General features: G+C 42.4%; 20 protein-coding genes, 3 long non-coding RNA genes and 2 other non-coding genes across 37 annotated transcripts; 17 read left to right on the forward strand and 8 right to left on the reverse strand.

Moving 5' to 3' along the window:
- The first annotated feature begins 20,171 nt into the window (after nucleotides 1-20,171).
- On the forward strand, nucleotides 20,172-27,219 carry LOC129593050 (gonadotropin-releasing hormone receptor-like). The gene is made up of 9 exons (XM_055489231.1): nucleotides 20,172-20,964; nucleotides 21,023-21,671; nucleotides 21,790-22,026; nucleotides 23,385-23,518; nucleotides 24,689-24,848; nucleotides 25,557-25,770; nucleotides 26,129-26,317; nucleotides 26,528-26,608; nucleotides 26,830-27,219. The coding sequence occupies exons 3-9, from the start codon at nucleotides 21,793-21,795 to the stop codon at nucleotides 26,994-26,996; spliced, it is 1,179 nt and encodes a 392-aa protein (XP_055345206.1). The 5' UTR covers nucleotides 20,172-20,964; nucleotides 21,023-21,671; nucleotides 21,790-21,792; the 3' UTR covers nucleotides 26,997-27,219.
- A 2,623-nt stretch (nucleotides 27,220-29,842) lies between these two features.
- On the reverse strand, nucleotides 29,843-30,792 carry LOC129593052 (uncharacterized). The gene is made up of 3 exons (XR_008691041.1): nucleotides 30,485-30,792; nucleotides 30,201-30,276; nucleotides 29,843-30,074 (listed from the first exon to the last, which is right to left on the reverse strand). It is a non-coding gene; the product is annotated as an uncharacterized LOC129593052 (long non-coding RNA).
- Nucleotides 30,793-36,506: 5,714 nt separating this feature from the next.
- On the reverse strand, nucleotides 36,507-51,304 carry LOC129593048 (soluble guanylate cyclase 88E-like). The gene is made up of 18 exons (XM_055489230.1): nucleotides 49,341-51,304; nucleotides 45,581-45,814; nucleotides 44,805-45,047; nucleotides 43,561-43,587; nucleotides 43,316-43,504; nucleotides 41,932-42,160; nucleotides 41,651-41,784; nucleotides 41,217-41,383; nucleotides 40,935-41,159; nucleotides 40,816-40,864; nucleotides 40,703-40,758; nucleotides 38,554-38,624; nucleotides 38,408-38,454; nucleotides 38,149-38,296; nucleotides 37,909-37,971; nucleotides 37,590-37,625; nucleotides 36,776-36,867; nucleotides 36,507-36,681 (listed from the first exon to the last, which is right to left on the reverse strand). The coding sequence occupies exons 3-18, from the start codon at nucleotides 45,033-45,035 to the stop codon at nucleotides 36,607-36,609; spliced, it is 1,839 nt and encodes a 612-aa protein (XP_055345205.1). The 5' UTR covers nucleotides 45,036-45,047; nucleotides 45,581-45,814; nucleotides 49,341-51,304; the 3' UTR covers nucleotides 36,507-36,606.
- A 20,202-nt stretch (nucleotides 51,305-71,506) lies between these two features.
- LOC129593051 (gonadotropin-releasing hormone receptor-like) lies at nucleotides 71,507-80,149 on the forward strand. Of its 3 annotated transcripts, XM_055489232.1 has the most exons (8): nucleotides 71,507-71,726; nucleotides 71,792-72,057; nucleotides 73,178-73,311; nucleotides 74,672-74,831; nucleotides 77,386-77,650; nucleotides 79,037-79,225; nucleotides 79,437-79,517; nucleotides 79,741-80,149. In XM_055489232.1, exons 2-8 carry the CDS (start codon nucleotides 71,824-71,826, stop codon nucleotides 79,806-79,808), a joined length of 1,131 nt encoding a protein of 376 aa, XP_055345207.1. In that variant the 5' UTR covers nucleotides 71,507-71,726; nucleotides 71,792-71,823; the 3' UTR covers nucleotides 79,809-80,149. The 3 variants fall into 3 exon arrangements, with proteins under 3 accessions (XP_055345207.1, XP_055345208.1, XP_055345209.1); XM_055489233.1 differs by having other exon boundaries at nucleotides 71,507-72,057; nucleotides 77,437-77,650; XM_055489234.1 differs by lacking the exon at nucleotides 79,437-79,517 and having other exon boundaries at nucleotides 71,507-72,057.
- A 4,358-nt stretch (nucleotides 80,150-84,507) lies between these two features.
- On the forward strand, nucleotides 84,508-88,776 carry LOC129593053 (uncharacterized). 2 transcript variants are annotated; one of them, XR_008691043.1, is made up of 4 exons: nucleotides 84,508-84,527; nucleotides 85,801-86,008; nucleotides 88,193-88,336; nucleotides 88,404-88,776. It is a non-coding gene; the product is annotated as an uncharacterized LOC129593053 (long non-coding RNA). The 2 variants fall into 2 exon arrangements; XR_008691042.1 differs by lacking the exon at nucleotides 84,508-84,527 and having other exon boundaries at nucleotides 85,518-86,008.
- Nucleotides 88,777-95,355: 6,579 nt separating this feature from the next.
- On the reverse strand, nucleotides 95,356-102,695 carry LOC129593086 (soluble guanylate cyclase 88E-like). The gene is made up of 14 exons (XM_055489276.1): nucleotides 102,362-102,695; nucleotides 101,108-101,134; nucleotides 100,863-101,051; nucleotides 99,712-99,940; nucleotides 98,723-98,888; nucleotides 98,584-98,669; nucleotides 98,312-98,397; nucleotides 97,837-97,906; nucleotides 97,690-97,740; nucleotides 97,436-97,582; nucleotides 97,194-97,256; nucleotides 96,878-96,913; nucleotides 95,614-95,705; nucleotides 95,356-95,536 (listed from the first exon to the last, which is right to left on the reverse strand). The coding sequence occupies exons 1-14, from the start codon at nucleotides 102,590-102,592 to the stop codon at nucleotides 95,462-95,464; spliced, it is 1,548 nt and encodes a 515-aa protein (XP_055345251.1). The 5' UTR covers nucleotides 102,593-102,695; the 3' UTR covers nucleotides 95,356-95,461.
- Nucleotides 102,696-107,868: 5,173 nt separating this feature from the next.
- Nucleotides 107,869-110,973, reverse strand: LOC129593115 (uncharacterized). 2 transcript variants are annotated; one of them, XR_008691059.1, is made up of 5 exons: nucleotides 110,616-110,973; nucleotides 109,625-109,866; nucleotides 109,254-109,421; nucleotides 108,700-108,946; nucleotides 107,869-108,350 (listed from the first exon to the last, which is right to left on the reverse strand). XR_008691059.1 is itself a non-coding variant. In XM_055489303.1 (4 exons), the coding sequence occupies exons 1-4, from the start codon at nucleotides 110,719-110,721 to the stop codon at nucleotides 108,917-108,919; spliced, it is 546 nt and encodes a 181-aa protein (XP_055345278.1). In that variant the 5' UTR covers nucleotides 110,722-110,973; the 3' UTR covers nucleotides 107,869-108,916. The 2 variants fall into 2 exon arrangements, 1 of the variants encoding a protein (XP_055345278.1); XM_055489303.1 differs by having other exon boundaries at nucleotides 107,869-108,946.
- Nucleotides 110,974-114,756: 3,783 nt separating this feature from the next.
- Nucleotides 114,757-120,171, forward strand: LOC129593077 (uncharacterized). 3 transcript variants are annotated; one of them, XM_055489265.1, is made up of 6 exons: nucleotides 114,757-115,131; nucleotides 115,208-115,502; nucleotides 116,073-116,358; nucleotides 116,463-116,727; nucleotides 117,328-117,590; nucleotides 119,581-120,171. In XM_055489265.1, the coding sequence occupies exons 1-6, from the start codon at nucleotides 114,922-114,924 to the stop codon at nucleotides 119,894-119,896; spliced, it is 1,635 nt and encodes a 544-aa protein (XP_055345240.1). In that variant the 5' UTR covers nucleotides 114,757-114,921; the 3' UTR covers nucleotides 119,897-120,171. The 3 variants fall into 3 exon arrangements, with proteins under 3 accessions (XP_055345240.1, XP_055345242.1, XP_055345241.1); XM_055489267.1 differs by having other exon boundaries at nucleotides 119,646-120,171; XM_055489266.1 differs by having other exon boundaries at nucleotides 116,073-116,140; nucleotides 116,467-116,727.
- Nucleotides 120,172-122,545: 2,374 nt separating this feature from the next.
- LOC129593067 (uncharacterized) lies at nucleotides 122,546-126,419 on the forward strand. Its single transcript, XM_055489253.1, has 4 exons — nucleotides 122,546-122,843; nucleotides 123,455-123,613; nucleotides 123,694-124,440; nucleotides 125,242-126,419. Exons 1-4 carry the CDS (start codon nucleotides 122,768-122,770, stop codon nucleotides 126,120-126,122), a joined length of 1,863 nt encoding a protein of 620 aa, XP_055345228.1. The 5' UTR covers nucleotides 122,546-122,767; the 3' UTR covers nucleotides 126,123-126,419.
- Nucleotides 126,420-128,383: 1,964 nt separating this feature from the next.
- On the reverse strand, nucleotides 128,384-130,188 carry LOC129593080 (uncharacterized). The gene is made up of 2 exons (XM_055489269.1): nucleotides 129,173-130,188; nucleotides 128,384-128,824 (listed from the first exon to the last, which is right to left on the reverse strand). The coding sequence occupies exons 1-2, from the start codon at nucleotides 130,094-130,096 to the stop codon at nucleotides 128,813-128,815; spliced, it is 936 nt and encodes a 311-aa protein (XP_055345244.1). The 5' UTR covers nucleotides 130,097-130,188; the 3' UTR covers nucleotides 128,384-128,812.
- A 1,772-nt stretch (nucleotides 130,189-131,960) lies between these two features.
- Nucleotides 131,961-134,167, forward strand: LOC129593123 (uncharacterized). The gene is made up of 2 exons (XM_055489310.1): nucleotides 131,961-132,450; nucleotides 133,360-134,167. Exons 1-2 carry the CDS (start codon nucleotides 132,177-132,179, stop codon nucleotides 133,827-133,829), a joined length of 744 nt encoding a protein of 247 aa, XP_055345285.1. The 5' UTR covers nucleotides 131,961-132,176; the 3' UTR covers nucleotides 133,830-134,167.
- Nucleotides 134,168-135,127: 960 nt separating this feature from the next.
- On the forward strand, nucleotides 135,128-138,072 carry LOC129593056 (uncharacterized). The gene is made up of 5 exons (XM_055489235.1): nucleotides 135,128-135,298; nucleotides 135,452-135,577; nucleotides 135,656-136,004; nucleotides 136,058-136,452; nucleotides 137,180-138,072. Exons 1-5 carry the CDS (start codon nucleotides 135,223-135,225, stop codon nucleotides 137,887-137,889), a joined length of 1,656 nt encoding a protein of 551 aa, XP_055345210.1. The 5' UTR covers nucleotides 135,128-135,222; the 3' UTR covers nucleotides 137,890-138,072.
- A 2,134-nt stretch (nucleotides 138,073-140,206) lies between these two features.
- Nucleotides 140,207-140,278, forward strand: Trnaq-cug (transfer RNA glutamine (anticodon CUG)). The gene has a single exon. It is a non-coding gene; the product is annotated as a tRNA-Gln (tRNA).
- Nucleotides 140,279-141,105: 827 nt separating this feature from the next.
- LOC129593057 (uncharacterized) lies at nucleotides 141,106-144,866 on the forward strand. 5 transcript variants are annotated; one of them, XM_055489241.1, is made up of 5 exons: nucleotides 141,106-141,584; nucleotides 141,875-142,030; nucleotides 142,110-142,874; nucleotides 143,759-144,087; nucleotides 144,305-144,866. In XM_055489241.1, the coding sequence occupies exons 1-5, from the start codon at nucleotides 141,512-141,514 to the stop codon at nucleotides 144,332-144,334; spliced, it is 1,353 nt and encodes a 450-aa protein (XP_055345216.1). In that variant the 5' UTR covers nucleotides 141,106-141,511; the 3' UTR covers nucleotides 144,335-144,866. The 5 variants fall into 5 exon arrangements, with proteins under 5 accessions (XP_055345216.1, XP_055345212.1, XP_055345215.1 ...); XM_055489237.1 differs by having other exon boundaries at nucleotides 141,107-141,331; nucleotides 141,489-141,584; nucleotides 143,759-144,866; XM_055489240.1 differs by having other exon boundaries at nucleotides 141,107-141,331; nucleotides 141,489-141,584; nucleotides 141,878-142,030; nucleotides 143,759-144,866.
- A 6,940-nt stretch (nucleotides 144,867-151,806) lies between these two features.
- Nucleotides 151,807-151,878, forward strand: Trnaq-uug (transfer RNA glutamine (anticodon UUG)). The gene has a single exon. It is a non-coding gene; the product is annotated as a tRNA-Gln (tRNA).
- Nucleotides 151,879-152,434: 556 nt separating this feature from the next.
- Nucleotides 152,435-154,859, forward strand: LOC129593072 (uncharacterized). Its single transcript, XM_055489259.1, has 3 exons — nucleotides 152,435-153,485; nucleotides 153,991-154,149; nucleotides 154,219-154,859. Exons 1-3 carry the CDS (start codon nucleotides 152,436-152,438, stop codon nucleotides 154,360-154,362), a joined length of 1,353 nt encoding a protein of 450 aa, XP_055345234.1. The 5' UTR covers nucleotide 152,435; the 3' UTR covers nucleotides 154,363-154,859.
- Nucleotides 154,860-155,051: 192 nt separating this feature from the next.
- On the forward strand, nucleotides 155,052-156,856 carry LOC129593073 (uncharacterized). The gene is made up of 3 exons (XM_055489260.1): nucleotides 155,052-156,086; nucleotides 156,372-156,530; nucleotides 156,641-156,856. The coding sequence occupies exons 1-3, from the start codon at nucleotides 155,895-155,897 to the stop codon at nucleotides 156,773-156,775; spliced, it is 486 nt and encodes a 161-aa protein (XP_055345235.1). The 5' UTR covers nucleotides 155,052-155,894; the 3' UTR covers nucleotides 156,776-156,856.
- A 598-nt stretch (nucleotides 156,857-157,454) lies between these two features.
- Nucleotides 157,455-158,670, forward strand: LOC129593087 (5-hydroxytryptamine receptor 1D-like). Its single transcript, XM_055489277.1, has 2 exons — nucleotides 157,455-158,420; nucleotides 158,602-158,670. Exons 1-2 carry the CDS (start codon nucleotides 157,455-157,457, stop codon nucleotides 158,668-158,670), a joined length of 1,035 nt encoding a protein of 344 aa, XP_055345252.1.
- A 1,122-nt stretch (nucleotides 158,671-159,792) lies between these two features.
- Nucleotides 159,793-160,826, forward strand: LOC129593088 (5-hydroxytryptamine receptor 1D-like). The gene is made up of 2 exons (XM_055489278.1): nucleotides 159,793-160,673; nucleotides 160,823-160,826. The coding sequence occupies exons 1-2, from the start codon at nucleotides 159,793-159,795 to the stop codon at nucleotides 160,824-160,826; spliced, it is 885 nt and encodes a 294-aa protein (XP_055345253.1).
- A 4,042-nt stretch (nucleotides 160,827-164,868) lies between these two features.
- Nucleotides 164,869-167,074, reverse strand: LOC129593081 (uncharacterized). Its single transcript, XM_055489270.1, has 2 exons — nucleotides 166,747-167,074; nucleotides 164,869-166,012 (listed from the first exon to the last, which is right to left on the reverse strand). The coding sequence occupies exons 1-2, from the start codon at nucleotides 166,856-166,858 to the stop codon at nucleotides 165,339-165,341; spliced, it is 786 nt and encodes a 261-aa protein (XP_055345245.1). The 5' UTR covers nucleotides 166,859-167,074; the 3' UTR covers nucleotides 164,869-165,338.
- Nucleotides 167,075-167,261: 187 nt separating this feature from the next.
- LOC129593068 (uncharacterized) lies at nucleotides 167,262-173,247 on the reverse strand. Of its 2 annotated transcripts, none has more exons than XR_008691054.1 (4): nucleotides 172,811-173,247; nucleotides 171,463-172,566; nucleotides 170,173-170,854; nucleotides 167,262-168,194 (listed from the first exon to the last, which is right to left on the reverse strand). It is a non-coding gene; the product is annotated as an uncharacterized LOC129593068 (long non-coding RNA). The 2 variants fall into 2 exon arrangements; XR_008691055.1 differs by having other exon boundaries at nucleotides 171,463-172,682; nucleotides 172,747-173,247.
- A 260-nt stretch (nucleotides 173,248-173,507) lies between these two features.
- LOC129593120 (uncharacterized) lies at nucleotides 173,508-179,693 on the forward strand. Of its 2 annotated transcripts, XM_055489308.1 has the most exons (6): nucleotides 173,508-174,911; nucleotides 175,155-175,262; nucleotides 175,335-175,584; nucleotides 176,538-176,628; nucleotides 176,721-178,059; nucleotides 179,190-179,693. In XM_055489308.1, exons 1-5 carry the CDS (start codon nucleotides 174,724-174,726, stop codon nucleotides 176,792-176,794), a joined length of 711 nt encoding a protein of 236 aa, XP_055345283.1. In that variant the 5' UTR covers nucleotides 173,508-174,723; the 3' UTR covers nucleotides 176,795-178,059; nucleotides 179,190-179,693. The 2 variants fall into 2 exon arrangements, 1 of the variants encoding a protein (XP_055345283.1); XR_008691060.1 differs by having other exon boundaries at nucleotides 173,508-174,571; nucleotides 175,335-176,628.
- On the reverse strand, nucleotides 176,741-182,305 carry LOC129593061 (uncharacterized). Its single transcript, XM_055489246.1, has 3 exons — nucleotides 181,776-182,305; nucleotides 179,141-180,218; nucleotides 176,741-178,256 (listed from the first exon to the last, which is right to left on the reverse strand). Exons 1-3 carry the CDS (start codon nucleotides 182,104-182,106, stop codon nucleotides 177,728-177,730), a joined length of 1,938 nt encoding a protein of 645 aa, XP_055345221.1. The 5' UTR covers nucleotides 182,107-182,305; the 3' UTR covers nucleotides 176,741-177,727.
- Nucleotides 182,306-190,474: 8,169 nt separating this feature from the next.
- LOC129593090 (lysophospholipid acyltransferase 6-like) lies at nucleotides 190,475-194,060 on the forward strand. Its single transcript, XM_055489279.1, has 12 exons — nucleotides 190,475-190,747; nucleotides 191,029-191,114; nucleotides 191,914-191,966; nucleotides 192,027-192,084; nucleotides 192,155-192,442; nucleotides 192,488-192,570; nucleotides 192,655-192,756; nucleotides 192,908-193,011; nucleotides 193,080-193,201; nucleotides 193,293-193,368; nucleotides 193,435-193,586; nucleotides 193,856-194,060. Exons 1-12 carry the CDS (start codon nucleotides 190,475-190,477, stop codon nucleotides 194,058-194,060), a joined length of 1,602 nt encoding a protein of 533 aa, XP_055345254.1.
- Nucleotides 194,061-206,154: 12,094 nt separating this feature from the next.
- On the forward strand, nucleotides 206,155-207,498 carry LOC129593091 (uncharacterized protein F54H12.2-like). The gene has a single exon (XM_055489280.1). It carries the CDS (start codon nucleotides 206,155-206,157, stop codon nucleotides 207,496-207,498), a length of 1,344 nt encoding a protein of 447 aa, XP_055345255.1.
- The last annotated feature ends 31,313 nt before the right edge of the window (nucleotides 207,499-238,811 follow it).

A 238,811-nucleotide genomic window follows, 5' to 3' on the forward strand; every position in this document is an offset into this window, starting at 1 on the left:
GAATCCGATCGAAAATGTGTGGGGACAAATGAAAGACGTTATGGCGCAGAAATTCCCGAAAAATTTAAGAGAACTAGAACCTCTGATAAAAGATGCTTGGGAAGAAGTGTGCACTCCAGAATATTGCGAAAATTTGATTAGTTCCATGAAAAATCGCCTAAACGCGTGTCTTTATAATGGCGGGGCACGCAGCAAGTACTAAAATGTGATACTGTGATTTGCACCTTTTGCGGTGGTAGAGTTAGTATACGAGTCAATGGAGATTTATTTGTGCGCAGTGGTTGTTTTTCTGTCGTACTCTGTTTGGTTTTGTTATTAAATTTTGGGTGGGTATGCGACCATTTTGTCCTAAGCTGTATGTCGATTACGCCTTGTGTCTTTGATAACACAGTATTGTACAGCGTTCATAAAGCGTACGATTCTGTCTGGAGCCAGAGTTACGTTATACACATCCACAGATATGCGGGCAATGTCGTCAAATAGATCCTCCAGATCATCCCACTTATTTCCGAACGATGCAACAGCGATGAGTGACTGAAAAGATTCAAATGCCACCTGCAAACACAACAGAGCCAATTTGTTTACATGCTGCAACATGTATATACCTACTGTAAAGGCGTAGCATGCCGTAAAATTCGCAGTGTGTTCAGCGTCGCCCATAATTTTTGTTCAAATAATAAGTGAAAGGTTTTTTGGATGAGTTATGTACAAAGCTAATTCTTTAGTTGACACAGTGAGTTTTTCTACCTTATCGTCTTCCTTGTTTTCTCTCCATGTAATTCGATAGGTTATGCCAGGCTCCAGGTCAAATGCCAGTGTTAAAAACACCTGTCAAAAACAATATTATTTAAGTATTACAGTATAGATATAATCACTACCGGCAGATAGAATAAAGCTAACTTTACATGTTCTCCATTCGTCATATGCATTTCATGGGCGCTGATCTACAAGTAACGTAACATGCACAAACAATTTAATTTAATCTCATCGCATAGAAAAAATATTGAGTATTTTGCGCGAACTTACCATAAATTCACGCAAAAGCTGAGGATACATAAAAACGATTATCACTACAATAAAACACAGTATATTTAAAAAAAATCAAATTAATCTGAGTTAATGTAAACTGAGTAGTGTGAGCTGGTTTACCACGAGTTCGAGTACGCATAAAGGTCAGCACTTCGCGATATTGTCTCGGGGAAAACTCGGTTACTTCCGGATTAAACACGTGGAATTGATTGGCACCGACTTTGCTGTACAGCTGGCTGTGGATAAAAGTATCGCAGAAAATCGCCGGCACAAAAATGCCGTGCGTTGGACACCACAAACCAATATCTTTGGTCCATCCAAAATGTAGCAAGATAGCGGCTATACCGGCTTCCATGGTCGCACCGGGCATGGGTCCCAGTTCTGCCATAGTGGGAAAGCGTTGGAACTGCTCCAGATCACCATTCGGAGGGCTTAAGCTCAGAAAAAGCAGATCAGCTGCTGCAATATCATAACACAAAGAAAATCATATTCGAGCCTCCTCCTCGGGGGTGTGCACAGCGGGTACGCGTCATCACCGGTAGCAACGGAAATTTTCCGTGTGCGTAATACTTAGTATGAACGTGAACGGGATTAAACTGACTGACTTCCTTGTTGAATAAATTCAATTTGAATTTGATCGATTCGACGTTCCCCATTGTATTCGAAATGGAAAGTCCGCTAATATACAAAATTAAAACCAATGCATTGATTGGGTAGGCGATACGGAAATCCGTTAAGGAAATCCGTGACGGATTTCCGTCATTATCGGTATGGCGTTTCAGCGGCGAAGCCATCCGATGTTCTCGTTGGCGTCCGTGACGTAGCGGACGGGCCTGTTTCGGACACTGCAGCCCTTGGTTCGAGAGCAAACACCGGTACTGCCCTTTGCTCAGGGCAGCTGCGAAACTGACTGCCGGCAACAATCCTCACCGCCACTTGGCCCCTCAGCAAAAATATCCAGATGAATGAAACAAATATAATAAAAAAATTCATTTGATGAATTACGGTGTAAGGCCTGTTTATAAGTTTCGGTAGTCCTTGCGCATGCTGACACCTTTTTTTGTCTATTTCTATCGAAAGAACGTCTACTTGTTGAATGGTGACTTAGGCGTGAAAAAACTCAAAAGCAAACAAATTAATAAAAAAGCCCCCTAAACATGCTTTTTCCGTGAGATCTCCTTGTGATACAACTTGTGCGGGCCTAAGCAGTTTCATTTATGCCTCGCTCTGGTCCATGTCAATCCATACATAGTGCATTTTTACACTTAAAATATATAGTTTTATGATCTTTCAATTCTAAGACGAACATTTGGCTGGAGAATTAATCTAATAACTCGCCTTAACTGACTGTTGTTTGTCTGTGCCTTCCTAGATCCTTTCAGTTAATCAGCCTAAATGTTGCGCCGCAGAGAAGCTGTTTTTGTTGTTGTAATCTATTTGTCGGCAGTTAACACTGGATTCCGGTCGAAAGCATTGCAATAATTCTCTAAAAAATATTCGGACCCACCGGTAGTAAATTTGGCAAGCTCCAACTGTGCACTGTCGCACCAGTCTGCAACAGTAAACGATACAAAACTGCTCCAAAGCTTTCACAGAATATTGTGATTTCCATATGGCGAAAAGCGATCGTTCGTACTACGTTATGATCGCAATTTACAAGCATGATCGCCTGTAAATTTGTCAGTATTAAATGGCCGTGTTTGCATCAATTGTTGGCTACCATCAGGATCAGAATAATTAAGCAGTGCTAGTCAGGGGCCTTTTTAGACAACACCCCACACGCCAATCGGTTTTTTGAATAAACCCATTGCAGATTAGGAATCAGCGAATTTTTTCGATCTGGAAAAACTATCCCACCTTGAAAAATAAAATGTCCAAGTTTTTGAGACAGGTCTGAACCTGGTGTGTCGAGGTCCCGAAACTTGTGACTGAGCGGCTCTATAATTTTTCTGATGGCAGATTCTGAATCAGCGCACCTCGTTTGACTAGAATCAGTGGTTGAAACCCGAAAAACAGCCTTTCCCCCTGGGGCGCTATTGCGACCGCCGGAGGTGGCGGTACCGTGTGGGGCACTGGACCCCTCAGGGGCGACATTTTATTTTTTAAGGTGGGATAGTTTTCCCAGATCGAAAAAATTCGCTGATTCCGAATCTGCAATCGGTTTATTCAAAAAACCGATTGGCGTGTGGGGTGTTGTCTAAAAAAGCCCCTGGTGCTGGTACTGTTCTAGCGACTTACCCCCGGCAAGGATCAGCGGGAGAGTTCCGTTAAATTCTTCTCCCAAAGATAGCATATGCTGGTTAAAATACGCTCCAACATACGGAATGATAGCCTCGTACGCGTAATCACACGGATATGGATATCCATCTTTCGGCATGTACTGGGCCAAGTTTAATGTCGGCAGAACCGTCAAATGAGTCGAAACCAAAGGGTATTTCTTCGCTATCGACAGCATAGTGGCATCGTACGCTGGTTGCATAACTTCGTACCCAAAGATATCGTTATTGGTCATCGTCACAGTGGCGACGGTAATACTAATATTTAGACATTGTACACAGCTGATGAAAATTAAGTATGAAGCCCAGACAACAGAGCACTGATGTGAAAGCATAATAATCAACAATTAAGTATAATAGACAAAACAGTGGACGAAGGTGTTCCGGTAAACTATTCTGTATAAGACGTGAAGCATTGCTTAAGGGTTGTTCCAAGTGCACGTTATCAGTCCTACCGCAGCTCATACAAATCGGTGCAATAACATGTCGCCGCAGAGTATACACAAGCTTTGTTGATAATATTTCCGTAGCAGGTGGATACACTCGGTTGATATACGAGTACTATCGCTGGTACTGTTTTTCTCAATATATTGCAACAGACAACACTGGGATATCATGTTCATAATAATGTGTCCAGCCAGTATTGGGGATAAGCCGGATGCGTTGGCGTTAATACGACCGATCACTGTCAAGTACCTACTGTAGAACAACTCGGTACCTGAATATGATCCCTTTTTTACAGTGTAAGTTGTACGACACCATCATAAGGCGAGCGGTTTTATTCAGAGTCAACCGCACTGTGCGATCGAAGTCTCCAGGCAGCCAACAGTTGTGAATCATGAATGTGTTCCTGCAACGTAGGTCTGCCTGAACCGTTAAGATTAATATTCTTTAAGCGCCGGGTTGCCCTATACATACGTATTCCTGTGCCTTTCATCGAACAAAAGCCGTCCTACTCCGGGAAATTTGCGCAGTGACAGCCCTCTGACACGGACATCTATAGTACTTCCGACAGCTGACCAAATAACCTTTACTCAACGACACTTGAAAGCCATAATTCTGTATACTACTAGTACTAGTTTCAAGAGACGCGTAGTTTGCTGATGCTATGACACTTTATTGCAGTACGACGATCTAAGACTAAATGGGCACGTGTAGCCGGCAACCGGTTACCGTATTAACATCTGTGCCAGACGAGACTATAGTAACAGGTGTGATTATAGTAACAATACATTGTGCGTGGTGTAACTTTTCCTTACAACACAAAATTGATAACTTAAACAATGTAACTGGTTGCTAGAAAAACACCATGCCAGGGTACACTGGCCAGCTCCAACTCAGAAAATTTTGATTTTTTGCGGAAAGGTAGCACACCTGCATGGTATATGTAAGGGAAATGGCCCGGTACATGGTGTCGAAAGTGGGATACATACACTAATTCTTTCGCTTTCGCGCACTCCAAATCACTTTTTTGTAAAACTTCATGTCATTCTAAAGCTAATGATTTGTAAATATTGTTCTGAAAACCGTTTGCGCGCGCAGTCTCCGGTTGCCGAGATACAAAGTACTAAAATGGGTGAAAAGTTTAATTAATGCATTGTTGTGTACCAAAAGTCTGGTTATCACCCGATCTTATGGAGACTTTGCTGTAAAAGGCACATGGCCAGGAAGTCGAATTGAACCAATATCAGATCCATAGCATTTTTTTCCGATTTTAAAATAAATTCCACAAATTTTAAAATTCTTTTTTAAATTACAGGAAAGTGCTGTGAACCTGAAATTGGTTCACTTTGGACCTTATGGCCATGTGCCTTTTGAAGCGAAGTTTCAAGAAAATCGGGTAAATAGCCAGTCTTTTGGTACACAACAATGCATTTGAACTTTTCACCCATTTTAGTACGCCATATCTCGGCAACCGGATGTGGCGCGCAAACGGTTTTCAGGATAATGTAAGCAAATCATTTAGCTTTAGAATGATATAAAGTATTACAAAAAAGTGTTTCGGAGTGCGCGAAAGCGAAAGTTTTAGTGTATGGGAGTTGCTGTATCGCAAGGAGATTAGCTTCGAAATCGGGACGAGGCCTTACGATGCTGGATATGCAACATCCTTATTCAAGAAATATATATGTTTCAGCTGCTATGGTCGAGGTTGGCGTGGCAAAATATCACGTACTGCACAATGCAGTATAGGTTTTAAGCGTACATTGCAGTAGGCGAGTACCGACTGTAGCCGTGGACTCTTGCATCTGCCTAGCACCGATGTAAATGAAATCCGTGCAATAATTCCACGTCCCATGCCTCCCCTGCCTAATGGTAGACTGCCAGGTACACCTAGCAAGCTGCCACTCAGGGGTGGTGTTCGGCTTGAGCAAAAATCGTTGTGGTTTATCGGAAAGCCAACCCATCCTTAATCTGGATATGGATGCCGGCAACTATCCTTAAGGCCGGTTTGATCGGAACCTCCCTCGTAGAGGAAACTAGCAAGCTTTATACTTCGTAGCCACTACAGAAATGAGTGATAATTATGACAATGAATCCGTGGATTACGACTATGACTTTAAGGTCGTACGTTCAGGATGATTCACATTTTTATTCGTTCATTCGAACCTTTTGTTTGATAAGAATACGAATAACAATTGTGCTTCATTTTTTTAAATTTTTGAGCGGTAACAATAACTGCGGGTTAAAAAAAAATATTTGTGGTTTAGTTAGGCTGTTAGGTTAAGTTCAGATATTTTATAGCGTGTTACATCGCGTTGACATATCCATTTACCTTATTACCATGCTAAGCTTTGCCTCTTTCTAATGGAAATTACAGTTATTAGATCGTGTAACTAGATGCGCTGATCGGGATGTTTTAACGTGTTACTACATAAGGCTGCGTTCTCGTAACTAATAAGTACTTGCATAAGAGCGGCTTTCACATGATAGGAAACTGCTACTTATACCATGAAATGTGAGTCACATTGATGGAAGCATGTTGGGTTGGACGTTTGCACTGTACGGCTTCGCTGCCATGGTCCCCTGTGCTTAATTTGCCTGGCTTAAGATTACGATACACGCCTTACACATTGACCGCTGTTTGTTGAGGAAACGAAGCAGCAATGGGTTAAACGGGAATCTGCGGGATTAATTCTTATGCCTTCCCATGTTGAGGCCATCTTAACCGAATCAATAATAAAATTACAGTACTGAGATAACGGGTTAATCTGTACGCAGCTGACGATAGCAATAACATAGCTCTAACATTTAAGTTACCGTATTACGAGGTACATATCCATATTACATATCCGGCTACACTATCTTGCAGTATCCAACGCGACGTGATCTTCGAAAGTTACCAGCAAACGTAGGCATAATTATCTTCTGGCTTATCCACACTCCATTTTTTTGTGGAACTCAGTGTAACTAGAACAGGCGGGTCGCGGTATAATCTTTTTTCTTGTTTTGATCTTTTTCGCGTCAACTTTCAAAGCCAGGGTTCAAGCAGATTGTGTAATATGTAAATAATTACCTTCAACCACTATGCGGAATTATCACGCTCCTTCGCCGTTGTGGAACAGTATTGTCACCCAGCCTGAGCTGACTGTTTGGATCAGTGCACAATTTTTAATCGGCATTGCCGGTGCCATAATGATCGTCTTTCTAATGATGGCCATGTCACGTTTGCGAAAAATCGGCACATTCTCCGGTTGGCTAATTCTGCACTCATTGGCTCTCGATCTTATCTTTTGCGTAATAGCTAACCCAGTCATCAACGTCCCAATCTATCCCACCCAGTTAAGTATAGAGTTTCCCTACCACTGCGTTTCAGCCAGTTTTCTATTGGTAGTACTTATTCATGCCAGAAACTGGACAGGGGTGACACTGTCCTTAACCGCTTCCTCGCCATTGCCGCGCCGTTTTGGTATAAAAAACTGCAGTCAAAGTGGCACGTCATGATCATTCCGGTGTTAATTTGGCTCATTGCCATTGGCTGTAATATCCCACCTCTATTTTCTGCGGGATTGACACACGGCCATTTGCAGTCGGGCGGCTGCGGATGGGTGCGTAAAGATGGCGCCACAGTCTCGCTTCTGGGGACCATCGGCACGTATTTGCCCATTGGGATAATGTGTTTGGTGTACGTCAGCCTGTTCGTCGTTGTGGAGTGGATGAACATCTCCAACCGACGGCACAGTTTGACGGGCGGTGATCTTCCTCAGAATCGCATGCTGCGACGCCGTCTGCATACAGCCGAAGTGTTATGCTTGTCGTTCATTTGGTACTGCGCATGCACACTGCCACCGGCTATTTTGGCAATGTTTTATGCCGAGTAGTGGAGCAAAGAAGTTCGCTGGTTACTGTGCGCGAAAACCGCCCAGGTGCTAGCTTATGCTTCCAGTCCGGTAAGCCACAATATAATTTGATCTCACACGTGATTGTTAAGGCAAGTAGCCCGGTACTTGGTACTACTGTCACATATTCGTACAGACAGAGCACAGACACAGCACCAGAGTACAATTGTTCACTTAGACTTATGCCACGGCCACATTTCAAGTGCTATGGCATCGCATAGCGAAGACCAAAAGTGCTAATAAGTGTGAACGCAAAATGTCCCAACTTGTAAGGGAGCCTTCGCATCGGTCAAAAAGTGTAAGCGACTTCCGACTTTTTTCTTAAATCAAGTGCGTAGAGCGCCTTCGCACATTTTTGGTGGGTTGGGGATTTTCTTCCTCCCTGGCATTTGTGCGCAGGAATTGACCAGTACCGAGAAACCGGATGTGATTGTGGTTATTTCCTAAAACATTCATATGTGATAATTTTAAGTTTACAAATTATCTTGTGCTGTATGACTTTTGGGCTCAATATGGTTTTGACTTTTGGGCCATAGTAGCCGGGATCGATAAAAGTATGTATACGTATGTGCTCGTAGCCTCGTATAGTTTCTTTTGATTTTTTCGTACTGTTTTTTTTGCTTTAGGTTTTTTTCTTTGGGATCAACGGTCAGTACAGAAACATGTTCACGACTATGTGCTTCAATGGATCCACTCGTGCTCATTATCAACGCAGGTGCCATCGTAGGAGCGACAGGACAATGTCGGAAAATGTTGAGCTGAGACCGCTCGGCAGCAGGTGAGAGGAATTTCTACGGTGGGATTTTGTTGGACTCAACCTAATGTTTTGAAAATGGGCGTCAGATGCATTTGCTCACCAATGTCACCGACTAACCACTTTGTACTTTTTGCACCAGCTACGCAGTACACCTACTACCCTTTACAAAATCGACCCACTTCTTTGCCACCGTTTTTACTTATTCTTCTGTTTCCCACGCGTGTTATGCCTGAATCGATGGTGTAATCTTAATTCTCCCATATTTAAGTTTTTCGAGCAAATGCGACAAACGGTCTTTCTAAGTTCATATAGGCAGTGTAATTTATTACCGTATTTAAACGAGTTGTGGCCGTATTCGGTCCGTATTCACAATTCACAACGCGTACAAAGGTTTCGTATATTTTTATTGGGCAAAAGCCATCAAAATAATAAAAAGTGCATACGCAGAATACTACGCAAAATGATTCACATTTAAACATTAAAAAAACAACCAAAATCGTTAGCGCTGTCAGTCATTTTAGAACGCATACCCAAAGTGCCCAAAACAGCAGCGGCATTTCCTTTTACAACAGCTAGGCTAAATCTCTGCTTTAAAAATGCGGTAGAGCGTGGCTCCCCTGTCGCATCGCGAATCCTTCTGCCAACGAAACGAATAAGCTCCGAAAATGCCGGACCAAAAGTTCCAAAGGTCTCGACCGCCAGGGGATAAAGAAGATATCCCATTCTTTCCACAAAGGCGTATTTACGACGTTTATGGTCTTCGGCCATGAGAGCAACACTGCCGGATGCACTCGCGCTTGCCCGCACATGCGATAAGGCTACTGTATCCCAACATGTAGCGTCCCAAACGAGCGCTTTGCCGTCACGTACAGGAACGAGAGTCATGCCGTCTGGTCGTGTATTGTTTATACCGGACAGTCCCAGTGGCTCGCTTTGGCATGGATAACCAGCAAGTTCCAAGGCCCGCTTTGTTATCTCGTTGAGTTCCACATGTCTAGACCATCTTCCTCGGCTGCTGGAAAAGGTTTCGTTGAATGTATTACCTGGACAACATGTAATACGCAGTGACGCACTGAACATGGGCAGAATATGGGAGGCATACGCGCGGTACTGGGCGAACAGTAAAACACTGCACGAATTTTGTTCTCCCTGTGTTCCCGCCGTTTTCTCCGTTACCTCACTATTATGACTACGGGATTCCTGGAATGTATACCATAATCTCACATATTTCACTCGTATCAGGCACTCCCCACACGACTGCAAACTTCCCACTGTTGCAGTTTAAAACCTGAGGACATGCTATGAATTCGTGCAAAATATGTTCGGGTACGAGTTATGTACGACGGTCAAGCCTTACACAAAGACCGTGGTCAAACATACTCTTGAAAGAAAATAATGGAGAATATACCGTAAACGCAGGTCAACAAAAGGTGGAGTACACAGGAGCACGTTGAACGGTGACACAAAGGGGATCGATTTTATAGAATTATGCTAAATTGGCCGGAAGGGCCGCTTTGCAGTTCCAGATAAATGTTGTGACACATTTCTGGCCAGTTTAAACCAAATGGCACATTCTGAACTGGTGAGCCGATGACGCTGATGGTATAACGCACTTCCGTTGACTATTCGCACTTTCCACAATAATAGCTGACCCACCGAATTGAACAGTGCTCAATGGTATTGTTCAACTACACCGCCACACCCAGGTTGCTAATAACCGCTGACGAAAAATCTTTTCCTCTCTCTCAACAATCACCCATGCAATCTGTAGTCCCGTACCGCATCTTTGACACCAGTACGGTCCGGATGTTTGTCAGTTGTCTGTAGAAATCCTGCCCAGTATATCAATGCAGCGCCATTTTATTACCTGTCCTGTGTAACTGCAGCTCACTAATTACTTACGTACTGTACTCCAAAGAAAGAAGAATGCTCGTACGTATTCTAGCAACTAGCAAACTATTTTTTGTTAAACTACAGTACGAGGTAGTATCTGGCAGTATGCCCGTGGTAACAGATCAGCCATTGTAATAGCCCTAAGGCATCCATGGTAACAAGGTTTTGAGAGACCACTAGCCACCGGATTTTTAAGATAGCAAAAGGGCACTAGTCTCCCAACACCCAGAAATTTAAGAGGATTTTAAACTATTTTAAGCAGGAAAATTGGATTAGTAGGAGCTGAGTTCACGCGCGACAATGAGGAGTGCCGGAGTACCTGCATGAGATGTTTGGTAAGTATTCATACGACCAGTTTACGTTATCTACATCCGTACTCGATCCCGGTGCGCGCATTTGTAAGTACTTTTTGTTATCGTAACCCTCTTTTTTATTGTATTTGGGTTTACGTTTGCTAAAAATTAGAACGGTTTATCGAAGAGATTTCGCCTTTCACAAAAAGGAAAGTTATAATTTAGTGGAGGAGAGTCAGTAATAGTGGACAGTGATCATTTTTTAAACCTGTTATGGTGCAAAATTGAGATCATAAATATTTATTATTATAATTATGGATCGGGATTTGTTGTAGCAATTGGCAAAACAATAAGCGTTGATCAGATAGTTTGCTTCGTTTTGTTGGGATTGGTTAGGTAATCGATAGCCGTTTTACGTGGTCGGTAGAACTTCAGAAACTACCACCGTGTTTTTCGGGCGGATATTGTTGAATGTTGTTAATCAAATTGCTGTGTTGCACTGGATTTGGTTGTTAGTTGTAATTACCTGTACTAAAATGTGAATGAGGCGTACCATCGATAACAACCGTAGGACACCCAAACTGTATCACCACCATAGTTACCACGACGCTGCGCTACCGCTGCCAATTACCACGGTCGTACTGCGGTTCGTTTTAACCACCATGTTACTAACAGCGGAAGCGAAGAAACCCCGAGTGTCGCTTCAACAAAGCAAGTAACCGTCGTTTCTTCGCCGTACGATGGTCGTTTGCAACAGTCGTAATACCGTATTAACATGGTTCGATTTTGGCGTTGGGAAGAGTCTGAATATTTGTTCGAGAAGAGTTTGTTGTCCTTTTTCGTTTTATCTGGGGTTGTTAATTCCCGGTTTTGCACTCGTATTGTTTTTTGGTTGGATAGATGGCATAATGTTGGTTTCGACAATACGGAATAATAGGTCTAAGCCCGTTGTTTGATAAGTATAGATTCTTCTATGGATCCTATAATCCATAAATTTCGAAGGCACTTTACGTGGGATACGGCAGTATAAAACTGACCAGTTTCGAAACAGGGTTTTCGGACATCCACAACGGCTTGACTGAGGGTTTGACCTTGGATCTTATGTATTGTAACAGACTCACAGCATACGCTAGTCGAAACGAAAATTGTTTTCTGTATCCAGTCACTTTTCCAAATATTTTGTACGTATTTTTAAATCTAAAGTAAAGAATCTTTCCCAATTTAAGCTTTCCCAATGTAAAAAATCTTTCCCAATTTGTATAGATTTTACAATAATAATTGTGGTATTATGGTCAGCAACTCCTGCAACTGTGCCATTGTGCCGTCCGGTAGTCACGTCGATATTTTCGGAGTAGCATCACCATGCGCCACGTTTCATTCTTAAAACATCAGGAAAGCGATCATGGCACTACACTACATGGAACTATATAGTTCATTTTTTGACCTGGTATAACTCCATGGTACTGCTCGCATCATCCATCTGCCGTTTCTATGTGTGGGCAGATTATTAGTACAGAATTACGAGGGTCAGTTATAATGTTATCGGGTGTTGCGGATCTGGCTTTTCAGGAATTTGGAACGGCATCAGGGCAGCTGACATATATGAGATGGTTCAAGAAGGTCTAAAACCCCGCATCGCTTTATCTGTGAATCGTTGTAACCCGGAATTTTAGCCAATGTTTTCCCAGAAAAAAATGGAATGGTTTTGTCTGTCTACGCGACTGGTGGCATTTGTGCTGGTCACCTAACAGAAATGCAGAATCATCTTCAAACAGCTTGAAACGTGGATTCTCTTGGTAACTTTTTGTTATACGCTGCTTAAGGAAATGAAGACTTCCTGTGTAGCCATACTCATTTCGTCAATATTAATGACGTCGAGAAGATGGGCTCTCCAGTATTCAATAGGATCTCGTTCTGTTTTGGGCAGGTTATCAATGCCGATTCCAAAATGATGATGTTCTCTGCCCGATTCCAGTCCAACATGCTGCCTGTGTACAAAGAGCAAGGTTACCCGCACGTCTTTACCAAAGAATCGCTTCCTGTATTATTTACTTGAGGCGCTGGTTTTATTTGGGGCACATGCGGTTAGTGAGAAGTGAAACAATTATTCATTACATTTACATTTTCACGAAGTATAACAATACAGACCACAAAGGTTACGAGAGTATATTGGTTTTGCACATAGTGCAAGACGTAACTTGTCTTACCGTTAGCAAGAACTTCAGAAATGAAGCACAACTTGTACAACTCTAAAAATAATAAACCAATACGAACCATAAAATAGTCGGCAGTGAGGATTCAGTTCAGGTTGGTAATAATTCACCACTTCAACAATAAATCCCGCCAGGCCCAACGTGTGCGACCAACAGAAAGCTATAAAACACATCCACGCCGCCACTACCTTGTTATGCCGGCTGCGATACGATATTGGTTGCTGGATAGCCCACCAGCAGTTTATCGCAATCAGGACGTGTAGTGAAACGGTTGCAGCATTAAATACTTTACTGATGTACAAACTGAAGATGCATAGCGAACTTCCCAGTGTCCAGTTTCCCTTCCAGTCCCGAAGAATGGAGAGTGGCCAGGTGGTGAATAAAAATGCCACATTGGCAATATACAAGGCTAACAAGTACGTTGTAAAAGGTGAAATGTGCTTCGGACGGATGTTGTGATAAATGACGACACCGGCGTTCAGCCCGACGGATGCAGCGGTCAAAACCAACTTCACCCAGTTGGTTGCGGTCGACTGAAGAGTGCTTGCGGGCTGACGGCTGAGAAAGGGCATTGATAAATTACTCAAAGAGTTAGCAGTGATGTTAAGGAATTTCATCCTTTTTATATCCTTATTTGAATAGGTCGGAAGAAGGAGTTATGAAAAACTTTCTTCGACAGCAGTTAATGGCCCTTAGAAGCGTGAAAACCCGTACATAAGGTAAAATCAGCCGGCACTGGCAGTTGGGTTTCAGCATGATTGCCGTATATCGTACATCCTAAAGACAAACGCGCTTAACAGGGACATTTATACTTATATGTGTTCACTGAAATTTGCAGCAGAAACTGGACATCAGGATTGGCTCTTTTTCGTATTGTACGTTTATAAACACGATTAAGTAACTGCTGTGTTGATCGCCTATTGCCAACTTCCAACCGTACATTATAAATATGCCATTTCCGGTAGACTTGAACGGAAGCTGCCTGCATATACATTCCTGTTCTCACGGCTTCCTGGGTTGGCGGGCTTCCTGTCTCCGTAGCTTGTAATGCAAACACGGGTGTCTGATTTCATCGGATTTGACCTATGTGGATGCCGTGACAAATTCTCTTTGAGCTTCGCGTTTTATTAATTTTATTAGCAAGCAGCACAAACACGTTAAATGTGTTTCTGTTATTACTCTTTTTCCGTGGAAAGTGCCAGTGGGTTAATTATTCAGTGCAGCGAAAAGGGATTGCCATCGAGGTCAACAAAATAATCGGCAAGCGATAAAAGGTGGCAGTTGTCACAAACCAGGAGTGCTCGCGGAAGATTATTTTGGAACGCCAGCAAAACAAGAACTGAACCGGAATGACTCCGAAAAAGGCGGAAACTGTTTGGCTGTCATAAAGCAACCATGACGGCGTATTTGTCGACAGCAATCCATTTGGATCGAAAATTTTCTTAGTTTTCTCAGATTTGTTTTAAGTTCTCTAGGTTTTCTTTAGTTGAAAATTCAGTAAAGATGATGGCACTGGCAGTGGCTACGGACCTGTGGTAATGTTACGATACTCTGTACATGAATAACATGACAGTACCGGATTGTAGTTTTTCCAATTTTAGTTAATAGAGATTTCTTAGTTTTTTAGGACCCATGAATCATTTAAAAGTAAAAAAAGATCAAAGCTCCGCTAACGTAAAGTTGAACTCCTACGTTTGTTTTATTGGGCAAAGGCCATCAATGTTACAAAAAGTGCATTCGCGTAATACTAATTAAAATGATACAAATTTAAACGTTAAAAAAAACAGCCAAAATCATTATCGCCGTTAAGAATCATAGGACGCATATTCAAGGTGCCAAAAACAGCAGCAGCATTTCCTTTCACTACAGTTAGACTAAATCTCTGCTTCAAAAATGCAGTACAACGAGGTTCCCCTGTCACGTCGCGAATCTTTCTGCCAGCGAAACGAATAAGCTCCATAAAATCAGATCCAAAATATGCCGAAGGTTTCGACTGCCAGGGGAAAAAACAGGTAACCCATCCTTTCAACGTAGGAATATTTACGGCGTTTACTGTCTTCGGCCAGATGTGCAACGCTACCGAATCCGCTCGCACTTTCCCGGACATGCGATGCGGCGACCATGTCCCAGCATGTAGCGTCCCATACCAGCGCCTTACCATCCCGTACCGGGACAAGGGTCATGCCGTCTGGCCGCGTGTTGTTTATGCCTGACAGTCCGAGTAGCTCGCTTTGACATGGATACCCCGCATGTTCCAAAGCCCGCTTTCTTTCGGCATTTAGTTAGGTATGTCTAGACCATCTGCCTCTGCTGCTGGAACAGAAAAGACCGTGACGGTCGTTCGTTTCCACATGGCTTCCGCAGTTCACGCAATCGTGCTCTTCTACTACTGGAAGTCCGAAACGAAGTGCCACGCCGATTCGTACTTCTTCATCCCGCAAAAATAATGCAGATTTGGTGCAGGCAGCGCATCAGCCATGCGCCCGAGTCCCGTTGTAGCGCAGCTAACAATACCGCTCGAATCGTTTCGTCAGTAGCTCAGTAGCTACAATGGACTTCGTAAATGTGGTTACTCTTAAAGCCGATAGCGCTATGCATACGGGTGGCTATGTGTAACCACATTTATAAAGTCCACTGTACATGTACTGTTACATTAACTTATACTGCGCTGTGCATTATAAGCATGATACTTGTATATTGAAACAAATCTGAACTGTGAAATATTGGTAGCTTACACTCTTAGAAAGCTTAGATCCTAGAAAACTTCCGGAAACCTTAGCAAGAATGAAAAACCTAAGAAATCTGTCAAATTTGAAATTAAGCTAATCCAACCAGGTTTAAATAACCAAAGAGTCGAATACAAACCTCCAAACCCAAGCAAACGAAACGGACGGAAACATGAAAACAAAACAAACTGCATGATAGCGGTACGGCAGCCGCTATCAGCTTTATTACGATAATTAAGATCGACATCAGTGCCATTAAGTTTGCCAGCGCCGCTGCCGCTACCACCACCCAAACCATTATCCATAACTGGAACCACCTTTTTAGGTTTTCGGTAGCTTTTCGGATTTTGTGCCTTTTAGTTTTTTTAGTTTATTAGGTTTTTTTGGTTTCTTAAATGTGTAAGGCCATAGGCTTCTCAGGTTTCATCAGAAACTTAAAGTCGATTGTTTTTATGGGCAATGCGGTTTTTATATTTTTCAAGCGATATAACCGGGTCACATTAGCTACTCCAAATTTAACAAATCTGACGTTTTTTGCAGAATAAGCGGAAGTTTTACCGTTTTTGGCAACTGCCACCTTTTATCGCTTGCCAGAACGCATTGTGGCAGATGCCACTGCCACTGGCAATTGCCAGTGGTACCTTTTATCCCCTGCCAAAATATTCAAATGACAGTACAGTACTGCTGCCACGATTACAGAGTATATCGGCTAACGGCAGCATACGCAACGCCGAATTTTTTTGCGGCAGGTTCATTTGAACCGTGACAGGTTCTTATATGCGGTATACGACTAGAATCAGTCGTAGCATGTATGAAACTGTAGTTTCGGTTTTTGGTCTTCGATATCCGTGTGTAAAAAAAAAAATTTTGGCGCCCGTAGAGTACGGAAGGGTCCGGCCGGTTGAAGGAAGCGGTGGGGCCTAACAGTCATGTGACACGAGTCATGTGACATGAGTCATGTGACATGAGTCGAGTAATGATGCGTGAAAGTTGTAGATGGCGTTGTTAGCTCGGCATCTTTTTTAGTTTACATTATGTGCTCCTACATTATGTAGGAGCACATTGCAATGTGCTCGTACATTATGTAGTAAACATTGCATCGGTTCTTGGAGGAGAAAAACGGAATTGTAGTATCCAAACAAACGTAATTCAATATGCTCCTGCAATGTGCTTCTACATATGTAGGAGCACATTGCAATATGCTCCTACATGCATAATGTAGGAGTACATTGCAGTAGCATATTGTATGTGGAGGTTATAAGGGGTAGGAATATAAAGTGCTGAATAAGGAATTTAATAATATAGTAAATTATATTGAAGGTGATATGTTTTACGAAAAGTGATAATGAAGAAAGGGTGTACTAATCCAGTGTAGGGAAGAAAGGTTCTACATTGAATTAGGGTGAAGGTAATGAGAGTTTTACTGTAGTGTTACATGTAGACTTTGACCTGATGCTAGGCTCGCTACTTTTCCCTTGCCCAATGCCTGAATCACTTAGTATGTGCCGATTCTCATGAGATGCGCTTTCTGATTGTTAAGGGCGATATGTCCGTACATGCTGTTATCTGATATACCGTTCCACTTGTTGCTTTTATATACCGCTGTTTTTGTGCTTTTCCGACAGTTGCCTCGGACCACAGTCCGATTTCCTTCAATAACAATTCCTGACTCGCATTTGCCGTCTCGTTCGTTGCCGTTTAGGCATATTCCCGTAAACACCACATATTAGACTACGAAACCGGCCGGTCTTACACCGCCGTGACCTTTTCCGTTTATTTCGCTCTGCCATAAATTATGTAACAGTAGTATGGTATAAATATATACGACTTTCTGGTTGTTCGTATTTGAGTGTTTAATGAAGTGTTACAGGAAGTGAAGTGTGTTGCGGATTGTAGATGGTGATGGATTGTTGTGGAAAATTCAAGAAATTTCCAGAAAATTGAATGCTTAATGGAGCAGACTATTAAGCTTTGCTCTGATAGTCTTGGTTGTGTAGGAACAGGTGGTTGTATATCGGAAGTGGGTTGGTAGGTACAATAAAAGGTTGTTCGAGAAAACGTATAGTTTAATTGGTTTGTTGACTGGATTTTTTGAGTTCGGTAGGTATATAAGAAGTTGAGGAATCTTGTGTTGGAGTTATTATGGAGTGGACGAAGCATATGAAGTCAGCAAAATGTTTTTCTTGTTGGTTTTTTTTTGTGGCCGGTGTGGATTTGTGGATACTTACTGATTCAGGTTGCTGTCTTTTGTTTGGCTTTGGTAAGTCTTTCTTGGTTGAGTATGATTGAGTAAGTTTTCTTTCATACATTATTTTCGCTTAAGAATTCTTTTTTTAATAAAATAATGGAAGGTGGTTGTGATCGCAAGAAATGCATGCGCGAGTATATGCGTGATTATAGAAAGAAACGCAAAACAGAAACTGATGGTAATTGTAGCAGGGAGGACAATGTAGAAAGTGGTGATGATGGTAGATATGAGAATGTGAAAGTTAAAAACAAAAATGTAATTGGAATACTAAAGGTGGTGCGGTTTCTGGTATGTTTGGAAAAAATTATTGGAGAAAGGTCATGGTTGCTTATTGCCGTGCGATTGTTGCAATATTTTAGTTGCATCTGATTTGAATGGTGATAATTCAGGAATGTTACATAGTGATTTAACAGCTGATGCTAGACTACGTGCAGGATGTATGACTTTTCGTGAGCATAAAAATTTTGATTTTGTGTTTACGATTTACGGCGAAATTGTTTAGATATTGGTAGAGAAAATTGGTTAAATGATCTCGGTTAAATGGAAGTCCAGGCAGTGCGTATAGTACAGCCTTTTTCGACAATATTGCATTTAAAAAATAGCTTAACAAAATGTGTAGTGCAATTATTTCATGTAACTAGTGATCCTAGTGAAAATTTCGAATGTTTGCTACCACGTCCGGCTACAGATTGTTTACTAGCTGTATGTCAAGCTAAAAAAAATGATTTTGATAATTGTAGTCGAAAAGTCATTTATTCTGTTGATTTTAATACTGTCTATAAGGCGCTTGATTTTTTGATTTCTAATAACGGGTTTTTTGATTTTGGAATTATTCTATGACTGAAAATCACAAACTGGATTAGAAGAAAAAAGCGTATCCTAATCTATTTCCGTTTGGTTATGGTGGTTTAACTGATGATCGGCCTTAAAGTATTTCTCCTGAAAAATATTTTAAATTGCGTCTTTTAAGTGCAGAAAATAGGTTTCAAAAAGATTGCTCATACGTTTTCGAGCTCTAAACCTTTATCAACGGGATCAGGTAGAACGGACGATTAATTATGTTCTTAAAAATTATCTTCCTTGCTACTTCATTATCTTCCTTGCTACAATTGCCATCAGTTTCCATTTTGCGGTTTTTTTCTATAATCACGCACATACTCACGCATGTATTTCTTGCGATCACAACAGTTTCCATTATTTTATTAGAAAACCAATACTTAAAAGAAACTAACTATGAAAGAAAACTTATCAAATTATACTCAACCTAAAAAGACCAAAGCCAAACAATACGCAACAACCTAAATCAGTACGCTTCCGAAATTCTAAACCGGCCATCAGAAAATAACCAAAAAGAAAAACATTTTCCTCATTGCATATGCTTCGTCAAATCCATAATAACTTAAACACAACTTTCCTCAACTTCTAATATACCCACCGAACTTAAAAAATCCAGTCAACAAACCAATTAACCAAACATTTTCTCGAACAACCTTTAATGTACGTCCTAGCCTACATCCGATATACGAACCACCCGTTACTACACATCCAAGACTCTCAGTGCAAGAAATAATAGTTCGCTCCATTAAGGCGCGATTCAAGTATTACGTAACGGAAATTTTCAACTTTTTCGACCACCCCCCACCCTTTTGTGACCTTTATCCATGTATTACTTATGGGCGGGTAACGCCAGCCGGACCCACCCCCCACCCCTGAGCCGTTACGTAATACTTGAATCGCGCCTAAGCAATCCTTTCTTGACTACACATATTACTACTACCAAAATGACTGTGTAAACCTATGGAAAGTTACTGACTAAATGCGCAATTTTCAAGTTCCCAACTGTAGTAAAGAAACACCCACAACCTCTCATGTTTTTCATGCACTCACAAAATTCTTTCCCCTACTATTATTATTCCTTTTATATACACAAATCCGAAATTATTTTAAATCCCAGTATTCCTCTTTCTTATACCGAAGCTGCCGCTACACAATCGAGAGATTGTCCACGTAGTGTATTGTACATGCATGAAAGTTGATTTCCCGGTTTCCCGCACCGGTTTCCCTCACCGGTTTCCCGCACCGCACTCATAAACATTATTTTAAATTGTTTTATGATACTATGTAGCTGAATGATTCGCACGCTGGCACGAACACTGTTTGTGCTCACAACAAAATTTCCACTTCTGTGTGCTCCCAAAGACTGTTTTTGTTTTAATTGGTTTATCACATCTCGTAGTCAAGTGCTTTGTATACATAAATAAACAAACCGTTTATGCGCGCAACATTCGATAGGGGCGTTATAGTTGTAACAGAACTCCAAATATTTACTAAAAGTCTCTTTATGAACCGCTATCCTTCTATAATTAAGCGTAAGCTATTTGAAAAACGTGCTAGAAAAGTGAATCGGTGTGAGAACCTTATTTCATGCACTTAAAACTTATTTCACAATTCTCATAGGCGTTGTTCTGTGGCTTTACTTTACTGTGCACGACTCGCTTTATGCTCGGAAATAACCTAGCAGGCTCTGTCAACTGGACAGCCGTGGTAATAATTTGGATAAATCAAGCCTACAGGTACAGGTACAATTACTGAAAAAGCGACACGATTGTAACTGTAAGTATGCAGATTTATGGGGATTCAATTTGAATTCAAAAGCTTTTGCTAACTTTATTGGTCAAATCAAACACAAGGCGCAGTGTATCCACACATAATAGATTAATACAAGAACGAGTTACAACAGGTAAATCTCATTTAATTCATCCGCTTCCCCATCGGTCCCGAGTTTTAGTGTAAATTTTTTTACGAGAGCAGCATTAGAAAAGATTCATTCGGGTACGCCAGCGGGTTGCCCACCCGCACCCGGACATTTGGGAGTGTGACATTTCGCCAGTTCAATTGAATTCCAAGGACGACTATTCCTCGGCGAAATGCCGCGGTGCCAGCCCACTCACCAGTGATTAATGGCTGTGTATAACCAGCCCGTTAAAAATTTTGCTAATAAAAAATTTTCTGTTTTGGGCTTTTTATCAGATCTATTGGCAACGCAGTTTTTGTCCGCTGCGGGTTATCACAACGATCTTACGCGATCGGCGCTTGATGTGGACGTTCATTAAGGTGTCTCTCCATAGCCTTGTATGTCGAAGCGTACTGGCTGAATAATAAGGATACCTAACGTACAGGTGCAGGACGCAGGTAACCCGAAATTGGTATCTTCTGCGGGTGACACGGGTGACACATTAGCCAATTTCAGTGTTTATACGGAAAATGTATTTCATGAATGGAGCGGGGATACTTCCAAATAAGTCGAAGAAAAAACCGCACTTTTCAGTGCGGTTACTCGTATTTTGACGGCGCAAAATTCACCCACCGACCGAAGTGTTTGATTTATTATGCCTCGGGTTTTGCTTCCATGGCCTCGACATCGCATTTCATAAAATAAACCTGTCCAGTTTGAAATATTTTAGTTGACTGCTATGGGTGGGCGGTGTAGTGTGTGGGATGGTTGATGCCAGCCAGTTGGTCTATACAACGAGATAAGCACTGATGGAGAGGAGCGACTGCTTCAAACAAACTGTCACATCCCACAACAGTCTCCATATGTTGATCTGCAGCATACACGCAAATCCAGTTGCACACTGCAATCCAAGCAGCCGGCATAACATTCTTAATTTTCTTTCTGCTATTAGATAGCACGCATACCACTTTCTTGTGCATTCTTTGTTTTAAGAATTCTCTCAGACGGCCCGACCGCCGCAGACTTATTTAATTCACATCGCGATTTTTATGGCATTTGGAATGCTAAGCCGGTAGGCTGGTTTGTTCCGGCCTGGGAAGAATAGCAGTAAGGATATTCGGTGGTACAACTCCCATAACACAGCCGTTTAAACCGACATCGCCAGGTTAGTTCGCTCTGGGCAGGTTGTCACTAATTCTTTCGAGGAGAATCCGTTGTACACATGTTTTTCGCAATTCGGTTGTTATATACAATGTACATCGGACCATCGGCGAATGTCTTAGGACATGGACTCCACAGAAGAAAACGCTGCCTTTTATGCCCTTTTGAACTGCACAACAAACAGCTCGGCGGATGTGCTGATGTTCCTGAACCAGAGCGATCCCGGCTACCTAACCCAGAGATACAACTACATCAGCATTCTGCTCAGTTTGGCCTGTTTCGGTGTGGTGCTCAATGCCAGCATGATCGCGCTCCTACTGAAGAGTGCCTTGTATCGTCATTCGACTCTGAGCATACTGGTAGGTTAGCAATCGCGTATATCTTGAAGTAATTCTGTAACGACAAAATCTCAGATCGTTGAATAATTATCCCGCTTTTATTCTGGCACCCAGACCCAGTAATTATGCTACACGGACTGAGCTGCACTTACATAATTATGTAAAGAAAAAATAAGACGTAAGGAGATGATGAACGATGATGAAGGAGAAGCCATCTTTTCCTTCATCATGATTCCTGGGAACTTTCGAGAGAAAGAATAACTGGGGGAATTTACGACAAAATCAGAATATGTATCGGTTTATTTCAAGACAACAGACAACAGCCATGCAACCATATGGTTGTTTCAAGACAACGATACCGCACACGAGCTTTTCCCTTTCGGCCGGTTAGTACTCTTCCGGAATGCGTAACAGTTTTCTGGAATGCGATTGAAATTTCACAGAAAACTCTATGCTGAAGATTTAAAAAGCAAGAAAATGCACTTTAAAGTTTAAATAACAAAAAATTCGGTTTTGATTAGGAAAAATTTTCCAGAACTATCGAATATTGCTTTTTGATTTTCTTTGTGAGGTGTGGCAATAAAGCAAAAGAAATAATTTTGAAATGGCGTTGCTCGAAAACAAACTGATGCGGAATCAACCGATCTGCCTCAACGATACACAGAAATATGCAGCTGCCAGCGTTAATCGAACGTGACATAGGGTGAGAGCTAACGAGCGTACACTATTTTAGCCACAGTGTAATCGTGCGCCTGAAATAATACAGATAGCTGCGATTAAGAATAATGAAAACACAGATAATTTACGAGTAGAAATGAGGCAGCGTCTCGAAAATCCACATGTCATGCGAGATAATTAATGGGCCTGCCTGAACGCAGTGAATTAGTTTCGTTGTTATGGTCAATTAGACGTTTGCATCGCGCGTGTATGCTAAAGTTAATGGCTTGCCTGAATGCAGTGAATTAGTTTCGTGCTTATGGCCAATTGGGTGTTTGCATCGAGCATGTAAACTTCAGCAGCTGAAGTTTATGATACCGCTGTTTTGCATAATAACAACAATATTATACAAGAACTTATCACCAAGAAGTATTTTCAAGGTTTCTGGGGTTTCTTCAGATGTTTCATTTTAAATATTGTAACTAGTGTTTGGTTTTAACAATACGGGATCGTCCGAGATTTTCCGACTGTTAGCAAAATTTGTAGAGGACTAATAGCGATCTACAAATCTATCTATTACGATACCTTCCTTCTGTGTGCCATTCGTCGTGCTCCGGTATTGGGGTCGTTGCTCAAAAACTGAATCTACTGGTTCGCTAACCGGCTAACGATATTTTTACTGTTTTGCGGGGGCATAATTTTGTTTGTATTTCTTTTTGCAGTCAATGCAGTTGTTTGCCGCTAATTTGTTGGTGTCGGTGTTTTGTCTGCTGGCTGACGGGATTTGGAACATCACCGTGCAGTGGTTGGGCGGGGATTTTCTCTGCAGAATCATCAAGTTTTGCCAGATGTTCAGGTGTGTTTTACAACTATCTCACCAGTGCGCTCCACTTGGCCGCAGACCGCACCCTCATCGAACAACGCAGTGGTGTGCTGGTTCCGACTTCCGCATTGTCGCACGATACGGAAGTCAAAATCATCAGATAGTATGTCCGATACAGTAGGGAGGACGCGGATGTAATGATCCGGCGCGCAACGAGCGGGGTAATTGACTGCGCGCACGCACGCCGTTGTCCGCTGCAGCTCAGCTGTAAAACACGCGCGCCTTTTAATGGCACGGCGGGAATCGGCTTTTAGTACTTCCATACACGACATAATCAGAATCGACTGGGGACTTAAGCATGCCGGTGTTCGCGCTGGTCTCTACTGCAAGCGTTGACAAAGCTAACCGTCGGACAAATGCTTCTCATATGGTCCCTGCGCAAAGTGGGCGCATTCAATATTATAGCCAGCTTCTCATTTCAGTTGCGTGGTATCGACGGAAATCGAGATCGCAGCTCAGCGAAAAATGCGTCTCATAATTTTAAAATCATCAACAAATATACCATATTCCAGAAAAGAATTAGGGAATACAGAAATACACCAACTGGCGTGTCCAGTCTGAAAATATGCTTTACTGCACTTGATTTAATTATGGCAGTACCTCAGTTACAGCAATAACAAAATAAATAAAAGGTTTATTTACAGATCTAAAATTTAAAACATCGAAATGGTTATGAACAGAAACTGAACAATTAGTCAACGATAAACACCTACTTAATTAAAGATTTTTACGTTTTAGAATATTTTGGTCTCTTTAACTTGACATAAAAACTGCCAGATCATTAACAGGTACGCAGCGCAGATAGAGACGATAAATTAGCCAAACTAATGTGATCACTACCAAGATATACCGGAAGTCGCCGCCAGCGTTAGCCAACAATTAGACCACACACGGTTTCCTGAACAAACCCATTTCTTTTATCAAACAAATTAAACGCCACTGGGAAACCGGCTTAGTGCAATGAAAGTAAAATGCTCTGATCCGGGATCGAACGCTGTAATTTGCCGCAGATCATGCCTTACGGTCTAAACGCTTACGCACACGCACACGTCGACAATTCCCTTGTAAAGTATTGTTGTCATTTCTATATTTAACCTTATATCATCTGCTGCAGTACACTGATTTAAAATAAATATATTTCAGTTTATACGCAGCAAACTTAATCCTCACCGGGATGAGCATTGAGACCTGCATTACTGTGACCTTTCCGCTGAGTAAATCCAGTAAGGTGGAGAGTCGATCGCGGGTGAAGGCCATCAGCGGATTCGCCTGGATCGTCTCGTCGTTGTGCAGCGTACCACAGGTAGATAAATTATCGGTTGCGGAATAATCTGTACAGGCGTCATCGTTGGTGAATTAGCATTCAGGGTGGTCAAGGTCACGTCTAATTGCTGAAGATAGCTGTTGTCGCTAGACAAAAATTTGCATCGTCTAACTGGATAAAAATTTGTAGCGATTAAAAGTTACCATAATTAACATTAAGGTACCCAAAACTGCACTAAATTAGGTTTTAAACCTTAAACTTTAACCCTGAGCTGAGTAATATTATGACTTATGACTTATTTATGAGACACCATAAATGAACAGAAGAATGTACGAGGCGTCGGGCGACATAAGAAGCACATAGGCGACATTAGGGGCCTTATGTTAAAAAAACAATCGAGCATAACATAACAGTTACCATAAGGCACCTGTTATCGTATGGTCGATTGTTTTTTGCTTTTTAATGTTATGTAAAAATATCAAAAAAACAGACGGATATTGCAAGAGATCAAAATGCCTTTTTCTGGGCCTGAATCAAATTCAACGTAACATGGATTACCACGAAGCGGTTTTACTCGTACATACACTCGTTAAATAAATTTCCAAAAGCGCCAATTTGGGTAACTCTTAAACGTGTCGAATATTACCCATTCAAAAAGCATAAGTATGATATTGTGTCAGCATATCTCTTGGTTAATATTCCACGGGAAATAATGACGAGAATATTCTTCATCGAGTATTTTTGCAGGCGGTGATTTTCCATACGGAGCGCGCGCCTATTTGCGCCGAATTCTATCAGTGCGTTACGCATGGCTTCTACTCGAGCGCCGATCAAGAGCTAGCCTACACCTTAGCTACTCTTATCGTCATGTGCTTGGTTCCATTATGCATTATTATTATCTGCTATTTGGTCATTTCCGTGGCGATTACCAGAGAATCACGGATTGCGGCCGGGAGTCCTGGTAGGCGGTCAATTGAAAGTTTGAAACTGAAGAAACAACTTCACACTATTTTCCGGTTATGATTCCGGGATGTTTGAATTACATACTATTATCAAGGCCCATTAGATTTCGATTACTGTCAAGCTGAGGAATGCCAGTTACTGTCATGCCTGGAAACTTGAGCTGACGTATACAGAGTACTATCGCTTAAACAGAATTTTTTTTAGCCGGTTCCAAAAATAAACAAAAATAATTTGTGTAGGAGTCCGCGTAATAATAAATCGTCAGTTAATTATAAGGAACAACAAATGCAGTTCTGGCTGTTAATACCGAAATTTTTCAGGAAAGTGTAATAATTTATTTAATTCTTTTTCTCTAGATCCTGCCGTTAATTCGAGAATTTGCCCCTGTCACATAGAAGAAACCAGCACACCCATGCCTAGTGCACAGAACAGCGCGATGCCGTGTCCCAGCAGTACGGGCCAGGGTAAACGGCTGTACCGGAAAACCCGGAAGATATCCTTGTGGATGACTTTCAGTACGGCTGCCAGCTTCGTTATTTGTTGGGGTGAGTGTGAATAGCACGTATAGCAGCTGGAAAGCATTAATGGTACTTGCCGTTACCAAATATCAATTGCACTTTGCCTACGGCGTAACGATCAAATTAAACTTCTTATTTGGTTGGCTCTAACATAAACCGCGTTCCCCGTAGTATCCCTTAATATTAATTCAGCCGTTAACATCAGCCGTTACTTGACGGTGCCCTGGTGCATTGTAGTGCCTTACTATGTGGGAATGCTGGGGTATTTGTTCCGTTGGAGCATTTCCACTCAAACAATGACTACAATTTTCTGTCTAGGTAAGCGATGCTCTTATGCAAACGAGAAAAGCTTACACATAAAGCGACATACGTTTGTTAAGAAATTATAAAAGGATGGTATATAATAAATCGGATATAATAATAGCCAGGAAAAGCAGGGTAAGATACCATAGTTTTTGTGTGAATTTTTATGCCTTTTTTATGCCTTTATACTTTTTGAAATACCAGCTAACCAGCTACTAAACTGAAACAAATTGCAGGAATGAGTTTTTCGGTGGTCAATCCAATTATTTTTGGTGGATTTTTGCTGACCCGTCAGTCCACCTGGAGCAACCAACAATGGCACTGGACAGCTAGACGACCTTTTTTTTTCTCGTCCCTCTTCTTAGCAGAGCATGCACCGCATTTTGCATCATTATTTTGCTGATTTTTGTTTGTTGACAATTTTTATTGTTTTTGGTAGCACAGTGACTGTGGCCGGAATATTTGGTGTTTGAACCGTTTGGTTACAATACATATTTGTGATATTGCGGATTTTGTGCTGTTTGTATGTTTTTCTGTAAGGAATTCGTGCTATTGGGTCAGCCTGCCTAAATGAGTTTATTGTCCTCTGCACCTAACAAATTTAGAGTGCGAATGAAATAAAACCAACTTACCATTCTACATATGTACCGCTCAGCTTGCACCAGTATGACCGCTACTGCAGAGGTCAAGCCTGCATCAACAAACAACTGTCTCGAAGTAGCAAGTGATGAAAATTACTGGTTGTACTTGGTAGATTTATTTTTATAGAAGTATTCTAAACCAATCCAAAGACTAAAATAGTGTCAGTTAATGGACATAGTGTCCATCATTGAAATTAGTTTGTCCATCGTTGCTGCCAAATGTGTCCATTTTTGTAAAATTCAAATAAATTGTAAAATCTATATATTGGGGTCTTTCAATTTTAAATTAAATTTCTCGGCTCGGGTTTTCTTTATTCTAAATGTTTGATCAGTTGAAATAATTTGTTTCATGCATATCTAAGCTTATACTCTCTAATCTCTACCGTACAAATACTGTCAGATCACCTTGCCGCGGTTTGCTACTTTGCCCGTCAAGGTGTATTTCGGCAGCCAGCTAGCAGTCGATGGGCCTGTCTTTTCAAGTACGAAACACATTAACTGAGTACAATACATACCAACATCTTCACGCAAAATCAAAACTGTTTAATTTGCGGGGAGTGAAGGTAAGATGAAAAAGCGGTGCGAATTGCGGTTATAGAAAGATGGGATGGGAATGAGTAACAAATAGGGCGGGTGATAATTTTATCTTTTTTTGACCAAGATCACGTGAAACTGCACCGTTTAAGCACCAAAAAATTAATTTTGTTCGCGCTCCGCGCGATTCTAAACACAGCATTACGTCGGTTTTAAGAAAAGCCGGAAAATGGACTTACCCAATGCGCTATCTTGTACGCGTACAGGCTTGGCCGACTGTTATCCTCATGCAGTTCAAGAAATTTGCGTCCATAATAAAACTCAACACACTGTTAGCTTGCACAAATTAAAGGCTAATTTCAAAAGCGGGTGAGAATGAGACCGCAAAGGTGAAATGGGCCGAAAGTGAACTACGTAGCTGGATTGCAGCGTGATTTGTAGCTAATCCTACTTGTGGTTACCGGCTTCTTTCCTTATCTCCATCCAGTTCCAACCTCCTTATACCACAGCTTACAAAAAAAGAATTATCTATGTGTATTTTTTATCGAATTTCTAGCAGCAGTTTTCGGTGGCCGGAAGTGATCCGCGGCACTGCACCTATTGCCGTTCTGGCCAGGAGTTATCCGCTGTGCTGCACCTGTCGCTATTGCCGGAAGCAGTCCGCGGTACTGACCATTTTAATGGAACTAAAGTCGTCAACCTTTCCGTCCACCTTCCCTAAAGGTCATTAACCTTTCTGTGCGGCGAATTTCCAAAGACGACAGAAACACAAATCAGCGCACACAATAAAACAACGGAAAAGTGGAAACCCCGGCCGATGGATACTGCAGTTTAGCGACTCGGTTAGAGATGAGTTTCAACGCCTTCGCGGTTCTTTTGGTACTGATAACAAATGCAGATATCAGTGCGCACGAATTCTTTGATCCTGAGTGTTATCCTCAGCAGGAATTCATGGACCATGGAAAACGTGGATGAGCTTAAAAAAAGGCTTGTGCCCACTGCAGAAATGTTTCCCAGAGCGTATGGCCTCTCCAAAAGGTTGGTGGCATTTAGCAGAAAGGTTGATGGAAAGATTCATGACCTTTAGAAAAAGGCTGATGACCATCATTGAACGTCCGTCAACCATCGACGCGTCCACCTTTCTGCCGGCAACATGCGACCACCCCTTCGCCGACTTCCCGGACATACAGTGACCAGTGCAGATTCATTCCGGCTGTTTTTGGCCCCACCACTCTTTCTCTCCAGCTAGGAAGAACAATAGGAATTCGCGGTGCACGTTGGTGCGCTGTGGACTTGTGGGTGGCTGTGTTGCTCTACAAGGACGTTGCCATAAAGTATAACAACGCCGTACGTCTGGATTATCAATTTCTGCCGCAATGAATCTACCACTGCCAACTCGCGACATCGGGGTACGAACCATATCACTGAAAGCTGTCTGCGTCTAGCAGTGGTAAAAGCGTTTTCGGGCGGTCACTCTGGGTTGTGGTTCAAAAGCATGTCGTCGGGTTCTCTAGGGCCCGTGTGTTGCCTGAGGTAGATTTCCAACGAGATTTCGGGCATCTTAGTGCTGCTGTCGGGCCGCGGAATATATTAAGCAAACAGTCAGTGTAAAAATTACACTGGGGGAAACAGGTTGACTTTCGACTGTACCTCATACGAAAAAACGACTGCGGCATACTTTGCGGTGAGTACTGGTAAGTGGTATGCCGCAGTCACTTTTTGAGGCCATTAACTTTGAATAGGCTACCTAGAGTTGGTATGCCTTGTGAGTCGCTTTAAAACGAATTCTATTGGCTAATGCTTACGAGCCAACCTCTAACTGCTTTTCTCGTTTCTATTGGACGAGCTCATGCTATTGCTATTGGGCAGCACAGCTGCTCCCATTGGCAGAGTTTATGCAGGTGCCGTTTATATGCTCTCTGCGATTTGCTGGTTTCATAACAAATTTTCTCCCACCCGTTTAAATTATGACGTTGCATAAAGGCATTTGATTTATTAGGAACAGTTTGATTATATTATTACTTTACAGTTTTATAATTTTATTCACGTTTCCAGTACTAAGGTACGACGGTCGCAGTATTGCAAACAGGAATTCCCGAAAAAAATATCAATTCAAGCGAGACTGTAGACTAAACCAATTCAGAGAATAAAATTAAGCACAACGAACGACAGTCATAAGCTGACAGGAACAATCAGAGAGTCTGGAAACCAGTATACTAATTAAAAGCGTCAAACTAGAAGTGGCCTTCAATGCTTTGATTAAAATCCAAAATGGTCCCAATCGGGAATTCCAGACGCCCGGCTACCTACAAGGCACAAGCAGGGCACATTCACTACACTGGAAATCTTATTCCGTATTCAAACAAAATCATTTTCACACCAGCGCCTGTCAGTTTTGCAGTTGTTTTATTTTGCATACAGATGCAACTTACCGTTTATAATTTCATTCAGCAGAAGCGGTTTTCCCAGATTTAATTGCAAATTTAATGACGGAAATTCCCGGAATTCCTGTAAAGACAATAAAATACAACTGCTGGATAACAAAATTCATATATGCGCATAGATTTTTATTCAAATAAAATTTTATCAAAATTGCATTTGTACGACTTTACTTTTGTGATGTTAAACCAGTATTTAGACAATACTTAAGCGAAATGGCGCAAACGTATGGCAGGAATTTCCGCGGGATAAAAGAATTATTACCAGCAAAATTTACCTAAAAGGGACTGACGTATCCTTTCGAAAAACGTGCTGTCTTGGTCGTGTAAGTTGCCAAATAATTTTTATCGTAGGAGTTTGTAGCCAAACAGCAAACCTCCAAATGAACGCGATCCCGTATTGATACTGACGCTTGTGCGTTGGAACTCCAAGTTCCTCATGACGAACTGATCATGACAGGAATTCCCGAACAATCACAGCAAACCACAGTCCACAGGCAATCATATTCCAAAACATTACGAAACGACACAAGCAAAACGAACGTCAGGAACTATATTCTGTGGGTTTTTGAATTTGAAAATTTAAAGTTCGACGTCTTAAGCAGACTGCAACTGCAGAGTGCAGACGTTGGGTTTACAGTACTGGTTGCTACGGGACTGAATGTGAGTGTACTAGAATGTACGTACAGACGTTCAAGTGGGCTGTACACGGCAGCCCGCTTGTTTGCAAGCCAATGGGAATTACAAAAACAACTAGGTTGCGGCATAGTCAGCCGCATAGTAACCGGCATGTTATGCCGTATACCACCTATCTATTATGCGCCAAGTCGAAATTTTGGCGTAAGCTCGATTTTCGTGTGAGTACAAGCCTACACCGCCCGAATTAAGAGTGGGCGTTAAGCCGTTACTATCACCAAGTTCCTGGCGAACGATGTGCCATTCAAAATGTCAAATTAGGGAATTATTCGTCTGATTTTCTATTTTGAATTCACTCAAAACTCTGTAAAAAATGCCTCATTATCTGCGAACTGAACCGACAGTGCTTACGCAAACTGGAAATCATCGGCACATTCACCCCAACGGGGCACACGGAAAGGTAAGTTAAGTGCGCCATCGCATATTTTAATCAAGCAAATATCCATGATAGTATGCCTGGAAAAAAGTTCGTACTTACAGTTTACACAGTAATACAAAATGCATTAATAAAATTTTCGAATCGAGATGCAGTCATGGGCTTTCGGGTGCCCCGTTCCAGTAACTCACAACACCGTGAAGTATAATACCGTATCACTGCATACTTTATGGCACATGGTTTTGCAAAATGCTCATGCATTTTGGTTTGCTATATTTTGTTTGCAAACTTTCCAAAAAAAATATAGATAAACTGCGATCTTTTTTTTGCAGCATTGTATTAGTATTGTTTATTTTAACATACAGTGCAACGATGACGGATTTCGAAAGTGCAACGGCTGTCCGTTTTTATTTGATCTACCAGTCTACAAAAGAATTAAATTACACACTTATTTGTTAATTAAACTCTCGGGATCCTAGAATCTAGGGGATCCGACACTGGCCTATGGAAATGTTAAAAACTCACAAATCTATGTATTTCGAAGTTTCGGTCACTGACACGTGCCTTTTCGCACATTCCTGTACTTCTGCAATAGAAGTTTATTACGAGTTCAGAAAACTTCGCCCATTGATCTTAAGCATCCGGTTATGGTAATCGGCTCGCTATCCCTTTTATTTGCGTTACAGAAGCACGATAACCGTGCATGTGCAAAAGTACAACCTGTATTTGGGCGTGCGGTTGTAATTCATACCGGGCCAAAGATGGAAAGGCGATGCAAGCACAGTGAAGCGCTCAACCGTATCGACGGATTCGGTCTTTACACCGCTTTAACGGGTTATTTAAGCAATAAAAGAGAACGTAAGCAATAATGAACTGAGCACAGTCACTTCCATTATATTCCTCCATTCCTCGCATCAAAATTTCATAAACGTACGGCTTTATAGGCTTTTAAAAAAATATTTCAAATGCAGTTTCTGAGAAACTGCTTGAAGTATTTTAAAAGTAATTAAGCTGACTCAACTTTCGTGTAACGCACGTTGGCGGGACCTAAAGCTGCATAAATTGCCAAATTTCGCGCGTAGAGCGAAACCAACGAGGGGTTTCGCTGCAAAATGTTTTAGAAATTTCATTTGAAATTTCAAATAAAAGTTTTTAGAAATTTCATCTTTCGTTTATCAAAGTACCTTAGACAATGAAAACCTACTTTTGTACGGATTGCGAAGCTAACAGGCGGATCTACAACGGAACCGCCGACTTTGAACACCTTCGAACGGCGAACACGATTTTGATCGACGTTTTTTGTACCGGCTCTTCTCGTAATGTATGACGTTAAGGGGAACATGTGAACCCTCAACATTTTTTCGAGATATCTGCCTGACGTTGGTGGGAGGGTAGATGCAGTCGGACAGATTAGTGAACGACTTATCCAGCATTCTGCCGGCCTTCAAAAGGAAGCTGGATGCAAATCATGCATCCACCTTCCAGTTTAATGAAATTCTGATGTTATAAAAAATGTTGATGTTTTCACTTAATACAAAATTATGTTTTACCTCTGGTGAAATAAAGTGAATCATGCAACTCCAACGAATGTTTACCATCTATCCCTCCAATTCCTGCCGGATGCACGCGTTTACGATAGAAAAACCAAGCGAACCCATATCTTGAGCTTTTTGCCGAAATATATACGCCACACAGACATACGACTTTGCTAACAGACCCACTACCGGCAGCGTTTGCAGGTCGTCTGACGTTAGGCAAAAACCAGCGAGCACAACGAAGACTCACCGCTAGGGCGAGCTGTGGACGGGATCGTAAAGCAGCGAACCAGGAGCGCGGCAGGCGGGCGCTCTGTCGTTCTTTATTAACTTTTTGATGATGCATTGCAGTTTGCAAGGAAATAGTACAAGCTGTTTTTCGAAATCCAAGTTCCGCTGATGGTGAGTATGCAAAAATGCGTTCTGGAAAAAAATCCATATTTTAAAATGTATGCACAGCACAGTAACGAGCTCATAACGGATGTAACGCACTAAAATATTCGAACTTGAGTCGATGACACTCACTGCTTTTGCTCCCCGCTTCAGGTAGGCACGTTCTTTTGAATATTCTTATGAGTCTGAATATCCAGCCAAAAGTTTCTCAACAAAGTGATTGCAGTTTTACGAGTAAGTAACGCTAACAATTAGCGGCAACTCGAAAAGCACATCGCAATACTGTACTGCTACCCTGCACTTGTCCAGACTTTTGTACGGTTTGAGCCTACTGCACTATAGTCGAGTGAGAGCTAAAGCCGCTCACGTTCAGTCAGCTGCCTGCTCTCTGCACGCAGTTGCAGTCCGTGTATGTGAATCGTGAATGGGCTCATACAACGTACGTGTGTAGCCGGCAGAAAGGTTGACTGGCTCACGGCTCACGAAGCAAACCTTTTTGCCGGCAAAAAAGTTTGTTAACTTTTTTGACGGGCGAAATGGCTCACGACCATAGATCATCTTAGCAGAAGCGCCAGTGTGTAGATTTTATGCGATAAAGCATTAAGTAAATAAATTCGGTTCTGTTCTGCATATGAGTTAGCGCAACACAATCCAGATACTACGTACTTTCGCCAGCTGGTAATGTAATGCCAAAAATTCGCCAAAAATTAAAATGTAAAGCCAACAATTATCCGAAAATTAGTTTATGTGATTTTATATCAGCTGTTTGGACTGCTAATGAGAGGTAAACAGACGTTGTGAGTATCGGAAAATCATCCTTACGAAGACTGACTGAGTGAGCGACTGATTTGCTGTACAGATACTTCTACGTAGTAAAAAATTCGGAAGCGTTATTAAATTTATCATAAAGTGTTGTTAAATTTGCGAAAACTATTATAATCGAAATGACAAGTGAATACTACAAGCATACGTCTCGGCGTAAACCAAAAACAAGCCCTCCCTTATGTTTTCATTTGCCGTTCTGTCATCAAAATATTGAAGATTCCAATTTTAATTCTCCATAACATCAGCACTCATTAACATTGCGCTAGACTCGTGAACAATACCACTCTCCACGTAGTGAAACTTGGGTCCCGTGAGCCATCCTGCCCGGCAAATTGGCTCACAAACGTGAGCCATCCTGCCCGGCACACAGGCTCACGATCGTGAGCCTGTGTGCCGGGCAAGAAGGCTCACGAATTTAAGTAAGTATTTCAGTACATGCACGGTATAAATAAACTAGAGTATACGACAATTGTATCAACGTTTTCCTTGTAACAACTGGCCACTTAAACCTGGACTATACAAAATTTAGCACTTTTGAAAATTACAAACTATTAGTTGTAGCACGTTTGCAAATTTAGTATGCTTATAATTACAAATTGTGATTATAACTAATGCATAACTACCAAGAGTTACACAGTGCTCTGGTAGCTCGTGAAAAGGAGAATGGTTGCTGAGTGCTGACTGATCAACTATCGCGGACAAATATTGTAGCCATATTATGAAAATGCAAATTCTTGCTTCCAGCTCTGTACAGTTATTGCAGACTGCATAGTGCGCAGTCTGCGCATATAACCGTGAACCATTTTGCCGGGCAGGATGGCTCACGGGACCTACGCTTCTCACTTCTCAGCCTTCGTCTTGGCACTGTTCAGTGTTTACGAGTCTCGCACAGCGCTGATGTTAATTCAGAAAACGATAGAAATCTTCAATATTTTAATTATAGAATGGCAAATTACAACATAAGGAAGCACCTGTTTTTGATTTACGCAGATACGTATGCTTATAGTATTTATTTATTCAATGAGAGTGGTTTTCACCAAATGATAACGTTTTCCGTGCCTTTCCCTAAGAAGACGTGCCACAAAGCAGTCGCTCAGTCAACCAGCCTTCGTAGCGATAACAATACAATAATTCCAACGTCTGTATACCTCTCACAAACGGTTTAAGGAGCTGAGCTAACTAAAATTTGCCCGATAATTTGTTGTCGAAATTTTTGCTTTGCATAACCGGTTGGCCAAGATATGGTATGTAGCAACTGTACTGTACAGCGCTAACACACACGCAAAACAAAATCCATTTTATGGATATAATATCTCAATACGTTATCGCATAGAATCTGCACACTGGCGCCTGTGCTACGATGATCGAAGATCGTGAGCCATTTCGCCCGTCAAAAAAGTTAACAAACCTTTTTGCCGGCAAAAAGGTTTGGTCCGTGAGCCATGAGCCTGTCAACCTTTTTGCCGGCTACATACGTGCGCCTGCACTGCAAAATAAATGGACAAGTGCAGGGTAGCAGTACAGTACTGTAGAGTAACCCTCCACTTGACAGCTTTTTTTACAGCCCAGAGAGACGTACGTTGTACAAGCACATTCACCATTCACATGCGCTGCCTGTGACTAGGCAGGCAGCACATGTGAGAGCAGTGCAGTCGGCTCTGAGCCAGCTGAACGTTTGTCAGTGCTACAGTGCCGTATAGCTCATATCGTACGAAAAAGCTGTCAAGTGCAGGGTTACTCTACAGTATTAAAAAGTAAAAACGACTTTACTACTATTAAAAGCAAAATCGACTTGGGCGACGAGTAGAGCGTGCTTGTTGATCCATGTTAGATTCATCCAGTTCACGGCGTCAAGTGCATTCTAGAACACGGATCCTTTTTCTCGTGTAGAATGTAGTCACGGAAGCTTCCTGTGAACATCATGGTGCCCCGGTATTTTAAAATTATTACTCGTACGGTCAGTTTTCAACGCTGCTGTAAGGCATGTTCAAACCAACTCATGTTCCCGCCCAGCTCAAGCCGTTGCGCAATAAGTAATGGCCGCTATACAGATTGCAGAATGCTGATTTATCGAAATTATCCGCGCTAAACCTTTCAATTTTTTTTTGTGGCAGTGTAATTAGTTATGTCAAAGTTATATGGATAACCAATTCTTAGTACGAAATTGAGAAAAAACAATCCTAAGCCCTTTTACAAATTAGCGCAATCGTACAAGTGAGAGTGTGACTTCTCGCCGCACACAGTTTCGAAGCACAACGTTTTTCCGCGAAGACATTTTACCGCCGGACACATACAGTACATGCAACGCAACAGCCACGACGCGGCTTCCGTGACCAGTTGGCACCGGCGATTACGGGACCCTTATGAACGTTCGTCTGCTTTTCAGTAAGCCGTTATAGAAATATTTGCCGCATCAACGGAATCGTAAAGTAAATAAAAGTGTAGAATTATACCCTTATGATTGAGTTATTCTTCTTTGCATTTTTATCGGTAAGCAGCGCCATTCACGCAAAAACTGCAAGTTGCAAGCAAAATTTATATCGCGTTAAAATCACAAAAAGTGAAAAAATTATGTTTAGTCTTCAGTTTCAATACTGAAATCCGATCCATGTTCACTAATGAGCCAGTACACTCTCATGTCACCTTTTCCCTGCAAAAAGATGCCAAATATAACCAATTACTGCGCGCGCGTATTATTAATTATTGCGCGTCATATTTCAGAAAAACATCGCTTGGATAGTTACTTTGATTTTCATTATCCCACGCTTCTTCATTTCAAAATTCCCGGTTGTCACAAGATAGTTTCGAGTTCTCTCACTGCACTGAATCCGGAAAGCTACAAAAAGGAGAATCATTTCATCAGGACGAAAACATTTTACAGAATACGGTTCAAAATGATAGGTCTATTAAGTATCAAAGCCCTGGAGCGTAAATCTGCCAACGAAGACGGACCAGAATACGAAATTTGCTTTGTTTATAAATGCTAAGGCTCATTCGTTTCGTAAAACTTCCGTACTCTGTACACTGGGAAATTTATCTTTTGAAAAGCGCCGCGTTCATGGATTGCTGTCGGTTCTTCCTATCATATTAGAATTCCGTTAGTTTTGAAATTCAAGTAGACGAATCTTTGGTTTTTTCGGTCAAAAAATGTTTGGAAACTCTTTTCCAGAACGCTGAAAGGATTTTTTGAATGATAGCGGGCTTTATGTACATGGCATAATAAGAAATCAAGGTTGTACGAGTTCAAATACGAGCAGCTAGCTTATAAACTGCGCTAAGCCGACGCCGACCAATAGAAAAATTAGAGAAGCAGCTGAATCGAATGGAACTAATAATACGCAGCGATTTAGCCTGAGAAAAACTTCTGTTCTAAAAACTTTCAAGCATTTGATTCGTCTCGAACGCCTGGCTTACAGACGCTTGGCTTACTTTCTCGAACGCCGCCTTACTCTGTACATGTCGGATGCGCTTACGGACACAACTTCAGCCCTTGTTCGTATTTATAGCCGTATTCATAGTCCTCATACTGCGCTCTGTTATTACGCTAAGGTGACTTACGAATGCCGGATGATTCCATTCTGGAAGCTGTATTCACTGCAAAAGGCATTGAATCCCGTGGTTAATATTTACATGTACAGATACCAGAAACAAACACCTGGAAAACTGATAAAGCGGAAGCACGTTGCTACGAGTCAAGTTTTGAGATAATTTATGCTGAGAAAACTACAAGTATTACCAATGTGGCAAGAATGGCTGATCCTTCTGAGCTACAGTATGTACGAGTACATCTGTACATGATCGACAGTTTACAGTGTTTCCCGCTAAACTCGTATGCACTAGTACTCTAGTAGATTGTAACGTATCGTTGGTTTCTTACCAGTATCACCAAATATGCAGAATCGAGGCAAGTGCAGTCCAACAACACCCCCAACCACAGGCCCTGTTAGCAGTGATCTTCAACTCGAAGCATCGATTTTTGTGCTAACTATTGTATACGAAACTTGCAGACAGACGCATAAATTGTCGCGTGTAAGTTGTAACTGATGTAAGTAACTAAAAAGGTCTCAGAGTACAGCTTTGGCATGATCTCCCACTGCTTTTTAAAAGGTTCGATTACCGGAATTAATCCCGATCCTAATCTGCATCTTTCGGTCGGGTAATCGAGGAAAGTCCATGTCCATAACCGTCTGCATTATATGCAGCGCTAGACTGGCGGTTTCACTGGCATGCTGGCTTCCATGTCTGTTTGGGATGCCACTAGCGACCTATTCAAAATGTAATCGGACCGGGATCGTCTGTTTGCCTACATATTTTGCTTGGAAAGCTTCAAGCGGTCAACGAGCTTGACTGGTTTGACGTCGTCGTTAACAACATACCATGTACTCTTCACCTCGGTTCTCCACTTTCAGCACATCATAGCTATCTAAGTATACAGCTGATATTAGCTTAACCAGGAAGCTGACTATGTATACCTTGCAGCAAATAAGAACAATTTCAAACATGGGAGTTTTACAAGAAGTACCAGTTAACGTGTCCAGCGCACTCCAGCATTCACTCACGACTTTGATCACTTCTGTCGGCGGAATTTTTGAACTGTAGAGCAGGGAAAATTGAGATTATATAAAATGATGGTATGACACATCAGAAGTTGATACAGGGGGCAAAACTAGGCATCTTCCACCGTTCCTTTATACTGCTGCCGTCAGCCGGCTGGAGTTTGACGTTGTGGCTGAACATGGCGCTTAAGGGATCTGGCCCGGTACATTGCACCAAATTCGTGTACATCCACGGGAACCTTCGCTGTCGCGCACTCCCAAATACCTTTTTGCATTGCTTTATGGCATTTTGTAGCCAAAAGAATTGTATACGTAGTTGTGAAATCCGTTTACGCGCGCAACATCCGGTTGCGGAGTTATGAGGGTAACAAAATTCCAAAAAGTTTAAATGCATTCAGGTGTACCAAAAGTCTCATTATGGCCGATCACTTTCAAATTTTGCACGTAAATGCACGTAACCATGAAGATTGGTTTGGTTCGGAACCAGACTTCTAAGATTTTTTTTAGATTTTAAAATGAATTTTAAAATTTTTGAAATTCATTTTAAAATTCGAAAAAAATTGTAGAAGTCTGGATCCGTACCAAAACAATCTTCATGGTTATGTGCATTTGCGTGCAAAATTTGAAAGGGATCGGTCCATAATAGTTGCTGTCAAATATGCTACGTATTGGGACTCGGATGCGAATTGTATCTAGGTCAAAACTCTCGAGTGCGCAACAACTCACGCACTGATTTGTGAGTCAGACAGATTCACTGATAACGCCGCGCGCATTGGTCAGATGGAGAATCAGTTGCTGAATTAGAAAACCGAGCTGTTGAGCTCGGTTTTATAATTCGCGCTCACATTCATGACCGCTTGTCAACTCTTTAAAATTATCCTGCGCTGCTAATAAACGTTCGTAGTGATCCAGGCTGCATTAAACTGTATGTAATTACGCTGTACTTACTGTAGTTCGTCATTAAGTTTTAAGACAATAAGGTTTAATTAATTAACCTAATAATTAGTAACTGAACGAAAATTTGATGAACTAACTAGAGCCATTCACGCCTAATGAGCACATTTAACAGCTAATTAATTAGCGAATCTGCCCTAATTAGTAATTTCGCACCTGGTTTTTTTAGCACCTAATTAGCAAATTTATTACACATGAAAAAAATTAATTACATGTCATCAAGCTATGTGAGATCATTTTTCTTAACAAGTTTGCGCTTGTTGTGTTGCGTTGTCCATGGTAGTGAATGGCACTGAAGGCAGATTTATTGCAGAATTCACGGTGCTGTCAGATCTGGTGTTTATTTCTACGAGTGTATCCGTTATCAGTGGTGGGAACATGTTTCAATTTTTTCTCTTAGTCATAGCGGAAAAATGAGTAACCGATACGTGCGCAGCAGTCGTGCCGCAGATACAAGCGGGCTGCTGATATTTGACAGTCCTGAATGAGACTTTTGGTACACCTGAATGCATTTAAACTTTTTGGAATTTTGTTGCCCTCATAACTCCGCAACCGGATGTTGCGCGCGCAAAAGGATTTCACAACTACGTATACAATTCTTTTGGCTACAAAATACCATAAAGCAATGCAAAAAAGTGTTTGGGAGTGCGCGACAGCGAAAGTTCCCGCCAATGCACACGAATTTAGTGCTATGTACCGGGCCAAATCCCTTAAGCACCGCGTCTGGTTTAACCATACGTACTGCCGTAACGTCATACTCGGTGACGAGAGCACAGCAGGGGAGCGCTGGTAGACGCCTAGTTTCGCCCCTTATATATGGTTTAGATGCGCGAGCAGACGCATGTTTTCCTGTTCCGGTAAGTGGTATGCTGTTTTAAAGAACAAATGAATCTGAGAAAATTTTAAAAAAACGACATCCTAATTCCTAACTGTAACTGGAAATAAAGGCAATTAGGAAGAAAACCCATCGCAAAACTATGTTGCTTGTTATTGAGCCGGAATGAAACTGCATGGGGTGACACAGTGCCGAATGTACTGTAAATACGTCACAATTATCTGGAAGCGCGTTCAACTGTGATTACACATTTGCAATAATCAGGTTAATTTGTTCTTTCAGGATGCTTGTTGGTGCAAACCAACCCTTAATGAAGAAAGGCTTACCATACCACGTTGAAGCCAAATAATCGGACGAACATAATGGTGACGGCGTCATATGGCTACAAAAAAAACCTGAAGCTCAAGAACTCCTGGTAAAATACCTTGTTGCTGTTCACCTCACAAAAATACTGTTTTCCGGTGTTCGTCATGTTTTCGATTATGTGCCTAGACAGAATCAGACATTTAAGTGATTAACGGTTGACTGTTGATACAGGTGCGTCGGGCACTGCCTTACTCTGGTATCATGGACATCAGCAGAGAATCGCCACTCCGCTGCCATTCAGCTAGCTTTCTCAGAGATTCTTCCAGCTGTTTACTATTTTCAACTTCTTTCTGAAAATGACGGAACGTTATCTGCTGAGAATGCCATCCACTAGCGGCTAACTCCGCGGAGCCGCTGTGAAGAGGCAGATCACTCAAATAGAAGCCGATGCGCTCCACATCGGATAGGTCGTTCAATCTGTAAAAACACAGGAATAACTAACTCACTAATTCATCGGGGTAATTTGACGCATACGTTGGCGTCGAGCTCAGGAATACCACGCGTTGCGGGGAAAATTGTTTGAATTGTCCTTTGAGCAAGAGTCGATGAGGCGACCGGAAATTCTGTTTGGTGTAAGGATTTTCTACGCGAATAGTGGGCACTGATTCCAGCTCTATGACGACATCTTGCAAATGTAGAATCTACAAAGGAACAGTGTTCTATCAGTTAAATTATTCTGCTGCCATATTACCGGCAAAACGAACGTCGATCTGTTTTAAAGGAAACTGCATGACTGGCACAGCGAGATGATGTTTGTAAATGCCAATACAGGTAAATAATTTAGGAAACCCAAAAATACTGCTACTGCTGTGTAACCTGTGCAACAACTGTGTTCTATTAATTACGAATAAAAAAACGCACGCATAGCCATAATGTTCTTGTTTTAAACAAAAAACTGTTTGTCGCACCTCTTCAAGAGTTAAATCAAAAGTGGGGTGGGCTGGCCGGAAGAACTCTACCAGTGGTCGACCAGCAACTTTTTCTTCAAACAATCGTTGCAGCCGGCTGCTACACAACCTAACGATCAACTGTTCATCCAGAACTGTAACAAAAAGACACCAGATGTAACTTATATCCCACTGAGAAAACGGATTACAACAACGCGACAATAATATTTTGGTCCACTGCAATCATGTGCGCCACAGCACCCCTAGCAGACTAAATCATTCCCAGAATTGATCCAACTCACATAAACTATAGGGAAGGATTTTGAAAAACGTCTGCGATTTAAGGCCGGGGAACCGAGGTGTTAGGTGGTGATTGTATCCGGTCATTGATCCCACATATCCATTATTCGGAAAATCCAACCGCATTACTGTCAGATAGGATCCCCGCTGTAACAGCTCCCGCTCTTCCATCACACAGACATTGAAATACGACTTGTTGAAGAATTTGGTGTTAGTGGCTAGTTCTTTCAGCTGTCCGAGAAAAGGAAATGCATAACTATGTGTTGTTCTACGAGTATAATGGTTTTCCACCGTTCGTTTTTCGGTATATATAGGAAAACTCCAGATGACCTCTACAATGCACTCCATTTATCGTGCCCCAAACATTTTTCTATACTTGAAACCAGAGCTGGTTCGATAAGTCATCGGAGGCCTCCGCTAAGTCCGTTGACTCCGATAATTCCGATGTTTTCATTGGAAAAAGCGGCATCGGAAATGTTTTATACGGTATCGCACCGGATCCGAAAAATTATCGGGGAAGGCTCCGCACAAGACCTTTCACCACCACCAGGCTCCGCACACAGGCTTTTTTATTATTTTTTAATTTTTGTACAAAAACCACCGAAATCTCGTCACAGACACCGTCACCAAAGTCGCCTGGCACCAATATCTTGAAAAAATTAGTTAATTGTAATTACGGGCGGTAAGAAGCAGCTTTTTTGTCTCGCGGTCTGTCTCCTCTTTTTTGATGCCATTCGGGGGCCTCCGGTTCCGTTATGGTTAGAGAATTCATCGGTTTTACTCGCTCGGCCGCCCGGTCAGGACGGTGTTTGAGTGTTTATACGGCCGTAGTGTTTGTACAGTAGTGACTTTGTGCCTCAAAAAAACACGTAACGAATTTATTGAAACGACCTTTAAACAAAGACTACTGTCTTTGTTTAAAGGTCGTTTCAATAAATTCGCCTGTCTTTCAAAATCGTGAATTAAATTTTGTGGAACGCAGTGGTAAATGTCGACCGGTGCGAATTTTCGCTTACAAAAATTTTTGATGTTTTTATTGGATGATCGGCTTTATCGTATCGGAAATTTTGAGCAAAATCGTAGCGGTATCCGAATCGTATCGGGTTTATGGTTCGTTGTATATTTTCCTTGGTTTAGAATTTGTTGTTATATCGTATAAATAAATCTTATTTTTCACTGAAAGTGACACGCGTGGGATCATTCGACCGAAAGCCACATTTGTTGGTTTCGTGGTAATTAAGACACGCGATGGGGCGTTATCCATTAGTTCCGTAATGTAACGGCATTAAGTTTTGCATGTGGCGGAAGCAGGCCTTTGCGGCGTTTCACTCGAAATCTCCCTAATTATGGCAAGCACCAACAATGCATTTTAATTTCGTGGATTACCTGACCGGTAACGTAGGGAGCAAAACCTTGCCGTATCGACTCGTAATGAAGAATCATACCGGACACATCCTCAGCGACAACCACAAAAGACGGATGGATCATGCGGGGATAACTATAGCGCATGCAGTGATGAAGGTGATTCATGTTGCGAATTAAATCACGAAAATGGCGGCCAGACACGCGAAGAATCTGCATCACGCTTCTTTAAACATTCCAGAGAATACATACAAAACGTTCTGACGTACCTTGTCATGTCCATATGTATGGCAATACTGCAATTAAATTGCGAAAACTTCTATTGTCGTTAACATAATTACATAACTACGATACTTTCTGTTTCATGGTAAGTCGCATAACTGGTTCTCTAATTTCTATAAATAAACAGACCAAACGGAAAACATAATTAATTCAAAGTATGATTCTACCGGCTTCGGAATGCGTTTAGACTAGAATATAGGGCAGCTAGGGGTGTCAACGGTTCGACCAGTTCCGATTTATTTCACAATCGGTTCAACTTCACCACATAATCCATATTTTCAATCGGCAAAGGACCTTATGTGGTTCCGTTAAAATCACTGAGGCGAGTGACTTTTGAGGAAACGAACCGACCACGATCGAAATTAAAGTGTTATAAAGATTATCAAAATATACGGTAATTCCTGGTATCACATCGCTTTCGAAAACCAAAATTTCAACAAAACTAGGAAATAAATACTTCACAATTTCTCGTACTATTATCAAGACAAGTAACTCACAGGAAATTTAAGACTTTGCTTCGAAATATTTGAAACAATATTACGCTATTTAAAATTTAAAAAAATTCACGAATGTTCAAAAAAATAACTACAGAATGACACCCAGTTGTTTAATGGCAGTGGCAGCTAAACTTGAATCATAGCCATAACGATGGGTCATTTCGGATACAAGCTGTCAGCCAGTACTTTATGCTCAGTGAGCGTGGAGTTGGTGCCGCATAGGCCTCGAATACTGTACGAAAATATTGCAACTTCCGTGGTGCAGAAAGCGGAATCCGAACCGCTAACCATTTTTTTCACCATCAGATTAAAACGATTAAAACGTCAAAACGGTATCTAGTTTAAACGGTTGGGTTAGAAAACGTTCTGTTAAAAAATGCCTGACGCCAAACGGAACCGATCCGGTTTAACCGCGTTTAAAAAGCTTTCGGTTTTTGACTCTTCTAATGGCAACTGGCAAAGGCACTTTTTATACGCGATGCACAAGTCACTACTACATCCCGAATCCCATGACGATCGAGACTGTAGACAACACCATACTTAATTACACAGCAGTTGAGTTATTCTTATCAATGAAACCATTCGATCAATAATAATCTGTACCATCGATCAGCACCACAAGGCTACTACAACCAGAAATTACAATTTGCCAGCGTTTACATCTCTCGCAGGGAATCATACATACATAAAACTGTCGTAATCATACTACGCAATCTGGTGTGTAGCATATTTACCAAGACGAACATCCTCCCGAAAATCTCCAAATAATACTCCGGTTCTTTTTTCTCCTCCAACACTTCGGCGGCGGTCTGTACCAGAGCCCTCACATATTTATCCGGGTACACTTCGTGTGTGTTGAAGGCAGTCACCGGAATACCGGCACATTCGATGATCCTTTGATACAGCACATCGCCATAAGTTTGCTGGAGACATGCCGCCATGGACTGGATGACCATGTCGTACATTGCGAGCGACAGCTATTGAAATTGCCGGTTGGTCAACGTGACCCAATCTTTACACGCCCCGTACGAATACAGCCAGTTTTCAGGCTGTCATTGTTATACAATGCGCTAAATTTTGTGATCTGCACTATGTGTTGTTTGATGTAAAGAAAGCTAACCTGAAATTAAGCGTAGTCGCATCAGATAGCCTCTATGAAAGGATCGGCGCCATCGAGGTATACGTACGCAATGGCTACTACGCTCTAGGGAAATGCCCCACTGTAGTAACGGTGGGTGATGACAGTCACGCAGGTACATGTATGTTCTTTATTGATCTCTTTTAAGCGCATAGCCACAGTGTGCATTTGACTGGGCGGCATAGCGCGCTCCAAGTTAGGATAAATCTCGTCGACAAATGAAATTTTAATTTCATGCTACCATTTCCCTAATGATTCAGTTGCACTGGCAGTGTTCCCCCGTTAAGGCTTGATCAAACAAACAAAATTATGGTTGTTTTAATTGAGTATAATTTAAAAAGTTTTTAATAAGAAACTCGCCTCTCCACTTACCGGGGACACATAGCAGAGCCTCGTGACGCTAGCGACACAGCCGGTTGTTTTCTGGATCGATAGATTTTGCTCTTCTTTCGAATTACTGCAGTCGGGCGAGGGTGTACTGCTCTTTTCAAACAAGGAAGTGCAATGATCAACCAGCAACCTCGGCAGATTACTCCACGACTGGGACAATGTTGGTAATCAACTGGGTCGCATGGGAGCTATTCCTTGAAATCATCCAGTAGTTTCCTGTAATACAGGAAACTATTGTTGCATTATAACACGCCCCAGTGCAATCAACCCACACTGACATGTACGTTCTTCCGTGATATTTCCAATAATTGATGGTGGACAATTTGCACGGTAGTTATTGCAGTCAGGTCTCTGTCAAAAGGTCAGCGGGGGCAATACGCTGAGCGATCCAAGCGTTCACGGATGCGCAAAAGCATTCACAGCGAGCGGTTGGGAGCGCTCCTCGTCAATAACGATCGGTTTAAATGCAATTGAGTGGTCGGCTTACCCAAGTGCTATAGCTGATAAGAAGTGTATAACCTGTATGTTCGTGCAAGCGTTTCAATACGCTTAATAAGCAAAAATCAGATTTTTATCAAAGTTCGTTAGATACCAAAGTTAATTCTGTTCTAGTTTTGGCATGGCTGGATGAAAATACCGTACTTATCGAATTATAGGCCCTCCTACCTACAATTGAAGCCCCCCCTCGCGTAATTGGAGCCCCCGCAAAAGATGGTTCAAAAATTGTAACCCACCCCCTCCCAAGTAGAAGCCCGGGGCATTAATAAAATTCACGGAAAAATGAAATTTCTGAGCACCGGAAATCGGTATGTACCGGTACCGGTGCATTTATCATGTAGTTTTTACGCCCTTGCCAATAAAACACATTTGAAATATAATAGCCCCCCCCCCCTGCCGAAATACAAGCCGCTGCCCGTAATTGAAGCCCCTCCGCAGCGTTCTAACATTGGTAGCCCCGGGCTTATAATTCGATGATAATGACGGTATGCGGTAGTTCGAAACGCAAATGGTACTGGTCTTTACACGATGTGCGCGCCTGTAGTCGGCAGAAAGGTTTTCGCGTTTAATCCTTTACGATCAAAGAAGCCGCGTGAACCATAGGAAGGCTACTTGAACCATCCTGCTGGACCGCATTAGGCTTTCTGTAGATAGCGTAACCTTTCCGCCGGACTGGTGAATCTTCCTGTTGTAGTACAATAATATGTACGTACTCCTTTAAAGTTAGTACGAGTATCTTGTGAATCTAGATGATTGCCCTACGAATAATGCGCCGTAGAAACTGGATAGCAATATCCAGTGTTGTTGGTGAGTTTGGATTTAGTTGTATGTTTGGCTCGTTAGCGAACAGTCATATTTATAAAGAAACACCGCCGCGGTTTCTTTGATCGTACATCGTTAACCGGTAAATCTTTCTGTCGCCTACAAGCGCCGGCATTAAAGCCCCACTAATTGCATGGTTTCGAATTGCAGTTGCAACAAAGACCATCACTGCCCCGTTCCACGGTTCGGACAGAGCATTCTGTCAATTTGTTTCACAAAACATTTAGCCCACAAAAATATATAAAATGTTATCGAAGAGTGGAGTAAGCGATATGCAAGCCCGATTCAACTTTCACGAATAGGTGGTCCTGAAAACCCTGAAATGCCTGAGCTATTCTAGGTGCTTCACCACGTTACGTTATTGTGCGTTAAGGCTACTACGATGTGACCGTGTGGGGTAGGCAACCCGTAACAGTAAATAAAGTTTGAAATAGACTGTGTGCTTTGCTCCAAATGTCGCCACTGCATCCAGCGTGAAAAGTTTTTCCAAACACCTAGAAAAAATATAGCCTTACTGTACGCTACTCACTGCGTCTCGCCTGAATGCATTGATTACCTCTTTGTGACACAGGCTTGTACATACATCCACTGGCGTGGGAGGAAGCATAATGCTCTGAACACTCATTTTCGCATGTTGCAAAAGATTTGGAAAGGTGGAAAAGAAAAATGTCAGTTAAGAATTAGCGGAAATTAAATTACCGCGTAATTTTGTGTTTTCCCTGTACTCGCATCCCTGTACCTTCCGGCACTGTTTTGGGCCGTGTGCATCTTGCCTGTGCGCATCGCGTATCGCTATCGTTTGCCATAACGGTTTTTCACCTGTTGCTAACTGCACATTTTTCGATAACCACCCGCCCGCCCCACTTTAGCAGCGGCATTGGTTGTTCTCATGGTTCATGTTGTACGCTATTATCTCAATAAAGGAGGGCGAAAAAATCTGGCACAGGCGGAGGGTGCCGGCAGTGAGCAGCCTGTACCGACAGGTAAGACTCTCAGCTGCAATTGTGTACCTCCGACCATGCCGGTGACTTTTATCTCCACAAACCGCACGTCGCGTCGCCTCACTCATCGGAATGCTGGATCAGAATTCGCGGATAATTTAAGTTAGCGATTTTTCCAGAAGTGTGGCAGGTCATTTCGTTTCGAGCAAATTTTACTAAAATAGGTAGTAAAATCACGATGGTTGTGTTGAGCTTGAACGACATAGATGCATACGAGGACAGGCTTAGTATTCGCGATCACCTAAAAAACTAGCGAGAATTCGCGATCACCGTGCCTGGGTTGTGCAGAACAGTCAGTCACCAGCCAGCCACCACGAGAAGGCGGTCCAGTCCAATGGCTGTGTCACTGGACTGCTTTCCCTTGGTGGCTGGATGGTGACTGACTGTTCTGCACAACCCGGGCACGATGATCGCGAATTCTCGCTAATTTTTTAGGTGATCGCGAATACTAAGCCTGTCCTCGTACCGATGCAAATTCCAGAAGAATTACAGTCAATGCGCATAATCAATATTTCAATTCAGTATTTTCATAAAGATTAATCTACTTACAAAACACACAACGTGCTTGCTTTTATTGATCACTTGCTGCGCGAAATAGTTATTTCACGAGGGAAGAGGACGAGGGCTTACGTCTTTCGCAGTTTTCATGGTTTACATGCCTATGATTGTATAAAAATCATCTGGCTGCAGAATGTCTTAAAACAAAGCAAAAAAGTTGAAGTTTTTGGGCTTATCAAGTAAAGTACGTAATTACGAGTACTTCTAGATGTAAAAAGATGGCTTTGAACGTTCTAAAAGAGATGTATCGAAATTTCAATGATGCCTGAAACAGCAGATACTTTTTCGCTAAAAAAACCTGATGGAAAAATAAACCAAATAACACAAAGCTAACGGCGACTCACTAGTTGAACTGGTGTTGATCAAATTTCGAATGCACGAAATAAAGGGACGGTTCTCGCTAGCTCGGTTCCGACAAAGATTATAGATGCTTTTTCGAATTTAATTCAATGCTCAATTTAGCACACTACACACGATTTAACTAACCATATTACCATAAGAAAGAAAGATAAATAGTATTGATTTTGGCTTACCAGTAAACACTAAATGCTAAGTAGAAATCAGGTATATGGACAGTTACATAGGCGGACAATTTACCGATCCGCAACTATAGCATCTGTCCACCTTCTTATGGTTCTTATTATTAACAAAAACATTCGTAAGCGAAAGAGTAAAATTCGATTCCACTGCTCCACACAAATTCAGCTTCCCGTCCACACCTTCTTGCTATGTTTTCAAATTTGGGATCATTTTCTGTCATATTGGTAGCAAACTCTTTGGTGTCTCTGCACATATCGCAAGAGTGTCAGATTCCATCAATCCGAAAAAATATATATGGATTTCATTCATGTCAGTTTTCTTACATGCAAACCTGCAACAAGTAGCTATCCAGCGACTGATTGGCGGTACGGTGCGGCTCGAAGTCTGCGATCATCATATCCGATATGTTCACTTTTTTACGCATCCCTGAACAGCAAAATACTCGAGGAGGTCCCCATCTACACAGAAACGCGCTAATGCGGTATATACTGCGCCTTTCGCTGATTTGCCTTGAAAGGAGCTGTTGCCGGTTCGCATGTGTGGACACTCAGAGGTCATGTTGAACATACACCCTTTGCATTTTTGAAATTCTCAAAATGCATTTACAAAATCTTTGCAGCCTGTTTTTATTAGGAAAAGCGTCGTGAAGCTGACATTCCGAAAGTTAAGAAACATCGCAACAAAGAAATTAATATCTGCAATTGACAACCGCACAATCAGGCGTGCCGAGGGTATACGAGGCGTAGCGTGCCTAGCCATTGTCATTTCAGATGAGACAGTATCGTGAGACATATAGGACTTCTTAACAACCATAATGCAAATCTCCATTCTGAATCCGATCTAACAACTTGTTTCAGCGTCATTTTTCTTTTAATATCAATTAATATAACAATAGTTAATTAAATAAGTTATAATTGAAACTGACATGGTGCAAATCTGTTTGGGAGTTCAATGTTGGAGTTACAGTATATCTGTACTCTGTAGTTGTGTGGGGCTATGCAGAATTTGAAAGTGAATATAAACGGTAATCATATCCCAGTAGTGAATGGTTTTAGATTATGGAATGGTTCTATCAGCAAATGCGATTAATCATTAATGACTGAGATTTTCTAAAAAAACGCGCGTCAAATAAAAGTTTAGTTTGGATCTCATAGGGCGGGCATACGGTGTCTGAAATATCTTCAGGATATTATATATAAAATTAGTGCCAGTCGTTGATGCTAGTTACTACTTTTAGTTATATCTGTTATAGTTTTTGTAATTTAAACGTTACTGCTCTGCAACACTCCCACGATCCGCTTAAACTTTTCAAAATTACACTAGTTCATTTTTGTGTAAAAGTTAAAAAATGGGTAATAATAAATTGTAGAAAAGTGCTATATGTAACACATACTCTGTAAGTCGTTGCTAAAAACTTGTCATAAATCGCTTTTCACAATCGAGTAACAACAAGTAAACGGCGCTCACACTTCACAAGTTCTGTACAAGAGTAAATTGAAAGCCATGCAAGTACAGCGAAGTCGCCGCCCTGGCTACGTGTATATGGCAAGAGCTGTAACTTGGGACATAATTTACTTTTGCATAAAACCGAATGCAATATTTTGCTGGTATAGCTAAAATTGTTAAGATTAGTTTAATTTTGTACTAATTTTGTGGTGAATAACTTCTCTTTGATTGTACTTAGAAAAAACCAGTAGAAGAGTGTATACACGTTGAAAGGTCGACTGCACGGGTGTTTTTCCCATAGACGCATATGCTTAACCTTGCGAAGCGTCTCATCTCAAATGACACAATGGAGCCGAAATCACACCTCATTAGCGATTGTGCCGTTGTCAATTTCTGATGTGCGCGATAATGTTGCAGTTATCATGTTAATTCACTCCCCGGCAGTACTCTTTTGCCAAGGGGTTGGTTGTATCGACTGATATCTTGGGCGGTTAGGGGCCAAGGTAAAACAAAACGCCCCCGCCGGAAGAATATTCCATACTCCATACTCCGGAAGAATTCCCATACTCCATACATGATTCCTCCAGTGCCGTGCAGTTATAATATCTGGATGCATCCTCTGTTTCGAATGGTGCACACCGCACTGTGCAGATTAACAGTTATAGCACGGAAAACCACATGAGCATTATGAAACCCTGTATTTGCTCATGCTGAGAAAAAAACGGAAAACACTGCAGAAATCTGAGCGATTTGTATCAGTGTTCCGCATGCTGTATCTTCGCGCACCATAAGTGTAATACGTTTCTACTGTTTGTTTACTAGCTCAAGCCTTCTGCAACGATTTCTCTTCCACGTAGCTAAATTAATTATCACGCGGTGGTAATCTTGCGAGGGAGAAAAAATGCACAGTAACGGAGAAAACGATTGCATGTGAAGTGAAACTATGGACCGTCGGGTAAAGTTGAGTTCTTTTATTGGCAACTTATGCATGTTAGCATTGAATGACATTCCGTACACTATCTTTTCCATATTTCTGTTTGGTAAAATTATCAAACAAAATAGAAATCAATAGTCGGCAAATATTGCGGTTCAAAATATACGAGTAGCAAACCAAAATGCACGAGCGTTTTGCAAAACTATAGTATGTGCCATATGCAGTGATACGGTATTATACTTTGCTTGACGATGATGTGAGTTACTGGGACGGGGCACCCGAAAGCCCATGACTGCATCTCGATTCGAAAATTTAATTAATGCATTTTGTATTACTGTGTAAACTGTAGGTGCGAACTTTTTTACTGGCATTCTATCATGGATATCTGCTTGACTAAAATATGTGATGGCGCACTTCTTTCCGTGTGCCACGTTGGGATGAATGTGCCGATGGTATCCATTTTGCGTAAGCACTGTCGCGTCATTTCCCAGATAATGAGGCATTTTTTACAGAGTTGTGAGTGAATTTAAAATAGAAAATCAGACGAATAATTCCCTAATTTGACATTTGAATGACACATCGTTCGCCAGGAACTTGGTGATTACCGCTTAACGCCCACTCTTAATTCGCGCGGTGAAGGCTTGTACAGTCGAAAGTCATCCTGTTTCCCCCAATGTAATTTTTACACTGACTGTTTGCTTAATATATTCCGCGGCCCGACAGCAGCACAAAGATGCCCGAAATCTCGTATGAAATCTACCTCAGGCAACACACGGGCCCTGGACATGCTGTTCGAACCACAACCCAGAGTGACCGCCCGAAAACGCTTTCACCACTTCTAGGCGCAGACAGCTTTCTGTGATATGGTTCGCACCCGGGGAAGAGACTTCAGCAGCAAACTGGCGAAGCACGCTCGCATGAATTTTCAAGACAGCGCTTGTCGATAGAGATTCAGCGGGGTAACGCGGCGTCAGTGCTTGGCACGATGGAAGGGCTGGATAAATTAAATGAGATTTTCTTGTTGTAGTATGCATGTTTCTTTCTTTACTTTGCCCCCAAGTATGATTTGACCAATAAAGTGCGTAAAGTTTACAACCTTGTTTGCCCATTGCAGTAATGGTAAATGTTACTGCTAGAGATTCTTGACATGCCTCAGTTAAAGTAATAGGATATACGTGTACTTTCCGCAATTGCGATATCGAATACCATTAAAAATTGCAATAACAGAAAGGCATTAGCCAGGGAATTAAATTGTGATTTTTGGTATTGATATATCGATGCTCTTTGATCATGGGTTAACTCGAAGTTCTTATTCTGTCGGTAATGTTCGCAGGTGGCGATGGCTTATGCCGATCTACTGGTCTGTTTAACGGCTATTCCGGAAGCTATTGTTTCGTATCATTATGGAAATCAATGGTTTCTTGGCCAAGTGTGCTGTTCCCTCTTCGTCTTCCTCAATTTCTTTGGGATTAATGCCGGTGTCGCAAGGTAGTTAGTATTAATATTTACCAGAACAAGTATAAAATATTTGGGATTCCCGAATATGCGTGATATACAGTAAAGAGAAGGTCCCGAATCGGGATTTGCTCTTACCAGGGCCCATTTCCCGGGTCTAAGTTCAGAAAATCCTGAATTATCGTAGAGTGGTAGAATTCTACCTTAGAATGATTTAAAATAATTTCATTTGCAAATGATCATAGAGCGTGGCCTAGCTGATATAGATAAATACCGTAATATTACAAACTGTTGTTGACGTTAGTGGATTTTACGCAGCTGTTGCACGCGAATCATTCAGAACACCAATACTTCGAGGTATTCACAGCTACTGAGAATAATTAAAACAACCGTAGCAGCCTGGCGGATGGTGTATACGCCATCCGCCAGGCTGCTACGTATTTACGTAAATACGTATTTACAGAGGCCTCTGCAGTGGTGATCTAACTGCCGAGTACAATTTGACACTGCGATATATCTAGTGTAGGGGCATCATTCTACTCGCTTGAATCCGGAGTACTGTACTTGCTCTCAGCTTTTCCTGTACGTGCTCTGTTCTTACTCATGTTATTATGTACTTTCAATACCATATTTGTGTAATATGCACGAGAACGTTTGTAGCCGGCAAGAATGTTAACATGTTCCCGGTTCACGGTGTGAGCATATTTGCCGGGCGAAAATGCTTGTGAGCATTTTTGACGGGAGAAAATGCTCACGAATCAGAACATGCAGGTCAATGCGCGCAGAATCCAGTTCGAGATATGGCGAAACATAATTTAAAAATTATCAGTAAACGTTTTAGGAAAGTGCAAGGAAACAGGTCAGAATAATTTCTCTAGTCTGTATGTTTTTATTAGTGCCATTAAAACCACAGAAAGATAGCTTAAAGTTTTATTTTCGGCAAATCGTTAAGGGTTTCACTGTTCTGAAAAAGTATTTTTCGTTTGTTCTATCTGACAATGAGCAACGATAGTTGCGCGCGCGAACTGTTATAAGTTTAATACGTGAATCATTTGGCTCAATTAACTTTAACAGAGTATTAACGCAGCAGTTTATAATGAGAGCGGTTCAATTACTGTGGTGCCGAGTGAATTCCGCACTTTTTCGTACAGCATGCCTGACAAGCGCTGTATGGATGGCTTTAGAGTTCAGTGGGTTCAATGTCTACAGGCTTATGAACTGGCTGAACGCGCAATTTGAAATAATTCATATTCAGTAGTATACGCGGGTACGACAAAGCATTCGAACTAGCAGTTAGATAATACGTGATACAGTTAGTATGTTTGGTAACCATAAATAGTAAAAATTTATTTTGATTAGATTCACATCTGTAAATCTTGGTGGAGAACCGTTTTGAAGCAGGAACGATTTTTCAAAAGTGAGCAACGCCATTACGCTCTACCCTTTGCTACTGGCAGCCTGACGCTGTTCAGCGCGTTCAGTGAACGCTGAACCCCATATACAGCTCTAGTGTATCAGGCTTTACGAAATGGTGCGGAATTTAGTACCACAGTACCATCGTTTACCGATTGCCGTGCACTTACAAGCGTGAACATCCCGGCCCGGCACGCGTGCTCACAAACGTGAGCATCCCTGCCCGGCGCCCATGTTCACGAATGTAATATGAACCGCCGCCATGTAGAGAAAAAGCGCATCTGATCTGCATACGAGAGCGGCAAATGTAAGCGGTATCAGATTACCGCATAGATCCTACAACTTAAGCATCCCTTGCCAGAGACCATGAACACAATAATATGAGAAAACATATACGCTATTCATCGGTCTTCCGAAGTAAAAACAAGCAACATCTGCTTTTTATGTTGTACAGGAGCGCACATTGAAGACAAGCGTGCAGTGTGCTCTGTATACTTCTGCTTTGCGCTATGATGCTTGTTGGATACAGAATAACATGAAGACTTGGCCACGTGTAAATTACCATGCTGTGTACCTATGTAAAACACAGCCGGTAAACGGGTTACCCGCACCGCAATGAAACTTATCTACCCCCAGCGATATGCATAATCGTCTCAAAAACCTCCGCGCGCGCAACATCCGCTTGTTCAAAATAGAAGTTGGAAATTACTGTATAAGAAAATGTAAACGGTTAAGTGTGTGCCAGAAACAGAGTTTTACTTTGTCCATTACGAGTGATAAATATGTACATAGGTGATTCTGAATAAAAATCTGTGCCGTTGTACTTCCTCAAAAATTGCACTGATATTTTTTTTTTAATTGATTTTAAACGAGAAAGTGGACCTAGTTTTTTTATCCAATGTAAGCATACAAATCAGAACCTGAAAGCAGTACAAAATAGTGTTTCGTTGTGCGCGAAATAGATCAAGTGTCAGCAGATGTAAACACACTTAGTACCGTTGCCGGGACACGTACCTTAATTATTGTATTTTCAGCGAAAATGTATTTCAGCGGCGGAAACTCATATTCACAATCATCTCTGAAATGTGCTGTCTTAGTCATATTGCAGGAAAAATTTGCACATAATCTGCATAATATCATTCGTGAGCATTTTCGCCCGTCAAAAATGCTCACAAGCATTTTCGCCCGGCAAATATGCTCACAGCGTGAACCGTGAACATGTTAACATTCTTGCCGGCTACACACGTTCGCTAAAACACAATCAGAGTCAGGAGTCATTTGGTTTTTTTTGACATTGTACCGTCAAACCATTTCGATGTTCTAGCACAAATTCCGTTTGTCGGAATTATTAGTGAAACACGGTTCCATAAGCTTAACTTTAAACCGCTTCAGGCGTACTATAAAAGTCTCGCAATAGTACTATAACCTTAAATCTACGCCTGTATGAATACGTAAATAAAATGATGTTCGTTGCACAGCATGTCTATGATGACCTTTGAGCGTTACGTCGCCATCTGCTGTCCATTGTTAGCACGCAAAGTGTGCACCGTGGAGCGCACGCGCAAAATTATTTTCTACTTATGGATCGCCGCCGCCGTCTACTGTTCACCGTGGCTTGGTCTGACCGAAGTGAAGACCATCGAAGGCACAGATAGGAAAATCTGTGATTTTCGCTTAACGCAGGCGTACTACAGTACATGCACATCTCTGGCGCGGATTTGTTAATATTTTACTTAGTCCCGTTGTTGGTGGCGGTGGTAATCTACATAAGGATCGACGTGTCGCTACGGAAGCGCGAAGCTGCAATTGGTGTATGCGTCAGTGTAGCGGAAGACGGGAAAACCTCAATGGAGTCAACACTCCGGTATAAGGTGAGCAAGGATCCACGACCCTTCTGCCTACGATGATTTACGCCTTTAACAGCAGTGCAAACCATTGCGATTTCATCAGGACTGAATCAACAGCCGTCCTACTCCGGGAAATTATGCGCAGTGACAGTCCTCTGGCATGGATATTTGTAGTACTTCCGACAGCTGACTAAGTAACCTTCACACAACGACACTGTAAAAAGCCTTAATTCTGTATACTGTAAGTTTCAAGACTTGCATAGTTTGTTGATGCTATGTAAACTTCGAGAAATTTTTAAACCGGTATTAGGGATAAGCCGGATGCCGGCTTCGGATGCGCTGACTACCCTTGCAGTACGACAATATATTCCCACTTCCGGCAAATTAGCAGTGCTATGCGAGCAACCGCGTTTCTTGGGGATGTACTGACTCCGCCGACCAGTAGAAGAATTCAAAAAACAGTTGGATCGCATGAAGCTAATAGCTTTCGGTCGCCATTAGCCGGCAGTCGGATAAGCACCGAACTGCAAGGCAGTCGGGTTTGTAATTTTTTTGAAGTATTACGGTCGAAGACTACAACGTTAGCGTGGGCATGTTAACGTTAACGTTAACGTGGGCACGTGAAACGTTGGCATTCTGGCCGGGCACACCTGTTAAATGCGCTAACCGTTTACATGTTTACAGTTCTGCCCGCTACAAGCGCTGTTTACGAACTGCATTCGATCTGTCTGCCCCTGGTCGCGTTACCCCCATAGAAAGAAAAAATTCTCTGGGTTCGCGTGATTATACTAACTGTAGTGGTGCAACTTTTTCTTACGACACAAAATTAATACAGGGGTGCCGCGCCAAGTTCGGACAGCTGCGAAAAATTTATTTAAAAAAATCACCGTATACATCTGTGTTTTCGTCTTTGTATTTTCTAGTACAACTTTTAATTGCGAACCCAAAAATATCGAAGTTGAGTATGTTCGCTATGACAATAAGGGGCGGGGCGAATGTTTAGGGGAAGGGGTAGTGGTCATTTTTCTGGCGCTTATAACTGCACCTCTGAAAAATGTAGCAAACGACATTTCTGGGTGAGCGTTTCTGAAAACTGTTAAGCGACCCAGAAGGTGTCCGTCGGGGGCCAGCAGAGCGAACTAACGCCCTCAGTGCCCGCGGCGAACTGGAAACAAGACTCATCTCCCATAGACTTGTATGTTAAGAAGCACATCCAAAGAAATGCGGTTGCCAAGAGCACTGTTAGCATCAGATAAGATGTTAGTGATTAAAAGAAAAGAAAGAAGGTTCCACTAGGTGGCCATAATATCGTTTAAAACTTTTCAGCCTCCTCCAATTTTTAAATACTTGTCGAATGAACTCGATTATTTCTTAGTAAGCAGTGCGATTTTTGCACCAAAAATTAAATTCGAAATTTGGCTGCCGTTCCTGAGCCTCATCTTTTTGCATGGAAACAAAATTACTGAAGGTGCTACAGACCAAGCACTATCACGTAAAAGTTTTAAAAAAAATTTAGATTTCACTGATAGGAGTAGAAGAATTATTTTAACTGTCCGAACTTGGCCCGGCACCCCTGTAACTTAAGAAATGTAACTGGTTGCTAGAAAAACAATTGTCAGGGTACACACTCCACAGGCCGGCTCCAACTCAAAAATTTTTTGATTCTGTTGCGGAAAGGTAGCACACCTGCTCTAGATGGTACACTCAAGAAATAGTTTCAGCTGCTATGTTAGGTTGCCCGGTTGGTGTGGCAAAATATCAAGTACTATACAAGGCAGTACAGGTTTTATGCGTACATGTCATCTTGAGGACATTGCAGTAGGTCAGTACAGACTGTAGCCGTGAACTCTTGCAGCTCCCTAGCACCGATGTAAGCGTGCAATAGTCCCCCCTCAATCCCCGTGCAGTAATCCCACCGCCATGCCTCCGCTGTCGAACTGCAAATTGTCAAAATAGGCAATTCTGTTTGTCAATTAACGAGAGACAATCTTTTCTCCGGTGGGCGGTCTTTATTGCATAATACTGTAGATTTCTGACAGCTGGTGGTTTAATAGCGACTGCTGCGGGTTTCGCTTGCCTTATGATTATTTTTTTGCAGAACGGTAGTATACCTACGTAGTAACCTTAAAAAAATAATTTCAGCTGCTACGATCAAGGTGAGGGTGACCAAACACAAATTAAAAGAGTACGTAATACCACAAAGGTACAATCGATAAGTAATACAACGCACTGCACGGTTTTATTTGTACCGGACCTACGGGCACCGTGGCAGGCAGTAGCCTTGCGCGCTTGCATACTCGGTAGGAGCACTACTCGGTAGGAGCCGGCTTATGTGCCATGGTTAGGTGGCTTTCTTCTTATTTCACACTTATTACCTGTATCAGCAAAACTTACACGGCATACCCCAATATTACAATGTGTACATACTGTAAACGTTTTCGCACGGTTAGTTGCGTAATCCACTTAATCCAAACCGTAGCGCATATAAAGCTCGATTTTCGTTCTACCCATTCACCATGTCAGTTTTATTCATTAAAAAAATACGCAGTTAAAAAAGGAAAACTCTCAATCGCGGGTGGATTGTGAAATATGTCCCTTATCGTGCCCGGAAAAGCTTTTCTTCTGCAAAAATAGAGTGCCACTTGTGCTGCGTAATGGGCAATCCCTGCAGGTTTGGCACTTTTCGAAAGCCTTCAGTTTTATTCGACCTGCTCAAATTATAATTAAACTAGCGCAGAAAAATTTTTGTATTGAGAACCAGAAAGTTTGCAAGTAAAAAGTTCTCGGAGGAACTACATGTCGACGATTTAATAGAAGCATCAGCATATCAGTCTACGGCAAACTGACAGTTTCCGGGCATGTAAAAGGGCATATGTGTGACAGATCGTAGCTGTGTTCAGCGTTGTAATCGTAGATAGCAACTGTGGAAAACCATTGGTGATTGCCGAATGCTAATTTGCTTCAATGATCATGAATGCACACAATGGCGCCTTCAGCAGACCGTCAGAGGCTGACATTGTGGCAGCCAGTGATATCTTGCGATACTGCATTTGAGAAATTTTTTCTTAGCGTCATAAAGCGTTTTCCTCCAACGCTACTTCGTAGCCACTGTGACACTGAATCCCTGGGTTACGACTATGACACTAAATTCGTGGGTTCAGATGAGTCACATGTTTAGTTGTTCACTGCAACCTTTTGTTTGATAACACAAAATAATCTTCGTTTGATAACACAAAATAACAAGGCCTCAGAATAATATTTGTGCTTCATTTTTTTAAATTTTGAGCGGTAACAATAACTGCAGTTTATTAAAAATTTTTGAGGTGTAGCTCCTCTTGCGTTCAAATATTTTCTAGCGTGGTACTTCGTTTAGCCACATCCATTTACCTTATGACCATGCAAAGCTCATTTTAACGGAAATTACAGTTATTAGATCGTGTAACTAGATGCGCTGATTGGGATGTTTTAAGGTGTTACGACATAAGCCTGCATTCTCGGAACTGATAAGTACTTGTATAAGAGCGGCTTTCACATAATAGGAAACTGCTATTTATACTATGAAATGTGAGTCACAATTTACCGGAAGCATATGGGGTTAGACGTTTCACGTTTGCACTGTACGTTTGCACTGTACGGCTTCGCTGCCATGGTCCGTTGTATTCAGTTTGCCTTGCTTTAAGATTATGCTACACGCCTACACGGTGACCGCTGCACTGGGTTAAACGGGAATCTGCGGGATTAATTCCTATGTCTTCTCGGGCTGATGGCATCTCAACCGAATCAAAATAAAATTACCGAGAGAACGGCTTAAAGTGTAGTGCTGCTGACGATGACAAATAACATAACTAACATTTACAGCTACCGTATTACATATCCGTGTATGAAAAAGCTACACTTCTTGCAGTATGCACGCGGCGTGCTCTTCGAAAGTTACCAGCAAACGTAAACATAGTTATCTGCTGGCTTATCGACACTCCATTTTTTTGTGGAACTCGGTCTAACTCGCACACGCGGTATAATCTTTTTCCTTGTTTTAAACTTGTTTTTCGCGTCAGATTCCAAAGCGAGGGTGCAAGCAGACTGCGTAATTAATTATTAATTCTGTAGGTAGTTACCTTCAACTGCAATGCGGAATTATCGCGCTCCTTCGCCGTTATGGAACAGCACTGTCACCCTGCCCGAGCTGACTGTCTGGATCACTGCACAATTTTTAATCGGCATTGCCGGCGCCTTAATGATTGTCTTTCTAATGATGGCCATGTCACGTTTGCGAAAAATCAACACATTCTCTGGTTGGCTAATTCTGCACTCATTGGCCCTCGATCTGATCTTTTGCGTAATAGCTAACCCAGTCATCAACGTCCCAATCTATCTCACCCAGTTACGTATAGAGTTTCCCTACCACTGCGTTCCAGCCAGTTTTCTGTTGGTTGTACTTATTCACGCCAGAAATTGGACAGGGGTGGCACTGTCATTTAACCGCTTCCTCGCCATCGCCGCTCCGTTTTGGTTTAAAAAACTGCAGTCACAGTGGCACGCCATGATCATTCCAGTATTAATTTGGCTCATCGCCATTGGCTGTAATATCCCACCGCTATTTTCTGCGGGATTGACACACGGCCGTTTGCAGTCGGGCGGCTGCGGATGGGTGCGTAAAGATGGCGCCACAGTCCCGCTTCTGGGGACCATCGGCACATATTTGCCCATTGGGATAATGTGTTTAGTGTACATCACTCTGTTCGCCGTTGTGGAGTGTATGCAGATCTCGAACCGGCGGCAGAGTACGGCGGGCGGTGATCTTCCGCAGAATCGCATGCTGCGACGCCGTCTGCATACAACCGAAGCGTTATGCTTGTCGTTCATTTGGTACTGCGCATGCACACTGCCACCGGCAATTTTGACAATGTTTTATGCGGAATGGTGGAGCAAAGAAATCCGCTGGTTACTGTGTACGAAAATCACCCAGGTGTCGGCTTATGCTGCCAGTCCGGTAAGCCACAGTATAGAAACTCCTGACTACCGTTGATTGACTGTTAAGAAAAAGTTGATTGTTAAGGAAAAGTTTCAAGCCGGGCGGCCCAGGGACTGAAATAGTGGAAAATCAATGATGGACGCCCCTGGGGGGCTTCGCCCCGGGGAAGCCTGAAAACGTTTGACCTTTTGTACGAATTAAATATTTAAATTTTGATGAATTTCTGAATGGCTGTTTCGAGATGACGTGACGGTTGTTTGGGGAAACGACATCTTTATACACAACTGTTTAATCCGACCGGGTAATCAATTCGCGCGGGGAGTAGCTACAAAATCACGATGTAATGAGTGTAATCCCCTGCTTCTGTTTACCGGCTTCTTTCCTTCTCTCCAGCTCCCAGCTTCCCTATGGCTACGCGACAGGTCGTCGCGGGACATTTGGTTTTACGGACATTTCGTCTAAGGACAACTCGTTTTTGTGGCAAATAGTCATATGACTGTTGCCATAAACCATATGATTGCCATAAACCATATGATTGCCATATTTGCCATATGGCAAATAGTCATATGATTGCCATAAACCAGTCGATATTTTTTCGATTCCGCGAAAGTCGTGCGACCAAGTGTCACACAATAAAACGGTTTCAAAACAAATTATCCCAAAACAAATTAGCCGCTGCGACGAAAAACGTGTGGCGAAATGTCCCACGACGAAATGTCCCGCAACCACTTGGGCTGTCACGGTTGATTTAATGATGGACGCAAATGTCTTGAACTGCATGAGCCATGAGGACAGCAGTCGGCCAACCTGTACGCGTTCAAGATAGCGCATTGGGCAAACCCAGTTTCCGGCTTTCATTAAAACTGACATAATGCTGTTTTAAAATCGCGCGGAGAGCGAAAAAAGATTATTTTTCAGTGCTTAAGCGGTGCGGTATCGCGTGTCCCTAGTCAGAAAAAGATAAAATTATCACCCGCCTTATTTGTGACTCATTCCCATAGCATCTTTCTTAGAAAGATGGTATGGGAATGAGTCCCAAATAAGGCGAGTAGCCGCAATTTCCACCGCTTTTTTTGTTTTACCTTCACTCCCCGCAAACTTTGGCCACTAAACTGTTGCGATTTTCCGTGAAGAAATACTGTACGTATATACTCTGTACGTGTTTAGTACTTGAGAAGACAGGCCGGCAGACTGCTAGCTGGCTGCCGAAATACACCTTGACCGCTTGACGGGCAAGGTAGCGAACAGCGACAAGGTAATCTGACATTATCTGTGTAACGACGAGTACTTATAGAGAGTATAAGCTTAATATGCCTGAAACAAAATATTTCAACTGCTCAAACAGCTAGAACAAAGAAAACCCAATTACCGAGAAATTTAATTTTTAATTATTTAAAGACCCCCATTTAAATTTTATAATTTATTTGAATTTTACAAAAATGGACACCTTTGGCAGCAATGATGGATTAACTATTTTCAATGATGGACACTGTGTCCATTAATGGACACTATTTCAGTCTTTGAGCCGGGCTACAAATTCAGCACCCAGAGGTACAATTAGAGCGAAATGCGTGCCGTCGTGCTTTGAAATTTGAATCATTGGAACGACATTACATTTATCGCAATAACAAGATGCGCTCCGCAGTTAGATCGCAACTTACCGTACTGCATGGATTTCAATTTAGCCACCATCCGCCAGGCGACTACGGTTAAACGTATTAAAATATTTGGTGGTCATTGGCAAACTCCCACGCCAAATTCTTGATACGGTTTTAAAGAGTGCATCGTAGCGTGCCGTAGTATGAAGTCAGGCGCAACCCGTAATTTTAATTTCTGATCGGCGCCAGAATGGCAACCGCCGTAGACGTTGTTTCGCACGTCACCGGTTACAGGAATTACGCAGTGCACCAAAATGGGAACTACGCATACGCTACGTATCACGTAAAGATTGGCCCATGGTAGGCGCATTGTAATACCGGGGACACTAACTGACCGCAGATTTTACCGAGCACACTTCTCTTTTTTATCATGCATGTGTCTGTCGCTTTGTAGACCTTGGCTTTCTGTTAATTTTCATGTGCCATCCGTATTTGCAGACAGCAGGGTTTGCAAACGAGCCCTAATTAAAAACTACAGTAGGAGCACGCGTTGCTATGGAGCAGCCACGACTTCCCGGCTACTCGAAGGCTACTGACTTCCAACCGCCCTCAGGCGGCGTGGCGGCGCAGATCAGAAATTCTCGCTGTGTTAATTTATGCAAACTTTGTTGCCCGGCTTGCACTTGGTACTGTACTAGTGTCACATACATACTTGCATATGTTACATTCACTAAACCTTATGCTTTTTCGTATTCGTAAGCACTTTTTGATATCGCTGTCTGGTTCAATGAACTTATGTTGCCACACAATTTTTAAGAGCGTTTCAAAATGTAAAAATATGTTATTCAATTCACAGAGGTCATTTTTTAAAACTGAATTAAAATAATTAAACTAAATTGGTTTGGTACAGCACTCGTTGGATTATTAAATTCAGAACATTTGTTGAGTCAAAGCAAAAATTCAATAACCACACTGTTGATTATGAGAACGCGTGTAAGCTTTTGTCAGCTTTAATGGAATTTGTTTCCACAGGCCGGATATGTACTGCGCGCGCAACCGACTTAAAAGCCACGTACTATACTCAAACCCTTTGCATACCTTATACATACAACAACAATTATACGCACTCTAAAAAGTTTTTAAAGTAAAAATCGTGTTAAACGCCATTTACCCTAAAGCCATCCTGGGCTGTATAGTACCAGGCCATAACAGCCGCGATATTAACACAAATACCCCTTCCCTCGGTTTTCTCTTATTGATCTTTTGTTTTAGGTCTTTTTCTTTGCGGTCAACGCTCAGTACAGAACCATGCTCCGCACTGTGTGTTTTAATCGATTGCTTCCCACTCGAGCTCATTATCATCGCAGGGCCCATGGTAGAAATGATATAACCTTGTCGGAGAACGTTGAACTGAGACTGCTCGGTAGCAGCTGAGAAGAGACTGCTCGGTAGCAGCTGAGAAGAAATTCTAAGGATGGAATTTTTTTGGCCCCGACCTGCTGCTACTGTAACGACGTACTGCGGCACAGCGTGCGCAGTAATAAGAAGTATGTACTTTTTACGCCTGCAGCACAGTCGACGGCATAAAACCAACAGAGCCCACCTGCTCGTCCAGTCGAAACCGGAAGCGGGTATCTGGTTAAATGCTTTGCCGGCAGCGCATATCAAAAATCCGCTGGATCAAAATACTTTGCCGACAGCGCATATCAAATCTCTGCTGACGATACGCTCAAGATATCAGTTGGACTAAGGCTGGGCGCAGTCATTGTGGAACCGCACGCGTGTGCCAAATGCCTCAAGCCAGTACACGTGTACGGCCTGTCATGCTCGTTCTCGGCCGGGAGTCATGCACCTTACGGTGGTTTGAGTAGCATTTTGTGCCGATCATTGCATTCGACGGGCATTCCAGTTAAATTCGAACCTTGTGGCACGTCCCCTACGTCCGATCGTCGCCTAGACGAATGCACGACCTTTGCTTGGAAACGTGGTATGTGTCTGGCAAGGGACGCCACCTGCGTCGACACTGTCGCCCCATCCCATATCAAGTCCACTTCTTTAGCTGTCGAATTCGCCGCTGCCCAGGCCGGAGACAATAAAACCAGACTCTACGCGTAACTCGAAGGCAGACACATTTGCTCCACTAGCCTTCGAAACGCTCGGGCCTTGGGGAAAATTCGGCATATGCTTTAGTAAAGGAAACCGGCAAATGGCTAGAGCAACACACCAGGGAACCAGGCTCACACAGATTGTTACGTCAGCGTCTGCGGATCGAAATACAACGAGACAACGCGGCTTCCGATCTGGGAACAATGATTGGAGCGGATTCAGAAAAATTTTGCTGTAGTAATTCTGCTTTTGCTGCAAATTTATTTATTCTAACTGGCTTATGCTAATACAAATATACTAGTAAACGAATTTAAGGGATCTGGCCCGGCTCATGGTGCTTAATTCGTGTACATGCACGAAAGCTTTGGCTTTCGCGTCTCCGAAACACTTCTTGCTTCGTTTTATGACTTTCTGTAGATAGATGATTTGTATACGTGCACAGGCGTAGAACAGTGATGTGCTACTAAATAAATTTAAGTAAATGCTATTTAATTAGTAAAAGCTTCCCTAAAATTACATGTTTAGTAAACAGTAAAGTTTTACAGGCGAAATTAGTAAAAATAAGTAAATATTCAGAAACAATAGCAAATAGTAAGTAAATAGTAAGATTTATCGTTCGCTAACTAACTAAACGTTTTTTATTAATTTATTTACTAATAGAATTTAGCGAAAAACCAGATGAGTTGGAATCATTGATGCGTTGGCTCGCTGCTGTTCATTCATTCATTCATGTGTGAGGAGCAGACAACCCGTTTAACTGGACTTCAATGTCTGTTCTGTGGCAGTTGCATCATTATTTTAAGTAGGTGCCTTAACAGACGGTGGTATGCTTGTTCACATAAACGCAATATCCTGCCAAACTGAAACTGCGGCTCCTTTACGTATACAGGAATTTAAAACACTGCAACGCAGCAGCAGCCTGTCAAGCGGATTATGCAGCACGGTTATACTGCTGGATTTTGCCTTTACAGGATATGGATTCGCATAAAGTTCAGTTATTCTGATAATGAAATCCACAACCGTATAAATCTCATAATAACACTGAGTTAAAAATCAAAACAATTCTGTTAAGCATAATTAATAATAATAAATAATTGCATAATAAATAAGCATAATTAATAATTAAGCATAATAAATAATTGGTTCGGAAACATTGGAATACCAAGTAATAGTAAGTATTTGAAAAATTTTGGGGTCAGTAGTAAGTAATAGTAAGTAAAAGTGGTAACTGTTAGTGGTAACTGCTAGTTGTCCCCTTAACTGAGATTTCGCCCTGAACTTCAGATGTGCTCAGCAAGAGCCAATACGTACATACCGGTATATATTTTTGCGCAGGTCAAAAGTCTCCACTGAGAGAATGTCTGAGTTAGGACATCAGCGATAACTCGGTTTAAACCAATAGAACCACCGATGAACCAAAGATGAGCCAACATATATCATATACCGCACCTTTCTATCGGCGCTCACCCGACTTTGGTTGGACCCAGTAAACCAAGTGAACCACGGTGACCACCATTGAACCACCGATGAACCAAATTATTTTATATACCGCACATCTCTCCCTGCGCTCACCCTACATTGGTTGAACCCAGTAAACCAAGTCAACGAAAGTGAACCACTATTGAACCAGTATACACAAAACCAAATACCGGATATCTGGATCTCTGCAATCTTGCTGAATATGATTGTTGGCAGCTTTATGGCTGATGCTGATGTTGCGGATGCTGAGAGCTCTCTGGTTGCAGTACCATGGTTCAATACCTTGTGATGTGCACTCAGAGTAGAGCACATCAAACTTATTGAGCACTTCGGTTAAACAACTATACAAATTAAAGGGCCTCAGTTGTTCTTAGACTTCGGTGGCTGTCAAACTTTTATGTGTAATGATGTTCTGACCGACGAAACTAGCAAGAGTTGCCAACTGCCAAGTACGTGCTGTGCAACTTAGTACCACAGCAAACAATCGTGTCAGGTAGTACGAAAAAATTTAAACAGGCGGAGCGTTTAGTTAGGCAGTTGTTTTTTAAAAATTTGTTTGCGCAATTTAATCTTCTGACCACTACTACACGCTGGGCATGAGCATGTCGTTAACGGTTGTTGCTACCGGCGACAACGCACAGAGTTTGTGCGTGAAGTCTGGACCCGACCGTGGATCGAGACCGTGTGCTATGTCTATGAGAAAAACAAATGGTGATAACTTTTCTCTGTCATCCTTAATATTAGGTCATTTGGTATCGAAAATCTTATTAATTTTTCTTATTGTTTTGAATTGTAGGTTGAATGGTCTGATTTCGAAAGGTGCAAGACACAAGTCACACATCTGACGGATAAGGAGTTCTGTTACCCCTTGCTCGGGCGCATCGAGCTCATTAATTTCATCCCCCTCGTAGAGTGTGGTGATAAATCATAACAAGTATTGTAGAGTTGTAGGTATTTGTGCCAACCTGAGTATGCTACTTTAATTACGGGCATATTCGAAATACATATGTTGTACATCTTCTCGATGCTTCGGTTAACGATAGCAGGTTTTGGAAAACATAAAAAAATGATTTGACTATTGATGGTCACCTTCACTCAGGCCGCAATAGCTGCTTAATTACCTACAAAATAAGCTACATAGAAATTCTCAACGACTGACAACGAACCGGAAATTTTGCCGTATAAACCAACGATTCGTTGCTCCTAAAATGGAGCGTTCGATTCCAAAAGTGTTCGGTTCGCTCAGAATGCCGTAGTACAAACTAAGTAAGGATGCAAAAAGTCTGGTGCTACGGGTTCAGAGGGCGATTAACGAACAATAGTGCGCAATGGCTTTAAAATTAGAATGGCACATTGTATTTTCGCTATTCAGTTTACGCAAGTGACCGGTCGATTCACTAACCGGTGGAACATGGGCGATTCACGAACCTTTCCCGTACACCATTATTGTATAGAAGTGCACGTGTTTCACTTAATACGGTAATCATTCATTTATAAAAATTCATTTACAGCAATTTACTTATGAATAGCATCTCCATTCTTCCGGTAGCATCTCCACTGAGAATAAATTTTTTCCGTAACTTCGCAGCCAGGTGCCACCGTAGTACCTAGCCAGCTGCCGTTCCTGACTTCCAGTCACTCCCGAACATAATTATGTCAAACGTGGGCTCGATTCTAGCTTGCGGAACTGCAAGAACTTGCCCTTTTCTTATGAAGAACCGAACACATAATGCTCACAAGCATTAAAAAGTATAAAATTTTCCAAATATACCAAAAAATTTTCCAATAGCCTGGTAAGATATCTTCATCAGATTATGCTGAATAAGTTGGCTACTGCAGGGAAAATATTAATAAGAATAATAAAATGATAATAACGATGGATCGCTTGGCAATGAATACCTTTTGTTGAAACACAAGGTCTTCCATTGTTTAAGCGAACTTGCAGTGTAGAAATTGTACACAGCTAATTTTTATGTATAACACCACTGATTAGTGGTTAAAATTAAAAGTTTCGTGAATCGTTCCTACGGGTTAGTGAATCGCCCGGTGAATTACAATAGCAACGGATCTAACGTTGCACAACCCGGATCCAGCAATGGATCCGGGTTAGTGAATCGCCCATGATAACGGTGCGACGTTTCCTGTCATTTTCATGCAGTGTTTCCGCCCGAGCAACCTAAATGACAGAATTAATAAACTGCTCAAAACAGAGCCCTCAAACAGGACAGTGTAACGTACTCCCGCGTACGGCGTTCCCTACGGCACGACTGAGCGTAAGCGTTGCAAACCATGGTACTGCACCGAAGTGCAGCAGGTAACCCTGCCGAAATTTGCAACGTTAACGGCAGTAACCGTATAAATGGGAATCTGCTTACTACGCCGGCAAATAGTATTTGCCGGCGCAGTTAGCAGATTCCCCTTATACGGTTACTTATATTAAGCAGATACCCATCTATACGGATATATATACGTATAATGTCTGCCCACTTCATCCCGATTGGTTCAATAGAGGTTCACCTGGTTTACTGGGTTCAAGCAAAGGGCAGGGGATAAAAGGTGGCAGTGGCACCTGCCACTGGCAACTGCCACCGGCAGTGGCACTTGCCACTACGCGTTCTGGAAAGCAATAAAACGTGGTAACTTTTAAAAATTCAGAATCAGCTTGAGACAATTTTCCCATCCAACGATAAGTTCTAGGGAGAGCATTTTCGTGTTTTGGCAGATGGACTCTGTAGAACTTGTCTATGGACGCACACCCCAGCTGAGTCTTGTATCCGCGCCTTCCAATGCAGTAGTAAATGAGTGCTGCAACGCTGTTTAGCAGACGAAGCTGTCACAGATTACAATCCAAGTGCGGTAATGTGAAGTACTGTAAAAGCGTTCCATTCCTGCATTCAACTAATAGCTGGCGATCTCCAGAAATCGCTTGATTTTGAATAACACAATGCCATGACACATACCGACTATTCTGTCACTCATGATAAGCGTGGCGTATAACAAGCGTGTTGGACGAAGGTCCAGTATGTGTCATAAAAACAACGAAAATTCAAAATTCGTTGTGTATCGTTCAGGTTTTCGTTTCAGTTGTGAGTATTCGTACTGCAAAAAACTAGTGTGGCAAAAGACTTTAAAGCTGGGGGGGCCTACAGGCCCGCGGCCGTAGGGCTGAGTCTGACTCTGACTATTTAAAGCCAGAGACAGACTATCAAAATTCGGGTCTTGCTCATTTTTTATCGTTGTGTTAGAGTCTTCTTAATTTTAGATTTCTTAGTTTCTTGGATTTCTTGGGCTTTTTAAAAATGAACAAATCACCCTAAGAATTCTAAGGAACGCAAAAAGCGCAAGAATATTTTAAAAAAATAAGTCTTAAAAGGCTAAAAAAATGTTTTGTCTGTACAAGTCACACTGCAATGCCACGGGGGACGCAATGCAAGCCGAATTGCAGGCGCCTTTGTCCACTGACGGATGTGGCGAATGTGACGGTGGCCGCATTCATGTGCCAAACACCGGATTAAAGTCCTCAAAGGCTTCAATTGCGCCCAACAAACTTGTAAGACAACGAAAAGGTAAAAAACCTGCACTTGATTCTGGCAAACAAATAGCGCTTCTGGTTGTAATTTTTTTTGTATCTGTGCTGTAGATACTACAGATGTAAATCCGTGTGCAGTATTTTTTATTCTGTTTGTTTTCGTGTTCATCTTTTTTGGACAAACCGTGAGCGAACAATCGGTACGCATTCGGTTCGGTATCAGTCGTACTTAGTCGCGCTAAGAATGTTTTTTTATAATCAGGGTTCATCGTACTTGAGGCGGTCCATGCATATGCACGCCTTCAAGAGTTTAAGGTTTTTTGAGTTGTTAATAACGAGAAACGTGGTGCCTTCCTGCAGTATTTTGATTCTGAATTTTTAAAAGTTGCCACGTTTTATCGCTTGCCAGAACGCGTAGTGGCAAGTGCAGGTGCCACTGCCACCATTTATCCCCGGCCCAAGCAAAGTGGGGTGAGCGCAGGAAGAGATGTGCGGTGCATGAAATATTTTGGTTCTTCGGTGATTCACTGGTGGTTTAGTGGTGGTTCACCGTGGTTCTCTTGGTTTACTGGGTTCAACCAAAGTGGGGTAAGCGCAGGAAGAGATGTGCGGTACATAAAATATTTTGGTTCATCAGTGGTTAACTTGTGGTTTACTGGTGGTTCAATTGGTTTACTGGGTTCAACCAAAGTGGGGTGAGCGCAGGAAGAGATGTGCGGTACACGAAATATTTTGGTTCATCGGTGGTTCACTGGTGGTTCAATGGAGGTTCACCGGTGGTTCAGTTGGTTTACTTGGTTTATACAAAGAGGTTTTAGACATCGGAGAGGCGCGCGGCGTTTCGATTGTGTTAGACCATTGGTTTGACGTGCTCTGGTGCTTCTGGTGCAGCGAGTTGGGTTCGGGCCACTGTCACGTGAGTGGTTAAAGGGGAGCTTGCCGTCTTTGCTTGGTTTACTTTGTTTAAACCAAGTAAACCAGTCATGGACTAAGTACTGGTTTAAACACATTGAACCCTTAATGTCCTAACTTAGACATTCTAGTGAATATGTAATTAAGACATATGTAATATATTTCAGTTGCATTTCCTTGTAAGTTAAGACGGAGAAAATTGTAACATTTCACCGCTAAATACTTTGCGGCCATCTTTCAAGATCTGGTTTAAAAAACTGGTTTAGCAAAAGAACATCGAATTGCCGTTCTCTGGTGTATGCCTAGCGCAAAGGTGCAAGTAACCTGAAACAGGTATCTTCTGCGGGCGACCAGTTGACATGGCCTGCATTAGCCAGTTTTAATGTTTATACGGAAAACTGGCTACACAAATGAAGCTGAATTCTGCCAAATAAATTGAAGAAAAAAACCTTTTTCATTGCGGTATTCTGAGGCGCAGAATTCAACTGTCGACCAAAGTGATTGGTTTATTACGCCTCGGGTTTTGCTTCCATGCCGTTCGTAAAATAAACTTGTCAAATTGAAATATTTTAGTTGATTGCGATGGGTGGGCTGTGCAGTGCGTGGGATGGATGATGCCAGCCAGTTGGTCTATACAACAGGATACACTGATGGAGAGGAACGACTGCTTCAAACAAACTGTCACATCCCACAACAGTTCCCATATGTCGATCTGCAGCAAACACGCAACTCCAAGTGAACGCTGCAATCCAAGCAGCCGGCACAGCACACTTAATTTTCCTTCTGCTATTAGGTAGCATGCACATCATTCCTTGCTTGTGTATTCTTAGCCTCAAGATTTCTTTCAGACGGTCAGACCACAGCAAACTTAGTTAATTTTCATGTCTGCCATTTTTATGGCGTTTGCAGTGCATAGCGTAGGCTGATGTATTCCGGCCTGAGAGGAATCGTAATACGGATATTCACTTATTCAGTGGTATAACCTCCACAATACACTCCTATGAACCGACATCGCCAAGTTAGTCCGCTCTGGGCAGGTTTTCACTACTCCTTCGAGAGAATCTGGTACACCTTTTTTCGCAGTTCGGTTGCCACATCGGTAATTGTCATAGGATATGGACCCTACAGAAGAAGACGCCGCCTTTTATGCTCGTTTGAACTGCACAACAAACAGCTCGGCGGATGTGCTGATGTTTGTGAATCAGAGTGATCCCGGCTACCTGGCCCAGAGATATAACTACATCAGCATTCTGCTCATCTTGGCCGGTTTCGGTGTGGTGCTTAATGCCAGCATGATTGCGCTCCTACTGAAGGGTGCCTTGTATCGTCATTCGACCCTGAGCATACTGGTAGGTAGACTTCATCAGCATTCCTGGGAACTTTCGAGAAAAAGAACAGCATGGGTAATTTACGAAAAAATCAGGATGTGTACCGCTTTCCAGGTTTGGTTTTTTCACTGCCATTCCTGTTAATACTGGCCTTATTCTGAACTGCCAACAGGCGCGTATGGTCGTTTCAAGATAATAATAACGCAAACGAGCTTTTTTCTTTCTGCATGTATGTGCTCCTGCGGAAACATGTTTCTAGAATGTGACTGAAATTTAGCTGAAAACTGTATGCTGAAAATTTAAAAAGCAAGAAAACCGATTTTTTCAAAAATCAAAAAAATGCGGTTTTGATTTGGAAAAATTTTCCAGAACTGTCTCATTTTCCTTTTCGATTTTCGTTACGAGAAGTAGCAATAAAGCAAAAGAAAGCAAAGAAAGAATTTTTTAATGCGTTGTTCGGAAACATACTGATACGGAATCAGTCTATCTGCCTTAGTGATGCACAGCAATACACGCAGCGTTAATCGAACGTGATGTGAGGCGAGTGTTAACGAGCGTACATTAAGCCCTTTAACCACGGTGTAATCGTGCGTATCAGCGTATACAATAATTATACAGATACGTAAGCGCGTGCATTTGCCGTATCGGCTATGAGGAGAGGACGCGGTAGAACATAATATGTAACATCTGCACATGAGCACTTCGATGTCACATGAACATAATGACATTGATAATTTAGAAATGAGGCGGCGTCTCGGTAATCGTCGACATGTCACGGGATACAGTTAATGGGCTTTCTTGAATGCAGGGAATGAGTTTTGTTGTAATTATCAGTTAGGTATTTGCATCATGCGTAAATGTTTCAGTTAATGACATCGTTGTATTGCATAACAATGCAGGTTTTAATACAAGTATCATCAAGAAGTATGTTCAAGATATCTGTGGTTTCTTCAAATGGTTCATTTTAAATCTAGGTCATACTAGTGTTTAGGTTTAACAGTATCGTCTACCATTCGCCCCGCTTCTGTATTGGGGTCTTTGCTCGAAAAATTAAGTGTACTAGCTCGCTAACCGACTAACGATATTAAATATTATTTGTACTGCTTTGCAGTGGCGTAATTTTGTTTGTTTTTTTTTGCAGTCAATGCAGCTGTTTGCGGCTAATCTGTTGGTGTCGGTGTTTTGTCTGCTGGCTGACGGGATTTGGAACATCACCATGCAGTGGTTCGGCGGGGATTTTCTTTGCAGAATCATCAAGTTTTGCCAGATGTTCAGGTGCGTTCTTCAACTACATATCTCACCAGTACACTGCACGTTTCCGCAGACCGCACCCTCATCGAGCAACTTAGCTGTGTGTTGATCTGGACTTCCGTATCGTGCCGCACGATACGGAATTCAAAATCAACAGATAGTTTGTGCAATGCAGCTGGCAGGACCCGGACGTAATGATCCGGCGCGCGACGAGCGGAGTAATTGACTGTGTGCACGCACGCCGATGGTCCGCTACAGCTCAGCTGGAAAACACGCGGGCCTTTTGACGGCACGGCGAGAATCTGCTATTTGAACTTCTACACACGGCATAATTAGGGTCGGCTGGGACTTTGCATGCCACTGTACACGCTGGTCTACGCTGCAAGCGTTGACAAAGCTAATCGGCCAGATAAATTCTTCGCATGAGACCCCAGCGCTAAATGCCCGCATTCATTATTACAGCCAGCTTCTAATTTCAGTTAGTGGTACCGACGAAATCGAGATCACATCCCAGCGGAAAACGCGTCTCTTAATTTGGAAATCACAAAAACAATTTAAAACATTTCAGAAAAAATTAGGGATAAAAAATACACCAACGATAGCTGGTGTGTCCAGTTCAAAATACGCTTCTACTGCAGCTGATATTTGAAAAGCCAACAATGCTTCACGACGTGAAGTGTTGTTGTCTTTTCCATATTTTACCGTACAGTGGAACCTCCCGACCCTGAACACTCTCGGTACGGGGTTTCTTGTTCAAGGTTCGGGGGTGTTCAGGGTTCAGAAGTGCTGCCCCTGGGGGCACCGACGCCCCTGGGGGGCGCATAAAATTCCAGACGGAGTAATATGCATTATATAAGTGCGTACAATAATAAACAAAAGGATATATACCGTTCTTACATATATTTCCCGGCGGAAGTTAATAGTTAAGTTGATTTTACGTTATTCTTATGCTATTTTTTTCCGTCGTTATGTCTAATATTCAAATTCATTTACTGAAACTAAGGCTACTAATCGGTAAAGTATGAACTAAACGTTATTCTCGGCTATATAATTGGCTTGCGATGAAATCCGTGATCACATTCAACACTTCCCGGATGCTTTCGCTGCTTCGCACACAACGCAAAGCAGCTCTCTGTTCACGGTTGGAGGTCCATTTTACTAAGTAAACGTGTCACGGTACGCAGCCAAGTGTTCAAGGTTCAGGATTCAGAGGTGTTCAGGGTTCAGAGGTCCCCCCAATGTTATAGCTTACGAGAGCTGCGCGTACGAAAAATATTGTTCAAGGTTCGGGGTTGTTCAGGGTTCAGAGGTGTTCAAGATGGGAGGTTCCACTGTATATCATCTGCTACAGTACACTGATTTACGTATAATAACGATGTTTCAGTTTATACGCCACCAACCTAATCCTCACCGGGATGAGCATTGAGACCTGCATTACTGTGACCTTTCCGCTGAGTAAATCCAGTAAGGTGGAGAGTCAGTCGCGGGTAAAAGTCATCAGCGGATTCGCCTGGATCGTCTCGTCGGTGTGCAGCGTACCGCAGGTAGATTAATTAGCGGTTGCGGAATCATCTGTACAGCCGTTGTCGCTGGTGAATTAGCAATCAAGGGGGTCAAATTTAAGCGCGCTACTCTTCATCAGTCTGACGCTAGACTGACGTGTCGGATTGTTGAAGACATGGTCATCGTAGAAAAATATTCGCATCTTCTAAGTGGATCAAAATTTGTAGCGATTAAAAATGATGTGAAAATGGTCGATTTTTATTAGAGCCTAGCCCAGTTGCATTATCTTTATTTTTTTTGTTATTTTTTCGTGAAAAAACACACCCGCCTTGAAACATTTCCCGGAAAGGTATCCTACATTGCAGTCGTACATAATCTACGTGGCTTGCCAGGGCCGCGTCACCGGCTGTTAATTCAGAGAAATTGTGAATTTTGCGGGAAGACAGAGGAACATCCCAATTTGCAAAAAAATTTTAATTTCATATTTCATCTGTCATGGCCAAGAGACGTGGCCAGAACAAAAATTAAAGCGAAGTCTGTTTTGAACTGTGCTATAGCCAATGGGCAATTCACCGCATCATAGCTTTATAAGGGATTACGTTATCGAACGATCTGTACGAAACCATGTTAACTTCGGTCGTTTGAATTTTATTCTGTGCTGTCTGCTTACAATAATTATTCACCATTTCTGGAGACGGTAGAGTTTACAATTAAGTATTTCTCTAAGTAGAAATGAATCGGGCGTATTTGCTTCTTACAGACAACAGAGTACTTCCCGTTGAGTTCACAATTTTCCAATCTTTACAACATCAAAGTAACAAGCGCGTACCGATGTACAGCCCTTCTACACCAAGTTCTATGCAGTAACAAAAATTTCTCCTCTACGACCGTTGAAATAAAAAATTTTATGTAATTTTTTATGATTGATTTTGATAATCAGCAACTTTCTAAATTATTTTGCTATGCAAAAAGCTAGCCTAGCGCACTGATCGCGTAAAACTGTTTTGTTAACCCGTCCTCGAAACCTTGTCGGTCACTAAAAATATTTTGAAAAAGTTCACGCAAAAACCCTGACTGGGGATTTTACGAGAGTTGCCGATATAAGCGGTCCGATTTATCCCCTACCCCATGCCCTTAATTTGCCCCTGTCTCTCTACCGACGTAGCAAAAGATTCGGATTTTGATATTGCCAGATGCATAACAACAAGTTATACCAGAAAAGTGCAAACAGCGACAGAAGACGACAAAAAAGAATGTTTGATAATTTGTTTTCAGAAGTGTCCCATCTTGGCGGCGCAGGGCTGTATGTACTTATCTCGGCAGAACAAGTTTAATCCTGAGCATTTTCAAATGCGCTTCACAGGCGGCTGAATTGTAAAATACTTATGTGTGTACTGTCACTTACAGTTTTACACATACGACTCGGTACGAGTATAAAGTAGTATACCGCCGTAAGTGAGCAACACAGATAAAATTTTGGAATAAGTGAATTGCCATGGCCGGTTACAGGCTGTTAATTAACTTTATTACGCATGATGCACTGCATTGCCCGCAGCCCGCCACAGGTTACAATACAGTGTAGAATTATCAACATTTAAATTTTATTCTGGGCACGCCCGTTGACGATGGCAGATGAAATCATTTTTATGCTTAGTCTAACGTTCCTCTGTCTTTCTAGACAATACGAAAATTTATTTTTTCTGAACTCATAGCCGGCGAGGGGGCCATGGTTAAATCCAGAGGTACATATGGTTTGTTCTTACTTATATTACTTTTACGTTATTTATTAGTTATTCCTATGTGTCGTACGTTTCTTACGGTCTACATATGTAGCGGCTATGTTTTCTGATATTATGCATATAACATTTTTTGCTTCGTGTTCTTATATTGCTTTTATATGTACGAGTATTTCGTATTTCGTATTTCGTATTTTATATGTACGAGTATTTCGTATTTCTCGAGTTATTCAGCCAAATATCAAAGAAACAAGAAGAGTATAATTTGCAATAAGAAAACCTAAGAACAACATCAGTTTGACAAAAAAAACAGAAAAAGATACGAAAAGCATAAAAAGCAAAATTCGAGAAAGCAGTGGTAGGGACCGATAGATAAAAATTAATAGCATTACATACCGTTATGAAACAACATGCGTATATCCTTAGTAGTACCAAACCTTAAGGTTTAAACCTTAAACTTAAAATTTAACCCTAAGGCTTAGTCATATTATGATACACTGTAAAGTGTAAGAGGACCGAATGCACAAGGCGTCCGGCGACACAAGGAGCGTTTAGGTAACATGAGGCATAAGATAAACAATCGAGCATAAGATAACAGTTGCCTTATAAGGCACCTCTTGTCATATGGTGGATTGTTTTTTGCATTCTTATGTTGTATAAAAATATAAGAAACAGACGGAGACTGCAAAAGGTCACAACGCCTTTTGCTGGGCTTGGGTCGAGTCAACGTGACATGGGTCACCACTCTTACATACACTCGTTAAATAAATTTTCAAAAGCGGCAACTTGGATGACGCCTAAATGTGTCGAATAAAACCCACACTCGGGTAATAATTATGTTATTGTATTTCTTGGTTAGAATTCCGTGGGAAAGAATGACAAGAATGTCCTTCATCCGGCGTTTTTGCAGGCGGTGATTTTTCATACGGAGCGCGCGCCTATTTGCGTCAAATTCTATCAGTGCGTTACGCACGGCTTCTACTCGAGAGCCGATCAAGAGCTAGCCTACGCCTTAGCTACTCTCATCGTCATGTGCTTGGTTCCATTATGCATTATTATTGTCTGCTATTTGGTCATTTCCGTGGCTATTACCAAAGAATCAAGGATTGCGGCCGGGAGTCCTGGTAGGTCAATTTTAACTGAAGAAACAGATCCACACTATTTTCCGGTTACGATTCCGGGATGCTTGAATTACTGTCCTCAAGGTCCATTAGATTTCGGTTACTGTCAACTGAGAAATGCTGGTTACTGTCCTGCTTAGAAACTAGCACGTACTTTGTGGGCATTGCTGTTATTAATGCAAGATACATAATCCAGTTGATTTCAACCGAGACAAATATTAATTCAACTTCAGTGATATAATATTATCTATTAATTATTAATATTACTAATATAATGTCGGCTTATTATGTTTATCTAAACGGAAGCGGAAAAGGTTCGCCAGTTTCGTGATCCACACACAGACACCGGTCGGTCCCTGAGTACTGCGCATCTTCACAGTTTTCACCCGATCAGAATTAAAAAAATAATTCTTTCTGTGCACCTCCTTTTACCGTCGCTAATTACATAGACGCCTCTGTTCGGACCCTCTTTGTTACAGACACCCTATCTTACAATAACAATAATAATATACAATATTATTCTGGAAATTACTAAAGCCACCCTTTTCGCACCCTGTTTTTTATAGCCACACTTTTCTGCTATTAATTAAATAAAGACACCCCATTGTGCTTCTTCATAGACACCCATTTAATTCGTCATTTTTAAGATTTCTGATTTATTTAGGACAACGCGTGATCTTCGTGATATTTCTAAGAATTTTGATTCTGCACCAATTCACACGTTTGCGTGGTCCTTGCGTGCTTTGCAGAGAGTGCGAGCAGTCTTGACTGGCCGAGCAGGCACAGTGCTTCCGGTATCTGGCTTACTCTTTCCTTGGTTTCCTCAGCTGGCTGTGTGTTATTGAAGGTTTTTTCGGCGCATTCCAGATGTAATTCGTCTTCCAGCGATGCAGTGAACGCGTATCAAGGTGCTGATTTCTATAGTCAAGCGACCATGGCAATAAGCCGAATTTAACGTGTTAAGTTCTCGTACAAATTTGCACTTACTTAAGGGTGGCTATGAAACACGGGGGTGCTGGGGGTGGCTAGAGTGTCACCCTAATATTATTATCCTATATAAATTATGTGAGCTTGATATCATCCACAGATTCCAACGTCAGTTTCGTTACTGTGACAGATATTTGCGCAAATGCTGCTGCTACTGCTGAAAAGGGTCAGTCGAATCTGATAGACAGCCGCATTAGAACTGTGCCGATAATTGTGTGTTGAAATTCCGGTAAAAATCAGTAAAGATTTAGGCAACCCTACGGGGTAATTAGAAAGAACTATATTGGAGTTAGTTTTTTAAAATATCGGTTAATTATATAAGGCACAACGAATGCATTTCTGTCAGTTTTTACTGAAATTCTTTGGCAAAGTGGAAAATTTTAGTTAATTTTTCGTCTCTAGATTTTGCCGTTAATTCGAGAATGTGCCCCTGTCATCCAGAAGAAACCAGCACGTCCCTGTCTAGTGAGCAAAATAGCGCGGTGCTGCGTCCGAGCAGTACGAGAAAGGGTAAACGGCTGTACCAGAAAACCCGGAAGATATCATTGTGGATGACTTTCATTACGGCTGCCAGCTTCGTTATCTGCTGGAGTAAGTTTGGGTAGTAGGTATCTCAATCGGAGAGCATTAATAGTACTTGGCGCTGCAAAATATTACAAACTACACTTCACCTACGACGTAATGATCAGATCAAACTTCTTATTTGGTTGACTTTAACACATACCGTCTTCCCCGAAGTATTCCTTACAAGCAGTTCTCCTGGTAACATTAGCATACTTAACCGTGTTCTCGTGCACTGTAGTCCCGTACTATGTGGGAATGTTGGGGTATTTGTTCCAGTGGAGCATTTCCACTCAAACAATGACCATTATTTTTTGTCTCGGTAAGCGCTGCTCTCATGCAAATGAGAAAACTTACACATAAACGAAGTACGATTGCTGAAAAAACTTAAAAGCATGCAATAAGATAAAGTGAATTAAATCGAATTTGATATAAGCCAGGAAAAACAGGTTAACGAGATACCATTGGTTTTTTATGAATTTTCTTACCCTTGGATACTCTAGTAAAACCAGCAAATGAACTACGAAAAGGAAAATAAATTGCAGGAATGAGTTTTTCGGTGGTCAATCCGATTATTTTTGGTGGATTCCTGCTGACCCGTCACTCCACCTAGAGCAACCAACAATGGCACTGTCCAGTTAGACGACCTTTGTTTTTCTCCTCCATTTTCTAGCGTAGCACGCACCGCTTTTTGCATTAATATTTTGTTGATTTATCTTGTCATGATCTGAGTGTTAAGCGCCAATTTTACTAGATAACTTTCATTGTTTTTGGTAGCAAAATGACTGCGGCAGGAATATTTGGTGTTCGAACCGTTTGGTCAAGAATGACTTTTGTGATATTGCGGATTTTGTGCTGTTAGTATGCTTTTTGTACGGAATTGGTGCTATTGGGTTAGCCTGTTTAAATGAATTTATTGTCCTCTGCACCTAAAAAATCTGGAGGGCGAATGAAATAAAACTGACTTACCATCTCGTTTACCGCAAGCTTTCACCAGTTGACCGCTAATGCAGATTATTGCAGAGGTCATGCCCGCATCAACAACAACTGTGTGGATGTATCGACATTCTAGAGATGCGGCTGAAGAAGCCACAAAACCACTCGCGTTTGGATTAACGGCCGAGTGGTGTTCGACAGTTGAAGTAGGTAATTCAAAATTTAAGCTATACAAGCGTATTTATAAAGCAAGTATGATCCGCCATACAAATTTTAGTGTTAGTGTATACCTTAGCATATCTGGGATGGCAGCGCAACTGCTCTCCTGAAAAGCGCAACTGCTCTCCTGAAAATGGCTTCCATGTGAAAGCAAATCATCAGATTCTCGTCTGAACTTCAACAAAATTCGTAGGGTTGTCCAGGTGGACGTGTGGTGGGAATGGGAACAGGAAGTGATGTGATTGGTGTTAGAAATACTGGTTGCAGTTTATGTTTGTAGATATACCTACTTTAAGCCAATCGTAGCCTATGAAAACACGTTCCTAGCACAACATTGTTCCTTTAGTTCTTCTCAAATAACACATTCATTTCTAAAATGTGATATTCCAAAGGTCACGCGTAACGTCCCGCCGAACCGCACTTGTACAACAAAGAAGTCTGCTTTGACGCATGTAGTATACTTGTTAAGTAGTATATGTCAGTAAGTACCGTTACGAGTGAATTACACCAGGAGTCCGAAATCAAAACTGCACGCAACGAAACCTAATGGGTTCCGCAGTTATTTTCATTAACAGGCTCGTCTTCCAGTTCCTCGAAGTCGGAAGAAAAATTCAAGGACAAGGAGTAGTCGTCCTGATGAGCTGCAGATGGCTCACCGTTTATCGGCACTTCTTCCTCACCGTGTTCTGCACTTCCCGTTGTTTCCTTTGCTGTAGAGACCATTGGCTCGGCATGCTTTTTTACAGCATTCAGTTTCCGTTCGCGCTGTATGTGCAACTTTACTTTAGCCAGATCGACTGTCAAGCCGCTTTCCTGGCTTTTTAAGAATATTTCCCATGAGCAGTATATTCTCTCCAGTCCGACGGCATTCGGCAACAACTGCTGATAAAGTTCGCTACTCGGCACTGCACCTCGGCACTGCACCTTTCGCAAAGCAGTGTATGTTCTGGCCGGAAGCGGTCCGCTGTACTGCACCCGTCGCCAAGCACTGCCGGCTGTTCTCGGAAGCACTCGGCGGTACTGCTCCTCTTGGTGGAAACGTTCTCGCTTAAATACACTACGAGAACCAAAAAGGCCAACCGTATACGTTGGCAGTAACGTGACATCTATTCAGTAGAGGTCTGGCGTTTTTTGCGGAACGCAACCTTACAGCAGGAGTATTTCCACAAATTTTACAAGGGATGAAAGATTCATATTGCGCGGCGACCGGCAGTGGCGGCTGGGGTTTGTCTGAACAATATTACCTTAGTTTCCTTAACATGGTTACCTTTAGTTATCTTCGGAACCGCTTTCACTGATTGATTACTTGCTTATTTATAGCTTTTTGTAATCTGGATATTGCGCCCGACCTAACGAACACACTCTTTATTTTAAAACAGTTTGAGTAGCATAGAAAGTAAAATCAAGGATTCTGGAGAAAGTAAACTGGACCTAAAGAAGGCTTATACAGATCTTTAGTCATAAAAATCACGTGATCTTTTTGAAAAACACCGCCTGATGAGATATTACTGAGTAAAAGTATAGTTTCCGTTTCCGGTGGTAGCTTGCATACTGGTAAAATTCTCCCGGGAAAGCAAAAACACCTCAAAACGACAGCTAAATATATGATCACACCCCGAAAACCAGCAATGCGAGGGTTGAAAGAGACGAATTAGTAATAACAGTGGTGTTGTCTCTTTAGCGGAACATATTGAGTGTTTTGTGTCTGTTGCTTGATGTGAAGTGCCGGCAACTCGTACCCGACGTTGTTTAGTTGTATTCCATAACAATACAGATACGCCCCGACAGTGGTGAGAATCGGGAAAGCGAAGCCAGTCAAAATCAGAGTTCGCGCATGACTTCGAACCACTTCAACATGGTGGGGAAAGGTTGCCCAAAAACTCGCATAACCCATACAGGTTGGAGATACACCTATGGCACAAATAGTACACGTTTAAATTTTTCGGGCATGTGTTTTAAGTTGTATCCACAGTATCTACAGTATCCTCCGCGGATCCTTCATGTATCCCCCAAATTGTGCACTTTGTTTTAGCTGCTGCTGTATTCCACCGTATCTCTGCAGTATCCTTATGTGCATCCCGAATGTAAGACTTGGTGTTATCCGGGGCAGGGGGTAAAACGTGGCAGTGGCACCTGCCAATGGCACTGCCAAAGGCATGGCAATCGATAAAACCTGGAGTATCTGGCAGCTGGCACGCGATATAACGTGGCAGATGCCACATAAAATGTGGCACCACGTATAAGCGGGCTCGGTGTGTTTCGTGAATTGTGTATACTTAAAACTCTTATCAGAACACAGTCAATTTTCCTGAAAAGTGCTACCTTCATGTGCCGTGCACTAAATGCGTAAGTGTGCAGACGGTATTTCATAACATTTCAAAAGGTCAACTTTGCATCTTGCTATTTGCACGAAGTACCGTAACAAAAGAACGAAAAGCCGCGTTAAAAATACAACCTCGATACACCCTTTAGGCACAATGCTGGAATAAAAGCATTTTATCGTGGCACTTTATACCGATAATTACCTAAGTGCGGTAGAGTATTAAATACAGTCATTGCCGCTCTACAATAGTTCCGACTGAACAGTCAGAATTACTGTAGGCGGCAATGGTACAGTACCAGCATGATACACGATGCGTCAGGCTGTAATCTGGGTTCTACCCTCTGTAGAACCCCCTAAGTCATAAAAAACGGTGTTACAATTATAACTGCAAGATATTTACCGGTGCCGGTGTGACAATAGTAGCAAAACTCAGGTTGTGTTATGGCTTTGAACTTCGAAGTACGCAACGCAACCTGCCACGGAGGCTTTTGTATGATGTTTGGCATCCGGTAGCAAAACTCTCAGACTAAAAATATACGTACGATCTCAGAAAGAAACCAACTTGCGCTGCTCATATCAAAACGCTATTCTTATGTTGCACGTGTTATATTCTTCATACGTCTAAATGTTTACATATTTTTAGTGTGTTCCCAAGTTTAGACTTTAAATACTATGTACATATAAACAGCATGAATGCTTGTAGTACAAAAGTATTTGTATAATAATAGGTATAAGTCACGGGCGGTGGTTAAACCACAGCATCTCCTTAAATGTTATGCAGCGCTCAGCGCTGCGACAAACTCATTACCACCTTAGCTAACTTAAAATAATACCTACAGCACACAGTTACGCTGATAATTTATTAATCTAGTCCTCGTTTTGAACTTGACGCTTGTAATGTGCAAGTACTGAATATGCAAGCATATCTGTACGAAATTTGTTGGTAATACATGTATGACCTTTTTAAATTAACGTGTAAACCATCAAAATTTTATATTTAAGCATAATAAAAGTACACAATGTATAGTACAGAGTAGTGTTTTCAGACTTATTAGAAGCTTTAAAGAAAAATCTGCCAAATGTCAATAATAATTAAAGCAAAAAGTGGTGGAACAACAAATTAAACTACACAACTTACCCAAACCGGCATCATAGTCGCAAATACCGTGAACGCAGATACAGGCTAGTTCGAGTTTATTTTGACGTCGCGCGTCACTATGATACTGTAATTCCTAGCCAATTTAATAGAGTCCACATTTCATGAACGTGACAGCAGCGGCAGGTGCCGGTATTGTTAGCCACTCTAAAACTAGCGCCAGAAATTAGAATCACAATGCTCATTTTAGCATACGCACACCGCACAGCAGGATATACCGTATTTTGCGTACCTCTCGGGTTCATCTGCTTGTGTCACACGCTTATTTTCGCCGCTCTATGCAACGGGCAAAATAATCAATTAGCAAAACAAGAAGATAAGGTTAGCTGTTTGTGGAGTTACACTGTAAATGTAAAAGCGCGCTTGTACTTGGCACCGGTTTTTTGTAACAACAGTGAAGTTCACGTGCAAGTATGCATGCAAGATACCGAGCAGATGGGACTAGCCGGAATTGTAGTGAACTAGATAAAAAATTAAAACATGACACACTGTTTACATTTGTTAGTGTTTGCCACCTTACTGGCATTTGCCCGTAGTCTGTAGTCGAAACACTCGCAAAAACGCGGCTTCACTCAACAGTCTTTTTCCTTGCAGACATGTTCTCGTAATGTTGACAAACGATTATAGCACTGGAGTTTCCTTCCCGGTCCGAAACTGTTTGTGTATAATACTGATGGCCTGCCGTAGAGTGTTACTGGGTATGTTTAATTAGCATTTATACTGCTCAATTTTTTTAAATTTTTCACTTAAGGATTGCAAAAGTATGAGCACTAGCACCATTACCATTAATTGCTGTTTTAACATTACGAGTATTGTTTCTATTTTTAAGCATGCAGTATTAGTATCGCAGTAAGTTTGTTGTTATCAAACAGCAGAAACGACTGGCCTAATCACAGAAAAAATCGATCTATATTAGGCGAAATACAGTAAGCAACGTAATGCATACAGTGCAAAAATATTATTATCGCTATACTGTATCCTCAGTACATAATTTAATTGCATTATGTGCAAAAAATTACTAATGCAGTTTTGGGGATAATCATTGCCACTTTCTAGTACAACGTGAGCGTTATACAGCATGAACTCATTTCCGAATTATTACTGCAGTTTACAGGAGAGTGGCAGTGGTATAAAATTAAATTTGGGATTAGGATGGGATTAGTCTTCGCGACCCGCTCGCCATTTCGACGATGAAAATTCGTCGACCATCGCTTTGTCGAACAGATACGGCGTCGAGCTGGTGTTTAGCTAAACCGTCCTAGTTTTCTTAAATTTTCTTATACACATACGAGTATTTCTATGTTTCCGTCTCTTTTTTTTTATCCTTTCTTATATTTCCTTTCTTATGTTTTATGATATTTTCTCGTTTTCATATTAGTCGCGTTTTCATATGCTCTTGGGACGGTCGACGTAGTGCGGTCGACGTTGTGTCGGTCGACAAAGTGTTAGTCGACGAATCGATGAAATGTCGGTGGGCCATTTGTGTGCGCGCATAATTTTACATATTATGGTGCGCTAAACTGCTGAAGTACGGCTCCTTAAAAAGTGCTAAAATAGCTTAAAAACCAGTAAAACTGTTTTGAACTTTTATATTAACAATTTTCGAAACAAACGTGTCAGTTTGCTCCGGGCTGGACGAAGCTTTGACTACTTCGTGACTTGGTGTTAGTTACGATGCAAACTGACAGTGAGACTTGTCGATCAGCTGCATTTAATTAATCGATTAAAACTTCATGATGAACCGCGAGGCATATTCCAGCCGTGTGCTTGCTAGATCCGGAAGTGTCTCAATTGCATTTAAATGCCCTTTCTTAACCTTTGTATTGCATTAGTGGTACGTTGAGCAGACAGCAAATTGCATGACCTTTTGAAATCATATATGCCGGAGCTTGTTTACGAACTTTGTGCATGTGCCAGCATGGCCAATACTTGCTAACTTTTTGAAGGAAAAATTGAATATTTACTGTTAAGGGTTTCAAGAATATACGGTAACAAAAGATCTCCGATCCGCTTATGCATGGTGCCACATTTTATGTGGCATCTGCCGCATTTTATCGCCTGCCAGTTGCCAAAGCCTCCAGGCTTTATCGCTTGCCATGCCATTGGCAGTGCCACTGGCAGGGGCCACTGCCACGTTTTACCCCCTGCCGTTATCCGGTCCGGATACTCGACGGATAAAGTAAGGATACGTTAAGATACGTTGGGATAATGCAGTTACTGATGCCCCTTAAACCCGCATTCAGCAGGACACATGAAGGAAAGGATACTGTGGGATACGGTGGGATACTGGCTACATCACTTACCAGGGAACATTTTCGTCCTCCAAATTCAAAAAATTCTCGTGTTTTGTAAAATGATAGTGTACTATTGTTGTATGCTTAAAAAAATATTTTTATCTGCCATCGGCCAGACAGCAATTAAAAGTTTGCATGCTATCACATACTGTGTAATGCATTGCAGTATAGGTAAGTTATTCGTAATTGCTACGTTAACTTTTTCCTGCAGCACAGTGGACTTTTGCAGCTGTCGAGTAATGATGTAAAAGAAGCCCACGTGCGTCGGCAGGCGCAACTGCTGCCTGAGTACACTTTTTCGAAAATTTGTTATGAAGCACATAACTGTTTATTAGACGAAAGAGTTTTGTTGCACGACTTATTGTTTACAACACAAATCGATGATAAATTTTTGAAAATGAGTACTCAGGCAGCAATGGCGCGAGCCAACGCACGTGGGGTACTTTTACATCATTACTCGACAGCTGCAAAAGTTTGCGGTGCTGCAGTAAAAAGTTAACACAATAATAAAATTACGAGTAATACTTGTTCTGCATTGCATTACACAGTATGTGAGAGCATGCAAACTTTTAACTGTTGTCTGGCCACGCCCCTTGACGATGGCAGATGAAATATTTTTTTAAGCATACTACAATAGTACACTATCATTTTAAAATACATGAGAATTTTTTGAATTTGGAGGACGAAAATGTTCCCTGGTTAGTGGGTATTCTGCACGTGTTGCAAATATTGTTGATGTGGTCATTCTTTTCAATTAGCGTATCCCGCAGTATCTCCACGATATCCTTTGCGTATTCTCAGTGCATCCCGTAATTAGGTTTTCTTAGTGTTCATAGCTTTTCTTAGATTCCTTATTAGGTTTTTTAAGAGGTTCATGTGGGATACATTTGAACTGCAGAGATACGGCAGCAATCGAACAGATGTGAGAAAATTGTAAGGATACCGTGGGAAACGACGGGATACCGTCGGTACAAGCAAAAAAACATGTCTCAAAAATTATACGTGTACGAAGTCATCCATATCTATGGTGATACACCGTTATCGTAAAGGAAGACATCATAGATCACGTAAAACTGGTGGATCATAGCCCACCAGTTTTAGGTTCTAGTCAAACAATGGAATTGTAATATTTGATGAGGAGTAGGTACATAATAATTGTTGCGACTGAAAACTGATCAGGTGAAAACTGAAAACATTATACCGCGTTTTTATGCCAATGTAGTTCAGACTTGTGCATGCGGGCACTGCAGTGCACATGTGCACCTAATATTTCGGAGTCAATGATTGCATGGGCTCTAATGCCGGAGTTAATTTTGCGTTTGTTATACCGCGTTGCGAAGTGGTTATGACTGTCAGACAGAGAGTTGCATTTAGAGGATTAATTTCTCTACGTTCTGGTATGTACGTAATGAGTCAAGTCTAATCTTATGAACGTTTTAAAATGCGTTTGAAGGAAATAGTCTTGTTTTGCTCTACGGCATCGTACTGCCAAACGAGGGTGGTGGCAGTATAACAGGAGATTTGGAATTTGGATCGTTTCGGTGAAGCTCTCCTTGAAACGCTTGCCTCAGCTTTTCTTGGACACTTTTAATAACAATTTGTAGAGAAATGAATTTTCCACATTTTGATACGAAGTGAGCAGGTAAATTGTCTGAGAAAACGCAGCAGGAGCTCAAAAGGCTTGTACCACTACATACGCCTATGTAAAATCTGACTCGGAAATATCACCCGCGCAAGTGTCGTACACGGAATTTGCCAGGCCCGTCTGCACAAGACTAAAGCTCATTTGGAAGGTACCAACAGATGATTTCATCAGAAACGTGGTGATGTTCGTAATTACTGTGAAAGCAGTAAGGAAATTTTACGATGTGCCAGTAAAAGAAGTGTCAAGTTTAAGGACGGCTGCGTTGGTGTAATTTGAAGTAATACTGTGAAATTCCGATATTCTTTTGTGGATGCGATATCCGGCTGACTCGAGCAATGAACTCAAATCTCTGGAAAGAAAGCTCTTTCTCTGCAGCACCCAGCACTTGCCTATTAATGAGTCGTTCTTGTTTTTTCGAGTTTAGGTGTCACTGAATGTTACATTAACAGCCACGTAATCTGCGATAAGGATTAAAACACCCGACGCCCGGAGAGTCCCACTGGTCAGAAATTAGATCCTTGTGGGCACAGCATCCACATCCTTACCTTGATGAAACATCAACAATACTGTAATTTTCATAGCTTTCCCTTTTATTAAACATACACTACATACAACAGCTATGTTTTATTATTCAGGTTGAGGTTCTCCTGTGGGTACCCTCGAGCCAGCATTCTGAACGTGATTGAATATCCACTATGGTTCATTACACCATTTTCTTTTAAATGAAATTTACTTGCGTCTAGCTCAGCGCTAAAGATATCATTGGGCTTTTTTTCCAGAGTAAAGAGTTTATCTGCCGCCTCAAAGAGCGTCGCGTCCGCGGGTTGGGCACACCGACAACTCGCTGACGGTCATCTTGCTGACCGACAACTTGATGACGACTATTTGCTGACCGACAAAATGTTGACCCGACAGTTTGTTGAAACAACAAATCGCTGAACGACATTTTGCTGAACGAAAGTTTGCTGACACCGACAATTTGCTGACGACATTTTGTTGACTGACAGAATGTTTACCCGACAACTTGCTTACTTACTAAATTGTTGACCGACATTTAGTTTTAGCAAGATGTCGGTCAGCCAGTTTGTAAAACAGCGAACTGTCGGTCAGCGATTTGTCGGTCAGCAAGCTGTGGTAGTCAGCAACAAGTTGGTCATCAAACTGTCGGTCAGCGAAATGAAGGTCATAGAGTTGTCGTGCTACCCGCGGGTTGCTCTAATCAACGATCACCAGCCGCAAGTATGCATGCGCTACAGATACGTATAAGAGTTCGGTACGATTACTTTTGACATAACACCGAACCGTTTCTGTGTGATCTCGCACTGAGCAGCAGCATTCCGAAATATTTAAGTAACCTATTCAACCGCTTAGACTGCTAGGTTTCGACCTCAGACAGACTGTTAGAAAGCTGCCCGGCACATAGTAACAAACTCAGGTGATCTGGCAATCACCTGAGTTGGTTGCTGTGAAAAAGAAAATTTTTAGAAGTGAATGAAAATGGAAATTTTAAGTATTGCATGAACGAAAATTAAAATGAAAATTTTTAGTACTGCATGGCGCCCGATGGATCCGATTCTCTAAGGAAACAAATTCACAAGCCTTGGCCAATAAAACTCTTGAAAAGGTCTCTTAGATCGAGACATCTTAGATCGATCTGCTATGTTGCACCAGATCTTTCAGCGTCACGCGTGGACGGACGAGGATGCTGTACGGTATCCGTTACCTGTCGCGACCTCCCGCTGTTACCGTTCTTCTGCAGTCCTACGAGGGTCAGACAGAAATTGCGCAATTCCTTCACGCTTATGAAGAGGATGATCGCATCGACAGCTGCCTGGGACTCCACAATCCAGTTTGCATAATGGTAAAATTCGTCAGGAAAATAGAACCCCCCGAAATCAGCTGCCAGAAACCCAATAGAAGAAGGTGTCCAGCTGACACCAACAGTAACGGTCAGCAGCGTTAAAACCATAAACGCTGTCCTGTTCTCTTTGCTCAAAGCGTTTCGGCTGCTGATTGTATCTCTTCCGGTTATTTCCCAACCTGCTGGTTTAGTGCGTCTTAATTTGAGTGTTCTCCAAAGCAGGTACGGGTAACCTCCAAGAACAATCACAATCGGCAAATCGAATATACAGATCTCGACAGTCTGGGCGTACGTTGCCTGCGCCGCAAAATTCCAGTTGCATCCATACTTTTCGCCGGAACAGCGATAATAAAGCGAATCATTAATCATTAAAGGCAGATTTACCACGTGGAGCAGTATCCACATCCAAGCACATAACGCACCGGCCAAGAACGTCGAGTGATACATACGGTAATAGTGCGGTAAGGTCACAGCTGCTATTCGGTTACAGGTGATGAGAACTTGCGTCCAGATCATACACGGGTTTATAGTTCCTATAGCGTAATAGTAAACGTTACAGACCGCATTTCCCGACCACCAATTTGGCTTGAGCCAGTGAATTATATCAGAAAATTCGGTTAGAATCAAGTAGAGAATATTGGACGCAAGCAGGCTGATAAGGTAAATGAAAAACGAGCGGTGCTGATTTGTTTTCAGAATCAGCACACTGCAAGCAGTTATATTCAGCATAAAGGTGGAAATGCTGGTAAATACTCTGAAACCGGCTGGAAAGTTCCACGTAATGTTGGTTAGATTGCTGTCAAATTTCGGGGTGGTCACGTTAGCTTCAGTCAGATTGCCAACTATGAAACTATTCATGCTGGCTTAAATTGCTGGAAACATGTTCTATTCGATTTATCAGTTTTTTGGGCACTAATAACTTAAAGTTTGGAATATATCCACACTGTGCAGAAGGTTTAATGGACATTGTGATCACTTTCTGCCCGGTGAGGATGTTTACAGCACAACGCACTCCGGAAGTCCGTGTGTGTAATCCAATTAATTCCGCTTTCTCTGCTTAAGTCGCAGATGGTCTTCGCGAGCATCTGCATTTATATATGGTAAGACCGTAAGTGCCCTCGACAGCACAAGGGGCGCAGAAAAGGAAAATCCATAAAGGAAGGAATATCTCAGTATCATAAAAACGCAATACTACGACTTCGCTCGTAGATTGGTCAAACTTACTGTACGGGTCAGTACTTTGATCACCCATGTATTATGATTTTTCAACTTCACTGAGATTTTAAAAAGTTATTTTCTATCCCTTTCACGTATTCAACTTTTATTCTCTTTGCCAAGACACAGTATACGCTATGATAATTACCAATCTAAGTACCATTACTTGTATAACAAGTAATAACCAACATGATCACCAATCGCACAAACGTCACAGAAACCTCGGAATCTCGCTTATTTTTACCTTACGCCGGACTTTCAGTTTATTCATTATCACTTAAAATGCAATATAGAAATTAAAAGTGTAAGTTGGAAACTTGTAACACAAGATTTAGGATAACGGATCATGTAACACGCCGCATGAGGGGCTGGTGATCAATGTACTGACCCGTACAGAAGGTTTGACCAGTCTACGAGCGGAGTCGTAGTACACGTGGCAGTTAAAATTTTAAAGGTTGGCCTTTTCAACTGGTATAAACTTGGAAAGCGCACTATTGCGTGCATTGGTTGAGGAACAAAGGTTGTTCGCCATCGGTTTTTTTACGGGTACTTGATTAATAAACAAACTACAACGAACAAATCTGCATTCGGTCTCGTTCCTGTTAATCATTTGCCATAGGAAAACGTATGCTTAAAGCGACCAGATTATTCGGCAAACCGAAGTACAATGGAAGACAAAATTTACTTAACTCCGGACCGTTAGCCGCTGTCGGCTTACAGCGCACACGATGAATTAGCGCCGCATATCCGTCGCTACAGCAGCTCACTGAGCAGAAGCGCGGCAGCCGTGTTCTCTCTGTTCTCTGTCTAAAGCTAAAGCCGCAAAACCGGTTCCGAGGTTAAGCAAATTTTGTCGTCCATTATATAAACAGTAGTGACGTTGCGCAGCGCGCATCTGGTGGCAGTTGCTTGCCGCTCGTCGCTTTTATCCAGTCTGTGCTCTGTCTATCAGAGATAGAGCGCAGACTGGATAAAAGCGACGAGCGACAAGCAACTGCCACCAGAAGCGCGTTTTCGCAACGTCACTAGTAAAGCACCAGCTGGCCGTATCGGGTCATCTATTCGCCGTTCCAAAAGCGGAAACGTCTCAGTTTAAATCGCTTTTAAATCGCGGATCAGTATCTGGTTGTGTGTTGTAGGTGTAATAACTTTTACCGGCACCAGTGCAGCTAGGTTTTCGATACAAATTCAGTTTACTGGGAAAGACTTTAAAACATGATTACAAAATGCACAACCTTCCGACATACTGTCAGAGCAGCGTTACATCAACGAAATTAAATTAAATCCTTCCTGTTTCCGTGCACTAACAATACCTCAGTTACGGCACAGGTGTAGCTGCAATACGAGGGTATGACGGTAGCGCATGCCAGCAATCCCCTGTACTGGTGCTGTCACCCGCCTGGAGTGTGACGTTACGGCACTACACATGGCTGAATCTGGTGCGGTACATAAGCACCATGTTTAGCCACAACGTAAAGCTCCAGCCGGTTCACGGCAGCAAGGACAGGGAGTGCTGGCATGCGCTACTGACATCCCCTCGTATACATACTTGTATACCAGCGCGCTGTATTCTACCGGATCCAGATGTTGGGACCCGAAAAGTGATTGCGGGTCCTCACCAGAGTACTGTATCCTTACTGTACCCTATTCTGTACCGCTGTATCAGTACCGCAGCTGTGCTGAATCGCTGTACATGTACTGTATGCTATGCTGTAATCTTATCAAGGTAAAGATCTATATTATAACGTAAAACCCCGTACGATCTGGTCAGAACAAACCAAAAAATTAATCGAAAAACCGATAACGCCATTCGATTCCGCATGTCTGGAAACTGTGTCACATGCATTTTGTTTTAAAAATTATTCGCTCCGGCTCCCGTGCCCCGTGCCGGTGCCGGTAGAACTGAAAGCTCAAGGTGACTTTGAAAATAATTTCGAAGTCCGGTTGCATGGAGAAAAAATCAGTAAATGTAAACTGGTACCTTTTTAGATCAGCAAATAAAAAATATTTAAAATTTTGCTCCTATAAAACTAGAAAACCAGTAATATTAGCAGTAACACAAACGATGCTGCTAGAGGATTGGTTCGTTTCAATAAATCGTTAACAATTTAAAGCGCTCAAAAACATGAGTTAAGAATAAGAACGCTCGTTAAAAGCCACCTGAAGGCAGCTGTAAAAGAAGCTGACCATCGCAATCGTTCAAACGGGCTGACCTTTCACTGCAGTCCGAGCAAAACTAAGGACAGTAATTAATTAATCAGCATATACAGACCGTAAATTATTCCGTATAACGGAATAGTAATACGGTATCCACATTCGAGATCTCTGTTATTACAAAAAAAGGGATACACGAACCCAGCTTTCCCGTGTAGAATCAGCGAAAACCGTTTCCATCATCTGAGCACAGGTGAACGAGTGACCGAACTATCGCTGCTGTCCAGAGCACACGCCACACGGCCCGCTAGGTGAACGAGTAACCGAACTACCACTAGCATCTATTGCAATCGTTCTTTACGTTGAAATTTTCTACCTCGTAGACTCAGAGTCGGGATGGAAAAGTTAACATAGATTCCTTTCTGAGTCAATGTGAATGCGTCAAGTTTAATGTAAATGAGTGCACAAAGCCGTAAATTCACTTATTATCCTGTCTGCGTTTTAGCGCTACTTTCGGACCGTTTTGTTTTGCTGAAGGAATAAGATGTTAACTAAACAGCTGATCGAAATCATTTGAATAAACCGGCCGTAGACTCGGACCACAAGAAACGCTGAGGCGAAGCCGAGGCTGTTTCTTGTAGTATCCTATGATGTATCGCTGTATTCTCATAGTACAGTATCCTATATATCGCTCCGAGGCATAAGGTAGGGCTAATCTATCTTCGCTGGAATATTGTGTCCATTAATTTTGTTTTTATTGTAAGGATTTAAATTCAGCGTGGATGCTACAGTGGCCAGAATCCCTTACGATGTTGCCGCAATGGTTGATCCGATCTAGAATCTTGCCCAGTCTCCTTGCTGAAGTTGTTTCCCTACATTTGGATGCCGCACTGGTTCTGCTGTCAAGCGATCGGTGCTGCGCTTTTACAGTGTTACGCACAATGCACATCGTACAATGCTTACTTACCGTAATTATCGAATTTGAAGCCCCCCCCCAAATACAAGCCCCCCCCGTAATTAGAGCCCACCCCAAGGTCGTTTGAAAGTTATAAGCCCCCCCCCCCGAAATAGAGGCCCATGGGCTTAATTAAATACCATAAACCCCATATTAAAAAATGCCAAAAAGCTGGTTTGAAAAATTGAAGCCCCCCCCCCCCATAAATACAAGCCCATGCCCGTAATTGGAGCCCACCCCGTGGGTCATTTGAAATATTTGTGACACTGGGCTTCTAATTCGATAAATACGGTATGTACAGTTTCAGATTATCTGAAGCCGTGACCAATGTTCGTCCTTTAACTGCACTACCGGAAAAAATTTGGAAAATGTATGTATATATGTACGAGATGGTATATACGACGATTTTATGCACGAACGCGGACCGACAGATCAATTTTTGGCATACAAAATAAGTTAACTTTTGTATTTAATTGGCGCTTTTGAGATTCTGTTTCCTCTTTCGTTTCCAAGCATTTTTTCCAGGGTTAGTTTTCCTACGTTTAACCTGGTTTTAAACACTTCCCGAACCAGAGGTAGCTTAAATTATAGGCATACCGTACGATGTCTCGAAAAAAAACAGAGGCACTGGTACCGGCGGTCGGTATACCCACAAGACGGATGAAACTGGCGTGCGTATGTATACTGCAGGATAAGAAACGGTCACAGCGGGGTCCTTCAGAACAACCGTGGAGATACAGAAACGGCGCTTATGGGATACAAGTGGTATATGTACGCATACTGTGGGATACGGAGCGGGTACAGCGGGGTCTCTAAAGTGAACGATAGGGATACATAAAGGTCGCTTACGGGATACAGGTGGCATACGTAAGCATACTGTGGGATACGGAGCGGGTACAGCGGGGTCTCTAAAGTGAACGGCAGAGATACATAAAGGTCGCTTACGGGATACAGGTGGCATACGTAAGCATACTGTGGGATACGGAGCGGGTGCAGCGGGGTTTCTAAAGTGAACGGCAGGGATACACAAAGGTCGCTTACGGGATACAGGTAGCATACGTACGCATACTGTGGGATACGGGGCGGGTACAGCGGGGTCTCTAAACTGAATGGTAGGGATACATAAAGGTCGCTTACGGGATACAGGTGGCATACGTAAGCATACTGTGGGATACTATGGATACATCCGTTAGAGAGTGTCCTGAAAAATTTATCGTGTACTAACCGTGCCATAGGTGTAGATTAGATTGATTTGGCGTTTAACCAATGTTCATTTGTGTAACCAATTAAAAAAACTCGCTTGCCTGTCCAGTAGGCCGTTATAAGGTTATTTCCCGCATAAAAGCAATCGTAAAGTTATTAAAAGTTCAGAATTATACCCGTATGACTGACTAAAGCCATTCTTCATTGCATTTTTATGGGGAAACACTGTTGCCTGCGCAAAAAGTGCACGCTTCAAACAAATTTTGTATCGCGTTAAAGTCGCCACAAAGAGTCGAAAACAGCGTTTAGTCTTCAGTTTCAATACTGAAATCCGATCCATATTCACTAATGAGCCAGTACACTCTCATATCACCTTTTCCCTGCAACCAGATGCCAAATACAACCAATTATAATTATTGCGTGTATTACTACAGAAAAACATCGCACGGATAATTACTTTGATTTTCATTATCCCACGTATCTTCAGCTCAAAGTTCCCGGTTGTTACGAGATTGTTTCGTGTTCTCTCACTGCATTGAATCCGGAAAGCTACGAAAAGTGGAATCATTTCATAAAGACGGAAACACTTCATAGAGCACGGTTCAAAATGATAGCTTTAAGGGATTAGGCCCGGTACATAGCCCAAACTTTGTGTGAAATAAAGTTTGCGCGTGCAACACCCGACTGCAAAGTTATGAGAGTAACAAAATTCTGAAAAGTTTAAACGCATTTCGGTGTACCAAAAGTCTCATCATGAACCGATCTCCTTCATATTTTGCATGTAAGTGCGCATAGCCGTGCAGATCGTTCTTACACGGATCCAAAGTTCTAGCGTGTTGTTCACATTTTAAAATGAACGTCAAACTTTTAAAACTAATTTTAAAATTGGAAAAAAATCGTGGGTGTCCGAATCAGTTTATGAACTATCTTCATGGTTATGCATTTACGTGCAAAATTTGAAAGGGATCGTTTTAAAAGGTGACTTTTGGAGCACCCGAACGCATACAACCTCGAATTCAGTTACCCTCATACCTCTGCAACCGGATGTTGCGCGCAAAAACACATTTCAGCCTCTGTGTTCAATCATTTGGCTACAAAATACCATAAAGCAATGCAAAATAGCGTTTGGGAGTGCGCGACAGCGAACATCCACGTCAATGCACACGAACATAGTGCTAATATGTACTGGGCCGAATCCCTTAATATGTATTAGAGCTCGAGAGCGTAAATCTGACTCAACGAAGACGGACCAGAACACAAATTCTGTTTTGTTTATGAATGCTATCGCACTATTCGTTTCGTAAAACTTCCGTACACAAAAAAAAATTTATCTTTTGAAAAGCGTCGCGTTCTGGGATTGTCGGTTCTGTCGGTTCTTCCTATCGTGTTAGGATTTGTTGCTTTTGAAATTTAAGTAAATAAATTTTTTTCCTGGTATTCCATGATATTATATTAAGAAATCAACGTTGTAGGAGTCGAAATGACTTGTACTGTACATGGCGCTACGCGGGCGCTGACCAACAGAAAATTCGAGAAGCAGTTGAATCAAATGCAGCTAATAATACGCAACCGTTGCACTTCTGGTCTGGAAACTTTCGAGCATCGTCTGGAAAAGCTTACATGCCGGATGCGCTTAGGATTTACGAACACAACTACACTCCTTGTTGGTCTTAAAAGCTGTACTTAAACTGCGCTGTATTATTTAGCTAAGGATGACTTACGAATGCCGGATGATTCCATTCTCGATGCCGTATTCACTGCAACAGGCAATAAGTCCCATCGTTGATACAATATTTACATGTAAAGTCAGTACAGGTACTCGTACCAGAAACAAGCAATCTGGAAAACTGATGTAGAGGAACCACGTTGCTACGAGCTATTCGAGATTTTATGCTGGGAAAATTAATCCCAATGTGGCAAGAATGGCAGATCCTGAGATTTACACACCTGTACATAATCGACAGTTTACAGTTTTCCCGCTAAACTTGTATGTACTATGTACCCGAGCATGTTTGTAACGTATCGTTGTTTTCTTACCAGTATCGCCAAATCTGCAGAATCGAGGCAAGTGCAGTCCAACAACACCCCCAACCACAGGCCCTGTTAGCACTGATCTTCAACTCCAAGCATTGATTTTTGTGCTAAATATTGTATACGTGAACTTGGATACAGACGCATATATTGTCGCATCATGCATGTAACTGATGTGAGCAACTAAAAAGCCCTTAAAGTACAGCTTCGGCATAGCCTCCAACTGCTTTCTAAAAAGACGGGTTTACCGGAATTAATCCCGATCCGGATCTGCAGCTTTCGGTCGGGTAATCGGGGAAAGTCCATGTCCATAACCGTCTGCATTATATGCAGCGCAAGACTGGCGGTTTCACTGGCATGCTGGTTGCCATGTCTGTTTGGGATGCCACTAGGACCTATTCAAAAAGTAATCGGGCCGGGATTGTCCATCTGCTGACACAGGTTGCTTAGAAAGCTGCAAGCGGTCAACGAGCTTGATTGGTGTGACGTCACCGTTAACAACATACCATGTACTCTTCACCTCGGTTTTCCACTTTCAACACGTCGTAGCTATCTGATTAAACAGCTAATATTACTCAATCAGAAAGCTAAATATGTGTTCCTTGCAGCAAATAAAAAATTTCAAACATCGGAGTCGGAGAAGAAGTACAAGTTACCGTGTCCAGCGCACTCCAGCATTCACTCACAACTTTGATCACTTCTGTCGGCGGAATTTTGAACTGCAGCGCAGGGAAAATTTAGATTATAATTATAAAATGTTGCTATAACACATCAGAAGTTAATATATGTTATATACGCGAGCAGACGCATATTTTCTTGTTCCGTCGAGTGGTTTGGGTTTGCGTTTTTAAGAACAAATGGACTAAGAAAATTTTAAAAATGACATCCTGACTATATTTGGGAATGAAGGCATTTAGAAAGAAAACCCATCGCAAAACTATTTTCTTTTTTATTGCGGCGGAATGAAACTGCAGGGGGGGGGCACTGTGCTGAGTACACTGTAAATACGTCACAATTATCTGGATGCACGTGCGACTGCGATTACGTATTTGAAGAAATTTGATTGGTGTTTTGCTTTTAAGATGCTTGTTTACGCAAACCAACGCTGGATGAAGAATGCTTACCAAACCACGTTGAAGGCAAACAATCGGACGAACATAATGGTGACGGCGTCGTACGGCTACAAAAACCAAGACAAAAGGCAAGCACTCTTAATAACATACCTTGTTGCTCTCTAGCTCACCTCACAAAAATATTGTTTTCCGGTGTTCGTCATTTTTTCGATTATGTGCCTAGGCAGAATCATTATTTTAGCTGATCAACCGGTTGACTGTAGGTACAAATACGTACTTCTTTCTGAAATGACGGAACGTTATCTGCTGAGAATGCCATACACTAGCGGCTAACTCCGCGGAGCAGCTGTGAAGAGGCAGATCACTCAAATAAAAGCCGATGCGCTCTACATCGGATAGGTCGTTCAATCTGTAAAAACACACCAATAACTCACTAATTCATCGGGGTAATTTGACGCATACGTTGGCGTCGAGCTCAAGAATACGCCCCATTGCGGGGAAAATTGTTTGAATTGTCCTTTGAGCAAGAGTCGATGAGGCGACCGGAAATTCTGTTTGGTGTAAGGATTTTCTACGCGAATAGTAGGCACTGATTCCAGCTCTAGACGACATCTTGCAAATGTAGAATCTACAAAGAAACAGTGTTCTATCGACTAAATTATTCTGCTGCATATTACCGGCAAAACGAAAGTCGATCTGCTTTAAAGGGAAGTGCAGCAACTGGTAGAGCGAGATGACGTTTCTTTTTAAATGCCAATACAGGTAACTACATAATTTAGGAAATCCGAAATATTGCTACTACTGTAGAACCTCTGTAGCAACTGTGTTCTGTTAATTACGAACAACAAAAACGCTCGTATAGCCAATGGTAATAGCTGATAAAAAATGGGCGGAAAATGGGGGAAAAAGGAAAGAAAAAATGGAAAGGGGAATGGGGATGGGAAACTCAGAAATGGGGCAACTCTGATAGCCATGCAGCTTAGGACGAAATGGTCGCATAACCCCATACCCATGCGGTGCAGTGCACTTGTGCGAACCGGATATTTTGAACTCGGTTGTACATACAGTGAACTGCGCTGCATGCGTACTGAATATGGATGTGTTGGGTATGCCACCATTTCATCCTAAGCTGTAATGCCCTTGTTTTGAATAAAAAGTTATTTGTCGCACCTCTTCAAAAGTTAAATCAAAAGTTGGTTGTGCTGGCCGGAAGAACTCCACCAATGGTCGACCTGCAACTTTTTCTTCAAACAATCGTTGCAGCCGGCTGCTACACATCCTAACGATCAACTGTTCATCCAGAACTGTAACAAAAAGACACCAAATGCAATTTGTACTCCCTGAAAAAAACGGATTAAACCGACGGGACAATAATGTGTTGGCCCTGTGAAATCTTGTGCGCCACAGCAACTCTAGCAGACTAATTTATTCCCAGAACTGATACAACTCACACAAACTATAGGGTAGGATTTTGAAAAACGTCTGCGATTTAAGGCCAGAGAACCGGGGTGTCAGGTGGTGATTGTATCCGGTCACTGAGCCCACATATCCATTATTAGGAAAATCTAACCGCATTACTGTCAGATAAGATCCACGCTGTAACAGCTCCCGCTCTTCCATCACACAGACATTGAAATACGATTTGTTGAAGAATTTGCTGTTAGTGGCTAGTTCTTTCAGCTGTCCGAGAAAAGATATGCATAATTACTTGTATGTGTTTTGCCATAATTGTATGTGTGTGGTGTGCTGTAATTGCTTTCCCACCGTTCTTTCTTCGGTATACGAAAATTCTAGATGAGATGACCTTGTACTCTACATAATTATATCGTGCACCACACATCTTTCTGTACTTGAACTAGAGCTGATAAAACATCGGAGGCCTCCGCTATGTCCGATAACTCCGATAATTCCAGTGTTTCCATCGGAAAAAGCGGCATCGGAAATATTTTACTTCGTATCGTAGCGGATCGGAAAAAGTGCTGATCGGGCGTAGCGGTCAACATCTTTAGCACAGCGGAAATTTCGCCCGATAAATGCAAAAATTCGATATTTTTAAAGTTTTCAGAAGAATTTTTTAAAGGAAAACGTGAGTCAGAAGCCGAATTGTTATGCTGGTGCCTCACTTAATGACTTAACGAAATTACTGAAACGCCCTTCAGCCAAAAGACAGCAGCCTGCTTCTTAAAATAGTAAAATCAGTCTTGTAGAATGCCCCGGTAGGCGAATTTTCACTTAAAAATTCTAGATTTTTTTATCGAACCGGAAATTTCGTATCGGAAATCGGAAATTTATCGTATCGGAAATTTTGAGCAAAATCGTAGCGTTATCGGAATCGTATCGGGTTAATAGTTCGTTGTTAAATCGTATACATAAATATTATTTTTCAATGAAAGTGACTTCGATGGGGTCACTGCGACCTACAGCCACTCATTTTGCTGGTTTCATGGTAATCAAGTTACCCGATGTAATTTTATCCACTGTTCCGTAATATACCGTCATTAATTTTTGCATATGACGGAAACAGAACGCCTTTTCGGAGTTCCAATCGAAAACTTCGTAGTTGTGTCAAGCAACGGCAATGAATTTAATTTTCTTTGATTACCTGACCGGTAACGTAAGGAGCAAAGCCTTGCCGTATCGACTCATAATGGAGAACCATACCGGACACATCCTCAGCGACAACCACAAAAGATGGATGGGTCATTCGGGGATAACTATAGCGCATGCAGTGATGAAGATGGTTCATGTTGCGAATTAAATCCCGAAAATGGCGGCCAGACACGCGAAGAATCTGCATCACGCTTGTTGAAACATTCCTGAGAATACATTCAAAACGTTCTGACGTACCTTGTCATGTCCATATGTATGGCAATGCTGCAATTAAATCACGAAAACTTTTATTACTGTTATTAACATGTTTACATAAGTACGATACTTTCTGTTTCATGGTAAGTCCCATAACTGATTTCCCTAAATCGTATAAAATTATTTGACCAAACAGAAAACATAATAAATTCAAAGGATGAGTTTCGGAAAGCGCTTCGACTAGAATATGGGGCAGCTAAAGGTGTCCACGAATCGACCAATTCTGATTTGTTGCAGAAGCGGTTCAACTTCAACACATAATCAATATTTCTCAAAAGGCAAATGACTTTAACTTTCGGGTAAAAATCGCTGAGGCTAGTGACTTTTTGCCGAAACCAACCGACTACAACCGGAATTAAAAGGAAAAGGTTGTAAAGATTATCATGATATACGGAAAAATAAATGGTAATACTTAGTATCACATCGCTGTTGAAAACCAAAATTTCAACAAAACTAAGAAATAAGTACTTCATAATTTCTCGTACTACAGAGTAATCTCCAAACAACTCAAAGGAAATCTAAGACTTTGCTTTTAAATATTCTGAAACGATACTACGCTTTTTAAAAATTTAAAAAAATTCACGATTTTTTAAAAATAAATGCAGAATGACACGCGGTTATTTGCTGGCAGTGGCAGCTAAACTTGAATCTTAGCCAGTCCGATGGGTCACTTCGGATACAAGTTGTCAGCCAATATATTATGCTCTGTGAGCGTGGAGTGGGTGCATTCTCTATAGGCCTCGAATACTGTACGAAAATATGGCAACTTAATCCTCGACTATACGTAGAAGGCGGAACGCGAACCGCTAACCGTTTTTTTCCCAATCAAATTAACGTTTAGTTAATCTAAACGGTTCGGTTAGAAAAACGTTCTGTTACGGAAAGGCTGGCGCCAAACGGAACCGAACCGGTTTAACCGCGCTTACAAGTAGGTATATCGGTTTTTGACACATATTACGGCAACTGGGGAAGGCACTTTTATACGCGATGAACAAGTCACTACATAACGAATCCCATGACGATCAAGATTAATTTTGTAGACAACACCTTACTTACACAGCAATAGCGTTTTCTTATCAATAAAACCATGCGATCAACAACTTGTATCACCGATCAATATGACAAGACTACTACATGTTTCAATCGTTTACATGCCAGCGTTTACATCTCTGGAAGGGAATCATAGCATACACAATACTGTCGTAATCCTAATAATCCGATGCATAGCATATTTACCAAGACGAACATCCTCCCGAAAATCTCCAAATAATATTCCGGTTCTTTATTCTCCTCCAACACCTCGGTGGCGGTTTGTACCAGAGCCCACACATATTTATCCGGGTACACTTCGTGTGTATTGAAGGAAGTCACCGGAATACCGGCACATTCGATGATCGTTTGATACAGCACATCGCCATAAGTTTGCTGTAGACATGCCGCCATGGACTGGATGACCATGCCGTACATTGCGAGCGACAGCTAATGAAATTACCAGATAGTCAATGCGGCTGAATCTTTCCTTTCACGCTCAGTACGAACACAGCCATTTTCGGGCTGTCGTTATTATGAAATGCGCTTAAGTTCGTGATATGCGCTATTTCTTGTTTGATGTAAAGAAAGCTAACCATAAGTTAGACAAGGTCGGATCTGGTAGCCTGTATGAACGGATCGGCGCCATCGGTGTATACGTACGTAACGGCTACTACGCTCTAGGGAAATGCCCTACTGTAGTAATGGTAGCTAATGACAGTCAAGCAGGTACATGTGAGTTCTTTATTGATCTTTTGTAAGCGCACAGCCACAGTTTTCACCTGACTGGGCGGCGTAGCCCTCATCAAGTTAGGCTAAATCTCGTCGACAAATGAAACGAAGGGTTTTATTGCTATCATTTCCTTAACGATCCAGTTGCACTGGCAGTGGTGCTCGTTAAGCCTAGATCGAACAAAATTATGGTTGTTTTAATTGAGTATAATGGAAGTGACAAGGGTTTTTATTGAAAAAGTCGCCTCCCCACTTACTGAGGACACATAGCAAAGCCTCGTGGCGCTGGCGACACAGCCGGTTGTTTTCTGGATCGATAGATTTTGCTCTTTTCGGTTTAAAGCAGTCGGGCGAGGGTGTACTGCTCTTTTCAAATAAGGAAGTGTAATGAACAACCAGCAACCTCGGCAACACTATTGCACGACTGGGACAATGTTACTAATCAAATGGGTCGCAAGGGAGCTATTCCTTGAAATCATCCAGTAGTTTCCTGTAATACAGGAAACTATTGCTGCATTACAACACGGCTCAGTGTAATCAACCCACACTGACATGTACGTTCTTCCGTGATGTTTCCGATAATTGATGGTGGACAATTTGCACGGTTGTCATTGCAGTCAGGTCTCTGCCAAAGGGTCAGCAGGGGCAATACGCTGAACGATCCAAGCATTCACGGATGCGCAAAAGCATTCACAGGGAGCGGTTGGGAGCGTTCCTCGTCAATAACGGTCGGTTTAAATGCAATCGAGTGGTCGGCTTACCTAAGTACTATAGCTGATAAGAAGTGTCCAACCTGTATGTTCGTGCAAGCGCTTCAATACGCTTTATAAGCAAAACTCAGATTTTTATCAAAGTTAGTTAGATACAAAGTTAATTCTGTTCTAATTTTCGCACGCCTGGATGAAAATACCGTAATTATCGAATTATAGGCCCCCCTTCCTACAATTGAAGCCCCCCCCTCGCGTAATTGGAGCCCCCGCTCAAAGTGGTTCAAAAATTGTACCCCCCCCCCCCCCTGAAATAGAAGCCCTGGGCTTTAATCAAATTCACGGAAAAATGAAATTTCTGAGCACCGGAAATCGGTATGTACCGGTACCGGTGCATTTATCATGTAATTTTTACGCCCTTGCCAATAAAACACATTTGAAATATAATAGACCCCCCCCCCCCGAAATACAAGCCCATGCCCGTAATTGAAGCCCCTCCGTAGGGCGATCCAACATTTGTAACCCAGGGCTTATAATTCGATAATTACGGTATTCGGTAGTTCGAAACGCAAATGGTACTGGCCTTTACACGATGTGCGCGCCTGTAGCCGACAGAAAGGTTTAAGCGTTAATCCTTCACGATCAAAGAAGCCGCGTGAACCTTCCTGCTAAAATTCGGCTTTAAGGTATAGGAAGGCTACGTGAACCATTCTGCAGGACCGCATTAACCTTTCTGCAGAAACGGCAGAAAATGCGTAAACCTATCAGCCGGACTGGGTGAACCTTTCTGTTGTAGTATATGTACGTAGTACGTATTCCTAAAAAGGTTAGTGATGTCCAGTGTTGTTGATGAATTTAGATTTTAGTTGTATGGTTGGCTTGCTAGCGAACAGTAATATTAAGAAAAGAATGCACCGCCGCGGCTTCTTTGATCGTACATCATTAACCCGTAAATCTTTCTGCCGCCTACAAGCGCCGGCATTAAAGCCCCACTTACTGGCAATTTTTCTAATTGCAGTTGCATTAAAAGACCATTACAAGCCAGTTCCATAGTTCGGACAGAGCGTTCTTTCACATTTGTTTCACAAAACATTCAGTCCCTAAAAATATATAAAATGTTATCGAAGAGTGGAGTAAGCGATATACAAGCCCGTTTCAACTTTCACGAACAGATGGCGCTATAACCTTGAAATCTGATAAGCATTGGCTGGAGACATTCGAGGTGCTTCACCACGTTACGTTACTGTGCGTTAAGGCTACTACAGTTTGACCGTGTGAGGTTGGTAACCCGTAACAGTAAAATTTAATTAAGTTTGAAACAGACTGTGTGCTTTGCGCCAAATGCCGTCACTGCATCCACCGTGAAAAGTTTTTGCAGAAACCTTGAAAAAAATATAGCCTTACTATACGCTATTCACTGCGTCGCGCCTAAATGCAGTGATCACCTCTTCGTGAAACGGGCTTTTTCATCCAATGGCGTGGGAGGAAGCATAATGCACAGAACACTCATTTTCGCATGTTGCAAAAGATGTGGAAAGGTGGCAAAGAAATGTTTGCGATTTTTCCGGAAGTGTGGCAGGTAATTTCGTTTCGAGCAAACTGTTTTCTTTAGTTTTCGTGGCAGTGGCACCTGCCACTGGCAGTTGACACTGGCAGTGGCAAGTGCCATTTCGCAAAACGGCACATGCCACTGCCACCTTTTACACCTTGCCTGATTTGAGAAAAGCAGTTTCACATTGTATTTGCATCGGGTGGATTAATATATTGCAGTAAAACTCGGTTTTGGCTAAAAATAGATTTCGAACCAGCTGTGCATAGTAGCATACTACCTATATGTACAGTATGTATGTATCAGGAAACATGCAACTGATGGTGCGTCGGTGATTTTATTAAAAGCACATTACGATGGTATAACGACAAAAGTATCCGGGCAGAAACAGCGTTCTGACCAGAGTGCCCGGCGGAAAACAGTTCAGCGACCAACGTGTCCTGCTGTATTTTATCACAGATACATGAGGAATTCGTACCCCCGGCCGTCCATATCTACAATCGGACGTCTCCAGAATTCTTCGGATTTTATTGTTGCATTGTTTTAGGTACAGTATCAACCTGCCACATACAGGGCACTACGGATTATTGCGAACAACAACAGAAAGTTTTCTGTTTTTTCTAACGGATTTTTTCAGCTCTTAATTCTATTATCGTGACGCAAATTTCGTCCCCCGGTGTCGCAGCAAATGAAGCATTCAAAACGACCAGTAGCTTTCTGAAAAAAGACGCCAAAGACATTCAAGTATAAAGTAATTTTAAATTACGGGCATAGACTACGTATGCTGCATAGTTAATGATAGTTTTCCTACGGCCTATAATTACTCACCGCAAAATTTGATTCCGTATAGCCTGACATTGTGGACTAAACATACAAAGATAAATCCAAATATCAACGTCACTAAATAGTAAGGTTTCGAAGACAAAATAAGTAAAAGTAAGCAAATGTGATGCCGCAGTAGTAAAAAGTAAGTAAATATTACGGTTTCAACGTTGAATAAACAAAAATAATTTAATAAATTATTTACTAATTCGTTTATCAACGTTACGTAGAACTGGCGTGTTAGTCGCCGCCACTCGCAGGTAAAGTGAGTGTGCGCACTTCGTAGGCTGCCAGCCTACCGCCCACAAAAGCAGCAGTATTTACTATTCAGTATGGACTATGCACAAATGCGTTTGCGCTTACCATTAGAGCTATTCCTATTGAATATTATTATTAATATAAGAAGGAGAAAGATCTATGGTACTTACGGCCTTCCCACAGTTCCCAGATCTCACTAACCAATACGTTTAAAAAAATGTTACCAACAAGAGATCGACCGTGGCCCAAAACGTGTTTACATGATATTTGTTTGTAAATTCATTAACAAGAATAATCCCGGCATGATGCCACAATCGACCAGCTCTGCTTAAACCTTGCAACTTATAAAATTTTCTTCATAAACGCTAATATTACCATGCTGCTCCTCTTTGTAATTATGCTCTGTGAATTTTCTTGGAACACGCGCGCATATACATCATTATTACTTTATCAAAAGTTTTAAATAAACAGTCAAAGTTTTAAGCTGCACCAGTGTCAATAAAGTCTATGTTGTGAATTTTTTAGCATATCAATCAGCTTATTTTAATCTCATTAGAACTTAAAGAAAAAGGGAGTTGGGTCCAGAATATGAATCTCGACATATGTAGTTGAACGAGCGAGCGAATTCTCTTTTTCAACTACAGAGTAGAGAGACAAAAACACTTGAGGAAAGTGGCATTACTTCAATATACTGCATAATTATTACCTCGGACGTATTATCGACGTGTATGTGGATTATACACAGCTGTCCCGGTAGTAGCAAAATTTTCGCCTCCAGGGCTAGTGGAAATTTCGCCTCGGTAAAAATTTCGGTTTATTACTTAATCAGGCGGAAAATTTTCGCAGGAGAAAGTACGTACACGAATCAATACGACCGCAGATTTAACACTCACATTCGTCTATGATTTAATTACACAGAGTTTTCTTATGTGCCGCGCAGGCGCAGCCCATGAGTTCGTTCCAATCTGGTTTAGAACGTTCTGATATTCATGCAAAATGTTTTTTACACTTCGTTCTTCCATTTCATTGAGCACGCAAGTAGAAAGAGTTGCTTTTGAACCGGTTAATAGAATCCGGAAAGAAGTGAGGACTTCGCAAAAAATTCGCAGCCAAATCACGCTGCGACACTGGGAGGCTGCCAATTGTTCCCCAACCGGAAGCTGTTGGAATTCATAGTGTTCAGTTCATTTATTTCTACCAAATGTTTCAATAAGCGAAAAGCAAACAAATTTTTTAAGGAATTCGGGTTAGTTAGGAAGATGTCAACTGCCAGTGTAGCGTTTCATGAATTTCTGATTGATCAAATGTGCCTCTCAGGCACATGGACGAGGGCCAGTATTAATGAATAATCAAAACACTAAATAACCAAATCATTATGTCAATTTCAAACATTAAATGATTGTGGATATGTGTATTGAATCCATCGTTTGTTTTTGTCTCAATGTCAAAACATGTAAAAGGTTTTTCGCGGTGGAGCGGATGTTTCGTTGTTCTTTCTTTTACGCTGGCAAGAGTGGAAGTACCGGGCAGTCTCATTTATATGAATAAATTTTGATCACGCACTCAGCAGGTGTATTCGTATTGCAGGATCCCATCTGTGTTAAACAGAATGAGGGAAACCGGTTTACTCGAACGGTTTTCCGGTACTGCTGCGCCGCTGGTCGGCTCGGGCGCGGCACTGTGAAGCGCGATGCAAAAAAATTTACTTTAACGGCCAACATAAACCAAAAGAACTACAAATGCTAGCGCAATAAACTTATTCACAGTTACAATATCTTCAACTAAAAATCAATAAAATTTTCTATTTTCCCGTAGAAAAAGTGTAGAAAGTGACATAGTGCAGATGGTTCCAACTTTATAGTACAGTGATTTCACTCGGAAAGCATACACGGCCACGCAAACGGCCTATGCAGTTCCTCCCGTAGATGTCGTTCATGTTACCACACCGGTGTAGTGTACCGTTGTATGCTAAGTGCCTCCGGCGTTTCACTTCTTACTTAAACGTGTCAGTCGTTTTTGGTGATGGGGTCGCGTTTCTTGATGGCCTCGCATTTGTGCGTAAACTGGGACAGTGCAAATGAAAAAAACCTTGCAGGAGTGCTGCATTCAACAAGCAGTACTAAAAGTGCTAAAACAAACAAAAACCGCAGAATTTCTTCGTTAAGATCATCACCAACGCTGTCGTGAGCAATCTGGATGTCGGTAGCGCACCTAAATGATCCCTGTACCAGTAGTGCCAGTACTCGGTCTCGCTGCCGTCACCCGGCTGGACTTTGACGTTGTGGTTTCGCATGGTGCTTATATACCGCGCCAGAATTAGCCATAAGTGCTGCCGCAACGTCATACTCCAGCCCGGTGACTGCAGCAAGTACAGGGATTATCTAGGTACGCTACTGACTTCCCCTCGTATACGAGCATCGCAGCAGATTGGATACAGTAAACTTTCCAAGGGGGTGGCGTCTGTAGCCGCTGCTTACCTTACAGGCAGTCCTTAAAGCCAAGTGAACGCGCACGCACCGGAGCGATATTCATATCAACGTTCTGAAAGTAGTTCACCGAGACTGTGTCGATCAAGCGGGAATCGGCTGACAATCATCTTCACTTTGGCGTAGATTACTTCGCGATCGGCAACGTTCAAAAGCTTCCCAATGGAACAGTACAACGCGTCCATGTACAGCACGTACAGGTATCCCATCAAAGTCTTGTTTTGCGATTTTGTAATTTCTGCAAATCGAACCATGTAAGCCGAATGTGGTGAGAAAAAACAGTTCAAAACGACGCATCTGACGGTTGTTTAAATCATTTCATATCTTCTTGTGCCATGTTAAAACTAGAAGATAATATTATTGCTGCAGAATACCGAACAATTTACAACCATTAATCCGTAGGTCGCGTGTCTTACATTGTTGGAACTGACTGTGAAAAGAGCCGATGTTAAATGAAAGGTAGTGACAATAGCCAAAAGGGGATACTGAAGGGGGTGAAACCAGGAAAGCGCAGAGGAGCAACAACACTTCAAAACCACACATACCACGCAGCTCATCAAGTGCTTTTCCACCAGCAAGATCCGTTGGTCGTCTTGGGATAAATCGCGAAAACCGGGCAGTAACGAGGCAAAGATAGAGAAACGTTCGGCTGTTCCATTCATAAATGTAGCGACCAACTTGAGCCAACGCGACGGTGTGGTCTGCGGTTGATGCTGAAACAAATGTTTGGACGTAGCAGAAAGTGCAATTCGCACGCGCTCTACTGAGTCGATTTACAGTGCTTTAAAGTTCCCTTTGACCAAGCAGGCGTATCAGTTGTGATGCGCAGGTTTGATTGTCTTACGATCTGACTACCGGCAGTACGGGAAGCACTGCTAGACTACTAGTACGAGCACTATCCAGACTTGCAACTAACCGGCACGAGACCGTCTCGCAACACCGAAATCATAAATGTGGAAAAGGCTGCAATCTGGTCGCCATAGGCAGTTTCGTACGCCGCCGTTACCCCCGTAATAACCTTCTCCAGCGCACTATTCCGCGCTTCCTTGACCTCCCAGTAATTGTCGATTGTGGACGCACAGTGCAGGGAAGAGACGAACAGGCTCGGCATCGTCGACTCCAGAATCTCCGTAGAACTGCGACGGAAACTGTAGGGATCTACGACAATTTCAGTATCAAGCAAATGGTTTGAATGCTAAACGATACTCAAAGTAAAATGATGTTCAAGCTTCACAGTGTGCACATACGATTTGGAAAAAGCGAATCGAACGAGAAAAAAATATCCTGCAAGCGTGTACTTGCTCTGTGACTGAGAAACATGTACCAGACTACATCTAAGAAAATCAGCATACACTAACAAAAACAGTTATTCATGAGTTTTATTTTATTAGTATTCTTTAATCTTTTCTACCTGCACGGCCTGCTTCAGTGCTTCTTGCCTGCACATACTCTTTATCGTTCACGGCGTTGTTGATACTTCACACAATTTAATACCGGTACCGATAGACGTTTATTCTACACCGAGGTTTAATTTTATTGACGCTCATCTGCAGCAATGATTAGTGTACAAGACAACAGAAAATACTGTCGCTGTCATAATTTTTTTCCCGATTTCTGTGGGGAAGAACATTCAAAAAGAGAAAACAACTCTTTCAGTCAGTTACCCGAAGGTGAGAGCGGGTTTGAACTCTCCGATTCGGCTTGGGATGACGCAAAGCGTATCACTGGAAAACACGCGCGTAAAGCGGACTACCAGTACCGGCAAGAATAACAAAATCAATCTGATGTAATATAATGTCAAGTCCGCGCGAACGCTTTTTATGTGAGGAATCGCATCGTTCAGAAGCAGTTAATGCAGAAGCGCAGACGCGATTGTTAAGACACATTAAAGTTCACGGTGAACTCACCGGACTGTACGCGGAACCCCGGAGGATCCGATCCCGACGAAATTGGATGCGAAGTCCGATAGTAACTTTCCTGTTGTGAGCTCCGTTTGCAGAAACTTTTGCACATGCAGCATTCCCACACTAGTAACTGAAAAATCAGTGCAAAGCGATTTACCCTTCTGTGCAAGACTCACTCGTGAACACAAGATATCAGCGAAAAAGAGACACATCAGCACAAAAACGAAATTTAGAGCTGCGGAAGCTCAAAAAAAGAAAAATAGGAAGAAGAAAAATTGCCAGTAACGCCAAGAAGACAAACAGTTTAATAACTGCAGTATTTGTTGCTGCGTCGCATTCGCAGAAAATCGATGATGCTCGTGCATCGTTCGGTACCTGGTAGTGAGTGCTTACTGATTACACGGTCAGCGGTATTTGTAAGAACAGTATCCGCAATATATGCATAAATCAGCGGCGCACGTGCGAGTGCACCTGTAAACCGGTTTTGCTGCTGAAAGAGAGCAGAAGCAGAGCAAACGCTTCACCGCTCACTCTTGAGCGCCCACTGTTTTAGAACGGTGATGAGAATACGCGGTACTTTTGCTCATTCTTTCGTTAACTGCTACAGTCCAAAATTAGCCGCTCGGTGAAAAGTATGTATTAGGGTGTGCGGTGTGAAGATGATACTACTATAATACTAATTGCTTTTATATTTTTAAATTGTTATCAATTAAAAGTAATGCTGATGCTGGTGCTGTTACTATCCATTACGTGACTGCAGATATTGATGATCTGTGTAGTGACCAGACATCCCAAACGTGCACTGCCCAGTACGTCGCCGGAAGCGCAACACGCGATAACTAGAAGTTGCAGAAGTACAGTGGAATTGCAGACCAATACGCGGTGATGGTACAACCGCCCGCGTTTAAAACAAATGAAAACTGTTCTTAATTGGTGGCATTGAAAACTATGACAGCATCAATCAGATAAATCGCATATTTTATGAGGTGCTACGGGTACATATTTACTTGACACCTACGGAGAGATTAGTGCTGCATTGCAGCATTTTCTAACAAAGGTAACCTGATATACCATAACACAGAAATCAATTTCAGAAAATTTTTTGGCTCCGTTAGGTACTCACCTTTCCAAAATACGGTCATTGATCGACTAGAAAATCAATCGATCATTAGGATTTATCAGCTAGCCAACGTTGGAATGACATCTTTGCCATTTTCATAGATTTTGTTAGCATTACCAGTGCAGTATTTATTATTGCTGCATTTGTGCAGGCTGAATTGTCTATTTATAACTGTATGAAAGAATGTAGAGCAACGGTGGTACTGCTGCACTGCAATATAATCATGGATGAATTTTAGCATGACTGACCTTGATTAGGTAAAATCATAACTTTGATCTTCTGCACAATTTACCGCAATATACAGCTTTCTGTACAATATACCGCTATATACAGCCTTCTGTAACAATATACCGCAATTCAGTCAAAATTAATCCTATTACTGTATATGCAAATGACCGAGTCGCATACAGACACTAGCGGTGGTTGTTAACCACATTACGAACACGAGCGATAGTCCGCTGGAACGATGGCACCCGTGACTTAAGTTACCGAATATCATATTCCCGCCTGACCCATACTACCGTAGCAAAGCGGATATTCGAGCTAATAATTAGCAATTTTTTAATAAAAATGCAGAATCACAGGGAATAAGCGTTCTGGATATGTGTCTTCTTCAAACAAATTTAAATGTAAGATGAGTATTACAAAAGGCGTGATATTTTACATAATGTAATAAAGTGCGCAAATGAGGTGTTATAATGGCAATCATCATTAACTGATGCGAAATTTTTCAATTTAAATTGTGCCATTACGTTTTAAACTTCCTCTACCTTCTCAGTGAGAAAAGCCCTGGATTGTCAATTTGAACATTTGGGCGGTGATTGTAGATTTTACCTAGTACGTTACGGCGAACGATACATGTATATGCATTTCGATGGATAGCAGCTGATATTCTAACCGCTAGCATTCTTTATTATCCTCTTTTTATGCAAATTTATTTGTATTTTAGCCCTACTAAAATAAAATTGAACGATCGAGAACAGATGCATGTGCAAAGGGAGGTGCACGTGACAATTCGCTTTTAGGATACCGAAAAATATGTTTATGAAACCTATTTTGAATTAGGTAAATATTGTATGTAAACGAGTGCACTTTTTTCGCTATTTTCGTTTCTGATTGATATCTTAGTATACTGACCGTGAGTGCATTTCCAAAGTTGTTTCATGATTAACTGGCGACGACATCGTATTATCACACATTTTAAGTGTTTTAGCCATACTGTTCGCACTAAAATTCGCGTGTCCTAAAGACAATGATTGTGCAGTTGACAATACTAAGCACGTTGGCCCTGAGTGTTAAAAGCGTGCCGCCGTTACAGTCAATTAAATATCTTCCGTGTTATGATTTCATTGTTTTTTGTCGACCCTAAGAAGAACTTTAAGCGCACAGTTTGTAACCAGTGATTGAAAAGTTAATAAAAGCAAAGCACTGAGCGCTCTGGTGGAATCAGAGAGATTCCTTTGTCTGTTTCCACGGTGCGTCAAACTTTTTCCGAAAAGAAGCTGAATAATTATGGATAATTTGACATGTTCACTTGGTCTTTTGCGCGTTATATGTTATGATGCACTGTCTCCCCGTTCAAACGTTAATCAAAATTCACAACAGTAAACACATAAAGGGTAAAAAAAGGGTTTTATTAAGCAGGGACAACAGGGAATTGCACTTTAAAATTTTTCTAGGATATCGGGATTGCATAAGTCTTAAATTGGATCACACCAGGTCTACGGTTTTCAAAATTTTTAAATAAATCCCAAAATTTGTAAATTTAATCCGAAAAAATAGTGCAACTCTGGTTTCGTGCATAGTCGATCTGCCTACTATGGATGTTGGTGCAAACGTTAAAGGTGATCAGTCCTAATGAGAATCTTGGCATACGTGGTTGTTTTTAAACCCTTTAGAATTCTCTTCCAGCAATATTCTCTAACCGGATGCTGCGCGCACAAACAGTTAACACGGTTGTGTATAAAAAATTATAAATTATAATTATGTCATATAAAAAATCGACAAATCATAAATCATATGTTACCCAATATCATAAATCAATGAGGAAAGTGTTTTTATGGGAGGGCGTATATACTGTATAACAGTATATGCAATTTGTATATTAGAGGATGTATATAATGTCGTATACATATACAGTATGTCTACTTGTACAGTATTAATTGTACTAGGCGCCAGTTTTCGCACCTGCTTATTAAAGGCACTCTTTCTAATCAGTGGTTGTAAATTTATAATAAAATGTAATACACATGCAGAATTTGCGCTCTGACAGCCCGCTACAATCCCATAATAAAAATTTTGAACTTCATTTTAAAATTTAAATTTCCGAGAAATGCTAGAAAGGATGAACGTGCTTTAAAACTGCCAGCATTTTTACTTAACTTCTTGGCCTATTACAGAAGCCTTTCACAATACTCAATTAATAAGTACACCTAATTATTAATTAATAAATGCACTTGGTTACGGGAATGCGCTTAAACTTTTTGTCAGTTGTATGGGACATATTTTCACAGAAACGATTTTAAAGCCGCTCATACAGACAGTTTACTTGTACGGTAATAACGGTATAATAATAATTATACAACAACAATTGCGCGTACTTTTATAAAGTTTTTGAAGTCTGCGAAATTGAAAGTTTATGTGGAATTTACAAATTCAGTATCGGGCATGAACCAGAGACCAGCCATGCCCAATGCATGATACGTATTTTAAAATGTGGCATGGTGCGCCGTAGCATGAAGATTGGCGTAAACCGAGAATTTATAATTTCGCTGCATTTACGTATGTACAATATGCTCATTGCGTTCTCGTCCGGCTTGTAGATCCCAAGCGTCATGGAACCAAAGACACTGCAGGACAGCCGAGTGTACGCCGCTAATCACGAGAGTAAACGACTGCATGCTCTTCCCTATGCCGCTATTCTATCGATTTTTCTGGAATAGGGTAATCCATGCGCAGTCCACCGCAGCTACTTGTGAGTAGCAGTACATTGCCATGTCAGTTGTTTTATCTGTACATGCACACGTACGTACTACGTAATGTTATCGATGCAGTGTTTCTTTGAAATATTATCATTTTCTTTTCTTTTGCATTATTGAGCAGTTAAGGTGTTGTTGGTCCAACTTTGTTTGCGCCACCAAACTCGGATATCACATTAACAATTTTGTTGACCGTGGCAGTGAACTTAAAATGCAGAAGCCACTTTGCTTCCTTCAGTATCTTTTGAACAGAAACGCATTATGGTGGTATTCCGATATTGTGGCGGAAGCACTGTTAGCCACATGGTTAGCCAGCCAGGTCTGCATTTATATATCAGCACGTTTCTTCCCGCAATGGCATTCCACTCGTGCCGAGCCGGATGCGCAAGTTTTGGATATGGCGCAGTCTTTGCTTGGATATGTATGCATTTTCTATTGGATAGTTAGGCGCATCATAAAATGCTGACAGAAATTTTTTCGGCGCTTTGTATTCGCAGGAGACGGAGGGGTGTTTTTGGGATCGGATTTGTGCGTATTGGACCGAGTTAGATAATCCAGTGTGCCGCAATGAATCGTTCGTACCACTTCCACCCTCCGATGCTGACAGCAGTATTGGCTTCACTGGTGTTTGCACCGCACTGTCGGCCACGGGCATTCTAATTCTATCCTTGGAGTGCTTCGCATTTGTCAACCGGTACTGGCGGCCTCCACGGGCAAATAACAAGCATGTGGTGTGGTTTCATAAGTTTATACCAATTTGGCCGCCCCTAAACAAGTCTTCTGCAGTCCCCGGTAAACCTATATATCTGTCTAAAATTAAGTAGATCAAGTAAATCTTCTTAAGGAATTTAGGTAAATCTTCCCAAGTAATTAAGTAAATCTTCATAAGGAAATTAAATCATTAATTCAATTTTAATAATTTAGTTGCTTTACCGATTTTTGCATTTGTTTTTGTCCGGATTTTGAGTAAATTTATTACAGGAGTTTAGCTTACTACATTGTAAATGTGCATTATTCGTCGAGGGTTATCCATCCACTTTACTGCTTTACACAATACAAGTACTACGTTTTTTTTAACATTGAGCGTTTTCAACACCGAAAACAGAAATTTGCGCATATGTCAAGCAATGCATTGCGCTAAAAGCGTCGTTCAAAATTCATTTAACTCAAGCTGAAACTGTATACTACTGGGACTGTTTTTGATTTGAATCATTAAAGAAAAAATTAAACTGCCACCTTGATTCTCCCTGCCTTGGATAGTATACTCCATACACTGTGCTGTCATTACTTGCTTGCTATTAGTTTAAATGCAGGCAAAAATCTTAACGGTTATAAACCTATAAACTGCCATTTTTTTATTAGGCTCCGTACCCAACAAGCCATCGCCGGGAACAGCTGTTGTGGCGTGCTCGTTCATTACAACGATGTTGGTAGGTTGCGCTGGATTCTACTTTGGGAAACTGGTCGCACTTGCACCGGTGATGCTTGTTGCCACCATTGCCCGCTTATTAGTTAATCAATATGGTGAAAGTGTGGCGCTTCCATGCTACATCGTATTCAATACCATCACATCTCTGTACTGCACCGGGAGAATCTGGGGCATGTGGATGCAGATGTCGTATATTGGGTGGATTATGGATATATTACAGTAATCAAAAAAATTATAATTTTGGACACTTGCTCCATGAACCGCTATTTTGCTCGAACTCCAGACGTTTATACCATGTAATTTCTATTTATGTATCCTGACAGAAAGCTCGGCATTCAGATCATTGTGGACGACCCAGTTAACGATGAGTCAGCGCAAGCAAAAAGCGACCCCAGTGCCAACGCCCCTCAGCAGGAAAAGCGGATGCCGTCGTCCCGAATACATTTCTTTATGAGCGCGGCGCTCCTCTATCTTGGATCGTGTGGCATGGTCATGAACATGATTGCCATCGTAGGCACGGCGTTCCCCCTGGTACTTCCAGGGTCGGTTTCTAGCACACACTCTGTGAATCAATCTGCAAACAAAACGGTAAATTTAATTAAGGGTCCACTCGCGACTCGGTGACCTTTATTAACCTTTTTCTCGAAATTAACTTTCACACACCCTTTAACTCTGTACAACATTTTTTGCGGTGACGTTTTTTAATCCGCCAACTGCGTTTACGGGCAATGGGGAAACGGAGTGTTTTTGGCTTTCTGGTTAATCTTGGCTTTTTTTAATTTATTGCAAAGTAATTACGATCCAAGCGCTCTTACTATTTCTTTGTAAAGTGCTGCTGCTGCTTTCCACACAATAGCGCACAAAATGGCATTTTTGTTGTCTCCGCAATCACTTCGTATGCAGCGCATCCAGGAAGTACTCTGTAGGTGTACATACATTTGTTTTATGTAATCTCTTTGGACTTTGTACAATTATGATGCGGGGGACAAATCGCAAAGTTTTTTCAAACTCCTGCTTATGGGAGAGCGTGGGAAGCGAAACAAGAGAAAGGTTGAGAACGGAGTGATCAGCAATTGAATAATGTTGTACAGAGTACGATGGTAGCAGTCGAACAGGGTTTTATTGGCATGATGTAAGTCAAAAATATTGTCCAAGGTGAACTGATCAAGACTGTATGTGAATTTTTAGGTGTTGAACTACCAAGCGGCGAAATTATCGTACTGGATGAATATACGCACCTTCCTAAACGGCACCGACCCAGCGGATTACGGTATCGCGGATGTACCAGCAGCTACCGGCATACTGTTTTCAGTATGGACCGGAACACTCACCGTCGTCAGTCTTATCCCGTACACAGCGGCGGCAATATACGTAATTTGCCTGTACATCAACTGCTTCTGTGAACCATGTTCTAAGAAAAACTCTGCAGCTAGAAGCGCCGCTTCCGCCTCGTAAGTCAGCTGTCCCATCACACGAAGTTTTGCAGTAGAAAACATCCTATATATTAATAAAATAAGCCTTAGGGAATTCCATTTCTGTCTCCCTTTTTTTGAGCGAGCCACTGAACCAAACTTTGATGTCTATATGTCATTTAATAGCCGTTAGTTTGCAGATTTGCAGAAACCAGTCAGTTTTTTGAAAGTATGCGAAGTTTCAGAGGAAATCTTAAAAGATCTTTACATACAAAGTCTATGGGAAAAGTGGAGAACCCACCACTGCAAACCCACCCACACCACCACCGTCATGAACAGCATAGGAAAAGCATTCATCTACACAGACCACACTTGATGGAACTTTGGTGTCCATTATTTATCCGATTGCCTTTAGTTCATAAAATTTTTATTAAGAGTCAGTTTTTAAAAAATGTAGGCTTTGAAAGTGATGTTTCTTAAAAACTGAATATGCGAAATCTTCTGGAAAGACAGGAAAGTGGGAACGACTCAAATTCCAAAGATAAAGTAGTTGCCTTTCGCAACGGGTTGATTAGATTTAATTGAAACTGCTTCCACAGGGCGGTTGGCTTTGGTAATATCGTGCTGACGTGCCAATAAACATTCTTTTGGAAATCGCCAGTACACATATTATTTTGTGAGAGACTGAAAGTCGATTTCGGGAATTTTGGTGTTCGACTGGAAATGATGTGGACTGCTTGAGCAAAACAACGAGTCCCAGTCCCGCCGGGCGTACGGACTAGGGTTCGAGTCTAACCACCGCCGGGGGAGGGGAGGGAGGGAAGGCGGCACAAGTCTTTTCCGGCGACTGAAGTAAGGAGCGCGTGTTTTAAATGTCCGCAGGTGCAGGGAAGGGAGGTTAAAATATTTTCCGAAAGACTAAGGAACGTAGAAAAACGGTTTTATTAAAACAAAAAACGCATTTTTAGCATTAAAAAATTTAAAACAAACAGAAGATTCAAAAATCGAAGTTATCCGCTTTCTCATCTACCTATCTTTCCGCCAGCTATAAAGCAATCCGTCAGATCATCTCCCATCAAGGGTCAGAACTAAAAAACACGGGAAAATTTTATAAGCACGTAACGGAAAGCGGAGGCACAGGCGACGCCTATCTGCAAGCGGTGGTCGCAACCAAGACACTGCGCTAATTGTAAAGTTGTCGACGTTAATTATTGATAAAAAATTCACCGAAGAATACAACGAAATTTTGAACTTCATCAAATTTAAATTGTTTTGGTGTGTAAGCAGTAGGACTGGAGGAAACTGGACACCGAAAAGTATTTTTATTCTAAGTGGTCTAAAGGTTAACATCGGTGGTCGTACCGTCGTATCACTGGATTGTTTTGTCGATCACAACGCACTGGCTAAAATTCAACAAAGCTCACAATGGTATCTGAACCAGTAGAAGTACTGTAATAAGGATATAAAAATTCCAGTAAGGCAGTAATATGGAGTTTTTCTTATTTGTAGTTCTTGACAACTGACCAGCATATGCTGCTGATTGATTTGGGAGAAGCTTAAAAACTTTGTTTTATAATTGCAAAAAAAGGCATATAACATGTATTCCTGGAAACTGCCAAATTTTTCGGGTCTAATTTAAGGTTAAATCTGAAGTCAGCGGAACGCGACAATGTTTTCTCAATGCGTAAACATTTAATTTCTTAAACATTTAATTAGTAAACTGTGATACATTTTAACTCCTATTAATATGTCAGTGAACTATGGCCAAAATAAAGAATAATTTACGACATAAGTTATGATAAGTAGTCAACCAAATAGGTACGGTATCTGTACATGGCAAATACTGTCTGTCTCTGCCAGTGAAACTATATTATTATTATTATTATACGCTCCGCTCAATAAAACTAAATTTGTGTTTTGTATTCATGGGTTTGTCCTTTGTAGTTTTCGTAAATAACAATTTATCGCCAATTTATTCCGCACAGTTTGCGCGGGGTCTACTAGTTTAATTCAACTTTTTTTGGTTCAGAGTGAGCACGCAGGATGATGACGAATGCTGTTGCGAGCCGTTAATCAGCGGCATGTATTACGCAGGAAGCATGCTGGCGATGTTCGCGCTTCTCACGATTCTACCTCAGACCATCATGGAATTCTTCCTGCCTGAGAGATATCAGTTCCCGGGTATCTTGTTACTGCTGAGCATCCTGACCTTATGGTTGTACTATCAGTTCGTCCGGTCCGTTCGGAAATGCTGTACCACCCAGAACAAAGCCAAAAGAAGCGAAGTACAAGCCGATGACGTCGAGGCATGTCTTACCGGCGCACATTGTACGACTAATTCGTAAACGTGACAGCAGTTGTCACAGGGTGTTTTTTTCTGTGTCCTAATGCTACGTCACACATAAGTAATTTTGTGAGCTAATTTTGGTACTGTCGATATTTACCGTACTGTGTAGTAGTGTGTACTTTTATTGGCTGTAGCTTTTAGTGGAGCTATTTTTGTTTACGGCGAAGTTGAACTGCTTTGCTTCCTTCCCTGACATACATCGCCTGCTCATCAGAAGCAGCGGGATGTGCAGCAAGTTGACGCAGAAGATCGAAAGAGACGCTAGTATTCGGAGCCCACTGATCGTACGCTTACCAACCAGGGCCTTGCGGAACTAAAGGAAGTTCCGGCGCTAGTACCCGTCTGTTAAGTCAATCTGTGGCCAACATACGAGTACCACAGATCAAACAAGAGAAGCGCGAGCTAACGAATTTTTGGTCGCAACGTATTAGTGTGAAAATTCAACGCGAAAATGCGGCTTCTGTTTTAGGAACTGTTACTTATTCTACAAAGCTGGAAAAATTATTTTACTTGTTTCGAATTATTGCAGATATTACTTTAACTGTAAAGGGCATTGCTTGTGTCTGTACAAGTTCGAAAATAAAAATGCACCTGGCAGACACTTTCGTACATTCAGTGCCGCTCTGCAATACAAGCCTGTCCACAAAACGACCAACTCGTGCAAGCGTCGGCACAATGAGATGCGTACAGTCATCCACGAGAATCATTTACTGCACATTACAACTTAGCAGACTTTTCAAACTTTTGACAGCACCATTACCTGTAGGATTTTTTCCTCGAATGATGCCAAACGCGACCGAATTTGATCATTATAATGTCTACCGTTTTTGATGTAATGACATGCCATCGAAATGCGCGATTTCTCTCTTGCGGCACGAGTCGTGCCCATACGACTGGCCAAATTGTGATTGTGGACATCGTTGTCTTCGTGCCGCTAAAATGTTGTTGGTGGCCCACATCGGCCGCCCACTTCCGTTGGGCTTGCTTGACACCTGTTTTTTTCTCAGCGTCGAGTATGATTTTCCAAACCAAACCAAACCTTATATGGTTCTGACCGCCAAACTTTCTCTATCTACCAGAATCCACCAAATGTTTAAACGACCAGCTTAAAATCAAAAGGTGCGGCTTTGAATAAATTTTTCCGTAGAAACCAGAGCTATTTTCCGGATCAGCTTAGACAGTTTCATGGCTTGTAGCGGGCCTAGCATCCACTAGTACGTGTGCATGCCTAATATCCCGTTGTAAGCATTCTGATTAAAGGGTATCTTTCAGGCTGCTGGTGGGGTAGCGAATGCCAGGTGCTCCACGACTGCTGTCAAGTAGCCCGTGAAAGCCCCTTTTCCTGTGCCGGAAGATGCTTTAACACGTTCGCGGCTTCTCTGTGCAATATTTCTACAAATGTTACCTTTCCACCGTAGCTTCTATTATAAATGCTCTTCAACAAGGGCTCTCGAAGTATTGACCTATGACTATATTTTTTTCGGTGACATATACTATACGTGCGCTGTCGAGGATGTTGAGGCATGTCTTTGTGACAGTCTTAATTACCACCAAACACTATACGAATAACTCTTAAACCATGGCATCGTATTGTAACTGCGTGTTTTTCTGTGTACTGGTGCCACGACAAACATGGTAAATAATTTTTTGTCCTGTTGAAAATGTTGTCGATATTCGTTATTCACTGAACTGACTGTTACGAATTGTAGTTTCTAGTCTCGATTTTTTCATTTACGGCGACGTTGAACTGCTACTCTTCGTATCTCTGCTTCCATTCCCTTCGTCGATTTTGTTAATTTTTCAAAAACAATTCAGTCATTTCGGTAACTAGCCCGTCTTATTCTCTGTTGATCTTAACATTTACTCGGAGCATCGAAATTAAGGTTAACCCTATCACACAAGAATTAAAGCGCCATAAAACGCCCAGGTGACATTGGACAAACACGACTGTAACCGACCAAAACGTCCGGACGTCTTGGTCGTCCGGACGTTTTGGTCGGTTACACACCACCACCTGGGCAGCAGTCAGCAATACCATGCCTCCGAAGCGACCACTGCTCTGTAAGTTTATTAGTAGCTTCTTTTTAGTAAATTGGATTTTTTTATAATCTCGATTACTGAAAACATACAGTAGATACAATGATAAGTCCTGATAAGTGCACGCGGTGAAATGTCTCCGTGTGGCAACAAGTATCTCTGCTTCCACTTGTTACCTCAACCAAACCTTCTACAACGAAATCTCCGTACAACGAAGCGTTCTAGTACCGACCGAATGTCCTCGAAAGGACTCGTCCCCGACGCAATACCCGCGACGACCTGTCACGTAATCCAGACGCGATTCAAGCAAGTAAAGCCACTAAAGATAAAGCTTGGTCACATAACTGCTGAAATCGAAGCAATCGCTGCTTCTTGCCATACAGTAGTTCACAACTTCACTCCATGCACGTGCTTACTCATGAAATTATTCATACGTATCTCCTGGCGATTTTGAGTCCGTTGCTTTTTACCAGAAAAGCGGATATCAGCTTCGAATCTTAGGTGACAACTATGGCATCGTTAGCACTATCGGTTGTTTATAACATACAAAATTAATTGTTCCAAACGCTGTTAAGCAGGCAGTCATCAGGGTGAAAGAAATCGCACGCTACCGGCTCCTGGAAACACTTAAGAAGCGGAAACGGATATAGCCGCTAGAAGGCATACTTTGCAATCGGAGATCGCGCGACTAGCTGCAGAACCACATGCGACATTTATAGCTGCCTGCATTACACTTCATGTATCAAACCATTGTGCAAGCAATTCGCTTGCTTTACATTCGTCGGAACGTTAATTCGAACTTCGAACTGGTTACTGCGGCAATTTTATAACAATGACAACCCTACGGATTTTGCTGTTTAGCGTGCTTTGCGCTTTTTCAAGGAGAATGGCTGTCGCGAGCACCGCAAGTGAGTAAAATGCCCAGTTTTTACACTTTTATTATGCACCAAAATGTGCGTAATAATTGTTACTATGTAGTAGCTGAAACACCATTTCTATTAGCAGTAAATGCCGCGCATATGACCGCTTTTGAGTTCTGACGTAATCAATAAATTTTTATTCACTGTATTAGCGAGTTTGAAGTTGAAAATCCTAAATATTTCGAACGGCTCTTTGAGGGCATGGAAATATCCGCATGTATATACCAGGGAAGGTAATATATTTGTAAATACCTTTCCTGGCATGTTATAACGAACTTCCTATACGTAATTATTTAATTAAATGAATAGATATCTCGTGTTTCGAACCGCGACTCGATAAATTGTTTGCACAGAAAGAATGTGCATGCACGCATCTGCCTAAAATACACACCGTTGTTTATGCTAGTGACGGTACTTCTATGGAAGAATGCTATATGAAATCGAAAATTTAAGCCTGCCGACTTTTTGCGTGCACTCATTGGCGTCAGTTTTGGGAGGAATTGTAACGGGGTCGGAAGTGAAGAGCTTGCACTGCGATGGAACATTAAATTCCATAGTTACGGTGTCGCATAACTTATGAAAATATTCTAAAATTCCAGAGAAGATGGCTCCGCGGTACTCAGCCAGCGCAGTTCCATTTCCTCGTTTCGCCCCGGAACCAATTATGCGCCGTCAGTGTGCTTTGCAATTCACAGAAAATTGTCGTCCATCTTACGTGGAAATCGTTAAAAGCTATTTGAGGGACGGTTTTCAAAACTGTTAAGTGGAATCATTTTTACCTCGGTTACGTGGTTTGTTCTAGACTAAATCACTCATAGATATGTCATATCTTACACAGATATCCTTCCGGAAGGCGTCGGCACGATGGATCTTTACACCAAAGATAACTGCACCTTCACCCACGGTGTGCAGCTGCACTGTAGTGACCAAGTCACCCACCGCGAGATTCAAAAACTTGCCGTGTCCCTCTCCCAGCCGCCGGTGAGGGCGGTCTTGGTTAATCTAACTGACGGTCCATTGGTTACCTTTGAAAACCTGTCGCCGATTCGTGAACAAACCGTCATTTTGAACCTGTACGACTGCGTTTCGGCGCGCACCACGGGCAAGTTGGTCAAGCTGGACATGCCGAATCTGCTGAATTTCGAACTGCACAACTGCTACGATATGGTCGTTAAGAGAGCTGATTTCTGGTCGTCAATTAAACTGCGGATGATCCTTTTTGCTAACACTACACTGCGCTTACTTGAGACGGACACCTTTACCGATTTACCGGCACTGCGCCTTCTCTCCCTGGAAAAGGGATTCAGCGAAATGGAAGTGTTCAACAAGAACGTTAGAGAATACCTACACCATTTACACTGCGGAGGAGAACACAAATGGTTTAGGCAGTGGTGGAGCAGTAATGGGCTGCTGCACAGTGCCAACAGAAAAGAAATATTCAATATTCCAAATAATGCATGGTACAATGAAGAGCTCGCAGCAAGCGCCGTATATTTGCCTATCGACTGTGCAGCAGTAATTTTTCCAAACGGTTCTGGCTCCATTGACTTCACGCAGTACGCCTTCTCCATCAACGACAACACCGGTAAGCTGAATAGTTTTATATATATCGAAAAAGAGAGCTTATTATCCATGCTCAAGAATTTGAGTGGTTGCGCAGTCTCGAATCCGTTTTGCCTTCGTTTTCCAACTTTCTGGCCTAATAAAGTGTGCTGTTCGGCTAAAAAAGCCTTTGAGAGTCCGGTATGGGTAAAGGTCAGGCAACATATTATCCAGCTGTAGAATTTGACCGTAAAACCACACTCAGCCGATTTATCCTTTTCCAGCCAAATTTCCGGAAACGTTGTCCTTTTTTGCACTAAATCGTATTTGAACGTCTTGTTCAATAATAGACCTAATTTCCGCAGCCTTACCTTAGGCGCGCTGGCGAGTATTACGTTTACGAGTTTAGTCTACTGACAGGGTTCCATAAATGTCCAGTTAGGCATTTTTAATTGTTATTAATGGGGCGTAAGAGCACTGCTTTCCGCACTCTATCACCAGAGTTCATCGCTGATTGCGTAGCCTTCATTTCGGTGTTGTCAACTGGCACGCACTAGCAGGTGAAGGAAACCGGCAAGCGCGGCTGCCCCAGGTGCACAGTCGACAGTCTTCCAATCCCCAGCTAAAACTTTTACATGTCACTTCCTGTCCGCAAAGATACGAGTAGCACAGACATTAACTATTATCATAAACCTTTTCAAAATGCGCGGAAATTTTTTATAGTTATGCTCGCCTATGCAAGCAGCAGACTGTGAATAAATTAATGACTAAATCAGATCTTTTTCGATAAATTAACATACTATTCTATATACTAGATATTTGTTCATTTTTCTGTACTCTGTAGATCTAGAAGAACCTTTAAGCGGCCACCGAGACGTTTTGGACGACGACACGTTCCCGGTTGTTTCCATGGAACCGCCGAATGATGCCGAGCGCGAACTCTGTTTATTGGATGTGCAATGTCAATCGCTTATAGCGGTTACACCACGCAGGTGTCCAAATCCCGATACAAACAGCACTACGTTTAACGTATCGTCCTGCCTGCGCGATTTCCACCGCCTAACCGCTCTACTGGTGCGCCTACCTCCGCGTCCTCTGTTCATGTACTGGACAGATAACATCCCGATCGAACGTGCCGATCTGGAACGCGTGCGACCATACATATTTGGCTTGCAAATAACCTGGGGGTGCTCGCAGCGTCGCACGACGAGTTTGCCGCACCGACACCGGCTAGTTAATTTATTAGAGTATGGGCTGAGCGACTGCACTGATTTGGAAATTAAAAAGGCTGATTTTCACTATTCACGAAAACTACGTGATATCCAGTTGTACAACTGCACGATTCGCAGCCTTGAAATCAATACTTTCTCGGATCTCCCATCTCTCGAACTGCTGTCATTAGAGGGTCATTTTCACACCGGACCGGAAATCGTGGATCACTCTTGGTTCACTCCAGCCTACGACCAACGCATCCGCAGTTATCTGTTCCGACTGCATTGCAGCTGCGAGTTTGCCTGGTACCGACGCTGGCGCGCAAGCAATACAGCACTGATGAGCGAAGCGGATGAGGGTGACGTGTGGTGGATCATGCCGTACGCGTATAACGGTTTGTATTTTCCGATTGATGCATTTGTGCCTATCGATTGCGCCCAGCCGATTCCATATGAACCCGATGGTGTTGATGCTAACCAGACGGCATATTCGCTGCATGAACCGATTTGCTAAATACTGCCACGGCGTGGAATCATTCAGTTAATATTAATGCGTTAATCCAGTTTTCTGCAAAATATTTTTCCAGTTTGAATGTTCAGAGCGTACTAACTGCTGTTAGAGCCGGAATACCGTGTTTCAGACGGTTAAAAAAACTCTCGGAAGCACCGGCATCGTAAGAAACTTAGTTAGGCAACAGTTATTCGACCTGCAAATATATATATTTTGCAAATTTTTGGCTTGCTGATTACCATGGCGGCTTACCAAAACTCACTGCTTCAGAATAAATGGCAATGGGCAGGTCAAAAACAACCGTTGTGTGGTTTAGTGGTAAGCATGTCGTCCAGAAATCTCTCTAACCGAGTTCGACTCTTTGTGTTGTACAACAGAGATAAGAACCATCGAAATAACTAGGAAGTGAGTTACTCTGTTTTATTTAATACTGATGCATTAATTTTTAATACTGTTTTCTGTTCGAAAGTGTTCACTGGTTTGGATTATCTGTACTCAGTGTCACGCGCATAATGAAACTTTATGCCTGTTTAGCCAACAGTATGGCAGTCCCGCACTTTTCGTATCGTACAGAACCCTAATTGAGCTTAACGAGGTTTGGTTACTTGTCTGCCGTAGCGTAGTCGGTGTCTGTACTCGGACAAAGATAATGTTAGGGCCTGGCTATATAATCCAGCAATTAAATGGTTAAAAAGCGGGAATAACAAGCTATGGTAACAATAACTTTTGAAATTTCTACTGACACAGCATCGGTTCGGAAAGGGATGAGCTGCGCGCAAGGTCCTATTTACGATTATGTCAGCCAAGGTCAGGTGACGGGTATGATACAGGCAACCAAAGTTATACCTGTAACATCCTAATTTTACGTTTCTTACGACCAGCTCGCATCTATAACAAGTGTCCCCGTCGAAATGTTATGCGACGTCTTGTCACCTAGCTCGTGCAGGCAAGTGAGACAACGAAAGGTAACCGCCTGGTCACCTAATAAATAAAACAGAAATTGCCACGCCTCATGCCATACATCTTACCCGGCACCATGTACGTGGTTGTTCATGAACTTATTGATATACTCTGTATGCCTTCTGGCGACTGCTTTACGTTCGTTGCTTTTTACCAGAGAAACCGATACCAGCTGGGCTATCTTAAATGGCAATTTTCGAATTAATACTGCGATCGGTTTATACATACTAAATACTGCTGCCAAACGCTCGTAAATAGTTGATCGCCAGGGTGAGTGAAACAGCAATTTAGCAGTTCCTTGAAACGATTTAGATGCCGGAACAGAAGCGACTCCCAGAGGGCATGATTATTAATTTTAACAATTCTCAGCCTGCGACTCGATGAATAATTTCCACTTATACCACTAGGAGCGCTTGCATGCATTATACTTCTCTTGTTTAACCGTTGAGTAAGCATCTTGGAAGCGCTGTATTCATTGGTTTGTTAGTTTCCAGGGGATCATTACGGTTGGACTCCACAGCAATGATATGTTACGTTCATGGGCACTTATATTTAGCGTTCTTTTTGTTGCTTCATGGAAATTCCAATAATAGCACTTCTTAACCACCAAATGGTTCTTACCGACATTACCGTTATTTACGTCTTGTTTGATTTTATTCGCTAGTGAAAGCAAAGAATCCGAAATATTTTGCAAGCGCGGTTCCGCTTCCCCGATTTGCCACGGAACCCATAACGCGCCGTCAATGCGCTTTGCAGTTCACGGAAAATTGTCGTCCGTCTAATGTGGAAGTCGTGAGAGGCTACTTGAGAGACGGTTTTCAAAACAGTCAGAGAAGTGTTTCTTCCTTTCAGTAGGTCAATAGTATGCACGCTCCAGTTTTATGTGTATGTTTCGTCCCACACAGACACAGATATCTATCCAGAGGGCGCTGGTGTACTGGATCTTTACACAAAAGACAATTGCACCTTCACTCACGGTATGCAACTGCACTGCAGCGCCCAAGCTACATCCCATGAAATCCAACAACTAGCCGGGTCCTTATCGCAGCGACCGCTGAGGGCGGTCTCGGAGAAGCGTCTACGCTGTACAGAGAAATGACAACGGGAACAACATCTCCTCGAAATAATCGCTTTTATTTCAAAGAAATAAATGCTAATCAGCATCAAAACAAATCTCTAAAGGTGAGAAAAAGGGCATGAAAACCAAGGAAAGCTAGGAAACGATGTTAACGGTTCCGATGCTGGCACCCGAATGGCAAAACATGCTTCAGCATGTGCGCAGAATGGCAAAATGGTGAGCCGATCCAATGATGGTGAGGCGTATGTGCCACTATCCTGTGCTATATGCACAGCACTCTGACATGCCACGGGACGGGATGCCGAAGCCCCTTGAGGCTCAAAACAGGAATGAGAAATGAAAAAACGCATCTTATATGCAACATAATGAGAAAAAAAATGTGCCAATTATTTCATCATAATGAGAAAAAAATGTGCCAATTATTTCATCACAGTTAGTGAGAACAAGACGCGGCAAAATGCGGCGTAAATTTAATCAAAACGAGTTTATACTCGTAACAGAATCCGTTAAATTCCCATTCCGGTTATTTCCAAAATCGCACACGTTAATCCGTGTTAGTTTTGCAGGTTCCATTCCGGAGTTTTCCTCCAATTATACGCTTTGTAGCGTCGATCCACGACATATGTGCAACATAGTGCATCTACGGCGATTTGATTTATCCGTTTTCCTGCAATTAATGCACTACGGCAGTTCTTTAACCAAGTATTATGCACTGATTTGTGCATCTACGGCGATTCATTTTGTAAGGATTGAAATGAATTCAATCTGGTGCACTCGTTGGGCGTTACGGCCTTTTCGTTTTGTACTCGTTGTACTGTACGGCGATTTAACAATGTTAATTTTGCGACTCATTGCGCACTACGGCGATTAATATGAAGTTGTGTACTCATAGTACAATACGGCGATTTCAATAAAATTAAGTCTGCAATTCGTTGTGCATTACGGCGATTTAATTTTAGCAGTACTTAGTACAATACGGCAATTGGTGCATTTAATGCTTTTACGGCGGTTTAACCTGCAATTCTCCATTTAATGCGTTAAGAGCGTCGCTCAATACGGCAGACGTAGCCTTAACTTCGGTGCTATCCTCCAGCAAGTCCACTTCATCGTTTCCACCCGGGTAGTAAAGTGGGTCAGTTTCGTTATCCGGTATATGGACCGCAAAGATTAAATGGTCCACGTCGGTGAAGGTTTCGTTCTGTCCCATCGCCTCCAGCTCCAATTGCCGGTCTCGAAGGGCTTGTCTCGTCGGAAAAAGGAAATTATTCCTTATTGACGGTTCTGGTCCCGTCATTTCATCGTCCGCCTCTGCGGCGGGTTGCTGCTCCAATGCCGGCAGGGTTTCCGCGATCGTCAGTGCTTCCACTGACGCCACAACTTCTGTTTGCGGAATTCCGCTAGACGGCGCAGTGATCACTGCAGATTGAGTATTCGCAGTTGGCGCTGCGGTTGCAGTGTTAGCTGCGATTACGGTTGCAGCATTAGCTGTATCCGGCGTTTCCTCAGGTTCTGTTGTGTCCATTGACACTACTGTTTTCTTCGGATCTGGTTGTAATGTCTGACTCGCTATTGGAGTATCGGGTGAATTCGGAGCGACTTTGCGCTTCCCCTGACGCTCCGCAAATCTTTTAACGAGATCATAGATCCCATCATAATGTCCATTATGGATAGCTTCGGTTTTAAGTCCATCGACTTGCATTACGTGCAAAAGATCGTTAAGGACCTTCGCCTGTTGTTCCTCACTAAGAGGCTCTCCCATACGATTAACGTAACTTTTTAATCGGCGGTTCTGCTCGGCCTGACGATATGTCCGGGCGTAATGGTGAGCGTGGCAGTTGCCCATTAACGCGGATAGGATAACCAGAATATACTTTTTTAATCCCCATCCGATAGAGATGGTGTCCCATGTGATTTTCATGGGAGCTATCTTACGCTGCATAGCGCACGCGGCACGGCAGAAAAACCAGAACTTTGCTGGATCCGTGTCCGGTAGAATAAACTGTAGGAGGAATTCCTCCGGATTTTCGGTAAATAGGATTTTAAACTGAGAAATTATTCAGCTCGCTTTCGCTCACTTGAGAAAACGACCCTGTTGTGGCCGTTGATTCGGTAGTGCTATCGGATCGCTCTGGCACAGGTGCCTGTACTTCTTCCCGATTATCGGGATTAACCTGTCGGCTTTTCTCGGGAGTTAGCGGCCGGAAAAACAACTGTTCCGGTGGCTGCATTAATGGTGTATCAAGGAGATTATCTCCCTGATCCATTACGGTTGCTTTCCTCGGTTTACGAGGTTTATCTTCGAGGACTTTGTGGGTAACTTCCACGCCTGTCCCTTTCAACTGATTCGTTTTACTACGGGTGACTTTGTCTTGTTGTGTAGCTTCACTCGTGCCAGCCTTTGCTGGATCATCGGTTATTCCTTTTAATGCCTTACTGGCTGATTTTAGGACGTCTTCGACGCCCTGCTTCAGTCTATCGATAGCTGGTTGTTTCCTTACTGGTGAACGATTTACGGGCATTATGCCGTCAAAACTCAGACGATAGAATTCAGAATTAAATTCTAGACTTATTTCGAAATAGGTCTTTTCACTGTATACACTATGCACTGCATTGTAGGTCAATGCGTTTCAATGTATCGCTGCTTTGCAGTCTGCAACTAGTCTTGGCCTGGGCGGCTATAAATAGCCTGCTCGGCTATCTCCTATTGTTTCGCTTTGCGATTTGCTGCCACTGATAAAATCAGCTAGTTCGTCAGCACTAGCACCACAAGGAAACTCTTGCCAGAACGATCGTCCTGTTAAATGTCGTCTGCATTTCTTCAAATTAATAACTTATCAATTCGGAACAATCGTTCCACTACAAAAGAATATCGTCTAGATAGACGGTTTGAATTTCTGTCACGATTATTTTGACGGTTTTACCGTCGACCACAATAACCAAAACGTTCTTCATTTCAGTACCAGATCACAAACAACTTCCTCCTCAGACAACTCTAATATGTTAGAGACAATCGTCTCGATATCTTCCTTAAACCCGTAAAAGGAAAATTAAAATAAGTCAGGGAAATAATCCCACTTCGGTATTATCTGCTAGGAATTAATCCCGTAGAGTATGCGCAACAACCACTGGTTTATTGCCTACCACTGTTTGTACGCAATCCGCGGTTCTTCTCCGTGCTGGCGGCCGCGTGCCTTCCGAACCAGCGACGCTCCTTGCTTCTGTACGGGTTCTTCTGCTGCTGGTTGTTGTGGGCTATCGCTGGTGACCCGGGGTCTCCACTGAAGAAGAGGAAACTTCCGTGTTACAGCGTTTGTGAGTGAACGCTGTTGAGTGCAAACTAGAGGGAATGACGAGGATCTTAAGGCATCTCCACCATCTCGGAGAAGCGTCTACGCTGTACAGAGAAATGACAACGGGAACAACATCTCCTCGAAATAATCGCTTTTATTTCAAAGAAATAAATGCTAATCAGCATCAAAAACAAATCTCTAAAGGTGAGAAAAAGGGCATGAAAACCAAGGAAAGCTAGGAAACGATGTTAACGGTTCCGATGCTGGCACCCGAATGGCAAAACATGCTTCAGCATGTGCGCAGAATGGCAAAATGGTGAGCCGATCCAATGATGGTGAGGCGTATGTGCCACTATCCTGTGCTATATGCACAGCACTCTGACAGCGGTTTTGGTCAATTTAACCGACGGCCCGTTGGTGACCTTCGAAAACCTGTCTGCCGTTCGCGAACAAACCATCATACTGACTTGTACTACTGCACATCATCTCGCACCACCGGCAAGCTGGTTAGGCTGAACATGCCAAACCTCCTGAACTTCGAACTACAAACATACCAAACCTCCTGAACTTCGAACTGCTACGATATGGTTGTTAAGAAAGCTGATTTCTGGTCGTCAATTAAACTACGGATGATAATGTTTGGCATTTTTTGCTAACACCACGCTGCGCTCGCTGGAAAAGAATTTACCGGCACTGCGTCTGATCTCTCTGGAGAGGGGCTTCAGCGAAATGGAAGTGTTCAGCAAGGACATTATAGACTATCTCCGCAATCTGCATTGTGGAGACGAATACGAGTGGTACAGGCACTGGTGGAGCAGTAACGGATTGCTGCAGAGTGCTGGCAGGAAGCAAATTTTCAGTATTCCCATTATGTCATGGCACAATGATGACTTGGCAAAAAGAGACGTGTTCCTGCCGATTGACTGTGCCGTAGTGCCGTTTGCAAACGGTTCCGGCTCCATTGATTTTGCGCAGTACACCTTCTCCATCAACGAAGACACATGTAAGCTAATTTATTGGCTTTTTGTATGCCTGAAACCCCTTCCCCCTTTAAATTTATCCCATCAACCCTTCATTTTTTAAACTAATTAATTGTAAGAGATAATGCTGGAAAATGAAAGAAAGTTCGCACACGTCCATGGGGAATCAGCGCATCCGGTTTTCCCAAATCATCATCCTTGTTTTTGTAGGGCACGCTTCTGTATATTTCAACTGATTTGCATACTCTCGCAAGCAAACGGGCCGAGCACGCCTTAGGCATACGCGCGGGAGGTTATCCGAGCAAGGAATGTTTGTTGTAACAGCCAATAAAGGTTAAGCGTATGATTCTTATCTAGGCAGGGCTACTACAGTAGATCAAAGTTTCAAAAAAGTAGATGATCATTTTAGCTCAAATCAAACTCTTTTTGATGTCTATTTCACGCAGATATACATGTAGAAGAATTCGAGCAAAATCAGACATGTATCATGTTTTTGAAATAATTAAAAGATTGTACATGTTATAAATACATTAAATGAGCCTAAGCATTTAAATAAATCAAGAGGAAATCAAATCAGTATTATCTCCCCCGTTGCAGCAAATATTCGCAGAATCAAGAGCTTTGGCATTCAAAGGCTTTTCATTTTTTCCCTTTGTTCTGCCACATTTTACAAGCCGAATATTGCTCACAAACAATTTTCGTGTCAGCGTGTAGAAATGCAAAAACTAGTAACTACACGTCAATATGCCAGAAAAATTGCTACTGTATATAAAATGCATTTTGCATATTTATACATATGCTCGTATGTGTTGGTAAAGTACAGACCGTTGCTGTGTGTACATATTGTGACGGTCGGAACTAATCTATGTATGTTCTACTGTTTTGAAAAAACAACCTGGCTAATAAAATTCAGTTGGCGATTTTTGTGATAGATTTGAGGGAAGTTCCGAAAACCCATCCGGACAGCATGGTTCAAGACACGTTCCCGGCATTATCCACGGATGGACCGACGCAGACGGAGTGCGATCTCTCGTTCCTGAACTTGCGATGCCCATCACTTCAATCGATTAACAGTGTGAACTGTGAACACCCGGATTTTAGTGATCAAGCGCTGTATGCACCATCCTGCTTGGGCGATTTGCGGCGTTTATCCGGGATGCTGGCGCAACTACCTCCTCGTGCTCTGATCATGACCTGGATGGATAACATCACGATTGGCATCTCCGACATGGGCTACGTGAGACCCTACGTCGTTGCCTTCTTTATAAAATGGGTTTGCTCGAAGCCTCGCACGGCAAACCTACTGTACCAACTCCGGCTGGTCAATTTATTGGATTATGGGCTCTTCGACAACACCAATTTAGATATAAAAAAATCGATTTTCACCATTCGCCAAAACTGAGAGAATTCAGGCTGGTTAACTCCACGATTCGCACCCTCGAAATTAACGCCTTCTCGGGTCTTTCATCTCTCGGACTGCTGTCACTGGAGGAATATTTTCGTGTTCGACCGACAGATGATTCCTGGTTTATTCCAGTTTATGACCAACGCCTCCGTAACTACCTGTTCCGACTGCACTGCAGCTGTGAGTTTGACTGGTTTCGACGCTGGCGCGAAAATAACACGGCACTGGTGGTGGAAGCGGATCAGGGTGAAGTGTGGTCTGTTGGGCCGTACTCGTTCAACGACCTGTACTACCCGATCGATGCATTTGTGCCCATCGACTGCGCCCAGTCCATTCCGAACAGTCCAGATAATGTTGAGGTAACCAGACGGCGTTTTCGCTGAACGAGCCAATCTGTTAAATAGTTTATTGCGTGAAATGACCAACTAACATTGCTACGCCGTTTTTGCGTTTTCTAAACATTCGTCTAGCTTAGCTTGTTTAGTGCCCAACGACCACTTGCGGTTGACTAAAGAACTGTACCGCACTCGGTTTCATGACTTTGCTGGCATTAGCGGCTTTGGAATCAAAATCAATCAAAACCAAACAGTTGTGGAAACTGAATTTATTAAGTAGTTTACTGTATCATGCACACTAATATTCGGTGTTTTTCGGGGTTGAAAAATACGAAAGAGTAACAGCTTACGGACTTCGTAACTGAACCACGCTTCAGCACTCTGTCAACCAAAAATAGAAGGCAGAGCATTTTTTCGAAAGCGAGAAGAAAGAACTGAAAAACAGGCTAAAGCACATTTAATCTCAAAACTTTTATGCGACTCTGCTTCAGGTTGGACTGTGGCAACGGGATGGGCTCGGTGCTGGGATGCACAGTGTGTATAAATACGTCAGTTGAAGGAAGTACTTTGTAGTAAGCAATTATACACGATATCGCTGCCCGCAGTAACAGTAGAATGGAAATGGCCGTGTCATGTACCTCAACATCCTGATATTTGTTCATGAAATGACTCAAACACCTTCAGGTTTCAGAGACTGTTACCGCATTCGCGTCCAACGCTTTTTACCAGAAAAAAAATCAGCCAAACTACCACGAACGGCATAAGCAGCACGATCGGCTAATAATATACTAATTAATTCTGCGTTAGCACATAATCGCCAGGGTGGGTGAAATTGCAGTTTATCAGCTCCGGGAAAAGCATAAGTCGCGGAGACGGAAGTAACCGCCAAAAGGCATCATTAACACTTTGCAAACATGCGACTAGTTGCAGAATTTCGATGTATACTATCGATAACGTTTACAAGCGTCAAATTCTTTTGGCTGGCCACTGCGCGAGCAGCCTGGTAGTATTGAATCCTTAATTTCAACTGTTTATTGTGGCTAAAAAATACAGCAATGGAGAACGCATGGATCCCGCTGTTTAGTGTGCTCTGTTTTGTCTCATGGAAAGCAACCATCGCCAACGTAACAAGTAAGTAAGACGACCGGCTCGTGTACTCGTTACAACAACCGTAACGAAAGTTTTCATAACACTATACGAACGATTTTTTTTTGGATAACCGCTGTATATTGTACAGGAGCATGGTTGTATTTTTATTAATAAAGTTTCCTTATTCTCCTCCAGCGCCGATTCCTGTTCCCCATTTTTCCGCGGAGCCGATAACGCGCGATCAGTGTGCAGTGCAGTACACAAAAAATTGTCGTCCGATTTACGTGAAAGGATTCGTCAATATCGTGGCTTATCCGATCTGTTAAGTACAAAATGGTCAACATGCCTTGTCACTTAATCAAATTGTGTACTCATTTTTGTTTGATTTTATCCGCACAGATAACTACGAGGACAATCCCGAGCAAGAGATCTTCAGACAAGTGAATTGTACCTTTACCAACGGTGTGCAACTGCACTGCAACGACGGAGTCACTTCCCACGAAATCCGACAACTGGCCGAGTCTCTATCACAGCCGCCGATGCGGGCGGTCTTGGTTAACTTAACCGACGGTCCATTGGTGACCTTCGACAACTTGTCGCCGGTTCGCGCACAAACCATCATACTGAACCTGTACAACTGCACTTCGGCTCGCACCACCGGTAAATTGCCCACCTTGGGCTTCTCGAATCTGCTGAGCTTTGAACTACACAACTGCTACGATACGGTTGTTCAAAAAGCAGATTTCGGATTGTCAATGAATGAATGGACTTTATTTCTCAATATGTACAAAGCGAGCTTCAATTGTCAATCAAACTGCGGATGATCATTTTTGCTAACACCACACTACGTACACTGGAAAAAGACACTTTTAGAGATTTACCGGCATTGCGTCTGATCTCCCTGGAAAACGGATTCAGCGAAACGGAAGTGTTCAGTAAAGACATTATTGATTATCTGCGAAAATTACACTGCGGAAGTGAATACGAGTGGTACAGGCAGTGGTGGAGCGGAAGTAATTTACTGCGCAGTGCCAATAAGAAAGAAATCTTCAACATTCCTGGTAATTCATGGCACAATGAGCAGTTGACAGCTGACAAGGTATTTCTGCCGATTGATTGTGCAGTCTCTCCCTTTCCAAACGGTTCCGGCTCCATTGATTTCGAACAAAATGCCTTCCCCATCAACAAAACTTCGTGTAAGCTGAACTTGTTACCCATATGCGAAAACATAATTTCTTAAGGCCTTTGGAATACTAGTAATTGAAACCTGTGTATGTACTTGTAGAAATGCATAAATTTGTGTGTTTGTGCACTTCCCGCCTCGTCCTCAATTATTAGCTGGCCGGACTTTCTGCTTTTGGGCAGAATCAAAGGCGGGGCTGACTTACGTTATCCCGCTTTCGATGAAAGCACATTTCATGAGAAATATACCTTGATAACAAATTGCCACTGCGACAGCCACGTAATGTACAGAGTATGTGGGCAGGCAGGTATCCAGGCAAACCAGAACCAAAATAAAGGTCTTGCTGTAGTATTTTCTAATTCTTACAAGGTTGTTTTACATTGTGAATTTGCTATGAACTGTGGAAAAATTGTAATTAAATTGGTTTGAAGAAAGGTTTTCATAGCTATTTGCTTACAGCAAAGTTTCTATAGGGTAGAACATCGAAACACATCTAACGTTACGCGCAGTTAAACGTGGCCCATTTTATGTTGCCAAATCTTAACAACAGCAATTTGCGCGTGCAAATAAAATTTTGAGTTGATGTAAAGAAAACTTCTAATTACTAAAAAGCGCAAAAAGCAACGAAAAAATTATTTGCAAGCGCGAGGAAGTTGCATTTGGTGTACAGGAAATTAAGATATGGATCGGTCACTAATTAAATCTTGCAGTTACATGGCGGATCTTTTGTTTACTGATAGATGAGCGGGTTTCTTCGAACTGTCGCCGAGATGAAGTGGCCGAGGACACGTCCCCGGTGTTCTGCACGGAACCACTGACGCAGGCAGAGTGCGACTTCGTGCAGCTGGATTTGCAATGTCCATCCCTCAGAATAATGCCCGATTATGTCTACTGTCCTCACCCGGAAAGAACCGGCAATTTCTTGGACCCACCGTACTGTTTGCGCGATCTACACCGATTATCTGGAATACTGGCGCAACTGCCTCCCCGCGCTCTGGCCATGACCTGGATGGATAACCTGACCATCGAAAGCGCCGATCTGGGACAAGTGCGACCATACATTCTTACTTTTGACATATCGTGGTGCCACCTGACTCGCGCCACAAATCTACTAAATCGGCTCAGGCTGGTCAATGTCCTAGGGTTTGGGCTTATCGACTGCACTAATTTAGATATCAAAAAGATTGATTTCCACAATTCGCGCAAGCTACGGGAATTCAGGTTATCCAACTGCACCATCCGCACTTTGGAAGTCGATGCTTTTGCGGATCTTCCCTCACTCGCAATGCTGTCAGTGGAGGACTATTTTCGTACTGGACCCGAAGTGCACGGTCACACCTGGACATGGCAGTGTACGATCAACGCATCCGTGACTACCTGTTCCGGCTTCATTGTAGCTGTGAGTTTGCCTGGTTTCGGCGCTGGCGAGAGAATAACACGGCATTGGTAAGCGATGTGGATCAGGGTGAAGTGTGGTTTGTCGGGCACTTTGTTTACAACGAAATATTCTTCCCGACGGATGCGTTTGTGCCCATTGACTGCGCGCAGCCTATTCCGTATGGAGCGGGTGGTGTTGATGCTAACCAGAAAGTGTATTCGCTAAATGAACCGATCTGCTAATATTAATGCATGAGTTAAAAAGGTCGCATTTCAGCGTCATTTCCGTTATTTTCGAGTTTTGTTTAATGCATGCATGCCTTTTGCCACTTAATAAAAAGCCTAATGGTAGAAGTCTTCTGAAGTTATTGGCATTAGCGGCTACCTCATCCTGCACAAGCATATTTGATTTTCGTCCAAATTTCTTCATTCACATGCTAGCAAATGAAATGATTAACACACCTCCCGGGATTGTTTTCGCCTCCGCCCCCATTGAATTCTACCAGAAAGAACCTATTAATCGGCATCAACGTATATTAAGCAATTTTACCAAGCGTTCGTCAGAAAATAATTGCCAGGGTGAGTGAAATCGCACTTTAACAGCTCTTGGAATCCATTCAGACGCGCAAACGGAAATGGCTGCCGGCATCGTTGAAAGTCTGTAAACATTAAACTTCAGATAACTGCACAATTTCCATGAACGCTATCGATAACGTGTATGATCAGCGCGTCCGTAATTGTCTGTTCCTGCACTGTGGCTGTGAGTTTGACAGCGTTCGGCGTTGGCGCGAAAACAACACGGCATTAATGAGCCACCCGAAGGAGATAGAAGTTTGGTTCATCATACCCTATAATATGTTAGCGATTTGTGCCACCCGGTCGATGTGTTTGTTCCTATCGATGCGTCTAGCCGACTCCGCATGGATCCGATGGTGTTAATGCTAACCAGACGGCGTATTAGCGGTTCGCTAATTAATTTTTTATCAAAGATTCATCCAGCTAAAATTCCTGCGTAAACTGCGTTGGTTTCGCTTCCTGCTAAATATTTTTCTAATCCTGGCCGCTTATCTAAGTTACTTTATTGGTATAACTGCTGTTAAAAGGGGAAAAAGCGTCTTACAAGCAGCTTACTGGATTATTGAACGGCTTTGCTAGCGACAACTCTGCAGTCACACAGCATACTGTACAGTCCAGTCCGTACAGTCCATTGCGAAGTGACTATTTTATTTTACCCCTGTCTTTGTGGCAAAATGATGTAGCAGAAGCTAGAGGTGTCAAACCGTACCCGGTACCACCGTATACGGTATACGGTACGGTCCAACCGTAAGGATCCGTATAAAGAATGATTACGGTAAAAAAGTTGCCGTACGTAACCGTAAGCAATGAAGGTACGGCAAAACCGTAACCGGAATGATATTTGTTACGGACAATTACGGTAATCGCAATAAAAAATAAATTTTCACGAAATTGTCTTATTCGCGGTTACTGTGTTAACATGCACTGCGGAATTCTGTTTCAATAATGGCCGCCTGAAGTAAGCAGTTACAAAACTAAGCAGTGTTCGCAGTGTCGGTCACACCCTGCAGTGACTACAGTTTACAGCGTATCCTGGTTTCTATTTGCTGCATTACGTTTCCAGTTGCCGCTCTACTTTAACAGTTCCAACAAGTAGCACTGCAGCAGAGAGGCTTTTTAGCCAAAGTGGTCACGTTGTGAATAGTCGACGTACAAATCTTGATTCTGATACCGTGGATGATCTGCTATTTGTGAAATGGAATTAAAAATGAATGTGCCGTAGTTTACCGTACTTTGCCGTAATGGGTTAGAAATTAGCACTACCGTAACCGTAGAGCCATAGAAAATGACTGCCGTAATGGTACCGTAGTCGTAAACCGTTATGACGGGACCGTACGTAACCGTACGAAAATTTTATACGGTTTGCCACCTCTAGCAGAAGCATAAGCGTAATAATATTTTGCCACACTGCAAAATACTGTGGTAAAATAGCCATACAATTTTTTGGTTCAGAGGTGAAAACAAGGGGTGTGGTTTACAGTACCTTTATAGTGACTTTATACTCAGTCTTACAGACAACGGAAAATGAGAACGCTTTGGCTTGTGCATTCAGTCACACAATATAACTGTCAGATTAAAAATCAGTGTGCACTGTGCAGCGGTAGCACAGCAAGCACAGTGCGCATGTAACCACGTTCACTTGTATAGTAAGTTTGCACCAAAATTTAGTGAAATGGACTGTATGTCAGTCAGCCACTTCAAAGTTACGTAACCTGACGTATTGTGTAGCTTATCTGCAAGCGGCAGGCTGATTTTATTATCAGCTTACAAAACTTGTATGCTTCTACGATAAACAGAAATATCCTGTTAACAACGGTTGTATGGTGTAGTGGTTAGCACGTCGGACTCTGAATCCGTCGACCCGAGTTCGACTCTCGGTACGACCTATTTTTTTGCTTTTCTGAATGTCGCACTGAATGGACTGAATATCGCTGCGAGTTAATAAGCAATAGCTGATTTTAAAAAAGCAGCGGGTGGAATTTTTGATTTCATTTTATAGCAATATTCCTATCAATATTCATTTCGTTCTGCTAAACATGAAACAAATGTGACCACCGCAGTAGAAAAAATACCACGTCAAAATTATGGGGGGTGTTTTTTTTAATTTTAGCAGTTTGCAACAATCTTGTCCACGGGGGTACAAAAACTTCGAATATTAATGTCTTGCTTTTGGGTTTATTTTCCGTCGACTGCTAGCCAGTTACGCTTCGAATTCTGAAGCGATTTGCTGTCATATCTATAGCATCTATAGCAGTTCAATACTGTAGGTACACAAACATTCCCAGTGCATCATTCATTTTCAGGCACTGAAGGTTATTTGTGACATTAAAAGTATTTATTAAAATAATCGCGATTGGAAAATAAGGTTTAGTGCATAATGTATTGTTGTCCCGTTCCATGCGCAATACGTATGACGTACTACGTACGGTCGTTTGAGTGATGTACTCGTACAAGCACTCCTGCTATGGGTAACTGGGTAAGTGAATGAGTAAGTAATGTTCGGATTATGTAGTATGCCACTTGAAAAAATAATTGCATGTTTACAAAACGATAGTACAGTAACTGGGCAGGAGGCGTACTTATATTGAATTAGTAATGAACATGCAGTCAGATATAACTCGGCGTATTATGTATTTAGCAGTATAACAGAAATAACTGTAATATCAAGTGCTTCAACAAAACTCACAAACCGCGACAGCATTTGCATCGCCGCAAGACAGCGCAGTACTGTTCCGATCCGGATATAATACAGAGAATGCCAAAACAATAAATCAGCACAGTTAAACGGCACCCCGCCGAACAGGCCTCCGCTCTTCGGATTTAGTTAACATTAGTCAGACTAACTCTTTCTTATTTCGTCAGTCAAACATCAGTGATTTATTGAAAAGGCAATCAAACCGGTATCCCTTCTTCGGATAAAAGGTATGCGGACACAGAAGGTATGCTGAACAATCGACGCATTTATCAACAGAATGATCAATTCTGCACATTATTCGATTAATCGAGCTGCATTAATTTCTTAATCGGGTTGCAAGTTTGCAACATCGGGGCTCAAAAGTTTTCTGATTCCTTAACACTGCAAATTGCTGTTACTAGGTAATAGAAACCAAATTTTTCAAATGGGCACTTCTTGGCTGTGGATTTGCGTCTCCTGTATGTTTCTCTGGAAACCGATTGTGATGACCAAGCAGAGTAAGTCAAATTTCTTTTAACTTATTTATATAATAGTTGCGGGATTTCGGTAAATGTGTTTGTTGAATCACAGATGGTAGAATGATTTTTTTGATGGTGGAATGTAGGGCAAAAATGCCACAACGTTCGAATTCGCTGTACTGTATGGTTGCATCTCCGTAACCTGTGCATAATACTGTTTCTGTCTTTCTGAGCGTAATAGGTAATATTATAAATGTGGCGGCACCTATTACTCCACAGTAAAATAAGCAGATCAAATTGGAAAATATTGCTATGATAACATTTGCTAGCAGGTTCATTGAACGATCAGCGCTATACCGCCACCGCAACTCCGTTTCCACGTTTCTCCGCGGAGCCAATGACGCGCGATCAGTGTACTCTGCAGTTCACTGAAAATTGCCGTCCTTTTTCGTTGAATAGCTATTCGTTCCTATACTCCATTAACGGTTAGCCAAAAACCGACACTCCTCTGAAATTTGATTTACGGCCTTTTCGCAGTCTTATTTGTTTCTTTATTCCGCGTAGATGAATTCTGGGCGAACCATTTCTCTATAAACTCCACCGTAATATCCGATCAAGTAACCCCGGTTAACTGCAGTTTCAACCATGGTCTGCACCTGAACTGCAATAACCAAGTCAATGCCCAAGAAATGCGCCAATTGGCTGCGTCGTTATCGCAGCCACCGCTACGGGCGGTTTTCGTGAACTTGACCGATGGCCCACTAGTGACCTTGGACAACCTGTCGCCCGTCCGTCAGCAAACGATCATCTTGAACCTGTACTTTTGCGCATCGACTCGCACGACGGGCAAGCTGGTCACGCTAGGCTTCCCGAACCTGCTGAATTTCGAACTGCACAACTGCCGCGCTATGGTTGTAAAGAAAACAGATTTTTGGTCGTCCATCAAACTCCGCATGATCCTCTTCGCGAATACGACCCTGCGCTCATTGGAAGAGAACACTTTCACTGACTTACCAGCCTTACGACTCATCTCCTTAGAAAAGGGCTTCAGTGAAATGGAAGTGTTTAGCAAAGATATAAGAAATTATCTACAAAAGCTGCATTGTGGATGCGAATACGAGTGGTTCCGGCAGTGGTGGAGCAAAAATCAGCTTTTGCGCAGTGTTGACCGAAGTCAAATATTCCATATTCCGACTAACTCATGGCACAACGATAACGTCACAAAAAGAGATATGTATCTGCCAATTGATTGTGCGGCTAATCCGTTTCCAGAGGGTTCGGAATTCATTGATTTCGCACAAGACGCTTTTTCCATCAACGAGAAATCTGGTAAGCAATTTTTCTGCTCTTGGGAACTACGTTGTTAGCGACCACGGCATTAATCCGCACCCGGACATTTGGGAGTGTGACATTTCGCCGCAATTAAATTCGACGCACGACTTTTCGCCGCAAAGAAATTTCGCCGCGGGACATTTTGACGCTGGGACATTTCGGTTAGGGACAACTAGCACTGAGACATTTCGACCTTGCGACATTTTGACGCAAGACGTCTGGTCGCGGACACTTCGCCGCAAAACCATTCGACACGCTTAATTTGCGCAAGTTGTTTTGGTTTTTCGGGAGATTTTTTTGGTCTTTTGGGCTTATTATTCGTTCCTAGGCTGTTCTTAGGTTATTCGTAGGTTATTCTTAGGTCTCTTAGGTTATTCTTAGGCTTCTTATGTCATTCTTAGGTTATTCTTAGGTTTCTTATGTCATTCTTAGGTTATTCTTAGATTTCTTAGGTTTTTCTTAGGTTTCTTAGGTTGTTCTTAAGGTTTTTAGGTCATTCTTAGGTTTCTTAGGTTATTCTTAGGGCTTTCTTATGGTTCTTAGCCTTCGTATTTTAAATTTTTTCCTGCTGAATTGGACTTTTCGTCAAAACAACCCTGCGGCGAAATGTCTCGGCGTCGAAACGGCCGGACGACGAAATGTCTCGCGGCGTAATGTCCTGCCGGTTAAATGTCCGGCGACGAAGCGTCGCAAGGCGAAATGACCTTGCGGCAAAATGTCTGCGACCAAAAGTCCTTCGACGAGTTGTCGGCGGCGAAATGTCGCGGTGCCCATTAATCAATTTGAAAATTTTCGATAATGTTAACGTTTTTGTGTTAATGTTAACCTGTTCAAATTTAGCTTCTCACCAAATATTCCGCTGGGCAGATTTGGTCTTGTAGACGCAGAAAACGGATGCCCGAACGAAATGGAGAATACGCCATTTCCGGTGTTCTCCATGGAACCAGCGACCGCGGCTGAATGTGATTATCAGCAGCAGGACTGGCGGTGCTCGCCCTTGATCACGCCTACACAACGCGAGTGTCCCGAAGCTAACCTCACCGGCAAGCGTTTGAACCCATCGTACTGTCTATCTGAGTTGCGCAGTCAATCGGCGGCTCTTGCGCGACTCCCTCCGCGTCCTCTTAGCCTGTTCTGGCTGGACAACATCACTGCTATTTCGACCGATTTGGGTTACGCACGCTCGTACATCGTCTATTACGAGTCACTGGTGTGTAGTCAACATCGCACAACGGCTTTTATGAACCAACTTAAACTGACCGGCTTGCTGGCGTACCAGCTGTCATATTGCTCCGAACTGGAAATCAGAAAAGCCGATTTTTACTATTCAATTCGACTACGGGAATTTCGCCTGTACAATTCGACGATACGCAGTCTAGAAAACAATGCTTTCTCTGGTCTTCCATCATTGCGTCTGTTGTTATTAGAGAGCAACATGCGGAGCGGACCGGAAATAGAGGGTCACACGTGGACTTTTCCAAAGACTGCGAAATTATCTCTTCCAGTTGCACTGTAGTTGTGGTTTTGCCTGGTTCAGAGATTGGCGCCGACAAAACTCGGCACTGCTGACGTCAGCCGATCAGGGAGAAGTTTGGTTTGCCGCGCAACATTCGTTCAACGAACTGTACGTTCCCGCTGACATGTTTGTCCCGATAGATTGCGCCCAGCCCATTCCTTATGGACCCGATGGTGTAGACACTAACCAGACAGCCTATTCCATCAATGAACCGAACTGCTGGTGAACGGTGAATAATTAGTTAGAGTAGCTATGTCGACGCAGATATCCGTTGGTTATTCTTTACAAACATGGATAGGCAAAAATATATATTTTTTTATCTTCTGTTAGCCCTGCACCCGCTTTAGACAGCCTGACGCAGGTACAAGGACACTGGTAACAAGTAATGCCATGTTTGCTCTGAGTTCCCGCCGGGCATGACTTGCTCCGCATAACGAACAGATATTCAAATTTAATCAGCATTAAAGACCAAACTTCGTCAAAGCAGAAATACTAATAATACTGCTTGTACGGTACCTCGGAGTGTGTTCTTCGGTAATCGATATTAACCTCACACGAAACCGCATTCTCTCACAAATATATCGCAGTAAAATTTGCAACTAAGAAGTCAATGAACCATTCATATTTCACTTAATACTCATGATGGGCTTTAAGCCTAGTTTAACTGTCATACAGCCTGTGCGATCAACAGCCATTACTTCCCGTGAACAGCATGTTTTCCCAAAATTCTACACTGATTGCAACTTATGTACAGACTACAGACCATGCTGCAGTGAGCTGCATAATTTTTAGCGCCGTAGCGTTTTTTGATAGTGATTAGTTGTACGTGTGCCGGAGCTCAGTTCCAGTATCGTGTGTGGTGTACGGGTGTTGGTCCTGTTTTCTTTGCGGTACCAGCCACTGCACTACTGCTGCCCTAGATGGTAGCAGAGCAATACGATTCTCCATTCGCATTCCTCGAGTATTCAACCAAGTGAAGGGATCGGCGTGGAAGAGGGCAACTGATTTGCCGAAACCAAATCAACCCGTGCAGTTCTCCGGCAACAATGTCTGTCGCCAGCTTTCAGTGTGGCCATATGTTGTGTGTGGACGTACACCGTGATGGAAACAGCATCCCCAAACAACTGGTGGAACCCCGATTAGGCAGCCGGAGAAAGCAGACAACCGTGAAAGACCCAGAAAAACAACGGCGAACCAGACGCGGCGGTATGCGAAGCAGGTCTGTTCAAAATGGTGACCTACAACCTCGTAAGCAGGTAAGGGAGCCCGCTGGAGGTGAACCATAGCCCAGTGCGGACGCCAGATCGCTTAACCCAAGAAGGCCGGAACCGCCATCGCCCAAATTGTATCGCTGGCTAATAAAAGTCATACGCGAAAATGCTGATTTTCAGATATTTCTATTATCTTTTTGAAACTGCAACCACCGTTGCTAATTCCCTACCAAGAGAGGAAAATAAAAAAGATTAGAAGCGTACCTTATTGTCTTGTTTAACCGCAAAGACGCTTTGCTGTGAGAGGCCAAAGACGCTTTGCTGTAATGGACAAAATGTGATCCAGAATTTTAATTTCTGTGTTAAAGCCTGAATGGTGCAACGTGCGTTTGGCATAGTCGGCTTTATTCTCACAACGTATTACCATCAAGAAAGTTGCGGCCGGGTTTCACTTAAATGTGTCTGGTTTGGGGAAACATTAAATTCGACAAAACTGTTCGGACGCAAATACTCCGAAAAGTTGAAAGGCAGTTCATCTGCTTAACCATCCTGCATTTGCAAGCGTCTACCTGGTACATACTGTAATCCTTCTCACCCATTATACAAATTTACTGCTGCTCGGCGCTTTTTCGGGTGTATTTGGATGTATCTTCAACGTATGCTCAATGGATTATTGGAAACGAGTTCTTTCTTAGTTAACGAACCATAATATCGTACAACTGAGTTTCGCCTCACGAAGTGATCGGTACTTCCTGATACGTATGTTAGAAATTACTGTTCTGTACATTGTGTGAGAGTGTAAGTCACGGGAACAGAAACCGGAAGCATCGCTCACACTCGTGTAAGTTTTGTTATGTTTTGTTCTATAGGCAGGTTGCTTATTTATCACATTGTACATTCATGCTTATTACTAAGTTAATGCACATAAACATCTGGTAAACAAGGAGAACTAAAACCTAATAAACTAAGGAAGCCTGCAATGGCCGAAATGTCCAGTTGCCGAGATGAGCGTTGGCCGAATCGAATGTTGGCCGATGCGATTCTGTGGGGCCGAATAGTAACGCGGCCGAACTGAATGTACATTGTGTTTATTCCCTACGTGCAGTGCATTTTTATTATGTATTCTGATTCATTTGCGAAGTTTCTGGAATTATCCCCAGAACTGAAAGCTTACTACAAAAGTACAGAACTGATCTATTTATTAAAAAACCGTGTTATTACAATGTCAATTATTAGGCAACGGTTTATGATTTTGTTGTATTATTTTGTTAAATGAAGAGCAGATAATGGTATATGCAGTAAAACGGGAATCCATTATCTCACAGGCACAATCGCCGCTATGATCGCTGAAGCCTGGTTGAAAGTGATTACGACGCAAGAGAAAGTGAAAAATAATTATATAGTGATTGATTGCTTATAGAATGCTTCTCTAATTACGACCATCTTTTTGTCCTGTAGCTGCTCCTTCAGTTTAACCCGCTGATAGTGAGACTACATGTTCCTCTCTTTTCTGGCCGAGTCGGTTCCCACGACATGGTAAAAGGGCGTGGACCCTTGTAGCAGCGGCAGTAGACGGAACCACTATTGCAGTCATTGTCGGAATCGCATGTTTTCTTGTTATTGCAAACTACTTTTGGTGCGGCGCCTGGAACTAACAGTTTTCAGAAGCCAGGTGCAGACAAAGGATTCTGAATTTCAGTTGTTGGCAAAAACAGATGTATAGAGTACAAGAACACAAGCAAAGCCGACAAAATAAACCACTAATTTGTACTGTATGTAGTTGAATAAAAAATAGCAAAATACACAGAATTATAAAAACACAACAGAGCGCAAAATACACGTGACATAGAAAGCGTGTTAAAATATTGCCTTAAATAAAAGGTCACATTACCTCAAAGATTGTATGGAGCCATCAAAAGTGCCATGAGAAAAACGGCAGCGACCACCAAAAAGTTCATTTTCAGATGATGTAAAAGAGAATATGACACTGAAGTGTCTTCGAAAGTTTTACAAACGTGATTACCATAATTTTGTTTGCCATCGTTATATACCAAAATTTTTGCATATCACTGCATTTTCATAAAAACGCTCGTCGAAAACTTGAAAATAATTCCCGTAAAAGTTTTGCCTCCAATTCACGTAATGCAGTTTTTCTCGAAATACGAGTGGTTGATGTGCGGTACGATCTGCCGACAGGCAAAATTAACACTCGAAATATGCAGGCTATTAGGAAGCGGCGTTATCCTGTTTGTTTAAAGTTTAAACGAGTTACATTAGTTCCAGTAATGAAAGTGTATTGCGCTCCATAGATTAAGTTGAAGCCGGAAAAGTTTCGCTGACATTCGTTCAATCCCAAGAGCGCACGTCATTCGAGCCACTTAAAAAATGCGGAAAAATGGCCCTGGTTCCAGCTACAACAGAACTACAGGAGTGCAATCTCGTTTTGAGTATTTATTCTGCTGGTCGGCACATCGTACCGCACGTCCACCACTCGAGATGACTAAGATTGCGAGAAATATCGCATTGCTTAAACAGGTGGCAGTCTTTTGCAAAATTTTTATGGGAATAGTTCTTCAAGTGTTCGGCAACGGTTTCCAGAAACATACATTTACAGTACGTACAAAAAATCGTTATACCGTAAAAGTATCTCGAAATTTTCTGGTAGTGGTATCATTAAACGAATGTTTACACCAGTTACATGTACACAGGACCTAAAGAAATTTTTTTCGATTCAGTCTAGCAATAAACGGCCTGATAAAGGCTTCGCTGGTTATGGTGGCATTTCTGTTACAAAATGTTTAGGAGGTAGGTATGACCATCGGTTGTACTGGTAGCACTGGTAGCACTGTATTAAAATGTACCTTCAGATACTGTCTTCTACCTTTTTTTGTGTGCTCTCACTGCTCTGCTGCGTTTGGCCTTCTAATATGCTTCGAAATGGTGATAAAATTGGCTGATTTTCCCTATGTGGTCGTTAAATTGTACTGCGCATATCTGTTTGGTATAACAAGCAAAGTGACAACTGAATTTCAATCGTCACCTGTTTGAGGCATCCGGTAGTTCTTTATTTACGTACAGGGGCCCTACACAGGACGGTCTTGAACGAGTGCACGTTCGACAAGGACTGAAATACTACTCAGTATGGTCCCTCTGTGTCGTTCCAATTTTGACCCAGGCCATTTACCTGTGTGGTTGGAGACTCCCGCACGCTGGCGCTTTTGCAAGAATTGGGTTTGCTCTTTGGGTTAAAATTTAAACTGACCAGTGAGCTACATAAAAATCAGATTTCGCAAGTATGGGCAAACATTGAATTTTTGCCGTTACCGGCGCCGTCCCTTTCTTGAAAACTTCAGCAACTTTGAAACTGATTTACGTTCCTTTATTATTTTTTGTTATTACAGTACTAGTGATGAGACGGTAATGTGTATCGTTGTTTTCACAGTCGCTGATAAACTGTAGCAGCAATGCTGCTCCGTTAGGGCCTCAGTTGGGTGTTTCTAAAAGGTGGTCACCACGGTCGTGGTCGTGGTCGCTGTGGGCGTTGTCGTGGTGGGTTGTGATCGTGGTCGTCAGTGGTCGAGTGTGGGATAATGTGGTTGTGGTCGACGATGGTCGAACGTTACCAATTCACTGTTCAGTATTTAATTACTGCACTAGCAATGCATAGACAACCGTCACAAAATTAGAATGAAATTTATAGTTTTCTTATTGTTTTTAGAATTTTCAATTTCTTTTTATTCTTGGTACTTTTGAGATAAAACAGTAACGCCCTTTGTACTTCAAATTTCAAAAAGGGAGAAGGAGACAAAAATATTCTTAAATTTATTTTACGCAGATGTCCCAATTCTAGCGCGACTAACATTTGTAAACTAACATTAGTATCCTGCTTTGAAACTTTTATTACAAAAATAAAATTTTTTTTTTCAAAAAAACATTTTTGTATTAGGACTGCTGTTGTCATGATGTTATTACCTAACAATAACCCAGTTTTGACTATTTTCTCCTTATATAAACTATCAAACCGTGACTCTAAAAATGTGTCTACACAAATACAGACTGCTCGATGCGTATTAATTTATAAAGAAGATTTATCTCTACGTATTGGCATTTTTACAATGGGTAAGCATTATTATTTTTATTTATAGTAATCATGTAAATTTAGTGCAGAAAAAGTTTCCTTGACATAACTGACATGTACTCGTACTATAAAAAAATAAAAACAATAAAAATAAAATGAAAAATAACAATAAAAAACCCTGCGCACAATAAAAATACCGTCCATCAGCGCATTTGAGTAACCGATCTTTTGGAACGCTCACGGATACGTTGCAGCCTGTCAACATTATAAACTGAAAAGCAGAACTATCAATTTTTATGAATTGGTCTGTTAGTAGCCCATGAATCGCCCGTGCGATAATTAAATACTGAACAGTGAATCGGTGACGTTCGACCACTGTCGACCACAACCACATTACTAAACACTCGACCACTGACGACCACGACCACAACCCACCACGACCACGACCGTGGTGACCACCTTTTAGAAACACCCGACTCGGGTGGGTATAAAAAGTTTCCTTCAGAGCAAAAGATCTCAAAAAATAAAACAGATAAGCGAAGAAATGTGGCATAGTGACAGATGTTTTGAAAAAATTAAGAAAGTTGTGTGAAGACGCCATACCGCAATATTTTTCTTGCTACAGTTTTCGTTCCTTATTTGGTCATTAAGTATAATTTGACCAATAAAAATGGGGTAGAAGTTATCATTGAGAATCAACTTGGCGGATACATGCAAAATCACAGAATGGAGAAATTTCTTTATGCGTATCGAAAAAGCACCAGTAATATTGTGACGTTTTGTCACAACGGTTGCTTCATATGGCCATAAACTGAGCAATTTGTTATAATTATATTAGATGCATGTAGCGGAAGCTATCGTTACAATTATCTTACAATTGTCGTCTGCACCTGTTAGTGTCTGACACATAAACCGAACAAATAATACTCGTCTGACGTTATTGTAACATCCGTTATTCGGCAAATAAGTTTGCACAACCTGCGTTCACTCCCAGTTATCTGCTCCACTGCATTGCATTTGTGCGTATGTCTGACTCTGGTTCAGAGGCTGGCATCCGAACAATGCGGCAGGCGGCTCAAGGCGGCTGACCGGGATGAAGTATGGGACTCTGCCGCGCAAGATTCGCTTTATAAACTGTAAGTTCGCGGTGATATGTTCACATCGATCGACTGCGACCAGCCCACTCCCTGTGGACCTGAGGGCACCAATGCTGACCGGGAGGCGTTAACCAGTCGAACTGCTGGTGACTAACCAGTAGTAGCATAGTTACAGTGGACTGCGAAAACCTGTTACTTTCGGTCCGCGACCGAATGACCAATCCAAATAAATGGCCAAGACCAAATGACCAACAAACAGGAAACGTGCAAGAATTCGAACACTTGCACCTTACGCATTCCCAACGAAAACCATCAACCGATATCTCAAACGAAAGAAAACAATTTCAAAATTTCGATACCAAATACGTCACCCTTCAGGAGATTTACCAGAAAATTCGAGCCATTTTAGTTTGCCGTAGACAAAGCATACGATTTCCGTGTGAAAACTGAATCCAAACCGTGGATTCAATCCTATGCTATGTCTACGAGAAACTTTACATAAATGCGTCGATTTTCTCTTAGATCTCATAAAAAATCACTTGTTTGGTATAAAATTCTTGAAATTTTCTCTTTCGTTTGAGATATCGGTCGATGGTTTTCGGTGAAAAATGCGCAAGGTGCAAGTGTTAATACCAGCAGGCCGACGGCCAATCACGAATTTGCCTGTCTGAGTACAGAAAAATGCTTGGTTACGCGCGTTGTAACACCTTTTCGCAGTCCACTGTAAGTATGTCTACGCAAATGTCCGCTAGTATTCCTCACAGGCTGTACAATATTAAATTGGCAGAATGATTGGGAAATGAACCGATATGTGAGTAGCGTAAGTGGTTTTCTCAAGTAGCCGGCCTGATCCGCGTTATGAGTTACTCAGAAACTTTCATAGTATTATTTATTATGTAATTCTCCGGTGTGAAAATGCGAGTGAAGTGTCATGCGTGTGGGTCTTGCATTTTGCTGACTTACATAAAATGTCTGTTTAAGTATGCCTGTTTCGGGAAATAATGCAAATCTACTGGACACAACAAGCGGCTGTATGGTGTAGTGGTTAGCACGTCGGACTTTGAATCCGTCGACCCGAGTTCGACTCTCGGTACGGCCTGTGCGCTTTTTTATAATAATGACATTAGTACTACACCGATTCAATTACAAATCATTTTTGTCATTCATTCATTACAAATCATCATAGTATTAAATAGACGAAGATTTGTGGAGCCAATATAGGGTTGACACTGAATTATTTTTCCATGTGAAAATTTCTTGTTGATGGGATTTTTGGTTTTAAATGTCCTCAGTAATTTAATTTACTGCAGTTGCTTTCGAGTGCTGTACATGTTTCCCAGAGATGAAATTTATTTTCTGCTAGTGCTGTTCCGGTATGTGCCGCTACCATCTTTGCACCAGTGCTTCTATCGGAAACAAGGAATGCGTTGTTGGTTTTGTATTCCCGGCGGGCTCCAGAGGACCATCATGCTAATTTAGCCGACTTAGGATACCGAATGCAGCCAGCGCTAAAACGATACTAGAGATCGGTACTATATGTTTGTTTTGATAACCGGTATAAATAGCTTATGCAACTCTACACTCTCTTATGAAGATCACGATAAATCTTCTCTTAAAAAAACGCTTTACAATCATTCCCGTTCCATGGATTCAGCGATGGATGCCATGGATGCAATGGACGCTTTAGCCAGTGAAGTAAAAGCTTCTTCAGAACACCATATTATCCCAAAATTATACACCAAATGGATGCAATATTCTGGTCTGTTTTTACCTTCGTTAGCATCAATAAATTCTGGGAAACTGGATCGTAAAAACTCTCATCGCGCACACTTCACTTGGTCGTGTGTGATTTTGCTGCTTTTGTTGCTCCTGTTCGCCATCGATCAGTATGATTTCTTTGTGAAATTCGGGCAACTGCTGCAAGATATGGAATATTTCACTTGTGTGGCATACGATTTTCGTTCCTTGATTAAAGGTCAAGGCCCCTTTACCATTGGCGTAATGTTTCTTATGCGGAAAAAAGTCTCGAAATTGTTGCAGCGCTGCCAGCAATTTCTCCCCACTGTTCTGCACGAATATGACTGGCAGTATCTGCGCCGAGCGTTTATCGTACTTTGTATATGCACAACGGTATCTATTATTTTGTGCCTCTCCGGAATTATTTTCACAACAATCGCTTTACAAGAAACCGGTTATTTGGAACGCAACCAGAACGTTCCATATTTTTTCGACCAACTGAAACTTCCGGCGCTGCTAATTGCGATATTCAATGGCCTTGGAATATATTTCGGCGTATCCTGCGAGTACCTGACGTTAACACTGTTAGTAATAATAGCACTTCATATTTTTGTGGCATTCAAGAGGGTATCGCTGAATTTTGATGCTGTGGTGCAAAATGCCGGGAATATTTCACAGATTCTGGGAGAATTTCGAAATTATTTGATTCTGGTGAATCTGGTGGATTACCTAAACAAGACATTTTCGCCGATTTTGTTAATAAGTTGTGTGAAGGATCTCATCAGCTATGCCGCACAAGTGGGAACCTACCTGCAAATGTACACGACTAGTGTGGAGTTATCTGCTGAGCATACCGAGCGTTCCGTGGCATATATGCGCGGCATGGACGCTTTTACATTCTTCTTCGCCCAAGTCAGCTTCGTCAACATGATCATCCGAATCGCGGTGTTCTGCAAAATGCATACTGCGGTAAGTGTACGCTTGAGAATTTTATATCTTTTTTTAACGGAACGAAATAACAAAATTTTTAAGAAAAGGCCTCTCCTTTGTTATGAGAAAAAGCGGTTTATTAAGTCTTCGCTAAGAAACCAAGTTCTTTACGCTACAATACGTGCAAGCTTAACTTAAACATATTATTGCTTTATTCAGCTATAAGCGGTAGCATAATATAGGCAGATGCCTCGCGTTAATCACGCTGCGTAAGCAAGCGCTTCCCTGTTCGAAATCAAGTCTGGTAATTTATGTGCGTTGGGAATTTCCCGTTTTACACCCTTTATTGATTTCCTTAATGATTTTTTAATGCGCGCCGGCCGGTTAATGTTACCTTTTTTAGTTTTACATCGTACGAATATGTACTCGCTTCTATGTGTGGGACGTGGATACATTCTGTAAAATTTGATTCTCCTGGAGAAATATGTTAGAAAACTATAAACTTCTGACTTCTAACTAAAATTGTTGTATTTTTTGCATTTAGGCGCAGTCATTCCGACACCGGTTACGGATGATCCATCTTTCGGAGGTGAATGATGATCTCAAGCGTGAAATTACCGTTTTTGGACAGAACACAACAATATCGGATGGAGCGGTTACGGTTTACGGCATGCTGGAACTGTCGAAAGAATACGTCGTAACGGTTAGTGCTGAATTTTGTTGCATGCCGGAATGAACTCAAGTATAAATAAACAATTTTGCCAAATTATAGACATTTGGGTTGGCGATGACATATTACATTTTCGTCTACCAAGCCCGCGATTCGCAGAGATCTGTTGAGGACTTGAAATCCTCTCAGAAGTCATGCCAAGCTGCTGTACACCGAATACTCAACGGAAGTCTCGCAACAGTTTAAGTACGCTTTAGGGGATTTTATTATACGGTTTACATCGTCTGCAAAACTCAAGGTTTCTGTTTTGGCCGTCAGAATTTTATTTAGCCATGAAGCATACGAGTACCCTAACCTCGTTGCTAGGTACTATTTTTTTATCTCGGATTTTGAATTTTTCTCTGCATAAAACGAGTAGGCCCTTTGTACATGTTTAGCAGAGGATGACTCACATAACAGGTCTCACTTAAACATAGGAAGTAAGACTTTTCTCTGCTATCCGGTACGGCTATAAACGGTACGGTACGGTACGGCTATCCGGTACGGTTCCTGTGAATAATAAATATTTTTATAAAAACGCTCTGTTAGTCCCAAGACAACCTTATAATTTGCATACTTCCTAGCTCCTACTGATGTTTGTCCGTTGCGGCTCCGCGTGTTCTCATAGTTTACAGAGGAACCGCATACTGTATACAGCAAATAAAGGTTGGCGTTGTTTGTTTTCAAATAACCAAGCAAATGGATTTCCGTCCTATGACGATGGATAAGTGTAATATGTACTTGTATAAGTGCCTATGCTAAAGTTGTCACCAATCATTCCACCATGGGAATGCAGAAGACACAACGCTCGATCATACACAACCCTCGCTTCTATAGACTTTACTATGGCCGCGGAAAAAATGTTGGTTAGAAAGTCTGTGCGTTTATTCCACACACCGATGGCGAAATTAACTAGTTCCAGACTCAACTTCGGCGAATACGATATGGTTCCCAGATTTTATATAAGATGGATGCACTCTTGTGGTTTGCATCTGCCTTCACTGGCGGCATCCGACTCAGATACAAATGTCAGCATGCATTTCAAATGTATTCAATTATCCTGGGCATTATCTGTGTTATTTTTTCTCTTGATGCTGTTTTTCATGGATCAATACGATTTCTTCGTCAAATTCGGGCAGCTCCTCACAGACATGGAATATTTCACTTGTGTCGCGTATTATTTTCGTTCACTGATTAAAGGTCAAGGCCCATTTACTATTGCGGCTATGTTTTTAGTACAGAAAAAAATATTTAAGTTTGTAAAAGATTGTCAGAAATTTCTGCCTTCAGTTCTCCTCGAACAGGACTGGAAAATTATACGCAGAGTAATTCTTGGATTATGTGCTTGCACGATCACATCCGTTATTTTCTGCTTGCTTGGGATCGTGCTCACAACGCTCGCTCTGCAGGAATCCGGCTATTTGAACCAGGAAAAGAACGTACCGTATTTCTTCGACTTATGCAAGATACCGGGAATTTTGATTAGCGTGATCAATAGTCTTGGTATTTACTTGGGAACATCGTGCGAATATTTATCGCTAACGCTTCTCGTCATCTTGACGTTGCATTTACTTATGGCCTTCCGACGTGTTGCTGCTGATTTGCATGTAGCACTGCTGAATCAAGAGGGTGTTCCGGTCGTTCGGCTACACTTTCGTAAATATTTGACGCTGGTTAATCTGGTGGATCAATTAGTGAGACTTTTGCGCCGCTACTGCTGATGAGCTGTATAAAAAGATATGTTCAGTTTTGCCGCTGTCTTTGGAGCATATCTGGAGATGTATACACCCAGTGTGGAGATGGCCAGTGAATACAATGCCCGTTCTATGGCATACATGCGCGGCATGGACTATTTCACTTATTTCTTCGGTAACATTGGATTCGTCAACACGATTATCCGCATCGGCGGATTCTGCAAATTACATAATGCAGTAAGCCAATCAATTGCTTAAAAAATAACAATAAATTTGTGAATATGATTTTGAACTCAGATTCAGCAGGAAGCGATTTGCAACATTGAAACGTTTTGAAAAATGTGAACGTTTTAACAGGTTGCAGATACATAAATGCATAAAACATAATACAAGCGTAAACAAAGGTAACAACAAAAAATGTTATTAGGCATGGGCAACAGGACACGGCAATGGCCGTAAAACGCTTATAAGAATGATACTAGGAAGTACAGTTAAATATCACGCTCATACAAAACTTGACAGGCTCAGTCTTTCCGAAAGCAACTACGGATGGTCCACCTGACTGATGCGGATGATGCAGTGCTCAGCGAGAGTAATTTACTGAAGCGAGACACATCCAAACGAGACGGCGCTGTAACGGTTTACGGTCTAATGGCACTGTCAACCGACTACGTCATAGCGGTACGTCTAATAATCTAATTTCATGTTCTCGCCGTGCCTTTTAATTGTCATACATTTTCTTGTTATAAGTCACCAGTTCTCTTTGTCTGACTGTCCTGATAAATTTTTAGTTCTTTGGGCTGGCAATCACCTACATCATTTTTGTCTACCAAGCCAAAGATTCGAGAAAAACGGTGGAGGATCTTAAAGCGTTACAGATGGCGCATCATGCTCTAACTCTGCGCATGCTAAACCAGACCGTTTAAGTTAATTGCTGTTTTGTATAATTATCAGACAAATCAGTTTTATGAATGTTATGTAAATTGTGCGCAATTTTATCGAATACCAGACGGCTAAATTAACTGGGATAAATAAAATTATGGAAGCACACGGAGTCTGAGTGTATTTGTAGCGAACTGATGATCCAAAATTTATTCCAAAAATTATTGTAATTTGATGGATATACTGCATATCGTTTAGATACCAAATATCACGTGAGCATTTTGAAAAGCCTTTCACCTTTCAAACCACGAATAAAATTGTTAGAAACCTTGGTATAAAACACAGCATAAGTCTGAGATAAGTCGCTTAAAGGTGTTTATGAAAGCTAAAGGTCAGCGCCAATTGTTGACGATTTGCTGGCCTCGATAATCGCTTGCATTTGATCAATCAATAAACGTGTCGGCATTTCATTTATATCAATGCCGGGAAACAAGGTAATTCTTTTGTTTAGCACCATAAAGTCTATATTCGCAAATTTCGAAGAATTGCATGGATTCTCGAGATGCCATAATTTTATTGCATAACCCAGTACGAGCATGGTATAAAGGCGTTTGCCTTCCAGTCGAACAGAAAGTAGAGCAGAAATGATGTTCAAAAATTATTCCGCAGCTTGCCTTACTACAGACTGCTGTCACAAACCGAAAGTTCCTCGTATAAGAAAAAATGGCGAATAATTCCAGTGCTACAAATGCCTCGTTTTCTTCGCCTTCATGGTCCCTAGCACCGGCCAGCACTGTAATTATCACACCGTTAGCCATTATTCTAAACGGATATGCCTTATATACATTTCTTGCGAACCGCCATCTTCACAGTCCTTTCAACGTTTACCTGGGAAGCCTATTATTCAGCAACCTAACTTACTCCATCATCTGCAATCCGCTGGATGTTATCAGCGGCCTCTATCCAACTTGGCCACTCAGTTCCGCCGCCTGCGACGCGTACATCTACGCCCTGCTGATCCTCGGAGCGGTGACCATCAACTCGCACGCCCTCATCACCGTCAATAGACTGTGGGCCATGACCTTTCCTGTCTCGTACCGGAATCATCACAATCTGCACGCGGCTTTTGCCAGCGTTGCCGTTCTTTGGATATACGTCCACGTTATCTGTTTACCGGGAGCGATTCGGGACTCCCTGTACTTTCGGACACCGCTGCACGACAATCCCTGTCTGTTGAATGTAGCAGCGCAGTTTGAATGGAATCTGGTGATGCAGTTTGTGGTGTACGATTTACCCATAGTTTTCGTTATCGTCGCATATCCGTATTTATTATTCAAGCACAAAATGCGAAATCGTGTGAGGTTCGGGAATTCCATTCCGATGTCACGGTATGCAGCAAGATCGCGAAATGAGAATGGCTCGAGGTCCGGGGACACCGGTACGGGAGACCCGTCTTCCGTACTGAAGAAGGAGGTCAGTTCCGCCGCCTGCGACGCGTACATCTACGCCCTGCTGATCCTCGGAGCGGTGACCATCAACTCGCACGCCCTCATCACCGTCAATAGACTGTGGGCCTGGATGAAACGCCTGGATGATCGCTACCGGGCGTTTGTTGTAACCACGCTGTTGACTATTTCGATTTTAATCTGCTGGGTGCCCAATGTGACATTCTTTTCGGTGACCAGTTTTGTAACCGTCGACGAACCGATTTTATATGGTATCTCTTCGTTCTTGTTTAACTTGCAGTCGCTGTTCGATCCGATATTGTTCGCATTTGTTTTCAAAAATCTTAGAGACGCTCTGCTTGCACCGTTTGCTGATAATTTGGCACGTTTAGGTTTTCGGTGATCTTTAAAATTATTTAATGCAGCTGATACATGAAGTGTTCTTCGTGGCAAAAGAATTCTTGCGCAATGCAATGAAACTACTGGAATACTAATTTTGGAAAAATCTGGATAGACCATCTGCACCATTTGTGCTCGTAGCATCTTATTGCTGAGATGCAGCAAATTAGGATAAACAAAAAGTGTAGATTGCCTGCCGCGGAAGATTGACAAGTTCTTCATCTATATGAAACTTCCATCATAAAAGCCATATACTATAAATATGCATCCATTGCATATGCTTGCAATCTTTTTCCTTTCTAGTTTTAAATGTATATTAATAACTCATCTTCGATTTTAAAATCGATTTTGGTTTGAGATCGTCTGCGTAATTACACAGCTTTGTATGTGCCTCTAAAATTATGTTTCGAGGGGTAGGATTGTCACAGTAGCCTGCGCAAAACTTTTGGCAAGAAACCGTTTACTACAATAACTAACTCCCGTGGAGGGAATACTGGTTTTATGGGAATTGACCCTCCTCTTCGGTGATATTATCACAAGCAGCGACCTTGTCGTGGGCAACCTCCACAGTTACTTGCTTTGACTGAAGTCAAAGCCCGTCCAAATATTTACCACTGTCAGGGTAACTTCAGAATAACTGCTTCAGTATTCTTCTGTCTTTTTCTGTCCAGCACTAACAAACACTAGAATACGTCAATACACCGGCGGCATAGCTGTTACCGAATATAAGTTTTATATTTTCGTAATACAGAACTTCGGCACGCGTTTTATGTTTACTTGGATAATTCTTATTGGCCAATTGATCACAATTCCCAAAATTTATGGGAAGTCATCAGTGGCGCACATTTTGTTGGAATTAATCATGATAATCCATCCGCATGCCAGTTTAAGTGTTTAACACACCCTAATTAAGGTTGCGGGGTTACAACACGGTGTGCTCCCTGACACCCGTTCCATGCTGTTCTGCGCTGTCCTTTAAAAATTAATACTCCGCACCCGGCTTCCGGTATAATTACTCTGTTACTGCGACTTACCAGGTGTTCGTGTACATACGCATTTGCAGTGTGCAAATTTCTCTGCCAGCTTGTGGTTTGACATTTCGCTCTTTCTCTGTACCATCATGATTGTATTACATTTTCTTACAAGAAACATCAAGATCTGCACCGTCATGTAGCTGTTCATTGTGAAAATTAATTCCTTGCTACCCTCTTTAGACAATGCACAATACGGACTTATCCAATAATAATTCAAATATTTCTTTGGCTCCCGCGTGGACGTTGGGCCCAACGAGCACTGCCATTATCACACCGCTGGCTATTCTCCTCAACGGCTACGTGTTGTTCATCTTCTTCACAAACAAATCGCTGCACACTCCGTTTAACGTGTACCTCGGGAGTTTATTATTCGCCAATCTGATTTATTCCATCCTCTGCAATCCGTTGGACGTTATCAGTGGCCTTTATCAAACCTGGCCGTTGAGTCCCACCGCCTGCGATGTGTACATCTACGCGCTGATCGTCCTCGGCGCGATGACCGTTAACTCACACGCGCTAATCACTTTCAACCGTTTGTGGGCCATGACTTTTCCAGTCTCGTACCGGAATCAACATAATTTACGAATTTCCTTCCATACTGTCAGTGTTCTTTGGATTTACGTCCATTTCCTCGGTTTACCTGGAGTAATACGGGATTCTCTGTATTTCCGAGCGCCTCTTAAAGATAACGCGTGTAGTTTAAACGTTGAACTGCAACTTGAGTGGAACATTATCATGCAGTTTATCGGGTATGATTTGCCGATATCGTCCGTGATCGCTGTTTACCCGTATTTACTGATTAAACATCGGTTCCGACGGCGGATTAAATACGATCGCTCGCTTGCCCTTTCGAAAAAAACGGCGTACCGCAACAGAAATGAGAATGTATCAGTAAACGACAAGACAACCGACAATACTGACGAAGAACGAAAGAGGGGCCGAAAAGAGCGTTACCGGGCGTTTATTGTCACCAGCTTATTGACCCTGTCCATATTGATCTGCTGGGTGCCTAATGCCACGTTTTTCTCTATTAACTGTTTCACCACCGTGGATGAGCCGATAATGTACGGGATATCATCGTTTTTGTTTAATTTACAGTCGCTTGTGGATCCGGTTTTGTTTGCGTTTGTTTTCAAAACTTTGAGAGATGCTTTACTGGTACCATTTCAAAGGATTCGATGCTTTTAAGTAACACAACATAACCGATCTACAGTTAACTGCATACACAAAGCACATACCTGAACACAATTATCAGGACAGTATTTAAAAAGCTCATCGACGCTGTAAGCGCTCTCTTTTACTTTGTGTTAAAGTAAGTAAGACGGTACAGATGATGAAAAATTATTGTGACAAGCAATTCCTTTTGTCTCTAAATCTAGCAGTAACACAAAAATTTACGCAAAATTTATTACTCGTATTTGTCCATACACTGAAGAAAAGAAGCTAACAATGCAAATCAACAATTTATTATTTTTTTCCTTCATCCTCGAGCATCTGTTCAGTGTCTCTCCACGGTGTTTTTTAATATCCTTCGGTTGGCAGTACGTTTTGCTGAAATATCTCTGGTGGCATTTGCCGGCAGCGGTTCAAGACGGACAAAGTTGTACATGACAGTTTGCTGACCTCCAAGCTGGCAATATGTATTCTCCCATATCCACCATTGTTCTCGGTAATTTGTCTTAGGCCGCGGATTAGGGCTCTGGTAGTAGTTCAGGATCTGGACAAGGACGTAAGCTTTTGTTTCGGCTCATCAAAACACCTTCCTACACCTAACTATTTGTACGAAAAAATGTTGTTGGCACTAGTTACGAACGCATACTGCTAGCAACCGATTCTGTGGCGAGAACCCAAGATCGCATTTAAAGCGCAAACATCCACATAAGAGCAATATAAAACCGTATTAGTTTCACCTCCTGATCAATCAAGCAGCCAATCAAGATTTCTATGGCAAACCAGATAAAAGTTGTTTCATCTCAATCTTCCCCCAGGAAACCACTGTTATAACAATTATGTCGCTCTGACCTTCACGTACGTATTTACGTACGATTTGTGTAAGGAGGCTGATGTAATAAAATTTTGTCATACTAGTATGACAAAATTTTATTACATCAGCCTCCTTACACAAATCGTATAGTGATCGGACGACTCGATGGAAACCGATTACTGCTTCCAATTACAAACCGCATTTAAGGAACTAAAAGAGGATTTATAACTGGGCACGAATAGGGAATATTTATTGTTTCTCATCAATGAACGTCTGCACAATGCACACTGTACCTGACAAATCTCGCTCACACGTCTGTTGTTCTTCCCAACCAATTCCGCGATCTACCGTGAAATTTCGTCCACATCCGATTTTCTAATGGGAATAAGGTGCATCTCCAATAAATCACATAGATACCCTGCATTAACTGCTTGCGGATCAATAACGGTGTGGGGAATATCCGCTTCCACCCCAGGAACTCTCACTCCCTGTCTTGTTCGGAAGGTATCTCTTATCTTGCAGTTTACTGTGACGGAGTCACGACATGCGTGATACCGTCAAGGTCAATCAGCGGTCGATTCCATCATATAACATTACCCTTACGTCACTTCCTGTCATACCGCCGTCATCGAGCACAGTCACCACAGAAGCCCCACCCCCTCCTAGCCGGCCATCCTCGTATATAAGGAGGCCTTCCGACTGCCAGCCAGTCAGTCCGTACTTCAGCAGCAGCCTAGATGCTTATCTATAGAGTAGTTGTAGTGGGCAAGCGTTTTACCGAATAAAGGTCATGGTCACACAGGTGTTGCCTAGCCGTTCACCATAGGTACACATAGGTAGAGGTCATCGTTGACCTTTCACATAGGGCTCATAGGGTGCACTACGGGAGGACTCAGTCTTGCGACATTATCCATAGTATCATGAAACTAGGTGCCCCATTACTGCCGTAAGGGTCAGCCGCTTGACGAAAAAGCTGACCCAGTTGACGAAAGAGGTTCTTAATAAATGGCTTTCGTAGCAGGTAGCCCAGTAAAAATCTCCCAGCCAAAAGACTTTTGGGCGATACACTTTGAAAGCCCACAAGGTAAACTGCCAGCGTAGCGGATGTGACAAGTTTGACTAGACAACCAAGCATGACATATTCCTCCACACTAAAGCCCAGAGATCCCGGTGGAAAACTACAGTTTTACACGACACGTGTATGTATTTCTGCATATCGTGGGATGTAAGAAGGGTTTCCCATAAGCTGCAAACGCGCCTACAGCGCTGTTGTTCAACGGCATGTAGACGCTGAAGCACTTCCTTGAGCACCAACAGCGACAACAGCAGCCTCTGCACACGATTAGGTCCATTTTGCAGTGGTCGATTAATAGACTTCCCTCTGAAGCTCATGCGGTACATAGTATTTAAGAAATCGGAACGTGGATACTCACGTGCAGTGCGCGAAGCGTCATTAAAATGTTGATCCTGCAAAAGACGTTAATTGCTTATGAGCACCAACATACCAAGTAAGAAATGCGCTTCGCGCTCGCTTAGAACTAGCAATAAAAAACATCTCGAGGCTTACGAAATTTTAGCAGATTCCTCATATGAGCCGGCCAACCACTAACGGACGGCAGTTTGTGAAATTATCCAGTCCTCGGAAGTCGCTTCTTTATTTAGGAGCACGTGGTTTAAGTACCGTTTTTTCAATATTGCCTGATATCTGTTCAGCTGGAAATGCTAAGGAACCAAGGAACAAAATTGGAAGTACTAAAACGTTCTACAAGGAAGTTTACGCGGCATCAGTACTCGGGGCTTGGACGAACCGGATAAACCGGCCGAGATTTTTGTTATATAATTACTGGTAATTATGCAGTGTTTTTGATTAAATATGAGTGTGTTGAAAACTAATAAAATTATAAACTTGGCAAAGGAAGTAGTGCATATAGTGAGACTTACTTACAGTGGGAATTATGGCCGCCGGCATTTAGGACTTCAAAATTCAATATTTACTTAAGTAATAGCGCGCATCCTGTTGGCGGTACCATCACACCACTAACATTACACAACTAATGAGCGTTTTTAGGGCTTTACCGGCCTTACCAGCCCTCTACCGAATAATACGGCGACACGAGCCACGCAAGTAGTGATATCCGGTGAGCATGTGCCGGCTTCTCGGTGCATTTCTACGAGATCTTCCAGGTCCAGATTTGAAGTGATTCATTAGGGCTCTAAGGGTTTTTGATTAGAATGTTTCCCGGTTTTACATCGCCGTGGATAATGCTGTTTTCATGGAGAAACTGTAGTCCATGGGGTATTTGCTGTGAAAAGCGTATTGCCCGTCGCTGTTTGAAAATTCCGTATTGATCTCTAGTTCTCTTAAGGAACGAAGGTAAATCACCACCGGAAATTAATGAAAGTACTGTAAAAGAACATAACAAACATGTTTTTTAATTAATTTTTTTTTAATTTTATAAAACATTATTGGTTGGCAGTGATTGATTGCGAGATTGGGAAGCCCTACCGCTGTAATAGTCCATCATCAACTCCACGATGCCTGTAGTGCTGGCCGGAGTTATTTTGTAATAGGGGACTAAATTCTCATGTTGTAGCTCCAGTAGCCTCTGCCGTCTTTTACGAAGCTTCTGCCATTTTTCCGGATCAGATGCTAGTTGCGAGTTTAGCGGATTCTGGTTTAGGTATGTCACTTTAACCGCCACAGTTGTTTCTCCAAAAAATCACCACGATGCACTACGTTCGCTTTCTACACCATGCCAAAGGTGTCTTTTCCAATGTAATCGTTCTTTTCATAATGATAATGACAAGACTTACCAAAATCCTCGGGTGGGGTTGTTTCGGCCATGACTATTCTTGTACAAATAGTAATATTTCTAACTAACGCCAATCAGTTTGAGAAAGGACGTGATAAAATTCGGAATTAAAACATGAAATCCTACACAAGGCGAAATCATTTACAAACTGGAAGGACTGCAATAAGTTTTTTCTTCGACTACTGACACCGTTAAGTCACTATTTGACTAGTCATATGGAGTACTGTTTCTCATAAAATCAAACCAAAAAAAGTATAAAATTTTCAAAATTAAACAAAAAATTTTCCAATAGCCTAAACACTCAAAGGTTTTCTCCTTAGGGTTAAAGTCTCCTTTAAAGGAGTTTGGCTACTGTAGTTGCTATAATAATAATAATAATAAAAATAATAATTATGTACTGCACCGCTGTTTGTAGTCGATGTCGTCAGCACTAGCGGGGTTCTTTGAATACCACTATACGTCTATACCGCAAGTTGTGCATTTGAATTAACTTTTTATAAATTCAATCAACAACTTCCGCTTTGGCTGTATCCTATGATAGGTTATCATTTTGTATTATCCGCACTGATGCGCATATTGTTAAACTTTTGTCGGCTGATACCACTTCTAATCGCCAAGAGCTGCCACGTAAGCGCGAAGCAGAAGCGAGCTACAGTAAATCAATCTACGCCATTAACTTTAAGTAGAGCAAACAATAAATAAGAAATAAGAAAAGAAAAAAGAATACATGTATGTAAGAAAATAGTGTCAATATGTCTAGCGTCGATTCCAGTGCCGCCGGGCTGAACTGGACTTTTATACAGCCTTAAGGTCCATAAAAGCATCGACCAAATATGTGCTGTACTAGCATATTGCCAACTTGTGGACATCATTCTAAACGCGTACAACTATAATATTCACAGTACTGACACGATGGTAGGTGTTAGTACTTGTCAGTACTTGACAACTTCCGAATACGCAAACAAAGCTCCCGGCGGCATATTTCTTGATGCGTGGCTCGTAGCAAAGTATCCGGTAATTTGTGGAGAACTTCCAGGATCCAAGTGATCATTAATAAAACGCTCCAGACCGTGAGTGGCGCTATTAGTTTGTGCAGCCGGATAAGGATAGTCGTCCGGCGGCGCTATCTCCGCCAGCATGGATTGTCGCGTAGCCGGCGGATGATAACCTGCGATAAAGACCGTTTGCGGAGATGCCGGAGCAGCTCCAGCCGGTGCGATACCATGCGATGTCCTGTCACTGATAGCCGCCACAGCACGTACGAGTTGCATGGTTAGCCACATAACAGAGAACGCTCCAGTACCGATGGCAAAGGGCCCGCCAGGATCCACGGTACCGAAACCATCAGAATGGCTTCGCTGCCAGGTCAGCACGAGAGCGCCCTGTGTGACCATGCCTACAGTCAGCGATATGCTGATAATCAGGAAGGCTATATAGAGTCTGAGGAAGCGTAATCCGGCAGTCATATGCCTTGCGGAGATTAACGGTGAAGAGCTACTAGTAGCGGTCGGCTCGCAAAAGAAGCCACACACTCCAACAATGCTGGTGACGACGATCCATGCCGCTTGGATGACGGCCGTTAGTACAATGTCTCCCATTCCCACCGCTAGCGAATTATAACATTAAAAACCAATGCATAGGTACTTTAATTATTCTACATTATAAAGGATTACGTTGTAGAACCCGCACTCTAAGTACCGTGTTTGAAATAGAAATTAATTATTACTTCCAAGGAGCGGCATCGGTCAGTCTATCGAGGTGTACCAAATGCGGACAAAATTAAAGAGTCTTTGATTAGGCAGCTCGGACATCAGATCACTATTCAGACCCGTTTGATAACTGCTTACGTCAATTAGCAACAGATATATTTCCTGAAAAATTCTTGGCAAGAAAGCCGCGTCAAAATGACAAACAAAAAACGGGAAAAAATAATAGCTTATAACATTCATAACGTCCTACCTGTATGCTGTTTGTGCATGCCGCTCAGTACAATACGCGCCTAAATTTTGCTTTTCAACTTACGTGTGATTAGAGCTTTTTTACTAAATACAAGCTTAGTACAATAATAAGATTAATACATAAGCTTAATACAAATTAAGCTTAACACAATTTAAATTAATACAACCTTTTTTACTTAATACTTTTTTTAATTTTTTACGATTGTTTTAATAAGGCACGATGGAGTATGTCATAAAAAAATTACCGCAAACATGACTTACTGTACGTACCTAAATGTGCTATTTTGTTAACACAAAGAGCCTGCGAAATTATTTTTCCGTGATCGTCGTACAATTAATTATTTTTTCTTGTCCATAGTAGCACAAAGAAGTACACACGTACCCAGTGGCAGGGTTGCTGCAAATACGTTAAATGCCCCCAGCATTAAATTCTGAGTTGCCAAAACAGCTGCGGAACGATAGCCGGAACCACCCGATAACTGCGCACACTCCATTTTGCTTAGTACTAATATACTTTTGACTGAAGACTGAAATCAAGTCGAGCAAGGAGCAATCAAAAAGCACAAGTGTAGTATGGTGGTGTAAATGTGCCATAAAATTTCTAAAATGCCATACACGTGACGAAATTCAAATAATTATGACTAAAGAGCAGCATACGTATGAAGACATACTGTGGATTTAAGCTGAGGCCTTGCATTGTGCTTTGTACAATACAATGTTGGCTTACGCTTTGTGCTCTGTCTTGCAGTTAAGTAATGCTGGTGCCAACAGCCATGTAATCTGGTGGGTATGAAATTTGATAAACGCGGTAGCATGACAGCAATATGATGGCATTTTTCATCCGATTCGTTAGACAACTACGCAGAATGCATATTATGACATCGATAACGCCCTATCAATAATAATCATAGCGCTAAAAACAATTAATACGATCGGTCGGCACTATTGTGCCTTTCCTATCAGCAACAGTATCATTACCGCACGCGGATTTGCAAATCGGATACGATGTTGGAAACATTGCATGACAAGTACAGTCACCAATGTCACACAATAATAATTTCCAGCAAAAGTGTTATCAGTTTTCTCGCGTACAGCACGGCATTGCACTGATGACGTATGCACATCGCTTTTCTCGGTATAGTACAACAGCGGCTTGATAGAGGATTAGTCAAAAAAATTTCAAATCGACATAAATTTTCATGGTAAACACGACAACTTGCTGTTTAGAAGCCGATGGAGTATTGTAGCTATGTACTTTGCAGCGGTATAGAGATTGTGCGACGGTAGTTGGAGAAAGCTTGGTGGCGTATCGGCGTTTGACCGTCCCTATCCAGAGCAACATAACTGACTTCTTTCCACACATTTTTCTCCGCATCACACGTTTCTATTGGCAATGGTGTATAATCATCTCGCCAGTAGCTACTTATTACGTTTACTAATGACGGATGCTCGTCTTCCAGATAGCTTTTCCCGCCAAATACATGTATGCTCCCATTGAACATAAAGGCACAGTGATTGTACCGTTTCCGTAGGAGATCTCCTAAACTTTTCCACGAACGTGTTGCTACATCAAATCGCGAACACTATCCCATCACGGCTTTCCCGTCCTCCGACCCACCCAACAGGTAGATTTTTCCCTGCAGCTCCACCATGGCGAAATTCGTCCTTTGATCAAAATCCGGTAAATTTCCAAAATCTTCCCAGTTGTACGTCATTATATTAAAGCCGATTAAGCTTTTTAATGACAGAACTGATGAAACATCTGCTGAACTGGCTACTACGTAAAATATCCTGTCTTTGATCAAGACACCGCCACAAATCTTTCGTATTCTGCAAAAATGAAATTAATTAAAAAAATATGAGGATTTGGTATAATATAATAAGGCAGTTGTCCCACACTATGATATCACAGTTGTAGTGATATTGGCAACGCCCACCAAAAACCTCGGCCGAAGTTGTATCAGCCATGACTAGTGTTCTTACAGTAATTACTACATCAAACGCGGATCCGTAACGGAAAGAGACGTGACAGAAATCGTGACACAAATCACATAATCACACACAATTATAAACTGCAGTCGATTTTCTGATTGATTATTGCGAACAGCACTAAACCACTAAACATATGAATTGTAATTGTACCGTGTACCACTCTTTTGTCGCCAGCTGATGTCATCAGAAAAAGCCAGTTCCTCGCATACCATAATAAACCAAGAAATGCAGTTGAATTAAGGCTTAATATGCCTAATCAAACACTTCCGCTTTGGTGATGATAGGTTACCTTTTTTACTTGCCACCAGACCTGGGCAGTTATAACTTAACTCATAACTTAACGCGAGTTATTTTCGAGTTATCGAGTTTTAACGTAACTCTGAAGCGTAACTCGCTAGGAAGGAAACTTAACTCTAGCGTAACTCGAAAATAAGTTAACGCAACGTAACTGTAGCGTAACTCGGTGGTTTCAAGTTACTAATAAAATAATTAATTTACAAATATAGAAAATATTAAAATTATTTCCGACTTGGCGTGCACTCACTTCCGATACTTCTACAACCATGCGCATACAAAACAGCTCCAGCTGATGTAGTACACCACGACCGCCATAGGCACTGGCCACATGGTTTTTTCGGCTACTGATATCAGCGCACTGACTGCAGTTATACTGAATTACACACATACAATGTAGGACTAAATGGTCGCATAGCCCCATACCCAGCATTCTGTACGCAAGCGGTGCAGTGCACTTGTACGAAACGGATATTTTGAACTCAGTGCACTGCGCTGCATTCGTACTGAATGTGGAGATGTTGGGTATGCGACCATTTTGTCCTAAGCTGTACATTGTCAGCTGGGATATACATGTATTTCGCAATTATCCTGTGTCGTTTGAAAGGCGCTCTAGGCCTTTTCGCTAAAAAGCTGTAGTTTTTGGTAATTGATTTACGCACGGATGTCAGTTCGTGCGTAAATCAAGGATCAGGAAGCGATTTCAGTTGAAAAGGAATTCAGCAGCTATCAGGCAGACGTTAGCGAATGCGAGAGTGTCCTGCGATTTTGGCAAGACATGAAAAATGACTTTCCCCGATTGTATAGCTAGGCTTTCTAGGCGAATGTTAGCGGCGCCCGGTAGTACTGCTCCAGTTGAGCGTCTCTTTAGCGTTGCGGGCGCATTGTTAAGTCCCAGGCGTGCTAGTTGTACGGATGGGAATTTGGAGAATCAGCTATTTTGCAAAGTTAATAACGATCTGTGTTTTAAATCTGGTAATAGTAATACCGGTACTCTAAAGAGATTACTTGAAAATGATTAATAAAGACGTATGAATTTTTTATTGTAACGTAACTCGCGTTATAACTCATAACTCTAGTTTGTTTGAATAACGTAACTCGTAACGTAACTCGCGCGCTACACTGAACTCGTAACTCTAACTATAGGCCAAATTTCCATAACTGCCCAGGTCTGCTTGCCACTAATACGCACATTCCCTACTTAGCTTTTGTTTGCTGATGCCGGCTTTAATCGGTATAGCTGTCGCGTTAGCGAGAAATGAAAGGAAGTTATCAGAAAAGCCATTTATCTTACGTATATTTAAAACAACATACAGTATTATTTATGTTGTCCGCTTTGTTTTAGCGGGGTAAATACATTAAGGCTATCTTTCGGTGCAAATATAAACTAGTATGAGCAAAATTTCGGCAGCATATATCGATATTAATAATAATTAAAATACCGAGACGTATGTTCATTGATCCCAGTTTTCTCTTTCAAGGATAAAAACATTTTCATGCTTTAAATGTTCTTGCCGCTTACAATGTGTCATGGAAGAAAGACGATGGACGGTGTCGTTGGGACGTTGGGCGGAATAAATGCCAATAAATGCACAAAAAATATGTTAACGAATACAGACTAAAAATTATTTTGTAATGGTACACAAACTGAACGGCGGTAGTTTGTACAAGTTAAATGGTCTAAAGGCGCTAGACCGGCTTGATCCAAAGATGCATAATTTACATCCTTCCAAACATTTTCTCCGACATCATAGTATTCCATCGGCAGGCATGGGTAGTCATTTCTCCAGTGGCCTTGTCCACCAAATATATGGGTCAGTGCTGGATACCCGTTCTTCCAGTGGCTTTTCCCACCAAATACGTATAAACGCTCATTCGTCACGAATGCACAGTGTTTATACCGCCGCTGTCGCAGGGATCCTACCGATTCCCAGGAGCAGGTTGCCATATTAAATCGTGCACACGACCTCAACACGGTTCTGTCCGGCTCTGACAAGCCACCCAGCAAATATATATTTCCATGCAGTTCAATCATGGCGAAGTTAGCCCTTTTCTTTACGTCAGGTAAGTCTCCGAAATCATCCCACTCATACGTCGCAATGTCGAAGCAGGTCAAACGTAACACATGACCCGATGGTGTACCAGTACATGTCAAATAAAATAATTTGTCGTTTGTTGACACCCCGCCAGAAATTGATTGGATCCTGAAAATCAGCAGTGCTTATATATCATTGACTACCGTAATTATCGAATTTGCACCCCTGGGGTGCAAAAGTTCAAACGTCCTGGCGAAGGGGTGCTTATTTCAGGGAGGGGGCGTTATTTCTGGGGGTGGTACCATTTTTCAAACAGTACTTTTCGGAGGCGGCCGTTATTTTTCAAACAACTGTGCATCCTGTTCTACAGCAACTGACCGCAGTAGATACCGGTATCTGCAATTTCACAACCTTGCTTGCAGCATTCTGGAGCACACCACCTTATTTTTGTAACCGTCTACTGTGTATTCATTAAAACGTTATAAGTAATAAGGAGCAATGTGCGCTCTATCTATCATTTTGTGACGCTTAGCATTTAATAACGCCCGCCTGGGCGTTAAATTTGGGGGGAGGCGCTATTTTTCAAACAGGTTATGGGAGGAGGCTTATTATGGAGGGAGGCCTTATTATTGAGGGAGGTGCAAATTCGATAATTACGGTCGTTTTCAACGATTCATATGATATCTAAGATGTCGAGCTTTCCTCGGGTTTCTTGTCATTTGTGCACTCTACACATACCGCACGCTATACACGAAAAAATAAGTGCAGTAACTTACGCTGCAGCATTTGGTGGTCTTGAAATGACGAGTATACTGCCATCGGAAATGTCCACCATCGCAAGTTCCGTGTCCCTAGTCCAAAAATAAACCGTTTTTCCCACGCACACAGGTCAGCGAAAAATAACTCTAGAATTCCCGCTCTGACTATCCAGTAAGCGCCACATCTGCCTTGTAACGTTCCACACAACCGTGTCCACTAAATCTTCGGATTTCCGAATCTGACACACGACTTCGTTGCCTGAGGCTATAAAACTGTCGACAAATTTTTTTTTTAATACTGATTTTTGAAACCATTCGGCAGCGACCACTTTCGTAACGTCACAGAAGCGGTATGACCGGTGTCCAAAAGATGAATCGATAATCCGTTTGCAGGTACACATATCACAGAATTTTCGTCCTCGTTGGTTTCCGAAACACTCGGACGACTCATCTCGTCAATATGAATCATAACAAAGTCAGTCGTCTGTCGCCCAGGTACCCCGTTTTCAACGTCCAATAGTTCATCAAAGAGCCGCATTGCTGTGATCCTCTCGCTGCTGACCGCTCTTAAACATCCTTGAATACATTCCGCCAAATTCGATGGCACGCGTTCATCCACGAAGGGAAGGGCTCCATTGAGTACCATACTGATGAACTGGGTTTCCGAAACCGCGTTAGTCATAAACACAATTTGGCCCGTTGTCAGGAACCACTTGTCCTGAAGGCACACAACAATATTGGCTGACTCCAGAAGCAAGCAGCCAAAACCCCAGATATCGGTCATACGACCAGGAGCGGACCTGGCAGCTGAGCGAACCGCCCCAACATTTCCGGTGACATGTAGCGACACGTACGTAGATGCGTAATATCAAGTGAGCATGTGCCGGCTTCGCGGTGCATTTGCACCAGGTCATCCAAGTCCCCAATTTGCAGAATTTCGCGTAGGCTATTTGGGTTTTTTATCAGGATGTTCCCCGGCTTTATGTCGCCATGAATGATATTGTTTTCATGGAGATACGCCAGTCCGTGGGCGATTTGGTGTGCAAAGAGTACTGCTCGTCGCTGCCGGGAGAACTCCAGGGTTTCCTCGAACTCTTGCAAGGAAAGAGGCTAAGTCGCCGCCTGCAGTCAACGGGCGAAATTATACAGTATTTAATACAGCAAAGTCCGCAATCTACAGGCTTAATGAAACTTTGAATTTCCAGTTGCCAGTTATCATTTAGCTGCAGGAGCAAAATCTGAAATTGCAAGAGCGAAATTTGAGTTGTAAATAACATTAAGTTCTTTTGGGCTGCTCCTTACGTAACAATTAAGTCTTTTATCGTTTTGCGTTCCTTGTTCATTGGTTTATGCGTCCCGTACATACCACTGTAGTAGTCCATCATTAATTCGACGATGCCGGTAGTTTTGGTCAAAGTTATTTTGTAATATGGAACTAAATTATCGTGCTGCAGTTCCAAAATCCTTTGGAGTCTGTGGCATAGCTTCTGCGATTCTTCTGGATCGGATCCCAGGCGCGAGTTTACCGGATTTTGATTCAAGTATATCACCTTGACCGCCACAGTCGTTTCTCCAACAAAATCACCCCGTTCCACCACTTTCGCTTTGTAGACCATGCCGAATGTGCCTTTCCCGATGTAATCTTTCTTTCCATAATGATAGTGACAATGCTTACCAAAAATGTCCGATACTGCTGTGTTAGTCATGATAAGAACTTGGTTCTTAAAATGTTGTTAGATATCAAAAACGCATAATGCTGCAATTTATGACAGTTGGGTAATACGCAGCGCGAGAATATCTCGATGTGCCGTAATCAAAGATTGAACCGACTCCTTCGACATGATTTTATATTGGTAACAAGATAAGTAATCAGGATGCTTGATAAGCTTGACGGCAGCTTTCGCTCAGGCGGTGATAAATCATTATTGTGCTAGCGCGCTAGTGCGCATATTCTATTATTAATTTTCTTTAGTTGATGCCTATTTTACGCAATTCAATGACTAGTACAAGAAGTACGAGTAGCAACTTGTTGCCATTTAAACTTAGAAAAACCTTGCAAGCATACAGTTAGCGGATTACGTGGTCTTGGTTGTTGCATTTTACTCCTCTGCTAATAGTTTGAAACACGCGCTCGCTAACTGCGCGCACGAGAACGAGTACTGCAGAGATACAATACTTTTACACCGTGACAACAGCCTAAAACGGTGTAACTGAAATTAAGGAATCCCCATAATTGGCTTGGATTGTTGGCTTTCCTCTATAGTCGATTGATCATGGTCCATGATGTTTGTGCCAAAGTGAAACCCGCTTTCCTTTTTTTTAGAACGTCAAGGGCTGTGTTATTGCAGCAACCAGCAAGCAAAATTGTTGATAATACTGTCTATTTTGTCCCGTTATAGTAGATGGGCCTGACTTGGGAAACGGTGTGTCTGCTAAATTGTTGGTTAATATTTTGGACAAACTGAATAACTACGAATCCACGAAACCAGTGATAACCTTATTATCATGAGGTTTATGATCCAAAATAGTCGCATACCAGCATTGTTCGTACACACTGTGCTGTCTCTGTTGTGAGTACATGTTGAAGTGTGCCGTAACTATGTATACAGTTACTGCATAAAAAACTTACAATCTAAACTTACGGCGCATTCTTTTAACGATGCAGGCATTTCTCCGCATCAGACAAAAAAAGCCGCTTTTTTTACCTTCATTGTGGTTTTGCTAACATATTTCGTGGACAGGAATTTCACGTTCAAGGTACTGTATAACCGTGTTCAGTTGAACTATTTAGCCAAAGGGCTTAAAACAACCGTTAAGGCGCTAGCAGCTAAACTGGATATGAGAAAATAGTCATAGCTACGATAGACATCCGCAAAACAGCTTTTGCTTTTTGCACGCCTGCTTCTACTTAGCGCTTACTTTTAATATGCGGAGAGCCCACATATTATGACTGCATGCAAAGGATCAGCATTATGATCATTTCATTATGAAAGGTTGCCCTTAACTTCTCATGCGCGCTGCCGGATTTCTCATGCAGAACGCTACAGCAGTAACAGTTCTGTCTGGATATCTCGTCAATGCCAGCCTTTCTAACTGGTCGACGAATAGAACTTCAGCTGAAAATTCGGTTAGCACATATCGGTATACAGACAATCAACTGCGGAATGCGTACCTCGCATGCCGGGCTGTGTTCTTATTCCTCTTGATCCTATGTACCGTGGGTAACGGGTTGAATCTGGCAGTGTTAGCGCGCAGCGTGTTTACGTGGAGAACGTCGGCATGCCATTACTGTATTTACACAAGTTTAAGAGCCACAAAAAAGACCGGGTGCGCGCAAAATATCCGACGGCTTTTTTGAACTTCAAAGGAGCCGCGCGCTATTGTTTACGGCTGACGCCATTTTGGTGGCTCTTAAACTCGTGTAAATACGTGATGATGATTGGTACAGCAATCGCAGATTTGTTAGCGTAAGTCCGCCAGAAACATTATTGTTGCACGTTTGAAATATATTCATCCCATTATCCCAACCCGAATGCTATACGGACGTTCGGGGCGGATGCAGTGTCCTGCGAACGAAAGGATAGCGACTTATTAAACCCACTGCGGAATGGTTTAAATATTGTTCTATTCCCTTTCCCTTAGGTTAACCATGCAATAAACTAGGTTGTACCGACCGAAATTTTAAGAAACTTTTGATAAGTTTTTTGTAGATGGCTTGGGTTAGCATACTTTTTATCGGATGAGCGACCTGGTTTAACGGGCGGGGCGGCGGTCATCCTTCCGTGGTTTACTGACGCGTCAATGACTTTGTCTGATTGGTAAACCTTGGCAGTTTACGACATACGACAGTTCAAATTTCAAATGCATTTACTGCTACTTATGCTTTACAGGATCTTAGTTGTGTTCTCCTGGGAACGGCTGCTTGTGATTTCGAATCCTTTCCGGTTCGCATTCTTGCAGCGGGTAGTAACAGCTCGGTGCCTTATTGTCGTTCTCGCTGCTCTATCGTTCGCATGTCACATGGCCAGTTTTGCAATGCGCTATGATCTTTTCATATTTAACCTTCACAGCACGGCTGGCTCATTTTATTCTTCCCCACTCTGGCTGCAGGAATGGGATGTCGTTGACAGAAAGGGTCTGGTATGTCTTGTATCCGCAGGGTCAGTTAATCTTTTACTCTTTACAGTGAACTGCCTTGCATATTACTAAACCTTATTAATATGATGGCTAAAGAAAGTTTTTGCGCGAAGCCTACGAGCTACTTTGCTAGGAAGCGATTGACAACTGACAAGGCTGTTTGCAAGGCCGTTTATGCCAAATTTGGCTAGAGCGCAATGAGGCTCATTGCGCTCTAGAGAAAAGCAAATGCATTCCCGCCCTAAACGGAAATCTCCAGGTCGCAACGATTCGGTATAGTACCGTATTTACCAGAGCACACATTCCGTTAATATTAAAAAAAACTTAATATAAAACCTCTACTGAGGTTTTTTCCCACAATAACCTTATTGCTTCATACACTTAGTCGCTATCACTTAAAGTGCGGTGTTTTACTATTTGGGTGTATTGAGTGGTATGATGCTTTCTGTAATTATTCGCTTACTATAGCCTACATCGCGGTCGACAGACAGTTTGGTATATGTAGTGAACAAACCGGCGAAATTAAAAATGAAAGTTTCCCCATTCATGAAAACAGGCCTCGCTGACTACGGTCGATCATTATATAATGAAAGCGGATAATACATTGTTTAGTGATAACACTCCGTGAAAAGTACGAAAGCGTCACGTTTAAGCAATCCGAATTCTCTGAATTTTCCAATACAATTTTTCTTAAATAATCATTATAGTATTATGATGGTTTATCCATAAGTTAAAACTGTAGAGACTCCGTGGCTTTAAACATACAGCTGATTCTGCAATGATTTGTGGTGCCTCAGAAATTAATCTATTCGCACAGAAGGATGGAAATCCAAGCGAATGCATGTAAAATTTTTTTTACCTACGCGATATTACAGTATGTATCAACAAATGTTGTAGTCGGTAAACGAATCGACACGAATGAACATGTTCTGATCGGTTATGTCCTCCCCTTGCAGGTTGCGGTGCCCCTTTTGACGTTTTTGCTAATCCTCATTCCCAGTGTAATCCTGATTATTTTCCTCATGGGCCAACGGCGATTTGAATTTGGTGAGATGCGCCGCTTGCAAAATGCTCGAAGTAATACTTCCACGTCAACCACTAACAGCAAAATGAGCAAATCCTTACTGTTACTGCTGTAGGAATTAACATTCCGGGCAAACTCATATTATACGGTACGTTTTGCCGGCCAGGGGCAGGCTGCGGCCGGATCTAAGACTAAAAGTGGTGAAGTTCGTCTAGCGGCAACAGTATTAATAAAGCAAGGGAGTGCTAACGGCTAAAATCGGCAACAATCAGACCAGGAAATAACTGACAAACAAAGGTCACCTTAACCAGTATTGTGGGAGAGTGTGTGGCCGCTGTTGTGCTCGGACTGCACCGTTTTTATCAGTCAAGCACCTTAATGCCGGTTTAAGATTTCTCAAAACCTACATTGTCTGCATGGTAATCAGCATAATGTTGTCTGTGGGTATAAATCGTATGATCATTCATGGCGCACTCATCGTAACCTGGGAACAGAAATTCCATTATAGTTCTGGTGGACCAACCATTATCGGCTACGCAGGGTTCTTTATTGTCCTGGAAATTACGTTTGTAGTGCGAGCTGTGAGAACGATCAGTACATGGACATCATACGGTGTCGCACCAGTGGAATCCACTTTGATTCCCTCTCAAACGGTATCCGTTGGAGGTTGTCATCCTCCTGCTACAAGACAAGCCATGTTGGCGGAGAAAATGCCGTTGGATAGTTATTCTTATCTGACACCGCGAAATGATGACGCTACGCATGTGCCCTGGCGTTTGAATGATGCTTTGGGCTCTGGAAATCCTCCACAAAATCATGGGTTTTCATCTGTGGTCAGCGCAGCAAGAGATACAAAACCGGAAACATTGTTAAGTATCCGAATGTCAATGGATCACCTTGCTGCATTGGTCGGCCTTTGCATGCAGATGTCTGGGACACGCATATTTGCGTATCGGGAAACTTGGAAACTGGTTGTTTTTCAAAGACATGATGGACTGCATAATCGTTTGTGAACACAAATACGTCGAAAATATGTCAATTTCTTAAATCGAATGCCAGGTTATGAAATCAAACGCTTGCTAAAAACGGTGGCCGAGAAAATCCCACTACTCATATGCAAACCTAGCGGTCATCAAAAAGAGGCAGACAATCCGTGCGGTAATAACTTTTAGTTAAAATCTGGGTAAACCATGGTAACCATTTGTTTTCCAGTGACTGAAAATTATCTTCTATCCAAACATTCTTCTCCATGTCATAGCGTTCCATTTGCAGTAATGGATAATAGTCCTGCCAGCTTCTTCTCCCGCCACAAACATAAATGTTCTCATTTACCACGAATGCACCATGATTGAACCTGTTATGCACCAGAGATCCCAAAGTTTCCCAGGACTGAGTAACCAGATCGAAGCGCAAACATGAATCCAACACCCGCTTGTCAGCAGGTTCTCCACCGAGTACGTAGATTTTTCTGTGCAATGTTGTAACAGCAAAATTTGTTCGTTTTGCAATTTCTCCTGGAAAATATTCCCAGTCGTAAGTTAATATGTTGAAACTCGCTATTCGCAACGACTCCGTAGATCCAGAAGCGATACAAAGCACATAAAAAATTAGTTTGTTGTCCATTGATAAGCCGCCAGAAATGGACTTTAAGCTGAAAAAGAAGCCTTCGGTTATAAAGTATTAAAGCATGTTGTCTGATTTGTTTACTAAGTTGTGAGTCGTGACTTCCTATTCCGACCAGCTTGAATGCATGAGCGTAGCGACATGAGTGTACCATGGGCTGCAGCTTACTCGGAAGCGGAACTATACTCTGCACGATAAGTACTGTTAGTATTTTATCTGTCTTCGTTGTGGTTTTTTTAATATTCATACCAGCGATACGACCGAACGACTGAAATACTAAGACTGCGATTGTGTTTTTTCTCCTTTCTGATAATCGCAAGCACAACTTACTGGTGACCGGAAGTGGGGATAGCCATTTTCAAAAAATTTGGTGTAACAAACCGGGTAATTTTTGGTGGCCATTCATTTACTTTATTTTTTACCTAATGAGCAACCCGAGTAATTAGTTACACAGATTACTTTGTATTTCTGAATGCAGAAAAAAATTACAGCCTCACGAATTGCGGACAGACTGTGATAAACAGACGCTTTTTGTGACTATGCGTTAAATTCGTTTAGTGTCGGGTTTTCCTGTTTAACTCGTGTGTTAGCAACATTGTTACTGTTTAGAAAATCGAGATTCTCATTCATATTCATTGGCCACCTGAGTCCTGGATGGTTTCAAGTCAAGTCCTGGCGCACAACCATTTCGCTGCTCATAGGTTATACAGCTTAGGACAAAATGGTCGCATACCCAACATCTCCACATTCAGAACGAATGCAGCGCAGTGCACTGTACGACTGAGTTCAAAATATCCGTTTCGTACAAGTGCACTGCACCGCTTGCGTACAGAATGCTGGGTATGGGGCTATGCGACCATTTAGTCCTACATTGTATCAGTTAATGCAAAACTTGTATATTTTACGACGTACTGATCAGCGCCATCTGGAAGCGGTAGTAAATGGATGTTGTTTTCGGTAGCATGGACCACACCAAACTTTTTTCCTTTTGCCCAAAAGTACACTTTCTCTCCAATTCCGACTGGACATACGAAGAAATATCTTGGACTCAAGTTCAGTGCTCGCCATGATTGTCTGATTATATTCCAAACGATGGTTTCGATCGTTCCATCGGAGCGCAGAAATTGGCAAACCATTTCGCTTCCAAGAGTTGTGAAATTATTACCACCATAACACAGTTGTTTGTTCCGTAAAGCGGTAGGGAGCGGCCATGCGCGTAGTGTCACCGTTGCGGTATTTAGCAATTGTACGGACAAGCTCATCTTGTACACCGGAGCCGTTGAACCGTCAATATCTGTCCAAGTCAATCGTGCTGCAAAATCTGGCATGTCGATTCGAAGCACCGCAATTTCAGATGAGACAGTTGTTCCTTTCTCTGCGTTCAGGAGCTGGAGCAACAAGTTATCGGCACCAATTCTGTCTTTACTATGAACACATAGGCAGCGTCCCGCACATGAAGCCATAAGGGAGGGTATGCTTTGGTCAATAAACGGACGTGCTCCATTCAGCATCATGGTGATAAATTTGAACACCGGGGTAACACCGTCCACAGCAACGATCTCGCCGGAGTTTTGCAATAATTTTCCCGGCAAGCCCATTGCGCTGTTTGCTAATTCCAGAATAACACATCCGAGACTCCAGATATCCGTTTTACGCCCGGGAATTTCCCCCGGCATCTCCGCAAAGCGGCTGAGCATCTCAGGCGACATATAGCGAGAAGTTCCACGCAGCTGTGTAATATCCTGAGAACATGTTGCATCGCGGTGCATTTGAATCAAGTCATCCAAATCTCCAATCAGCAAGATTTCGTGGTGTTTCTCGGAGAATTTAATCAGAATATTACCTGGCTTAATGTCTCCGTGTATTATATTCTGCTGATGCAGATAATGCAGCCCACTGGTTATTTGTTGCGCAAAGCGTATGACACTTCTTTGTTCCAGGAGTCCACCATTTCCTTTTAGCTGCTGCAGGAACGTAGCTAAATCGCCACCTAAAGTAACAGCTTCTGTCGTTAGACTAATGCTACAATTTAGAGCAGTATTCCCCTTACGCCACATATTGTAACATAAACCGCAGACAAACGATTCCTCGTTCTCTTAAAATCTAAGCAGTTGTGAGTCAGGACGATACATTTGGCGTCAAAGCGGTTTTTTCAGTGAAGATGGACAAATCGCTTTGAGGATTTGACTAAAGCATACTGTAGTCAACGCATGCGTCGACTCTACCGTTAAGGTATGCACGTCATGGTGGCTTAAACAATATCGTTTGTAGAGCGCTAGTGTCAGCCGGCATCCCTGCAAAAGTGGAACCTCGGGGAACGTCCCACACGTCCGATCGACGTCCCGATGGTTGCACCACTTTTGCCTGGAAAAGCGGGATGTGTCTGGCATGGGACGTTACGTGTGTGGACACGGTTGCTGTGTCACACCTAAGATCAACATCAACGACCGCGGGATCTGCGGCTGCACAAGCTGAAGAGAAGAAAGTGCGATTCTACGCGTATTTAGATGGTAGATACATCTTCGCACCGCTGGCTTTCGAAACACTTGGACCATGGGAAAAGTCCGCTACCCTTTTAGTGAAAGAAATCGGCAAGCGGCTCCAACAGCACACCGGAGAGCCTCGCTCCCACGAGTTTCTTCGGCAACGCCTGTCGTTGGAAATTCAGCGTGGCAACGCCGCTTCCGTACTCGGAACAATGGCAGGAGCGGCAGCATTAAATGAAATTTTGTTTTTATGATTAACTATTTCTGAAACTGTGATGGTACCGCTTTTAATGAAATCAAGCACCTTTGAAAAAAAAAAAAGGTTTGGTCAGCTGGTCTAGTGGACAGGGAGTAACGCCCTACATTGTACATCTGCTTTCAGCTGTTCTGATAATCAATCGTACTTTCAATTAGTACTTTGTATACAATGGAAGCCAAAATTGTCTTACATTCGGTCCGGGACCGAATGACCAATAAAAATAAATGGCTAGGACCAAATGACCAATAAACAGAAAACGCGCAAGAATACGAACACTTGTTCCTGGCGCATTTCCCAACGAAAACCATGAAGCGATATCTCAAACGAAAGACAAAAAAATTTCAAGAATTTCCATACCAAATGAGTCATCCTTCATGAGATCTAAGAGAAAATCGAGCCATTTTAGTTTGTCGTAGACAAAGCACACGATTTCTGTGTGAAAACTGAAACCAAACCGCGGATGCAAATCCTATGCTATGTCTACGAGAAACTTTAGATGGCTGGATTATCTCTTAGATCTTATAAAGAACACCTTGTTTGGTATCAAAATTCTTGAAATTTTTTCTCTTTCGTTTGAGTTATTGGTCGATGGTTTTCGTTGGGAAATGCGCAAGGTTCAAGTGTAAAATTTAAATGTCAGCAAGCCGATAGCCAGTCAAAAATTTGGCTGTTTGAGTACAGAAAAGTGCCTGGTTGCGCGAGTTTTGTGATTACATAAGTGTAAGACAATTTTGGCGTCCATTGTATGTAACCAAACACCTAAGCAGAAAAATCATAATCATAAAGTCCAGCATCTACATACCGCTGTAGAAGTCCATCATTAATTCGACAATGCCTGTTGCTCCGGTAATCGTTACTTTGTGGTAAGGAACCAAGTTTATATGTCTCAACGAGAGGAGCAGCTGCAGCCGGCTTCGAACCCGCTTCCACTTCTGGGGATTGTTGGCAAGCTGTGAATTCTGGTGTAAGTGAATGACTTTTACAGCCACAACTGCGTCGCCGTCAAAATCCTGACGCTCCACCACATGCGCCTTGTACACAGCACCAAACATCCCGCGACCTATGTAGTCAGTATTGCCGTATTGATACTGGCAACGCTTGCCGTAGGTCTCCGGAACCAATGCATCCATCATGACTGTTTTAATTTTGGCAGTGCAGTTTCGAGTTCTACATGTGTTTCATATACACTGTACAGTAACACCAAAAATTCAAAAATATCTAAATTAGACCGGCATTGGTCGAATAAGGGCTGCGAAATCAATACTACGACGTCAATATAGTGTTTAACGTGCAAGACGTAAGCTACAAAAGCCAAATTTGCTAGTTTGGGAAATTGGGAGAACAGCATACTGTTACGATATTCAATATTGTATCGTTAAGGTGTAATTGCCCTTAAGCAATTCTGCTGTACCGGTTTCCGATTAGTGTATGTCTCCACACATCTGACTGTGCGTTATCATATGCTGCAACATGTTCCGCTGTCTACTTAAACATGCCATTGAATACTGTAGCGGCTCCACCAAGTTATACCACAGCGTCGGTATACCGGAAAAATGCACGTCCAATACACACACGCTAACCGGGCAAAATGCACGGTTTCAAATTTATGTATTATTTACGTTATTTACCCGTATTATTCTATTTACTCACTTTCTTGCGCTCTAGAATTTTAAGTATATTTAACTGAACTTTTAAGTGCCTGTAAGTTTTATTTTATTCCATAAATCACTCTGGTAAACCGTTGTGTAAGTCACAGGAATCATCAGTGTCTAAAATACTGTCGCTAAAAAAGCTAATCTCTATTTCACAGTCGCTTTTCTCACAAACATTTTCAGTTTCGAAATCATTACTTTCGGAAGTGTTCTCCTTATTTTCTTCAAAGAAATCAGAGCTCTGAAATTCGTCATCGGGGACATCACTTTCCAGAACCTGCGCTGCATAAAATCACTTCCGAACCAAGTCTGGAGTCACATTCTGCCAGGCGCGTGAAATCATGTCTATGAAGTCCTGACGTCCTGGTTTCTTCAGATATCCAGATTTGGTCACTTCGTTATGTGACGCACGCCACGCTTGATATTCACTACGGAAAAGAGTTTTCATGGATTTATTGACACTCACGTCCAAAGGCTGATAATCTCCGGTGCGGCCAGCGGGAATGAATATCTGCTCGACATTTCGTTCTCGTAGTAGGAGCTCCGACGACACTTTCTTGTGGACAGTAGCTTGATCACGGACAAGAACTCGTTTTTCGTTGTCTTGGGGAAACGTATACTTGATCCAGTCATTATCCATTTGCTCGGTCCACCAGGTAGTGTAAGAGCTCTCCACGAAAACGTTCCCAGGAATTTTCAGCTTGGACATGATCGCATCGGATAGGGTGCCGTTTTTCCCCCTTCAAAACAACCACAGCGGGGTATTTTCCTCCGTCAGCGCGGATCGTAAGCGAAACGGTTATGCCCTCTTTTCGCCAGGGGTTGCTTTACGGTTACCTGTACAAAGTTACACATATATTTCACCTGTGATTTTAAATGCTTCGTCACTGCCTCCGGGGGAGCACCCCAAAACCACAACAAATCGACAATTTTATTGGCACAAAAATCAGAGCTCTGTGTCATCGTCACATTACATTAAAAATTGCTAACACTGTATTACAAAATTAAAATAACTTGCTTCTTTCACTCCAACAGGCGAAAGTGTTTTTGGCTTTGGAGAGACAAGGCGGATCATCGTCTGGTCGAAATTAAACACTTGGTCCGTAGGTGTACGATCCAAAACGAGCGAGTTATGCAAGCGCAAGAAATATTCAAGCTCTTCTTCCTAATTTAGAAAAATAAATTTAATTATTGTATCAGAGCTCTAACTTGCAGCTAATTAAGCACTTTTTAAATTTACCAAGTCTTCTTCCGAAAAAAACAGATTTTCGAGCGTGACGCGTTGGTACACGGTATCGCAGACACCTTCTTTTGAGAAATTTTGTCATCCAACAATTTGACGCTTTGAAATTCGTATCTCCCTTGGCTTCAGCTAATTTCAGAGCTCTTTCTGGTTCCATGCGCGTAACAATCAGGCCTCTCTTTCGCTCAGCCAGGACAAAGTCGTACAAGTCGTCTTCGATGTCACGATGCTGCGGCTTTCAAACATACTTCTGCTTTCTTGGGGGCTGGTTGCTTTTCAGCCTTCTATAAGCAGATTCGTATTTTTTATTTTTGAAAATAAAATTTTAAAGATTAATTTCAACAAGGAAATCAAGGAATCTACCTTTTCCAAAACATAAACGTCTGCCATGGAACTCCAATCTTCTCTGCGTAACTTCTTGCGCTGATGTTGGAGGCAGCATAACCCAACATGAAGGCTCTGATCTCTTCATCAGTATACCGTCGTTGTCCACGTGCCATTAAGACTAATTAGAGCTCTGAGAATTACGATTTAATTTTCGGTATATTCAAAAAGATGTCCGCTGCATAAAACTTTCTTGAAATTTATCAAAAAGCATAATTTCAAACTGCTAGTGTGAACCGTGCATTTTGCCCGGTTAGCGTGTGTGTATTGGACGTGCATTTTTCCGGTATACCGACGCTGTGGTATAACTTGGTGGAGCCGCTACAGTACTGTGCATCACGTTTGTCTTTAAGCATACGCTAATAGCACGGTTTATACATGTTACCAATAAAGTACCATGTATCAATACGTACGAGCAACGCTGTTTAAATTTTCAGCGATGATAACATATCTGCTACCCATTGTTGTGCATTATTATCATACTTATAACGAAAACCCTTAGAAGATTTAGCTGCATGTAGTAGCTGCATGTAGAAAGCTGTTGTTATCATTGGTACCTCGTAAGTCGTAACAGCATAATTTAGTAATCTGGCATTGATATTCGGCGCCAACTGCTTTCTGTCAAAAATATTAATAATAAATAAACATTGCAACGATCTGATGTTGCTGTGAAGCAGCCGTTCAAGGCCCGCGCTGAAGCGCTGAGTCTGAGTCTGACCCCTAAAAGGCTGAGTCTGACTACTGAAAGGCTGAGTCTGAGTACTAAAAGGCTGAGTCTGACTCTTAAAATGCTGAGTGTTCCTAAGACTGCTAAAGTACTGTAATATCTCGATAACTTTTAACTCTTGACCGGAAATATGCCCCATATGGTCCAGCGAATCCCCGTATTACATGCAACGCAAGTAATGTACAAGTACAACTGCAACATTTTAATTGGCAACAACCCATTCAGAATGAAATACGGGCGTGCACCGTACGTTTTTGCGAGTACAACTTGCAGCAACAAGAATGTTGAAAAGAACAAAAGAATTGACGATAATTATAGCCGCTATTAGACATTTCCGGCCAAAACAAAATCAAATTTATTTCTTTTACAACTATGTACAGTAATTATTGTACCAGGTGTACTAAATAATAAGCCGGTAATGTGCGCATGTAACCAGATCTGCGTATAATAATACGTTAATATGCACTGACTGTAAACCTGTGCAACAAAGCTCAATAAATCGAATAAAACAGATGCATTATAGCAACAGTGAACAGAGTAATAGAGAATAGAGCAGGTCAGCATTAACTAAAAGTAAAAAGCACGTGTCGGCTTCTCGCTAAAATAATAATATGAGGTATTTGTCGATGCTCGTTTCGTGCAGGTTTAAAATAATTTAACTAAATACAGCGCTAATTACAGCTATTGTAAATGAAACATAAAACCCATGCAGCGTTAATAGCAGTAGCATTATCAGCCTACGTATAATAATTATACTACAGTAGCATGTTCTCCCGAAGTAGTATTACAATTTCGATAACACACGAGATATGCATACAAAAATCACCGATTCGCCTTCGTAGCTGATTAGCTGGAAGTTAATCCGAAATAATTAAGTAAAGACTGCAATGAACAGTCCAAATTTTAGAAGTTGTCACAAAACCGTAATGAAGTTATTGTCATGTAAAAACACGAAGTGGCGTTTTCTTGTCTGCTTCGCAGTCAGCGAAAACATTCCGTCGCGGACTCGCTGTGCAAATTACGTATTATTCGTGTACTAAAAATTTGTAATTAACGGTATAGTTAGGTACCATACACGAACTACGTACAGAACGAATTTTCGGGAACGTAGTTTATAAATAGTCCCTTACAGTATCTTCCTTTGTGTAACTTGATGCTTGTGCTGTGCTAAACCACCCCCCTAAAATGTGCGAATCAGAAACGTGTAACATTTTGGTTACAGACTTTCCATAGAGCGTACGAAAACAAGCCGTAAACTAAATAGTGTACAAAGACTAGTCTTTGTAATTATTCTAGTTTAACCGACTTCCAACTGGTGTTAGTCCGCTCCGGAAAATTACCCAGATGCAGTTTATTATGACCCACTGTTTATTATGACTCACATTTCACAGTACCCCTTAAATCAGCACTTTTTGTAACGGGTAATATTTTGCCGCACACAGACATAAACTGTACGGATTTGTTCTATTTGTTTGTTTGTCGTATCTAAATCTATCATTTGAAAATTTGCAATAACTTTTATATTTGTCGACATATAAAATTAGAATACCTCATAATTAGAATAAAAGCCTAATCTTCAAGGAGCACTAACTGTTCAGGGTCACAACGTACGGTACAGACCCAAATGCAATTGCAAGTTGCGCTAATATTTATGGCATCGCTTCATAAGTCATATGGATATAAGCAGCACTGCAGCATATATTTAATACATGATCTTTCTAATGTTAAGAACAGGAATTTATATGCCAGTGCTTTCCGTAAAGTAGTAATATATTAATCGGTGTAATAATTATACTTTGTAATTATAACATCGTAACACTGATCCTGCAAAACTGTAACGCACTGTTTTTTGTTCAGCCTTCCTTAGTAATCGCCGTTAATTTAAACATTTCAGCGCCATGTACGTAGTTTAATTAGTGCAAAGTGGCAAACTGAGGTCATAATGTGGATAGCATATTTATATGCATTAAATTTATCTTCAAGATGCATGAAGTTGAGCGTTTGTGCCTCTTTATAATTGAAACACTCAAACAGTACTGAATGCAAAACATATTTTGCATATAGGGGGAATTTAACTGCTTAGGCCAGCACTCCCTGTACTTGATGCCGTCACCCGCCTGGAGTTTGACGTTACGGGAGTACATACGGTTAAATCAGGCGCGGTACATAAGCACCATGTTTAGCCACAACGTAAAACTTAGCCGGCTGACGGCAGCAAGTACAGGGAGTGCTGGCCTCAGCAGTTGAGTTCCCCTTATATTTAAAGAGCGGGAATGTAGAAGCCCTTTGCCGACAAATGTTTGTCAGCAGAGATCCGTTTTTGTGGTGTCTGAAAGAAATATGTTCTATTTCAAGACAGCTGTTACGCTGCACCAGATAAGGGTGTTACTGCCCAGACGTTATCAGTCGGCGCGAAAGTGATTTGAATGAAACGACATGGTCATGCACTAGAACCCGATCTTCATGCATATGCGTTTTCATGCAAAATTTGAAAAAGATCGGTTGTTAACGGGGCACTGCAACTTTTACGCTAATGTATACGGATCAATGTCGTAAAGCAACGTGAAAATGCCTGATTATGCAATAATTTACCGTAATCATCGAATTAGAAGCCCAGGGTTACAAATATTTCAAACGCTCAGGGGGTGGGCTCCAATTACGGGTATGGGCTTGTATTTAGAAGGAGGCTTCAATTTTTCAAACCAGCTTTCTGGCATTTTTTAATATGGGCTTTACGGTATTTATTAAGCCCATGCGCCTCTATTTCGGGGGGGGGGGGGCACATATAATTTTCGTCGCCACAAACCCGTTGGTGGTTACGGGCACCATGGGTTATCCTGTGTTTTCTCCGCCGGACGGCATCCGCGCCACGGCGGGTTAAACAGCATCATTTGTAGGGCCTTTGTATCCGCTGGTGTTCCTGCAAAACTGGAGCCGCGCGGCACATCTCACACAAACGAACGCCGCCCGGATGGCTGCACGACATTCGCCTGGAAGCGCGGATTGTGTCTTGCATGGGACGTGACATGTGTAGACACGGTTGCGCTGTCGCATCTTAAAGCCACTTCCACAACTGCGGGAGCGGCCGCTGCGCAGGCAGAAGGAAAGAAAGCAGGACTATATTTCTATCTGACCGGCCGCTACCTATTCGTCCCGATCGCTTTCGAAACACTGGGCCCGTGGGGACCTTCGGCGATCGCCATCATCAAAGAGCTGGGAAAAAGACTGCAGCAGCACACCGGGGAAGCACGCTCGCACGAATTTCTGCGACAGCGTTTGTCCATCGAAATTCAGCGGGGAAATGCGGCTTCAGTGCTGGGCACGATGGAAGGGCTAGATAAACTAAACGAAATTTTTCTGTTATAGTCTAATGTGTTCCTTTTCTTGCTTATAAGCATTGCGTTTTTGATTTGACCAATAAAGTCCCATTTTCAAACGACCTTAGGGGTGGGCTCTAATTACGGGGGCGGAGCTTGTATTCTGGGGGGTGGGGGGCTTTAAATTCGATATTTACGGTATCTGAGCGTGACCGACGTGGCAGAAAGTCCCGTTTTTTTTAACATAAAAACCTTCTCTTCGCTTCGGTCGACCTTTTGACTCATTGACTCTCCGAAAATTATTAAAATAATTTATTATCCCCCATTTAAATTATTCCCTGGCCTGGTTTGACCAAGGTCAAAAAGAGGAAGGAATAAATAAAGGAAGAAATGCTTTCTGGTCAAAAGCAGGAATAATTAAAGAAAGAAATATTCTGGGTCACAAAGAGGAAGGAAAAATTAAAGGAAGGAATGTTTTTTTTGTAAAAAAGAGGAAAAAAATGTCGATGGTCAAAAAGGAGGAAATTATTTGTGTGGTGAAAAACTCAAACGGGGGCCATAGGAAGCAGAAATGGCATAACGGTTTTTGAAAATCTTTTTCTGGAATAGCGAAGAATACTGAATGCAGGGTTACAGGCTGCATCTTTTAGAAATACAAAGTACTACTGTAAATTCTGTTTCTAATTTCTCGTTTTACAGTGTAAATGTGGTACATCCAGGCTCCGTACGTTACAATAGTAATTGACAATAATATAATAGTAGTTACAGTTACAGTTGCAGTTTTGGTGCAGCGTTGCAGTTTAGAAATACAACGGGGCAATGCACCCTGTGATCTGGGTAAAGTTGAGTGCAGTCGCAATCTGGATGAACTGTTTATGGTTTTCTAGAAACATAAACTATTCCACAAAAAAGAAATAATCACAGTAGTTAACGATCCCACTAATTAGTAAAGTAATAGTTATGATATGGAGCAGCAAAGATCTTTTTTAGCTTATGGGAATCCGCTACTTTCAATCTTTAGTGACATGGTTTTTGAAAAATAGAATTAATAATTCGATTAAAAAATGAGTTTCCAGTGTGGAAAAAATAATTTCGATAATTCGACAAGAAAAATCGTGATTGGCTGGTTGGCGATAAGCCCCGCCCCCCAAACCAAACAATAGAATATTAAAATTCAAAATTCAAAATTACGTAATTGGTCCAGTGGCTAACGGAAACTGGCACCGTTGGTACCGGGTGCAAACACCTGCGATCTTGCTCTTCTTCAAATTCCAAATCAGTGTGTGTGAGTAATTCGAAATGCCAGTTGTTGTACTTGTGTTAGTCAGTATTTCTATTTTTTACAATGAATCCCGGCAAGCATCAATGCGGGGAGTGTAAAAAATTTTGTTCAACGCGCGGATGACATGCGGCGTCATAAGAAGGAGGTTCATGCCGATATGGATCGCGTCACCTGCCCGGTCTGCAAGAATGAAATGGTGCGACGAGGCCTACACCGCCATCAGCGAGAGAATTGCCATCCGGAAAAGAACCCAAGGAAGCCCACTCAGAGAGTGCCTCGACCGATTCCGTTGGCACCGGAGCCGCCGGCTGGAAAAAGACCAAGAAAGTCTTCGCACCCGCGGAAGGTGGTCCGTGCGACGGAAGCATCTGCAACGCCTGCACCAACGACGGCTGCGCCGGCAGCACCGCAGACCATCACCAAAGTTACAGCTGTTAATGCTGTTCTTGTAGGCAATTTCCAACGAGCGGTATGCAAATGCGGTAAACTTATTGGTTTCTTGGATGGTTCTCATAAAATTATTTGTTGTGTGTGTGGTGCATGCCGCCGTCAGGCGGGCAATTTGTTATTGTTCGTGAAGAACAATTAGTCCAATTTCTTTTTAAAAAATGGAATAAAAGAACTGATTACAGAACGCTGTTGTTTATTCGCTTGTAAATATAGTATACATGTAGTTAACTATAAATGAGACGCAACCCTAAAAAACCCTGTAACAAGAAATGTTGTGTGCCTGGTGCACTCCTTTGTCACAAACTAGAGCAGTAGACTAGTAGTCAAAAATTCAACGCCGGTAAAACTTTTGTTTTTATTTTGAGGTTTTATCTGTTTTGCTCAACGGAGTAGGTTTCTGATCTCACTGCTTTTTTTTTGGCTTGAAATATTTTATCTGGAGTAACATGGATACTGCTCCATTATTTCCTGAAGATCTGGTAGAGGAATATCTTAAGGAGATATTCCTCAAGTATCGTCGTCTGCAGCGACGTCCAGAGCCGTGGGGTCAGAAATCCACGGTGGATCCCGCCGAGCAGTCCAAGCGAGCCATGGAGGCATTTGTTGCGCATCGTACGCTTAAGCGGCAGAAGGTCAATCAGGAGTATGACCTGGAAGAAGCTTACCAAGAAAGCTCTGAACTGCTGGATATTTTGGAGTCCCGGGAGCGAGAAGTTGCGGTACGTCACGGGAATAACCGCTTTAAGTGCTGCAGTGTTTACGTATCTTCGCTAAAATGCAGCTCTGCGTGTCGACGATGCGTTAAAAAAATTTAAAATTTTCCTCGTAACAAATACTTTTTGAGAACACAGGAGAAACAGTCCACTCGGTTTCTGAAGCAGAGAATCAGTGTTGCTTTAATGCGAAGTAATGCTGCTTGTGTTCAGGAAAACTTCTCTATCGGTAGCAGGTTGGATGAAGTGTAATTTGTTTTGAAATGATTGGTGTGTTTACTGTGCAGGCAAGAGATGCGGAAATCGCGCGACTTCGGCAGCAAATTGAGCTGCTGCAACAGTGTCAACCAAATCCGGATGATCAGTTGAACTGGTATGTGTCAGTGCACAAAAATGGTTATTTCCTAATTTTTAAATTTTAACTATCAAGTAGTGTATCAACAGTTATGGCTAAATTTGCGTAAATAGTGTTTACGTAAAAAGAATAAAAATCAAAATAACTATTACTGCTAATTTTTGATCGAAATTTAATCCCCTGCCGTGTACAGGGGCCAGCAAAATCCGGGGCCTCAAGGCGAGGCCAACGATGAATTTTAGTTCGCTGGATGGTGGCCTGCGATATTCCTTACTGATCACTGTAATTTTATCGCTTTTGTATGTGAGACTTTTCGCTCTACTTGTTTTTTGTTTCAACGTTTAAGTTTGGAGATTATGCGCGGTAATGCAATGAGTGTTTTGTGCACGGTCCCTTCCCATGTTAACTGGGGCAAATTCTTCATTTGATAATGTTTGTTGAGTGAAGCTCGCCTTGTACATATTGAGAAAATAAATAAGTACTAATACTCCTTTGAAGTTGATGCTCTACGTATCCTTTGTGCTAATCACACACTGGCTTTTTTATCCGCTAAATCTACAAACTAACTTCATTGATTTCATGCGCATAACCATATTTCGTGAATAGTTAACGCTGAGTATCGCGGTAGACACTGCACTAATCACTACGCAATTTGTGTACTTGATTAACACTTTCGCACCCTGCTGTTGTGTAGGCTGATTGTGACGCCCCTAACCCCGTTTATATCCTCTTTAGCGTTCCTTGCGTTTTGCATGCGGAGTGATTTCCTTTGTTTCAACTCCTTTTCTATATTACATAGCAGGGTGACCCTAAACAGGCCGATGATGGTGATTGTCCAGAAGATAACGGCCTATGTTTTCGCTGCGCACGGTTTGTTTCGTTCCTTGCTTTTTTTATTGTTATTCAAAAAAATGTTTTTGAGAAGCGCAGATGGTGGGAAGGATCCCACTAGACTCATGCTGCCGGATCAGCCTCGTCATGCCATTAGGTACTACATTTTTGCAGCAGTTCGCTGGAGCTTGGAAGCTTGGACCTTATATTCTACATTTCGTTTGCAGAACTCCCAATTACTGGGAGTTTCTTTCCTATGTCTTCAGTTTCCAGTCCCTATTATGCGGACCTTTCTGTTTTTACGATGAATACATGGACTTCATCGAGGGTAATAGTATTGAGCCTAGTTCGTACAAGAAAACGGAGGATGCCGTCAAGAAAGTGCCGACCTTGTCGGAAGGCAGCAAAGCCAGTCAGTCCACGGAGCAGGTGACGGAAGCCGAGATGCTGCCCCCGCCTCAGTACCATCCATCCCCATTGTGGCCGGATAGGGTATACTTTATCTTTTTCTATGTGTTGATTTGTTTGGAGGGAGTCTGATTGAACGTGATGTGCTGCAGTGACAAAGAAAGTGCTGGCTGCAGTTTCGTCTGCTATTTGCACATCATGCTCGTGCCGGGTGTGCCTTTGGATTTGTTGACTGGTAGGATGAGTGATTTATTGATCTTATTCATTTTACCAATTGGTTCGGGGGATGAATTGCACTAGTGTAATTATGTTTTTGCAGAGGAAAGCAGTTTGAGTAAATTGACTGTGATCCAGTTGATGTTTTATCTGCTCATCGGGACTACCTTTGTCAGATTCAAGTATTATGTGGGGTGGCTGCTTTGTAAGTGCAGTAAAATTTTACATCCACTTTTTGCTTTCAGAAAGCATTCTTTTAGAAAATGGTGGTATGTTCGAAAGAGGAGCATGATGCTGATTATGATGTAAATTCGGCAATTAAATAACTAAAACAAACTGGTATTTTCCTATCGTAGCGGATGCCGTGGTCAATGCTTCCGGCTTGGGTTTTAATGGATACGACGAGCTGGGGAAACCCAAGTTTGATTTGGTTAGCAATGTGGGTATCATCGAGTTTGAGGTGCGTGTATTTGCGCTAATCTGTGGTGGTTGCCCAATTATCCTGATTGTTTTGTTCTGCCCGTACAGTTCAACCAGAATATGCGCAGTGCGTTGACCGCATGGAACAGTTGTACTGCCCGCTGGTTACGATATGTCGCCTACGATCGGGCCCGTTTCCTGCCTATGATGGCAACCTACACGTTGTCCGCTTTTTCGCTAGATAAACAGCAGAATTGATCACATGCTGTTCCTCTTAAACGCTATCGTGTATGCGAAATTGATTTACGTGTATGATGTACTGTTTTGTTTAGGTTTCTATCCGGGATACTATGTTACCTTCATTTCCGCAGCGCTGTTCACGGAAGCGGCCAGATGGGTAAGTACAACACATCGCTTTGATAAAAGATAATTAATTTTAATGTCATGGTTTTCTTTTCACCAGGCTCGCCGATTCTTTCGTCCACCCTTTCAGAAATGGAAAAACTCTCGTGTTGTGTATGATTTTATGACTTTCCTAACGATACGCCTCTGCTTAACCTATGTTACGTTCCCTTTCGTGCTCTTGGAATTCAGATATTCTTGGATCATTTACAAGTGAGTTTATGGAACAAGATCATTTATCGAAGGAACATCGTTTATGGAACATTTTTTTCCGAATTGCGAATAAATGCTTGTTCTGTGAATTTTCATGAAATGTTGCACCTCTAATTTTGTAGTACGTCCAAGAGCAGCTACATTTTCTACAAGTATAAGCTGGCACTAATGTTTGTACGAACATAGCAATTAGTTACTTATGTACCGGCATAGTCTTTAACCGTAACCTGCTTTTCTAGAACTTAGAAGTACTTGTGATTTTCTTGCAGAGCCCTGTATTTTCATTTTCACGTCCTGGCGCTTCTGGCGGTGTTCGTACTGCCGTTTTTCCTCAAATCGGATCGAAAACCGGTTAAAGATTTGGGATCCCAAAAGAAAGTAGACGGCGACGCTCCGAAATCACCCAGCTCAGTCCGGGTGAAACCCGAGCAAAGGGACGAAGGAGTGCGACACAGGAATATGTCGCCGGCCTGAACCGTCACCGGACCGGGATTGGAAGCAGCACCCAGCACCCATAAAGATGTACAGTTTGCTAATAAACCTGCCACCTGATAAAGATGCAGCCAAGATGCATGTGCTTTACGCAGTGCGGTATCTTTGTTTCTTTTTTCTGGCACTGAAAAAAAACGTGGTTTTCTTTTTTGACTGGGATTTTGAATGCGTTGGAAGTCCCATTTTTGTCGGGGAGTTTTGTTGCTTTTTGTTTCGCTTTTGTTCATTAAATATTAACCAGTTTACGTTACAGAAGGATACTAAAAAACTATAAGAAATTCGGAGACGCCTCGAGAAAACATCTAAAAGTTATTTATTGTTGTAGGTAAGCATATGCCGTTAACTGTTACGCTACTGCGTTGAATGCAGATGAAGTACATGGCACTGTTGTATGCCAAATCCACAGCAGCTGCGTATAAAAATCGAACTAGTAGAAATCGAACTAAAAATCGAATCGTTTCCAAATAAATACAGGATGTTAAAGCCGGATTGTCTCCATAAATACCATTTTTTCCAATAAATTTACCAGCTACACAATTTTCCTTTTTTCACGTGTTGCTGAATAGTACAGCTATGGATAATAACCGCGTCCACCCCGCAGCCGTCGATCATTTCCAGGATGCCACCACCCAGGTCGAAGCATACCTGCAGACCTTAGCGCCGGCGGTGTCGACGCTGTATTTTGACCATATCAAGATGGTCGAAATTCCAGCAACACCTTTGTTCGCCGGATTTACTAATATCCAGTAAGATCCCGTTACGTTAATAATTTCTAAAAAATTGCAATAATTCTGTTAAAATTCTAAATCGAAGGAAAACGTAAATTAATGAAAAGGAAATTTATATATAGATCCATCACTGCGGCCAAGTGTGGCCAAACATCGCTGGCCAACCTCCCGGGTGAAGCGACGCTGCAGTCGCTGTACCTGGAAGGCAACGCTCTGTCCGGATCGGCCTTGGAGGCCCTCCGCGACTGTCATTCGCTCCGACAGCTTTACCTTCCGGACAACCTGTTTGAGTCGGCGGATGACTTCCGACCGATCCGAAACCTGCCACTGGATCTGCGGGATGTCGGGTACAACCCGATCACGCGCAGCTCGTCCTGTCAGGAAGCATTGGAGCTGCTGTTTCCCAACACCGACATCCAGGTGACCAGGCACATCGTCCAGGAGGACTCCAGCAGCAGCGAGGATGAAGGGGAACTATACGTTTCCGATACGGGTAGTGATTTTATTATTGCTAATAATTAGTGATAATATTTATAATGCTGTAGTTTATTAATCAAACTTATTTTTACTAGAATTCGAGGAGGAATCGACCAAGGATTCGGAAGAAATGGCAGCCGCCGTCAAGGCGCTGGAAGAAGGTAAACCTGATTTTCGAACTGACTTATTATTTATTTGCTTTTAATTCTTTTTATTCGTAGATCCGGATTGGGAGATGGATCATGTGAGCAACTCGTGCTCCGAAGATTCTGCGGATTCGGAATTGTAATTCGTTGGTTGTTTTGCGCTACTTGTGTTTTTTTTTCAGCATTGTTGTATGAAATTAATAAATGCCAGTGGGCTACGGTGTGGCTTTACGTTACAAGATAATAATCATAGGTTCTCGCAAATGCATTCATATACACATATTATAGTTCTTTATTCAGTTTATTGTTGATAATAGTATTGGCATACACACAAACGATCTCACTCGTTGCCAGAGCAACGCTCCGTAGCTACTTTACCCATCTAGTTGCTAGTCTACCCGGCTAGTTGCTAGTGTATTCAACTTGTTTCTTAACTGCATAGCCTTTCGCCGGTTCATCCATGCAATTCGATCTTCATGCAAATTATTCGCGCTTGTCTGCACTTACAAACTTGTAATATTTGACTTGCACGATTTCTTTATCTGACGTATTTTCTAAAATGTCCGAGTATCTTTCACCTATGGATTGGGAGGCCTGGGGCCGTAATTTTAATGAAAGTGTAGCGTCCTTTAACGCTGAATTTGATATCGTAGATCAGATTTTGCGGGAAGCAGGTGTACCTACCGCGGTACGAGGCGATCTCCCCGCCGCCGTCGGCCGAAGCGGATCCTGAGCCTGTCCTGATCCACGTGCCTGAACCCAGCCATACTGCCCTGTTTCAGCCGCCATGCCAGCTCGTGCCAACGTTCGACCCAGCACCTCCGGCTCCTCCATCCCAGCTTACGCTCGGTGAGCAGACAACGCTGCACGAGTTCCTTCAAGTTCGACCTAGCGGACCGGTATCGATGTATGCCAATGTGGATACCGTGACTTTGACGCACGGCGGAGCGTTGACGGTTAACATCCACCGTGAGAATGGCGTCTCGCAGTTCGCGACCATGCACACCTGCCGTGGGAAAGAGAAGGCCGGGTGTGCCATCACCATGGGGGAGCTGCGTGCTGTACTGCGCTTTCTCCTCTCAACCGAGTGCGACGCCCTGATCCACCGCGCATCGCCACCTGTCAAGAGGGGCGAACTCGTCGACCCGATGTTTCGAAAGGGGTTCTCCCTCACCCTGCACGCCGCCTGGATCTCCCTGAAACTCGGCAAGCACTTTCAGCTGCGGATTTCGCGCGTGGGCGACAATCATCGCAGCGTAGCCACGCCCAAGATCAGCCAAACCACCCTGCAGCGCCTGCGATGCAAGAACTGGTACGAGCTCCTCCCGCAGCTCTTCCCGGGCTTCTCCCATGGGATCAAACGTAAGGTCGCCAGTTCATTCAAGTTCATTTCATTTTTCGACAAGTTCAGTTCAACGTTCATAAAGTTCAATGTTCACTAAAGTTCAGTGTTTTCATTAAATTCACTTCAATGTTCATTAAAGTTCGGTATTCATATTTTTACGTTCATTGTTCACTGAATCGAATTGAATTCATTTTTCTTTTTTTTAGCGTTGCCGCAAGAGTTTTGGAAGGACTTCCGAGCATACCTGGCTATGGAAGCCGTCCATGCTGCGCGCTCTATGGACATCGCTGGACCAACGGAGGAGCAGTTGTCGGTGATGCTGTCTAAACTGCAGGCTTCCAGTTTCTACAGTATTTTGCTTGAGCTGATGCCTGTGTATTCTGATTGTTCATTTACATGCTTTGCCAGTATTAATTACGTGCGTGAGCAGTGTCAGATGTGGGACTTTACTGTGAACAATTATGCATTCTAACATTGTGTACGTTAGCCACTGCGTCGGCTAGCTACACCATTGTGTATGTTAGCCACTGTCAGTATTTCATATCAAGCTCACTGGTTCTGAATAAAATTCAGTTGGCATGTTTTTGTTTGGAAGTTTTACTAATAAATTTCAATCATGGATTACACATTATCTGATGTTGATATGGCTGATTTAATAGCGGATCTTTGTCCAGCATACGGAGCTGCCCTTCGGTCGTTGTGTGAAGGATGTGCCGGCACTTCTTTTGCGTCGCTTGAAGAGGATGAGGTCCGTGACGATTGTGAATGGCGATGATGACCTTTGCATGGCGCGCGCATTGGTGATGGGCAAAGCGTTGGCCGATAACAACAGGAAGCTGTTCCGGAGCCTGCGGCAGGGTAAGCGAATGATAACCAAGCTAGCCAAGCAGCTTATCAGGCGTGCCGGTTTGCCAGAGCGGGCGTATACTCTAAGGGACGTATCGACCTTCGAGAAGGTTCTTTCCGAATATCGTATTGTTGTGGTCAGCGTTGACCATGCTAACGCCATTGTCCATAAAGGTCACAAGCATAGGAAGCATATAATTTTGCTGCATCATGATGGTCACTATGATTTGCTGAAGTCGTTGCCGGCATTCTTTAAGCGTAACTACTGGTGCTTTGAGTGCATGAAGGGGTACGATAATCGCGTAAAGCACCGCTGCCGTGCGAGGTGTTCGTTGTGTCTCCGTGTTACTTGCCCACAAGATGCCGACAATCTCGTCGTCTGTCCGGATTGTAATCGTACGTTTCCTGGACAGGATTGCTTCAATTATCACAAGCTCGGTAAAAAGAAAGGTCCCTGTTATCGGCGTAAGGCTCTTTGTGACACTGTTAAGCTCTGCGTACAATGCCGCTGCATTTATTCCAATGCCCAGCGCAAGCCAGACAATCCTCACCGTTGTGGCGAGACGAAATGTAAGACGTGTGATGTCTTTGATCTTTCCGCGGAGCTTCGCTGCTACATGCGGCCCAAGCTATTTACTCTGGACCGGATGGCCAAGTGCTCCTCGGCGAAATTCTTGTATTCCGACTTTGAGACCTACGTTTCTCCGTCCGGCGACCTTGTGCCCAACCTAGCGGTAGGTTGTCCATTGTGTCCTAATTTTTATGGTGTAACATGGGTATTGCGACAGGTTGTACAGAATGGCGTAGGCGATGAATGGGTTTTCCCGGACTCTGCGACCGAAATTGGCAAGGACGTTACCGATGACCTTTGCAAATTCCTGTTCCAGGAAGACCACCAGGGCTATTACGTCATCGCCCACAATTTTAAGGTAATTTATTCAGACCGTTCATTTAAAATAACTCTTATATACTCGGCCGACTTTTGTAGGGGTCCGATGGATACTTTATCCTCAACTGGTTGCTGCGGAACGGCACCGTCCCAAAGGTCATCATGAACGGCGGCAAGATCTTGATGTTGGACGTTCCGGCACCATACAACATCCACTTCCGCGACAGTTATAACTACAATCCGCAAAGTTTGTCTAAGTGGCCGGCGACCTTCGGATTGGATGATGCCAGCAAGGGAACCTTCCCCCACCGGTTCAATCGGCCCGACAACTGGAACCGCGTCGTGCCCTTTCCTTCCAAGGACGAGTACGGCTACGGCAGTATGAAGATGAAGGACCGGCTAGATTTTGACCGGTGGTACGATGCGGAGTTTGCGGACAAGGGCGGGATCTTTGACTTTCGGAAGGAGTTTGTCCAGTATTGCCAGAATGACGTCACGGTACTGCGTCAGTGTTGCCAGCAGTTTGCCCAGCTGTTTACGGACATCAGTGATGTACTGAATCCTTTCGTCTCGGCCGCCACTATTGCCGGAGTCTGCAGCGTTTACTGGCGGACCTTCCTGCTGAAGCCGGAGCAGATCGGACTGATTCCCAACCAGGGCTTCGGACGCAACCGCCCACAGTCCACCAAGGCCCTTCGCTGGCTACAGTGGATGGAAGCCGAAGGTCTGTGTGCAATTCAGTCAAAGGTCACCGGCTCACAGCACAAGATCGGCTCGTACTTTGTGGATGGATTTTGTGCCCAGACCAATACAGTGTACGAATTTCACGGCTGCTGGTTCCACGGCTGTCCTCAGTGTTTTGCCGGCAATACTGTCCATCCATACCGCGGCCTAAAGATGTCGGACATTTACCGGGAAACCATGGACCGCGACCAGTATTTTAAAGATACGGGATATAACGTAGTTGTTATTTGGGAACATGAGTACGACCGGATGCGCGTCAGTGACCCCGACTTCAACGATTATGTTCGGACCGTCAACATTTAAGCCGGAATCAATCCACGGTATCCCTTCTACGGTGGACGCACCAACGCGGTCAAGCTCCATCACAAGGTGGCCGAGGATGAACGGATCTGTTACTACGACGTGTGTAGCGAATATCCGTTCGTGAACAAGACCAAACGGTACCCCACCGGACTTCCGGTCATCATCACCAAGGATTTTGCGGATCCGCGCAGTTACTTCGGCCTTATATCGTGCAAGGTGCTGCCGCCCGAAGATCTGTACTTGCCCATCCTTCCGTACCGTAGCAAAGACAAGTTGACCTTTCCACTTTGTCGGACTTGTGCCGACCACCGCATCAATGCCCCCTGTAAGCACGAGCCGGACGAAGCGCGCACTGATTGGCACTTGGTGTACACCGGAAATCGTGGCAGCGCTGGACCGTGGTTATATATTGGTTGAAATATACGAAGTATGGCACTTTGACCAGCACGAAGACCGTCTCTTTGAGGGATACATCAACAAATTCTTAAAGATCAAGACCGAAGCCAGTGGGTGGCCGGCCGACGTCACGACCGAAGACCAAAAGATCCAGTACATCCAGGAATACCAAGCCAAAGAAGGCATACATTTGGACCGTAAGAAAATTCAGGAAAATCCGGGTTTGCGCTCGTTGGCCAAACTGATGCTGAACAGGTAATCTAGTTACATGACTGCGGCTGCACGAGCAACATTTATGTTTTCTTGTAGCTTTTGGGGCCGTTTGGGTATGCAGAACAACAAGTTGACCACGGAATACGTTAGTGACCCGGCCCGTTTTTATGAGCTGTTGCTGTGCGGCCAGTACCATGTCCACTCGTGGGACCTTTTCGGGGAAGAAGTCCTGCGGGTCATGTACACCAAAGAGGAAGGCTTCATTGAAGATAATCCTAGCACGAATGTGGTACTTGCTGCGTAAATACTATTGACCTCGCACGTTTCTGGCCATGACCTTTCTTGTTTTTGACCGTCACCTTTCCCTGTTTCTGACTGACCGCAGGTTTACAACTTGTTGGGCTCGGCTGCATTTACTGCAATTCATGGAACAGGTCCAGGACCGACTGCTATACTTCGATACAGGTCAGTCAAAGACGTGCTGCGTTATACATGATCCGCAATTGCACTGTTGTATTGCAGACTCTATTATCTTCGTGGACCGGCCCGACCAGCCCAAGCCGGAAACGGGCAAGTTTTTGGGTGACCTTACGGACGAACTGAAACCCGGACAGTACATTACCGAATTCGTTAGCCTGGGTCCGAAAACGTATGCGTGTAGGACGAATGATGGTGTTGACACTGTTAAGTTTAAGGGATTTACTCTTAATGGAGCCACCAGTGAAGCAGTTAATTTTGAACGCATGTTGTCCATGTTAGACACTTCAGAAGAAGTGATTGTTAACTATCCTGACACTATACAGCGCCATAAGCCCAGTTTAACTTTAGGGCAGCGCGATATATTTAAGAAGTTTCGAATGACCTATGACAAGCGCCGAATTGTTGAGAATTGGAACACTTTACCGTTTAGCTATGTACCAAAGTGAATAAAAGTACACCTTTTCGTCGGAAATTTTAATTTATTTTTACCACAGTAATTAGAGTAGGTTAACAAAAGCACAGCCCAGACTGCAGCACATCAACACTGTAAAATCAGTTAACAACTATTAAAGTCAGAACAATCGACAACATTAAATCCATTTTCCGACTGCCCCATCTCCCACTGGTTGGAAGGAGAATTGCCAATGTAAGGTTTGGATTCCAAAGTCTTGTTTTGATCTCAAGTCCGCTTTGTTTCAGAAATGACTGCCGGGACAAATTGGAGGAGGAAGTTTACAAAAGGTTAGCCCGTAATGTTGTAGATAGCGGCTGCATTGCATGCTGTGTCGTTCACGCAGAGGTCCAACAGCTGGGGGCGGTGGGCGATAACTTTTATTATGTTTTCAAGGCAGACAAACGTTATTAAAATAACTATCAACATTAACCACAATAAACCAATACAAAACTTTCCCAGGCGGTTGTCGATGCGCTCGATCAGGTCCAGCCTGGGAATCATGCCCTGTAAATTCGCCATTTTGCTCTCTTAGGTGTTCACTATTCACTTAAATAATTACAAACTGAACTTGAAATACTCTTTTACTGTGTCGGTAAGACTCTGCGTACGTTAACCACCGTGTCGCTTAGCCACCGTGTCGCTTAGCCACCGTGTCGCTTAGCCACTGTGTCGGTTAGCCACTGAATCGCCGGAAACAATCAAAACAAAGCTATATTTTTCTTTGATTTCTTCAAATTTTTCAACAATAAACAAGAATGAGTTTCATGGAGAGCTTTGGCACTTCCGAGTACGCCACGTACGAGGCGCGATTGGCAACGTATAGTGAGTGGTATCATCCTTGCAGGCTTAACGCGTCGCGCTCGTTGGCAGAGGCAGGCTTCATATATTCGGCCACATGCTTTGCAACGTGCTTCCACAGCAAGCGCACTCTGTCGGACGACTGGGAGGATGGGATGGATGCGTGGAAAAAGCACTTGTACCTCAATCCATTCTGCGGATACGTGAGGGCCATGCGGGGGCGGGCGTGGGTGGACCGTGTGTACGACCTGACATAAGGAGGAGCCCAGCCACTGGATTGGTGGACGTAGACATTTAAGTGTTTTCGACCAATAGTGTGCGTTTGCAAGCGCTTTTGTACGTCTAACTGTTAGATTTTATGCGCAAACATGTATTCAGTGCTTGATAGTGATCCACGTTTTAAGGCATGCTTTGGCTGTTGTGTGTGTGGTCCAACCATGTCGGGTAAAAGTGAATTTGTTTTTAATTTAATTAAAAATCGAGAGCAGATGATAGACCGAACGCCTGATCGCATTGTTTATTGTTATAGTGAATACCAGAAAGGATTTGATTTACTTCTAGAGGCAGAGCCAAAAGTGGAATTTATTAAGGGCATATAAGGAGTACTAGCCAATGATGACTTCTTTAATACCAGTCAACACACACTGCTCATTATTGACGACTTGTCACACGTGATCAATAAGGATATGCGATGTACGAAGCTATTTACGCAAGGGATACATCATAAAAATGTATCCGTTATTTTAATCCTGCAAAACCTGTATAAACAGGGAAAAGCGATGAGAGACATTATGTTAAATTGTCAGTACTCAGTATTGTTTAAGAACGTGCGTGACGTAAATCAGATTAGTACACTGGCTCGGGAGATGGGTCTACCGCACCTGGTGGACGCTTACCGAAAGGTCACTTCGGAGGCGTACCAGCCAATCATTCTGGACTTGAGAAGTAACTGCCCCGACTATTTAAGGGTGCGGTCTCATGTGATGCCGGATCAGTATATGCGGATTTATTGAAGTAAGAACAACAGTACTCTGCCCAAGCCATGTCGGAAAGAGTGAAGGCCTTAGCGCCCTACATTATTACTCTACGGAGTTTGAGGCCGAAGCAGCGGAAGGTTTTGCTAGAGTATGTAAATCGGAATCAGCTGAAATGACTCGAGGAGATTGCTGTCAATATTATTAAAAACATCATTACCTTACCACCCGCTCATGTGGATACCTGTAAACGACACCGGAAGTCTCTGAGGCTCTTGGCACTACGCCGGTATCCGACCAAGAAAAAGCGAAAAATCCTGCAGCAAGGCGGATTTATTGGTGCCCTTTTACCAGTCTTTGCCGGTGTCCTGGGCAGTTTAATCGGCAATGGATGAGTTTTCAATTGTGCCCAAACGAATAATGGACGACCGGTTGGCCAGTAAAATTCAGTTGAACAAGCAACCCCCGGAGGCGGTAGAAGTGATATCCCTGGACAATTTAGTTGCCAAGATCGTCAACCGTAATGATATAAGTGAGTATGAGAAAGCCAACCAGCTATCTTCCACGTTAGAGCGCTTTCTAGCCCTTAAGCCACGTGCGATTCCCGAAGAAAACCCCATCCAAGTTCCTAAGTACGTTGCAGCGAAACCACCCGAGCCGGCTAAAGAGCCCAAACGCAAAGTACCCAGGCGTCAGTTGAGTCCGCCAACTACACCAGCAGAAGTTGACCACCAGGAGATTTTCCATACACCGCCTTCCGGTCGACTGCGTGCCCGCAAAACGAAAGGAGGGCAGAAAGGCGCAGGCAATCCACGAGCCAAGTGGATAACTTTACCGCAGCATGTCTTCTTTTTTGCCGTCAGTTCTACGCCTCTGCCCGAGTTTTCCGGATAAATTCCGATTCCGGATAAGCTTTGGCGGCGTAGAAAGGTTTTATCAAGCGACAAAGCAACACAAACTGAACCGTGGGAAGGCCAAGGAGCTGTTGGAGGAACTGGATAAGTACACGGTAACAAAGGACCGTTCGAAGCGTTTTAAACGCAATCAAATTGTGGTCACGGACCTTCAAATGCAGTATCAGATTGACTTGGCTGATTTTTCTAAATATTACAAAGAGAATGATGGTATAAGATATCTGTTGTTTGCCATAGACTGCTTTTTTAAAAAATTATGTGTGGTTCAAATGAAAAGCAAAAATGCTACGGAAACAAGAAATACTTTGCAAAAAGTGTTTGATGACTTGGGTGAACCGATGCGTGTACAGACTGGTAAAGGGCGCGAATTTGTGAATGATATTGTTCAGTCATTTCTGAAATCCAAAAGAGTGGAATTTTTTACATCCGACAATGAAGATATAAAATGTGCCATGGTGGAGCGAGTAATACGCACTATAAAATCACGCATGGTCCGGCTATTCAGATACCGAGTGTCCACACGCTATACCATTAAGCTCAATGACCTGGTGCATTCGTACAACTGTTCTGTCAACCGCGCTCACGGCATGCGGCCTGTTGATGTCACCAAAGAAAATTCATTGGAAGTATTTACCAAGCTGTACAAAGACACCATCGCTGAAGAACCCAAGTTTAAAGTGGGCGATACGGTTCGTCTAGCTGTTAACAAGGGAAAATTAGACAAAGGATACAATTATAATTTCAAAGAAGAAATATTCACCATTGGCAAACTCGTACGGCACAAGATTCCTGTATATCGGCTGAAAGATGAGCACGGCGTAATTATTAAAGGGCAATTTTACGGGAAAGAATTATCACGCGTGCGGAATGTGGAGAATAAAGATCATACCATTGATTTTGTAATCATACGACGAAAAGGTAAAGCTCTCGTGCGGTGGTTGGGATACGGGCCAGAACACGATACCTGGATCTCTGAAAAATGTTTGAAGGATCGCCATTCTACTTAACGCTGCCCAGCGATGTCAACAGTTTCACCGAAAATACTGCATCGGACTGGACGACACGCCTTAAGCATCCCATATCACTCAAAGGGCGCTGGCTTTGGTGGAATTTCAGTGCAATAATCCTTTATATACTCTGAGTCATGACCAGCATATTATTTTGGATACTGTATATGGCCTGGAGTACACTAGAGTCTGGGATAAAGAGAAAGAGGCTAATACGGATCGGTTAGTAGAATTCCTAGGGCCGAGTTCCTATACTGATGACATAGTTGTCCCTGCTGGTAATTATCAAAAATGTGGCGGCAATACTGGAGGTGATCAATAAGAACGCGCCAGTGATGAGCATGAAGAGCCCTTATTTCCGCGTCAACGGAAGCCATCTCAAGAACTTGAGCATTTTGCCAGAAAATAAGTATGTGCAAATGCAACTTGATAGCCATAATAATCAACGGGTCAAAATTACTGTGGAAACACCGCGAACAACCGTGTATTTTCCTCGGGAATCCATGGCATTGCAGAAAATACTGGGATTTCGAAATCACACCTAACAACGGACTTTTGGGATCTCACCCCACAAAGCGCAGATTTTTTGGCTGTTGATGGCATTGTCGAAACGTTTATAGAAAAATGCAAGGATGAAAATTATTCCGAAACCCGAGAGTTTATTGCTGAGCAAGCGGCTAATGCCCAATTGCAAAATCAGAATTTGTTTGTTTATTGTGATGTGGCTGATTATAGTTTAATTGGCGATACGGCAGCGCAGTTTTTGCGTAATGTACCTATTAGAGGAGGTACGGATCCTCTGGTCGAAGCAAGGTTCGATAAGGCCCATTATGTCCCTGTTATTGCTCAGCATTTTGAGACAGTGCACTTAACACTGGCGGATGATCTGGGAGAAAACGCCAAGTTTGAGAACGACAAGTCGTTAGTGAAATTACATTTCCGAGCGCAGAAGCTGTTTTAAAATGCCTTTAGTACCTTATGTTCCTGACCCACGGCGGTATGAAGACGTTTTCGTGGCGCAGACTGGTGGTAGCCCTCTTCTGCGCTATCGTGGCACTTTGCAGAATGGTTCTGGTTTTGCGCAAGTATTAAAGAATATTATTGCTAAGATTTCCTTATTTGCTAAACCTATTATACGAAGAGCGGCACCGCATGCTAAGGCAGCACTCGAAGCAGCAACACCGCACTTGCAAGAAGCAACCACCGGAGCTATTAAAGACGTCGCTGCACAAGCTAGCGAAGCTACTAGTGAACGGATGCAGCAAGGCAAAGGTGTGCAAAAAAGCGTACTCGAAAAACCCGTAGAACAACGAAGCGTGCCCGTAGAATTCCCCCGATAAATATTCCTGATTTTCTGTAATCATGGCAATGATGATGATGCCCAATTCGGAGCCAGCAATGCAGTTGGAAAATCAGCTCTTTGCTTTGCCTGCAACATTGACCGACCGATGGCGCACTGAACACGAGAAACTTAATCCTACAACGATATTTACCGAGGATGGGACGGCTGGCGATATTAACTTCTACATTCCTCCAAGTACGGCTGGACTGTTGAGTTTAGGTGACATGGTACTGGAGTTGGAAGTGGCAATAAAGGTCAAGAAAAATAACCAGAATAATTTTGAAATAATCACTGCCGCTGAGGAGGTGGCCCCGGTTAACAATCTTCTGCATTCATTATTCCAATCGGTTCATGTAACGGTGGCTAATCGCCTCATGTCGGATGCGGCAACATTTTATCCGTATCGCGCTTATTTTGAATCATTGTTATTTCATTCTCCGGAAGCGCAATTTTCGCAATTAAGCTCAGCGGGCTATTCGCTGGATTTGCCGGGAAAAATGAATAATCAGACCGACAACACTGGTGAAGTATGGCGGCATGACCTTTTTGGGAAGGGAGAATATGTACAGTTATCCGGAAAAATATTTGCCGATTTATTTGGCCAAAGCAAACCGCTCTGTACGGGCATTCCTGTCCAAATACGATTAGTTATGAACCGGCCAGAATTTTGCCTACGTGTTTGGGATGCCGATAAAGATACCAAGACATACAAACCATTTATTCCTAATGCTCGGGTATCAGTACGCCGCTATATTCCGGCTCCAGATTTTATGACCGCTGTAGCCGGGCAGTTATTGAATCGCACGGTTAAATACCACATTGAGCGGATTGTCATGCGGGTGGCCGACATTCCGAAAAACACCCAAAGTACTGTAGTGACCAATCTGCAGATTGGTCAAATTCCTAAGGTGGTATTCGTTGGTTTCCTGGACAGCGAAGATTTTCACGGCAATTACCAGAAAAATCCATTTAATTTTCACCATTTCGACGTACGTCAGATAAGTGTGGAAGTGGATGGACAAAGTTATCCGACCAAACCATACAATGCTGATTTTGCGAAAAATCAGTCATTGGAATGCTACGATGGGTTGCTGGATGCACTGGGCGCAAAAAACCATCCCACCGGATGCTGGTCGGTCAATCGTAATGGCTATAACGAAGGATACGCTATTTTTGGTTTTGATTTGACACCTGGTCATACGGGGCGTGGACCGTTGACTTTATTCAAACAGGGAAATTTAAGTGTGCCGGTGACCTTTGCAAAGTCACATGCTAAATCGCTGATGATGGTGTGCATGATGGTGTTTGATAGTATTATTGAGTTTAACCAGCATCGTCAACTGATTGCGGACTTCTCAACATGAACTCGGAACAATTATCGGCGGCCATGCGGGCTAACCCTATTACTAGCTCGACATTCCGTGGTGTGTTTGCTGCCGATGAAGTACCAATGGACCTACAGCCTTATCCTGCATCATGTATCGTCAATACGGACCCAGCAAAGCAGCCGGGCGAGCACTGGGTGGCCATATACCAAGACCAAGCCAGTGTCATTGAATTTTTCGACTCGAATGGGAAATTACCGGCGTATTACAGCAACGCACTCAAGCAAAGATTTTCTGGTAGTGTTAGACTAGTGACCCAAGGCGAAGTGTTGCAGTCTGAATTTTCTACTGTGTGTGGACAGTATTGTATGTTTTTTATTCTACAGCGATGCAGTGGTCAGCCATTTGGCTCAATTGTTAAAATGTTCACTGAAAATAAGGCGAGCAATGACAAGATGGTTTGCCGAACTGTTAATCACCATTTCCAACTTAATACAGAAATATGCAATAGCAAATTTCTAGAAAAACAGATTGTTCGTGCATTAATATGAAATAAATAACTAGTAATTACGGCATGCAGCGTTACGCATTACATCATCATTTTATCCAACTGGGCACGCACTTCCTTACGGAACTGTGCCAAGTAGCCATCAACATCTAAATCAATACACTGACCCACATCAAGTTGATTAAGCAACAACAACACACCATGAATCTGCTTCTTTTCCAGAACGTCCTTTTCGGCAGTGTTCCATTCTTCATCCGTAGCGATTCCGCGCATCGGCGTACGACCAGTCGCATTCTCACGGTGCTCCCAAATATTGCGAAACATAATTTCAGCCAATTCCTAACAAATAAATCGGACCAGTGAAAAAATCTGACGGTTTAAAAATAACAAAGTGCAAAAACTGACAGCTCAGAAATTACATGTTGTAAAAAACAAGCAACGCAAAAATTACACATTGTTAAAATCAACAATTAAAAACCGACATTGTAATTTGTAACAAGTACAATTAAAATAATTGTACGTATTCAACTAACCTGTTTCAACGAAACGGAAGCGAGACCAGGCTTGTATCCGCGGCGACATCGTGTGCTTCGTTGGTGTCCCGGATCTTCTTCAGCAGCGTAAAGTCCACCACCAGTTCCTTCAGTCCTTCGTAGGCCTTCCGACCGAAAGAAATACCGACCTTGGTTGGATATAAATCTTTGTTAGGCGACAGGTTAAAGCGGCGTACAGTGGCCAGGTCCATGTTGTTGTAGCGGCTCCACTGGAAGTACAGGTTGTCGTCCAGGCAGTAGTGAGGAGACAGCTTTCCATTATCGAACAATGGTGGGCACGATGAGACCAAGTCGGCTTTACCAGTCAGCAATAATCCACAGAGGCGCAAAAAGTTGTTGATGGTCATGGCGATGTACTTGTTGGCATCCACAGGCTTAAAGGTACCATCCGGCTGCTCTTTGAATTCGGCTAGGACCACCTTCGTCCCTCCATCCAACCAGCGAACCAGGGCAAACTTGTCGAACCCGATTTTGTAGACCGGCATTCCCTGTTCGGTGAAAGCGTAGCGGGCATGCTTTCCGGGAAGAACGGAGGCGCTGCTGGCCATGTCGGATTTCTTTTGGCGTTTGATAGGTTCCAGCTGCGTCCGGTCCTTGGAGATCTTCATGGTGATCTTGCGCTTAGGGTTCTTTCGGGCCGATGTCGAGGTCGACGGGATATCAGCGAGAAATTCCATTATTAAATAACTTTTGTTAAAAGTACAAGTAATTAGCGATTTAGACAAAAGTCAGATCAGAAACGCTAAGGAAAACTTAAGAATTGTTTGCTCAAGGTTTCAGCTGCAGACTGATTTTATACTGATGGGTCGGTAAGTTTCGTACACTAAGTCGTTGGCCTGTCAATGCGTACGTTAACCACTGCAGTGTGTACATTAGCCACTGCGTCGGCTAGCTGCACCATTGTGTACGTTAACCACTGCGTCGGCTAGCTACACCATTGTGTACGATAGCCACTACAGTATGTACGTTAACCACTGTGTACATTTGCTGTTGTGTAGGTTAGCTACTGGCAAAATTCTATATAGTAGACGGAAAAAATTCTCCATAATTTAGTTGTTCGTAACTACCCTAATGATTTGCTTTTCTTAGCGCGATAAAAATGGCTACTTATTGCTTTGCTGATGTTGAATATCTTAATTATCATGGTGTTAAAGTGGTCACATACGTTCATTTTATTTCTCCTGAACAGCAGTGCAGTTCTATGTCGAAAATTACTTTTCCATGTAGAGAAACTATTGTCAAAGAGTATGGTTTGCGTAACGTTAACAAGGGAGTAATTATCGGCATGCAGTTAGCAGAAAACAGACGAAGTCTGCAACGTGCTCTCGAGCATTGGTACGCTATGATGTTTTTTCGCCTTGATAAAAGGCATGACCCTGACCACTGGGGAGGCGACATTGGCGACGTTACGTTTTATGCGAAAGGAGTTGGACAGTGTGACGTATTGGCCAACCTTGTGAAACCTGCAACTGTTATTAATATTGAGGATTTGAAATGTCCGTCATTTAAGAAGTTATCCCCTGATCCCCCGAACAAGATCAACCAGCCGACCCAGTATGCCAAATGGTTGGAAGGGTATCTGACCAAGGGAACCTGCGCGACCTGCTTGATGGTTCTACCGGATGTCAAACCCAAGCTGACCAAAGATGAATGTAAATGTGGAAACACCTGCTGGATCAGTGAGTGCTCGTGTTTTCATTTATTTTCGTACTAGTGATTATTTTTGTAATAGAAATGCAGTAACTTGTGTAGTTGAACGTACTGGTAATTGTACTCGCATCAACAGATAGTGGCGGTGAAAAATGTTGTGGCGACTGCGGAACTAAACTGTATCCTGGACCTCGCCCAACTGGAGAAGACACTGTCGATGGCCCAGTACCTACCGCATAGATTTTCCGGCTTACTCCTCCGGACTTTGCATCCCATTAAAGGTCACTGTCAACTGTATGCTAATGGGCGGATTACAGTCAACGGCGGCACATCTAGACGGGAGTCCTGCGCTCTGTTGCATTATTTTACTAGTGTATTACGTCAGTATGGTTATCACTGTATGGTTACAAATTATCGTATTGTTAATATGATTGGTTCCTTTAACTTTGGTCAAAAGTTAAATCTGGAAAGTATTAGCAATCGCCTGCAATTATCCTATACTCCGGAATTATTTACTGGTTTACCTATTCGCTTATCCTCATGTACTGCTGTTCTTTTTCATTCGGGGAAATGTAATTTTCTGGGCGCAAAGTCTGTGGAGTGTTTGAATCCTGCGGTAACAGAATTAAAATCAAAGTTGTGACAGCCGTCGCTTCGCTCGCTCTGCGTTGTTACCAGTCCGTACATTCACCTAGTATACTGCACTCAAATTCAAGTTGCAATCGATAAGCCAGCTCATGCAGACTTGGTCGATAGAGCTGACTTTAGTACGAAAGTGAAGATTAGAGTTTTCGCAACTTAGTTTCCGCAGCCAACTTTGAAAAGTTTGTTCTGTAGAACTCAGACCTTTTCGAGAAGCAAAAATGCAATGGTAGATTCAAGTGTTTCCTGTGATGTGATTGGTCCAGCAGCTAACTGGAACCAGCCAATCACGATTTTTCTTGTCGAATTATCGAAATTATTTTTTCCACGCTGGAAATTCATTTTTTAATCGAATTATTAATTCTATTTTTCCAAAACCATGTCACTGAAGATTGAAAGTAGCGGATTCCCATAAGCTAAAAAAGATCTTTGCTGCTATATAGTACTCCTATAATGTTAGTAATTCTAACATTATACAACTGATTATTATTAGTATTATTCTAGTATTATTTCTCTGAAGTATAAGCTAACTGTAATATTATTTTGTTGATTAAATGCTTATCATGCATACTTGGTACTTCCACGCAAGCTAGTTAAAATAATGGTGGCTGCTATGCGCCCCGACAAACTGGGCGCATAGAATTTAGCTGTGCGCCCTGATGTCCGGGCGCACAGAATTTGGCTTTGCGCCCCGAATTTCCGGGCGCAGATATATCGGCGATTTAATGTTTTTCTCCGAAGGTTTTTAATATTTTATGCATTTGGCTTCTTTATTAATTATTTAACCACTCTGTTTTCCTGTTGTATAGTCAAATACGTTGTATTGTTTGATGAGATAGGTATCTTAATACCAGAACACACAAAAACTGTAAGTAATATGCGCTTTTCATAAAAGAATTTGGAGAAACAATAGGAAATTTGCTAATTTATTGTGTCTGTCCTGAAATAGCAGCTTAGTTTCAACCCGCTACAGCCGTAAAGTTATAGCGCACATAGAAGCAGGATAGTTTACATGTGCCTCAACTTGTGAATTTATTTGCGTTAACGCAAACCGGTAGTTGATTGTTTTTACTTATTTTTTTTTCGATTAATCCTTAAGGTTGCAGGAGAGCAGAAGCTGAGAGAGAACTGCAGAATTTGAGAACCCAAATCATAATAGTTAAGTTTTCGTTTTGTGTACTCCCTTTTATCGCCTGGTTTATTGAGGAGGTTGCTCAAAACATCTGTTGTCAGAGGTCATCTAGGACGGCGCGGAAGTCCACCCCTTGCAAAAACCTGTAGCAAAATAGATTAGCAGAACTGTCGTAAAATGTAGCAAAATAGCAAGGATAATTCCGGCCGGTTAACGCAGCGGAGGTGGTTGCAAGGCTGGACGACTTGTTGGCCAGTGTCCAGTCGAGAAAGCCATTAGGGTGTGTCGTTGGGAATTGGGATGCCCACACCGATACTGCGCAGTATGCTACTCTGATTGAAGGAAGTAATGCAACGCTGTTTGACGTTGCATAGAGATTGCACATTTGTGTTTAGTACACCTTAGCTGCTGTTGTGTCGAAGTAAAGTTGATCTACATTTACTCCGTATCAAATCGTCCTTCCCTCCCTCCCACCCTCTTTTGCGAGGAGACGAGGGGTTTCTTCAGCCAGGACGACGGGGCCGGTTGCGCCGGTGACCCGTGTTCCGGTGCTAGTGTCTTCACCCGATGCTTAAACAAAGCTTAATCATTAATTACCCGTCGTAGCTGTTGTTGCCGTTAAAAATTCGATACTTCTGCGCCCGGACATTCGGGGCGCATAGCCAAATTCTGTGCGCCCGAACACTCGGGGCGCACAGCTAAATTCTATGCGCCCGGTTTGTCGGGGCGCACAGCCATTTCGTAAAATAATTGCTACGATTGTGATTGCTCATTAACAAGGTGGTCGCAGCGTTTTGTAGCAGTTGCATGTGCATAAAGTTTCTGACCAAGTGAACTTTTTGTTTCTACTACCATGCGTCATATGATAGGGACAAAAATAATTACCAGTTAGCTAATTAATTCTTTAGTATCAGCATTTGTCTAATTAACTGTAGAACGGTGTATCTAATAAATTAAAATAAGCCGTGAGCTTACAGTTAGTAAATACTCGTATGATGGATTGAACTGGGACCGGTAACTTTTCACGGTAATAACTCACAATAATTTGAAGATGTACCGATTGCATTTAAAGTACAACGATTAAACGGTAAAGAGCAGTAATCTTTCATTTTTTTGGCGCTTTCCGAATAGGCTAATGGCCCACTCGATGGAAATATGCGATGCATCAATGGCATGCAACATCTGGTTTTTCACGACGTTCAAACTTCAGTTTTTTTCTGCTCTGCATGACCCAGCATATCAAAGCGCATTTCTTAAATACGTACTCTTGGTTATTTTTTCTTACGATATTCATAGCACACTAAGTGCACGGGTAATTACTCGTACTTTTTCTCGACGAATATGTTTAGCTGTAACGCTTATTGCAGTTGCATTACGTACTTCTTCTACTTCTGCTTTAAAACGTACAGACCATCAAGTGCAACTACACAACTTTAAAATTTTTTAGCGCATTTTCCTCTTGTTTTGGACCATCAGAAATCTAATGATTTTTGGCCGCGAAAATTCCCTTCCTTTTTTTACCATCGAAATTTCTTTCCTCTTTTTGACCAAAAAACATTCCTTCCTTTATTTATTCCTTCCTTTTTTTGACCTTGGTCAGTGGTTCGAGACTCAGACGTGAAGTTCTCAGCAGTTCAATAGTTATACATGGTATTCACAGTCATAATTAAAATAGATTTAGTTTTATTTTGGCCGGAAATGTCGAATAGCGGTTGTATTACAGTTAATTCTTTCTTTTCAGCATTCGTGTTGCTGCAGTTACACTAGTACAGACGTCCCGTATTTGACTGAAGGGTTGTTGCCAATTAAAATGTTGTAGTTGCACTTGTACATTCCTTGCGTTGCATGTAATACGGGGATTCGCTGGACCATATGGGGCATGTTTCCGGTCAAGAGTTAAAAGTGATCGAGATATTACTTTAGCAGTCTTAGGAACACTCAGCATTTTAATAGTCAGACTCAGCCTTTTAGTACTCAGACTCAGCCTTTCAGTAGTCAGACTCAGCTTTCTAGGGGTCAGACTCAGACTCAGCGCTTCAGCGCGGGCCGCGGTTCAAAAGTAAAAGCTCTGTAAGAGGAGTTGCGTCATTCAACTAAATTAGCCTCAGCAAACCACCCACTTAACGCGAGGTTCCCAGTGGTTATTCATTTTGGGGTTTTTAGCACATTGAAAAAAAAACACAAAGTATCCTCTATCAGAATATGGCGCTATCAGGAATGTAAAAAAATTGTTTACATTAAAAAAACAGTTTTCCGTTATGAGTGTCGAAGGGGGAAGCGCATTTCAACAGAGAGAAAGCGACTAGCGCTGCTTTTAGACAATCCGGGTTATAAACCGAGTCTTTTATGGTCAACAGCGATGGATGGAATTCTGATGTGAAGCTATTGTTAGAGCAGGTGAAGTAATCAGCTGAGCCGAAGCAATTAGTGACAGGATGGTGCGATAACTTACCTAGTTGACCAACTGCTATTGTCTTTGCTTGTGGCGTGCGCGTTTGCCGTCTCCAGCTCTTCTGTCCTTTCATTTGCTTTACTCAGCCTTCTTGCTGAAGATTTTCTGTACTGAACATAGCGCAACAAAGCACGGTAGACTTTACACGCGTTTTGTGCGAAATCAAACTTAATTTCACAACAAATCAACGTGTTATCAAAAAATTACTCAAAAAGTATCATTAAATCGAATACTACCCGCTGAGCTTGTTACACATACCGTTTTCTGATATCATGTAAGCTTTAAGAGTTATAGCAGAAAATGTTCAGGGGCGGTACTGCCCCACCACCCGTGGATCGGTTTTCTACACTTTGAATTTTTAATAGCAATGATATTGAAATTTCCAATGTGTGATAAGCTTTTACGTTGTTTCTGCACCGAATAGCGTTTCCAGAAATTTTTTGGGATGAACAGTACTCAGTGAATTTCACCCTGAAATTTTTGACTTTAAAACTTCATAATTAATTTACTGTGAGTAAAATAAACTTTTTGCTAACGCAATATTGTAGCAAAACCATTTTCCTGATATATCTTTAAGTGCGTTTGATGTAAAGTCTTGTCATGACCGTGTTATATGAGTTACCGCAAAGAGACGGAACCACTGGGAACCTCGCGTTAAGAAGTGTTTCCCGCGACGTATACTAATACAGTATAACGTTTTGCTGCTGTTTTCGTTTGTGTTCTTTTATTTCCGCCTTCCAGTACCAAAATATCTTGTGAATCTGCTTTTGTCAGTTTTGCAAATTAAAGATTTATTGTAGACGCAGAACAGATTACTTTAAAACTGACCTTGCGGCTTGTAGCCTTGCACTGTGTTCGATGAACAAGGCGCTTTGGATCTGCTGACAGTGCTGGATAAATTTTCAAACAGCGGATCAAATGGGAATTCGTCACTTTTTGCCATTTTAACTGAAGAATACAATCCAGTATCCACGGATGTACATTAAAAATTTTAGCAATCAGCCTTTTACCAGATTGCAGGCGTTGCTCACGGCACAATCACCAAATAAGCCATAGAGTCGAGGAACGTATTACGATGTCATTATACCTTTTCTGTTTTCAGCTCACCAGACCGGTCCGCGATCCTTGTCAGCCAGTGGCAACAAAGTTTGCATTCTGTCCACCGCAGTCACTTTCATCCTATGGATGCCGGTCATTACAGGCTACACATCCTTGGAGCAATTTTCCAACCGGTTACGTTTGCCCTATGCGCGCCACTAGCAAGGGATGTATTTTATGAAAAACTTCGCATAGTTTGTCCATGGATGACTATCTGGGCGCTGAAATCGCGCGAAGCAGATGCAAAAATACAACCTAGTGTCATTTGCTGTTCGGAATATTAAGAGAGAATTGCTTGCTTGAATGCTTCACGGTTGCTAACGCAGCAATCCGGTTATTTCGATTTGTCTCATATTTTGCTCACTCTGTCATTCGATATTTATAATAACTGGCCACCAGCTTATCATATTATCTTTCCAAAACAAAGTCTTGGTCCCTTGGATAATGATCGTATTTCGAATTTAGTAGTAAGAAAAGTTGCTAAAAGAATTCAAAACAAAACATAATTAACTCGTCAGCAGGTCTTTCTAAGAATAAACTGAACCCAAAAAATTTGAGACTGCTGGAATACGCATTCGCGTATTCCGAATGCGGCAGCGAGACACTCCTAACGTCCGCCCCTTGTTCTTCCAGGCCCGCGCTGAAGCTCGGACTTGGATTCGGAGTTGGATTACTCGAACTTGGACTTGGATTACTTAAACTTGGACTTGGATTACTCAAACTTGGACTTGGATCCGGAGTTGGATTACTCAAACTTGGACTTGGATTACTCAAACTTGGACTTGGATTACGGAGTTGGATTTCAAACTTGGACTCGGACCACTTGACTTGCAATCTGGGACAACTGATTCGTTATTTGCAGCGAACTGGCAGCCGTCACACATGTTACATCGCATGTCGCTAAACTGCCAAGTGCCAATCACAGGAATTTCGCACCGGGAGAAACGCGAGCAGGAAATGCACATACGCTAAGCAATGCGTGAAGTTAAAATAATGCACTTCAGTCGTCTTTTAATACCGTGGCCACATTGCCGCCGCTCATTATCTAAGGAATACGCTACACTTTTCATCAGTCAGCTTCCTCTGCGCGCCCGACTTTTCTTGATAACAGCTGTCAAAGTTAGCTGCACAATAAGGGATCGCCGCATCCGCCATATGCGGCAAGTTACATGTTGAAATATGCTTCGCTGCATCGGCCATCTTTATAAACTGCTTTCAAGCTCAAAGGCATACACTGCAGTCATTTCGGCAACAGAATCACTTAAGCGCTGTCTCAAAAGTCAAAAGATAGGGAAAAAGCTAAACAAAATTTTTGACTCCAAACCTGTTGTTTTTTTATGGCGAGGAAGACAAAGTTCTCATATTCATTTTTCGGTCACTTTCAGTTCACGCTTTCGAATTTTGGTAACCGGTCACTTAGTCTTACACCACTCCCGTAGCGTGCTAGATGAATAGCTGCAGATCGCGCAACGTGTTTCTTACTGGTTTTTGCAGTGGTCTGTACTTGTAGTTATCAAAACAAAATTGAAAATGTTGAAATTTGAAATTTTAAAATTTGCAAACGTGGAAAAGCGGTTCTTTTGCATCGCACCTGGTCCAGTTCCTGTTCTTCGTTTGGTTTTTTATGAACATTTTTTTCAGTTTATGCTTCGAAATTCATGAGAAAAGTTTTCACTATGAAAACTATTTGTTTCCGGTATTTTTGTTAGTAAGAAAGCTTTCCAAGAAACCCGGAAACCCGTAAAAGGGGGCAGTGCCGTATATGACTGCGTTATATACTTACTCGTACTGTGCTGACGGAAGGCGAAAGTAATAGTTCTTAACTGTAGCTTTAATCACACAACAAGCAAGAATAACAATGAGATGGAAAGCAACACGAAATGGTAGGCCGTCACTGGAATGAACGATATCATACGCAGCACAACAACACCTTATATCCAAGTGCAACCGTTTTTCAACAATTCCAGAAAGTTCGGTAACTTTCACGTGATAATAAAACATGAAAACAATCCTTAGATTTTCAAACGTTGCGGCCAAAGCCATAACGTTTTCATCCATGCACACCCGCACGCAGTTAAACAAGCTGTAATAAAAGCAGCATTCACAAACACAAGTTTAGCAATAAAGCTCGTAAACATAGGCGCCTTTCAAATGACCGCTATGCGTATACCGGCGTAACACTCACAAAAATTAAGCGTGCCGCATTCTTTTGCGGTGAAGTGTCTACGTCTTGCGTCAAAATGTCGCAAATTTAAAATGTCTCAGTGCAAAAAGTTCCAAACCGAAGTGTCCCAGCGTCAAATGTCCCGCGGCAAAATGCCCTGGCGGTGAAATGGCGTGCGTCGAATTTAATTGCGTTGAGATATCACACCCCCAAATGTTCGGATGCGGTTAAATTCTGTGCATTTTTTGCGAACTTGTCAACGACAGGCTGTCATAAAACTTCAACCGGTATATTTCACAGTCGAACTGATTGCTTGCTGATAGTTCGGTGCATGGCCGACGCGACGGCTGCGGCTGTTAATAGTCGGTTTTAAGCCGTGGGTCGTGCCGCCGGGTCTCATCGGTGACCTTGTCCCTGGAAAAATCTCTCAGCCAAATATCAGGGTCTATATATACGTAGCTCCCCTAATGTGGGGCTTTCACTGCACCGCAAGCGTGCCTAAGTTGCTTCGCTGTGTATCGGGTTTTCATATACAGAGTATATATTCCGTTCAGTGCATTTACAATGTATTAGTATGCAAATCGTATCCCTGCCGGAAAAAAAATCTACCGCTTAAACGAAGAAGTTCTGCGAGAGAACTCCGTGAACATCTTTCTACACAGGTGATTAGGGACGCACTAGGGGAATATTTCGTACAGCGCCTGTTCGTACAAGTTCGGGCTACTGCACTCACACACAAATGCCATGTAATGCAGCGTTAACACACACGCATTGAGCGTTGAGCACACAGCCACACATTCGTTTTAACAAACGTGAAGTTTCAACGTCTGCACAACTGATGTTCTGAGTTGGAAATTGGATGTACTGCATATGGCACAAGTGAAGAACGTTATCCTGACATTCGACGCGGGACATCCTTTTGCGGACACGAGTCTCGGAATTGTGCAAGGTAAGTTTAAAGTTTTTTGTAGTCGTAGAACGAACCTGTAGTCTACATGTTTGGGCAGCTTACTGGGACCGCAACGCATTGCTGAGTCGCGTCTCGTTTTTAGGTGATATCCCGTCTGCGGAGCTCCGCACAGGCTTACTTTTTCCACAACGTGGCGCCATACGGATCAAGACACAAAAAATCAGAAATGAAATGAAAGAGCAACATTAAATAGTCTAATAACAAAACTGCCATCAAAATCCAGCAAAGTTTTGATTGCATATTAGCGGGCCATTTCGCAAAGAATGTTAGGTTTTTACTGCTGTTCAAAAGCTTTGCTATTTGATTATTAATTCCACGATTGGGTAACCTTACACCAATCGGCACATTTGCTATCGTTACGCCTAGTGGTTTAATGCAATTGTGGTTGGGTAAAACCAGCCATTCACAGAACGGATAGATGCTCGACAAGCCAATGCAAGAGCGGACATACTAAAGCGCTCCGTTGATATGACTCGTCATATCAACGCAACACGCTACGAGCCTACTTTTTCCGGGAGGGTATATACCCAATACACCACGCAGCAACCTAGTCACGCCGGTTTTTTTAAACAGTTGTGACTAGTACTGTAATGTACAGAGTACAGACCATGAGAATATGTTGAGCATATGGAAAACTTCGTGATTACCGAAACTAGAGCTGGCTATGTTTCCATAACAGCTACAAAAATAATATACAGTGAAACTTCTCTACTACGTACACCCAGCCTGCCTAGCTTCCTGAACGATACAAAGGGGTGTACGTTAAGTAGGGGCACTGCCCCTACGGGCGAATAATAACACACCATCCCCCAGGGGTGAGTTACATATATAAATATTAATTTTGTTTGTAGCAACCGGATTATGATCGCGTTCGGCTTCCTGATCATTCTGCTGATTGAAGCCCTGGATTGAAGTGGCCGACAGGTTAAACATTTTAGCAGCACTGCGACAACCAAGCTTCTCTGACGTTAATGATTTCGAGAATTTTCTCCCAGAGAAACTTTGACGCTCACCTTTCGCGTCCATTTGTAAACAGCACAGTACCGTAAGTGACAGGTCAAGTTCCCAACTATGTGTGTAAATGTTGTTTTTTTCGTTCCGCTGTTTTGCATCGCAAGATTCAGCATTGGGCAGACTTAAAACTAGAAGCCAGAGCCTTCTTTGAAATTTTTGTTTCTCATTCTTAGCCAGCTGTACGTAACGCAGAGGTTGAAAGCATCTTAAATATGGTCTCCCGTTCCATGATAGGTGTACGTTATACTTATAGAGGTGTGAACGTTATAAAGAGAACTGCCCTTGTGTTATATAATGCCGGACAGTCCGGTTTCCAACCGTATGCACTTAATAAAAGGGTGAACGTTATAAAAGGGTGTACGTTACCAGGGGTTTCACTCTAACAGCTTTTATAAACCGTAAAAAAAGCGCTGTGCACTGGCCTACCAGTGCACAGTTCGGTGCATTCCTAGTTTGTAAAACGAACAGATGCCTTTGGTGAAACAGGTATGATGCCGAAAAAATTAAGAAATTAAAAAAAGGCTGCGAGTACGAAACTTTAATTTCAAAAGTAAACTGAAAAGTATCTACACGTAAGTATGAACGTCCATACACACAGTGAAACAGCCAAAGGCCACGTCGGCTTTCCGTGCACGCAGCGGGCATTCATTAAGACCCAAAACGTTCACCCTTGCACACAGTCACGGCCCATCATAGAAACAATGTCAGAAATACTGTTGCTGCTGTTGCTGCTGTTGTTGCTGCTGTTGTTGAAATTATTTTGCTGAGGTCGCCCAGGCGAAATTTCTTAGCTAGAATTTTGGTAATACGATTTGATAGCATTTTGCAAGTAAATTACGTAGTCGACAAAGTCAGTTCCTCAAAAAATGCGTTAGGCCTGAAGCAAAACTTGGGAAGAATTGCACATTCAAAGTCTATGGAACGTCCCTTACGGACAGAGTAGTGACACCAAGGCATAACACTACACTACGTGTAGTGTTATGCCTTGGTGCCTTGGTATGCCTTGGTAACACTACACTACACTACTTAGTGTATATTTTGCCATGGTGACTCCGTATGGAAAAAAGATAAAAGTAAGGACAAGGGATGAGTAGATATCGTACGAGGTGAAACATCTGTCTTTTTTAAGCTTTTTGTTAGATTTTATTCGGTTTTATTGAAAAATTCAGATAAACCTGTTTTTTTCGTCGCGCTTTTGAAATTAAAAAATTTATTGGAAAATGGTTGAACCATGGTGCCGAAAGCACTTGAGGGATTCGGCCCGGTGTAAAGCACCAAATTCGTGTACATCCACGGAGAGTTTCGCTGTTACGCACTCCCGAGCACGCCTTTGCATTGCTCTATGATATTTTTTAGCCAAAGGATTTTTATACTTACGCGCGAAATCCGTTAGCACGCGCAACGTCCGATTAGAAAGTCATGAGTGAATCAGAATTCTAACCAGGAAACGGTCAGAGGACTCCCCTCCGAAAAATTTCAGTTTTTTGTTTCAAACAAGAGTAGGTACTGGGAATACTTAAAAAAGTATTTTCTTGGGCAGTGGTCCAGTGGGCATGGATGCATTGTCAAAAAAAATAGTGTAAAATACTCGTATTTATTGTATACAATGAAAGTGTTGTCAACGTAACGTACGTGTTCCCGTAATTTTGTTTATACTGGTGAAAACTTATGTTCCGAGGCCGAGCTACTGCGGTACTTGTTATCACTGCAAACTTGCCCCTTAACTAATTTTCGATTTTTTTACAATAAAAATCTTCAGAGATTTTCTCCGGCAGTAGATTTGATTGCACTGAATGATTTCTGTACTCTTGTGTGTGCTGCAGCGCGCAAGCACTGCTGGTTTTTCAGAACTCAATAAGTACATAGCTTTCATAAAAATTTAATAAAATTTTGTTAAGGATTAAAGATAGTACTCTTATTACTCCAGTTTCATAAACATCATTTATAGGGAATACGCGTACTAGTTCCTGTGCACTGGAATATTGCACAGCACTACATTGGCGGTTAATACTGCAGATAAACTTATTTCTGGACACGCCCACTTGATCATTGCTGTTAAAAATACTTTTTTAAGTATTCCAGCACCTACCCTGGTTTCAAAAATAAATTGCAATTTTTCTGAGGGGAGACCCTCTGACCGTGACCTGGTTAGCTGAAATGCGTTCACGTGTACTTAAAGTCTCAGTAAATACTAATGTGCATTTACATGTACAATTTGAAGAAGATCAGTTCGTTATGAGACTTTTGGATGATGTGGATGCATTTAAATTTTTTGGAATTTTGATTCAACCATCACTTTCCCACCGGATGTGGCGCGCGCAAACAGATTTCGTTCCTATATGTAGGCAAATGTTTTGGCTACAAAATATGATAAAGCAATACAAAAGTGGCGTGCTTGGGAGTGGCGACAACGAAAGCTCCCGTGGTTGTACGCAAATTTGATCCGTAGTACAGGCCCGAATCCCTTTAGCCACCTTCGCGAGTCAAGTATTTCACGAGTCAAGTTAACTCTTCGAAACACTTCCAGATCAAGGAATGCAAATGGCGTCGCCCAGCACAAGGAGTTCACCGCTCTTTCGTTGTTATTGGCCAACCGAGCGAACTAACGTAATTATACAAGGTCCATACAAGAAAATCAGAAATGCTAAATAAGCACAATGCATACTCGTATTAAACTTTATCATTTTTTATTGGCGCTTTATGCGGCAAAAAACCCCTTCTACAAATGAGGGAAAAAGCACGCGTAAATTATTCTGTTGCGGAAATTTTGAAAGCAAGCCTAAACAACGGCAGCTAAACAAAACAAAAGACGTCTGCCATCCTGCAGTTTAAACATAACTAATTTTTTTGGTATTTTCGAAAGAATATTATTGAAGACAGAAACTGCGATTGATACAAAGCAAGAAACGTATGATGTACGATACTTTCAACTGCCAAAGTATCAAATAGGCATACGAAGCACTGCATTTCCCAAAGGCTCAAGCACGGAACGGCACGACAGATGGAATGCTTTCCATAAAATTCAGGAACAAATTCTTCTGCTCTTCGGTCAAGGCAATTTCCTTCACGATCCCTTCGCCGAATCGATGATTATCCAGGCTAATATCCGGATGACGACGTCGCACACAACCAATCTGCAGGTGGTAGGCGCAATCCCTTGGCGGCGATATGGCAGTTTTTCCTTGAACACAATTCGGCTCGCTTCTTACGAGAATAAGCCCGAGTTGGGGTGCTTGTTGGGAAAACGGTGTGCGGCAGCCACAACACTGGTATCCGGCGTATGACTTTAAGCCATCGCCACCGCTTACACCGCAAAGCTTGAAGGGCCCGACACTCGTTTCCCAAGGAGGCTTGTCCGCTACAATGCGGTGCGAAATAATTAATTGATTACATGGTTAATAATGATTGCCGTACAATTTTGGAGCGAGCTCCAAGTTAATGAAGAACGATACTGTTAAAAAAATAAGTTTTATTGTTAGCGTACATAGCAAAAATGATAATGTGGCATAATAATATTGTTCACATAATATAGCTTATTTGCAATATCTGTATTTGCAGAGACGAGCCTTGCTCACAAAAAATAAGATACGTACTTAAGATCATCGTAAATAACATACAGCTGCTTATAAAGGATGTATAACAATTTATATGACGAGCGAATCGTGCAAAAAGGGCACCGCACATACGTATCGGGAGTATCGGCCGTATCGTCCGCATCGCTCTTTCAGTACATACTGTACCGGATTTTCGTGAGTCTGATCATTTTGCGTACATACCAAGAATGTGAATTAAAAATAACATAATACTAAAAAACACGGACGAATAATTTTATTTTCTAAAAAACGCAAACTGGATATACAACTACCGTAATATATGCTAAAAAACAGGATACAGCAACCACAGCAAAAACACTTTCTTTCTTCCCGATTCGGATATTGTAGTTAAAAAGCGTATCGCGCTCCCCTCTTTGAAGTTGGATGGATATTCTTCATAGTTTTCATATGCAACGATTATCAAAGAATTTTGCGACCTGACCTTTTTGCTTTGATTATGATCCTCTGTATTACGTGGCTAGTAACGCGTTGCCTCCAGGAAGAATGAAGAGAAGAGCTGTAAAGTTTTCGGATGTGTTGATCCATTTTAATAGCACAAGGTTTACTAAATTATTTAAATTAAGCAGCGTGTATTAATCATGCTCCATGCAGCAGTAGTGCTTTGAAAATTGTTTTGCACCTGTGCTTTAGGCTCCAGCGGTACCGGCATCTAAGACCCGGCAGCTTCGTAACTGATTCTTTTTAAACAAAATGCAAATGAAACGGTTTTCCGACGTGCTAAATCTAATGGCATTGCGAGTTTTTGTTTCATCCTTTCATAGTGGATTCTGCATACGAAGATTACGGGGAACTTGGCTGCACTACAGCTCTTTTTCCTTGATAGCAGAATACGTATAAATTCGTCGCTAATCAGAGCAAATTATTTTGCTTGTTATTAAGTAATAGAGGTTGTTTGTAAAGGAAACAGATAAAAGCGCAGTACTGTATATATGAGAAGTGCAATACGGACTATACGGCCGATACGTATACGCGGTAACCTTTTTGCACTAAGCGCTCGCCATAAATTTATAATACAGTGACAATCATACTACAGAACCTGAAAGTTAATACAGCAAGAAGGAAAGGTAAAGTGGACTTTTTTTAGTTTCCAATGACTAACAATCCAACGTAAATTCATTCTATGTAGAACTACTGTCAATTTCGTACCAAAGTAAAATCCGGTCCGTTTTTTGTTCACCGTGCAATACCTATGTGCGGAGTCTCGGACGGCTACCGTAACACAGTATGCACTTTGTTATAAGTGCGCATGCTCTAATCGTTCATGATTTGTTCCAAAATTACGAGTGTATTTATACATTACAGTTCGTAATTTACACGTTTTGCCACGCAGTGATTTCTTTAAAGTTGGAAGTATTTTAAACGCAGATGTATAAGAATACTCGAAGTTAATGTCAAGAAAAATATTAATGCAGAAATGCCAACGTTTTTGTTTTCTTGGTGTTGCACCATACGGGTGATGCCGTGGTAATGCAATATTTTTAGCCTACGTAGCCGTGTACGAACTGATGCCAGCCGCCAGCCGCTGGCGGTTGCAACTCGGCCATCGCCCTATGATCTAGTTGTAAATGCTACAGTTTTTAAAAAAATCACTCATAATTTTATGAATAGTCCAAAGTTTTTTTCACATCGATTGCAACTTTTTATGAAATGACCCTCATACATACTTACACTAAACGGTATTTGCGCTAGAACAAACAGGGTGGGGAACGGCCACCGCACACAGATCGTCTGCCACTATAGTCTAAAGGAGCCGACAAACAGTGCGCGCGGCCTGGCCCCTGAAGCGTTCCTTTAACCTGTGAAAGTACCGTATATTTGTTCTCGTTCTGATTACCTTGTTTCTGAAGCAACGACTGCCTGTTGTTTGTTGCGCTACTTCTGTCTACATCAGGGGTCAGGGTGTCCAAGGTCATTTCCTTTCGCCCTTTGCGGATGAGTGCACCTTCCGCTGCTTTTCGGTCCTTCACCCTACGACGAGTGCCCTTTGGCTTGCTTCCGGCATTTTTCGAGGTTGGACGAACAACAGCTCGATACAGTCTCTTTCGCTTGCTGAAACTTTCCAAATAATCGGTTAAACTGTTTGCAGCCGCTGCAACCGCAAGCGAATGGGAACACATTCCCTTTGAACGAAAGTGATCGCACCGACAGTCAACTTCGCATGACCCGCACTTCCAAGCGACTACCCGCTCCACACGTTCCTTCGGCTCTTGAATGGCATATTCCACACTAACGGTGTTGCCAGTACGCGTTTCTGCTTTTTTGCTTATGTGTCGATGCTGATGAATCATGCGGGCAGCGTTCCAATGCGAGCGGTAATCTTCTGACAAATTCGACTCGTGGAATGCGATGGGAAATTTGCTTACGGAATCCGATATAGCAACAATATCCCCAGATGCAGGCTTGAGATGTTGTAACAAATCGGTGTCTGGGATCAAACCAAAAATTTCCATGTAACACGTTTTCAGTGCGCGGTGCTGAAACAGCAACGATGTACTGCAGGTCATTAAGTCCACATTTTTTCGGCGGTATTCTCCTCGACCAACGATGCTCTCTGCCATTGAACGCTCCTGATGCAGGAACAAGCGCTTCAGTTCACGAATAATTTCCAAATCGGTCAAAGCATTTTTCGCTTTCGGTTCAAGTTTTTGTCGTATCATGGAATTTGCCGTCTCAGTGGCGTTGTTATGACAAAGTCTGTCCCCAAATCCAGCTGGCTGACGTGCTTCCAATATCACCTTATGGATGTAATTGGATTCACGCTCCGGAGTGAAATACCGGGCACTAAATCCAGGATGTCTCTCTTCCCAGACTGTTTTCAAAAATTCAAGCCGCTCTTTGAAGTCTTGAGAAGAAACTGCATCAACCAATCCTTCGGTATACGTATTCTGCCGCGTTATTGTAATACCGAAAATGTCGTCAACAGTTTTCTTCCGCTCTTCCTCGTCACAGAAAGAAAAATCATTGGCGAGCAGTCTTTTAAGATTCTCTTTGACATGTAACACGCACAGCAAGTGTCGTGCTTGAGGAACAGCGTCCCTAAAGAAATATATGTTACGATAAATTTCATTTCGATATCCCTGACAAGGTTTAACTGCAACGTAACGGAAATAGTTTCAACGTATTAATAAAAGCCCTCCACAAAATAATAAAGGCCCCATGCCGTGAATTCATAGTGACCACCTCGTAAAACAAACTCCAGGCTAGCAAAAGTGAAAGTACTGTACAGTAAAATCAGACTTCTTTATTAAATCACTGCTTTACAACTTTCAGATTGGGAGGAATTAGATCGTCTCGTTGACTTGAGCATCGGATTTATTCTTTTTACTACATGAATACTAACTATCTATGCCATGATTTTCGTTCTCCGGGGCTAGCTTCTGTACCACCAAACTAATTTTTACTATTTTTACTAATTGTTACCAGGATGCCGTAGACTTTACATTGGCTGATTCTCGCTAATGCGCATTGACCTGAGTGGTACAGTGCCGTTGCACTTCAATACATATTACTGTTGCAGTACTTATGAGTATACTGCTCAAAATATTAGACTTCATAACACTTAATCGATAACAAGAACAATTAACAGTTCTTGCATCTGTGCAGAACCTCGTCTGTGCACTACTGATTTCTGGCATCTTTGCATTGATTTCAAGCAGATATTTTTCTGCGTAAAAGTATTATCTGTTTTTTTTTGCCATGGTAACGCATCAGCAGTTCTGGTTGCCGTTTCGGTACAAGGGCGGAAATTTTATGGGTAGTCAGTATCGTCGAGCGCTGTGCAACACAACCCTGCATGGTTGGGGCTGCAATGAACGTTCGGTTAGCCGTCGCGCCCAACGCTTCCTGTATCCCGTTTCAAAAAGCAGAAGGGTGGAATGCGGCCGGGTGTTCCGCATACCAGTTGTGCAGGGTACGGCCACAGCACCTAACTGTATTCGTGCACATTCTGAGAATCAGCAAAATTATTCTGCCGGAGTGACCACGGCTCACAATTATCACAACACGTGATCAAGAACGGTCGATATGCCCTTTCCATTTTTTATGCGGTGGCGGTGGCCTACGGACGAACACCACGATCATCGCAGGTTGTGAGCATATACGACCCTGCCCGCTAGCGCAAAGCTAAAAGGGTGGCGGTGAGTCGGCGACCGACGGACGGACCACTACCAGTTACACGTGCTGTGAATATTTATATATGGCCGCGGCGCTTATGTTTATTTGTTAATAAAAACAACTGCTCTCATGTGTTGTTGTCTGCCCGATATTGTTGCGATGACCGAGGGACAGATACCACATTTTCCTTGATCCCTGAAAATCGACTAATTTCGCTACGCTTCGGTCGACTAGGAGTATGCAATCTCCAGCAGCCAGATACCAAACTTGCGACACCCCAGTAAGAACACAAAATACTTAAAACAGAATTAAATAAGTAATACTAGTGCTGGTATAAAAACAGAAAACTAAAATAATATTGCAGATTTGTCCAATTATACTCACAGTGCCGACTGGAACAACGCTGACTGTTCATCGGATACAAAAACAGGAAGCCAGGCGGCAGAAGATCTCCACTTATCTCCGCAATAAGCTTGCAAGTTGTCGAATATCAACATCCAAGCTTTCGCAAATTCATCTTTCGATTGGCCGGTCATAAGAACACAAGGTCCAATTATAACTGCTCGGTCGCACACTCCAAGTGACGCTTCATCGATAACGTTGTTTCCCCTCTTTGCAAAATTGATGCGGGATAATCCTGGGTGACGAAGACAGGTGACCAATAAGTATTTGCGGCTAACGGTGTAAAGGACATCAAAATACAAAGCGGATTCCGGCACACCCGAAATCGTGGGGTCCAAACAAAATTTGGCAAACATGGCCGACTGAGTAGGCATCGCCACTAGTACTAAACAATTTCGTTCACCACTGTCCTTTATATCCGTATGCAAAATTGTGGCATGCTGCTCCGCCACCATATCCAGTAAAGTGGTTTCCGCTGCCAGCTTTCTTTCTCTTGCTTTGGCGTTATCAATTTGCCGCCGATTGTTTGGAACAGTAAAAATGTTGCTGGTTTTCGCTGCCGCAGTTGCTTGTATTGCAGCAAGCATATCGATGTCGTTCTGACTGGGATTTGTGCTCACTTGCTCTTTCACAAGCGCGCTCGTTAACGTTGCGTTTGGCTGATACTGACCGGCACGTTCACCGCGTTTACTCGGCATGACGAAAAATCATACGGTTCAATTGATTTGAAATTGCGAGCCCAGCGATATTCAATTGCCGCGATGCGCATATTTGGACCCGCGGTTTTGAGGTATATTCGTTTCACAAAGTCTGCACAATCTTCATTCCGGTAAGTGTATATTTTCGTTCGGCTTGAAATGGATATACCATTTTGCCACCAGCGGCATCCGGATTCCCCACGAAGCGTTTTGTGGGTGTCCATTTCTCTCATGACCACAAAAAATACACCATTTCCTCTGAAACCATGCGGAACTCCGTAATTAAGGCTCAGCCTGAAGTCAGCGGCATCTTCGTGCAGTAGACTTTCACAAAAATCAACATGCTGAGCAACGGAATCCGGAACTTCATAATATTTTCAGCACTCGAACCTAATAGTATATTTCCAACAGTATTTATTACCGGTACACACCACGTGTGCGTATGAAGTGTCCAACAAAGAATAAGGGAAGACTCCGGGCACCACCTTTTACCATGAAAGTCTCCCGACACCACTTTTCACCACCACCAGGATGCCGACGCCACTATCTAATTAGTTTTTATTTTGATGAATACACCGCCGAAATCTCGCTACACCACCATGCGAAACGCAAACACCATTGCTGGCTCCAGACACCACCACTTGCAAATTTCTCAGTTTGATGCTATAATTCTATTACAGTATAGGCGAGAAAAAACACAGCACGGTCTTCTCGAGCCTTTACATGCCACTTTCGAGCTTTGGTTTCCATTGTGTGAGCAACGGAAACCGAAGCTCCTGCTCCAAATAATACGATAAGCAGCAGTACATGTGTGACTACATTTTTTTGGTCGCACTCGCTCTGCAACTTTACCAGGGCGGTAGTTAGGCTTCAGAATTTGCTCGATCTCGATCTATTACTCATTCGCTTATCGTTTCCCCGGAAAAAGAGCTCTTGAGATCGTTTCCGTTAAGCAGATCGTACGTAAATGGGACGGTAAAAGTATCTGGTCACTTATAGTTATAACAGCTTGTACATTATAACACAAGTACATCTATAAAGTGGCGTCGTGAGACAAACGGTCTGTTACTGAAATCGGTGTTGTCTCAGGAATGGTGGCCCGAAGCAGAAAGTGGTGTCAAAAGGTATCGAGAGCCCAAATGGTGGTGAAAGGTTGTTTCGGGAGACTTTGGTTGTGAGAGATGGTGTCCGAAGCATTCTTCATAACATATCTGAAATTCTTCCCGGCCAAAGTGGTAGACAATTTAATGCTTGGCCTGTTTTTTATATGCTGTTACAAGAAAATTTAATGGGTTTGGGTGCGCCGCCGCGTTCCCTTCTAGTCTGCCGACCCTGCGGTCGCTGTTTACAATTTCACAAAGCCGTACACCAGGAGGCGCCGGCAAGTTTAGTGCGGAAGCAATTAATTCTTATTTTAATTTCGGACACGTCGCTGTTTTCACATGCTACTGCTCCTGAATTCTTACAGGGTTAAACTTATCAGAATTCTACAGTCGCCAGAACCTGCATCGCACAATAGGAGTATTTCGTACGCATTTTTGCATTGAAAGTGGTATGTGCAATTTAATTTCAAGCCTTAAAACATTTTGGGTAAGCAGAGAGGTAAACCCTTCTAAGTACTGTAATCTATTTTACTGGAACTGACTACCATTCTGGTAGCAAGTTCTGACTAATTAAATTTTGACAAATTGTGAAGTTAAGTGGCCTGGGAAGCTTAACCGTCACTCCGACCACTGGAAACGGGAAAGTAATGAAATGTCGGCTGCTTTTATGGAATCCCTCTCAGTGAACGTTCTCTCAATCGCCGCTCGCCAGTTTTGCCAGCGCAGTTTCTCTTGATGGTTTTAACAAAAGATTCCACTCAGCAGGTAAATCAGACTGCAAACTGACGCTGAGTTATTTCAAAATAATGCATCTTTAAATATTTCTCCGCTTTGTTCTCGTAATCGAAGTATGGAATTTTAATAAATCGTCACTGGATAGCCTTCTCCAGCCAATGTAATTGGAACAAAGATAAGTCAATATGGCTGCATGCACGGGTAAGCACCAGCTATGGCTGCCTGCACGGGTGACCTTTCTGGGTCCGCACGGGTACTAGCTGTGTGCACGGGAGATATCCGCGGGTTTCAGCTGTGTGCACGGAATCTCACATATGCAGTTAAATGTAATTTTAATCGTGGATTCTAAATTACATTTTCACTGCCCTTTCTCACACATCTTTCACTTTTAGCCGCCTTCTGGACATAATGTAATCTGTGGCCTGCCACACTCGAGGTATACAGTAAACACATATTTTCTTCTAGACCGGCTTTTGCCAATACTGCTGGTCAGTTCGTGGCGTCGAAGGCGAAGTTCAGAATTCAGTTAACCAGTTCGTACCGTGTCCGGTTTGAATGGTGCCGTTACTGGGCGAACCCGTTAATGAAATTTAATGTGGTACGCAATGCCACTGCAGAGAGAGCCGCACGCAACGCTTTTCTGTTTTTGGCATCGCTCCTTTACCACATCCACCTCCTCTGTCCCTGATCTAACTTCATTAGATGGTCAATACAAGCTTCGTTTGCGCCTTCACATTCGAACTCACAAATCGGGTCCAAAAATAATTTTTGCAAATATTTCTTTCTCTTTGCAAAGAATTTAGCCATACAAACAGCAAAAACTTGTTCCAGACCTCCGTGCAGCCAAACACCGTGAAAACGCCCGTGCACGCAGCCAGATACTTATTTACAGTATAACTTATTGAAGATACCGTATTTATGGCTATTACTGTACGTGTATAATGCTGTTACGGCGTTGACGTAAATTATCACGCTACTATTTTGGATAGAGAGATTGCTCCCGATTTTAATTAAACAAATGCGTTATTCTTTTGACCGTTTCTGACCAAGAAGTAAAAGACCACACTTGATTGTCGGGAAATTCGGAAGCAAACACTTCGATAGATTTGAGGACACTGCTTCGTAACCTTAACTGTCTTGAACCTGGTTATGAAAGGCAATTTTAGCAGTTACCTTGCTAAAACTGCAATTTAACAGGTTCATGCACGACGATCAACATTAAAACGCTATTATTCTAACGCATCCGACTTCGAAAAAGACGCTACAAGTATGGCGTATGCTGATCTTTTGCACGCTTAGTTTGCTGGCATCCTTTGAAAGTAAGAAGGCGGCACGTACTCTTTAACTGGTGATTTCAGAACACTAGCATCGCTTTCTGAAGGGTTAGGAGAACGACCAGGAGTCTGACGAAAGGAGCCGGAACGTTGGCGCCTACGAGCAGCCGGAAGAGAATCAGTCCCACATGATACAGTGCCATCACATAGTCAACGGCTTTACTTTTTTTTGCAAATCTGGCGATAGCAAGCAGTAGTCCGTTTCTCTTGGAAGCTCATCTACATGACGGCGCTTATCATGGCTGCTGCGTGGTTTGCTACGAGTAAAAAGCATTTTGATTTCGACATACTGTACACAGAATAATCAGTACAGATAGTACAGCACGTCATTTTAAAATTAAAACCACCTACATCATCGCTTAAACACCTGCAGTCTGAACACACACGCTGCTAGATCTTCTACGTAACGGGATAAGCAGCGGTGGCTCAAAGTGGTGCCACTTCATCAGGCGACTACAGTACGTAACACAACCCGTTCTCATCAGCGCAATGGTAATGTCGCCGGCTTCTGATTACTGACTTACTGTAATGTTCATTTCATTACAGTATTTCAAGATGTTGAGCGTTCCGGCTTTACTTAAAAATCGGCTACACATTTCAGCTTAGGAAGTTAATTCTCAAACCTTGTGTTTAGTTGTACTAGTGTTTGTTTGTATTAATATGGAATGATAGAACGGTAGGTGCCTATACGTCCAAACCCACACCTATTTAACTGATCAGCGCCGTTTGATGTAACGCACAACTAAGGCGGCGACGATTCATGTTTCCGGCAATATAGTCGCAGCTATTCATTTTTGAGACACATCGATGGCATTATAGACAATTTGCTGACCTTTACAAACACATCTCTTAGCGATCCTAGCCAGAGCTGCTCTACTCCAAATGCTACAGCTACTATTCACATCTCGGCACACCATTTATTGGTTAGTCTCTTTTGAAATTATCAGATCAGTGAGCCCTGCAACTTGCGCTACTACAACGGCCGCAAAATGAAATGTCCCTTCGGTAGCCTGTCTATCCAACTGTGTCAAGTGGCATAATATATGCCGCGTACAAAAACCTTCAAAACTTTCAAGCTTACAGTTGGCAGCAAAAAGCCGCGCTTCACCACAAAAAATTAACTATTCATTGCATTTTATTGCATCGTAAAATTTAAAAGGCTTCGTGTACAGAGTGAATAAATACAAATTTTCCTGTCTGTAACGTTTTCAGTTCAATTGCTTTTACTTCCTTTTCAATACTTCGGAGAATTTAGAGACTTTTAATTAAAACTTAAAGCTAATTTCAAGCCCGTCAGAGTAGTCATTCCAATTGCATAAAAATGCGGTGTTTTGCATAATTTATAATTATCTGTAAATACGCGGTTTATCGTTTTCGCCGTAAATGTAGCTTATTGTTTGCGACGCTGATACGAGACAAGATGACATAATAATCTCATATTTAAATATCCATGCTCTATCGCGAGTAATCAATAGTTGTTACATTGCGATATATGCGAATCGCGAAACGGCTGTCCTTGCCACTCACTTCACTTCCGGTGGTGGTTCTGTCATACTGTCGTCCGAATCATTCCCGCCAAAGCGAAGGCCGTATTCCCCCACTCCCAGTCCGTACCTTCAAACACGGAGACTGAGTACTGCTTACGTGTGCTAATGAAAGTGCCAGTGGCCCGGTACAGGGTACTCAATTCGTATACACGTACGAAAACTTTCACTTTCGCCGTTTCGCGCATTCCCAAACACCATTTTGCTTTGTTTAATGACATTTTGTAGCCACATGATTTGTATAGATAGGCTTGAAATCGTATGTGCGCGCAACATCCGGTTGGGTAGTTATGGCTATGAGAAATTTCTAAAAATTTTAAATGCATTCAGATGTACCAAAAGTCTCCATATCTACCAATCATCTCTAAATTTGTACATAAAAGCAAGCAAGGATGACGACTATTTGTACACCGAACCACGAATCTAGTATTTTTTTCAAAATTTAGAATAAATTTTAAAATTTTTGAAATTCATTTACAATTTGAAAAAAATTTAACCTGGGTTCGGTGTAAAAAACGATTTTCATGCTTTTATGTGCAACGTGCTTTTATGTGCGTGCAAAAACGTGCTTTTATGTGCAAAATTTAAAGAAAATCGGCCCCTAACGAGACTTCTGGTACAAGCGGATGCATTTGAACTTTTTGGAATTTTCTTGAAGCCATAGCTCCCGAACCGGATGTTGCGTGCACAAACGGTTTTCACGCTTATGTGGACGAATCATCTGGTTACAGTGTACAGTACTCTGTGTACATCTGTGTACTCTCTGGTTAGAGAATCATCTGTGTACATCATCATCGTAAAACATAGCAAAGAAGTGTTTGTGAGTGCGCGACAGTGAAAGGTTTCGTGCACGCACACGAATTTGGTACCATGTGCCAGGCCACTTCTCTTAAAATTATATAAAACGCAAGCGCAAGCTTTACTCTCCTGTTAAGTAGAAAATAATGCGTTAATTACTATGTATAACCATTACGTTTTACAGTTGTGGACTTTGCATCAATTCAAAACACGTTCCGTAACTAAATCACCTTGATATAATTCCTGCGCTTTTATAACAGCTTCATCAACCTTTGCGCGAAATGAACGTGTTCAAAGCGTGCACCGGAATGTCGCACCGGAATCAAAGATGTGGCTGCAGTTGGACTTATGTATATTCATGTAAAATCAGTTAAAGGAAGAAATTCCAACTGCTCCGGGTTGTACAGTTAAATTGTACGAAATTACTAAAGGCACCTTACAGACCATCTGATGTACTGTATGTTGATATGCTTTAACTTACCACCCACTGCTCGTTGATGGTGCCCAGTCATTACTAGCATCAAATGCACTAGTTCCACCGTAGTCTCCGAATATGTCTTCCCGTGACAAATTAACAGCACGAAGTTCATCGTTTTCAGTTGTCTCCGTAAACATGTATTCTTCCTGCTACATACAGACCAGGAACGTTAGCTAACGACATGTGATGAACAATGCAAAAATGCTGACAAAGATTAGTGACGCATTGTCGTTCCGGGAAAGAGAACTGCGTCAATACAGAGGCAAAAATCTTTAAAAACCTTTACCGCATCCGCAGAAGAATCCATTTCCGCGGAGTAATCTTGTAGGCAATTAGTTGGCCAAAATATAAGAATGGTGAGGAAAATTTTTATAAAGCAAGGGCATGCTCATGCGGTATAAAAACATAAATAAGCAATTTTTATAAACAAGTCGTAAGTTAATTCCCAGGATTAAAAAGCTTTTGAAAGCAAAACAGGCTTAATCCGTTCTCTGTGCCTGTTGTCTAGTGATCTGCCTGCCACTTAGGCTTCTTGCAAGGCAGTGCGCGTTTGTCTTCGCCTACCAGGTGTCGGTCGCTTTGATAAAACGCCGCTTAGCGGCATGTGTAGCTCATTGAATACATTCGTCGCTGCCTGCTTTGAAGTTTCCATTTTGTGGTTCCATTTGCGCTACAGTCTGTAGCGCAAACGCAAACTGCAAAATCTATTCGATAGTTCTCCCTCATCTAATTTTGATTACAGTTTTATTTTATTGTATGAGCCAAGCTGCAAATAGCTTCGCTACAATAAGCGCACAAGGCAATGATTGCACTCTGACTGGGTCTTTCATTTTGGTGGTTTCATTCGTTTTAACCGATTACCAAGGACATTTAAGCGTCATTTTAATTCTCGGCTTTAACCTGACCGAATTCATTTTACTTTTGCGCCTCTGGTAAACCGTTAACAGACTTTTATTCGATCATTGAGGTGCTGATTTTGACGATATAATCCGCTCGTTATATGCGTTGCTTCTTCCCATCGTCTCGTACATACTCTGTATTTCACGTAAATGAGGATCCTAGAAGTGTGAAAGCGGAATTACGACGCTTGCTTTTACTTGCTGTATTATGACAATACTCCTATAAGCAACAGTGCGGTGGATGCCAGGCTTCTGATGGGCTGAGTTCTTAATTTTGTTAGTCCGACACCCAGTATGAGCAGACCCATGAACCCAGGTTCAAAACTTCATATGGGTTAAATTAAACTAGTTAAGGGCTCGAATTGTATTTAGTCCAAAGTGACTAAAAGTGAAACTTGGGTAGTTTAACTTATTCAAGTCCAAGTAATCAATTCTAATTCAAGTCCAAGTAATCCAAGTCCAAGTTTGAGTAATCCGACTCCAAATCCAAGTCCAAGTTTGAGTAATCCAAGTCCAAGTTTGAGTAATCCAACTCCGAATCCAAGTCCGAGCTTCAGCGCGGGCCGTTCTTCCAGTGCATCAGCCACTCGCATCCAACACTCGCATTTCGTCACTGAGCTCGGGGACATTGTATTCCTTTGCAACACCAATCCGCAATCGCTTAACGTCCGCTTTCTCCTCGGGAAGCGTCTTCCTGAATGTGGTTGAGTCTTTGCTGTCGCATCCAGCGATCACGCGAAACACTGTCCGCACATCCTCCACCAAGCGGCCAAAAATGGAAGGGACATCCGTAGAGTTCAGGAGAGGGATGAGGCCATGACGCGAAACCGATCCGTAGGATAGCATGATAATACCGTAAGTGTGAGTGTTGGTACGTGATACGTAAAACAAAGCGTTTCCGATTTTTCTTGAATGAAATTCTACTCAAAAGTTACCTCAACAGATTTTAACAGACCACGTCCTTAACAGGTTTTAGTCGCACCTAATTAGTCTTAGTCGCAAATCTTTTTAATACATAGTTTGAAGTCTCCGTTGCACCTTTACGGTGTGTTGGGCATTTATAACATCGTATAGAGCGAAGAAACAAAATAAACCATATCCGATGCGCATAAACCGGTTCGAAGTTGGGACAGAAAACCACTTATCTGCGCTACACACCGCAATCGAAACATGCGCTTGTTGTAATCCTACCCTGTAGTGCGTACACGGTTTCGTTCCTGTCGAGGCTTGAATGCGTCTTTATTTGACCTTTCTTATAATCGACACAAACGGCAACGTTCCAAAGACGGCAATCAGACTAATCATGGACAGCATTTTGATGGCCACCTACGACTTGGGTAGCATCTGCATTATCAATCCACAACTACCGCCGACGTCCCCGGCATATGACATTATACTTAAAACCAAATGCGGCAGACGGGTTGCGACAATAACGGTGTGCTGCAGCAGACAGCCGGTTATGGCCACCGATTGCATGTGGTGCGTACGATATGATAGAGGAAATGTGACGGCCCACATCCTATTGACCGCCAGGGGAATATGCGCCGCATCGGCGGCGCCCGCCAGTACCCACTCGTTGAGGATGTTCAACGAGCACCGTAGCCTGCCAGTACGACCAGCATGGAATCCGCCGGCCACCGTGTTCCACGATGTGGCACACTAAAGAATCTGGGTAGATAAGTCGGTCAGCATGATGTTGATGAGATAAATGTTGAAGGCGGTAATGAGTCCCGGTGTGGATAGGAATACACCGACAATCAGGCTCTCGAAGACGATTTCCACCAGCGTTACGCACGCTCCGATGTACACGAGACCGATGTGAACAGCGGATTCCGTGTAACTTGCAATCGTGGTGTTATTGCCAAGCATTTTGTTATCAGAAACACTATCAGGTATTTCAAGGCGTTACTGCTCCGTATATCGTTTAAATTAATAAAGTAGACAGAGGACAGTCAGCTCGCTGTTCAGAATGTTATCTAATAAAGCGCCAAACGCTGTACACCATTAACGCCCATAAATCGCCATTACCGGATTCGAAAAGAAAAATGTTTGTTTGCGCAATATGTTTCAGAAAGATTGATCTGTCTGTAGCTACTGCTTTAATCCTGCTTATCATTGACAGGTGGCAGTCATACAGAACCGGGAACCTTGCCCTGCAAATCCAGAAAGCAAAGGTTTTCTTGCGAAGCAGACGTATAAGTGCAGCGAACATCGACGTTCAAATTAGGCTGTGTCAAATCATACAGGAAAGATTGTAAATGGTTGGGGATCTTCCATATTAATGCCTTAGCTACTTCCGAACATCGCAGTTATACCCGAGGTGAACGGCATTCCCTTGGAGATGAGCAGCAAAAGCGGATTGTCGACGTTTCTAGCAACATCAAATTATTTCATTTACACGGAATCGGTAGTACGGCGTATCCGTTGTATAGTATATTCTTGGTGTCGTGGAAGTCGCGGTATATTCTGAGGAAATTATAACTTGCTGGAAGAAGCAGTGCAACAGTCTGCTTGCTGAGCCGTTGCAACAGTTAACCGTGCTCTGTGAAAGTGGGATGCTGTTGTTTTCTTTGCTTTCGGTTTCAGGCACGGTGGAATCGTGTCTGTTCAATATTTTAATTGCATGTGCCGTGGAAGTGCCTATGATGGTGGATCTGGGAAGAATCCACGGGCAGAGATAGAACCCCGAATCTATTCTGCTGAGTGAGCAGTAAACTACGAGCTATGCGGAAAGACAAAACGCTCGGCAAACACCTGCACACTTTTGTATCCCATTCACATAACACTACAGAAGCTCCCGCAGCATTCTGCTGCGGGCCAAAAGTACAACAAGTTACTCAAACGACGATGGCTAGCAACTGAAGAATCTACCAGATTGAAGATCTGGTAGATGAAGAAAATTAACATCAAATACAGCAAAACAACTTGACACCCGCGCCCGTGCGGGTGTACGGGGAGGCCACTCCTCCTCACATACCTATAATAGTGCTGCTGACGTGATGCCTTTCAGTGGCAATCAAAGTCAGTTCAAATTTAATCATCTTAATTAGTATAAACCTGCGAAAGCATACCGATACATATGTGCACTGGCGGTTGCCTATTAAAAATGTCAGTTACTCGAAGCAATGCAGATTTCCAGGAAGTTTATCACATTTCGGGATATTAAGGCTTTCACGAATTAATACAAACCGAGGGACATCGATTCCACGTTGCTGGGCCAAAAAATAAAAACGTAGTTCGATTAAACTCATATTACAAAATTGCGCAAACAAGCGCTTAGCTTTTCAAACGCATTGCTGGCGATTGTGCCCATCAGGATGTGTTCCTGTTGCAAATTAAGCCGATTGGAAGGACCCATTTCTTTTGAAAACTTTCTTTTGAAAACAAAATAACAATGTTAAGCGCGATATGTCGACATATCTACATGTATACTTCTACGGTTTACTATTG

The sequence above is a fragment of the Paramacrobiotus metropolitanus genome, unplaced genomic scaffold (genome assembly GCF_019649055.1).
Source record: "Paramacrobiotus metropolitanus isolate TYO unplaced genomic scaffold, Prichtersi_v1.0 Parri_scaffold0000059, whole genome shotgun sequence".
NCBI classification, from domain to species: Eukaryota; Metazoa; Tardigrada; class Eutardigrada; order Parachela; family Macrobiotidae; genus Paramacrobiotus; species Paramacrobiotus metropolitanus.

Coding starts and splice junctions, on each gene's coding strand:
- LOC129593050 (XM_055489231.1), top strand. CDS start 21,793: ATGGACTCCACAGAAGAAAACGCTGCCTTTTATGCCCTTTTGAACTGC. Junction 23,519..24,688: donor AAGTTTTGCCAGATGTTCAG/GTGTGTTTTACA, acceptor AATATATTTCAG/TTTATACGCAGCAAACTTAA. Junction 25,771..26,128: donor GATTGCGGCCGGGAGTCCTG/GTAGGCGGTCAA, acceptor CTTTTTCTCTAG/ATCCTGCCGTTAATTCGAGA.
- LOC129593048 (XM_055489230.1), bottom strand. CDS start 45,035: ATGTACGACATGGTCATCCAGTCCATGGCGGCATGTCTCCAGCAAACT. Junction 43,505..43,560: donor ATACATATGGACATGACAAG/GTACGTCAGAAC, acceptor AGCGTGATGCAG/ATTCTTCGCGTGTCTGGCCG. Junction 40,759..40,815: donor GAAAACAGTATTTTTGTGAG/GTGAACAGCAAC, acceptor TTTTTTTTGTAG/CCATATGACGCCGTCACCAT.
- LOC129593051 (XM_055489232.1), top strand. CDS start 71,824: ATGGACCCTACAGAAGAAGACGCCGCCTTTTATGCTCGTTTGAACTGC. Junction 72,058..73,177: donor ATTCGACCCTGAGCATACTG/GTAGGTAGACTT, acceptor TTTTTTTTGCAG/TCAATGCAGCTGTTTGCGGC. Junction 73,312..74,671: donor AAGTTTTGCCAGATGTTCAG/GTGCGTTCTTCA, acceptor ACGATGTTTCAG/TTTATACGCCACCAACCTAA.
- LOC129593086 (XM_055489276.1), bottom strand. CDS start 102,592: ATGTACGGCATGGTCATCCAGTCCATGGCGGCATGTCTACAGCAAACT. Junction 101,135..102,361: donor TCGGGAGGATGTTCGTCTTG/GTAAATATGCTA, acceptor ATTTAATTGCAG/CATTGCCATACATATGGACA. Junction 101,052..101,107: donor ATACATATGGACATGACAAG/GTACGTCAGAAC, acceptor AGCGTGATGCAG/ATTCTTCGCGTGTCTGGCCG.
- LOC129593115 (XM_055489303.1), bottom strand. CDS start 110,721: ATGTGCAAAAGTTTCTGCAAACGGAGCTCACAACAGGAAAGTTACTAT. Junction 109,422..109,624: donor TGCGAGACGGTCTCGTGCCG/GTTAGTTGCAAG, acceptor CATTTGTTTCAG/CATCAACCGCAGACCACACC. Junction 108,947..109,253: donor AGCACTTGATGAGCTGCGTG/GTATGTGTGGTT, acceptor TTCGATTTGCAG/AAATTACAAAATCGCAAAAC.
- LOC129593077 (XM_055489265.1), top strand. CDS start 114,922: ATGCAGAAGCCACTTTGCTTCCTTCAGTATCTTTTGAACAGAAACGCA. Junction 116,359..116,462: donor TGGATTATGGATATATTACA/GTAATCAAAAAA, acceptor GTATCCTGACAG/AAAGCTCGGCATTCAGATCA. Junction 116,728..117,327: donor ATCAATCTGCAAACAAAACG/GTAAATTTAATT, acceptor GTGAATTTTTAG/GTGTTGAACTACCAAGCGGC.
- LOC129593067 (XM_055489253.1), top strand. CDS start 122,768: ATGACAACCCTACGGATTTTGCTGTTTAGCGTGCTTTGCGCTTTTTCA. Junction 122,844..123,454: donor GGCTGTCGCGAGCACCGCAA/GTGAGTAAAATG, acceptor CTAAAATTCCAG/AGAAGATGGCTCCGCGGTAC. Junction 123,614..123,693: donor GAGGGACGGTTTTCAAAACT/GTTAAGTGGAAT, acceptor TATCTTACACAG/ATATCCTTCCGGAAGGCGTC.
- LOC129593080 (XM_055489269.1), bottom strand. CDS start 130,096: ATGCAGCGTAAGATAGCTCCCATGAAAATCACATGGGACACCATCTCT.
- LOC129593123 (XM_055489310.1), top strand. CDS start 132,177: ATGGAAGTGTTCAGCAAGGACATTATAGACTATCTCCGCAATCTGCAT. Junction 132,451..133,359: donor CTCCATCAACGAAGACACAT/GTAAGCTAATTT, acceptor TTTTTGTGATAG/ATTTGAGGGAAGTTCCGAAA.
- LOC129593056 (XM_055489235.1), top strand. CDS start 135,223: ATGGAGAACGCATGGATCCCGCTGTTTAGTGTGCTCTGTTTTGTCTCA. Junction 136,005..136,057: donor GTTCAAAAAGCAGATTTCGG/ATTGTCAATGAA, acceptor AAGCGAGCTTCA/ATTGTCAATCAAACTGCGGA. Junction 136,453..137,179: donor CCCCATCAACAAAACTTCGT/GTAAGCTGAACT, acceptor GTTTACTGATAG/ATGAGCGGGTTTCTTCGAAC.
- LOC129593057 (XM_055489236.1), top strand. CDS start 141,512: ATGGGCACTTCTTGGCTGTGGATTTGCGTCTCCTGTATGTTTCTCTGG. Junction 141,585..141,874: donor GATTGTGATGACCAAGCAGA/GTAAGTCAAATT, acceptor AACATTTGCTAG/CAGGTTCATTGAACGATCAG. Junction 142,875..143,758: donor TTCCATCAACGAGAAATCTG/GTAAGCAATTTT, acceptor TTGGTCTTGTAG/ACGCAGAAAACGGATGCCCG.
- LOC129593072 (XM_055489259.1), top strand. CDS start 152,436: ATGGATGCCATGGATGCAATGGACGCTTTAGCCAGTGAAGTAAAAGCT. Junction 153,486..153,990: donor TCTGCAAAATGCATACTGCG/GTAAGTGTACGC, acceptor TTTTGCATTTAG/GCGCAGTCATTCCGACACCG. Junction 154,150..154,218: donor CGAAAGAATACGTCGTAACG/GTTAGTGCTGAA, acceptor GCCAAATTATAG/ACATTTGGGTTGGCGATGAC.
- LOC129593073 (XM_055489260.1), top strand. CDS start 155,895: ATGTTCAGTTTTGCCGCTGTCTTTGGAGCATATCTGGAGATGTATACA. Junction 156,087..156,371: donor TCTGCAAATTACATAATGCA/GTAAGCCAATCA, acceptor AAAACTTGACAG/GCTCAGTCTTTCCGAAAGCA. Junction 156,531..156,640: donor CAACCGACTACGTCATAGCG/GTACGTCTAATA, acceptor ATAAATTTTTAG/TTCTTTGGGCTGGCAATCAC.
- LOC129593087 (XM_055489277.1), top strand. CDS start 157,455: ATGGCGAATAATTCCAGTGCTACAAATGCCTCGTTTTCTTCGCCTTCA. Junction 158,421..158,601: donor TCTTTTCGGTGACCAGTTTT/GTAACCGTCGAC, acceptor TATTTAATGCAG/CTGATACATGAAGTGTTCTT.
- LOC129593088 (XM_055489278.1), top strand. CDS start 159,793: ATGCACAATACGGACTTATCCAATAATAATTCAAATATTTCTTTGGCT.
- LOC129593081 (XM_055489270.1), bottom strand. CDS start 166,858: ATGGAGTGTGCGCAGTTATCGGGTGGTTCCGGCTATCGTTCCGCAGCT. Junction 166,013..166,746: donor TGCAGCAACCCTGCCACTGG/GTACGTGTGTAC, acceptor ATAATTCGCTAG/CGGTGGGAATGGGAGACATT.
- LOC129593120 (XM_055489308.1), top strand. CDS start 174,724: ATGCCATTACTGTATTTACACAAGTTTAAGAGCCACAAAAAAGACCGG. Junction 174,912..175,154: donor GCAATCGCAGATTTGTTAGC/GTAAGTCCGCCA, acceptor AGTTTTTTGTAG/ATGGCTTGGGTTAGCATACT. Junction 176,629..176,720: donor CCAACGGCGATTTGAATTTG/GTGAGATGCGCC, acceptor TTACTGCTGTAG/GAATTAACATTCCGGGCAAA.
- LOC129593061 (XM_055489246.1), bottom strand. CDS start 182,106: ATGATGGATGCATTGGTTCCGGAGACCTACGGCAAGCGTTGCCAGTAT. Junction 180,219..181,775: donor AATGATGGACTTCTACAGCG/GTATGTAGATGC, acceptor CTGTTACTTTAG/GTGGCGATTTAGCTACGTTC. Junction 178,257..179,140: donor CTTCCAGATGGCGCTGATCA/GTACGTCGTAAA, acceptor CTTCTTTTTCAG/CTTAAAGTCCATTTCTGGCG.
- LOC129593090 (XM_055489279.1), top strand. CDS start 190,475: ATGGATACTGCTCCATTATTTCCTGAAGATCTGGTAGAGGAATATCTT. Junction 192,757..192,907: donor TTATGTGGGGTGGCTGCTTT/GTAAGTGCAGTA, acceptor TTCCTATCGTAG/CGGATGCCGTGGTCAATGCT. Junction 193,012..193,079: donor TGGGTATCATCGAGTTTGAG/GTGCGTGTATTT, acceptor CTGCCCGTACAG/TTCAACCAGAATATGCGCAG.
- LOC129593091 (XM_055489280.1), top strand. CDS start 206,155: ATGGCAATGATGATGATGCCCAATTCGGAGCCAGCAATGCAGTTGGAA.